This window comes from Numenius arquata, chromosome 6 (assembly GCF_964106895.1).
Source record: "Numenius arquata chromosome 6, bNumArq3.hap1.1, whole genome shotgun sequence".
Classification (NCBI taxonomy): Eukaryota; Metazoa; Chordata; class Aves; order Charadriiformes; family Scolopacidae; genus Numenius; species Numenius arquata.
This window is the reverse complement of record NC_133581.1, coordinates 10,328,251-10,616,608: the sequence shown is the minus strand read 5'-3', so window position 1 is coordinate 10,616,608 and position 288,358 is coordinate 10,328,251. Positions and strand designations below refer to the sequence as shown.

Sequence of the window (288,358 nt, the reverse complement as noted above, 5' to 3'; positions counted from 1 at the left end):
TGTACTCCTTAGCATCCCAAGAGTAGAATCCTGAAATCCAGGTCACATTTCATAAAGCACTAGACAGATTTCCCTCCTTCTGACACATCTCAGGATTGTGTACACATCAGCAAAGGTACAAGCCAGACCCTCGCAGGCAGGCTTTTTAACTTCCCAGATGTATTGACCTGTTACATTCTCATTTCCACCCCCTGGCAGCCACGAGAGCAGCGATGCCCCTGCACACAGAGGGCGAGACCCTGATCAGCGCCAGGGTCGCACAAGAGGCTCTTGTGTTCAAGGCTGAGGAAGGCATTTTTACTCGTACCTAGAGTACGGTATAGAAGAAGACAGAAGCATTCTTTGTGTGCTTCATACTGCTCTCAAACTTCTCTAGTACTACAGTTTTTATAGCCAGCTCCCATAATTGCATACTGGCAGAGGAAGGCAGGTAATCGGGGAGGCCCTGTGAGGGGAATCATGATCCATTGTCTGAAATGTCAGCTTTTAAATCCTAATTTTCCTTCTCTGTGCCCTTGATGAAAGATATTTCCTCCTTGTCCCCAGCTATTTAAATAGCTCAAAAGTCTACTAAATATTATAAAAAGCTATTAAATATTAAATAGTAAGATATATAATAACTAATATTAAGCTATAAAAAATTACAATAAGCTATTAAATCTCTCAAAAGTCCCTCTTTTGAGCTATTTAAATTGACATAATAGGACAGGTGCCTACAGAGGAAACTGTGTCAGAAGAGCGGTATGGAAGAAGAGAGAGAGCTAAGAGGGATGGAGTTATAGCAGCAGAGGTATCGCAGGAGATAAGATGAGGAAGGGAGCACAGAACTAGGCGACATGGGATGTGAACAGATTAGAAAAAGAATGGAGCACAGGCAAGAACATCAGGACTGGTAGGAAAAGAAAGGGAAGCAGCCTCTTTGTGTTGCAAACTTCTATGCATGAGTTTTTCCCCTTGATTTATGCAGTGAGCAACACATCAGAAGAAACAAGTAAGCTGGTTAGTAGCTCTGGTTTTGACTGAGTCTCTCTGCTATTATTCTTTTTGTTCCCTCTCCTTCCTCAGTGGGCCATGTAGTTAAACACTGACAAACAACCCTGCCAAGGCCAACTTCATCTTCACATCAGCCTTCTGCTTCATTGCCTTTTAGCCTGCTTATCCCTCCAGAAGTATCACCTCACCAGCTCTTGAAGACTGAATTTCCCAAGGTGTCATCTTGCCTTTGCTCAGCTGACATTCAGTCAAAACCCGTCAAGTCATTACAGTTGATGCTGATAAAAATCCTACTGCATTAACAGAGGTTTATTTGCTGCAGTGACCGATGGCCGTTGCAGCTGCTTAACACTTGCAATGTTTTATGGGCTTCAGGTATTGTAAAGTACACACAAAACAGGCTGAGTTTGTTTTGTCTTTAGAAATTAACATACGCAATGTTCTTTTTCTCTTGGGTTTTTGGATAGTGCTGTGAATGGAGGTGAAAGACAAAGCAAGATTCTTGAAGAGGAACAGAATAAAATTTCTAAGCCTGGGACTGTTTTTCATAACCAATGCTACTGTCTGAAACATGGATATTGAGATCAACGAACTGTTACAATAACACTACTTCATATAACAGTACTACAAACAAGGATACTTTGCTGGGTGAAAAAGACTCCACGGTTTTCAAAGACTGCAAGGACTTGTCTCTTCCTTCACCTCCATTAACACCCTGGGCCTCCACGCATCTGCTTATCAGCAGTATGGACAGAAAGGGAGACTTAATCTGAAAAATTTCACTGCCAAATCCAAGTATGACAGACTTTATTACCAAGGTCCTCCTGCTATCAGCACTCTCCTCAGACCCAGGTCCTTAGCCTGAAGGACAACATCCACCCGTACCCATTCCTCACTGGCAGCTGAGACCACCACAGATGTGATGTTCTGCTTTATCCATGCCATCCTGGGGAAGGGAACGTGACATTGGTATGAATAATGTCATAGATAGAGCTGTAGTATATGCACCTAATACCCGATTCTGGTACAGCAGGGACAGCAGCATAGTGTCCAACATTAGTTCTGATGCTATGTTTCAAACTGACCTGTTACTTCGCCTTGACAAGGCTTCTCTGTCTCTACCATTGTTGTTTGGCAACAAGAGATGAATAATATTTATTTATTTTTTTAACCTTGATCCTATGTGGGTTCAGTGTTCAGAGCCCAAACTACTTCCATAGCAGCATCACAGACTTTAATGTGAGTTCTACAAAAGGCGTGAGTTAAGTTTGGCCCTTACCCTTCTTAGCTACAGAATCTTTTAATATATTTTGTTACTCTTATTATACACTATTGAAAATCTTCAGGTTGACATGTCTATGCAGCTGCATGCATGGAAACTTAAAAGTTTAATCAAGGGCACTGTTCCCCTGCTAAAACAACAGCAAAAAGCCCCAGCAATGAAACTTTAACCTGTGGCCAATGGGGATTTTGAAATATGTTTCATAAGAAGTATTACTGATTTCAATCTCTTGAGGAAAAGCAGAGGACAGCTTCATAGCAAAATTCAGAATTTCTATTTCACTTCCTGAATTTATTTACCCATTAGACAGAGATAATTTTTTTATGTACTGCTTTTAAAATGTACTTGCAAATATGGAAGCATTAAGCTTTTTTCCAGAGCATTCTAGATGCACATTCAGTGATGAATTGCTATGGTGATCTGTTATTAAAATAATGATTTATGTTTAACCTTTAAATTTCAACAGTATGGAACAGTTTGTTACTGGCATTTGCCATCACAGCCCTTCCTCACTAAATGTTATCTCTCATCCTTTCCTTATCTGGTGATCAGCTTCAACTGCCTTTAATGCTAATGAATCATTTTCCAAGCAAGATGGAACACTGCGGGCAAATCTCTTACAACAAATCACTAACTTGGTGGAATCATCAGTGAATCCTCCATGTGGCTTCCCACACAGCCGCTTCTTGTTTGATAGAAGCGTTTGACAAACTGTTATGCAAGAGCATCACTGCAGTGGGACTTTCCAAGGAAATTTGGCCAAAATTTTTGAGTGACAAAATGTTTTGAAGAAAATAATACTCGACAACTGTTCTGTCCCACATGTACATACCCCCTATTTCTTACTCCCATTTCAAGTCTTTCCCATCTTTCTACAAATTACTGTATGGCAAAACTGCAGATGTTTTTTCCAACTCCATTCCAATTTTTTCCAATGGTGAAGCACTGGAAAATTAGGAGATTTGGATAAGGAGGTGGCATGCAACACATTTTATTTTACTGGACTATAGCCCTAAAGATTAAATGGGCTCCACTGACCTCTGGGAAACCATGGTGCCATCCTGTACGGTGGTATGAGTGGTATGCCAGTATAGTTGCAAAGACTTCTTACACAGTTTGAAACAAAGGAAAAAAAAAAAAAGGAATGAAAAAAGTAGGAAGCCAGGCAAGAGGATTGTCAGTCTTTGCCAATAGTCTTACAACAGTAATCTGGAAAAGTCTCATCAGTCCCATGCCACAGAAACCTTCTAAAGCAGAGAAAAAAGTGGGATATATTCTTTATGGTAAAAGCGAACTAAAGCCAACTGAATTGCAATGTGGTCTGCTCCTTTGTATCCTAGAACTATGGTGTGCCAAGACACAGAGTCTTTGGGAATAATTATTAAACAGCACCTCTTTAAAGATGGATCAATTTTCTCCTTACCAGCTGTTCTTCAATGCAATGGAGAACCTCCACCCAGTATGGAAAGGACTGCAGAATCTGACATATTATGGAAATTGAGTTTACCAGTTGCTCTGCATTTTTCTCTAGTGCTGCTATGTTTGTGATGTTTCTCCTAGGACTAAAATCATAATGTCTATTGCCACGTAAACCCACCATACCACTAGGTCAGTCCTCACCTCCTTTTCAGCATCACTCTGCTATGAAAAAACTTAAGCCTGACACACAAGAGGAAAGCAACACATTTCAAAGCAAGCAGAAGGTTTTTCTGACCCTCACAGGGACACACACAGCCTTTGTCTGTACTCACAAATATACCACCGGCATCCCATTGAAGTTTGCGGCCTTATTTCTGTCGCTCAGAAGAGACACCCTCACAGCACACGCTACTGCAGGAGAGACAAGGTCTTCTTATTCCCCACTGACCAGACCAAGACCAACACTACGCAGGCAACTGCCTACTTTGCCTGTAAGGCAGCGTACAGCATTGCCTCTGATGGGCATTTGCCTCCAGCTGAATTGTGAAAAGACTAGACATTGATTTTAGCAACTGAAAGCTCCAGGAATGTCAGGAGAAGGATACTGCTAGCAGCTCCTCCTTTAAAATCACCAGCTGCCACCACCTCCTGCCCCAACCAGAGACTTTGGCATACTGAAACGCCATTCTGCATACACTGCTGAGACAGTTCCAGGGTCTGGCATTCTGCAAGACAGATACTAACCTGGGGAGAATTATGCCCAAGCATCTGATGGCAGGATCTGTTCAGCAATGCCTGCTATAAACACCACTGTTTGCTATGGAGCTGAAGAATAGTGTTACTAGATGAGAAACGTAACAAAATCCCTGAAAATTCCAGCACCAGGGCATAATTTCTAGTCATGCTGCCAATAAAACCCAGTAAGAAGAGAGGGAATTCAGCTTTAGTACTGAAAACGTCTGCTTTAAGAAAACAAAACAAGACAATAAAACCTAGTACGGAAAATGTCTGCTTTAAGAAAACAAACCAAAACCAAAACATCAGTAAAGTTACTGTTGGATCTCTTTCAACTTGCCTCAGTTACCACCTTCTTTTTGGTTTCTCTGCAATTCAGAGAAGCAGCATTCCCTGCCCAGCCTTAGCACACCAGCCAGCTGGGGTGTTGGCAGCCAGGGGTGCTGGAGTTTGCAGAGAAACAGGACCCAGAAGGTTTTTGCAAAAGCTGCTTTCTTCAAATCTGGCCCTGCATCGTAATTTCTTCATGCATGAGATAGAGACAATACTTAACCACCGCACACAGTAAGTGAGGAGGTTAAATGAAATGTGTTTCCATAGTTCCCTGAAGTGGAAGGTGAGAGATTGCATACAAATTAAAATATTACATAGCATTTGATATTATTTCTACACTGTATTAATTCCTTATGTCTGTCTTTCAAAAACACTCCCTTAAAGCACACCAAGATAATAAAAGAAATGCCACCTCATCCTGTCTCTCAGTTTCTAGATTCTGCTCTTATTACTGTGAAGCTTTTTTCCTTCCTTTTTACTGAGAATTTTTTTTGTTTGGATATTTGCATTAAGTCAAGATGAAGCATTCAGCCATGCCTGCTGCTTCTTCCTCACTTGCTGCAAACCTTATTTTTCCCTTCGCGGTACAGAAAGCAGTCACGTTTTAACACAAGGGCAGTGGGAGCAGTAAAAAACAAGCAAAGGCAGACAAGCTCTGTACAGGAAAGAGACGGCTCATCAGGAATGACAGACACAGACAGGGAATAGCCAACAGGCTCAAAATTCATTGAATTAAACACCGAGTAGTGGTGCTCAGCCTCTTTTTGCTCTCACACATCAGACATTCAACTGTTTTCAGTGCCTGCATCTAGAATCTTACCATGTAGCCACCAGCAGGGACAAACTCTTTCCACAGTCCCCGATCCTCAGAATATTTCTGAAACATTTCTCATTTTTCCACACAGAGAGAAAAGAAGAAATTATAAAAGGTATATCACAGTCCACAGGGACTCTGATTTGCTTTGCAGCAACCGCATCCCACTGCCTGGTACCCATTTCTTGGAGAGTCGAGCTCTCGGAGTCAACTGCCCAGTACTCAATAGGTGTCTGCAGAGCACACGCAGTGTAAGAGCTCCTCCAATACACCTTCAACGGTGACCGAAGTAGCTTGCCTTGTAACTCACAGTTCAGGACTTCCTGGCCCAACTGATAGCCACTTCCACACACATCAGAACCCAATGGGCAAGTTTGTCTGGTTTCAAGCTCCAATATCACAGTAAGTTGGGTGGCCACAACGGACAGACGCTGGTTGTCATCAGTGGAAGATGGGTCTGGTTTATGTTGATGAAACATCCATTCTTCTCTCAGGAGACATCTCAGGTTAGATGATCTGATGCTGTCCACTGCTGACCTGGTTATCAACTGGAAACCTGGCATGGAGCAGATCACTTGCTAATCCAAACCTTACACAGTCACAAGCAGCAAAAGTAGCTCCTGCCCTGAGGTTGTCCATCAGTGAGATGAACACAGATCCTGGGGCCGTTCTTTTCCAGCACCCAGCCCTGTGCAACTTAGGACTTAAAAATTCTCAGACATTGCTGTTTCAGTCCCAAGGAGCACGCAGTTAAACATTATCTTGAAGGCATCAAATCCCATTAAAAAAAACCAAACCAAACCCTAAACCAAAAAACCACAATTGGTTTGTATTATTATCTGCAGCAAAAAGACTCCAGGTTAGGCAGCTGCCATCCCTATATGCAAGCAACAAGACATATATGATTAAGAAAAGCTTTGACAAGTAGGAAAAGACTGCTTTGTGTGCACTGCTGTCACTTTATCGCAGCTTCCCTTTCCCAGTCTTTCAATTCTTCTAATCCTCCAGTCTCATCAACATTGCTCCATGTGGGAGCAGCACATCCACCAGTTTACATTGATTTGAACAAAACTGCCTTGTCTCAACACAAAACACTTAACAGAGCACCTCCCAGAATACTACTAAGATCTGTACAGCTGAAGAGTATTTTTCATCTTCCCACTTTTCATGCCCTCAGGGACACCTCCAAAACCAGATGTAAGCATTTCATCAAGCCCTATTAAACAGCCTGAAGAAATCCCACACTGAGATTTCCTTCTGAACCACAGATTTTTATTTGTTAGTGGAGCTTTACATACACTGTGACTCTCACCTCTGCTACTCATGAGGGACCATCTCCATAGGCGGTCCCATTCCATGCAAGCTCTAAACACTATCAAGTTCATCTTATAAATCCTGATTAAGCACATGTGTGTGTTCACGTGTGCACAGACACTCTGGAAGGTCTGGCAGTCTGTGTGAGTGCACACACATATTGGGGCAGGAGCTGCTGAACTGAAGAACGGGACACACTTCTGGGGTCTGTGTCCGTGGTACAAGGCAGAGCACCTACACTGCCACACCCTGTGTGAACCCAGCCTGCTAGGAGGCAGGAGACAGTGATCTCACAGGTCATGATAACTTCACAGACTTTTAAGCTGTAGTTGAGCTACTACCTGGGTATAACATTAAATTTTGGAAATCCAATTGCGTTTTTTCGGTTAAGGGTTTGGTTTAGGTTCTTTTAATGGGATTTGATGCCTTCAGGAGAAAGCTACAGGGTTTTCAGAATAAATAAAGTCTTGTGGAAAAAGAAAGAAAGAAACAAAAAAAAACCCTCTGAGCTTGCAGATAGCTTGTGGGTGAAACATATGCTGATGCTTCCTCAGGAGCAGCCTTACTCATTAATTTTTAGACTGTGTAATAAAATTGAGACAAGAAGGGGTTTCCAATGTTTAGAAATATCCCAATTCTTTTGCCAAAACAAAGACAAAAATGATGGAACAAAATATGCAATAAGCCTTAACTTTGCCAAGATCTATTATTTGACAAGAAAATCCTGAGAAGAAGATTAACAAGACATATATGAGGCATTTCTTAAGAAAATTAATGAAGATCTTTGTTTACAGCAGAACTAGGAACCGGAATTTGGATATGAACTGGACCATTTCCAGAACATGAGGGAACACGTGCTCTAGTGGTTGCTTCATCTCACCAGACATGACTTGGTGTGACTCAGAAGTCAGAATCCAAACTTCAGGCTGCTTCCAATCAATAATCTGTTTAACCCGACTAATGGGACAGTTATCATTCCCAGATTTATGGTAAGAATTATGCTCATTATCACCACTGCTAGGTATTACTTTTTTTATTTAGTTACCTTGCTAGTAAAAGATGTCTGCTGATAATTTAATGTAGCTTTGTAGTTCAGCACAAGAGTTTCTTCATGGCTTAATGCATATAAATGCAAACCAAAAAGAGGAACAAAGTCAAAGACACACCTAGAAAAGGCATGTTCAACACTGTATCACATTAAATCATTAGCAATGTGACCAGCAATACTAGTGATATATGTATATGTGGTGTATGTATGTACGTATGTATTTCACACAGTTAACAGAGTCAGTAGCCAAATAATAGGATGATATGTTTATATTTGGGCATCAGAAGAAATAATATGATACCCAGAAATTCTAGGATTTCAATTGCTTACTTGTACTGTAATTCCCAAAAGCTCCTGTTGTACAGATCAAGACATTCACTCTTCTCTGCTCACTGAACCCCTCTGAAACACCCCAAAACTGTGCTCTAAGCACATCTATTCTTCTCTAAGAGCTTTTGCCTTCTGTCTTTACGCTACATCAAACCAACACCCCTGGTTTTCACCTTTGAGGACTTTTAACCTAGTCTCTCACAGTTTCCAACCATTAAACCTTAAGCCTATTTATTCCACTTCAGCATTTACTGTAAACATTTCGGACAACAAATAGAGTCTGCTAGAAGTTACCGTGTTTATTTGGATTGCGTAAATCATAGAATTATAGAATAAATCAAGTTCAAAGTCACCTCTAGACACCGTCTAACTCTTATCACATTGCTCAGGGCCGCATCCAGCTTAGTTTTTTAATTTACCATCATGGTCATCATGTGCTCCAGCCCCCTAAACAACTTATTTGCCTTCTATTCAACTCTCTCAAGTTCCTCATACTGTAGGGCCCGAAACTAGACACAGCACTCCAGATGAAGCTTTGCCAGTGCTGGGATAACAAGAATAGTCTGATCCCTTCATCTGGTGACTGTGCTACAAACACTCTGATCTTGCTTCATCACATCCTCTCTTTCTGGTCTCTCCCAATTGTTTGGTAAAATCACTCAAGACTTCATGTTTTACTGGAAAGGCTTATTAAAAAGAGTAAACAATAATACAATGAAAGGTGTATAAATAAGAATCTTATCTGATCTGGGCCCCGAAGACAGGAAAAGATGGATGCTAAAAATGAAAATATCATAAGTTAGAAAAAATAAGCTGTCTGACCCTGAAGTTAATGAAAGCAGATTAAATTAGTGGAGAAATGCAGATATGTTTCTATTTAGACTGTGAACTAGAGATCACCCTCCTATTAACAGAGTAGGGACTACTATTATTTATCACATTCTACTTGGAGAAAACTGGCAACAAGAAAAAAAATAATCAAACCCATAAAACAGAGGAGAATAAGATTTTAAATCCATTCAGTATACTTTCAGGCCTCTCAAGAGGGATCTTGTGCCTGAAGAAATTCAATTGTCCTTCAGAACAGCAAAGTACCTCCAGCCTTTCCATGGTACTCCAAGTGCCATGCAGACTTGATTGTTCCATAAATAAACACATTGAGGGAATAAGAAAAAAAGCAAAGTGAATATAGGAACAAAAATATGTCACAAGACTTTTTGCTCCGTCTCCTGCTGTCACTAGTAGATCCATCGTATCGTTCTTTTCCTAAAACAAGCTCAGACTCGACATCTAGACAGAAATGGCCTCCCCCATAAGAAAGCTAATACGAAAATTAATTAGTACAGCCTGACAATCAGTAACATTTATGTTACTGATGCTACCAGTAGTATTTATTGTGTGAGCAAAAGCCCAGTTCTATTTGGGCCCTTTGTTTTCACAAGTACGTGAAGTCTTTCTTCTTTTTGATCTGTGCTTTGAAGGTTTCAGCCTTTGCCTAACCATCATCCCTGCAGTGGGTTGGTACTGGAGACAAAAATTCCTTTATCCTTGTGTGTGTCACTTCTCTTTCTCTTACGGGATTTTGAATCGCCTAGCTTAGCCCAAGGCAAGCAAAGGAGTGGGGTAAGGAAAACTAGAAACCAAGCTGTCAGAGAAGGCTCATTTCCATCTAGTGACATATAGCCACTGTATAACCTCTAGAAAATTGGATCACTTACCCGTATTTTAATTTTTACATATAGTAATGGGAACAGAGATCCAGTGATGGTGTCAGGCAACTTCAGACTTGCACAGCAGAGGAAAAGGAGATGTGTGCACTGGTTTGGAAAGGACTGTGTCACTGATTTAGGTGCACAAGTAACCCTCTTGTCTCTGATGTAACTGCTTGTGTGAGAAAAGCAAGAAATGCAGGGCATTTGCAAGAAATGCAAATGTAGGTGACTGTCCAGATGCTTCCCAAGACAAGTTTTATTTTTACTACTGCTATTAATTTCCTAAGTTGTGTTACATGGCACTTAGAAAAGGAACACAGTTTTAATTTGTTAAAATATAGTATATTCAGCTGCTATTTATTTATGCACCTTCTTTAGGCTGTTCTAAAATAGATGAGAAATTAGTACACTAATTCATCACTTGTTCTGAAATCTCATTTTTTCTGGTCTGGGCATTTATTTACGTTGGTTACTAAGAAACAAGTGTTTCTAGGTCTCATGGATGTCCAAATGGAAATGAGAGGCTTCTAGGAATTTACACAACTGCAAGGCAGATCTGTCTGTTAATCCACTCCCACTAAAATAAGATCAATCTATTAAAAGCAGTAGCATAAGAGGCTAGTAAACATTGGTATATTCCATGAGTTGCTTTACCCCAAATAAGACGTACCCTCATACATTCAGAGACAGCATATGGTCACAGGAACCCTTGCCCAACCTTCTTCTCTGTAGTGACTGCAGGAATGTTTAGACATGTCTAGACATGTCTAGAGAAAAAAAAGCTTTTCTTTTAAGTTTTCACAGTAAATAGATAAATTGACTGGAATTAACGCTCCAACTGCCAATCCAGAAGGTAGGCTAGGTGTAAATGCATGACTATGCCAAAACACAGGGACTTGGCACAATTGTTTTCTTCTAATTTTGTTATGCTCTCCAAGAGGGAAGACAACTCCTTAGCCAAAGGTTTTCCATGGGTAAGCATACAGCATGCAACTATTCGCCCTAGAAATTTTTATTTGCAAGATCCAGACTTTTCTGAAGTTACGTCCATTGCTGCACAGTGGACCATTTATAAGCAGAATTTCTAGCAAGTACAAACTGTTCCATAAGCACTAAATTCCCTGCACAGGGTTCAAATGTGAAGGCACAATAACACCTTATTCACTTTCTCCCTAAACATTAAAGGCTATATTCCACCACCAACCCACCAAGGGCACAGTTTCCTTATTTGCCGTTCTATGTAAGAAGTCAAGAAAAAAAAAAAAAAAAGAAAAAGAAAAAAAGGCTGCATCCTAGAAACATGCACTTCTCCCCATAACCAAAGGTCAGACCTGGTGCCTTCCACCAGCCCAGGAAAATTTGCATTATACCTTAGGGATGCATTTTCCATTACTCCTGTGATACATCTCAAATCCAATGGTCTCTGTTAGTATGCTAATATTTCCATTAGAGTGTTTTATATAAATAAGACAAGTAATTGACTGTAAAAAAAACCCAAGGAGATCCATTAATACTAATCTCTTGTTTTCTGTTTTCTAGATCATTTTAAAACTGGTTTGTCTTTTTGCTGTATTTCCCCCTTGGCTAAGGCCCATATGCAAAAGCATTGGGAAAATGTGTCCTCTTTCATGTTGGCAAAGTGAAAAGCTTGTGATGTTTTCTCTTATTTATGTGGCAAATGGATTTCCATTTTGCTTTCAGCAAACAAGGTGGTTCCCTAATAGGAACAAGCAAACATTTGTTCAGATTTTGAATACACTTGAAAAGAGTTCATTATATACATGTTTTTAGAGGGAAGCTAATGGAAGTAAAATACATTTGCTATGTCATTCTGTAGAAGGTTTCATGTTTCAGAACTTAAGGAGGGCACTCTGAAATCATTTCCAGGTGACCTTCACATTCCTCAAATCCTTGGCCCAACAACAAAAGTGAAGTTTTGCAGCAGATCTTCATATCTGATAAAAACAATTCCTGATAGTTTTGATGCAAACAGTGAAAGACTGTGCACTGCAAATAAGCTTTCCAAGCCACAGAACACAGCAGTAGATACTTATACATGGAGAGAAATATCTGAACCCTCCCACCTACCTTCTAGATCTGCCCATGTGAGCCACCAACCACTGTTCTGCGTCTTTCCACCATGTGTCTGTTAAGGTAATGTATGTCCAGGAAAATTATGAAGAGCCTGTGGCAATACTAAATGTTAGTTATGTGAGAATGCGAGTAGTCCATATACCTCCTACTCTCATCAAGGCAACAACAATAACATCCATTTCCTAGTTATGCCTGGATGTATTAAGTATTCCCAGTCCGTCCAGAGAGACTATCCTCAGATGCTGCTTGGAATTAATGCTTCAAAAGTGAACTTTCCACATTTTTGCATAAACTGAGATTGTTTTGCCAATAATATTTGACAGCCCTAAATCTCAAAGGATCTATAGGCTGTTCTTCCCTTCTCTCTCCTCCATCCTTTCAGGAGTTTATCGCATACGGCAGCCTACACAAGTGGCAGTTATTCCATAGCAAGAAAGAGTTAAGATTATAAAGTCAACCAAACAACCACAGCTCTCCTACTCTGTATTCCTGCTACAGTGTAGGAGAAATCAGGGCAAGAAGGTCAGTAAGCAGCTGTAGAAAGGTGATGCACAATAACCTTTGGTAAACCAAATCCTGGATTTTATGCCTGCCTGTGAGAACTCCAGAACCTGCTGGTGATGCCAAAAAGCCTGCTTGCCACCACAAAAAAAACCCCACCAAGCCAAACCACAAACCCAACAACCAAAAAAAAAAACCCAAACCAGCCAATATGTTGAAAGCATTCACATTGTAATCTTGGGACATATTCACTTCACTCACAGTTTATACACAATAATCAAAAAATATAGTCCTTTAAGCCTTTAAAAGTAATTCTTAGTTCAAAACAAGACCTCAAAAAAAAAAAAAAAGTAAATGCTTTTTGAGGGCATGAGCTATTTGGATGTCAGGTGATCCTACTTACTTACGGTAAGGTTATGTTCTGTGTTCCTATAGTGTTGTGTTCTGCACAGCATTGAACACTACTACTTCTACCATTTCACTCAAAGGCAGAGTCAAACACAGTGAAGGCAATTACCCAACCTTCAACTCTAAGCAACTGAGGTAGACTTGAATTCTGGTTATGATCTAGCACATGCAGTTGTCACATTTTTGCTTCCATCGCTTTACAGACAGCATTTTATCTGAAGGTTTGATTGCAGCCCTAATGAAACTTTAATTTACAGGCTCTTCTGCTGTAGATCATTCTATCTCAATTAGTTATCATCCAGTTGATTACTCTACTAAATTCATCATTTTGAAACACAGAGAATAAACTTAAGCAGCCATATAATCACTGCTTAATTTACAGGTCAGGGCTTTACCTTATATATACACTGTAGTATAAGAGTATTTTAGTGAGCATCATGTACAATCAGAGTAGTGCTTAAAGCCAATTTTTTAAAGCTATTTTAATGATTTGCCTTATTGTTGTCACATAAATTGGTCAGGTCAAACCACATTTTCAAACACAAGCCATGAAACTAAAGATCATATTTTGAAAGGAGGTGGCTAAAAGACCCACATGGTTTACTGGTCAACCCAGTACACAGGCTACTTTAAGCTGTGTGTCATATGGATTTTTATCTTACATGTGAAAATAAGTTAGGGCCAAAAAGCATCCCCTCAGGTTAAATCAACTTAAATCCGGGGTTGTCTGCAAAAAGATCTAAACAAAGAAAATGGAGCATTGTAAGAGTCTGTTTCCTCTGTCTGCCCAAGTGAGACGCTTGCCTAGACATCAGTGATTCAGCATAGTTCCTTCAGATTTCTGTAGATTATTCCCTCAGGATCACTCACCTCTAATGTATGACTTTTTTAAATGAAAGTTGCACTTAATGGCGTTTTGGTTACTTGGCAAAAGAATCTCACTGTGAAACCCTCTTTCACGTGAAGAGCATCATCCTTTCACAGTAGCTCTGTTGACTTTATTTGTGACTGCCATCACAAATAAGTTTCCACAACATGGCTTTGGTCTACAATCACCAGTAGACCATCACTTCAGCAGCATGTTCCTGGACTGTTGACCAAACAGACTAATAGGTCTAGTCCAGCTTCCTGCATACTAGAGTTTCATCCTACTTAGACCATATTTCCACCTTCCTTGAATGAACATCAAATGATTGACTTTATTAGCACAACTAATCTGAACCAAGCAGTGCAGTAGACAGTGCCTTTCCTCCTGTTCCTAGGAGGAGGAAATTTATATAGAATAGCAGGTAAGGGATAGATTTACTGTTTTAAAAAAGGAGGTGCCACACAGTAATACTCCCAATACTAATGTCAGCATCCAGTGGATTTTTCAGAGAAGTGCTCTCCCCTCATTTCAGTTTCCTTTGCTCCCTAAAAATTCTATGAACAGCATGAAGGAGGGAGATTGAGACAGTATCCTTGGGAACCTGATCTCCTGCAAACTTGGGAGAATCCAGTCAGTGCAGGTGGACCATGACCAGCGTTGGCATTTCCCTATTCTCTCCAACAGTAGTGTTGCATGCCTGCTCTCCAACCCGACATGGCTCACAGCGAGAGCAAGCCCTGCCTCCGAATGGGAGCCACTGTTGTGACAGTGCATAAAAATGCTTTGGTCGTTACTACGGGAGTGAGTCCACTCTTCAATGAGCAACTCAAAGTGCAAATTCCTTAGGGGCTGAACTGATGAGTAAACTGTTCTGTAACAGACAGGACACAAATAGGTCTTACCTTCTGCTTTCAGCAGAAAATCCTGCCTTTTGCACGCTGTGTCAGAGAATAGCTAAACAGCAACACTAAACTAAATATTAGCAAACAATACTTATCTGACCTGTCTGCAAATCTAACCACCAATTGTGTATTTCTTTGCCTTACAGTCACACTGTGTTTATCTGCTAAAGGGAGAAACAACAAACTATCATGACAACACAGGGCCCTGTGAACAGGTTTCATCAACTAACGAACCCTTCTTCAAAGAGCCTATTGGCTGAGGGAATGCAAATGTTGCATAAGGGAGGAGAGGAATAAAAGGATCAAATCTTTTAAATGCATCGGTTTATCAACATTTATAAAGTATATAAAGCCAGACAAGTACCTTTCTTTCAGGTAAAATACAGTCTTAACTCATTTTCCCTCCCTCCCAATGAATTCAGCATCAGTAAATTAAGCCAATTCCATCTTTCTGGAAAGAAATGTTCTAATATGTTTTGTATCTGAAAAGAAAATTAACAGCAGACTTTTGCTTTTTAACCAAGATCTTTAGAGCATGTGTTGTTCGAAGTCTGAAATCTGTTTCCCTGATGTGTTTCTCTTTCCTCCCACTCTTCTCAAGAGAGAGCAGAGAAATAGCCTTGTAGTAAATCTTAACACGCGCACACACACAATCTCTGTGTATAAACAAATGTGTTTTTCTAGTAGATGTCCATGTGATTTAAAATGTTATTTACTGGAACTTTAAACACAAATCCAAAAAAGAGAGAGACACACAAGAGCAGGTTTTAAACTACTCACTGCAAGAAAAGCCTGAGTCAAGAAAGCCTATGTCTTAGTCAGAACCCCCACATGCAGACTCTTAGACTATAGTTACAAATATTAAGTAACAAGCATCATTGAGCAATCCTGGGTAGGAATAATTTTGGATTCATTTGATAAGTCTGTTTTATGAACTGATTCCACTTCATGCTTCAAAGAAGCGATCTGGTATGGCAGATCCAAAAAAAGGAAAAAAAAAAAAAACCTCCAGGAAAAAAAGAAAGAAAAACAACCAAACCTGGAAAACCCCACCCACCTCCCCAACACACACACACACTTTCCAGTCTCATAGTCTTTCTTCTCGTGGATGTCTTCTAAAACCAGTCCTCTTACCTTCCTTCCTACCTGCACTCAAAATCTTCCAAATTAGTTAAGTGAGGTATAGTCTAGCTCCACTCCCCACCTCAAGAGCACACAGAAAAAAAGTGAAATATACTGCTACTTCAGTCTGCAGGTCCTGTCTCTTCTTATACAATACTTCACTCATCTATAGTCCTTGAGCTCTCTGGGGTGGGAATTGTGTTAGTCCCTGCTTGTATTGGATCAATCACTCAGGTGCCCTGCTTGTGACCCTGGTTTTGGCAGTCCTGTGATTAATGAGGTTGTTTTTGCACACATGAGGGCGATATGCATGCTAGACATGTAGTCCTTTCAGATTTAAGAAGGACAAAGGCTCCTCAGAGCTACCTGTAGTATCAAACCTGGTCAGTCCTGAAGGGATGGTATCTGAAGAAATGAAGTATGGAGGTCAACATAGTTTAAACAGCTGCCTTGTCTGACACTTGACAATATTTATTTGCTTCAATTAGTCAAAGTCATTTGTTTTTGCCTTCTGCAGCACTATTCACAAGTTGACTCTATCAGCTACTTGGAACCGACACCACCACTGCGACTCGTCATTTCCGAAAGGAAACTCCTCACCCCCTCTAGCAGAGAACTTAATTTCCTCCCAACATACAACGTCACCATTTGTACTGAGCATCAGTTTTCCTTTTAACTCTGATGAACTGCCCTCAGATTTTTATCCATTTTAACCTACCATCTCAGATAATTTTCTGATCATCAGCCTTTTTTTGACAACCTACCAACTGTTATCGTAACTTTAGCCACTGATTTTCAGTACTACATCTTATGTTCAAATGAATGCCAAGGAAAATTGAGTAGTTAGCTAGTCTAATTAAACTCAGTTTGGTCTGATTAACTCCAGTTATATTTCACAGTTGCTTTGTGCTCTCTGTTAACCTCCACTTTCAGTCCTGTATCTCTGCTCAGTGTGATGAGAATTTCCCTCCGCTGACTTCCATTAGGAGTAGCTCTCTTTTACCCTTTAGGCTTAATACTATTCATTGCCCTTTCAAATGTGCCTAGTTCAACCACAATGATCTTTCTTGCTTATCCCTAATACTAACCTCTTATCTTCTAAAGTTTGCCCATCGCAACATTTTCAACTGCAGCACTTGTAATGCTATAGGACATCTGAAGTTTCCCTTATTTAACAATTAGTTACCACGCAAGGAGGGAAACACGCAAACAAGGAGAGGCAGGAATTTACCCTCACACTTCAGCTGTCTCTCCCTGGGCACAGAAGCTGCCCAATGACTTCTTTCTTCAGAGGGAATAAAGCACAAGAATCAGTGCAGTACAGTGAACAGCCACACTTACAGCCTTTCTGGTTAAAATAACCTTATGACATTACCGTTTGTGACTGCTAAGGGTCCACCCAAGAGCCCCGTTAAAGAGTTTTTGATTTTGCCAGCTGGTATTAGGAACAATTAAGTAGCTACAGTATCTTAATGCAGCAACATAGTCATGTATTAATGAGTACGTAATAGCCATAGTTACAAGATCTTAAAAGGTTGACAGAGTATTTGGCTTGACCCTTATTTTTAATCTCAGTCACCCTAGTCTTGATAATTTCATAAACGCATGCATAAAGCCACTGTCCTCAGTTGACACAAAATCAGATTTCCATTTTTACCATCATAGAGACACTGTAAACTTAAATGGAAATAACTCAGTCCCTTTGTCCACTGGAAAACGAGCAAACCCATCTAGAGTAATTTAATTACTAGGTGCAAGAGGGACTCTAGATCAGCTGTGGATGGTCAGCACCAGTCCCATGGGCTACAGCTGGCACAAAAGGCAGCTCAGCGAGCCTCCAGGGGCACAAACCAGAAGGCTTGCTACATAGTCTGCTCTGCATAGATGGAAGAGGGGAGCAGAGGAGATGTCAAGCCAACTACAGAAAATTAGCTCTATGAAGTCTCCTGAATGTATTTAGCTCTTGACTACCAGGGAAATGGTCCTGCAGCATGGAGAATTTTGCCAGCTCTTTAATTTAGATAAATATGACCCCAAAGAACTTGCTAGAAAGTCTCAGACGTCTTCCAGATCCAGCATCATATCAAATAAGGGGTTTGTTATTAGTTTCTTGCCTTAGGAGGGAACCTAGTAAGTTAACATTGTGTCCACTGTGTATAGCCATAGCATTCTTTAAAGCTCCAAGATTTATGAAGAAATCTGAAATCTCTATGGCAGAAAGAAGATTTAACACAAATTCTTCATTCCTATTCACATTCTTCCTCATTTCTTAATTTCTCACTTATTTTTCTTATTATATATTTTCTTATTTATTATTTATTTTTCTTAACACTAACTCCCTAAATAGCCTCCCTTGTTTCTACAGGGAATAACAGATGTGTAAGGCTACAGAAAGAACAAATATTATGATGGCAATATAAAGCAGTTTATTCGGATATGTAAACTAATAACCCTGAGCTTGCTAAGGCAATAATCTTCCTGTCAGATGTTCAAAGGAAAAAGGATGTATTTAAACTGTTTTCCTGGTGGCACCGTAAGAGCTCTGAGGTAAGAGAGGCATTTGAGGTGTGAAGGATATTTACACAGTTGTCCATTTTCAACATACACACATACATGAGCCATCGTGCTTGCTCTGAGCAGCAGTTTTAGAGCCAGAGTATTACACTTAGGTTTTCCCAGTGACTTGTGCTTGAATCTCATGCTAATCTGGACCTTAGTTTTCACAGGTAACCTGTGAACACCAAAATGGTCACTCTGCACCCGCTGATGCTGAGGGTGCAGCTGGAGTTCCAGGCTGGCACCACCCATCCCTCACCTGCCAGCAGCCAGAGCTCAGAGAAAGCCTTTTCTCTTTGTTTGTAAGAGAAAATTGAGAACAGCTTATTTTTTTTGTTTTTACTGAACCCGGGCAAAGATTACTTGCTTACAGTGCTAGAACATTTTCTATATTTTACATTGAAGCTATAATTAAGTTAAGAACAACAGTAATGATTCTGGAAACAATTCCCCTTTATCAAAGTGAGTGCTGCGGAGTCATGCTCTCCTTTGTTTCATGAGTCCTGTATTTAGGACAAATTCTTTCACAGGAAGGGCTACAAGTGTATCCAAATATTGATGTCTGGGAAACACACCCAAGAAGCAGCAGATATGGCTTTTAATTTCTGAGTGGGAGAACTACACTTTGAAAGCCTGTTTATTTCCCAGGGCAGTAATTTACAAGCAAGTTCTTTTTCCAAATTCTCTTGTATCCTTCTATTAATACCATTTTAAGAACAAAAGCACCTCAGTTGTATTTTGTCAGCAGTCTCTAAGCTGGGAGGATGTGAAACACACACAGAGGAAGCCTACCAGGTCATGCTCTGCAACAGTCTAGGGGTTACCACACCTTGGTTTTAAATTTCAGTTGGGCTTTGTTGGGTGAAAGGCATTCAATTTTTCAGGCTGGGCCACATCTGCATCTGCAAATGTCTGATGGTGTTTGGGGGTCAACCAACAACCACCTCTTCCAGCTCTCAGATGACTTCTCTGAAAGCCAATACGACAATAACCAGGAGATGGATTCAATGTGTAAATTTTGCTCATGTCCTGATCTCGGCTCCTAAGTTGGCTCTTTTCCTGAGCATGTTTCAGTAATATTCACTTCTCCTACTTCAGAACAGTTCTAGATCAAGTTGATGATTAAAATCATCATTTAATCAAGATGATTAAAACCAAGTGCGTGAATCTTCATTCTCCTGTCATGGAAAGACTGCTTACCAACAGAGCAAGTCTTAGTTTTGGTACTTCTACAGGGTATATCATGATTGATTTAAATCATCCTAAATTGCTCTTTCTTCTCAGTGCTTATGCCTTTTGAATAAATTGCCCAGAACTGTATTATATTTGGCTGCTGTTTAGCTAAACTATCTACATTAAGTTTTTCTTCCAGACTAGCAAGTCCTCCCAAACCCCAGGTGTCTTTTCCAGGAATCCCTATAACTTTATTCCCAGACCCAGGCACGCTAGCCTAGTCTCACAGAAACATATGGTGCAGAGAGCCATCGTTCCTCTCTGACCTGACATACTGGCAGACAGGGGAGGGAGAAATCAAATGAAAACTGATATGAAGGAGGTGCATAGCAGATGTTCTAGCTGTATGTGAGGCCAATTAACTATAACAGATCATCAGCTTTCCCTTTTCATTTACATTTTATTTCCAGTCACTGCGACTGGTAGGGACAACACAAATTCTAAGGCTTGCATCTTTGCCCCACATCTTCTTTCACTGCCCTCATTCCTGTGTAGTCTCAAAAGATAAGTCAGCAGCACAGAAACAAAGTGTGAGACAAATAAAAGTAATAAGAATTGCAGTTCTAACTCCACATCTACTACTGAGCAATTCTGTCCCCCCTCTTCATCCTTCTAGGAGCCAAGGTCCTATTTTTCCAACGTGCAATCAGAGATGGTTTGTCATGGGAGTCAGCAAAGTTCTTTGAAACAGTGTTTAGAGAGGAAGAGAAACATCTAAATCACCTAATCAGAATTGAATTGGGAATAAAATATACCACCTTTCAGCTGATTTCTGAAGGCAGAGAGTGCGTTCAGCTCCCACGTCTCCCAGGACCTGCCCAGCATGGACCAGCTCAGAATTTGAGTAAAATCTTGTTCCCCTGGAAGAGGAACGGGGTGTCTCCTTTTGGTCCCCAGGAGTTCAGAACTTCACCCACTTCTTTTGCTGAGGTACTGTGGATTAGTCCTGTTGGGAAAGCCCTTTGCTTGAAAAAAAACAACCAAAAGACATTTCTACAAAGCCTGAAACTATGGCACTAACAGGAGAAAAGAGAAAGAGAGAAGGTTCCCTTCCCTGCTTTTGCTAGTAAACTATGTCTTTGAGATTCTCATGGAAACTTAGGGTACTCCCTTCCCAGCCTGCTGCATCTGGCCTGAAGCTTATGCAGCCACTGAAATGAGAAATAATGGGCTACACTACTAAACAACTTTAGGCTGATGGAAGTCATTCTGACCTCTCGGAAAGCAATTTGCTCATTCCCCAGGTTTACTTCACCCAGATGGATCTAAGCAATATTAAGATGGCATTAGGGATCTGGCTTATACGCTGTTGCTCAGCCATCTCATCACTACAGCAGCACTGCCTTTGATGCACACATATTCAAGAAATCCTAGCCTGGATCTTAGTCATTCTAACTAGCTTTTGGTCATTGTCATTTTGCTTTTTTGATATTATTTTGGGGGGGGAAGCCTTTTTTTTTTTTTTTTTTTAACATTTACACAGACTGTTGTCTCAACTACAAACATCTTAGGCTCCAGACTCTATAGACAGCTTTAAGAACAGACAGCAAACTAATGAAGAAAAGAAGCCTAAATAAGGAAACAGATGTGGTTCACAAATATGACCACAAACAAATCCAGCGTGAGAGGAGAAAGAAAGGAAAAAAAATAATAAAAATCAGTCGGACTGTTTATGCACCATAAACTGAGTAGGGGATTCCACTTTCCCCCTCCCCCTAAGGGCTCTTAGTGAGTCATCTTGAGCAACGTACCATGAAGTAGGTTTACATTTTATATAATTCTAGGTTATTTTTTTTCCCCTTCAAAGCTTTCTCTGCTGGTTTGCATGAATATTAGGCTAACTTTATAGTTCCTTGACACGCTGAACTCTTTCTGCATTAGTTTCCTGATCCTCAAAGCCGCCCTGGTACTTACTCACTTTACCAAGAATTATTTGAAGGAACTATTGCACTAATTTCGTAATACAGATGAACTAATTCTTAGAACTTATCAGCACGATCTGCTTATAGTAGCATGTTCTAACTGCTGCTGAAGGCAGCAAGAAGAGGGAAGACATCTGAAATGGAGGCAGAGTTTAACTCAAGCCCAATGTAAAAGAGTCATGATGATGATCTGTCCTGCTCCCTGCGGCACAGAGGCCTTGTCTCTGTCATTGCATATCCTCACACAAAAATGGTGCTACCAAATCCAAGTGTCACACACCCAGCTCAAAATAAATACCTACATCTTTTCCGTTTGTTTCCAGGTTTTTCACTTTTGAAGTTAAAATCATAAACTATGATCTGTATATAATCTGTCTCCATGGGAGCCAGGAACTTGTTTCTCCCCCTGACAAACTAAGGTTTACATGTATTTTCCTCTTATTCCAGGACCTCAGGCTTTCAGGAAAACACAAGTCATCATGGAACTAGGGGAAGAACTGTCAACATCACAACAATTGACCAGTTTACATTTCTCACTCTCTCCCACCTAAATTCCATCCATATACCATCTTGGACATCCGCTGAACATCCTTCCACTCTTTGCATTTGCAGGAAAAAGCTAATTCACCTTACACTAAACTGTTTTGTTATTTCCTGTTCTTTGTGTTCAAATCTGCTTTTATACACATGTGGTTGTACTAAGTGCACAAGCAATAGGTGTTTTTTTAAAGTGAGAGAATGAAGAAATGCCTTAGCTTCTTTGGGCTGGAGACACCAAATGTACCCGGTGCCGTGGCACTTATCTGGCCCACAGGAACAAGACATTGCCATAGATACATTACAAGGATAACTGCAAAGTGACAAGTTTGTTGGTCTCCATCCCAAGGGGGGCGGTGGAAAGAATTTGCTAGTAGGCAGAGAGCACTACCAGCTGCTAAACAAGACACAAATTCCACTCTCAGCTGGAAAGAGACATCAGAGTGCATGGCTTATTTCTGAAGTGATGACGAAGTCTCGTCAAGCAAACCTTGATGACTGGGAAGACAGAGTGACCCAAGACTGAAAATAACAAAACCTAGGTTATATACCAACTTTAGAAAAAAATTTATTTATTTAGAAAAAAATCTAAGGTAGATTTATAAATTTATTATTTTAAAAACTGAAAAATTTTTAGCTTGTGTAAGACACTTTCCTCCAGATGCAATTGGAAAACAAAATTAATCTGGAGGTGTCACTAAAAATCTTGCTTTAGTCTCTTTATAGTTTTGGGGAAGTTTAAAGCAGGTTTATTTTCCTTTCCTTTGGCTGAAACAGAACTTGTGGAAGGCAGTGTCTGTCTGCTGCAAGAACAGATAATAACATACAAATACACATTTATGCGAAGTAATTACTTTCCCATCTTTCACTATTATTTTTTTGATACAGAATCTTCTCAGTTGTTTTCCCTTCCCTCAGCAGCTAAACCAGATAAAAGAAGGACCTTAGCACCTGGCTCATTTGCCAGCCATGCAATTCCACCTCTCCAGGTGACAGCACCTACAGTAAAGATACATACATTGACAGTGGGAGCAGTACTCAAGACAAGTATGGCAAAGAGAGCCCCATGAGAGAAGGCAAAACAAAAAAAAACACTTAGTTGCGTTAGTTTAAAAGGAGGTGGTAGTCAGACTCCTGGTCTTTTCTGTACAACCACATGAGAGAGTTAAAAATTGCCCACAATTCAAAGTACTAAAAATTAACAGTAGACAGTGAGAAAACTGAAGCAGCTAAAACTGTGGCAACAGAGCACTCATGAATTTAAATGAAGTTCTCCCCTTCTCCTTGGCTTAGTAAGCAGTTTCCTCAAGGCCTTACCTTACGAGAGGCATCTACCAGTTCAGAGACAAAGCCATAGAGCCAAGGCAGCCATTCACAGCCCCAGACATCACCTTGAGCTGGCACTGGCATTGCCTTTGCCTCAGCAGAGTGACGGCCGTCCCGAGAAGGTAATCACATCTAACTGCTGCTATTTCGATTTACTGAATGAGTAGGCAGCTACTGCTGCATCACTTTAGCTTTAAATCTTCGCATTCTTTTTATTTAAGTTAGATAATTTCTACTTTTACCTGTATCGGTTATCTGACATGTCAGATATCTATAACATGGCTTAGAGCTGAGTGTGGTTGTCTTTTATAGACTTGGGAAAATTTCTTAATTGGAGTTTTTTTTCCATTACCTGGTAAAATGCAAACAGTAAGATTTTTCTACCAAGTTTGGGCTACCCTGTTTATGAGGATTATAAATCCTCTGAACATGGATCATAAAAAAAAAAAAAAAACAAACAAACACCAAAACACTCACATAGTCATAATAAATGTCTTTTAAATTCTACTGTCCCTAAACGCTACCAGTGCGAAATAGGCATATTACAAGTCTTATTTCTCATAAGTGAACATTAGTGTAAGTGAAACGTTTTTTGCTCATGTTCTTCTATAGCAACCACTATTCCATGCATTAGAAATCCAAGACAAGGTTTAGTCTCTGCCTGTAATGAAGTACACTTCATTCCTGTACATCGCCAATATGTCTCTGAAGACAGGAGTTTATACACTAGTATTTTTAACGATATCCAAGTCTATGACCAAATATGCACATCCTGCTGTGACAGTTAAGCACGCAAACATTGTTTCAGTCATGAAGGAGATAATTACACACCCTTATAAAATCTACCTTGTGTTTATCCAATAATACACAAGTAATAATTTCCGAGATAAATGTTTTGGTACAATCGAGTGCTGCAGAGTTTTAGCCTGAGAAACAGCAGCTGTGGGACAGAATTTATTGCTTTGGCTTGTTACAGTTTGTAATTACTCGCATGGAGGTCAGATGGAAAAGGCCAAATGATGAAAGCCACGTCCCCGACATGTTTGAAGAGTGCAGAACACAAGCAATTAACATTTCAGATTTCATTTGGGATTAGATTTTAATTAAGAGCACATCACCAGATTACATTCTGGCCCATGTTACATATGCCTATGTTGGATATATCTCATTGTACAGGGAGACGACCACCCTTTGGCCTCTCTTAGTACCTTGTATTTTCTTTGGTGTAATATCTCCATACCACCCCAGTTTTTCCCCAGATGAGAAATTGTCAGGTACAGCTAGCTCCTTAGTTGAGGTGTACGGTGCAAATTTTAAGTGAGGCCCAGGCATTAAACGTGCATATCTAAAATAATTATTCTCCAAACCAAAAGGAGATGCAATAATATAATTGACTTCCGATAATCATGTTTTAATCTTTTGGAACCTGAACTGCCTTTTGTGATGGGAAAAATGCAAAAGAATCGATAAAAGGCCCTTTTCCTACCAACATAGTTTGGACTTTTGATGAGCATAAAAATTACGTTAGCAGAACCTCTCAACAGAGCCATCATTGGTTTACTAACATCCAGCTCCTCAACTGGAACTGAGAAAAAACATGGTACTTCTGCCAAGAACATACAACAGAAACTAGACTGAAATTGTCTGTCCATCCATCACATGGAAGCTGCTTATTCCATCTAACACATAGAAGAAGGTCCTATTAGTATTAATTAGTATTATAACTGTCACGCCTAGCATCTGAGACCGCACCAATAGTAGAATTGTGTAATAAGTCATCACCTGTTTTCCTTTTGGTGTGCTCATCAACTGTTGTCTGCTTCTATCTCCTTTAAAAGTGGAGGAGCAAAAATTAAATTAACATCTAAATTAACCACAGTGAATTATCCATTAGTCAGTACATTATTAATCCATTTTTTTTACTGTCAGCTTTAAGGGTGGTTACCAAGAACTAACAGAAATTTTCTCTTTCCAGCTACTGATGCACAGGGTTTAAAGAGGGAGAGAACTACAGAAAATTGTGTCATCTGAGTATTATAAGCAATGCATCCTTAAAATAATACCTGCAGAGATAATGTGCAGGCCCAGCACATTAACCTGTCTTACAAGATTTCAAGCAGAAAGGGAGAGAGCAGACATGAATAACACCATCTGACCCATCCCCATTTCTACAATATATCCTCCAGCCCATAAATTTGCCTTTCTACAGAGAATATTAATGTATAACAAAATTACTTTAATTAACAGAACTCTTAATGACATATTTAATTCCTTTCAAAAATTGTGGTTTTGTTTTTCGTTTTTTTTTTTTACAATTTATTTTCCATATCCCTAAGCCCCTAAGCAAATCTTTGTTCACCCCTTTCTTGGACATAGGTCACAATAGCTCAGCCATGAGCTCGAGCTTTCTTTCAGCTTTGACATTATAATTCACTCAGCTGTAAGAACCCTTACTTAGGAGTAATTAATTGTGTTTGTCCTGTAATACACATAATTTCAGAACACACTTGCAACTGCTTAATTTATTTTTTAATAAATTACTCTTTTCCATCCAGCTGTATGGAAATGTAAATATTCCATACAGTGAATATTTACTATTAATAATACAAAGTAGAGAAGGGACAGAAAAATAAAGCAGCTACTCCACAGGACCCTCCAGTGAGCACTGCCTAGCTGCCCTATCTACAGTTTTCAAAGTAGTTAAGGATGAATCTCAGACCTACTGAGAAATTCAACTTTTATTTAAATGTTAATTTAGGGCATCATATAAATCCATTTCCACTCCTGTAAACCAGGACCAAAAAACCCCAAGTTGCATTAATGGATGAAAAGACATTCAAAAGAAGTGTGGCCAGCAGGTTGAGGGAGGTGATTCTGTCCCTCTACTCTGCTCTGGTGAGACCCCACCTGGAGTACTGCATCCAGCTCTGTGGCCCCAACGTAAGAAGGACATGGACCCGTTGGAGCAAGTCCAGAGGAGGGCCATGAAGATGATCAGAGGGCTAGAGCACCTCTCCTATGAAGACAGGCTGAGAGAGCTGGGGTTGTTCAGCCTGGAGAAGAGAAGGCTCCAGGAAGAACTTATAGCAGCCTTTCTATACCTAAAGGGGGCCCAGAAGAAAGATGAGAAGGGACTTTTTATTGGGGACTGTTGCAATAGGTTGATGGGTACTGGTTTTAAACTGAAAGGGGGGAGATTTAGATTAGATACCAGAAAGAAATTCTTTACTGTGAGGGTGGTGAGACACTGGAACAGGTTGCCCAGAGAAGGTGCGGATGCCCCATCCCTGGAAGCGTTCAAGACCAGGATGGATGGCACTTTGACCAACCTGGTCTAGTGGGAGGTGTCCCTGCCCACGGTAGGGGGGTTGGAACAAAGTGATCTTTAAGATCTCTTTCTACTCAAACCATTCTACTATATATACATATATATTTATGTATGTGCATATCAACCATTATTGTGTTGTGCTGCTGAACTATCATGTCCATCCTAAAATATCTTTTTTCCCCCCAGGATTCAAATATCTGTGCAACAGTGAGGAAGGCACACTTTTCAGTCTCATGGGAATGGTGCACACAGCATGAGCACCATGTGCTGGATGGAGACATACAAGTCTTCTCGGCCCTGTATGTGTTCAGTTAAAAATATGTTCCAGCAATGCTTTCTTTCATACATGAGATTGTTGGGGCTGGCGGGAGAAAGAAGGCATCTTTCTGAAGCACCCATATATTGACCTGCATTTTATTTGTCATTAAACAGATGTTATTTTTCAGGCATTATTTGTCTCACACTAATGAGCGTCCAAAAGCAGGAGGGTGAGTTAACTGTGCCAGAACTGAAGTTATTGCTACAAATATCTTCATTTGAAATGCAGCCACCTTTTGAACATCTCAATCATAGCAGATGTCTGTCTGAAATGGGAGTATTTCAGACCATTAGCCTACAGCCAATGCATACTTCTAAACTAGCTTTCTGTCCTTTATTAATCATTCCCCCAAAGGTAACTGTGCAGGCAATTGGCTGTTACTGCATATTCATTAGATTTTTCTTTGCTATTGCCAAAAGCTGTTCATTTTGTCAGCAAGGCCAAGCCTGCAGGTTCTCTGTCACAACTCTTTACATGTTTAGGGGGCATCTCTAAACTAACGCACAACTTCTTACCAGTGTTAAATCCACAATCTTTTTATAAACTCCAGACATCAATTCAGAGTGTTACAACAGGGAGAAAAAACAAGAGGAAATACCAAAGAGTATGTGATTTAATGAGTGTCTCATAAGACCTACAGTAGATTCAGACAAGGGCCTAGATTGTCAGTGCAGCTCTCTAGCCACAAAAAGGCCGCCTTCTGTGGGGTATAGTCCCTTTTTCTTAAATAAGAGTGCTGTGATGACAGGAAATAAAGGAGAAAGAAGTGCACTTCCCCAATGTTTGTAAAAGGTCCATGCACTTCAGAGCCTGCGGAGACATGAGTAACCCCTGCTGGGCATCCTCAGCTCAGTCTTACTGAGAGATCATCAATGATGAAGCTCTTTCATGCCTGACAGGAAGAGACACAGTCTCAGAGCAGATTTTTAAGGTTTGTCATGGTTGCTGGAGTGACCTGGAGTCTCTCAACCTAGAGTTCGAGTGAATGCAGAGGGAGGATTGTAATGGTGTTTAGACAGATACCTTCATCTAGGAAGTAAACTGCCGTGCACTCTATTTTCAGAGCAATCTCCTCTGCTGTCCAGTTTCACCTGTCTTGCATGGCACAAGCTACAGAAGCTGTCACTGACATATGATATATTTCATGTGTCCTGTATTAAAATATAGGTGTACGGCAATAACCACTATGGGGGAAAAACAAACGATCAGAGGTACCACAGTGGTGGGTGCAACCTCAGAGAACCTTACTACATCCAATGATAAAACTAGTTTTCTTTAACAGCACAGGATCGGGCTTGTAGTACTGCTCTTCCAGCAGCAAGTCCACCTCCCAAAGCTGAATTTTACTTGATTTGGTAGTTTATTCCTCTGCAGGAATTCCCACATCCTCAAAGAATACAAATGATTGCTGGAAAAAAGGTCAGATCTCCAATTTACTTAAGAAATGAAGGATCCTTTCTACTAAAGTGACAAAAATACATCCAGGCAAGTGACATCAGTGTTCTAGGAAAGAACAGCAACTACATTACTTCTACAAGCTTTCTTATCCCTACTAAAATGTTGACAGTCTGGTTAACATCTACCACTCATATTCCGGTCCTTTTCATGGCTTACAAAAAGGCCTCCAGATGCCCCCCATGTACACTTTTATCTAAATGCTTGTGTTTCCCCCAACAACTGGTACAACAGGCTATATTTTATTTTTGCCTTACAGAGAAGTCATTGTGCAAGATGACAAAATTTGTATAGTTAGAAAAGATGCTTATATTTCAACAATACTGAAAGATGCTTGAAAAAGAGTGTATTGCAGCCCTAGCAATTGTCAGACCACATCTCTCAGTCATAGCTCCAACCCTGCTAGAACAGACAGCAGCTAAAGTGGGAAATGCAGTATCTCAGAATAAACTTTTTTTACTTGAAAGAAGATGCTAAAGAATTCACTTACAATGCCTTTTAGTTGTATATTATAACAGAAACACTGATTTATTTATTTTTTTGCTTAAAGCAAAGATTGAAATTTAGCTAGTGAATTCTCCACATGTTCCCACTGGCATCTCAAACAATGGAACACACGCTTTGTTACCACTGCCCTTAATGCCAGCTTTATAAGGTAATGGAGGCATAGCACCCTAGGACCAGCTCTAAGTGTTTAGAGGATGGTGATGATTTTAGGTCAAGTAGCCTACATCCTCTTTGTTGTTATAAAGCTGAAAACAAACCAAGTGTCTTTGAAGAGTCATGTCCAGAGGACTGGAGGGGACCTCCAGAGACCATCTAGACAATTCTCTTTATTCACAGTCAGACATAGCTGTTCTTGAAATGCCAAAAGCTTCCTATGAAAAAATGCATCAGTGCTTCACCCTCTTTACTATTGGAAGGATTTTTTTAATGTTAAGCCTAGATGTCCCTTGCTGCAATTTACATCCATGATTTATTGATAGCCTAAAATAGGTAGAACTTCCCATGTCTTTTTTAACATCCTTTACTTACTCGAGAGCTAAAGCTTCTCTTCTTAAAACTGGAGAACTCCAATTCCTTCGGTTTTCTTTTGTAGGCCAATGTTTCTAGAACTCTGATTGTCGTCACTGCTGGTTATTCTTTTGATTCACATTTTTCTTGAAACGGTGCATGCAAAACTTGACATTACTGTGCTTCGAGCTTTACCCCTGCCTGAATGATGAAATAATTCTTTTGTATATGTCCTACTAGATATGTTTCCCTTACTATACCCCAGGATATTCACATATTTTCATATAATTTGGTTGTCTCATGTTTCTCTTGTAAGCCACTATACTCCCTGCCTTCTATTTTTTTCACTATTTTTTCTGGTAAAAACAGAGGTAACTCCAGAGAAAGAGGCAAACAAAAGTCATGAGAAGTTGAGAGATACTGTATGGCAGCATTTTATGACATCTTTACACTTGTGAAGAATCAGCTAAAGTTTCTTTAGACATGCACAGGTAGAGACACACTAGATATTCTAGAATTTTACATGAGGCACTGAAGTTACTTGTAAAAAGCAAAAAGCACAAGCTAAACATCACAGACACTCCTCTACAAAGAAAAGATTTTTAAAGTCTCTGCACTTGGACAGAGAAGATCTGAGTTATTTCCCTTGATCTTCTATAGATTTGTTGAGCAAGCCATTAAAACTCTCAATTTTCATAGAATTAGGGAGATAGTGCTGACTTTGTCTACAAAGGCCACGAAATCTAAAGGGCAGAAATGTCGTCTTCCCCACCCCAAGGAAAATCCCATCCTCTGGAGAGATGCCATAGCATTGCACTCATTGCTGTAGTAGCAGTTACACGCAGTATTCCTGTATCCACTTGCCAACACGTTCCTTCAGAGCTGAAGTCCCCTTACTATCAGAGGAAAGAAAAAGCAATAGTCCCCTTCCCTGCCTCCACACTGACATAAGGCAAAGCAGGGAAGGTATATATGTATTAGCACACAGCAGGACCAACGAGAGATACTTATTCCTTCTACGGGTGCATCTCATACCACAGTCAAAAGGCTTCAACTTTTGAACTCTGTAAAAATCCAAGAACAAGTGACATTTTAGCAATTCAAGCATCTTTTGTTCCAATGAGACTTATAAAGGGAAAATACAAACTCATCTTCCCATCCTTTAAACTATTAGCAAAATTAGTTTTGCAGTCATCTGGTCTTTCTACAGTTTGGTCGTAATTTTCTGGCACGTGCTTAAATTTGCACATATTTTTCTCATTGCAGCTAATCAACAAGGTATTAAATCTTTCTTATTTCATTAAATAAAGCAAGAGATCAGAAATAAATCAGTGGAAGAGTTGGAAAGCTGAAAATAAAATTTTAAAAAGTGAAAAAAAGTTAACTTGATTTTTAAAAATGCCCAGTTTTTCACTTAGCTACTCATACAGATTAAATCATGAAGATATGAGAACTTCATTCTTAATACAAGCACATGTCTTCCGAAGATGGGTTTGTATTCCTCTTCAAATGCATTTTCACTCAAAAATCTAATTTGGCAGAAAGTATGCATCATTTCAGCTTATACTGAATGACTGTTGCTGAATACTGAATTTACTGCTTAATACTGCACTTCCTGCAAATATCAGAATTCTTGCCACAGCCCTCCAAAAATTGCTCATTGATTGTAAAGGATGCCCCAGAGTTAAGATGGGAAAGACAGGAAAATGTTAGGACAGGAAAAAAAAAGAGTCTGTGGCTACTTTTTCCACTGAACTTTAGAAACCTCCCCTTGTTCTGACTTGTGCCAACTTCCTCAATGAACTATAGTGTGCTCTATTCCTCTAGTTTGGGTCCAAAAGAAAATCATGGCTTTTACCATGGATCGTCAGCTCATCAGCATGGAAGAGCATGGCTGAAAATAATGGAATAGCTCATTTTTACTAATGATCTTTATCAGCATAAGTTTGTGGAAAACTTATCTTGGTAAATGAAGAGGCTCAGTGGTGGGGGAGGGTGGGCATTTATACCTCTACTGAGGTTTCTCACATACTTTCATATGACTGACAGAGAAAAGAAAAAATCTCTTGCTGATAGATTTGTGTAAAGGGATCAAAAGTTATCTAGATATTTTTCCGTCTTTTTTTTGTTATAAGCTGGGCAAAATGAAATTACGGCCACAAGTAAAACATATAAATGGGATGAAAGTTCTGCCCACATAACAGCTCCTCTCCTGAATAGCTATAATGATGAAAAAGATTTGGGAAGGACTGTAGAAGAGACTTTTGACGGGCGAGTTCAGCCAAGCACTCCCTTCACAGTGTGATGATCCAACTATTTAATGTGAACCTTGAATGTATAATTAAGGGGCAGCTAAGAAGAAAGGAAATGTTATAGCTCATCTTTGGTAGTGGTAAGAAAGTGGTCCAGTGCTGTTTCAAAGGTGTAGTTTTTTCCAGTCTGACACATCTGGGGAAAACAATAGTATATCAGAGAAGGTTTAGGATAGAGCATGAGTTGTTAAAATATTGGGAAACCTGCTTCATAGCCCTGTCTTTATAACTTCTCAAAGGAAAGGTCCAGAAATAACTATCACAGAATGCAACTACCTACATAGAGAACAAAACTTCACTGAAGGTTTCTCCAGTACGGCAGACAAAGGTGTAAGAACTTCCAATGATTGGAAGACACACATATACACACCAAGTCTGAAAAAGAAGCAGTGATGTGAAAAACTTTCCAGATTTTCATAGGATTCTCATCTCCGGAATTTCAGAATGACAGAATTTTGTTAAAAATAGTCTGAAGGTCAGCTAGCCCAACCCTCTGCTCAAGGCAGGATAACTTCAAAGTTATGTCAGATTGCTCAGGGCCCTGTCTAACTGAGTTTTGAATACCTTCAAGGATGGAAACTTCACAACCTCTCTGGGTGACATGTTCCATTGTTCAACAAGCCTTAATGAGAATTTATTTTCCCAACAACAAACAGGAACTTTGCTTGATAAATTTCTTATCCTTTGCCGCTTGTCCTTTCCCTTCACCCCCGATAAGTCTGGCTTTGTATTTTCTAATAACCACCCACTACACTGTTCAAGATGGCAAGTATTTCCTCTCAATCTTCTCTTCTCCAGGATTAAGAAACCCATTTCCCTCAGCCTCCTCTAGAAGGTCATATTTCAATTTCTTGGATCATCTCAGTGGTCCTCCTTTGGATTCCCTCCAGTTTGTAAATCTCTCTTCCTGGGAGGGTAGGAGTGGGTGGAAATGGAGACATGGCTCTAGAGGTAGCCTCAAAAATGCAGGGTAGAGGAGAATAACTGCGTCAACCTGCTGACTATGCTCTTACTAACTGACCAGCGTACTACAAGTCTTCATTGTTGAAAGGGCACACTGCTGACTTATGTTCAGCCTGCTACTCACTAGGACCTTCCAGATCTTTCTCTGCAGGGCTATTACCTGCTCAGACCATCTACAACCTGTATTGAGGCATGGGGCTGTTCCAACCCAGACGCAGGACTCCGCACTTTGTAGAATTTAACGTTTCCCATCAGCCAACTCCTCCAGCCTTTTGAGTTTTCTCTGAATACCAGCCCTGCCCTTTAGCTATCAGCGCCACCACCCACCCCAGCCTGGTGTTATCCTCAAGCTTGGGAGGCAGTCTTTTCCACCATTCAGGTTGTTGATGAAGACATTAAAGTGGTGGAACACCACTCAGAATTGATTGTCAGCTAGATGTTAAACTACTGCCACCACCTTCTGAGCCCAACATCCCATCAGGTTTTTCATACAGACTAGGTGAGTGGGCTACAGAGTGCATGTCTCCAGTTCAGTTATAAGAATTAGGACATTGTATCAAATGGTCTGCTAAAGTCAAGGTAAACAACATCCACTACTCTCCCTTGTCCGCTCAGCTAGTTGCCGTTTCATCAGAGAAGACAATCCAGATCGTTATTTGCCCTTGGTATATCCATGTTGACTGTTCCTAACCACCTTCTTACTCTTCACGTGCTTGGAAATGGCTGGAGTTGCTCCACAGTATTCCCAGGACTAAAGTGAAGCTAAGCAACTTGCAATTTCTCAGTTTCTGGCTTTCCTCCTCAGTTCCTCTGCTATAACAAGCACAGCTTGTCTGCCCAATAAGCATTTAGCTAGAAGCATTAAAAACAAAAAGTTGAAACAGTAAGCAATAAGATCTAGGTTGATAAGGACAAATACGATCCTTAATTTTCCTGGTTCTAGTCGAGTACCAGTCAAAAAGGAAATAGACAATACATGATGTATTGTTTGATTTTGGGCAAATTTGATCTTCCAGACCACAGTTACACTGGGGAAGAACAGCAAAATAGTACAAAAATGCATTTGCTTATTTTCTCTTGTTTGTTCAATCCATTTAATCTCACCACCCCACTATTTTGTCCAGACTACTTCTTTGCTGTCCCCTTTGCTATTAGTATCTACCACTTGGCAGGGAAAAATACACAAAGCAACTATTTGGTTTGTGTATCCAATTAATTTCCTCAAATAAATAAATGAACAAACCCCACAGTATTATAGTGAGGAGTGGGGACATGTTTTGTCTACAACTGTTTGCAAAGAGTAATTGATAAATCACTTTTCTGCCAGCAGTTAGAGTACAGACCTTCAGAACTGACGATTATATTATCTTGTTTTAGTCAAATGTGAAGGATACAACATCAATGTCCTAGTCTATTGGTTCAGTCTTGCTCTTAAGTCAGCCTAGCCCAGAAGAGATTTGCAACATCAAGGCTAGAGTGAATGCAGTATAAATGCAAAGACGTGTTTGTAAAAGGAGCAGAAGAAACAACAGAGCAAGGGTTAAGAATAACATGCAACAATAGACAGGGCAAAATTAACAGTCATAAAACTGAAACTAAACACTGAAGAATGCGTTGCTCATACCAAGATCATGGCAGGGATGACTCAGTAGCTGAAGGCCTGTGCTCTGGTGCCATTTCTCTTCCTATTATTCAAAGAAGAATACAGTATGTATCTAGAAGATGCCCAAAACAAGAGAACAAAACAGGCTGAGACCTTGCCTAAGATTTCTGAACCGTAAAACAAGCAGATCTCTTAGATGAAAGATCAGAGACTTAGTAGCCAGCATTCGTCATCTTCCATGTTACACATGAGTAATCCCAGACTACTTGGACACAGATGTCTAGCAGTTCATGAAAGAACCACCTTACCCAGAAATAAAAATAAACTTCACCCTTTTCTGATCTCACAGAGTTTTGTCACAGCCCAGTGGCCTTGTGTCCCTTTCCCCAACCTCACCCGGAATACAATAAATGGTTAGAATGAAGAAGTAAAGCATACCATTGCAGGGACTATTACTGCACACTGAGAAATCATTGGTATTCAGAAAAAAAGCAGAAAATTATTCACACGTATCACATATCTTGTAGCAGAAATTATTCCTTGCCAGTCATTCCTCATTATAAAAAGGTTACAAAAATGACAGAATTTTCACATTCAAACTCCAGAACTACTTGGAGCTACTACTCTCAGATTTAGTTACTATGATCATCAAATCTTTGCCTTCCATACCTTTAGAATGAGAAAATTTGGATTTTGCCAAATGATGGTGGCCACATCTGTTTAATTTTCATTGCATTACTAACACATTGACCCAGAAAAGGTTTAAACCATTCATTCTCATGTTCCCCACATACAGTGCCCAGGTCATCTTGTGGTCCAAGCCCTTGAGTCGTTTGCCACCACCTGCTGCAAAGAGCAAGCTTTCCTTTCACTTTTCTGGCTCAAGAAAGTGCTTAGTCAAAGCTTCCATTCTCCACACTTGATTTTAGCACAAATCGGTAAGATACTTGCAGGAAAGCACCCTTGAATCCATTTTAAAATCCTCTACTAAGTAAACTGTATTGAAATGGTTATAAAAGTCAAACTCATCCCTTCCCCTATAATTTGTAGCTTGTGATAACACTTGGTAAGTGTGTAGATAAACCCAACACAAACAGCGCGTGACACTGTGTGGGTAAAAGCATAGGGGAGAACCCCAGTGGCACATTTGGTTCACAAGAGGAAGTTGACAGGATTATGAGTTATCCTTTTCCCAATAAAAGGTACCATGATTTTTACAGTAAACCTAAAATAAAAATGTAAAGTATTTCACACTCATAAAAGCCCAAAGAAACGCATTCAGAGGCTAACACTAACTGCTCCTGTGGGCAGTCAGTTTGTCTGGAACTGCAGCATATCTTAAAATTTCAGCTTTTGTCTGTGCCACTTAGTTGCAGCTCATAAGAAAGAGACGGTAAGAGAAATGTAAGACATCCTTTCATCACCTGATGGATCAGTGCATGGAACTGCAGAGATGTTCAGTGCCTTGCATTGATCAGGAGTCAAATGGCATTATGTTGTCCACATGTCTGGCAAAATAATGCTAGAAGACGGCAACAGTACATTCATACTGACAAGAGCAAAACAAAAACACTGGAATAAAGGCACACATGGAAAGTTTTACACAAATAGGTTACCAGGTATTTTACAGTGTATACTACAAACACATCAATAGCCTTCAAGGTGCAGATAAGCTTGTGTTAGAATATTTGTAGCTAAAACTTGATTTCCCTTAAATTTAGCATGTATGGATTTGAACGCCTGTAAAGACTGCCTTGACATTATCTTACTAGGACTGTAGTTCACCAAACCTGAGAAGTCAGTAGAGTTTTCATATAAAAGATGCAAGACCCAGACATAAACAGAATATATTGTTCCCTGAGGTATATGGCTGCTTTTGACTGAAAATCCATTAGCTTTTTAAAATAAAAATAATAAATAAAATATAAACAGTCCACCACAGCATCCCAACTGGAATCACAACAGTCTTCATTCTGGCAGATTTTCACAGGAAACACAAGGTTTTTTGAGTTTGTGCAGGATTTGCTCCATGCTCCCATTTAAGCGTGTGAGAAAGAGACTCTCCCATCCACCCACCACTGCCTGCAGGGAAGGCAGGCTACAAAGAATCACAGGGGGCACAAGTCGCTTCTTAGCCTTCCCCCTACCAAATTGCCAGATTCTGTGATGCTCCCTCCCATGCCATGTTACTTCACTGTTACCCCTTCTCTGGGCAAAGGGCAGAACACCCAGCTACCCTCATATTTAGGGCATGAATAACCAGTACTGTTATCACAGCCATTCTCACAGATACAAAGCTCGTCAGCTGTCTCAAACGACTGTTGTTGCATTCTATACACATGCACCAAACAGATCATGGTTCTGTGTTTGCATTACATCTCTATTAGTAGAACTTAATGAACTAACACGAAAGAGCTTAAAAATGAACAGACTGGCAAAACGTCGCCTGAGGAGCTCAGGACGAGAGCAGCGCGCACTGGCAATTTTCAACAAAGCCCAGTGCAACTGAGAAGGTGCATGGAAATTAAAAGTCTCCTTATACTCTAGTTGAAATTGATGCGGTTTTGAACTACAATAGTTAATTTGGGGGTGTTCAATCCAAAGGATATTAGAAAAAGGGTATTTGCTTAGCTTGTACAATATATTGTCTTAACTTGTACACTTGCAGGGTTGGATACAGATAGCAGTGTGCATCCTTTGCGAAGTTCTCTCAGGATACAAAGGAACTCATTAATCTTAGCGCTTCCAATAAGAGTGAAAAAGCATCTGATTTTAATGAGAAGCAGCACAGTTTCCTTCCTGAATAAAGGAGCTTAATTTGAGGCACATATGTAACACTGTTTACAGGAAAATATCAGTAACTGTGAGGGTAGATGCACTACCCAGTATTTCAGTTTGGGGTTTTGTTGTTTGGTTTCGTTGGGATTTTGGGGGGGGGGGGGGGGGGGGGGGGTTGTATGTGTGTATATTTTTTTAAAATCTTTTTCCTGGTGCTAAGTGGTTACAATTAATCCTACCCAATGTCTACAAAGGAAAGGGGGGAAAAACATTTGACGCAAAACAGCAGAAAAGCACAACCTAAGCCATAACATCCTGCAGCACTGCATGTCAGAGCTAATCCCGTGGACCAGCATGCGATGGCACCCTCGTGAGAAGCTTGGTCAGATAGAGCTGTTTGGGAAGAAGACAAGACATGCAATCCCAATGCTGTTTGTTTCTAAAAGTGATGAAAAGCTATAGAGTTACCACTCAGTGACAGAGATGTGCTAGGCATTACCATGGGAATAAATCTACTTAACATTAGACTGCCAGTTCCTTGTGAAGGCAATAACCCTTGGATGTGTGGCCAAATTGTGATTAATGCTAGAGAACACACAGGGCCAAGGGTTGCAGTCACGGTGATACTCCCTCCAATGCTTCTGGATGCACAGATAAAAATCACTACCTTCCACATCTTACAGATGGACATTCTTATCCCAGTAGCATTGCCTGCTACAGCATGAGCTGACCTATCAAAGGTATGGAAAAGCAGAGTCCCTTGCCTGCTCTGTTCATTCTAGTGCCATTTCCTTGGTCTCTCCCAGTGCAGATTCAACTTCTGGCTACTCAGCTGAAGATGGTTTTACTGCTAAAAGAGCACCACAGCATTCACTTCTCTCTGTGGTTTTCCGTATATGCTTGCAAAGGGAGAGCTTGAGATTCACTCTCTACTTCCAAAGATGAATGCTGCCCCTTTCACAGAACTGAAGAAGTTGGTTCTGACTGTGTGTCTGTACAATACCAAGTATAGAGGATCTAGTTTTCAAACAAAAGGGTTTTTCCTCTGGCAACTAAGCTACAAATATTTCCATCAACATTGGCTTTCCTTCTCTGTTGATGTCCTGTGCATCTGTAGCCAACCTTTGTCTTCTGAGAGGGCTTTCAGGACTAAACCCATTGTTCAGTCCTTCAGTAGTTCACACACCTTATAAATCCTGATTATTCAACACCCCTTACAATAAGAAAGTACTAAAATTCTTGAATTGTAGGAAGGAAAGAGCTCATCTTTATGCGTTAGAGAATTAAGGTTTTAAAATAAGTGCAACCCATTTTGTTTTGGATCGCCAGAAACATGTAGAAGACTAAAAAACTGTTCTCATTTCAGAAAAATTTAACTGACCAAAATGGATGGTTGTTTAGACCAAAACACATGCCAAGCAGCTAAGGCTCAGCGATGATACAAAAACCACACAGCTGACATAAAATTGTCCAGATACAATTTATTTAGGAGGATCAGAGTCAGTTGAGGGCAAGGAAAAGGAAATTAATCAGCATCCTACGTAGGGGAAGTACCCAAGTCTCTTCAGCCACAGATTTTAATCAGTGAGTCTTGGGAAAACACTGAGTTTGTAGGGGAAGTAGATACGCAGACTTAGCTGCCAGAAAAGCTGACTAGCACACACAGATAGACTTCAAGAGCTGCTCTTCATCTGAGCATAGCTTCTCTCACTTGCATGGTCAATAGTGAAAGTCACCTGCTCACATGGGGGCTCCTGCTCATACACTAACACTTAAAGTTGTAGCTCCCTATCAAAAAGTCAGAGAGTGCTGCCCTCTTCCAAACCCAGGAATGCAAAGAGAACTGTAGCTTTGCCAGCAGGGTGGGTAAGATCAAGACCTGCTTGAAAAAGGTCAACAATTAAGCAGTAAAATCACAAGGTAAGACTTCCCCCCCAGAAAGCACTAGCAACAGTCCTGAACAACTACCAAGGCAACCAATTCTTCCATTATATTTACTTTTTACTCACTGTTTGTTGTCCCAAACTAAGAGAATCCAACGTTCAGATATGTTCTCTCTCAGTTTCCTAGAGAAATGCTAACTGAGTAGGAGCACTCCCAAGTGACCTCTCTCAAAGTGATTAAAGCTTTCACAATTGCAGGTTATGACTCTCAGCTGTGGCACCTTGCAGCCAGCCAGACAATTGTTTTCTCCAAAACCAGAAAATTATGGAAGGAGGAAAAAGGAAATTTTTCTCACTCAAGTTCAAGCTGTTCCAGCTTTATTCAAAGATATTGAAAATTCCACGTTTTACCTCCTTGATACTTAAATTTGAAAAGAATATTGCCTGAAGTATTACAAATGGCCAGGTAACTGAGCTGCACATGAAGCCTGGCTCATGTGTTTGTTATCTCCCTGATATCCCTGAACCACTAATGGTCCCTCCTTTGCAGAGCTCTGCATCTCTAAAGCTTTTGAGAAGATTACATACATTTGTTTCCCCTTTCAGCAAGTCTCCAAAGCAGACTGGTTGCTGGCAACACCTGCCTCAGCCTCCTGAAAAGGCTGTAGAACAGTCCTCACCTGCTCTTGCAGAAATCATCTGCATTCCTCAGATGTAACTGAGTAGATCTGGCTATAGCTGGGGTTTATTACGTTACTACAAATAAGCTGGCAGAGTCCCTCCTATGAACATGTCTTAAAATCAAAGCAGATTTTGCTGCACTGTATTTGCAAAATTATGTTAATGTTTATACTAAATCCATGTCCAACCAAAAAAAACAAATCTAGAGGGAGTCCTAAAATTTTTATTCAGGTACAAAAGAACTTAAAAAACAGAACTAAAAGAAAAATTCAAAATTAAGATCTTTGAGATTTGAGTCCTGAGATTACACAGTCAAAGTAGAACTGGTGCAGGGAAAACAGGGTCAGACCAGGGGAAGATTTTTGCTGATAGGAGAGCATGACTCAACTAGTGGCAATAAAGAAAGAAAATGTACTGAGAGGCTATTATGACAGATTCAGAGAAAGAAAAGGAAAATGACTAGAAAGCAAAGCAGTTATTCCTGTTGGGAAAAGTGCAAGTGAGAGTATTTCCCTAGAACTATAAATGAAGAATCAATGGAGAGCAGGGGCCAAGTACTTTCTCTAGTAGATACCATTGATCTCAGTATAAACTACACATAATATGAATTGCCCCAAGCGTTTTCCTGAATCCTTTACTTTCAGAATTAGTATTTTGTGGAAAAGGAAGAGAGTAGACTATTTTTTATTCTGCTCCCTTCTTATTTAAATGAAGATGTATCCTTTGTGTGGAATTTTGAAGCCATGGCTGCCATTTCAGATTTCAGTTTAATTGCATAAATATTAGAGGAAAAATAGCTATGCATCTTACAAACAGTGTAAAACTAGTTCTCTGTGAATTATCTCAAATCCAGAATAAAAGTCAATGTGGCAGGAAAAAGGCTTTGCTTTGCTCTAAGGGTATCGTTCTGCTTCATATAGAGATCTCATCCATAAGCTTGAAGAAACTTTGATCCAATTCATATCTTTAAGTAGTATTTGGATTCTGTATTAGTTCTCAGCAGACAGAGTAGTCAGAGACTTCTGCTGAGGAAGAGCAGTGTCTTCCAGAAACATAAACAGTTAATTTCTTCCCATGAAAGAGAAGTACATAAGATTGTAAATGAGTTATTTGATCTTACCTGTTTTAAAGATCGAAGTTCTCCAAAAAGCTGACTTGTTTAACTCTTTATTGTGTCTAACACCCGTAAAAAAAATAAAAATGCACTCACCATCCCCCAAAATCCAGATTGGACTTGTGTGTGTGTGCACGCACGTGCTCATGCATAATTCTGGCAGCTGTTGTGCAAACACTTGACTGTTTTATACACATACTGGGGCACATCAATATTCTAGCTGGATTTGTGTTGTATCAGTGGTCTCACACTGGATACGGTAGACAAAAGTTGCTTTTAAACTACAATATGGGACAAAATCCAGGAATATGATGTCATCAACAGAGGGATGAGTCTGTTCTGTTCAGGGAGGGGCAGAAAACCAGAAGTCATACTCATTCACGCAACAGAAGGAGCCTGGCTGTTCCTGGAGACGTTTTGCACTTCCCTCATTTGTGCCTGCTCAGTGGTGAATTTGTAGTCAAGGTATGTGCTTCTACTTCTCTTTAATATGAAAAGTTCTCCTTATTTAAATTCAGTACAGTTTGTTGCTTCTTGGAAACCACTTCTTGAATTCTTAATATGTTTCTGGTTCCGTGACAAAAAAAGCTGATGTTACTAATGCTCCAGGAACACGTAGGAGAAAAATAATTGTTGCTAATGTGATTTTGTAACTTGTCAGCTTTTGCAGAGCTATAGCATTTACAGAAAAATGCTTTATTTCAAAGTACCCAACATATTGAAGGCACAGGGCTTTTCACCTGCCACAGGTAGTGTGTGGGCTACTGGAGGGTAAGGATTTCCTCTGTCCAGAAGACATTTTGTGTCTCTAATCACACCATGGGCACACATTCTTTCATCTCACATAAAAAAAAACAACCAAAAAGTGCAAGCAGCTAACTTTGTTTCCAGCTGAGAAAATAGCTACAAAATAGTAGGGATAAACCAGAGGCAAATCTTTTCTGTACATACTGATCATTTTCTCTCTGTTTATTATTTTGATTGTAAACTTTGTGGGGCAGGAAGTGTGTATGTGTGTGTACCTTACATTGCTAACCTGTCTCGTCTGCACTGGTTGAATGGCAAAGACTAAACCTTTGAATCTTTTTCTTATGTTACAAAGAAAAGTTTTGGATGACCTTTAAGCAGCATTATCAGTTTCTTTCTAACATCTGTATCCAATAAAAAATGCAGTAGGAGCATGATTTATAAGATGCTGATAAAAACAAAGAAAAGCTTAGAACTAGCATTGTAATTAGGATCATATAAATAAAAAGACCAAAGGTTGAAATGTATGCTATATTTTAGCTATTGATTTTCCTTTACTCAGTATCCTAAGCAGCCATCTTAGCATAATGTTAACAAAATAGCCATAAAGCCAAAAGAGTTCAAATAGTTTGTCATTAGAATCCTTCTTTTAATACAGTGTATGTAATCTTACAGATGCCGTCTCCTAAGATAAGAGTATACTTTTATCTTGAACAGCGGTACATATTTTCTTAAAGAAGCTAGAAGACAGCTAGGAAAAAAAAGATATCTATTTTTACAGCAGAACCTCTAAGACTGAAGTATCAGGATATGGAGTAATATCAGTCATATGATTTTTATCTTCTTTGCTGTTCTCTGAGAATGTGCAATCATTAAGAAAAAAATTGAGAGAAGCATCTTTGCACTTCAGGATCATTCATAGACTTCCAAATACAGTTGTCTTGTTTTCAGTGTGAACAGTGAAAACACAAAGAGAAGTGATAAATGTACCCAAGTTAATATAATCTTTGGAATAGTCAGAACAGAGACACCTCCAGAAAATCTTTGTCAGGTTTTGCATTGGGCCCCAAACATGCTAGAACAAGATCAGTTGGGTTACTCAGAGTTACTTGAACATTTTGTACCAACAATCCAACAAAAAAAACCCTGCCTTTCCTAATGAGTTGGAGCTTCCTGAAATAAGGATCCCATCATTGTACTGGAACACAGCTTTTAAAAATTCTCATAGCTCTCTAATATTTGAAGTCTTTTCTCAGACAGAAAAAAGGGGAATTTAGGAGAATTTTAGCGCATTCATTATGAAGACCCTAAAATTTACTGCTTAAGAATAGTCAGTGTTTGATAGTCTGCTTCTCATGGAAAGAAGCTCTTAGAAACCAAATTCCCACTGTTTCAAAGTCACGGTAGGAAAAAAAATCGTATTGCGAGTCCAGGAAAACTCATCAGAGAATAGAGCTTTGCTTTCAAAACAAATTCCCAACCAAGTCAACAGCAAAAGTACACCTGAACTCATTAGCAATGCTAATCAATATAAAGCTGAAAAAACCTCTGAGAATAAATGCCATTTAGCTAAAACCTCTGCTTTTCTCTAAAAAGTTATGCATAAGCCTACCTTGTTCTTTTGTCAGTCATGGTGATACACCATTTATTTAGAAGTAATGTTGGTGTACTGGGACTGAGGGACCCTGGTCATGGTCCAACACCCCACTAAGGACTTAAATATCAGAGAAGAGGCACGAATGGGATACAGATCAGAAAAACACAAGGAGCAAAGCTGCCTTCTGAAGCCTGCTATCTTCAGTCTGATGATAAACAAGTCCAAAGCATTCAGACACAGAGGTAAAGCTGCTACATGCAACTTCAACAAAATCCTTAAGGACTCTTGACATCCTCTAAAGGGGTGGATTTGACTTACTTTTGCTGCTGTGCTGTATTTACCTCCCCTGCATGTTAACTCCTCAGCTCAATTCAGCAAGGTTCAGCTGGTTTTTGTGACCCCTGCAAATGCATCTGATCATCCAGGTTTGCAGATCCACTAGTGCTGAGCTACACTAAGGTATACCAGAGTGGTGATAGCGTTGCAAACAAAGTCAGACTTCAGACTAGGGCTAATGTGCAGCGAATGGATCTGTCAAAATACAGAAATCCATTTCTCCCACTCACTTTATCTGAGATTACAGGTAAACTCCACAAAAAAAGAGAGGGAGATACAGTTAGAGGTCTTTTTAATATTAACAGGATTTATACGTGCACTCCCTGAGGCAGAACTGGCCACAGATGGTTTTCCTCCTGCAGTGTTCCTGCTTTGGCAGGAGGGACTATGCCGCAGGCATGTTCTTTGGGACCTGCACCCTTGTGTCTCTGGAGGTGCCCTGTCCCTTTGCCACAGCTATACGATTTTCTATCAGCTGCCTGACTGACTGAAAGGCTGCTGCTCTGAAACATCGTGGGGTACAAATGAAGGGCAGCAGGTTACCCTCCAGAAGGGTGCTGTGGGTCCTTTGTCCACACACATGGAGCAAAGCACCAACCCAAGCCACTTGCCTAGTGTGAAAGGTAAACTGCCCGCAGACAGCAGGCAGGCCAGGAAACTGTTTCATCAGGTCCCCGGAGCATTTTTACAAAAAGCAACTGTGAAGCCTTCATAATTCAAAGGTGGGACCTGATAATTAAACAAGTAGAAGGACACAAATATTGCAGTATATGTTGCTAGGTTTTGGCTCAGGCCCTTATGCACCTCTCATCTCCTTCTCCAGCAGTCTTTCCCTATATCAAGCTATATTCTACACTCTCTATATTTTATTTGTCTTCTGCTCTAGATTATAACCTCCTTGAGGCAAAGCCCGTCTCTCTGCTTTCACGGCTTTTGCACATGGGTTGTCAGCAAAGCCTCAGGTCATCAGTATCGCACAGACAGCATGGCAGTATCCGCAGAGCCGTGCTCCAGGTCCTACCTGCTTGACCGGGGCAAGCATCACACCAAGCATATAACCAGAGAAAGGGACATAAAAGGTGATACAATTAACCACACAGTCTAGATCCTCAGCTGGATTGAATGCTCACAGTGCCAACGGCATGAGCAGAATAACGACACCCTATAGCAGATGAAGTCTTGGGTATCTGCTAGCAGAGATGAGTGATTTGCTCTCCAGTAATCTTCTTACCAAACATGATAGGGTAGCCACAGCCTTTTTCTGGCTTCTTTTTTCCAGGGGGAAAGGTCTGTGGAAGGCTTGTTTTTCTAGCTGTGAAATCAAGAGACAAGAAAGAAACCTATGTGGTGGGCATTCCCTTACCTGTCACAGCAGGCAAACCTTGCTGTGGGACACAGGATACACTCCAAGTCAAATTTTAGTCCTTGTAACTGTACAGCCTGAGCTCAGTGCTGAACTTCTGGTCAGCTTAATGCTGACTAGAGTCATCAGGCTCTTTATTGTAATGGGCTCAGCTCCTTAAAAATCTCTGATATCTGAGCTCAAAGATGGATTTCTTATGTCTTTATTTCTTTAGACTGAGTCATCTAAATCAAACCCTCCAGACACTGTGTACTCTGGAGGGCTCTCCTACATGCTGCTTGTGCAGGATCCTGCCTTACCAGCTCCAGACCAGTTAATGGGTGGCTGCTCTCCTTGGCATCTCCTAGAAAGTTTTGCTGTTCCTGGTCCTTCCAACGCTGGGCACTGGAAACACACAAACCACTTTCTCCCAGAGTAAACAAGCAAAAGAGCAGGCAAAGGGTTAGTGGCACTAAAGGTGACCAGGAAATGTTTGCTGTGTGGAAATTTGCTCTCCTCTCTCTCTATATGCACATAGACACTTATAGACACATGGATATATATACACCTATATAGACAAACACAGCTTTTTATTGGCATCTTGTCAGAGAAGTAAAAAACATGTTCCTGTGCATAATTATGTTATCCATGCAGCCCTGTCCTGCCCATTACTAGGGAACAATCCTACATAGAGCCTCTGCCACTTCCTTCCTGCTTCCACATTTTTACTTAGGACAAAAAGATCAACAGATATTTTCATCAGACATTTCTGATGTGTCCATCCGTTAGGATCAAGATTGTTGCAGTTGTTTATTTCTTCTCCTTTGTTTGGGCAAGGATATTTCTTTTTTCTTCTAGTTAATGCCAAAATTTCCAAGTCATGAGAATCTGGCACTATCCCTCATGTGTAGATAAACAAGCAAAAGCAGTTGTAGTCTCACAAGCCTTCATTCTGTGTAGAGATTTACAGTAAGTAACAGTAAAGTAATAAAGAAGATAGACTAGTCATTTACAAGAACGAGTTTAAAACTTAGAAGCTTTCTAAATAGCTCTATTCTTTTTGTTGTTGTTGTTTCCTCAGTGTCCTCAGTGAGTTGCAAGTTCATTTTTAAAGTGATACTATTCCAACCTGGTTAAAGTAGTCATAATGAATCAGACATGAACGCAATTCATGAATGGCTGGGACATTGTTCACAGAAGTATTAATTTATAACATACTTTTTTTTTTTTGAACAGCATGTACAGGCATGTTGCGTATGACAACTGTGTGCTCTCATCTTCTACGTACATCATTCCTCTAAGTAACTTTTTTTTTTCATTAAGAGAGTCACCTTATAGCCAAGAAATTCCAGCCAGCTGGCTCAGCAACAGGGACATTTCCCAGAAGTAGAAGGAAGGAAAAGTAAGAAAGTGGAGTCAGTTTTGTGCAGGTGTTTACTGCAGTATTATGGAACATTAGTCTTTTCTGAAAACCTAAGAAAACAGCAATTTGTTTTCTTCCACAATACATGTAGTCCACAAATTGGCATTCAAAAGACGATTACAGCTCATTACTATATAGTAGGAGACATCTGGAATTTCATTCTGCTACACTTTGCTTCATGCATCACTATAGACAGGCTTATTGTATAAGTAGTTTCCACTGTGCGGTTGTGTCATTTTTTAAAAAAAACCAAAGGGTTAAATGAAACATATTAATAAGATTTGGCTTAGGATAATGAAATCTGGTCAAATAAGTTTGCAAAAATTGAAGAAATATTTGACTATAAATACCAGAATCATACAATTTTGAATTTTGTACTATCTTGAAGCTAGGTAAAATAAGGATCCAAACTGTGTAAACTACCTAGGTTTTTACATTTTAAATTAATTTTACATTTTAAGTTAAAATCCCAGATAAATCTCTCATAACTTTGGTATATACCTGACTCAGGCAGGAATCTTTATTTGTTACTTGTTTCCCTCATGGGAAATTAAACACTTCTTTTTTCCTTCCTTCCTTCCTTCCTTCCTAGCAGCAGCATTTCTCCTCTATTTTCCTTAGCGGTGTTATGTTCTCGTCCAGAACTCACATCTGCTCATTTCCTCTTCACTTGTTCCTGCCACGAGCCTTTGCTGCCTGCTGCAGAAAACTGTCGCGTACAATTCTACACAGTGCTCTATGTTCTACAGCAGTTGCAAAAGGGATGGTACACAAGTTTAAAGGTGGCACGATACTTAAATTAGAACATTTTACAAAATCAACAAAGCTGGTCAGAAACTAAAGTTTAGGTTTCACCTAAAAATTGGGAAGGGCAGAAAGAAGAAGTGAAATTCCCACCTAGAATTACAGAGTCTTTACTGTTTAGACAAAAGCAAGAAACCGAAACCACAGAACCCATGCAGACAGAGAGGAGAAATCTGCCTGGGAATGGGTAGCACGGATTAGGGATTTTGAACAAGGCATGCTCCTTCTTAAGTGAGTGCCTGAGGGATAAGCTATATTGAGTTGGGCTCTTTCGTTCTTTCCTTTTTGGAGCTGTTCCACTTCATATAGGTAATAAAATGTTTAGTTGGCCAGACAGAGCAAGAGTAAATCTGGGTCTCCTGCTAAACTGTTAGCAGTCAGTATGTCTCCTCCTTTGTTCAAGACCAGAAGTTACATCTTTACAATATTTCCTGTTAAATTCCCCAAACTTTTTGTGAAAAATCTTTCTTTTAAAATAAGTTTCTCCAGAAGCTTTCTGCTTTGATAGTCATTTCAACAGGAAAATAAAATTCCCCTCCTCCAACATTTGGTAAATTATATCCTATGTAGCTGTAGTAATACATGAGTGTGAGGTACCAGAAAGTGTGATCCATTAAGTGTTACCACTGTGCAGAAGAGAGAAGGTCTCTGAACTTGTGTCAGGCTGCAGAGCCACCCCCTCTCAACACAACATCATGCAACTCCTCAATCTTTGAAGGATCTTTGGGTTTTCTTAGCTTTGGGTACTGTAGTTCTTTGAAGGAGCTGTGGCATATATTAAGGGAATCTCTCTCTCTCACGGTGAATTTACTCACCGTGGTTTTTTTGTTGGCTCTGAAATTCTGGAAGGAGCAGACAGACATATCTCCTTGGTGAACACAGGTGCTCAAAACACAGAGTGAAAAGTAAATTGTCTGCACTAGATTCCAGCAAGGTTCTGACATCTCCTGTTGCTAACAAAGGGATGACAGTAAATTAACACACAGTTTACTGTCAAAGCATGAAAAGGCAAAAAAAAAAAATCATAGTCCAAACACTGACTGTGTACATCAGTGTTCTAGATCACACCACTTCTCAGCCGGTGAAGTGTCCTGAACCTTTCAGATCTCTCAGTGTTGAAAGCCACGTGGATGTTTGTACAACTTAGTTAATCGCGGAATCCCTTATCGGCATGTATTTGAATACTTAGTTCTTCCAGTAGAAATATGGTGTGTTCCCACTTAAGAATTGTTGTCATTAGAGTTCCCCTGGGTTTTCCGCAGAAAAACAGACTACATGTGGATGTATAACCAATTTTATCTGCTGTGACTATCGAGGTAATTGCAATACAGTCTGAAGTTCACTATAGTTACTCTCACACACACACACACTAGTTCCAATATGTACATTCCCCTGTAGTATACAGGCTGGGGTGATTTTTAACCATGATAGCTGAAAACCGACCTCTTTCCAATTGCAAATGCTGCGTGTACTGGCTAAGTCAGGAGCAGAGATATGAAAATAATACAAAATGACTGTCCCAGCTGCTCAGGCAACAGCATAGCAGGACATGTTTGACTTAGGAACACAAAATGGCTTTCCAAAATTTATCATTTTAGAAGTGAAGTACATTCCAGATTAGACTTCTCCTTGAGAAGGGAACTCACCAACACTCGTGGTGCCACACTCCACTCTTGGGATTTCTTAAAGGAGTATGAAATTTAAAAAAACCAAACAACAACAAACAAAACTGAAAGGCTGAGAGAGCTGGGACTCTTTAGCCTGGAGAAGAGAAGGCTGAGGGGAGACCTTATCAATGCTTATAAGTATCTAAAGGGTGGGTTGAAGGAGGAGGGAGCCAGACTCTTTTCAGTGGTTGCCAGTGAGAGGACGAGGGGCAACAGGCACAAGCTGGAACATAGGAGGTTCCACTCAAATATGAGAAGAAACTTCTTCACGGTGAGGGTGACAGAGCCCTGGAACAGGCTGCCCAGGGAGGTTGTGGAGTCCCCTTCTTTGGAGATTTTCAAGACCCGCCTGGATGCAGTCCTGAGTAACATGCTCTGACATGCTCTGGGCAATCCTGCTTCAGCAGGGGAGTTGGACTAGATGATCTTTATGGTCCCTTCCAACTCTAAAAATTCAGTGAAATTCAGTGAAACCATCGATTATTCTAGTAAAGACAACCTGCCATTTAAACAATGAGTATGAAGTCGTGCTTGTATTGCCTTCCATGACACAAATCAGAGATGCTGGGGATCATTCACTGAGATGGTCCATGAGAAAAGCTTTTTAGGAGGTTGAAATCTGAGTTTACAGTTTAGTGTAGATTTTAGGATGTGTCTACAGCTGTTGTCAGAGGTTTTATATTAAACTGAGACCATCTTAGGAAGCCCATGTGGGAGAGGTGCTAACTTGAACAACCTGGATAAATATGATCTCCTCTCATTTCTACCTGCTTGAAATTAAAGCTGTAATTTCACTTGAACGTTATATAGTTAATCATACTTTCTACCCTATTCTGTTGTCAGAACCCAACATGCTGTTTGGAAACTGCACCATTACCCAGTGAAGCCGTCCGTATATCCCTTTGGTGGAAAACATTAAGAAAACGTAAGGCATTATTACTAATTTAGAGAGAGGACAGATTCTGCCTGTGATGCCCTCTGCACTAAGGACTCCTCTGCTTGCACAGAGCCATCAGCATGTGGCTCAGCAATAGAAAAAGTAGTAGTGACTGAAACGTTTCCAGCTGCTGGTGGGGATAACTATTTGTAGTTGCAAATATGTTTTGGAGACGTAGTAGGACAGTTTAGAAAATCTTTTATGTTATTTGCAAAATGCAACACAGATTTAATCAACTCCAGAGTAAAATAATCAGTTACCTGTATAGATAAGAAATGATGTAAATGGGAGCTGTCAAAGAAAACAGCTATTAGACTTTGGGACAGCAATCAGTCAGCCACACGTACTATCAGCTCCCAGCTTTGCTGTGGGAGACAGACTTTTCTCAAAAGCCATACTTGTGAAAGCCTGTTGTGAAAAGGTGCAAAAAATGCTGTATTATTGCAAATACCCTTGAAAACAGTCTAAGCGTGATAGAGATGGGAGGCACTGGAAGTGGCAAATCTCTGCCTTTTTTCTAAATGGCTGCTACAATGTTCTCGAGGTGCTAGAAGCAAAGTGTTTTCAGGGCACAGAGCCAGTTCATCTGAAAGGCAAATCTCTCCATTAAGTATTTAATGCACAAGGGGAGCAACATTGGCAAATACTGTTTGGCCATTCTATTCACATTTGCCTTGTCACGAGAACTTAGAGTTGCTACCGAGGAAAAAGAGCAGTATTTAAATTGCTAAGAGAAAGCAGCGGTTAAACTGAGCTGAAGAGGTCTGGTAGGAGTAATGCAACAATCAGCAAAGCTTTAGAGGACATCCACGTGCCTACCAGTGAGGGAGCCATAAGTGGAGGTTTGTGCCCTGCTGAACAGCATTTCTATACCTCCACTACAGCAAGGTGGATAAAGAAGCATCAGTTGATACATCTTCTGGGGAACAAAAGGGCTTCAGGACTTACAGTTTTTCCCACTTACTGTTCCACCTCTGTTGCTCTATTGATATCATCCAGTGCTTTCTGCAGGATATTCCCATTTTTCTCTGTAATGAAGAGATCAAGCAATTTATGTCACTGGCACACTTCATGTGCTCTACTATCTTTCATACTGAGATCAGCCCTGTAACTACTTAATTAGTTGAACCCCAAGACTGGTTCTGAGAACTTACCCAGTTCCTCCAGCCCACCTCTCAAGAACTGTCGTCAGCCAGTTGAAAACTCACACATTTCTTTCCCAGTTTAGCTATTTTCACCATGGTACTTGCAGTAGTTCTGATCTATCTGGTTTTCAGGAAAGGTTGTTTTCTAACGCAGGAAATTCTTAATTTAACAAAGAAACATAATCTAGGTGTGCAAGCCACTCTTGATAAAATCACTAGCATTTCTTTATCACAGGATACAGGTTACCTTAGCTATTCACTGGGCTCAAGGTATTGTCTGCCACTTGATAGATGCATTGTGCTGTTTGATACCATCAGACCTGTCATTTCACATGCCACTAGACTCCTGCAATGGATATTAAATGGGTCTCACAACATTAGTGCATTAAACTCCTTGAATTTTGTGGTGAGATGGGGTACAGCAATCCCTCATCTACAATGGAGAAGTCACACGGTGCCTGAGTGCCTAGGGGAGGGGATATGACCTCGTTTGACCCTACTCCAACCTGTTAAGTCTACATGTCACATCATAAAACTCAGGAAGTCTCTAATTTCTCCTCCTACTTCAGTTAAACTGTGTGGGTTGTCATTGTTCAGCTCTGTAGACAAACACCATGAGTATTGCAGGAGGGTTAAGGGAGATGCAAGATTCCAGCCTGGGGACAAGCCTTGGGCTTTCCCAGCCATCACTGCCACCTGACAGGGAGCCGTGTGTGGTTCTGGTGCCAAAACATGTTGCTCTCACTCCAAGCAGTGCTTCTGCTGCTTCTCTCTCTGTATAAATGTGCAGGTAGGCTCACTCCCATCCATCACTATTTGCAAGACAGTGCAATGGGGGAGGTATTATCAAGCTAGGCAGTGAGCCAGCTAGGCACAGGAATAAGTTACATTAATGGCTGATCATTTTCTGAGCAAGAGATCCAATGTGGAGTGCAAATTCTGCAAAGATGAAAAAGATAAGCAAAACATTGCCTGATCACTGCCCCTGTTGGCAGGAGGCCTTTTAGCTAATGATAGAACCTAGTGAGCTCTGTTACTCTAAGCAAATAAGACTAAGCTTTGGGTTTATTTCACCCATTCTACAAACCAAGTGTATTGTCCTTCTTTACTTATTTCTACCTAGCAGTAAGCAGGGCCCCATCCAGCACTGTCTGCATCAGGCACATTTCCCTTCCCCTCCACCTGTGTGACTTGCAAATTTGCCCCCGACCTACATCTGCCATCCTCTTTTCTCCATTTTCCTCAGCATCTCCTCTGACTGTGCCTTTGAGAAAGGGAACCACTCAGCCTGAAAGCTGAGTGGGAATATTAAACCAGTGTATTCAGGGATGTATTCTACCTTGGCGTTATTTAAAATGCCTGCCTAGCGAAGGGGCGGCACTCTTGCTTGTGTCATTGCTGTACACTAGTGTTTGTCATCAAAGGCACCAAAGAACTTGAGAAAAGGAAGGGAAAAGCTTGGTACCACATGCAAAGTTTGACCCTCTACCCCTTTCCTTACCAAGGATGAAATACAAAACATCATTTTGGACCAAATATGAAGATCAAGTAAACAAAACCCAAATGAACAGAATTTCATGGCAGACAGACATGGCAGCAGAAGAACACTAAGCTCAAAGATAAGCTCAGAGCTTTCTAAATACAAATGCTGTCAGCAAAGAACAAGATACGAGTGTTTGAAACCGGGCTGACCCAATATCATATACACGTGAAAACACGGAGCACTGATAAGACACAGTGTCAGAAGAGTAATAAACACATGTGTAAGCATGATAGAGTGAAAGAGCAGACATAGTCTGTGGGTCTTCTATCCTGAACCTGAATCCTAGGCATGGGCTTAGTCTTGGGTGACTGTTCTTCACTTCTGCAATGGTTTTGCACTCCCACTCCTACTGCAGTTGCTAGATTTCTCTCTCTCCTGACCCTGACCCTAATGCTGGTTGTTGGCTGAGCTTTGGACAATAAGCACTCATGGTTAACCTTACCTGTTCTCATATGGGGAATGCCAAAAAGAACAGAACAAAATACCCTGACAGCCTTGAAGAGTGAGTTTGTGGTCAGTTTTCTCTTGTTTGAATATTCTCCCTCTCAGGATGTCGAAATGTTTTGAGCAAACACATTAAAATACACACAGAAATAGAATAGATTCAGCTTTGACTTGAGCGCATTGTGTAACAGTAACGTGCCTTGCTGCGAGAGAATCAGAAAATTATCACCTTGGTTAAGGGAAACAAAAAGCTACTCTGTGAGGACTCCTCACACCAGGTCCTAGAGCAAAGTTGCATTAAATCGAAGGGGGCAGGAGTGGAGTGTCCATGAAGATTAAGCTCCTGGAGAACTGAAGAAGATTAAAGAAACTTGAGAACAACAGCAAGTAATTCTGTATTTACGAGAAGAGAGAGGAGTTCCGAGACATATTTTCCAAAGATGGAAGAATCAGATTCATGTCCCTGCTTCAACAATTATTTCAGTATTTATACCCATTTCACGGATTCATGGAATTGTCAGAGTTGGAAGGGACCTCTAGAGATCATCTAGTCCAACTCCCCTGCTAAAGCAGGATTTCCTATAGCACGTTACTCAAGCTGCATCAAGGCATGTCTTGCAAATCTCCAGAGAAGGGGACTCCACGACCTCCCTGGGCAGCCAGGAATAAATAAAATTTATTTATTTGAAATAACTTCATCAAGAGAAATAGTCTCAATCAACATTATTTGATAGCCTTGTGGCCTTTTAGTATACAGGCATGTGGATCACCTGAGTTGCATATTTTGTTCCAAGTTAAACAGAGCAGAGACTTGGAAATAGGTCACTCATCTGCCCAATGACTAGAAGGAGAGGAAAAAATTGGCTTGTGCTTGATAAACACTTAGATTTAAGAGCATTATATACTTCATTCCTTTGTAGACATACATCATGTTGAGAAGGCTGGGGATGGAGAAAAAAATAACTCAGTAAATCAGAAGAGCCTAAACTTTCTCAGAGGTGTTTGAACAGCAGAAATTGAAGTGTGTGCTGGCAGGGGAAGGAAGGCAGTGATCTCTGTTTTCAGAGTAGTTTGATAGTTTTTTACATTCATCTTCTTTCTCTGGTAAAGTGGTAAAAGTTGCTGAACAAGTACAGAAAGTTCTTCTGCTGTGTTTACTAATCCATCACTTACAAAAGGGAAGGGAAAAGCTGCACAGCTTTAACATAATAGAAATCTCCAGGAAAACAAAACGTTAAACCAGTTATTCAGGTCTAAATTTAACTTAGGGAATTGTTGCTGTGAGCACATTATTATGTACAGGTCTTGTATGCATAAAATTTTCATTTCTTGATGTTCCCAGAGTTCAGACCTCGTTTACATTTATTGCCAAATTCTTTCAAATATTAGCAGAAGGTTTATTGTTAAAAAAACAGCTGAGGGATTTACCCTCATATTTCATTCCTTTGTCCAAACTGCTCCTTGCTACGGTATGTCTCAAAACAACCCTAGAACAGTATTCAATGGATTTGGCATGTTCTATTATTTATTTGCTTATACCCTTCCCTTTTTAATTTAATGAAACTTTGAAGCAGCCTTTCTCCACAATAGGAATGTTCTCACCCAGTGTATTACCAATGGCAGTGCTGCAACTGGGATACTTTCTGAAATCCAGAATTTATGAAAGGTTTCATAGAACAAGAAGAATTACACAGCTCCAAAGAAGAGCTAAGTGAGCTAACACTTGCAACAAAACTGCAACTAAATCTTTATGGCACTTTGTTTTAAGAAGTTCCCAATAAGTTTACCCAAGCTCTCCATACAGCCCTTGTGCTCACCACTGACTGGGAATAAGTCATGTAGCATCATAACAGCTCATCTGATAAATTTTCAGAGGAAAAGATTTCTGAGAGACTGAATCCACTCACATTTTTAAATTACTCCCAGTAAAATTACTGCTAATGAACAATGCAGTAATACATGGCACTTACGAATCTTACAATAGGAATGATAGATGGTCAGAGCTGTATGGCTTTTCTGACTAAATGTATGTTTTCTCTCCTCCACACTTCAGAGAAGAAATAGGAAATATTGCTATGAGGAAAGTGGTTAATTTAAAAAGTTATTTCTTGCTGAACATTTCTAGCTTATGTTGCCTTTGCGATAGCTATGAAAGGCTAAAATGTGGATGGGCTTTAAGTCAGCTTTGAGGAATACAGAGTTCTCAGGAATGAGGAAGATATTATGAACATGCAAATTTGTAAAAGGTCAGAAAGTCAGCAAAAGTGAGTATATGGAGGCAGCATGAGTCTTTTTCCTGTTATTTTACCCATAGATAATACCTTTTTTCAGAAGAAACACAAAACAGTAAAAGAAAAAACCTTTGCCTCTAGCTCATTTGCTTTAGCTGTTGCCAAGGTACCACAGAGCTTTACACAGCATTCCTGTTCTCCCAAAAGAAAAGAAGTGGTAAATACATTGAACACTACATCAGACTCATTCATTTCAAATATGGACCCAAGCCTCCTTTATCCTGATTTTTAAATACTTAAAAATCAGGAAGTTATCTTTTAACTATTTCTTCTGGAAGAAATCAGCAGCTTCTCTTTTTGGACTCTTAAAACCTGGACTTTTTTGACAGACTAATTCCCAGGCGACTCTTTTCCTTATCGTCCTTTGCTATAATTCTGCATTCCATTTTACAGCTATAATGCTGTATTTTATAGTCCCTATAATGCTCTATTAAGCCCAAAGATTTGCTAGTTTCACAGTGGAGTTATGCCCTACACCCTCCAGTCTTAGTCCATCAAGGGGCAAGGGAGCTGCAGCAGTGTCTGAGGGTGCTTCAGGAACTCCAAGGTATCTTGCTTGTCTCCAGAACACCATAGCTCTCAGAGATCCTGTATTCTGTACCATCCCCATGCAGACATCCCAGACACCTTTCACTTCCCAAAACACCCATATATTCAAGTATCTAAATTGCCTCCCAAACACCTGGGTGATGCTCTCTCTCAAAATCACAGATTATTTTTTTTTTATCTCGTCTGCACACACTGAATACATTCCCTCAGGACTGGTATTGAAAAGAGAGGCAAAACTCCCCATTGCTATGCCAGACCAAGTTGGCAACAAATGTAAATTTCTGTTTTAATTTCCTGTGCATTCCTCCTGCTCCACTGACTTAGTGTCTCTGCTTCAGTCTTCCAGACAGTATTGGAATTGAGTGGCTTCATCTCCCATCCAAGGGGGAAAATTAACAGCCTCGTCTCACCTTGGACTCTTTATTATTAAAATAATTAACAGAATAACTTTTTTTTTTTCCTCCATTTTCCCAACATAATTGATCTAAATGCCTTAATGATAACTGCAGAGCAATGGCTGTCATTCCACGGTGTGCTTCAAGTTTATACACCAAAGGGTCTCTAAAAATTCCAGTTGCGAGAAGTAATAACTCCATATCTTTTCTTTATTGCTTTAATTTTCTGACAAATTAGGGAGTTGATTTGCATTAAAATAACCTTTTTGCAAGATTATTTTTGTCCTGGCCAATTTCCTCAATCTGGTTCAACATGAAGCCTCATAAAACTGAACAGTGTAACTGGGAGGGCAGCCGTAGGGTGCAAAGGGACGGTGAAGGGTGAATGAAGAAGAGGAAATGTTTAAGCTAATGTTGCCACAAAGAGTCCACTGATCTACAACCTCAAATGTGCTAAAGCCCATTAGAGATTCATTATACAAAGATTGGCAATTAAAAATTAAAGTCATGGGTCAGTAAAAGCAGAACATTTTAGGAGTGTTTCGGACACTAAATAACAAATGCCTCCTCAGCAAAGGGCAGTTCTCCTCTGCAAATGAGGCAGTTTAGAGGAAGTTCTGCAGCCTCTTCATAGCTTCTTGAGTGAATCAGGTTTACGCCCCAAGCTCCTGAGAAAGCAGAAGCAGTACTTACGTAGAGTCAGCAGGGCACGGGCTTCCTTGCATGTACGATATGGCCGAGGGCCGCCCTTACCTATGGCAGCTTTTAAACTCCTGCTATTTCTCATTTCAGTCACAGCAGATCTGCCAGGCAGATACCGATTTTCTTCTTGAGACTGACAGCTCCTCTGTTGCATTTACTGTAGCTTTTACAGGAGCATGAGGAAGCAAGGCTGCCAGACTGACAGGCACCACCAGGGAACATCTGGCTGCCCAAGGTGGGCTTAGAGACGGTCAAGAGGACAAACCCACACAGCATCAAAGCAGGTCTCGCTCTGCACGGGAACAGAGATTTAGCGGAAAGGCTGTGGCAGGTTTTGGGTGTTTTGATATTTTTTTCTGTACCTACCTGTCTTCAAAAAAAGCACCACGTCCGAAGTGTGCTTGTGCCCCTCTCGTTTGTGGTCACTCACTCAAAACCATGTTTGTCCTCCCAGCTTTTCCAGTCCTCCGTGCCATCAACACCCAGCTGTACATGAAGCTGTATGTATGTCTGGCAAGCCAGCTGCACTTATCTGAAAACACTTTTTGGCACTGGCAGCACTTAAAATAAACCAGGTAATTATAAAATACTGTTAAGGATGCCACAGGCTGGGTGTCATATCTCGCCTTCACAAGGCCCATCCCTTGTTAAGAAACCCCTGAAATAAATGGAAAACTAAACTGCCCTCCAGGCAACCTTCATCATGAATGATCATATACCACAGAAACCCCTCATTTGAAGTAGAACGCTAGTGGGGCTTTGGGCCTGCTCTGTCCTTTGTCCTTGAAAATGAGACTATATGTGTTAACATCATGACTGTGTACCTACACTTTTTAATATTCCATCTTTTTCTCCAGCAAACCACATTAGAGGGGTTAACATCGTAACAGCCTGAACATTCATCTGCTATAGACTCCACCTCTTGTCCCTGAAGACTAAATTAACAAAGTTAATATTATGGCAATCTCAGTATATACTAATTACAAATTTCACACCTTGTTTCTGCAAAATATGTAACCAGAAAAGTCACAACAGCTTTAATAGATGCATTACAATGTCCCTCCTTTGCTCCCATAGAGTAGATTATTGGCATTAGCATTGCAATAATCCCAATATTTATTACAAATTTCAGGCCTTGTTCTTACAAAACACATAACCAAGACCACCACAACAGTTTAAGTTATCCACTATATCTTGGTATACAAGCAAATGTTTAGCATAGGGTAAGCAAAGATTAACACCACCAGTGGAGGTACTAGTGGATTCATGAGTCCAGTAGCTGTGCGCCTTCATCCAGATTCAAAATGGGTTGTGAAAAACGTTCACCTGATGCAGTGTGGGTATTTCCCCATTTGGGGAGTAAAGCAGTGCACCAAATGGCTTAGCTGTCCTGGAGCTTGCTCACATCCAGTAGCAGCATTAAATGAGCTCTGACCTTTTTCCCCCTGCACTTGCATTCCTTAGTTCACAGCACTTGATTCCAACAGGGCTTTTTGTCCCACCTCATTGTATCCCACTTCTTTTCTTTCAAGAACATCCATAGGTCCCAGCATGTGCAGCCGGCTTGTACATTCCAAGGCTGACCACACTCCTGAACTCTAGGTATTATCCTTGGCTTGCTGATACTCTCATGATTGTCTTCTCCCCAGTACAGTACATAACAGCAGGACATACATACAGCTTGATCAGCAGGACACCCCACCTGGTTACCAGGCAATACCAAGGAGCATTAGTGACTGTGCCCAGCTGGTGAGCACCACCTTTTTGGGGTCCCTCTCCCCTTCCCTGTAAACACAAACCAACAGTCCAGCAGCTACAGTTGATTAACAACTTCTTCCCAGTCCTTCTGCGACAGTTCTTCATTTGCAGCATTGACAGAATCCAGCCATTGCTCAATGTATCCCTGCATTAGCCAACCCCAAAGCCCTCCTCCCTTGGTCAGGGCAGTATCTACAAAGAGGCACAGGTTTGGCTGCCACCAGCACAGGGCTGGTCAAGGCTGCTTCTCATATAGGGCACCCTACAGGCCCCTACTATCAAAACCTTGCCATTTCTGCCCAATGCTATTAGCAAAAAATATTCTGGAACAACATGAGACAATGACCAACAATGCTTTTAGCGACTGTCAAGGAGGAGGTAACTAATAGTAGGAGGTGAACTCCAGCAGGGACAAATTCAGCCCCCACAGGAGTCCCTCTTGATCAGTAATGATAGAATGCGTCAGCTGGGCAGTGTTTAAATTGTCAGATAAAAATCTTTTCGAGGGTCCCAGCTGAGACATTAGGCCTGTCTTGCATTGCACAGAAAGCATTTGTAGAGAATGTGTGAAGCGGTCATATTTATTTTCATTGAATTGTGATAAGCTAATGGCAAATAGGCATCACTCCCTTTTCTAAAGGCCTGTGGCTGTGTAATTCATAATTTATTCAGTACGCACATACTTTAAATGGGTGTCCTGTGCTACAGAGAATAGCACTGAGCACATCATTTAAATAGGGTTTCTAAATACATCATTAGCACATATTACCTTGTTCTCTCCTGCATTTCTACCAATGCTTTATTGAAGGGCTCAAGGTAAGGACCAAGAAGGCAGGTCACCAGAAGTCCCATGTCATGGACTTGGTCACATCCTAACTAGCCCCTGCATACTGTTCCTAGACCACAGTGATGACATATAAGTAATTTATTTTAAAGTATTCTAGGACTTTCCCTTCTAAAAAAAAAAATATAAAAGAGATTAATTGTAGGAAAAATGTCATAAATCAGTAGGCAGTTTTTAAGCTGCTATTTGTTGTAAAATAATTCCTGTTTATTGTTTTTCTATTAGTCATATAATAAGGAAAAGGCATAGAAACTAACAACATAGCCTTTATGACCACTGTCTAAATTACTAATGAGCATCTTATTAAATTTATGCATATATCCAATGTCCAAGCATAAAATAATGCACTTACAATTCTTTCTGCTGGTTCACAGCCTGCTGCCGGCAGAAGAAATAGCTTCTACTAATTGCATCGCCCAACAGAACTGTTTTCAGATGACCTTTTGTTGGTCATCCATTAGTATTTCACTTCCTATGTGTTTTCACAATCTAAAGTGCCAGCATACACAGAAAGGGAGACTTGAAACTGCTGTTCGCAATTTGTTAGTGGCATCTCTTGGAGCCACAAAAGTTGGCCTTTGAGATATTTCAGTGTTTATGAACACCAGAACCTTGATGCCAGGCTTTGCTATAGGGAGATTAATTACAGAAAAGTATGACTATCTATCTGAGGTATTATTTAAGAACTCAGAATATCAAAGATACCAAAAACATCTGGATAAAAATGAGTTGCAGTTAATAGGGGACATAGGAGGTAACATAATGTTTCTATAAATATATCAAAAGTAAGAGGATAATAGAGGAAAGTCTAGGCCTGTTACCAAAATGAAAAAGGAACAGTAACTCAAAGAATGAAGAAGAGTTCAATGGCGACTCTGCATTAGTCCTCTCAGAAATGAAGATTGTGATCTGATATTTAAGACGATTGATTTGAACAACTGAATTTATGTGAATTGGGAAAGAATAAATTAAAGAATATATGGAGGTATGCAAAGTGGCAGTCATATATAGCCCACCCTGCCGTGGTTCATGAATTAGGAGAGGAAATCTTCACTATAAGTTTTTATGTCTGTGAAACCAAGGAGAATGGGGACACTACAGAATAGAGGGCAAAACATAATACCTATCTTTAAAAGGCACAGATAGCAGAACCCAGGGATTTACAAACTTGCCAATCTCATTTAAATACCTGGAAAACATGACAGTGAAATATTAAATAACCAGTATATCCACATACGGAGAATATAACCAAGCTGTAAGAAACTGCCAATATAAACTTCTCAAAAATAAAGTTGTGTCAGACTAACCCAATGTCTCCTAATGGGTAAAGCTGAAGGAATAGATCAGGCATATCTGGGTTTCAGTGAGCCTTTTGGTATCATCCTATATTCCATCGTGCTGAAATACAAACAAATAAAGTGGCAGAAAAATGCACTACAGGTGCAGGTGCTCTGCTATGCCTGGAAGGGCTCAATCAAAAATAAGATTTCTAACCAAAGCATTTACAACCTACCGTAGTTTTTTGCACCTGGAAGATGAGAAGAGAACATAAATCAGAATAGTGGCATAGCATGCACTGCAGATGGCATTTGCTTTCAGTATAAAACAAGTAAATCCATATCCACTAGATCAAAAAGCTCTAGTTAACCAGTGTCATCAAAATCATAGGTCACTGGACAGCCGTCTACAACATGTAATGCTATGTAATAAGGAGGATCCACCAACCCATTCCCCAGATGCTGGTTGAAAACATTCAGAAATCAAAAGGAAACGGGTGTCTCCAGATTGAGGTGGTTCTAACAACAACAACTTTAATTAAGAGGCAGGATAGAGGATGGACATATGTTCCTGCAATTAGATAAGGTCTTGAAAATTTGAGGTTCTGAGAGGATGAACTTGGAGAATGAGAATATTTAGTTGCTACCAAGTCTACACAAATACTGTCCTTTATTCAAGTTACAAAGGATTGGAAATGCGCATTGCCAACGTTTCGTTTTGTGCCCATTAGTCCATTTTTATATTGCCTTGTCTTTCAAGGTTCTCAGTCCCACTTGCCTGTTTTATCCAGTTGACCTGTCCTGCCTTACACCTCTGTTATAAATTTTTCAGTATAGAGAGAGTCTCCTTTGTTACTGCCTTTACTGTACTTAGTAAAATGTGGGTTTCATCTTTGCTTTTGGTTCTCAAGCACTACAGTGCTTAATTAAAACTAAGTACACAAAATATGACCACCATTTTTCACTAATTCTGCATCCAAAAGCCAAACGTCTATATGCATATCGAGCACTGACACCAACCACCAAATCCAGTAACCAGAGTACAAATGAGAGACCCATCAGGAATTACAAACGTGTCCCCTTTTTACTGCCAAGTTACCAGCTGAACCAGATAAATGTCTTAATTAAAAACACATCTGAAAAGCTTCCAATCAGACCATAATATAAACAGTGGTATTTTAAAGACTTGGAAAAAGACAAACAGTATTTCTGTCACCCAGTCCAAAGAATTGTGTAAACAGATCTGGGAAGCCAGTCTTTTATTTGAATAATGTCTCAGCATTCATTATCTCAGAGCACAACAATAAAAACCGCAGTTAACATTTTAACAGTCCCGGGTGGATGCTGGAACTTCTGTTTGGTTTTAGCAAGACTTAAGTGCGTATCTGATATTTATGCCCATAAATAGCTCCCTGTAAGACCCCAAGCTGTTCTGACCCATAGAATATTTACAATACAGCACCTGATTTTCAGGCTGTGCTCTTGCACCCGAACTGTCCCACTGCAGCCTGACTGCAGGCGGGTCCTTACTTACAGCCACCATCTTTGCCAAACTGCCAGCCTGCAGACCTATTACAACCAAGTTCCCTCCCAAAGACTGTACCATTTATCTCTTCTGTGACTTGCTTGCAGAAGGAGATTGTAACACAGAGACAGCAATCCACAGGTGATTCCAGTGAGGAGCTGAGAAAGGCAGGCTGCTTGCAAACACTGATCCTTGCACCTGCAGTTTTCTCAATGTGAGCTGGAGCTGCAAACTAAATGTCTGCTGTGACAGTCGTAAAATTTGGAAAAAAATACGGTGTTGTGTGGGGAGGAAACACTACTGAATTCCACCCAAATCTTGCTTTACAGGAGAGGGTGTGAAATGTTGAGGGACATGCCACAGGAGGAGTAGCTTAGCAATGAGAAACACAAGGCTCAGGAGGTGCATCTGTCCTTTAGGAGGCTATGGCTGCTGATACCCAAAGATAAGAAAAGAAAGTAACCATCAGCCTCCTCAAGGAATTAAAAAAGACTTGCTGCAGCTTGGTTCTAGAGAAGAAAGGCTGGTAGATGTTCGGTTCAGTTAACCTGTTGGTTACAATGTCTGCTGTTGCTTTATTCCCTCTGTTTCACCCACTTAACATCGGTACATGCAGTTTAGTCTGATACTCCCTGCGAGTATTCAGGGTGTCTATGAGAAACAAACCCAGAGAATTGCTGGGTTCACAAGCTGGGTTCAAATTGCTGTTCAAAGCTGCACTTTTTAGGACAGCAGGAGAAGCAGGGCCAGCTTTTCTTATTCTATTTTTTTGCAGCAATGAGCTAGGTGTAGCAATCTCATGTCATCTTTTTGTTTTTCTCTGCATAGAAATGGTTTCCATCACAACTGAAAATGTCACCCAGCTTTACAACACCACGGCCACCCAGGACCTCACAGGCACTCCAGTGACTTTCCACAATAATTCAGGAGTGCATCAGCCAGATGACTGTATTAATCCATATATATGGAAATGGCTACAGGATTTCCAGCCCGGATTCCTCTGGGTTATATTTGTTCTGGGAGCAATAGAAAATTCCTTTGTCCTCATCGTCCTATGTTTCCACAAGAGTCGCTGCACAGTGGCTGAAATTTACCTAGCAAACATGGCACTTGCTGACCTATTGTTAGTCTGTACTTTACCTTTCTGGGCCATTAATATTACTAATAGTTTTGACTGGCCTTTTGGCCTGTTCCTCTGTAAAGCTGTCAACATAATAAGTAGCATGAACTTTTATTCTAGCATTTATTTCCTGACACTAGTGAGCATTGACCGCTATCTGGCCTTGGTGAAAACCATGTCTCTTGGGCGGATGCGACGAACTGTCTGTGCCAAATGGAACAGCTTTGTAGTCTGGATGTGTGCTTTGCTCATATGTTCACCTGCAATGGTGTTCCGAAATTTGCAATATTACAAAGAATACAACGTCACAGCCTGCATGCTTGTTTACCCAGCCAGCTACTGGAGGCCGGCAATCAACTGCTTGCTGAATATTGTGGGCTTTGTGATCCCCCTCTGTGTAATTACCTATTGTACCTTGCAAATCATCAAAGCCTTACGAAGCAGTGAGCTACAAAAACTGAAGGTAGTCCAGACAGAGAGGAAAGCCACTGTGCTGGTCCTGGCTGTGCTCTTGCTGTTTGTCGTTTGCTGGCTTCCATTCCAGATCACCACGTTCATCGACACAATCCAAAACCTTGCACACACTTCCAAATGCCTGGAAGACATCAATGACTTAGCGACCCAGATAGCAACGTACTGTGCCTACAGCAACAGCTGCCTGAACCCAGTCCTGTATGTAATTGTCGGGAAGCACTTCCAGAAGAAGGCTGTGGAATTCTACAAGGACTTGTTCCCAAAGAGGTGCAGAAAATCACAGTCTGTGCAGATGGAAAACTCCCTGGACACCTTAAAAACTTCCATTTCAAGTGAATACTCAAGGAAAAAGTCTGTTTTCCCATTACCAAAATAGCACAATTTGTTCATTGCAGGAAAAAAGCTGTCTAACATACCAGTCTCCAATAACATCCATCTGCTACCGGTCCACAGAATAAACGTGTGGTAGTATTCGTCCTTTGTGTGAAACCGGTGGTTTGATCTTAGTGGAAACTCCATACAGAGACTTGCTTCTAACGTTGTTGGATGTTTGTCATGATTGAATGCTACTTTGTGGCATACTTACATTTTCATGGCCGAATATTTGATGCATGTATCATTTGAAACGTTTGCATTTCTAAGATGTACATACAGCTCTCCAAATAGTGTAGAAGCTATTGTCAGGATTGTGCAACTACTTATGGTACCGACACAGTTTGTAAGACTAGATTCTTGATTGGAGGGGCTTGTGTTTGAGTAAGCTCTCATAAATTAATCCTGTAGGAGTATTATCCAAATGTATTTTTAGATGTGGCCATCTTCTGGGCTTTTACTTTCTCTGTTCAGTCATCCAAAACTGTTTTGATTGATTGATAAGCTGTGCCCTTTTGAAACCACTCTGCCCCTGCTGGTTACAGGTTTACAACAGCTTTTATGCATGGAAAATAGCTCAGAAAAGGTAAAGCAGTAGTAGAAGAAAGGTTGCAGCCAGCTGCATGAAGTTAGCTGATTTTAGTTTGTAGCAGGAATTTCTTTTCCCCTTCTGCATTGGGATAAAAGCATTCACTTACTCCTTCTGAGTGAGGGAATGTTCTTTACATTCATACCTACACTTCAGCCCAGAGACTTAGGTTTTAATATTCACAAAAAATAATTAATATTTATAATGTTATTTAATAGAAGCATAAAAGCTCAGCACAACTGGTATAATCTCACAAGTAGAAGAAACTGAGAAAATGAAGGAGGGCATCACCTAACTGCCTTAGAAATCTGACTGAAGCTAATAGGAGCCTTGAAAGTTCAAAGTATTCAAGAATGGCCTTTTCAGACTCTAATAACACCTGCATTTTATTTGTAGAGTTAATCTGAGTGATTTTAATGCGAGATAGCTTTTCCCCAATTGGACTAGATTTATGATCTAAGTTGAGTTTACACAGAAGATGAACCCACAGTGTACTGAGTGTTCAGTATGCACTTTTACCTCTAGGAACCTTGATTGAAAACTGAGTTGGAGATGATCTAAAATCTTCTGGAACTAACAGAGCCTTTGTTCTTTTCAAAGCACTTAAGGTTACAGCCTTAAAACCACCAAGGGGAACGGAGTTTGGTGACATAAGTAAACTCAGACTGCTACTGCGTGATCTTTACTCATCGGAGCTTGAATGTGACAATAGAGTTCCATTTAAGCTGGGAAATTTGTATTAAAACTTCAAATAATTAAACCCCAAAAATGCTCTAGAAGTATGCGGATGTGCTATAAAAACTATGGGATTTACATCACTGTAGATGAGTTATAGAAAATTTCCATAGGTTTTCTTGAATTATCCGGTATAATCCTACATCATAAATACTTCTATTGTTCATTCTTTGTATTGTCCAAGACACCTATAATGAAATACTGCAAGGCTTTCTGTTATCTCCAGCGTTATCTCCAGTGAACAGCATGCTGTTCATGCAACCTTTAAATAGAAGAAACTGCATACAAAGGTTGTTGAGGAAATAGAAGAGGTTTTTGAGTATTTGGTACTGAGAAGTAAAATATTACAATGTTATTATATTAATATGACATTAATTTAAATCATGTAAATACGTAGACATGTTATTTTGCTATGCAGTAAGCACATAAACCAGAAAATAAACTACTTTAAGAAATAAGATTTGCTGGCATTTTCTTCTCTAGCCCATATCCTGTTACTCGGGAATGACTTGTCAGAAGCGCAGCTGTTACAGGTGCTGTTTTTCAGTTGCTGTTGTACCGAGGGAAAGTGAGCTGAAACCGCAGAATTTTAGCTCCTTTTAAAGTTTTGGGTGAGCTTTCTTTTCAGGGCCCATTTCTGAGCAGTGCCGACCACCCTCAGTCCCTTTGGAAGTTGAAATCTTAATTGAGACAGCTAAGGATGCTGAAATCTTTTCAGTACTTTTTCTCTCTGCAGACGGCAGAAGGCACAATGTTGTCTCACAGGCTGTTTAATTCCTGTTCTTGCTCACTTTCCAGCGCGATCACACATTGTGCAGTGTTGGCATGTACCATTTATGCAGATACCAAAAAAGCCCAAGAAATAAAGTGTAATGTCCAAGGTACCTCTTACCTAACGGCATTTTACAGTCCCACTCAGATGTTTGGCTCTGTCTTATTCTCACAGAAACTAGGCAAAATATGAGAAGGGTTCTTGGTAAAATGAGGTCAGACACGGTCCTGAGGATCTCAGAGCTGGAGATGTCAAACTGTCATCACGTCACCTTTTTATTCCCCTTTATCCTGGCCCCCTGCCTCAGCTGCTCCCATCTTACCTCTTAGCTGAAGCTGACGCCTCTATTTAAACTTTATCCATGCAAACAGCTGACTCTGTGTTCAGTCCAATGGAGGTGGCTGGGGACCGTTCCCAGAGAAACGGCAAGGATACCAACAGCCAGTACCCAGGAGGTAGGGGCAGGGATAATTCTCATCTTTTCACTGTCTGTTTTTTCAGGTTGATTGTTGGCTTCACTTGAAATACAAAAGTAATGATCTTAAATGTTGTTAGCACAAACAGCTGATGGATCGCTGTGGACAGGACAAGGTTGCTCTTTTTTAAGGTAGGGTTTCTGTGGAGAAGTCAGGATCCCGGTTCAGGTCTCCCAAATCCCCAAGCAGCACTTTAGCTATTGAATCATCCCTTCACTCCACTCTTCTGTCAGCACATCATGGTTTTCCAGCCTATAATGGCTCCTTCCATATTTTACTGCTCCAGCCTCTGTAAACTGTAGTTAGTAGGGCTTGATTATTACTGCATGGTGATGCTAACAGGATCATTTATTAGGAATTGCAAAGCACTGCACTGGAGTTTGAGATCTCCTTAGCAACGACTGTCTATAGTATATGTAAAGAAGTCCAACCAACCTGAATAGTTTTAAATCATAAGGTCGCATCAAAAAACTTTTCTCCTGTTCCAGAATAGATGAACAGTTTTAGCAAATAACTATGGTGATTTGCAAACCGTTTCAATAAAGAAAATCAAATCGTTAAATCATACTGCACCCAAAAGGTGATTTGTTCAGATCATTAAAAGCTCCATCTACATTAAGAAGAAGAGTTTTAATGGCTGGACTGTTGGACCAAGAGCCAGAACTCTGGAGACCTTTTGGATATGTGTCATTTGTCTGCCACATAATGTGTTCAATAATCGAGTGAACAGTCTTACCTCTGCCTTCATCAATATATTTGTTCAATGTTTCTGATCAGAGAGGCCCAGTTAGCATTTGTAAATTTATAGAATCATAGAATGGTTTGTGTTGGAAGGGACCTTAAAATCATCGAATTCCAACCCCCCCTGCCATGGGCAGGGACACCTCCCACTAGACCAGGTTGCTCAAAGGCCCATCCAGCCTGGCCTTGAACACCTCCAGGGATGGGACAGCCACAACTTCTCTTGGCAACTTGTTCCAGTGCTTCACCAGCCTCACAGTAAAGAATTTCTTCCTGATATCTAATCTAAATCTCCCCTTTTTTAGTTTAAAACTGTTACCCCTCATCTTGTCACTAAACTCCCTGATAAAGAGTCCCTCCCCATCTTTCCTTTCCAGATACTGGAGGGGTCTATAAGGGCTCCCTGGAGCCTTCTCTTCTCTAGGCTGAACAACCCCAACTCTCTCAGCCTGTCCTCATAGGAGAGGTGCTCCAGCCCTCTGATCAGCTTCATGGCCCTCCACTGGACTCATTCCAACAGGTAATTCCTATGCAGCTCTAGCAAATGTGTACTTTTTGCAGGAAAGTCAACACAAACAATGTGGCTGAAGATCACATAAGCTTAAAACATAAACTAATGTGCTGTGAGTATCCTGAGTTGAAGGCACCAATACACAGACATGTTTTAATTATGTGTACACAGCAAAAACCTTTTAACTGTTGACTCTGAGAAATGTTTTTAAACTTAATCCTTCACATTCCTTTAATTTGTGATCCATAACATCTGTGCAAACTGTAAAATGTTACCAAATCATTTTATGCTTTCTACAAGTTGAAATGAAGACCCAAGTTGCAAACAAGTTATGAATTAAATCCCCTTTTTGTATAAAGTCGCAGCTTCTTATGTGGACTTGTTCTAAGTTTTTTAAGAGTTGGAGCTACAGCAGTGCCTGTTCATTTCACTATTATTTCCACAAAATGTATAAACTCCCAGTTTTGAATCTCTCTCCGCTGCTGAAAAAAGTTCTAAAGATGGCAATGAAGAACAACAGAAAATAAGAAACTGGATTTACAAAAAGAGGTTGGATTTGCAAACCAATATTTTGATCCCATTTTGAAGTGATGAGTTTCGTAAGACTGTTACTTATCATTTAAATTTTAGATGCAGCTGCGGTTTTCTATTCAGAGTCTGTGAGTAAATGTGGATGTTGGCGGCTCCTAGAGATACAGGTCCAAGCAAGAATGAATTCCAGCCTTCTCATTATTGCTCAAATGTTCTTCTTTATGGAAAAAATAACTTAAACACAGAAATTTACTAGCGTAAGCAAAGCGGAAGATTTGGAAAGTCTGTGACGAATATCTCCTAGTGTATTGCACTTACCTTAATGAGTCAGCGTGGGATGTGTTGTTTAGAGATTGATCTCCTGTAGGTTATTAAGATTCCTTAGGTAACATGTAATTCAAAAAATGTTGTGTTTCAGGTCCTCACCAAAATAAATGTTTTGATACAGATATTAAAAAAAAATAATTTTTACAGAAGTGAAGCACATAACTTCATTTTGGATGTATTTTTTATACTGTTTCATTTACTCAATAAATAATTTTTTAATAGGATGTTGTTTAAATAAAAGAAGTATTTAAACATTTTAAATCTTCAAATTAATTGTTGGCTTCTTTCAAGTTTTCTCCAGTGTGATGGTTTTAACCAGAACAATTTTTCAAATTTGATACTTTTACCAGTGTTTGCATAACTCTAACTTAATATCTTTTTAATGAATAAAAAGTTGGAATAAAAGTATTTATCACGTCAATAAGGAAGTTCAGAGTAAGCCAGCACCGTGCAGCCTCGCATGCCTTTTCATTTTAACTCACTTATCAAACAAGAATGGACACAGTTGAATAAGAAGTCAGAGAGACAATGCATGTGTTTGCTGGGTAGCCAATGGGAAAAATGTTTTTGTGTAAGTAAATAACATTCCAGTCCCTGGATGTTTTCTCACTATTTTTAAAAAGAAGTGGAAAAAACCTATTTTTACACAGATATACTTAAAAGAGATTTGTATTTAAAGTCAGAGATGCATCAGATACGATTTTTTTCAAAATATTGTTAATTAAATAAATCAGATGAATAAATATTGTTAATTAAATAAATCAGAGGAGAATCAGAATGAAAAAAAAAAGATAAAAATAATTTTTTTATTATTAGCAGTCTCAGGCTACAAGGTCCCAGCAGGTAATCACATAAAAAGGTGATTATGGGTGCAAGCCTGAGAAAATACAGCAGTCACCAAGCACCACTGAGAAGTAATGTTCACAGGGACTCATGCACTGGACACCTGTTGTGGGGTGCAAAAGACATCAGTTTTCCAAAAACAGTGGAAAGGCTGAAGGGGGTTTGTGTGTCCCAGGTTCAGCAGTCCTTCTCATACACCCATTCTGCTTTAACCCCAGCTCTTGGCATGGTCCTCACCACGGCTGGCAGAGGAAGGAGCTCCCACTACAACAAAAAAACTTGGTCAAAGTTTGTCTTTGCATGCATTGGCACTGAAAGGGCAGTTCAGAGATGTTGATAAACTTGTTATTGTTACGGATTTAGTTATTCACACAAAGGAACTTTAATTGCCAAGGACTTGTTCTTGAGAGCTTTAATTAGTGGTCACAGGAGGACAAGAGTTATGGTATATGGCTTATATGACTTCACAATGAGGATGAAATATTTCACATGCCTTGAAAATTACTACACCCGACCTTTGGAGAAGTAAAAAAAGAAAAAAAAAAAATAATCCTGGGGCTTTCTTCCAAAATGTAACATCACACACATCATACATGGCCAATAAAACACTCAGGCACCACTTAGTCACTCAGTCGAGCCTCAGGATGCATCTCTGAATTCTCTCAGCAACCTCTGTACTGCTATTTACCAACTGTTTCTGAATTTGAAACTTTGCATAAATTGCAAGGAACAACAAGGAGCAGGTATGTCTGTCTGTTTTTAATGTCTTGCCTGTAGTAAAACTATTTCACGTACTTTCTAAATATAAAAAAATCTTCTGTGTTCTCAGTTCTGATTCACGCAGTCTTGTAAGAGTTTCTCTTTCCTTTTCACTGTGAAACTAAGTCTGCAGGTCAGAATTAGGTTTTTTTGTGTGTAAGAACATGATACATTTTATGGAGTTTCTTTCTAGCAGAACATGCTTAGCTGTTTGCAGAATTTTCTCTTTCAAAGTAATCTTTACTTTTAAGATTGTTCCCAGAGCTCAAGATATGTTTATTTAGTGTTTCCAGAACACATGATCCTAACTGGGTAACATGTATTAATAGTAATAATGTTGATAGATTCACAGTACATGGAAATTAATCAGAAATGAGTTCAAAGAAGGAAATATATGTCATTATTTTTATAAAAGATGACCAGAATGTGTTAAGTACATAAATTGAAAACCATTCATGTGGCTAATTGTCCATTAGCATTAAATACTTACAAATACTTACAGAAGAAAATTGCCTTTGAAGAAGAAATGAAATTAAGCAACTGAAAATGAATTGCATTTTCTGCCAGGAAGACATCTGGAGCTCTAAGTGTATAAAAGCCTTGTGGCAGTGTTTGGACACCGGCTAGTAGATTCTGAAGAAATTTTTCCGATGACAAACTCTACAGAAACTTCATGTACTATTGCTAGCTGAACAAGAAGTCAGATTTAGCTGTGGCTAAAATCTAAGTTGCAATTGAAATTAAATTTTCCTGATGTTTTTAGTTTAACCCATAATGAATGAATTTGTGGCTCCAGCCCAGAGATCGCATACAAAGTGTGCAAAGTGACCGGCATAAAGTGACAGCAAGAATCATCAGAAAATGGGCAAGCAAGGAAAATAAGCAGTTCTTTTTCCTCTATATTTAGGAAAAGTAATAATTCTGTTTACAAAAGGAAATTTTTAGCCATTATCTTTCTTCATTACTTTTAACATATAATGTTACAGATTTTCTTCCATTACTCTCACACCTTAGCCAGCCTCCTGCTACAAAACATTAGATTTCTGTTGTCTCACAAATACTCTCTTGCTGTCTCACATATTGCCTCTTTAATGCTAATCAGCCATTTATTTGCTCTATATATCTTCTCTGCAGTTTTAGATGCTCTCAAGTTATCTTAGTTTTCACAAGACTGTCAGTGAACTAGTTAACATTCAGACTGTTGTGAGAGAAGATGTTCAAAGCCAGAGCTGCATTAACTGGAGTTGTAGCCCAGTTCCCTGGCAGGACTACCAGTTTGAGTGAGTTTATGAACTCAGATAAAACTTTGCTGCTCACTTAATTCTGCAATGATGAAAAATGTTCTGTGCGTTAAATACCAAATTCCATGACGTGGAATATTAGTACTTAACTAATTCCTAGAGGCATAAGAGAGATAACTATTGCAAGCTGCTCAGATATAGACATCACTAACGGCTGTACATCTATGTAAAAGAGATGAATGATGGTCCTAAATGCTCTCTTCAGAAACTCCATCCTTAGCTACCTCCTTGGTATACAAATGTAGAAAGTGAGAGAGCGGAGTTAAATAGCTGTAGCAGAAAGTTAACATTCAGGATGACTGATTGCAAAATACTGATTTTTTGAAATGCATTCTTTCTTATGATTGTCATGCTCCACTTGGATATGAAATACTGAAATGTTAGATGTCACCACAGGCTCAGTAATGTCTTGCCTACCATAATGATTTTGAGACTGAATGCCTGCTCAACCGTAGGCACTATGGTTGAGCATGAAAACACCAGAAGAATAAAGTCACTGCAGGAAGCAGCTCTGTCAACCCAGTGGATTTTCACAAGAGGATAACATTTTACTCGTGATCTCATTCCTGCCCAATCTCTCATGGAGTTACCAGAGAGAAATAAAGGTATTGCCAGTGCTATAAAAGCATAAATGCTTTGGAGGCTAGGTCTCCCTCTCTCAAGCTGAACTCCAATTAAATTTTTGAACTGGAGAAGAGTGCTGTGCACTTGGAGCTGCAGAGGTCTTCCCTCCAGGCAAGATTTTGAGCATAGGATTTTGGAAGAGTCAGTGTTTTATTATTACAACTGCTGACATTTGAGGGCGATAAGCTGTCTAATCTAACAGTAATTTTGAACCCAAAGTTCAGGATGGCAGGAACTGAGAGGGAACAAAAGAATGCAAAGTTAAGCAAACAAGTGATGCACACAGAGAGTGAGTAGCATTCCCAGTTCTGGGAAACAGGCATCATCCTGCTAAAGTTATACATAGCACGGAAAATAAGAGTAAAAGAAAGGGCAGAGAAGGCTGCAAATTCAGTTGTATGTCGCTAGCGTGACTCCCGCTCCTCTCAGGGAGCTGGAATTCGGCTATATCTATTTTTGTCATCATACAGAACTACTTACACTAAATTGGCACTTTCCTTCCTCTGTGCCACTTTAAACAATGGCAGCAGAGAGGAAATTTCATAGAATGTGGAGGAAGTTACATCGTTGCCGATACTGGGAACTTTTCCCAGCGCTGCACATAAGAAGCATGGATTGATCTAGCCTATAATAATCAGTGAGCACTAGTAAAGAATTTCCAGCAGTTAAATGTTTGTTACACCACTGATGGGAGACAACTTTTGGAATTTTATGCTTCTTTTTTGCAGGCTTTTTCTCTCATTTCAAAGACGTCTGCTGTTCACTTCAGAATTAAAAAAAAAAAATGACTGAAACTCCACTGCTGAATGTTCCCTCCTCAAACCAAAGTAAAAACGAGAGCAACTCAATTACTTGCCCAGACATAAATGACTGGTGGGAAATCGTGTACTATATAGTGCCCAAGTATATAGACACAGTCTGCGTTATCGGAATGCTTGGAAATATATTCGTTCTCTTCACTTACTCACTGCACAAGAGCCCCCTGAAGGTAGCTGAAATCTACCTTATGAACCTAGCCGTTGCTGATCTTATCTTCCTCATATGCCTCCCTTTCTGGGCAGAGAACATCAGGAATCAATTTAACTGGCCATTTGGCAATTTCCTTTGTCGCAGCACCAGCGCATCCATCAGACTAAACCTGTACACCAGCATCTACTTGCTAGTGGCAGTCAGTGTGGATCGCTACTTGACTTTTGTCCACACCTTGAACCACAGAAGGATACGGAGCAAAACTATGGCCAAAGGGATCTGCTTGCTTACCTGGCTCTTCAGCATCCTTCTCAGTGTCCCAACCTTTATGTTTCGGACTGTGATACCCTATCCCCAGTGGAACATTTCAGCGTGCATTTTAGACTTCCCCACTCCGTTGTGGGGAACAGCTGAAAGGCTGGTATTCAGCATCGTGGGGTTTGTGTTGCCATCTACAGCAATCATCTTCCTTAGTTTCTCTACCATTTTCTCCCTACAAAAAAATGCAAGAGAACGAAGAGCACTCGGAACAAAAAGCTGCAAGGAGCAGAAAGGCACAAAGGCTACCAGGTTGATTTTCACAGTGGTACTGATGTTTCTTTTGTGCTGGACTCCTTACCATTTTTTTGCATTCCTTGATATATTATACCAGACAGAAGTGATCAAAGGCTGCTTCTGGGGGGAACTGCTCAACTTTGGTGAGCAGTTTGGTTATACTCTGGCTACCACCAACAGTTGCATTAACCCTGTGATTTATGTCATTGTTGGGAAATACTTCAGGCAAAAGGCTTTAGAAGTTTTTTCACAGTTTATTCCCTGTGGATTTCCTTTGAGCTGGGTATTGTTCAAAGAAAAGTCTTCATATTTCAACATGTTTCCAGTCAGGAGTGGTTTAACCTAATGGTTCTCGATTCCATCTTCATTTTGATATTACAACTTATTTCAAATGGCATTAAAAATGAATATGAATTGCACTGATCTGGCATTCACCGAGTAAGCTAATTATTTATTAAAGTGAATCAGTTGAGTGCTTATTTGTCCTCAGGTTTGCTTTTCTTTTTCCGTGTTACCTATCCAAATGCATAACATGTGATAGCAGAATTTTATACCAAATGCTCTAACTTGTCTTATCAATTATCAGTGACTTGAAAAAACACTTCTTTGATAAGATATCACAAGACGTCTTTTTTATGGAAATCCATAAGCTGGCTGAACATTTTACTGGACTGTGTCTGTAATGACAACTACTATAGCACCAGTAGCAGTACGCACAACATTATAACGTGTTACAGAGCAAATATGAGCTTAATGTTCAGCTGATAGCTGCGCTTGAGCAATTATAGAATAGCCTCAGGTTTTTTTAACTACATTTCAAATGGTTTGCACTTTCACAGTAGCATATGGAAAATCTGAATAATTTTTTGTGCATTCCAAATAGATTCAGTGATAATCTATTAAGTGAAATATATTCAGATAAATATTGTACAAGACAATGTAGCACAAAGAAAATGTACACATGCTGTAAGAAAAGCAAAGCAAACTGGTATCCTCTTTAAAATATAACTTTTTTTCTACCCAGTAAAATGTTATATAATTACTCACCAAGTACGTAAAGATTTTTACTTTTTATATATGAAAATATTGGTGATGGCCATTGATACTGTATTATTTTGGAATATCTTTCATCTGAGGCAAATCCTTAGATACATATTTATATTTTTATGAATCAAAATTAATAAACTGCATAACACTCCATTTTACATTATAGTCTTGTTCTTTCTTATATTTATTTTGTGTTTTGTCTCTTTCCCTTTTCCCTTCAGGGAAGAAAAAATATATAGTTCTGTGATTAAAAATCCTTGCTTACTGCTGCTACTCTGGTAGTAGTAGCAGCAGTAATAATAATGACTTAATAATAATATGCCAGACAGGAGATATGAAGAGGGAAACTTCTTTTCCATCACAGCCGCAATTGCAGAATAGACTTAAGACAACTGAGATACCTGTTCCCATAATGATAAAAGTATGTGTACCAACTGGCAGAAGTGGTGGAAGAAGACAGGAGATATAGTGCAGCCTGTTCAGCCAGAAAGATATTGAATGCAGAAAGGGGCATACAAGCACATCATTTGTATAACAGTTTATTTAATTAGTTAATAGAAAGCCTGTTCAGTCTTGTGCTCACTGTGCTGTATTTTCTGCAGTTCTTTTTAGTGTGCCCATTTTGAATATGGAGTTAATCTTTTATTTAATTATAGAAATCTGCCTGTTCAACTTCATTGCAATAAGATTAGTATCCATTTTTAATGATTCCCCCAAACTTTAAGAATCTGAACAGTGGAATTCTTTTGAAGAGTTAAAAGTCTGTCTTCCTGCAATGATGTTTTAAGAATTACGGGTGGATTAAAGGATCAGGGAGGAAGAATCACTCACAGCTTTTCACTCCTTCCCTGACAGGATTTTTTTAAATAAATGTCAGGGTTAGACATTATCAGTAACAACAGCATGTGAAGTCCACTGAGTCATCTGAGATCAAAAATTTAAGTCCAGTCTATTGTAAACTGTTGCACACTGCATTTATTTAATGCATCTCCAGCTGAATCCTTAATTCAAAAAACTTCCAAGCTGTGATTTTTGGTTTTCAGAAAATAAGCTGAAATAATTTAAAATAGTATAACAGAAGTGTCATTTTCCCACTAAGCATTGGGACCTTAAAAGGGGAAAATATCTTATCCTGTCTGACTAACGCTTGTCCGTGTTACGCAATGTACACAAATAAAGGGAAAAACACTTCTTGAGCACTGTGGCACATTTAGGGTATAAGCTAATAGATTGAAAATCAGTCTGAAATCTGAAAGCAATGGAAAGCCCCCCATTTACTTCAATGAGCAAGTGACAAGGGCTTTCATGAAAGTGCTGCTTCTATTTTATATGTGTACAACTGTCAGGAAAAGCATCTCTAGTTCAAATACAGCTTTAAACCACTTTACAGGATCTTGCAAATTAATGGATTTACTCTCCAATATGAATGTACATAAATAAAAGTATTTTTTATCTATGAAGTAAAAATTGATCAGCTTCTCTCATTACTGATTGTGTGAGCTGTATTAATATAGAAAAATATGAAAAGCAAATGTAATTTACTCCACAGCAAATGCAAAAATCTATATTTAATCAGAAATAATCCACTGCACAGACACAGGGTGCAGAGTGAGAGACTAACAGCAGTTCAGCAGAAAACACTCCATAGATTAGAAGTTGAACATGACCCAGGAGTGCCATGCTGTTTCCGCCTTGAAGCTGTATATGACAGCAGGTAATGAACTTAAATTGTAGCAAGGGAGGCTGAGGATAAGCATTAATAAAAAGCTTCTCCTGGAAAAGCTAGTGATAGGCTGCCTTGGAAGGAATCCAGTCGGCCTCAGAGACCACTTCAGACAGGCAACGCAGGGATGATGTGAGTGTAGTTTGTTCGCAGGATGGGGATTTTTAATGATGTGCATCCCTCCACTGACTCTTTCTCTTGTGGTCAACAAATCAACTTCCTTTGTTTGCACTTTCAGGGCATTTCACCTATCACCTTTCAATCCAGACTGAACTGTCAGCTCTGGTAGCCAGTCAACAAGCATGACCAGACTCCACTGCCCATGGGCTATTCTTTTGAATTAGCACCCTTTTTACTTTCTCTCACATTATTCCTCACTCACAATAAACATTGTCAAGGGCTGATCATTAAAACACTTCTGTCCTGCAATATCAATCTTTTGTAGGCAAGATCCCAGCACCCTAAAAGCTTGCAAGTATAATTTATTCTCCTTATCCGTCTACATTGACTTAGTATGTTTTACGTTTTAATCCCAATTTATCTATGACTATCTTTTTGTATATGTTGGTGCACTCCCAACAGCAGGGAAGAAGCAAGAGATAAAAGTTGTGCCAGACCACAGGACCAGAACCAGACTGGGGAAATGAGGCCCTGGCTGGAGGCTGATGGTGAGCAGAGAAATATCTGACTGGAGACCGGGAGTTGAGAAACAGAGGAAAAGACTAAGGGGAGAGAAGAAAGCAACTACTCTTGGTACTTTCCAACTCTAATGATTCTTCTACCAGTGTGCCTATGTCAGCCACTTCCCAGTGCAGGAGTATGGAGGATGAGGAAAGTCACGCTGACCAAAAGAAAGCATTGAGAGAGGAGAGGAGACAGGGACTGGCTGTACCAGCAGACGCAGCAGGAACCAGTGTGCTTGTGAAAGCAAAATGGATTTGACAAGGAGCTGGGAAAGAGCTGGGACCTGCAGGGCAGGGAGGCCAGAGCAAAGTGTAAAAAAGGGAAGAAGAGGCAGATGCCTCAGGATGGGACTTGGGATATTTTGTTCTCTTAAAAAAAAAAAAGAAAAAGCCTGTCAAAATTAAAAAATTGAGTTTACCAAATCAAGCATTCAAGGGCCAAGAAATGTTTGACCTAAGACTGTCCCTGGAATGTCAATGTGACCACCCTCAGTGTATGAGTTATAATACAGTCTTATATGACTAAGCTTTGAATTTCCAAAATTGCAGCTTAACCACTTCTGATTTAGCTTTGTGTCACTCTGCCTTATGTGGAAGAGAAACACATTTACATAAACCAAACGGTACCCTCAAGAAACTAAATCATCCATCCTGCATATTAAATAAAAACAACAATATTGATAATACACATCCGGCCTTGAATTTTACAGAAAGAAATCTTTGAAACAACATGTAATTAAACTGAAAATTTTGCTGCAGTGAGATTACATAGAAACAAATTAATCTAATAATATATATCATCATAACTGAAAATATTAGAAGAAATTCTAAAATAAGAGCAACTAGGTAGAATAGTCAACAGCACAAATATAGGTAGGATCTTCCCCCTTCCCTTGTAGAACAGCAGGATGCCTGATAAACCATAGACACCACCCTTGGTCACTGGAAAGGAGGCGTCAAAACAACTTCATCATGAAAGAGTAAGGCAGGGCTTTGGGTCCATCAGGAGGGCAGGAGGAGGGCAGAACTGGGGATTTAAAAAAATCCTGCTCTGTCTGCTCAGGGCACCTAGAGAATAGCTGGGAACACAGATCCCCTGGGCTGGACCATGCAAGAGCAGTTTGGGTTTTTTTCTAAGGCAATCTGAAGCCTGAAAGGAAAACAAGCCCACCTGAAGAGCGTGCCAGCTTATCTTAGTTGCTCTGGTGTTTTATCTGTTTTCTCTTTCGAGTTTTCAGTCATTGCTGTTCATTGCCAATCCTGTTATTTCACATGTGACTGACAGTAAAATTCTGAGTACGTTTCCCAGTTTACTGGGCTAGATGAAGGACCTGCCTCCTCTTTCCCTAGCCCCAAACAATGCAGAGCCCTTGCAACTAGTATGTTTTTCCCTGAAGAATGGCCAAGGAGCCATATAGTCACAGGTGTCATGCCCTACTTTAATTCTTTCCAGAACACACTGCATTGCAAATACCCATCACACTGAGCAAGAGAAAATGTTAGCAAAGCTGTGCTCGGAAAGAGGAGTGAACATCTCCTTTCTTACCTTTTTTGTTGCTGTTGCAGAAAAGGGACAGTCTTGCTGGATGAGTTCACTCTGCAGGTGCTGACAAAGAACGAGGATTTAACCCATTCTGGAGTTTCGCTTTGGTTATTAAGCTTGACTTGAACAGATCCAGGTGTCTCTCAGGGTCAGTCCATCGTATGCATCATACTACCTTGTGCGAATGGTAAGAGGGGAAAAGCCTGCTTTAGCACTCTCTTCCTCAGTTGCTGGCAGGACAACCTTGTCCACACAACCTGTTTCGGCCATGCTGTTGCCATGAATACAATAACTCTCGTGTGCCATCAAGCAGTGGTGATGGGGGGTTATTAAATGACATAACACAGTAAAAAATGAACATTGAATTCAAAACTTCCTACTTTTAAAGCTTGTGTGGCTGGTTGCAGTGCATTCTACAGGAAAACACCTTAGGAAGCAATTGCTCAAGAAAATCCTCTTCTGCCATCATAATCTTCTGCCCTGCAGGTTTGTTCCAGCAAAATCTTCCCTGTCTGCTAGTGATATTTTCTTTCAGGAGCTCAGGTGTATTCTCCATCATCACTCTCATCTACAGCTGGGAGAGATGTTCTCCTCTGGGAAGTAATTCACACACAGAGAAGTTCACATTTAGTTTCATGCACTGCTATTTATCTGTCTCAGTGCCTGCACAGCAAATCCCCAGCCACCAGCCACCACAATTTCCCACAGGAAGAGATGGAATAAGTCACTTCCATCACACAAGACTAACTCAACAGATAAACTGCAAAGTCCAAATCCTGAAAAAAATTTCCAGATTGTCCCAGTGTCTTTCTGGTGTATGAACAAATGTACAGGAGGATAAGTAGAAACATTTAATCTGCAGCCTCAAGCACTTCTTATCTGAATGACAAAACTTTTCTATGAATAACAAGTTAGAGGCCAAAATCTCAACTCATGTAAATTGAAATTAGCGGACCTATACCCATTTGTACCAGCCAAAGGGCTAGTCCTGAACAGAGATAGTGACTTTGAGTGCCTATCATTACACCATTTTGAAGTTACTATAATTTTTTTCAAAATCAAAGGAATTACATCAGTGTAAAGCCAGAGTAATAAGCAAGGCTCTCTGTCTAATTTTTTTTCCTGCTATGCTTTTTAGCTATAAAGCTTTTTGATAAAAATCTCTTTCACATGATAAAACTGGCGGCGAGCACTGTAGAAGTTATTGGGGGTGGTGGGGACCTGCCCTTTTGCAGGACAAATATTGAAGAGAGAACCTGAGATCAGCCTCTTATGATACAAGTGAGACACTCAGTAAGCTGTTTTGAAATAGATAGGTAAATTGCAAAGGAAAGACAAGACTTGATACTAAATCTGATAAATGGAAAAGCAGCTATGGCATTTTCAAAAAGGAGAAAAACAAGAAAATTTAAAGATCAGGCTGTCTATTCTGCAAAACTTTAGGCAGTCTCTCAAGAATCACAAGAAGCACTGAGCCTCTGAGTGAGGCCTCTTGCCAACATTGCTTAACTCTTATCTGCTGGTTGCGTGCCAGCCTCCCGGCGTGGATGCCAGTAATTCATAATGCAAATCACACACAGCAAGAACATAAAAAATTTCTGACATGGTAAGTGGTGGTCAGACAATGGGTGACTATACGTCTGATGGGAATTAATGCCCCGCAAATATCCTTATGTTTCAGGCATTATTGCAGAAAAATAGTTATTACTGGAATAGCCAAAATAATTTGTGAGAAGATGTTATGATGTTCAGCATAGTTTTGTCTCCTTCTGTCTTGCCTCAGACATTTGGATGTGAAGGGCTGCAAAGTATCACTGGGTTGGCTAAATACGGAGTTCTGCAACTGTAAGAAAACTGCTTTGTGTACTGTCATCAAATACATATCCAGGCAAACTTTTTTCTTCCCAGGGTATGGGAAAAAGGAATATTCTACTTTGTTTGGCAAATACTTCAGAGCTGTTAAATAATAACCCATCACTATCAGACTGCCATGGAAAAGGTTATCATTGCCCAATTAACAGAAGAGGGAATTAATGGTGGCAGAAGATTAATGCAGCAAACTGAATTTCAGGTATATGGGAACATACGTAGAGAGCCATTTGTCAATGGCGTCAAAACCCCTACAGCCAGCCCTGGAGTACTCTTCATGACTTGATAATGAAGGAGAGGGAGAAGTAAATTCAAGCTAATGGGAAAATACTTACCGGAAGCAAGTTTTGGGGAAAAAAAAGACTTTCTTTTATCAGAGGACTTTTATGTGTGCATACTACTGAAGCTTCATACATCCGGAACTTCAAGGCAATTCTTTGCTATTGTCACTGCAGATCAAGAGTAACATTCAGGTGCCCAGTGATGCATTAAAGACACACACTTTCCTTCCACACATGGCCTTGTTCACACCAAGACTTAGTAACTTTTGTTAGGCCTACACAATACATGCACTTTAGTAGCCCCTGGGGAGAGGATAGTGGTCTAACTACTGATTGTAGAACCAGTATGTCAACTCCCCAAAACCACAGACCACCAGCTCTGGACCCAGCTATACCTACTCAGCCCTTTTGCCTTCTGCAGCAGCGGCATTAGCACCACTCGGTTGACCATGAGGGCTTGTTTTCAACAGTAAGATTGTGGTGAAAGGTGTTCTGATGACTAAGGCACAAATGTGGAGTTTTTTGAGAGACGGTTTCAGTTCTGACATCTGCTACAGCCTGGTTTGTTTTTTTTTAATCTTGGAGAAATCTTTAATTTCCATAATTATTTCTAAAATAGCCTTGCTAAACTGGACATCTGATTGCTCTGGTTTCCAGAGGTCCTCTCAGGTGCCAATAATTGACCTTACCTGCTGAAGGTGTGCTGCATTCATGCTGCTTCGAAACCCCATATTCCCTGAGGCTCAGTGGTGGCAGAAGGACTCCAAGGAGCCTGAAAGAAACAGAAGCAGGCAGAAAAAGGAGCCGAGCCGTCACAGTGGGAGCAGATGGGGTAGCTTGATAGCTGGGGATCTAATTCAGCCTTGCAAGCTGTATGCTACATACAGCCTGGGTTTGCCCCTAAAAGTATCAACCAACAGTCAGTCCAGAGGTGACACCTAGGCCAAATAGTACAGCCAAAAAGGTACTTCTGTTTTGAGGCTGCTGTGATCAGCACTATTCATAGCCAGGTCACTGCCACTAATATATTTCATGTCATCATTAATACAATAAGGCTTACAAATTGCGCAGGTGTCTTGTGACACCTAAAAATAAAATAGGCATATGATATTCAGATACTATAATAACATGTTATTAAGTACTTCATCTAGACTATAAAAGCCAAAACTTCGCCTACTGTCTACAGGCATATAGCATGCACTTTAACTGCATAGCTCTTGCCCAGAACTTCCCCACAATACATGTTGGTTGTTGCATCCTCAGATGTTTTCCTCTGCATGTGCTGGATGCAGAGTTTTTAAAGGTTTGTATTTACTTGTAAAATGTTAGCCAAATAAAAGAAGCATTCACATGGTTTACTGTGAAAATAACCATGTGCTTGGAATAGCGGGACAAAAAACCAGCTATTTTAGAACTAAAGTTATATCTCATCTTTCACGCTATGGCAAAAATCAAATATCCTTCAAGTACACTGCATGTTATCTTAAATAATAAGAAGTCTGCTAAACAGCACATGATGTCCCTGAGAAACTACACAAAAGTACCACTGATGGATCTCTTTAAAAGGGATAGTCTGCGGAATAAGCATGTAAACCAAGGGCACATTTTCAGTAGAGTAAAATTAGATGTGTGATATTAGACCTGCATTGTTCTTCCTGCTCTGCTTCACTTCCAGGCATTCACACAACCCATCCTGTTTATTCAGATGAGCTGTGAAGGGTTTGGAAGAGTTATTCTGGGATACCACCCCAGACTTTTGGAATACTGATGTGAAACACAACTCACTTCACACATTGGATTTTTTGTCTGCTCTTTTTTCAAATTCTAACTGCTGAGACTAAAATAAGTGGAGCTATCCTGTGCCCTGATTTTCATGAAATGCTTTCTTTTCCAGTTCAATATATTATTTTCTGATGCATTGGACAATACTGTATCCAGTCATGTTGTGTTAGATGTATCTGAAGTCCCTGGTTGCTGGTGGAGATAGCCTGCAGCAGCAGATAATGGCAGATGATGCCCTTCAGTGGGGCTCCTCGGTCCAGCCCCACAGCCTCTCTCCTACCCCATCGTCAGGAGCACCACGCACAGCGGTTGCTGGCCCAGAGCAGGAGAGACCCTTCAACTCTGCAATAAGGTACCAGTCTAGAGGCAGAGAAATGGGAGACAGGAGAAATCTAATGGACTAGTCAAGCCATCTTCCTCTTAGGAAACGCTAGCAGTATCTTCCTAGATGCCCAAAATGTCTTCTTTTTGTCACACAAGCCAGTTGGGTAATACCTTTGTTTGCCCAAGGTTACTACTATATGAAGTGACATTTTCTGTACATCTTTCAGGAGCAAACAAGACAGGAAAATGCATTCAGTTCCCTGAACTCACTCCCTATGGTGTTAGGAGAAAGACTGAACAGCTCTGATGCTATTAGTCCCACTTAGAGTAAAGTTAATAACACTTACTGAGCATTAGCAATAAACTAACTCGTTAACACTATGTTACAGAAAAAATACAATCTATTTTGAGAAATGTGAGTGTATGTTATTAGAAGCTGTCAGCAAAAAAATAGTTCCTCTTAGAAAAAGAGCAATAGAAATATGAGAATGTCTTAGTCACTCTAACTGAAAACAGTTTTGTACTCACGAAAAGATTCTGGTGTGACAATTTTAGAATATAGACACATGGTTTCACAGAGTCATCATTTCTTACTGTCTTCTGTTGTAAGTTATTACTGAGTTACATGTTAAACCTTAATAATGCACACTATAAAGAGTCGAATAATTGCTTTGCATTTCCTAGACATTCTCTTATTTGTACAATTTTAAATATTATTAATTTGAAAGGTTATTTCTGAGAGGTACTCTTTATTATTCAGCTTATCCAAGTTCACTTCTATACTTCCTTAGATGACAGAAAAAGCAATGGCACGAGAAAAACTTCTCTGGCACAGCTAGGAAATTAGACAACCAGCTACATCCAAAAATAAAGCAGCAGTAAAGATACAGAACATATTAATGAAGTTCTCTATCATATGTTGCTACCGCATGTGACCCAAAAGTTGTGTATCTTACAAGCAGAACACTTAGAAAGTTCATATTTGGTAATGGCAACAAAGTTGAAGGACAGCAAAACAGCTCAATGTTCGGGAAACAACGTGTGTGTCACAGAAGGGAAGGTGAAATGAGTCATAGCTTGTCTGCAAGACCAAGTGGTGGTGGTGGGCAGATCACTCCTGTCAATATGGACTGCTCCATCTGACATGGGGTCAATGGCTGTGTCGTCTTTGTGAAAGCAGCTAAAGTAAAGAGCAGGAGTCAGAAAACTGGAGGAGCTGCCCTCTCTTGTCGGCCTAGGTGCTCAGAGACACAGCAGGAAAAAGACTGTGTGGCCATAATTGTATACGTTCACGTATTCAGAAATTATCCTCACATCAAAAACCCACCCAGTAAGGGAGGTAAATGAAGGTACAATGGAGGTTGTTGCACTTGCTTGCTTTCTGCCATCTGACTTTTCAGTGTTATTTGCATTATTTGCTATACATAGTTTATTTTATATATATATATACTTATGGAAATAAGACTACAATACCTTTAAGTGTTTAATAATCCATTTCTTCTTCTAAAGGAAAATGGGGAGAAGCTGCAGTGCTCTGCAAGACAAATATTTTCTAATTCATGAGGTCTGAAAAACATCAAATTACCATTTGCAGTATTCTAGGGCATTAACTCTTCCTCCCTCCACACATACATGACAATAAATACACTAAATTTCTCTTCCAGCAAATTTGTTTGCAGTAACGTCTAACATAATGGACTGCAATTACTGTCTGATACTGAGTTATAGCAAGATTGATGGGTTTGATGACAGTTGGTGAACTGTTTCTAGACAGGCGTTTTATTTAAAAAATGCAGCCACTTTTTTTCCTCACCAAAAATCTACAGAATGAACATGCTTTATGTGTTTTAAAAGCTTATTATTAGAAATTGTTCAGCAGAGGGTATATATTGCAGCATACTAAAGAATGGTTAACCCTTCAATCTTGCTGCTGCGGTGTCCACTGCTGATTTTCAGTGTGGACAGCTATCCAAGGAGCCTACTTCCATTTATCCTCCATCACCCAGGAAACTTTCAGACCCGCTAAGAGCAGCCTCATGCACTGTTTTGACAGGAGCACCCTCCAACAGGAGTAATGAGGTCTCTTCTTTCAAACCAGCTTGCGAACAAAGTTTTGCTGCCAGAAATGTTGGGGAGTGGGGGGGAGGAATACAGTAAAGGAAAGGTGTCTCCTCTGCTTCACTGAAGACCAGGCTTTGCTGGATTAGTAGCAGTGCCTGATGCTGCTCTGCCACTGCAGTTTAGCTGGACACTTCTGCTGGACCCTGGCCAAATTTCTTCTGCTTGGCCTCACTGAAGGAACTTCTCTATCTCCACGGGGTCGACAGACATGGAAATGAATTCAGTGTTTGAGTGTGTTTTTGCAGCAGCACTTACCAAGCTGGAGGAGACCTCCCCAACAGACTAGTACAAAAAGTGGCAAGCTGCACATTCGCTGCTGTGTTGTATCCCAAAGCACCAGCAGTGTAGTTTTACCAGCAGCTGCTATCCTGAGCTATTAAAATATTGACATTGATTAGGGGCTTTTGTTGAAATGCGTCTCTCTTCAGTTTCAAGAAAAGGCCATGTCTCATATTCTGCTTGCTGCTGTGTGCAGCTTATGGTGCTGTTTGCCATGTGTGTCTCAGAAAGACTAATGATGTTTACAGTGCTTCATAGAAATTTGGACACAATATTTTCATTACAATCACATCTAGAATTCAGACCACCCTGTGAGATGACCTTCTCTGGGCAGAAAAAGAAATATCTGCTCGTTAAAATGATTGGTAAAGCAATATAGAGCTTAATGAATGGCTAATTTCTCCATACTTTTTTAAATTGCAGTGGTAATTTACACAGTTGCAATTTATAATGTATACAACAGAATTTCAAAATACGTCATATCGGTTCTCTTGTGATGGAGCCTATATCATTGCTGCAGAACTCTGTGCAAGGAGAATTGATTCATATCAATTTTTGACCTATGTGAACCGACAGGCTAGAGACATACTGTGTGCATAGCCACCGCATGCATGCTCTTACTGGGGAGGCTATCGGAGCTCTATCCTGCCTCTCCTTCCCACCCAGTCCTCCTAAACATTAGCACTGCCCGGTGTAGCATGTGGTCACTGAATTAAAGGGCACAGCAATACCGACATAGCCTCCTTGTCCAATCCCAATTCTTTTGCACACCTTTGTATAAATCACAATACACATAAGCTGTCACAGCAATCACTCTGCCAGCTTAGATTAGATGCCACTAGTATAACACATGACAATGCCATAGGGCAAGCCAGGTCCCCAGCAACATATGCACTAATGAAACCATCACCAGAACTGCTTATCTCAGCAGCGAAACTACCAACAGATTATATATGGAACATACTATTAGAGTTAATGCACCTGAAAGAAAAATGAAGGGAAATTGCACTTAAGCAGCAAAATGGAGGGACCAGAAATGGGATTGTGTAATGGCCAGATGAAGCTGAAACTCCCTGACCCATTCCAACCATTAAATTTCTTTGCTCTCCTTGACGATCTGAATTAGGGAAAAACACTGAAGCGTCAGACAGCTCCCAACATGACCTGCTTTGTGAGATGGTCCTTGTCCGAGAGGTCAACAGACCCGCTTGCTCACCCATCTCTCATTTGGTTTGAAGGAGAACTGAAGGGCAAGGCAAAGAAGTTTTCCTAAAAGGTAAGAGTTAAAGTACAGAGGCAATTGTGGATGGGTATAAGCATATTGGGGAAGTACAGCATTCATCCTTTTCTTAAAGAGTAGACAAAAGCTCTTTCTCCTCCTTTTCTTGGCTACTGCAAATCCTTTCCAGTTACGATCTATTTTGGTTGCTTTAATTGTTCTGGAGGATTTGACGTAGTAGCCAGGCAGTAAACACCTGTACTCCATCTCTGTCCTCTGAAAAACAACCGTATTGCCCTCTTTAACTCTCTTTCTGCTTCCTGAGAAACTTCTGGCATTATTACTTAGGCCCACAAATGCAGAGCAGAGTTCTGTTAAAGCACAGAAATTAAAATTCGAAGCAGAAGCTTGTGATTCAAAGCAAGGTGTTCTATTTCACAGGTACTCACCTCCTCTAGCCCTTTCAAAGGCATGATAGCACTTTTACCTATCATGCACTGTCCAGTAAACAATTTAAGATTTGTGGATGTCAGGAGATCCTCAGTATGCCTATTTCTTTCCACAGATGCAGCAGTGTGGTATTTCTATGTGCCAATAAGGTATTGTGCCACACTCTGCTGAAATCCAAACAGCTGGTGCAAGATGTCTTGAATGAATTCCAAGTAACTGAGGATATTATTGACTTCCCAAGGGTGAAGTGACAATGTTGTCAGCTCCTCAGAAAAGGAGGAATACATATCATTCATCAGCAACATTGGAGCTGCTTCAGGGACACCGTCAGTGTACCACAAAATAGACACAGTGGAAAGCCTGTCTTTTATATATGCCCATCCCTGGGCTCAAGAGATGGGACAGAGGGAAGTAGAAAGACTGAGTGCATGAGCGTACATGGGAGAGGAGCTCAGGGACTGAGAACCACTAAGAATTTATGGTGGCTCACATGGCAACAGGAGAGGATTAACTTCCTTCCTGCAGAAACACATTCAGAAATGCTGTTGCCAAGAGAGAGAGGTAAGAAGGTCTGTCAACAGCTGAAAAAGCTCCTAAGGATACTTACGGAGAGTTTTGTGGTAACCTAAACTGTTTTGCATGACTTTTGCTAATTGCATATTTTGCATGAGGCAAATACTTCAAATTGTTTAGTTTAAATATTTTCTCCCTGTTCACAGATAAAAGATGAAGAAAGCATGCTGCCAAATGCGATGTTTGTTAGTAATCTTCTGAGATCTCAGCATCTTGCTTTATAATCATTCTGTAACCGTAGGCAAATTGCTTGCAGGCAGCGTGCACCTAGGGCTAACATTCACGTTACAGAGTAAGATAATTTCTATCACAAGAGACCTCCTGAGATCATCTAGTTCAACGCCCCAGCTCAGAGTCAGCTACAGCAAGTTGCCCAGAACCACGTCCAGTCAGGTTTTTAGTGTCTCCAGAGATAGAGACTCCACAACCCCTCTGGGCAACCTGTGCTAGTGCTTGGCCACCCTCACAGTAAAAAAAAAAAAAAATTCTTACATTCAGATGGAATTACATGTGTTTTACTTGGCATTCATTGCCTCTTGTCCTGTCATTGGCCACCACTAAGAGTCTGGCTCTGTCATCTTCATTACCTCCTGTTAGGTACTTACACACATGGGTAAGATCCTCCCTGAGCCTTCCCTCTCCAAGCTGAACAGTCCCAGCCCTCTTGGCCTCTTCTGTTAGAAGAGATACTCCAATCCCTTAATCATCTTACCAAACCTGTGCTGGACTCGCTCTAGTAAGTCCATACTTTCTTGTACTGGGGAGTCCAGAACTGGATGCAGCACTCCATGGGTGGTCTTGCCAGTGCTGAGAAAGAAAGAAGGATTACTTCCCTTGATCTAAGAATTAAAACAATCCTTATACATGCGCTGAGTCACAAATAGAGAAGAAAAAGTATAAAATTAACTGTAAGTGGACAGATACGGCACTGCAACAGGGGGTTGGGGAGCCAATGGTCCTTAGACATTTTAGTTATCATTCAAGAAACAATTTGAAGGCTTAGAAAGGCACACTGCTGAACTAGAGTTCTTTGTTAAGGCGCTCTCCTGGAACTTGGAGAACTGTGTTTAGGTCTTTGCTCTATCTCAGGTGAAGCAGAAGACACATGAACATATGCCATGTCTAGCCCAAGAGCTAGCAGGTAGTAAAGCTCTTTCCTTGGGCTCTTCCACCTGCTTTCTCTGGCTTATCCTGGTGAGGGATGCTGTGTGGTCTCAACACATGCTACACTGGGTGGCTTAAGTAGGGGATCCCTGGCCTATGGCTCCCAGGAGAAATTAGGATCAAGATATCCACCCAGAAGTTTGGCTCTGCCAAAGGTTGTGTGATTCTGCCAGTTCACTGACAGAGTTGCAGGTGTGCATGGGATTTTTAACAGCAGAGATTCAAGGATCTGTACAATTAGATAGCAAAGCAACATAAATGACAGTGGTGCATATACATTGATCTCATGAACCTGAATGCCAAATTATCCCTGTTGTTAATCTGTTCTCAAGCCAATACCATTGCTTTAATCCTGTTTGTCTTTTTCTCTCACAGTAGACAATGCATAGCTCATCTAAGAAAACTGGACCAGGTCCTCAGGTGACGGCAAACAGCTTTGCTCAAGGCACTTAACTGGAATGTGTTTTGCAGCCTTGCAGGAGTTTTTGCTCAGTTATAGGAAGACCCTTTGGATAAATGTCTTCCATTTTTAAAGTTCTCTTGGCAGAAGCACAGATTCCCCGAACAGCAGTTCAATATCATAAAAACACTTCTTATAAAGCAATGTTCTCCATTAACTGTCTTCTCCAAGGGACAGTCTCCTACAGACTCATCTCAAACTACAGGCACTGCAAGATATGAACATGGAGGACTACAAGGCTACAGAGGCAGTCTCCACCCCCACGGATCCTTTATCTGCATCAGGCTAATCTGGATTTACACTTCTGTGAGGGTGCAGAGAATTAATCATACATCTTGGATATTAGTGGAAGAATTCTTGCTGTCTTGTCCTTTTGTACACTATGTTTTTAATACATATTACCTTTGTTGCTTAGTTACTCTAAGACCTTCCAGTGCAGTTTTTAAAAATATATTTATTGCCTTGCCCATGCAGTCTCTACCCAAAACGAAGCAATCAAGGAAGCAGTGCTTAGCAACACAGGGATGGATGCTGGCTGTTCCAAACACCATACAGAAGTCGCTGGCCTGCTCATCACTCCCAAGCCCTTAGCTACCATATCTCCTATGTAAGAAGTCTCATGGCAGAGCTGACTCTGTCCTGTCTGAAGCTGTCCCAGAGCTATTCCAAAGTGAGTCTGATGAGGAAAGTCCACTTACGCCTTCAGAATTGCCAATGTTTACATGAATAGTTACATAAACCATGGAGTATGAGCTCTAGAATTAAACAACCTACGTTAGTGACCACACAGCACTAACAACTGCCTTCCCTTTCCATTTCCACTGTATGTTGCTGTCAAGTCCTCCAAATAGAAATAAATATGCAAATATGTGCAAATTATTCAAAATTAATAGTGTTTGAAAAAATTAGAGCTCCAAAATGGATGTGAAATATGAATTTTCTTGGTGTGAAACTGCTCTCAACAAGCATTTTCACTTGGTCTGTGAGATGGAGAATAGTGGTAGCTAGAGTTGCTTTTATGTGGATCAAGTGCGCTCAGGAGATGCTCTGGCTATTTTTCACATCCACACAATATTGTATGGATTGCAAACCCTAATCTGCACACTGGTCCAGTACTTTTGGATGACCAGAAGTTGAGTATTGGATTCATGTTTTAAGAGAGCTGGAGGCTTTTACAAATGACTTAGAAGTCAAGGGACCATTTGGAATTGGGGGTGAAAGCTGTTATGTAGACATAGCCATCACCTCATCTCTGCAGCTGAAGGGAAATGAGAGAGGTCTCTTGGGCTGGTGAAGACACATCTTTAATATACTCACAAAGTGCAAGCTAATAAGCAAAATGATTGATTTTCTGTAAAAAAAAAATGTTTGAGAGTAAAAAACCGAAGCTTAGGCTTCTGTAATGTCTGCTTAGTCTTGACTCAAGTGGGCATGATTATGGAGAGCAATAAGCAGAAGTCTTACAAACCAAGAACAATTCGGCCTGGAAAGAAAAGGTCTGGGCAGTAAAAAAAAAAATATCACAACAGGGGTGGTAACTGAAAAAGGGAGTATGAAAGGATGAAAGCTACATCATTTTTCTATTAAGTCAGAGAGTGATGCACATTTTATGCTCAGGAACCAGCCAGGCCCAGATCCCTCGTGGCACAAACAGCATTTTTTTCAGTAGTGTGTTCTTCTGGTTTGCATTCATTAAAGACAGTGAACGAACAGAACTGTCTCATTTATAACTCATGGCATGTGGACACCCAGGCCTCCTCTACCTTATATGCTTTGTCAGTGTAAATCAAAATCATCTCCTCTCAAGAGCATGTTCATAAGTTTAATACCTTGGGCAGTCAAACTCCTTCCTGTGGACGAATAGCAAGCACTAAACCTGCACATACTCGGAGCTTGGGATTGTTATGACTATTTTTTCTGATGTTTTAGCACCTCTGACTCAGGCAAGCAGGGTCCAATTCCCTTCTCAGTCACAAATCTTGTCTGTGGCCTTGGCAAAAGAGTCATCCCCAAAACTGGCTGTCACCACCCCTCCACAGAACCAGGCCGCTCACAGCAGGATGCCTCCTGCTCTTCAAAGCCTGGGCACAAACAGTCCCCATGAGCTCCCATTGCTCCTACGTGATGAAAAGCCTCCCTTAGTAGGAGCTATGGCCTCAGCACAGATCCACAGCCCTGAGAGTCATCCAAGGATCCATCAGAGACAAGTGTGACTGAGGAGCAATTTGTGTTGGGTACAGCTGCAGCAGGGTAGGATAGGACAAACTGAAGAGCTACAGCCCTGCTCTGAACCACAAGTGAATAATCATAGAATAGCATCATAGAATGGTTTGGGTTGGAAAGGACCTTAAAGATCATCTAGTTCCAACCCCCTGCCATGGGCAGGGACACCTCCCACTAGACCAGGTTATTCTGTGAAGATACAGGTCACCCAGTGACACGGGCTTTGTTCAGCAGGTGCTGAAAATCAGTACTGACTTCCATCCCCTCCTCCCTAGCTCTCCCACAAAAGCCCACCATCTCTTTCTTCTGCTTGCCCAGCCCTTGAGTTGAGACCAGAGCCTCATGGCCTGCCCAAGGACCAGCTTTCCCAGTCTCTGTTAGTCCCCCAGAAGCTGTGTCCTACCCCAGTTGACCAGACACCTCAAAGGGAGCCATGTCTTGCTGCCTAGGACCATAAAACAAGAGTACCTAGAAGATATCACTGAAGACAATTGTATGAGAACAGCAAAAGTATTCTGCCCTGAAGAACACAGCTAGAAACCCTTTACCAAACAAGTACCTGGATAAAGATGATGCTTAACTCCACCCATTTATTAGGGAATCTGCTTCTCGGTGGCTGAGGAAACATGCTTGCTTTGCTAGGAGCTGGCTGCAGTCATGCTCAACAACTTCGAAAGGCAAGTAAGTGCCCACAGAGTGCCGGCAGGCAGGATGCTGATTTTGGCTGGTGTGGTCCAGGCGCTGGTGCCACTGGCTGTCGAGGAGTCTCAGGTCACTTTGGAGCTCAACCAGAAATGTCAGAGCAGAGACTATGAGCAAACCTAAGAAAGCCAAGCAATCTGACAGCATTTCAAAGACTACTGCTATGGTTGTCCAAAGTAGTTTTGCTTTCATTATTTCAGGAGTAAGGCAAGCACTGGTGCTTGTACTGGGTAGGGAGAAATTGGCACAGGATTCTTCTGAAGGATTGCAATGCTTGGAATTCTCAAATTCTCTTATCTGCCAAAACTGTAAGTCCCTCATTAGTGTACCAAGAAGAGCCATAATGGTATGAAAATTTTTTTTATTACTGCCACATTATTATTTCATTTATAATAATAACACTGAAAAATATTTTTATATTTTTAATATTGAGTTTTATTATTCTTTAAGAGAAGCTGAGGCACAGAGACATGAAGTACTAAATCCTTCAAGCTCCTCAGACCCATTGCCACTATTGAGTGAAAGGGTCTGCCCTATGACTGATGTTTCAGAGCATCATAACAGGCCTGGTGACACACAAACACACACACACAGACAAGAGGAAGGAACCTTTGCAACAAGCTGAAATTAGGGGGGCACATGCGAACATCTGACACAAGCAGAGCTGCAGCCCAGCTGGGTTTTTTCTCTTGGCATGGCTCTCCGGCCAAGAAACAGCTCCTGAGCAGCCTCTCCTGGTAGAAATGAATTACTGCTTTTCCAGCAGAATTAGGTTTCAAGGTGTTTAATTTCAGCTACAATCACTGCAACAAAGTTTTTCTCTATCACTTTACCATGCTGCCAGTGGAAAATCTGCATGTATTTACAAATGTACTCTAGCAAATAATCTCTTAAATTGAATGACAGTTAAGATCCAAGTGTCTTTTCATAAAATCGGGTATCTGGGAAGGTGAATCATCCCATTGCTTTAAACAGTTCATGACCTACAGTGTGTCACACTCCACACACTTCTGTGAATATTAGCTATTTGTATAGAATTTGAAATCCTTCTTTTCAAGCAAACAGCTAAGGACATTCTCTCTTATTCTGAAAAACAATTAGGCATGTGTATTACTAACTTTGATTGACTTCTGTTTAATTGTTCTGCTGAATCTAATCATCATGGAAGATTGTTCACAGTCAAGCCTTGTGAACACTTAAAAGTCTGATTTTTTAACCATATAGAAATCATTATAGCATATAAAATTCACTTTCTACATTACATAGGGTGTAGGTAAAGCAAGTTAAGGACAGGTCTGTACGTATTTTAATGTTATCGAGTCACAAAAATGTTTTTGACAAAAACATATTTGTCAAAAAAAATTTTTTGTTTTAAATTGCAAAGTGAACTACAACATTTTCCAACTTAAGAACTGAAAAATGTCCAGACACAAACGTGCTGTAATGCTGTCTTTTTAGGGTAGACATTTCAGTGCAAAACTCAACTTTGACAGCAAGGCCACACCAGGTGGTTCTTTGGCTGGACTGAAAGCTGGTAAGGAGGAGAAATATTTCCTCATCCCATTTCCACCAGCTTCCCTCCCTGTCTGAGACTCCTCTGGAGGGAACTGAATTTACTAAGTCCTGAACTGTCCACACAGCACACAAGCTTTTAGCAGCATCCCCCCATATGAGTGGGAGACATGCAGCTGAAATGCATCATGTTCATAGGTTCCATTAACGGACAGAATAGCTCCTAAAGTTAACATGGCACTTGGCTGTCATAATTCAAGTTATTTGACTAATATATTTTTTCAATTTTCAAGTATTCTTAATGCGGTTTTCAGACTCTCTTCATTCTAAACAACGCACGTAACTATTTTTAACATTGCAATACAACGCAATAATCGCTATTCTTTGAGAGACCACGTAGATATACATGTATTTTCTAAATAAGCCTGTAATGATTTTCTCTGTTGAAAGAGAAGCTAATATATTGTAGGTGATTAATGTGGTCTCGGTTAGATTAAGATGCATCACTTCAGTTGCAGATGGCTTGGAAAACAGCACTACTTAATTTGCTGTGGCTTTCCCTGGTCTCTGTGAACGACTATGGCTAATACTAAGACACTTAGTTTTCTTTCATAGCAGCCACTTTCTTGTTATTATTTCCTGCCAGTGTGATCGGTGACCTCTGAAGGCTTTACCCCAGCATTTCATTGCAAACAACTAGAAACTTCCCCTCTGAAAATGAGAAAATTTGGGGCAATTATTGCTAAGCCATATAAAACATTTCCTTTAATCACTGCAGAAAGCACAATGTCATTGCTCTTTCACACATACCTTGACTCCCTGGAATATTAATATCATAGCCACAATTATAATCCATGTAAGGATGTAAATTTGCCCAGCTAGAAGTACATATGATAACACCTAAAATTGCCCTTAGCATCAACTATAGGTCTCGATGGTGATTACCCAGCATCGTCTGTGTCCTGAGCCAGTAGAGCTTCTGTGCTGTCCTCTACACAGACAGTCTCTATCCCACAATTGATACATAGGATGAAGTTTGATTTAGAGAAGACAGTATTATTGCCAGTTTTCATGTAAACAAGAGCTACTCTGAAAGTACATATCTCAAACATTTTTGCATTATAATGACAGCTGATATTTCTGGAAACACTTTGTAGAGAAATTCAGGATTTTGAAATGTCTGAGGAATGGAAATTGTTGCTGCTTGGAACCTAGTGCAGTGGACTTGATCTTAAACAGAGAAGTGATCTGAAGAAGGAAACAGCTTTCAGCAAAGCAAACAGACTCAGTCATGTGGAAATTCCCCTGGAGACTAACAAAACTCTTCCAAAATGCTCCCAGTTCTTTGCCTTTCTCTAAGCAGGTCCTTCAATTTTCAAACAGTAAAGAATTTGAAGGACTCTTCTCTTTCAGTTCTCCTCAAACTCTCACTTTGCCCTTGTTATAAATAGGCAGGGACACAGTCTCATTTTTTTCAGTTCTGCCTTATGCTTCTAGAGTTTTTGTCGGCAGCTGAGAACACAGGATAAGCTATGAGCATCCTGCCACCAGCCTCCCATGGGCAGCTCTGCAAAGCCCGACTCCCAGCACCACAGCCTGCAGCAGCAGGCTCAGCCCAGGGTGTTTATTTTCCCGTGCAATACAGCAGTCCTACAAAATGCAGAAGAACAGATTTTGTATTCTTTTTAAACAAGAATAGGACAAAAACAGGAGAAAACGTTTCTTCAATTGGGATTTTAAAGTAAAAATTATGTGTTATGAGATGCTGTTTTACTTAGCTTTCTCTGACAGTTCAGACCTTCACTGACTCACACCACAAATCGGCTGGGAAAAAAAAAAATCTCCCTAGAAAAGGAGAAGGGATGATGCTAGTGTGTTACTGATAGGAAGGAAGCTGTGTGCTCCTCAGTCCCAGCACCTGATGGTCCTGGCCCAGGACCTGCTGCAGGGCTGGTTTCCTGAAACACAGGGGAAGCCAAGGCCCTGTTTTCCAACAGAGAGACACTGCCTGTGTTTTGGAAACAAACTCCTCCATCCTTCCTCAGGAGGGCTGGATGCCTACACCCATAGCTTCCTCCTCAGATCTGCAGTCTCTGTTCAGGCAGATGAACTCACTTCACTCTCCTTTCCCTTCATTAACTTCGCTGCAGAGGTGAGTGTTGCAAAAGCAACAAGTATTAAGAGCTATTACTCAGCAACACAAAAAAGACTCCAGTGGACCCATTTGGATAGCTACTCCAAAAATATGTAGTGAAAAAAAAAAACAACCCAAAACTTTTTTCAAGTCTTCAATGTTAATCTGAAAATCTACTTTTTCTTTCTTCTGTTTGCACAGGAAGTTTAAATTCAAATGATTGCCCCCAGGGTAGTGGTATTGATCAAGTAATTCAGACACAAAAGCACTTACCAGCAAAGCTCAGGGGTGGCAGAAATAAAAATACTGCTCATCTTTATTCATCACCCTTACTGGCCTTTTCCGCATCTTCACAAATATCCGTTAAAAACTATTCTTGGGGCTTCATGCTTAATAGGAAGCAGCATCAGTAAAAATTCAGGCTGAGGACAACAAGGAAAGATGGTTATGATGAAAATTGCATTTGAAAACCTTCTCTCTTAATGTCAGCGTGGATCTTTGCATTAAATGATATGAGAGGCTTAGGGCAATGATGTAGAGGCATTAATGGTAAATGTAGTGGGACGCGCTCCTTTGTAATTGCCTCCTGTCATCGCTGCCGTGTCCGTGGGATATTGCGAAGAGACAGGGCCCAGTTTCCAAACCCACATCAACGGATCTTCTCAAACTTAAGGTCATTTTTCTTTTTTGAATGAATTGTCAAACTCCATTGTATTAACAAATTCACCTGGAAGGGCATCACCCCTGGTTGGGAAAAGGAAAAAGGGGCTACATGGTATTAAGTTACAGCTCTGAGGAAAGAAGAACTGTAAAAATACAAAGCTGTGCCCTGGGACAATATTTTTAGCTGATGTGAACAAAATTCAGCTATCAAGTAAAGGGGGTTTGCCTCTAATGGGACTGGAAAAATTGCTCCCCCTTCACGTACATCTGCTGATTTTGGCCTGGTGACTATTCTAAGGAAAGTAAATACTTGGAGGCAGAAGCAACATAGAAAAGAACAAAAAAAGCAAACACCATTACAGCAAGGCACTGAACAGCTCTGAAAGGCCAACAGAAAACTGAACTCAAGAGCAACACTGAAAATGCTTAAAATAAATACCATGCTTAAAATAAATACCTACAGTGCTCTAAAAGACACTTCTGGCACTGAGTACACAGGGACAGGCCGCAATGACGGTGAAGCATTTTATTTTATTGAATAATTCCAGGAAACATTTCAGATCTGTTAAACATTACGAAAGAGATGAATCATACTGGGAATTGTACTTCCTAGAAACTTGTATCTGTATAAAGAACCTGTTTATACAAATGAGCACTACTAATTCCATCCTCTCGTTCTATTACCTTTCCATCCACAGCTCCAGGTGTTTGTCCACACGTGTCACATGCACATAGACCCACACGTATCTATCACTGCCAGGTCCATGTGCTGTATGGCTTTCCACCAGCTGCGATGGATCCAGACCAGTACAATACTGGTCAGAGTAAACCATACACCCAGCAATACCCATGCTGTGGTCTTATAAACACCCTCACAGCACACTCTGCCAGGTTCCTTCCTTTATGGTTCAGCACCCTCTTCAGCCCACCATGCCTGCACCTCTTCCAGTCCCTTGACCTGCCATTTGGCCAAGAACTGCAGGCGTTACAACGAACAACACGGTACCATCAAACACCCTCAAACTCACAACCAGGGAGGAGCCCCCCTCAGTCGGTGGTGTACACACAGAAGGAAGCGTTTTCAAACGGAACAGACAGAAGAGGTGAAAGGAGGAAAGGGAAGAAGCAGTGTGAGATTCAGGGAGCTGTTGGAACCACCATAGAACAGAATCATAGAACAGATTCTGTTCAGAAGAGAACGACCATAGAACAGAATCATCATAATGGACCTTAAAGATCATCTAGTTCCAAACCCCCCGCCATGGGCAGGGACACCTCCCAGTAGACCAGGTTGCTCAAAGCCTTATCTAACCTGGCCTTAAACACTTCCAGGGATGAGACATCCACAACTTCCCTGGGCAACCTGTTCCAGTGCTTCACTACCCTCACAGTGAAGAATTTCTTTCTGGTATCTAATCTAAATCTTCCCTCTTCCAATTTAAAACCATTACCCCTTGTCCTGTCACTACATTTCCTGACAAAGAGTCCCTCTCCGGCTCTCCTGTAGGCTCCCTTCAGATATTGGAAGGCTGCTATAAGGGCTCCCTGGAGCCTTCTCTTCTCCAGGCTGAACAACCCCAGCTCTCTCAGTCTGTCTTCATAGGGGAGGTGCCCCATCCCTCTGATCATTTTCATGGCCCTCCGCTGGACCCGTTCCAACAGGTCCATGTCCTTCCTGTGTTGAGGACTCCAAAGCTGGACACAGTATTCCAGGTGGGGTCTCACGAGAGCAGAGTAGAGGGGTGAATCGTCAGTCCCAAACAACTGCCAAGTGCTAAAGATGAAAGTTAAAGCTTTCAAACTGAGGCAGCCGAGAGCTGCTGAGTCGTGTTACTCACTTTTCCTTTGTGCCCATGAGCTATAATTGACCAAGCCCCATTTTAGGGAGTTCCACGCTATGGCACAAGTGGTCCTTACCCCCAAAACTGAAGTAACTCCCCTCCCGCTTACACAGGCCCACACCTCTCTTCCCCGCAGGCTGCCTTCCACGCTTGGCCTCCAAGAGCCAAATTCAACATTCATTCTCCTAGTACAGAAATAAATCAACAACGGAGCAAGTAATTAGATACACAAATGAGAGCCTGAGAACAGAATTACACTACACATAACTATCTCACAAATCCTCATGACAAACATCTAAGAAGCTTGAAGTGTTTCCTTGCCTGTGGGACGTAAATACTTCGTTGTTGCCCTTCAGTAAATTCTGTTTTCATCTAATCACTCCGCTTCAGAACAAAGCAGCTTTGAGACCTCGGTTTATCTGCCACAAAAAGGCAGCTTTACGGTGTCTTTTATAATCTATGATAATACCAGACAGCTTAAACCACTGTTTGCTACAATATGAATTGGCAGAAAAAAATATCACTTAATATCACATTTGAAAGGTTGTTAACAAAAATCACTAACAGGAAAGAAAAAAGAAAAATGAAAAAGGAACACTTGAGCCTGGGTCATCCTCAATTAGGAACGCAGTTCTAGGACACCCGTTAATGTTGCTCCGGGTTGGCATGTCCTGCTGGTGGATTTCCATAAATTGTCAGTTAGTGGAATGTCACAGGCGGTGGAGTCTTAGTCTCCCCTGCTCTTGGGGCTAAGCTGGAGACATCAGCAGTATCTTTGGTATGCCTTAGCATAGCAAAGAGAAAGAAACAGAACTTGAGACTTTCCTTGGGTTGCGATTCCAGCTTGTGCCATTCTCTGTCATCCGAGCTCATGGAGAGCTGGGGCTCATCCAAGCAAAATGAAGCCGGGTGTTCTGGCCACGTGGATACAAGCTTGAATTACAGCAGAGTTAAATTCGGAGAATCATAAACATTTAACTAGTAGTTTTCATCTGATTGTTTTCTTACAAGTGACAGATGACTCTCAAAACTGCAAATCAGCAGAGTTCGCAACTTTATCACTTTTATCTACAAAAGAAAGCACCAGGAAGAAGTGAAACAAATTCCTCTAATTTTTCATACTTTCCTGGATGATCAATGGCTAATTCCAAGCTGTTCCCTATTGCTGCTCTGTGGCCCACCTTTCCCCTCAGCACAGCTTTTGCTCAAATATCCTTTCCTGAGCAATATTTAGAAAACTGAGTAGAAATTTGTCCACCTTGTTTGCAAAGGAAAAACCCTCTCACACTCATTCTTCTACAGAACTTCCTTAAAGAAGAAAAAAAAAAAAAAAGCTTTTAAATACAAATACTGAAATTGGAAGTTAATCCACATGAGGTCTGGCTTATAAAAAGAGGAAGGAGGAGCTGCAGAGGGTGAGAGTCAGATTCCTTCTTAAATGAAGGGTTCCTGTTTGACAGAATAGTTACCCAGGCGTTATACGCTGACCTTCAATTTTATTTTTTTTTCCCTAAGCTGGAAGAACATTACCAAACACAGTAGAAAATTATTTACACCTGTCATGTGTCATCATTCAGGGCCCCAGCGCTGCCACCATTGTTTAGTACTACCCAGCTCGCAGCCTCCTAAGATCTCTTTTCAGATGCTCGTAACCAAATGCCTGAGAAGCGGGCATCGCACAAGCATCCCGAAAAGAATTTAATATTTTGCATTCTTCACAGGGTTTGGAAGCTAATAAAATTTTAAGTTGATCTCCAGCGAATGTGGAGGTAAGAAATACACACTCGGTAATTAAATGTGGCAACGGGCCTATGGGAGACACAGGATATATCTTACAGGTAAAGAACGCTTCATTGATGCACAGAGGAGGTAGGTTAAAGTTCTACCATCCAGGGCACTTTATTCCCTAGGTTTTGACCTCCATGCAATTTTAAAACTTTTTTTTTTTTTTCTCCAGTTTAAAATTTCTTTTAATTTTTGAAGTACAGCTGCCTAGCCAGGTAGGTAAAAAGTTTTAACAGTTAGCTCTGTTATTTTGGGAGACTGTTTCCTGTATCAGTTACATTCATAGGTAGAGAAAACCAACTCAAGGAACAAATTAAGACATTTATTTATGTATCGTTACAAATTTGTGGTTTTTTCCATTAAACATATTTAACAGGACAACCTATTTGCACTCAAGGCCTTTCAGCATTTTAATAAGCTAAAATATACACTTTTGGTGCCATATAAGTTATGGTCAAAAATAATTCTCAAAGACATACTGAGGGGACAAGAACTTTAAGCAAAATAACTCAAGTTGAAATAGTCAATTCCCTTCAATAGTGGTTCTATTTCATGAGATTATATTCTTTACACTAGCAAACTATATACAAATAATACCACAAAACTACTGTAAATGCAAAAATGTAAAAAATATACACATATACACAAATTGCTGTGTTTCTGTCTGAATACCGTACTATTAAGAAATCCAGTACAAATGCACGATTCGTATTTATGTACTTAATTTGTAGTATCTAATTTTTCAATTGTAAACAAGATTCAGCATGTAGAGCAACTTAAAACAGTTGTCAGAAGCTTAAATCATGAGGCCTGGAGGCTGAGAGATCTATATGCACACTACGGATCCAAACCGACACAAATACCCACAACCTTTTCTGACGATGCTTCTATTGCTGCGAGCTTTAGGATATTTCAAAGATTTAGGAGTATTTAACTACTCTAAACAAATTCTCAGATTTCACTGTTTTACAAAATGCATACATTTCCACATTTAAAGTAAAATCAGGATTACATTTCCAGGTATATGGATCATGTTGAGTAAGAGCGCCTTGCTCATAACCACTTAACAGCTTTTTGGTTTATGAAGAAACCTTTCTTGGCAACTCAATTAAGCAACTGTAAATGAAAGCAAGCAACGGATGTTCACAATCAACCCCTTAACAAGAAAATAAAAGCAGACACATCCCTTAAACACATATGAGCTCCCTGGTGACCGACCTAGTGCTTCTCATTAGGCAAGTACACACAGTTCAGGTACTTCCCAGGCACTCATCAATGTAGTATCTGAAGCGCCAGGATGCTTCAGAAAAGCCAGGATAAGAGTTGTGTCTATCAGGACCGTACCCGACTGAGTCACAGCAGCGGCAGGAGTGTTAGCTCAGCAGTAGAGAATTTGAACATTAAACATGCCAGTCTACACCCACTACAAACGTGAAAGCGCTAGTATCGATAGCAACTGGAAAATTCAAGTACAACAATACTTTTGCAGATCTCCTCGTGCTAACAGAGAATACAGTAACGTATCCGTAGGCTTCCACTTCCAGGAAATGCATCCAGAGCCAAATCTCATTTTCTTTTTTTTTTTTTTTTTTTTTTTTTTTTTAAGTGCTTGAAAACTCATACAGTATCGAGCAAAGCATCTGATGATTTGATGAATCCCTTCTCACCCATGATATATTCTTTTTGATTTAAACCACAAGCCGCTCCGTAGAAGACACATTTTAAAAAAACGGTCCAAATGTAAAGACTAGTTTGGTGAGTTTTGGGGGCTTGGGGTTTGTTTTTTTTTTTTTAACATTTCAAACACTGCAAGAACATGTTACAATTGGAAAAAATGCAGAATATGCACCCAAAAAATAAGAAACTACTTGTAAAAATAAGGTGTTGGAAAAAAGCTTAAATCAATTTCACTGAAAAGGCTCAATAAAGTGCAAGCAGTAAATGCAAGGGTTTACACAGTGAAAAAGTGAAGTTTAATAAATTTGTACAATCTCTATTGCTGATAGAGAGACACTCTATAAAAATGTCTTACCTTGACAGCACGCCCTCATATAAAAATATATTCTAATTGCATTGCACCACAACCAGATCCGTGACAGAACTGAAAAAGTAATGAATACTGAAATACCACTGCTCCTTTTCAGCAATGTCAAAAAGGAAGAAAATATGTAGATTTATACTGCTACAATATACTCCAATTAACTGGACCAACTGGACCAGCTGAAATTGCGTAGTATGGTAATTGCAAATGAGAATGATGCGCTGCTACTTACTTGCATTGACTCATGGTCACTTCTTGAGAAGGCAGCCAGGAGGTGCCAAACTGCCTTCATGGAACTCACTCCTGTGCAAAACGCTCAACCCTTGAGCTCTCGCTATAGCAGATCTCTCTAATTACCAGCCAGAAGTATGAACTGCCAGCAGTTGTTTTTACATCAGAAAATATTTCACGTCATTAAATTGGCATGTATTTGTCCTCTCCAAAGCATCTCCTCCTGCTTATGGCAAGTCGTTTAATTGAAATAACCAGGTCTTCGAAGTGTACCCCAACTTAGATGATTCCAGTGAAGGAAAACAAAACTTTGTAATACCATCTGTCACCCAATGCAAGGATTTGTTTGTGACTGGAGCTGTTTTACGAAAAATAATAAAGCAGACTGCAGAAGACTTGCCAGCAGAGGGGATATTTTCAAATCATTTACCTTCCAGCCAGATTCTTTGGTGTTGAGGAATAGCTCATGTAGTATCAGGATGGAAAAGCAGTAACTATTTTCCTTCAGACACTCCTATTTGACCCGTAAGCAAGCTGCTAGTGGCAGGTATTAAATAAGCGAGGGAAACTACTTCCTCATCACCCTTAGAGACTGAAGACTGATCAAAAGCATCTGACGTCCCTCTTTCAGTGGAGATTTCCCACACAGCATATTTGCAGGATTTCCACTTATGACAAGCACAGGACTATGACAAGCTTAAGTTCTGGCTAGTCATCCGAAGTGTTAAGTTGGCGAAATTCAAAATGAGTACTTTTCTATTCAGAGTAGTCTACTTTTTATCCTCCAGTTTTTGCTAATACCAGGAAAAAAGATTTATTCCGGCATAGGTAGTGCTGAGACTTTTAACTGGCCAGAAATGGCACAATGTCATTTATTTAATAAGCTCCGTGGAGATGCTGGTCACATAATTAAACTGTAAATAATGTCAGTACTAACTTTGATTTTTGAAGTTTTGTTGACTTTTTTTTTTTTAAATCCTCTCAACCATCCCCAGTTCAAATTTAATGACCCCAAATACTCATTGTCAAATAAGTGACAATACACAATTTAAATTAAAAATACCTTGTGAGAGCAGCAACTTTGCAACAATATGAACTTTAAGTAAAAGCAGATTATTAAAATAAGGCCTGTATAGAATTTCAACTATGAAATTATGAAATAATTTGTTTTTACTTTACTTAGGATTTCTCATTCTTACAAAGAACTGTTGGATACAGTAATATTTAACTGCTGTTTTCCTGAAGAAGAGTTATTTTTAGTATTGTAATTAGTGTGACAGAAGACAAAAGTGTTTTTACATATAATGAGTATAGTTTAAACAAATTTAAGATACATTTCTGTACGATCATCATCAAATGATGCTCTTTTCAATAATTTGTGTAAGCTTCTAAACCACATAAAGGATAATGCACATTACATTTTATTCACACTATAAAAAAGCACAATATACAGGCCATATCCTTTAAAGTGCAACACAACAGAACATTTCTGCAACATTCAGGTTCTTCAAAGACCCACAAAAGTAGGCATTTAATATTTAGGAACAAATCCTGTTCATAGGTATATCAACACTGAATCTAAATTCTGAATGGTTACCAAGCTTGCCCTTGCTGTAAGTGCCACGCTAAAAGCGATGCTTATGACCACTAGACAATATTATCTTGTCATATTCCATATTACATAGCCTTCATGTCTCATGTCCAAAATGAAAGCTTTTATTCTTTAGTCAGTGAAGAGCATCTGCAGAGCCCTTTATTGAAGGCAGTTCTTTGACTATGCTCAGAAAACATCTTTAAAGTATACTTAGCTTCACCGTACAGGTTACTGCTTCTGATGTTAAATTTGCCAAGAAAAATATAGTAAACTGAACAGAGCAAGCATGTCTCTGAGCTGGCAGCGCATGCTTCCCTACGTTTGGCACTATCTACCAAAAGTATTGGTAACACACAGTATAAGCAAGTACCAATTTGCTTTCCACTTCATAAATATTTTTGGTTGGATGTTTTGCTAATAATAGTTGAAAACCTCATTTGTTCCTGAGATGAGCATAACAAAACGAAGTGAGCTCCATCTAAAGCTGCCAATGGGACAATCTTCTGCATTTCCAGTCTTGCTACCTGCCTGCTGAGAGAGATTTATAATCTCAATCCTCCCCAAGGCGCCACTTCTGAGACTCTTCTTGACGCACATCTGGCCTGATCTGGTTTCTCATTCCACCAAGAACATTTGAGGTTGCCTCTGTTGCAACAATGAAAGGTTTAACCACGGTTGGTGGAATTTGGCGGAGGACTCCTCCTACTGCTCCAGTTACTCCTCTGTTTTCATGCTCACGAGCAGCAGTCTCATAGATGGTTTGGGCTGTGTCCGTAATCCCCTTTGAGAAATTTACAGAAATTAGTTACGCTGAAAAACAAAAACCAACTGCTCCTAATTTTAAGGGAAACTTTAACTGCCTTGAACTTTGTCTTCTCTGTGATTTGTAACCGTAGTACTACTATACTGATACAGCAATATGCTATTCTGATACCGTATTTATGCTAAATCCAGCTTTATGCTTAAAGTCTAACAATCTCAGAATTAACAGTGACTTTGGGGGCAGAGAAGGGAAGGATGGATGTTGTGGGCAGGAAATCACTTATCAGGGCAACTGCAAACCCTCATAACTGCAAAACACTGAAGTCCTAATCACGCTTCTTTGCGTAACATCTTATTTCTGCTTCTCTTGATTTTTCCATGCAGAGTTTCTGTTGGTTTAGGATTACTGAATGAAGACAGTCTTGTTCAAAACTAAAATCCCCTTCTTCATCTGGTCAGCTTAAACTAAGATCTCATATTTTATTTGCTGTCTTAGGAAATAATTCTGAAGTTTGGTTACGGTCAATTATTTTGTACTCACCTCTTTTACTACACTGTATGCTTTGGCTACACCTTCCCGTAGGTCTACTGGCTGATGAGCTAAACGATGGCGAGGGAATCGTTTGATCTTTTTTGCTTCAATAAAAGTAGGCCCTGGTGATACCATGTCATATGCAGTTTCTGCAGCTGCCTGAAGATGAGGAGTGAATGCAATATATATAAGAAGTCTTATAGCATCAGAGCACAAATTTAAACTACTAACAGGGTGACATAGTTGAAATAAAAGAATTGTAATTCCACAAATAATATTCATTTGCATCACATTATGGTTTTGTACAAGAACAACTGGAATGGGTGCAGCTGTAACTACACATTAAGTTCCATAATGAAAGAACAAATATTGCAGGTTTTGGTAGCGTTTTACTCCTCCCATTTGCATTCCTTCAAAAGCATCCTCTAATCTGCACAACGCGCTCAAGATAGAAACTGAAATGTTTGATCAACGGTACGTTTTTCTTACAAACACAGAAGCATGTACATAATTCCACTCATGTGAATAGTATCTTTTTTTTTCCACTATATACGTTCAAACTTTGGCACATCTACGATTTTTGCAAAATTAGGTAAAAGTATACTTTTGCTACGTATTTTACATCGAGGAACAAATTTATTAACACTTTAATCCAAGATTACTTTAGAGTTAAATCCAAAAAACTTTATAGACTTCACGTACATCAACACAGTATTGGTACGGTGGCAGTATTTTTGTCTGGTTGGCTTTGGTTGAGTTTTGGGGTTGGGGGTTGGGTTGGGTTTTTTTTTTTGTTGTTGTTGTTTTGGTTTTTTTTGTTGGTTTTTTTTGGTTTTGTTGGTTTTGTTTTTTTTTTTTTTTTTAGATAACCACAGATTAAGCTGACATTTTAAGAAGTTGTTAAGAATCTTACCGGAAAATACACATACGCGAAGAACACATCTTTCTCAATATCAGTAATTTTTTTAGTGCAGCTGAGTATTTTAGTATTGAACTGTACATTGTAATACATTAAAGACATGTAACAGCTTGGGTGTTCAGCAATATTTTAACACAATTTTCTGAACATTGCATTTGATGCCACCTCACAGACTGTTGCAAGCTTTGCCCAGTCTCTGCTTTCCTATTTATACAGCAGCTTTTTTTTAAAGACATGCTCCCAACCTTAAATATACAGCATTAAGATATTAGCTTAATATAGAGCACTGCTAGCAACACTTCTCATTTTATGTCTAACTCCAGAAGTAATATATATGCTATACCTGTATAGTCTGAACCATTCTGTTTGTCAGCTCCAGTGCTGCCATTGCAGTGGAAGTACCAAAAGAAGCTGCTCCTCTTTGAAACCCTCTTACAATCCGGCCATCCTTTCGGTACTGCTCTATTGGTAACCACACCAAGTCTTTCAGACCTTGGACTGAAAATGAAGACACAACACCATAATTAGAAAGTTCTCTTCGATAAGCAGAATGCCTTGAGAGGAAATGAAAACAAGTGTCAATATTGCGGGTGGTTTTTTGTTGAACTTTTTGTTTAAAACAATTACCATGTGTGTCTGAATAGAAATAAAGAATTAACTTACCTAACTGCACTAGAGAATGCATAGGCCCTACGCCTCCCAAAATTCCTGGTAGCTGGTTTTTCTTTATATCATTAAGCCACTCGCTGATAGCATAGGAGAACAATTTATCCACACCTAATAAACTGAAGTAAATAAAATTATTATTATTTTTTTAAAATAAACGTATTATTCACTGAAGTAAACAAAGGCATCATTCAAACAAAAGAAAAGCTGTTTTCAACTGTCATCTTTTGTTGCTGTCGGCCAACCAAAGGTTTCATGAGTATATGCTTCATAAAACAGAAGTTCAAGACTGCATAATCACATCCAGGTCAATGTAAAGATACAACTGAAACTAAAAGAGTTTAGCACCAAGACTAGCACATATATTAAATACTGTCCTGAAAACACATGCTTTTCTTGAACACTATATATTTAACAAAAACTAGAATCAAGAAATATCTGTAAAGTCAAAAAGTATCTTGGATTTTAGAAATACATCTTCTCAGAGAATTTGATTTTGGCTTGCAACATTCAGTTTTTTACCATAAATTAGTTCAATTTGCAATACCAATGTTAATCTACAATTTGATACTTACCCATGTCTGTAACAAAGTCTCTTCAGCTTTAATTCTGAGCAGTTTAACTGAGCAAGCCCAATAAGAATCCCAGCAAGTGTCCCCTGTAAGTGAAGTATTTTGTGATCACAAGAGTTTATTCACCCTGTACAATCTCGTATCTTATTACAGGTACTCGTATCTAAAAAACTGACTCTCTCCCAGTCTCCCAAATGCTACTCGTTACACTGCTAGGAATTATGTTACATGAAAACTTACAAGAGGTGGAAAACTGGCTTTATCAGCTACTCTAAGAAAAACATCTGGATACAAGAGGGCTTCTTCAGAAATATTAAGATATAATAAATTGTGTAAATATAGCTCTGGCATTAGCGTGTTCCAGGAATTCTAATTTCATGTTTTGATGACTTTGGCAGCAGTGCAAATGCAAGAAGTTGCTACTTTTACTTGTCCCTATTTTCTGATTTACCGTGACAGAGGACAGATCCGGTTGTGCAAACAGGAGTCTTTGAGGGCTGCTCCATGAACTCAGTATGATATTCTGTACGTATTTAAAAAAAAACTATGAGGTTTTTTTTTAATCTGTATTAGATTCTGCCATTGTTTATTAAGCCCATGCATTACAGACTGCAAGGGAAACAAACAAGGCGGGGGAAGACAACACTTGATTTTATTCTGGGATTAATGAGGAAGAAAACAAGTTGCACAATTCTGGCATCAGATAGCAGTATCATCCTTTGATGGGCACCACAGCTGTGTAAAACGATTTCTAGCCAGTCACTAAGTTGATAAATGTGACTTTCAAGTCTCACTCTGAGCTAATGGTAACTGAAGGATCCACCCCCTAGTTTTCAAATTAAGAGTGAAACAAGGTTAAAGCTTTATTGAAGCTAAGAAAAAAATACTCTGTATTTCTCAAGTTCACATCAGTAATGAGTAGGGAGCATAAAAATATACCCCAACTCATGGCGGGGGGGAGGAACAAAACAAACAACATCATTTTTTTTGCTCTACAGCATCAGCATTATACACAAACCTGATCCATTGATACATGCTTGCCGTGGTAATCGAGCCGTATCGGAACTTCTGATGTAAAACGGAATTCTCTGGAATATACAAAGGAAATTTTACAGTGAGAAACATGAAAAGGAAATAAAATTATCCTTCCAAAAAGAAACCCATGGTTTCCCATCCTCCTGGAATAGGATGCCATACCATTTTCTGTAAACCATAAATTCTCTAGTTACCGTTAGTACTTCAGAATAAGTGTACAAAATAATATGGCAAATTCAGCTTTTCTTGGTTTATTAAGATCTAGTCAAGGCTAGCATTTGTAAGAAATTTATAAATAAAACAAACTTTATCTTAATTTATAATAAATTTAACAGTCCTGCAAAAGTGCTACTAATCTTGCAGGTGATTATCTTCCTTCAATTTTCACAGCATGAATTTCAGCTAAAAAAGTATGGCCAATGATGGTTCTGTGGGCAAAATTGAGCCCTGCAGCTAGAACTCATTAAAAAATTCTGTAAGTGATGTATGTGATGGAATAGAACCACAGTCATTCTCCCATAATTTGGCTCTGCACTGCTTACCAAAGTACACATCTGTTGTTAGAGGTTCTTATCATCTGAATACACAAGAAAACTTCTGCATAACAAGCTGCAATTTTTATAATCACTTCCCAGTCAGGACTACATTAGAATTTTTCTTCTGATATGTTAATCTTGTACCTCTCCCATAATATCCTTTTCCTTTATATACTCTCATCTCTAGTTTTATTAGATCAAATTTACATTGTTAGACATAAAAGTACAAAACTGCTCTTTTTATTTATTTATAAAACATCTCATTACTGGTTCTGTATGTGGCAGAGCTTTAATTAATTTTATTTTCTTGTGCACAGCAGCATGCAAAAGTTCATTAAAAAAATCATTAGTTACCTTCTAGTGATCGAAACAGATTTTATTTCCACAATCAGTCAATAAACAAACAAAAAAATGCACCTTGTCAAAAAGTCTGAATATTTTATCATCACAATTTCTTAAAGCATTCAGCAGAACAGCTGTGCGTCACTGGAAAGTTTGTTTACCTGAAAAACACTGGCTGATCACTGTATGACGTTACTTCTTCTGAGAAATGATGATCATCTCCATTTACTACGTCCACAGAATCAATGCTACCATTTTCATTCGCTTGCTTGTGAGACGAGAAAGAAATGACTGGACTTGGGTCCTTAAGGCTGCTGACATGCCTGGGCAAACTACACGTAACTTCAGCACCAGGAGACTTTTTAACTAAGATAAAAATATAATAAATTGACTCATATTTTTCACAGTGATTACAAAAAAATTGGGTTTATATAATTACTGTGACCTCAGTAAGCTCTAATGCTTATTAACACAAATTACTAGCAGGACATTATTTAGATTCTCTTCGTAAGATAACAACTTAGTTATCAACAGAAATTATTGCAAGAAGCTTAAGTTGAGGTTTATGCATCAGCATAAATAATACATCTAGTTTTAATGGAAGTACTGCAGAATATTTCATTATCTACACATTTCACTATGACTTCTCAACAGAAATAGGTAAAGTATAGCTGCTAACAAACTCACAAATATAGTTAATAGAGGAAATATTCTTTTCAATATATATTGGTTTTTGCATCCGATGGTGTAGTACTGCTAACTGTATACATACATTGCAATGCTTATTTATCATCTTGATCCCTGTTCCTTTCTCTAGGGGTTACACAACTTCAAGCTATTAGACAGACATACTCTTTTACACAAGAGGTATTAAATAATGTACTTGTTTTATTTAATAACAACTCCTAATATTATATACACAGTCCTCAATTTTTTTCAGAAGTACTTATTAAATATGCTCCAATTTTGGTGAAAACTTTTATACAATGTGGATCCCAGCTGTTGAAGACCTTTGTTAGTATTTATAAAACACAAAACTAAAATACCCAAAGGTGTTCTAACAAATTAGTTACTAATGTTGGGGTTTGGTCACCAATTCTTTCACACATGAGATTCACATGTGAATTTATAGACATATACACATATTACAGGAAAAAGCAGCAGTACTTTCATATTACATTTTTGAAAGGTATACCTTCAGGATCTGGAGTAACTAAGAGTTCTACTTCTGTAGAGAGGCTAGTGAAAAAATCCTTCAGGAAAAACAAGGCATCCTAATGTCAAAAATAAAATAGAATTAGGTTAAAAAAACAAACCACAAAAAAAAAAAAAAAACAACAAACAAACTCCCCCCCCCCCCCCCCAAAAAAAAAAAAAAAAAAAGAGATAAATACCCAATTCTCTAAAAAATATCTACTATTCCAGCTCTTCATTCCTATTTGGATATGAATCAAAACACATTTCTTCTTTTTGATCCTTTAACAAGTGCAGAAGCCACATAGAAATCTAGGACAGAAATTGAACAGACCCTCTTGGTCATTGCCCTGGCTCATATAATATGATTTCATAATCTATCTAGCTCTGTCTTAAAACGCCAGGGTTGTTTTCATTATCTCTGCTCTCATTTTGGAGACTGTTCCAGAACCCAAGTGTTTGAATGGGTAAAAACTTTTCTCTGATTTCCAATAAAAGGGTACTCAAGTACAGTTTGTATTCATCTCTAACACTGCCAATGTCAGACCAATTATTCCAGATCAGATCTCGCCACTACTTCATTAAAAGTCCTCAATATCTCTGCTGTTAATGCCTTGTCAGTCAGATGCATCACACTGCTGCCTTGTTCATCCTCTAAGTAATGACACCTGGACTTACTTTTTTGTTTTGTTTTGTTTCCAGCTAGTAAGTAGACAGCTTAAGTAGTAATAACAAGAGTTTCTAACATGACTGCATGCAGCCCTGTGATTCCAAGACAGCTGCGGTTAATTTTGCAGAAGTTGTAAAGGTGAATTTTGTTTATGGTACAAAAGGTAAAAGACTTAGAAAGGTTATCAGAGGGAACACATTTCCTCACTAGATGGCAGTATTTCCATGCCATTTTTCTATATGAAATTATTACAAGCTATAGAGAGTTCAATTTTTCTAATAGTAGAATGAAAACCTGGTCTCTAATGTGTGCTGAGAAAAAAAGAAGGTAGGTATGGAACTCCTAATTGTGCTCTTGAACAAAACCCACATCTCCCTGCAGATGACAAATTAAGCAGGAAATGTCTCAACAAAGAGTAATAACTGCACTTTAAACTTGAATGCACAAACATACGTAGCTTCCTTGCTGGTGCAGAAAAAAAACCCCAACTGTTTCTTGAGCATATGAAAAATACTTTGCACAAAGGCTTGCTAAAGAAATTAAAATAATTTCTCCCATTCCTGTTCTTCTTGCCACTGCAGTTGATATCAAGACCATAGCCTTCAGAGTATAGAGGCGAGGCAGTCCTTGAGTGTCCTTGACCAAAACATTGTGAACCACTTATAGATTAATGATTAACTTATTTTCAATTAAAAACACCAAATCCACTTCACGAACAAACAAAGCAAGATCATTCACGAATAAGTATATGCTTTTTAAAAGCCATGATTTCAAAACATGAGAGATTATCAGAAGTCTCAGGAGGTAAACTGGTATTACTGAGAAAACAGACAGGTCTAGAGATGTTCTTAGTTTTTAAATTAAAAAAGGCTAGTCTCGGTAATAGCTGGAGCAGAAGGAAAGTTCTAATGTGGATATAAAAAAAAGTGGCAGAGATCCAAAGGTATGTGTGATTGATCATAAATAAAAGAGGTATCAAATGAAGAAAACAACCACATAAAATGTCTGTGCTGGTTACAAGTATCTGGTAGAAAGCCAGTATCACTAAATAAATAACAATTGTTTGTTTGGTTGTTTTTTTTTTCCATTGGCATAACCAACCTGGTCAATATTGAGGCGAAGTGGCATTAGTGAAACACGTAAACAACATTCCTGTGGGGATCTGCCAGACTCTGGACGGACGTGTAATGCTTTAACAGTTAACTGAGAAAAAGCAAAAAGATAAATAACAGTAGTAACATTCACAATTATTAAATCTCAGAACATTAGCTAGAAAAAACATTTACTGCAAGAACTCCGTACTAACCTGATTCCATTTACCAATTATAAAGCTAGTGTTGAATAAATAACTTATTATGGTTGTTATGAAAAAGAAAATTAAATACGGAAACCTAAAAAAAATTCCCCAAATTCATAAATCCTTTATAGACAAAACAAGTAAGACTACAGTATATCATAAAACTACAACTCTGCATATGTAATGAAGTCTAATCATGCTCATACAAGCAGATGTCTGTCCAAAACCAAAATCTGAAAGCTACCAAAGTAGTCCTGCACATCTACTTTTTTAAACTGACAGAATCTCAAAAACATTAATATGTGATATACTAATAATCAAACTGACTTCTTAATTAGTTTTTATATCCACAAGGAGTCAAGCAAGTAATTATCAACAAGTTATATTACTTCAATGTTCCACGATCTCGTGTCTCTTCTTCTGCAAGATTAAGAAACGTATACAATCTCCACAGTGATAGTCCAACCACTACAATTGTAATTAATTAACGTATTCCATAACAGTACCATGTTTGAATGCGCTTTTCTGGGCATCTCCTTACTGCAGTAGAGATAGAGAAATTTATTCATCTGTGATGTAGCTAAGCGATCTCTAATCTCCAGGTCTTGAACAATGAAAACCTGCCGTGATACTGGCTGCTCCAACAGACTGGATTCACCTTCTGCACCACCTGGAGGGTACACCTCATGCTGGAATTTCACCTTTTAAAAAGGAAAGAAAACCAGCATTATCGGCTTTTAACAATAAAATAGAAGGCTCTGCGTGGACCTTATAGCCCCTTCCAGTACCTAAAAGGGGACCTACAGGAAAGATGGGGAGGGACTCTTTATCAGGGAATGTAGTGATAGGACGAGGGCTAACGTTTTTAAACTGAATGAGGGTAGGTTTAGATCAGATATTAGGAAGAAATTCTTTACTGTGAGGGTGGTGAGACACTGGAACAGAGAAATTGTGGATGCCCCATCCCTGGAAATGTTCAAGACCAGGCTGGAGGGGCTTTGAGCAACCTCATCTAGTGGGAGGTGTCCCTGCCCGCGGCAGGGGGGTTGGAACTAGATGATCTTCACGGTCCCTTCCAACTCTAACCATTCTATGAGTCTAACACTATTTAAAAAAATAAAAACAATCAACCAAAAAACCCCACCACACAAGAAATTTAAAAGCCATCTACTATTTTAAATTTACAGAAATAATACTAGGATTTCTGAAAACTATTCAGATTTTTGCACTTCTACCAGTAGAAATCTTCCTAGTTGTGCACATGTTCATATTTTAGGATGCAAATTTGAGCCAGAACAAAGAGTCAGTGTAAGACAAAGAACAAGTTTTGCTTTTCGTTTTAATATGACTCTGCTTTTTTCCTCTCCATCCTGACATCTTTCTTATATCATGAAGCCTGTATAGGGCAATCTTGCAGTTCTTGCATCCTGCAACTTCTACACTTAGGAAAGTAAAGTTTATTCCCTACCATCAGACTTCTCAAGTATACTGCCTCTTCTAGTGTCAGTTTCCTTTTTCTTTACTCACTTTAGTCCATAGAAATTCTCATCTTTCTTAAACTCTAAAGAATACCAAATTCTCTCCTTTTCCTCATCTCTTGATGTAGTTCTCGTTTTCAATCAAAGACCTGTGGTCACCTACAAATGATTCCCTGTCTCAGTAACTCCCACCACATCCTTGTCTGCAGCGTAATGAAGCAGAGGACATATTACAAGCAGAACAGTGGCCTCTACTGCCCAGATAAACGCAGTGTTTCTAACATCTCAATATGTGCCCTCAGGATGTGATAATGAACATTTAAAACACTGAAGAGAAAAACAGATGGTTATCATAAACACTGCCCAGAAACTTTGTTTTTTGACACTTGTCTTTTCTCCTTAATAATAACAATGTTTAAATAATAAATTAAGTCTTGTATCAAGTTAGGGGTACAAGCAGGTAATGCTTTCTGCCTTAGTACTAACACCAACTCATTGAACAGCTGCAAATTAAGAGAGATAGATACACTTCTACATATGAAGTTTTTCCACATGGAATATTAAATGCTTCCTTTTTTCTTATTTTTTATTGCAATGTCACGTTTTCTTCTTAGAAAATCCTAAAATAACTATCAAACATTTTTGGCAAGTTTGAAGTGCTAATGGGATGAATTCTAAGCTCCAGAAATGCATATAGACTACAAAAGGCATTTAGTTTTATATACTATCTTTCACGTTTATGGAAATGTTTGAGAAAACCTTATTTTAAAAAGGTCTTGTTATTGTTCCATTTAACATGAAATTTGGTTAATTTAATTAAATTTGCCAATATTCTTCACAGTACCAGAATCAACCATCTAGTTTCCATGTTAGAGCTAAGCACAGGCTTAAGAGCAAGAGTAACATGCTTATACCTGAAGGGTGCTAAATATGTTAGGGGAAATAGAGGAACTATACTGTGATATAACTAGATGTTATTTAATATCCAGTTATCATCAACTGATAGATTGAGCATCTCAATAGATCTACATCCCAGCTGTTTTGCTAGAACATTTAATTTCATAGTAAGAGTATCTATTCAGAGTACAACTGAAGACAAAAACAGAACAGCAGTTGTAAAACGTGGCTATAATAAACAAAAACTTTAAGAATATGATAATAAATATCCTTCATCTTTAGAAATATGTTTATTCAGCAAGTAAACAATACTGTGCTAGAACAACAAATATGTTTTTTGTTAAACAAATTCTAAATTCAACACCTGAAAAGTAATCGCTTAGATATAGATACTAATGGAAGAAGTCCTACTGAATTCTAATGGGAAGCTGTTATCAAAAGGATGTAACACAAAGATATTCACACACAGACAGCCATGGCTGAAGCTGTTTCTGTCATTCACCTTGCTTAACTGTATTTCCATTAGAAAGTCTGGGTTTCTTCCCCTTCCCCCACATGCTGTACTCCGTCCATGCCTCGTTGGTGTATGAGACGGAGAACTATGGGGACTTCTGGGGAAATAAAAAAGGAAAACACACTTTCACACATTAAACTTAAAAGCTATCTCACTGTTAATCTAAGACTAAAAGCACGTATGTTTCACTGGATATAGCTTATTGCTGTTTTAATGGTTACAAGAGAAAAATACTAGGAAATACCAAAAAAATATTGGAAGCTTTGTTACTGTTGACCAAGTAAACACTTTATTTCTATTGCCAAAGTAACGCACACTTAAGTGGAATGCTAGGTGTATGCTTCCCACCAAGCTAACACTCATAAAACATCTTCTTAATTTTGGGTGTAATAATATGAATTCCACTTTAGTTTACATGACACCCTGAAAACCAGACTCCAGCTACCATAGCAATAGTCTTTTATACTCCTTAAGCCCCAATCTCTTTAGGAAAATTTAACTTATAATATAACCCTTAGAAGCAAACCCCATCCCTCCATCCCCAAAAAAACCACCAAAACCAAACCCAGCTTGTCCAGGTTAAGACACAGGAAAATTATACTTTGATTTGTGGAGCTAAACTGAATAAGAAGATTCTAGATTAGGGTCCCTTCCAACCCAATCCATTCTATGATTGATTCCTTGTGAGGAGGGAGCAAAGAAACCAGCGAGGGAGACTTGAAATTGAAGAGTGAGATTACTAAATCTTCCCTTCGATTTGAGGTTATTTTTAAATGTTCTAATCTACAGAATTACATCAAACACTTACATGAAGCTTTTAGCTGGAGATGTTGGTGGTGCAGTCCCAAAATCCCTTCCACCATAAAGATGCCAAATAAGAGAGATTTCCTTCACAACATAGCATACCAGAGGAACAGGAAAATGAAGGGGAGCTTTGCTTGTATCTGTTTTTTTTATAGGCTGGCTGAAATGATTTTCCTTTATGATAATTGCATCATCAACCATTATTTTTATTACTGGCTCTTCCTCTTTTTCCTAATTAAAAAAAAAAAGTATATAGCATTGAGTAGGTCAAATGCATTCTTTCTTTAATGAGATGTCTAATTCTTTTGTATGAAGAGAAACTAAAACTATTCTGTACTGTCTTCTAAAGCTTACACAACACTGGCTTGGTTGAGGAATGATTCTTATAAAGTTACTTAAAGACCTAAACATATAAAAATAAACTCGAAGTTGAGAAGTAGTTAAAAAAAAAATTCTCATTCAAACTGTAAACAAGAGTTGAAAACAAATGAAAAAATATGGAAAAGCCCAGGCTACCATATTATCACTTTTGGAAACAAACAAGCTGAAAGATAACTGGGCAAATACAGCTTCTAAGCAGGAACCCAGAACTACTTCTGTCTATTAAGAAGAATGCAACCAGAGATACTACAGAAAACAGCTTGTGTTCGTGTTTTTCAAGAGTTTGAGTATAGTTTCCCAAATCTTTTAATGCAGTGGACAGACAGTAGCATAAAGTGACACACAAGCTTTTCTCTGAGGTTTGGCAAGGATCTTAGACTCATAAAAGCATTGAAAGCATAGACTATGAGAGAAATGAATAAAAGATGAGAAGCACACAGCTGCTATTTTGATAAATACCGTATTTTGCTTATTTTTTTTTTCTAACTATGCCATTACTGCAAGTTGAAATGGCAATGACAAAACATGACTAAAATTTAGGAAAACTGCCAATATAGTTTAATGTGATATTCAGATCAGAGAACAATTACTATACTGCTGAGATATAGAAAAATCATATATATGTATTTGAAAATACTTGCATTCGTTCCTACGAGCAACAATGCATTAAGTCCTTTCAAACAGAAAGATTATTTTTCTGCTATTCTGCTCACTGATAAAATCATCATTAAGCAATCACAAAAATGTATGAAGTCTAATTTGTCCAGGTCTTTATATAGGCTTTTCTCTAATTCAGTTTATATATGGGTTTTTTTTAGTAATTCTCAAAGCTTCTTACAGCCACAGCAACTTTGGGTGCAAAAAGAATGCAGAAATCATCACTTTCCGTGGGAACATCTCCCATGGCCTCATTTATCAGGTGATGAGTGAATGAAGCATAAGTGGGACTTGGATCTTGTGAGACGTTTCCGCTTTCGTCTGGAAACAGGAAGAGATCTGAGCAAGATGGCTCCTGAGTTTGAGATCTGTCATCCAGAACTCCTGGGAGTTGAAGGAGGGTAGAGAAAAAGCATGTTTCACTGGAAAAATCTTTACAAAATATGAAATATAACAGTTAAATAAAATCTGTTACTTCAATTACATCAAGAGAATTTTCTTATTATATCTTGAATCAATTCCTACTGTAAATAAAATACAACTTTCAAAAATTAATCTACCATACAATTGAAAGCGATTAAAATATAACCATAACTAGTTACTAGTAGAGATGAATTCAAAAAATATAGAAAAAATATTTGTAAAAACCCCCAAAGATACAGAAAAAAACATTTTTGTGTTCAAGTTTCCCATTCTGTGAGTGACTACCACATCAATAACTTTCAGTACTACACTGACTGCTCGCTGCCCACCACCAAAAAAAAGACCATACACTCATGGAAATAGTGTAATTCTCCATTTGCAGTACGAAATCCTTAGCCCATTTAGACCTGGATTTACCTCTAGCCATGATGCAGAAGCCATAATCCTGTGATAAGATCAATTGCCTTGTTTTATCTGTTAATTGAACGATTTCCTCATAGCTAAAAGTTCCTTCTGTGACTCAGAACTGTATCATCCTCCTGGACTGCCTTCATACACAGAACAGAGGTCTTTGATTCCTCCACAGTGCAGTATGCCATATAAAAACTTACACCCATACTAACTTAGACTCCTAGAGAATTTGGGGTCTTGACAGAGTCCCATAACGTCAGATTCCTTCCTTGTTTTCAGTATCTCAGTAATGTGTCCTTGACTAGAATCTTAAATTACTTTTGCATTGCTGTTACTAAAAGCAAGAATCTGTTTGACGGTTTGAAGACTTCAGACAACAAAGGTATGCTCCCATTCTTGTTGCAGGATGTCTATACACGCAAGAACTTCAATCCCACATTCCTTCCAGAAAGGTTGTTACTTTATTTGTGCTTATGCACACATAAGAGGATTCTTACCATTAGACTCTGGCTTCATGGCGGAAGCAGCCTGTTGAGTCTCAATTTCCTCCATTGCATCACTCATCAAATCCCGTAAAATCTGTTGTTCTGATTCAGCAAGGACTGGTCCTTGGGAAGATGGTGGGCTAAAGGTCTCTACCTGTAGGAAAGGAACTATACAGTTACATATTAAAGACAACTACAACATGGGACTGAATAAGATTGTTAGAACGGCTTGATACACAGCTCTTAAACTGTAAGAAGTAACACCTTAACTTTATAAGTAATCAAGTGCGCTGAAACTCTGAGCTAGATGATTCATAAAGTAGGTTAGAACATTATAGTTCAGGGTATTTAGTTCATCAGAGTACTTGGACAGCTCGCATATGTCCTAGAATTTCTTTCTTTAGATAACAATAAAGTACAATAGGTAAACAGAACAAAATATTTTCAAATATTAAGTAGTGACCAAAGCAGAAAGGGCGCTATTTTACTCTCACATGTATTTTAAGTTAGATGTAACCTGTTAATTTCTTTGCAGGAAATCTTATATTCTTTGGAAATAGAATGGGGATATCAAAAGTTAAAACATTACCAGGAAGCATAAAGTTACATTATTTTGCCATTTTATACCTTCATTTTTGGCTTGCTAACTCCACGTTTAATCTCTGTCTTTGCAGGTGGATGTAAATCACCATAACTTGCAATATATTGTATAAGATTCATTAGTGCAGCACATGAATCGGAGCAGGTACGAATATGGATTACATCACTGGAACAGTGCAGCTCAAACCGTGGTTTAGTCTAGATAGCAACAATAAAAAGATAGGAATACACTTCAACCTAAAGTTCCATAAGAATACCATCTATACACAGCTGGTTTTAAATTAATTTACTTAACTAGCAAAAAAGGACTTAAAATAATAGTACACATGAACGGAAGAACATTCCTTGATTCTAAACATAATAAAGTAATTTTCAAATCACGATTTGTCATGGAGATTTTACATTTTGTTTTATTTCTGATTAAATACTTACTCTTTCCTCATCAGAATCAGATTTTACTGCTGTAATGGTTAGTTCCAGCAGTCCCATATCCATAACACGAACATAATCTGAAAGAAAATGAGTAATACAAAAAAGTAAAATAAAGACTTAATAACAAACATCCTCTTTGCTATGTATTTTTGGTCACTAAACCATTAGAAATAGCACAAGCATAAAAGGGGATCTTTTTTGTCAAAACCTTTTGTATCTCTGCATTCCGTTTTTTTATAAGGATTACTCTCAGAGTTTAAGTTTCTCAAGCTACTCAAATCAAGAACTCAAATCTCTTCAATCCAATGTATCACTCCCACTGCCACCATCTGTGTGCAGTGTAATCTTTTAAGATATTTATCCTCATCCTTATGTGTGAGTTAGAGAAGCAGAGGCACACAGAAGTTGGGTGACTAAGCATTCTAGCAGTTTTTTAGTTGAAGTGAGAGAGGACATTTTCACATTGTACTAATCTTTCAGTACTGTAAATAACTTACTTCATCTTTTTCTTATTTAAAGAAAATAGGCACATCTTTACTCTGTCCTTCACTAAAGATCTCTTACCTAAGCTAAATACACAGTTTTGTGGGCAGAGGGATTCATAAATTTCTCCAGTTCATTTGATAAATAATCGTTCAAGTACCTCAGTCCTTAAAGGTTGTTACTATACAAATGCGAGCAAGCCAGTCGGTATCATTCTTTTCAGAACCTAGAACACCATGCCATGTAACAGCTTTCAAGTTCAGCTATTTAGAATATATATTTCATAAAATTTATCTCTTTTCTATGAAGATTTCTTTCTATGCCAACTCCAGATTTTTAAAAATACGCTTTTTTCAAAGACACATTACGGAACTGTAAAAAGAAAATTAAAGACTTGCAAGATGCTGTTCTCTGACATATCTCTGCATCCACAAATCCAACCTCAAGCACTTGGATTCTCATCAACACTGCATTATTCATTCATATTCAGCTTGCTACTCATTATTTCCTCAGACCTCATCTTCAATAACCTTTACATATATGCTGAATATGCCTGTAATTTTATTTCTTTAGGCTCTGCATTTCATTAGTCACAGCTAGAACATCCTTACCTCTATGGAGGTTCACCATAACAGTGTTGCACTTGTCAGACAGATGCAAAGCAGCTTCATCTAAAATTATCCTAAGATTAAAAAAAGGATGAAATAAACATGCTGGAAAAATGCTGCGCAATTCACCAGAGAAAAGAAAAAAAGTACTGAAAAACACAAGCATATCTAGCATATCTAAAATCTGAACTCTTCATTTCAACCTTTCATAATTTCCAAATCCATTGGTAATTAACCACTGCAAGATATTTTCACCATCACTAGTTTTATTTACTTTTCAATTTATGTATTTGATCCTGCCTAGAATAAAAAGTAATGCTTTTAGCATACAGAATTAACACTTATTTTCTTTTTTGCCTTTTTCCTGTTCAAGAAAGCATCAGACACATTTGTTTCAAAGGTCATTTATAAGGTTTTATCAATAGAAACAAGCAACTTGGCATGTTTCACGTCAGAATAGGCATAACTGAATATTCAACTGAAGTTGCAAGAAAAATTATTTAAGAGTTATAGAAATGTTCAGTATTCACTAAATATTTCCTAAATTAACATACTGTCTCCAAATAACAAATCTGTAAGAAATCTTTAGGTGCTACTAGTTAACAAAATAGACACAATTTCATTTCAGGACATCTTTAAACCGTATTAAAAACTGCATAATTGCCAGTTGCTAAAGAAAGCAATCCAAATAAAAAATAATAAAATTATTTAACCTAATAAAACAGAAGGATTATGCATGAGCAAAGTGTATTTCAAAAGATGCAAACCAGCATGCACATTTACACAACAAGTGCTTCCTAGGTCAAAACCGCAGACAGGCATTACAAGTTTCACAGGAGCCTCCATGTTTCACAACCACTTAAATTATACCTGAGAGTAGAAGAGGATTTATCTACTGCAACACTGCTGGAAATGCTGAAAGTTTCAACAGTAAGTAGAGATCTGACTGGCAAAAACAAGGGCCTAACAAAAAATAGGAAAAACAAAAAATTAATACTCTGTACCTGTTTAGAAGTGTAATCAAAATCTTATAGGTTACCTAACTAGATCTTCCCAGGCCTAGGCAAGGCCTTATCCTACTTTAAATTGCTTACAGTTTAAGGGATTTCTGTTAAGTACTTTTTCCAAACAAGCCTAAATAAATATTCTTTACTATATACATACTCGAACATTCCTAAAGAATAAATATATAGCTGCAGTGCCACCAAGTGACATACACTTGCATTTTATTTACCTGTAATCAAGAGCACAACTCCACAGATGTACATGAAAAGTTGTAATTGTAGCTGGAGGATTATATCCCAGAACAGGCTCATCAGAAATATTCAGAAAATATAAAATCTAAAAATTACAAACATATTATTATAATACTTCAGTATATGTTAAATAAACAATTACGTATTAGAAAAGAGAAAATCTGTAACAGGTATTAAAAAAATGTTTGATTAGTAGAAGGAAAGGCGAGTGAACAATCTCAGATATTTAAAGGTGCTTACCCAATATCTGAATATAGAAAAGCATAGAATGTAAACAGGGCAAAAAAATACAACATCCAAACCACAGCCTCAAAGGTATGGGAAAGACCAATCCACAGATGTGCAAGTGGCTACTTGTACAATACTTCACAATCCATTTTTAAAGCATTTTCCAAATACAGTCCCATTCATCTTTCTTTGCAGTTGTTATTATAGTGTTAGTATTCTCTTTGTTCTCTGTCTGAAAAGGCAACTTCCTTGTAATACTGTAAAATGGTAAAGTTACCTTCAAGTTATCTTTCTTTTTTATTTGGGAGGGATGGAAAATATGCTCAGAATGAGCAATATGTGCACATGCATTGTATATACTGCTTTTTCATAAATTACTGCATAAAATAAATTCCTATCCTCCTCTCTCAAATCCGCTATGCTGTAAAAGCTCTTCTTAAATTATTCCAAGCCTGGGGCATACCAACACTGCCAGCCTTTTCATCATTTCCTCTACGTACCTCATTGGCCAATTTTTACTTCCTCCCACCCCCTCCAAAAAAGATTCCCGAGTGCATTAAGGCAACGTTAACTGAGCAAAAATTCAGAGCAAATCAGCAACACAGTATAAAGCAGGCTACACGAACACATAGGAATACCACGCTGACAAGAAAGTAATGACACAGAACAGTCCAAAGCACTAAGTTCAGTTCCATGCAGTTAAACAGTAAAAATGCATGTCAAAATAAGCATATCATACACATTGGAGGATAAACCTGAATGTCAGGCTTTACTACCTGCAATCCAGTATGGCGCAAGCACATGCAAGAACAGTCAACTGGACTGCTACTGTCCTAAATGTCCCAGCTCATGCACATTACACACAGCTTTCAGATCACGGGGCTCTAGCCCTGCCTACTCTGCTATGTCTCTGCACCCACGTCTATCAGTACAACCCTTCTAATTCAGAAGTTTGCATTACAAGCATTTACATAAACTGCTGCTCACTACTTCCCCAAACTCTTCTTCTCCATTACTTCTCAAACGATATATAACAGGAAACACGTAAGGTACAAACCAGGACTCGAGGAATGAAATGAGCAGAAGGGAAAAAATATACAGAAACGCTTTCAGAGCTGCAAGCAGCACGTTTGTTTTGAGGGTGGTTTTTTACGTCAAGGATTACCTAAGTACTTGAGTAGCACTAGACTACTGAGATTTTCCATCTGAACTTGAAAAGAAACCCAATCAACTAAAAGACCCCAAAAAAACCCAGAATCTCCCTAACATGTTGTGGGGAGAGATGTAGGATCATAAGGGGAACTGTAGCAAATGAATACACAAATAAGAATTTCGGAACAAGACTACAGTCTGTTGGTGGTCTCACAGAGAGACAAAAAAGAAAGTAAAGAATAACACTTTCAAGAGCAGAGTAAGGTTACAATACACAGCCCAACAGAAAGTTTCCATTGAGGTTTAGTTTGGTACTTAAAGCAGTTGTAAAAGCAGCGAGACTGAAATTGAAGACGTAGTTGAGAAAAATGTAGCAACCTGACCTGTTCATGCCAGCTTAAACCTGAAGGCAGTACCCTGTGCTGAAGGGTGGCTCCTCTTAGTCCAACAGCAACTAGAAATTCCTGCACAAGAAAGTTGCATGAGTTAGTTTACATGAAATACACGTAACTTTTTGACATCGAGATTATGAAACACAGTCATCATTCTGCTCCCCGAATCTCCAAGTGTCTAGAAATGAAGAAAGGACTGGGCCAGGATTGAACATTAAAAAAAAAAAAAACCACCCTGCTTCCTAATACAGAAACCCTGGCTAATACAGCCTAATACTTTTTGCAACAGGATAGTTCAGAAATGACAATTTTGTGGTGGTGGTAGAAAGGAATGCTACCTGTCACTCTGGGGACTCACCAGGAATTACCGGGAATACCAACCCAATGTATTTCTTTCTTCTGCTGTTCAAATCCGAGTCCATTGAGCCCCCGTGACACTGTGCTGGTCTGCAAATTCCTCATTCTCTAGATAACTCTACCAACCTGTTTGTCATCACTACACCAGCAAAGAGGTCATCTTTTAGCCATGCTAATGAATGCTACTGTCAAAGCCAAGCGTACCACTCATTTACCAGTGCCACTCCAAATAGGTAAGCGAAGGCTGCTTATTAGGTGACACTGATAGTAAGCCGAGTAGAAAGCTTTTAATTCTTTGTATTTGTTCTTGCCTGGTTTGGCATCAGATTAAAATTCCATGAAAGAAAAACAAGAAGAAGGTCAACTGACCAAAAAATGCATTCAGTAAAAAATATACAGTGTGATCAGCGAAGTGATGCATTGAACGCACTAGTAAATTATGCTGATAGTTAAATTTTACAATCCACCCAAAAGATTCTAACAGAAAATTATAGTTTAAGTGGCTCAGAATTATATGGTTTCTTCATCTATACTCCTTGCACCCCACATCTAGATGCTTCCATATAAACTGAGATAACTTAAACAATTTCCAAAAGCACAAATTTAAAACCACAAACCTTTGTATTGCTCTCTATTTTATCTGATTGGATTTTGACCGCGACGGTCAGCATACTTGGACAATCCACTCCTACACCATCCGAAGTAGTCCTACTAAGACCATCTTCTTCAGAAAAACAAATAGTAGGTTCTAACCAATGGGGACGTATTGTGCTGGGCAGTCGCACTTCAGCGGAAGGGACGACCCCATCTACCATACCTGCAAAAAGATTTTAAAATGAGTTACCTCATGCTTCAAAGCTGTTACAGATGAAGAGTTAAGGAAAATCCTTTTTATGTTTAATGCCTTTAAAATGATTTTAATTACTGAAGTTAGTCACGCATGCTGACAACCAACTATTGTGAAGGGGAGATTACACATAATTCAGTATTTAAAACCATAGTTCTAGCTAAAATCTTCAGTGTGACTATAGAGTTTGTTTTTTCATTTGCCCGACAATTGGCAAAGTTGAAATAAAGGACAGAAATCTCCTATAGGTTACATGGAAAGATAAGAATACGTCTCGCCTTTTCATTTTATGAGATGGTGCCAGGTTAACCTCTAAACACACAATAATTAAGCCCCACACAGAAAATCCATTAACTTGACTATGATTCAGAGACATTTGAGGGGAAAACCTGAAAAGGTTTAACTACATGGGCATTACCAGCCATACAAACTACACAGTCAACTTAAAATTCCTCGCCTGCTGCCTACAATTAGCTACCCAGGAAAGATACAGCAGCCACTGGTAACTTGTACCTTTTTTAATTAAATAACTAATAGCACGTAGGAAGTGTGTCCTTCCATAATAAAGAACAGGCTGTACAGCTAACTTGCCAGAGGACCACAGTATCTTTACAGACCTGCAGATGCCAAGGAAGGTTTGAGCTAAACTAAATAAATAAATACAGTAATCATGAAGTTGTATTACTGTAACATTTAGGAGCATTAGTCATGAACTAAATCCATTGTGCCAAATGATACACTATCAGAAAAGAAAAAAAAGACAGCATTTCTCCTAAAAAACTTCAAGCTTATCTCATTTCAAATTTAGTCCCAAAGCCATCCCAATCCCACCCCTACCTTGATGATATAAATTGAGGCTGCTAGAATGGAGACAAACATAGTGTCTGTCCTCATAGCCTTCATATTTAGTCACACTGAAAAGTGAACCACTGTTGAACTCAAGCCAGAATTCGCCGTATTTTCCTTCCAGTGTATTTCCATCACCCTGCTGAAGAAGAAATAGAAATGATAAAATGACTGCTTGCTGAGTCTGCCACAGTTAGTGTAAACTAACTTAACGCTTGCTACCAATACATCTTTTCCTGCTTGTATTTATTCTCATGTAAAGCAAACAGAATTGCTAAAATAGTGTTGTATTATTGTCTAGTTATAGTACAATAGCATGATGATTACAGAATTACTGCTCTAAACATCTGTTCCTTCCAAAAACAGAATATACAGCATGAAGGGAATCCCACGGTCAAAACAACAGAACAACTTTTTCCAGCCCCATGTCTCACCTTTACATCTGTGAATATTGACACTAATCCATGTGTCACATTTAGCAGAACAGAAAGAAAGCTTTGGGAGTTCTTATTCTGAGAGTCAAGCTTTTTCCTTCTGCGTGAACGATAGTTTGGATCAACAGTGGAATAATATTGTAGTGTTTCTTCCTCAGATCCACTCTCATCATCTAATAGATAAAATAAAAAACAACTAACTCTCCACCTCGTACACATATTATGCCAATAACTCATTGTTTTTCTATCGGTAATGCGATTCTATTTCACACTTATATTTTACTTAAACAGTAATCTATGTTTTTTCTTCTTGGTTTAAGTAAATCCTTTCTTAAAAGTTTGCAAATTCTTTCCACTACCAGTTTAATCACTTCAGCCAATTATGCTTTCAAATCACTATAATTCTAGATGATTTATTAAGTGTATTACCATAATTAACTGCAGATTTAAATTGACTAAAGCTGTCTTTACTGAAAGTGTTGATGAGCTGGCTGGCCACAGATAGTCCAACACCATAAGAAAGGTTTTCAAATGTTTCTACAGGAGATGGAGCTGTAGGTTCCCACAACAATAAATCATTGCTGATCCTAGGAAGAAATACATCATCATTATACAAAACATATGACTATATTCCCACTTAATATAAGGTCAGTCAAGCAGTATTTCCTTTGCAGACTTCATGTAACAGATGTCAGATTTCATAAACAAGGAAGAGAAAAAAGTTCAAGAGCACAAGAAAAAATAATGTATTCAAGAGTAAAAGCAATAAATAATGAAAGTATCTTTTTTCTGTAATTATGGTACGCCCATATGTACGTCTAACATTTGACAGTGACACAAAGCCTCTATTTGTAGGTGTATATTAGATCAGTAGGTTGGAGGTGGCGTAACAAAATCCTATTTTGACCATGTCAATTTTCAAGCAAAGTTGCAGGGAACATTATTTCTTTTGATTTCAAGTGAGTCTGTGTCTGTTGGGGTAAAGATATACGTGACATTCAGTACAGAAGTAGAACCAACAGGTGAAAGATTCAGCTTTGCCACTTCGGAAGTGAAAAAACGCTTTGGAAGCAAAGCAGTCCCCATCAGAAGCTAAAATAGATCAGCATCTCTCTATGCAGCTAATGTGTAGCATAATAACTATTTTTTAGTTGATTTAATCTAGTTGTATTTCTTTGTTTTTCAAACAGAAGACTAACAGAAACAAATACTGAACATGTATATATAAGTTGGGTTCACTTTCTCTACATTTTTGTGAGCTTTTGTGAAGCCTACAGAACTGGGTTGTTCGGGTTGTTTCCCCTGCCTGTCTTGTGGACTCTTAATTTTTAGATAGAGAATAACTGAATAAAAAGGAAAGAATAAAATTGCAATATTTTTTGAAGTACAATGATCTATTTATAGAGGAAAATTCAGAAAGATTAGAGCAAAATTAAACACTGCTAACAAATACGAACAAAGTATTCACTTAAAGCAAAAGACTATTTACCTTTTGTTCAGAAAATCTGCTAATCACTTTTTAGCAGCTGGCTGCTATGGCATCAATCAGATATATGACAAAGTGTTTCTTGTGTTAACTTGGAATAATGTTTATATAGCATTTTATGTTCTTAGAAAACTATACAAATGAATTCCTGCTATAGCTGCTCATTCAATTGCTTTTATAAAAAAATCAGTAACAGAACTAAAAGTACAGGTCATGGTAACCAAGTAAATCAATTCTCATACTTGCCTATTGTAAAGTTTTTCATAAAAGCTTTTGTTTGGTAACGTTAAATGAATGTTTGGTAACATGAGTTCCAGTACATAATGAGAATTGCTAATTGTTTTATCTTGAAACTCAGTCATTTCAACTACATCTCCTGGCATCACCATCTGAAAGGAGAAAAAAGAAAAAAAAAAAAAAAAGTTAAAACACCCCAAAGAACTGGAAGCCAGAAGATGCATACAAAGTAGTGAGAAAATATTCATTTTGTCTACCATAAGCACAAAGCAGTAACAAAATTCTATAGTACCTCTTCATTTTCAAACATAACCCTACGAGAAGAAAAAGGAGAAGGCTCTGGTCTTCTAATATCACAGACATCCTTCAAAGAATGAGACCCTCCTTCGTCTTCCTCTTGAAAGTTATTATCACCTTCTTCCTCCTCAGCTGCTATCCTTTCCAGAATAGAGTGCACAGCCAAAGGGTTTATTTTCAATACAATCCTGACATTGGAGAAGTTACACAGAATAAGCCATTAGAGATGCTTAGAATTTTTATATTGATGTACAGTAACATGTCCCCTAGCTCCACTAGCATTAAATGTGCATAGACTAAATAGCTTGAAGACCAGGGATTTTTTTTATTAGACAGTAACATTTTTTATTAGACAAAGCAATACCACTAAGAAAAACAGCAAACTTATAGGCACGAAGTGACATAGAAAAAGAACCATCAGGTGAAAAAGTGTTTGCCTTTCTCAGTTACCTCAGGTGATGATTAGGTGACCCAAGAAAAACCTACTGCTCTCTGAAAATAATGCTTGTATCATTAAACCATCAACAGCTATTAAAAAATGCTCTGCTACATGAGGTAGCGTATTACATGTACACACTGTTATAGAAAAGTTATTTGTACCATTGTAAAGGAAAATCATGCTAAGAAAACGTCTATACAAAAATGTTGTCAAAGAGTCACTAAATTTTGTGGCAAAAAACATATGTGGCAAATACTGCAGCAAATCCAAAATTGCCTCTTTAAACATCTGATTACATGCTACAGCTGTTAGGTCCTGTTCAGTAACTGTGAAGTATCATATTGCCTTATAAACGATATAAGCTGCAGTAATTCAGTCACAATATAATTATCCTTATTGTCGTTACAGCTTTATACCAGCTTATATTAGTATTTTGAGGCAAAATTCTACTGAGATTCAGTCTTGAACGTAAAAGTAGGAGAACAGCTAAAGTGACAAAAAACCCCCAAAAACGGGAGAAAATTTCAAGTCTAATCATTCACCTAACTTTCACGGAAAGGTACCCAAGTCTATGCAGAAAACATTATACATTAAAACCATCTTGCATTATTATAAAATGAGAAGTTTTGGTTGCTTTGTTGGCTTTTTTTAAGAAATTCTTAGGGTTTTTTTTCAATAGCTACATGTTCTTTCTTTACAAATTATTTTAAAGCATTTGCTATACAGGCATTCTGCATTGAAATTAGAAAAATAACTGCTTCTTAAAAATCTAAACAATCCGCACTAAAAAATAAAGCATTATTTTACCGAGGCCAGTCAAAATTGTCTGCTGATGATGTTATATCTCCATCTATGCCACCAGACACTTGAAAAAATTTTATTGGTGCTTCTGCATTATCTTCTTCAAAGGAACCTGAACAGAAAAAGATTTTTTAAAAATTAACACAGGAATGACAACTGCTAACTTGAGGTTGCCCACTCCTCAGGTTGGAGTTCAACAGGCTAACTTTTCAATGCTATTACTAAGGTAGTCATACAAATTCTGTAGTCTTTTCCTCCAAAATTAAATATTAATTCTTAGAAACAAAAATTATTTCACATTATCTTCTAGCTGGCAGCAGCTAGAAAACCAGATGCTTCTAATGGACAGATACCTGCGTTTATAGCATCACTACATTATGTCACAGTCTTGAAAAGTACATGGAATGACAAATCAGCAGAGAAAATTGCAAATATAAACCAGTCTCGCAGATTTATTACTTTGAAAGATATTAGAGGCATAAAAGTATTAAAGTTTTCTCAATAACAGTTATTTAGGACACCATTCACCTCATTTAGTGGGAGGTGTCCCTGCCCATGGCAGGGGGGTTGGAACTAGATGATCTTTAAGGTCCCTTCCAACTCTAACCATTCTATGATTCTATGATTTCTAGACTAGACTTGAGATTCCTAATTTTCATAGCTGTAGCATCCCCCTACAAATCCATAAAACTTACCCTAACACCATGATAGAGATCCCAGAGATAAACCAGTTTGTTTCAACTTAGGGTAACAATTTAACAGAAAACAACAAGAATACTAGCTCTAATCTCAAAACAATAAATGCAAGCACTACACCTACAGATATTAGTCTCTCCTCCTAGTAGTAATATTTTGTCCTATGCTGATATTTTGTACAGAACACTAAACTGCAGCAAAATTCAGGAGGAAAAACACTCCCCGTGGTAATCCACACGAGAAGACCTTTGTCTCAACTACATAATACCTGGGAAAATAAAAAATACTATTTGAATATAAAGTTAACATTCTTACCAGTTAGCTCTTTAAAGGTAAGTTCTAATTTAACTTGTTCTGGAGTTGACCCTCCTATGAACTCAGTTTTAAATTCCATATCTGTAAATTCAAGATGAAGAATCTCCTTCTGAAGCGATTTCTTAAACCATGGTCCTCTTTCCTGATCTGACCGTAGGTCAGGTATTGGGAAGCGAACAGAGAGATTTAATGCTGGGGCATTGACTTGAACTGAAACTCTACAGTTTGCAGGAGTATGTGAATCATCCAGAAAAACTTCAGTAAATGCTTTATGCTAAAAACAAAGTAAAGGGGGGGGGGGAGGGAAAATCTGAATTAGAGAAAATACTGCTAAAAATTAATATGGAGAAGCTTTTGATGATACAATTCCTAAAACCAGAAAAGATTAGCTTTTTCATATATCACACAAAACACACATAGTAGGAGCAATTTTATTACTCTTAGGATATTCTTCTATTACTGGTGCTGTTTAGATTCTACTTAAAGTATTTGCAGAGGTTAGTAATCTTTCAAAAATGGCTATCTTTGTATTTTTCCCTCTTTAATTAGAGAGTGAGCACCAAACAATACTCAACAGCAGTTAGGAAATATCATGTCTCTTAGATTTATTTTTTTTAAAAACGCTGTTGTCACCAGGAACTACTATCATGCATATTTGCCCCTTTCATTAAGTCACAGCTTCCAGCTCCTGTCACTAATGTGTCATTCAAAACCTCCCTGAGAGATTGCCGACTATCACTGCAAAGAATCAAACTTTCAAGACATAACCATATTGATAGAAATTACTGATGTCTTACAAACTTTTTAAATAAGGATTCTCTTAAATAAGTCTTGAAGACACGTTTTTCTGTAATCAATGTCGCAATAAAACTACATGAAGATATTTGTTGCTGTCTAGAAAATCAATAAATTGCATTAATCAATCCTCACGTATTTCAAGAAAAGCCTTCAAGTTTAATGTTATTGTGCTAAATATACTAAACACTTAAATCCTACTGACAATGCGAACCAAGTCAAACAACCTCCAACAACTTCTGTTGGTCCTCGATCAGTAGAACACAATGCATATAGTCCACAACCTATTACCTACCCCAAAAGTGAGTAAGGCACAGCAGAGACAACAGGGCTGACTGTGACACCCAAAGATTTCACTATAGAATTGGAATCGTCAACAAGTTTATATCATCTGCTGGAGAGCATGATGGGCCAGATTAGGGATTAGAAATCAGTCAAGATTCCTCTTCTTTGCTGAGTTCTGTTTGCTTCAAGAAGTCAAGAACTTAAGAAGCAGCTATCATTGTCTTAGGTCTGTTATCGAGCATGCAATCACTGAATCTAGGATGAGTATTTATGTCAGATGGCTACTGTTCTGTATCAAAAGTAAAAAACCAAAACAACAAAAATCCAAGGTACCACAAGTATTTTTGGTACCACAAATCAATCAGAATTAGCAATCTCCAGCTTAGTGCCATCCTGCCCTCCTCCTGCAGAAAATCAGCAACCGTATTAATCAATTTCACTTTTAACTTACCAGATTTATGTGCTTGTTATAAGAAGCGTACATGTGAGATGCCATCATCTCCACTGTAGTTAGTTTCTGTGGTTGAAGCAAGGAATTTAATCTGTCTACAATACTAATATCCAGCTCACAAAACACTGGGCTTAACTTTATTTGTAACTCTGCTTTCTGTGGAACAGAACTGAGTCTCCCTTGACTACCCTGAAAAGAAAGAGAAGAAGCACTAAAATCCTTAAAAACAATAGAGTGAAACAAATTAACAATAACTGGGAGTTAAGGACCCTCTGTTTTACAAGAAATATACCATTCTGTTAAAATGGACAAAATTAGACACACAGAAACTTGGTATTTTTAATCTCCCACCTTACCTGAGGTCCTCTATTATCTGAATGCTTATAATGAAGCTGAAGGCATGGCATAGCACGAGAATCATTTCCTTCTTCAGAACGAAATGTCAGCAGCTTTAGAATAAAATAGAGTTAAAAATACTTAATAGATAAGGAGGAAAGAGTTACCACGGGAAAATATATTTATGACATTTTACCAAGAACAGACAGTAGGTAACCCTACATTCAAGTCATCGAATGGAGGCCCAGCCCAAGTGCTTCCTCAGTCAACCACTTTATTGGATATCTCTGACCATTAAAAGAGCTGGAAGAATAATCATCACCCAAAGAAACCTTTGCATTGCTCAACTCCATTGGTCAGTTTTTGGAAAACATTTACTCTAATTCCCAAACTGTGTTAAGCATATTTAAAAGAGAGGTAGCCAGGCTTTGCTAGTTTACTCCACGCTATTCCTGTCAGGTATGACAGCAGGCTGGTTCACTATTTGAGCTTGCAATTAAAATATAAGTTGCATCTTAAAACCATAATATATTTTTTTTAAAAAAAACAATTGTTTAGAGCTACAACTATCTAGCACTCTCGGTTATACAGTTAACATTTATTTTCTATAGAAGTCCCTGTATTTTTTACATACCTCTGTATAGTGAGGCTGAACGGAATGAGAGTCAGTAGAAAAAAGGCATTCCAGGAACTCCATGTCCCCAATGGATAAATCAGTACTAAAACTTCGAGAGGCAGTCCTTTGCCTTTGTTCATAAGACACTTTGATGCCAGTACCTATAAATCTGAGTTATGAAAATTACGAATTACGAAAAGTAGCAACAAACACTAAAAATGATGAAAAGTCAAGATTTAAATATGTAAAAAAGGACCACTACAATACATTTTTAAAATCACTAAAGTCACCATAGTTTCTTCAAAAATAAGAAAAAATTCTACTTATAACAAATTATAGCTTTAGCAAGACAGACAATGGAGCTCACCTATGTTACACATTCAACAATGGTCAGTGTAAATTTGTAAAGAACACTTCAGACATCTAACAAAGTGCAATTCACATAGAGCTGGGAATCTAACATCCTTATATAGACAATGACAAAGTCAAATGCCTCAGGAAGTCCAAATTACATGCATAAGGGAAGAAAATATATATATATACACCCTTAAATATTTTACTTCATAGACTGTACTAGGACAGTAAAAACTTCTGGAAAAAAAGACTGTCAACTAACTTTAAGATTTTGCTCACACTTACTTTTTATCCCTACCGATACACTATTTTGCACTAAGGAAAACCTCAAGTTCCTTCAAACAGAAATCCCTATGTCGGAATAAAGACAGTCCTGTAAAATACAGCTATTTTTAAAGAAATAGTTTACTTAATGATTCTTGACACTCTAGATTTCTATGGTAGAAACTGTACCAAATTTAATTCATCTACTGTTGAAAAAAAGCTAGATTGATTTTAATGTTTATGCACTTTTTTATTAAAAAAAAAAAAAGTCTGACAACAGATGTCAAAATTCAAGGCTATTTTGAAATTAACAAAGTAGTCTAATGCAATTCCAATATTAAGTGACACAACTCCTACGGAAATAAACTTAATTTATTCAAATTTACGTAAAAGATTTTTTTGTTAATTATATTTATTAATAAGCAAAGTTATACCTAAGGTGATCATGAGAACAAGCTTCTGCAAATACTTCTCGGAAGGACAGAAAATCTTCTGTTGAAAACTTAACTGGCTCAATCTTTTCTATTCGGGTAAAGAAATCCCGAGCCATTGGTGTCAATGGGTTAAGGTTCAGTGAACTTTCAGGTGGGGGTAAAGGGTCAATATGAAGTACAGACACTGAGAAAGTTCCAACTGCCAGTCTAAAAAGAAGCTCAGGTCTGGATTCATCCACAGAAACAGATCTGGATGGAATAGCTGAAATACAAAATTAAGTTCACGTAATTTTTCAGCAATAACACATTTATAAAGTCATCTTACTTTTGATTTTCATTTCTTTTTACGAGGTTGCTGCATAGCAATTAATTTCCAAAATTATCTAGGGAGCAGAATGCAAAACAACACATTTACTTACATGTCCTTCTTAAGGAAGTCTGGTGAACTATGTTGGCTGTAAGTGAAGAACCTCTCGGAGGCTGTAGTTCTTGTTTGTTACGATCAAGAAAATCGCCCCAAGTTGGTTGAAGCTAAAACAAAAATATGTATGATCTTAAATTTGACAAATAGATGTTAGACATTAGATCAAACATAAATAATAAGATAAAAGAACAAAAAGAAAATACATGCACAATCAATCAACACCATGCCATTTCATGGCATATTAGTGCTCAACTAACAATGCAGATAAGCTTTACTTTGGGCTACACTTTCTAATTCTGTGACCACCTACGCCCACATATTTTTAAAGCTCAAGTTGCCCTCTCCATGAGTGTATATTCTCCTCTTTCTCTGTAAAAAGCACAACTGTACTCCACAGCTTTCATTAAGTGAAACATTAGGCACATAACCGGTTGGGGAAAGATGGTGATATGAACAGCATAATTTTTATGTTGTTTGAGGAATAAAGTAATACAACAATTTTGTACTTTATTGTCATTGTGTGTGTAGTCCATATTAAAAGAAAATCCAGATGGCAAATGTGCAGTTATTAAAAAGAAAATAAATCATGAAGAGCCCTATGCAAGCTTCAAGGCATTTGAAAACAAACACATTCCATCTCCTGTCTTGGTAGCCAAACAGATGAGAAACTTTCCAATACAATTTCCATCGCAGAAAAGGAATACTATCAGCTCTAAAAATATTCAATTGTCCTAGAATTTCACAATAGTTCTTGATATTGTAAAGAATATTTACGCAAGAGTTTCAGACAGAAGTGTTAGTTTCAAAAAGATTTTAAAAGTAGTTAATACTATACCACTGTAGTGCTCAGTGGAGATCCTGCTGGTGTAGTTGTGTATGTACTGGTTAAAGACAAGTCTAGGTCCATAGTTGGAGGGTCTCCAAGAGGTGGAAGGGAGGAAAGGCTGTGAGACATGTCCATTTCAGCCATTGAGAAGAAAACTTCTTCTTCTAATACAAATCATAGGCAATAAAGTGTTATTTTCTAATGAAAAAACTTACTTTTAACAAAAACGTATTCTTAAGTTCAGAAATCTAACTCCTAGACAGAATAACCAGCTACGTATATTATTTATAGAAGTTCCAAGTTCTCTTGACACTGACACTAGTAGTAGCTATGGACAGACTATTGTAAAAAAGAAAAAACCTAATAAATACTAAAACAGTTAGGTGTTCCATTTTCATATTCAAGTTGACGTAATTTCTGTAAATTCATACACTCTACTTTTGACAAATCAAAAAATAATTCAAATAAAAATAAAAATATCAGGACAACGCAACTATTATTCTGTATTTAATTTCTATATTACATTTCCTCAACCAGGCATTTGAAAAGATGTTACACTGCATGTGTATTTACTGTGTTGCACAGTAACATACAGATTACTGAACAGTTTTCATGAAATACTGAATCAAGTCTAGTCTGATACCTAAACTAGGTGCTAATATTTTATTCAACAGTACAATTAATAGCATACAATTATTCTATGTCAAAGTTCTTTTGATACTTAAGTTATTAAGTTTAAAAGATGAAGTCAATTTATATAATCTTAACAACAGGTTATTTGCTATGTTGCATCATCTTTTATACTTGCCACGACTAGAAGGCGTTCTGGCACTCTCTGTCTCATAGAAGCTCTGTTCAGATGACGTTCCTGCAGATAAAGACTCTTTTCTTAAATAACGTTTCAACTCCATCTGAATCCGATACTCATCTTCCTGCTGCATAGGCCGGTTCTTCCTATCTTTATTTGACAGTTCTATCCTGCTTAGGCTCTCTGAATTAAAAAAAAAAAAAAAAAAAAAAAAAACAACAGAAAGTGCACTGTAATATCCTTACCAGTATCTCAGAGAAAATTCAATAATGAATCTGAAAATTAACCAGTTGTTGTTGTGTAATTTATGTTGTGTATATACGTATGCATATATGTGTATATATGTATACATAGATATGTATGCATCTGTATGTATATATACGTATATGTCGTATATCATATGTGTACATACATGCATTTTGTTGTTTTGAAAACTGTACTTGTCGTAAACGGATTAGTCTCTCCTAGCATTCATTAATATCAAGTCTGAAGAAAGTATTTTAGGCTAATACATGCAAATGTGTTCACATATAACATCAGCATATATTTCTCTTCTCATTCATCTTTACAGACTAAGGGGACAATCTCTTGAAGGTTTTACTATTAAGGAATTATTAAAACTTCAGGTTTGATGATGACACGTAAGGGAAATGATATGTAATGCTTTTCCAGTTATCCAGTAACAATGAACAAGTCATCTGCTGATGACACAGAACTGGGAGGAGTAGCTGACACACCAGAAGGCTGTGCTGCCATACAGTCAGACCTGGACAGGCTGGACAGTTAGGCAGAGAGGAACCTAATGAAGTTTAGCAAGGGCAAGTGTAGGATCCTGCACCTGGGGAGGAATAACCCCATATACTGCTGTAAATTGGGGGCTGACCTGATGGAGAGCAGCTCTGCAGAGAGAGACCTTGAAGTCCTGGTGGACAGCAAGTTGACCATGAGCCAGCAATGTGCCCTTGTGGCCAAGGCGGCCAATGGTCTCCTGTGGTACACTAAAAAGCTCATGGCCAGCAGGTCAAGGGAGGTCATCCTCCCCCTCTACTCTGCCCTGGTAAGGCTGCAACTGCAGTACTGTGTCCAGTTCTGGGCCCCCCAGCTCAAGAAATACAAGGAACTGCTGCAGAGTGTCCAGCAGAGGGCTACAAAGATGGTCAAGGGAGAACGCAGCACCTTTCTTAAGAGACCTGGGTCTGTTTAGCCTGGAGAAGAGAAGACTGAGGGTGGATCTCATCAATACTTATAAATATCTAAGGATGAGGATAGACTCTTTTCAGTGGTGCCCAGAGATAGGACAAGGGGCAATGGGCACAAACTGGAACACAGGAAATTCCATCTCAATATGAGGAAAAACTTCTTTACTTTGAGGGTGCCAGAGCACTGGAACGGGCTGCCCAGAGAGGTTGTGGAGTCTCCTTCTCTGGAGATATTCAAAACCCGTCTGGATGCGTTCCTGTCCAGCCTGCTTTAGGTGACCCTGCTTTGCCAGGGGGTTGGACTAGATGATCACCAAAGATCCCTTCCAATCCCTACCATTCTGTGATTCTATGAAGTCCAGTACAATAAATATGTCAGTATCACTAGAGGAACACTAAGCACCTACCCAGGACATGAAAAATCTTTTCAAAAAGAAAATTAACTATCTACCCTAGTAAATGTTATTACTTGAGTAGATGGTGGGAGGAAACAAACCAGAACACCCTCATGCTGCTACGGCAGTACTCTAAACGCTGCTGTTCATTACCTAGCAAATATGGACAAACTCAATTACTGCCTGTTCTATGTTTTCTGTGCCTGTCACTAAAGCATAGGACAGAGAAGGAACCAGACTGCTAAGTCCCTCTCACGAAACAGAAGCTACAAGAACCACAATTGTTCCGGCCTCCTGATTTTTTCCACCTACCATTTCCCCATCTCTTATCCTATTATATAGTCACTTGTCAAGCCTTATTTGTTACTAGATTTTCATTACCAGCATGCACAATTTGCAACTGAAGTCAAGAAATTGATCGCAGTCCTACTCAGAGCAGCTACAAAACGTTTTGCTTAGAAATTAATAGATAATAGATAGATAGAAATTAATAATAATCTACCACCACAAGTATTGTTTTTCCACTGAGGAAACTTATCTTGCAAATTTTATTTTTCATCCACCATAATACATATTTAACATTTACAGAACGTTCACTTGCCTGGCCCAGCAATAGCAGCTACCATGTCCAATAAAAGATGCACCTGCCTTGGTGACAGAAACAGATGTACAGAATCTATTTGTCCATCTACATCCAACTAAAAGAAAGAAAAAAAAATCAAGAACACTTAAAGAATTTTTCTTTAGAAGTCTTGCATCAACTATTTTGATAGTAGATTCTGATGCTGTAAAGGATACAGCCATTCCAGCAGTATCTTTATCTTCTACACAATAGCTAGAAATTTAATTGTGTATTGCTTCCACTCAGTAGCTTGGCACGCCAACACACCAACAGTGTTTTGCTTGTGCTCAAGCCCAACTTGCAGAGACCATTGCTCTGTGTTCTATTATATTGAACTTTTCCTATAAAACAAAAATTACTCTCAACTCTGCCCTTGACTTTTTTCTTCTGGCTACCTTAAAATACATCTAATGACACAAAAGTGGAAAATGTATGATCTATAGAAATATCTGGACATCAGTTAATTTAAAGGTGTTAACTGCATTAACTAGTCATACTTTTGAAATGACCAGCATTTTTTTTATTTCACACCAAACAAAATATGTTATTTCACTTTTCAAGGACTTGCATTAACTGAATAAACAAGAAAAGTTGTAAGATTGACTGGAAATTGCTGGTCATAATAAAACTTTCCTACTGTAGTAGAAACGTTCTGCTTTCTATAAAATACAGTGCACTACATAGGACAGGTCAGTAGCCAATTTAAAAATTGGAGATAAGTAATATATTTACACAACTTTACTTATATATATTCACACTTTTTTTTTTTAAAAAAAGGACTTTATTTTCAACTGCTTTGCTTCCTGTATGTTTATGTAAAAGTAAAATAAAATACTATTTTCACTAGAAGCATTTAAATATGGCGTTATAATTTGATTTACTATAAATTTTAGTATAAAAATTCAGAAGTAGGAATGTTCATGTTAGTTTTATAATGCTGCAACCTAATTAATCATTTAAGGTTCACCTGTAATTGCTGAAGTAAATTATACCCTTTTAAAACCAAAGTGATCTTAATCAACCAGTTAAACATTCCACACATACACAGGCAAAGTCAGTCATAGTGCTACAAGAAAAAAGGATAAATAAATAGCAGCAGGAGTTTCGTGAAAACAAAGCAACTTTCTCAGCAGTTACTCCAATACATGAATTCAGTCCCTCTAACAAACAGGAATTCTCCTTTAACAGATTTCAGTGTGCCATTGACTTCTTGTCTGAACACTGTAAACATGTCTTATTAGATGTATATATCAGTTTTGAATGCAGAGAATCTAAAACAAAATTAAGGGGATTCTGTCCCCTTGAGAATCTCACCATATTTTGTATGCAGTAGAAAAAAAATGAAGTCCTTTACAGCTATTAATTTAATTAAAGACCAGGAAAGCATGACTAACCTTAGCTCCAGGAAGTACTTCATTTTGCTTTAATGTTAGGCTCAATTCCATTCTACCAATCAGCTTACTGATCTGTACAGGGTCAGAAGGAGTAATTTCTGGCAAGTTTCTGGTTAATTGCGGATGCGGCTCATAAATGATTTTTGGATTCCAGCTAGGTGAAAGCTTTGGTTCAGTTGCCTTAAAATGTTACAGAAAAAGGAGTAAGAATGTATCCCATTTCTTAAACAAGCAAAACAAAAAGCCACACATCAAAATATAAGCATTTTAAATAAGCTTATAACACAAATCATCATTTTACACAAATATAAATTTGACATGCATTGATAACTGTTAAAGAAACAAGGCATGTAAAATGTGAAACATCAGTGAATAGTGAATTGTAGAAGACCTCTACACATTAAAGCTGCAACCAGATTCCAGTACAATACATCCTAGATTTTACTCAATCCTAAAGTCTGTTTCCTTCCCCCTCCTCAAAATCAACAGGAAGTGATTATGAAACCTATTGAACACAGATTTGAGTAAAAGTTCAACTCCTATATCCTTCAGAATGAATCTGCGTGTGACAATATATTCTATCCTTCATCAGTTCATACTCTTATATAATGTATTTCATTTTACCAGCTGTGTAGCTGAACACACTGGGGAGGACTTTGCTGATGCAGGAAACTCATCCCAGAAGAGAGAGACACCTGAGAGCTGCAGTAACTTGTGAGCAAAAGCTGTGGGCTGATGTACATTAATTCCAGAGCACTCATCTGCAGTTTCATCACAGTACATAGTTCTGGGAGAAAAAAAGCAAGAAAATAAAAATGGTAGGTGCAAACAAAGTGTTATCTTTATTGTGCCATTTAGCCTCTAAGTTTGTACATGTTCTCTCTCTTCGTGCTATTTACGACACCACTGACTGTCCTGAAAGGAGAAACAACCACTCTCTAGGAAGGGGCAGAAATCTTAAGTTTTCTACAGGACACCACAAGATAATTGTTACATGCTTCTGGTGAGAACATATCCTAGAGTATTATCCTCATACTTATGTCTAATCTGAACACAAAGTGAAGTAGTCTGCCCAACACTTCTATACATACGTTTCCATTAGGACACACACAGTTCTTGCTTCAGAATCTGAATTTTTTTTTTTTTAATTTGCCATCTAATACTTTTTTGTTTGTTGTCTCAAGTACTACTTGAAAGTAACATTCTGTGCCTGCAAAATTTCTGTGAAGCTAAATTTCTTTCGCTATAATACTGGGTGCCAGTATAAACAGTAAACTCTTAAAAAGATCCAAGTCTCCACATAATAGTATTTACAGTGGAAAAATACACCTACCTTTCCATAAGTAAAATGTATCAAACATCAAAACAACATGCTATTTAGCACATTGTTTCAATATAGCTTTGAAGTACAGAAGAGGAGGTTTGTTCTAGGAAAAATAATTACAGTTTTACTGACATCTCTCCTGAACTGAACATAACAACATGAAGTTTATAAATGTTTAAAACCAAATATATTTCATTAGCATTTCTCAGAAAGAATCAGTTTTATTTGGTAATGACTCTAACACTCTGCAAGTATGATTACGCTATTCCATAGGCCAAAAAAAATAGTTTAAGGACATGTACAGTATTAAAGAACACATGTGGGCTCTTCTGAAAGCTCACAGAGGACCTAAAATCTTCCAGTTTAATTATTTTCAGGACCGTATCTTTCTTTCTGAAAATATTTAAAGCATCTTCAATATACAAGAGGAATTGTTAAGACATTAAAAGCCCTTTGAGTAAGAAATGGTCTAAACTGCCAATAATACCCATTGACAGTTGAATGATCTGAGAAGTGGTATTCATGAATTGTGGAAGTGGTCATTAACTTATCTTTGGAAAATGTAGAACTCTTCTAATTTGATGGTTAAGTATCTTTAGCTTAAACACATTAAGCGGAAGATGAGTGGAGAAAATGCCCACTGGCATTATAAAAGAGATGCTCAAGAGCTAGAGCCTAACTGTATACTAAGAATGTGTGTGCATGGGTAAATACATTGCACAGGAAATGGCAAGGAGTGCCTTGGAGGAAAAAAAATAATACAGATTTTAAAAAAAATATCTCTTTACCTTTCAATTCTGATTTCAAGTGCAGTTCCACTTTTAGAGTTTTCCGGCACATGTTCTATTCGCAAAACAGTATCTAAAAAGGTAACTTTCACTCTTCTTAGAACTTAAATGAGAAAACAAAAATATACCATGCAAGCATTTTAGTCAAGTTACTCAACAATGACTTTCAAACCCAATTCAAAACGGTCTTTCATTTCGTTTACGTTCTCAAAATTTGTTCAGTGGAAATAATCAACTGAGTTTAATAATATAACAAGTCATCAAGTGACAATATAATCTCTTAATGTATGCCTAACATGTACATCCATACCATGCAATGGATCTTTAACGCACAAATATTTGAGCAAGTAACAGCTCAAACCAAGTTGTTCTATGGCTCATTGTGGATGACCCTCAAAGAAAATACCTGCTTCATTGTGCACCATGTCTGAACTCCTGAACATTGCTATAGCCCCATATTACTTTGGCTGAATACTTCTATTTCTAAATACGAGTTTAAACATTTCCCTTAGCTCATTCGTTTCACCACTATGTTCTCTACCACATAATGTGGTCCTAAGCCCTTAGTTTTTTCCACTTAAAAAAAAAAAATAAATCACCAACAACAAAACCCAGAGTTTCTAAAGTACTTTTAACAACATGGTGTGATTATTGAGATACATATGCCATAACAGGTCAGCTTTGCAAAAAAAAATAGCTGAAAAAACATTCTCTGTTTCTCCCTCAACAGCATCACCACTAAGAATCTACATTTGTGTGATGAACTAAATTTGAACCTCCAAAATTAAGGCATCTCACCAATCACTCAAGCAGAGATTTAGCTGGATTTGTTCTGGTGTAACCAAACACCAGTTTGCCCTGATGTAGGGTTCATGCTGTCCCCTGGTGGAAGCATACACATATTTTAGTAAGTAAACAGGCTTTTTTTTCCTCCTTTGAAAACAGGATCATTTGTCTTGCCTTCCTGTTTAAATTTTACAGGTAATGCTAACAAGTGAATGTTTTTGAGACAAGTTATGGCAAATGAGATGCCACTTTGTAAAACTGAGACACAACAGACTGATTTTGTCTCAGATGTTCATTCAGTTAATGTCTGAAGTTAATTCATACCTGTTTCAATAGTTTCTGCAAATTTCTCAAGTCCTTCAAAAGGCTGGGACCCTTCCCCTTGTTCATCTGTCAATTTTTGGCTAAGACACTCTTTTGCAAGCTGCATGCTACTCGTCATAAAACTTGACCAATACATTGGCTCAGACCCAGATGCTGTGGAGTAAGAGAAGTCTTATTAAAGTTGACTGTGTACATTTTGAAACAATAAAGACAAAACGAAGTAATACATTTGGCACATCCAGAAAAGCGTTTCAACAGCTTACTAACAAGCCATACTTAAACAAATTTAATTAACAAAAAAAATGTCTGTTTTCACACTTTATTTCTTTAAAATTACTTTAACTATTTAGATAGCACTGCTAAGATTCTGGTATTTGAAAATCCAATATAAACAAGATGAAACCAGAACTTAGTACAACCAATCTTCAGCACTGTTTTAAGTGAATAACTTATTGAGTACTTTTATTAAATTGGTATGATTTTGCAGACATAATCGGCAAAATGAAACCAAGGAAATAACTTTTTTTTTTTTAAGAATTATTTTAAGGTTTCTTATTGCATAAGAAACATATGAAACTTATTCCATTTGAAACATATCCTAGATGGGGAAAGACTAAACAAGGTTTAAGATTTTTATCTTAGTATATTAGAACAGGTTTTAAGTGCCTAACACAGACCTGACAGAAGTCTGAAAGCACAGCACGTATTAAGCTGAAGAAGTTCATCAGCTAGATTAATTTAATTGACAAATGCATTGCTATCAGCTAATTCCAAGCCCATTGTGAGCAAGTAGTATAAAACTAGATGAGAAAAGTTAATCAAATTCAACTACAACACTCTAGTATATGCAAACAAAAGTAAAACTAGCACAAATACGAACATGTTAAACAGGAAAAACATTCCGGTTTAGCATTCAGGTCTGGAAACATCCATGTGGCTGTAAAAGTGTGACAAAACCAGCATCGTGGGGTTTTTGTACCGTATTATAAAGCTCTGTGCATCAAAGAGAACTAAATGGATACAAGTGAATAAATAAAGCTGCCTCCTAACACTACCATTCTTACAAAGCAATAATCTTACATCAGAAAGTAACATAGCTCAAAATTTAGCACCAGTTAAACTAGTAAGAACAAAATGCAGAGTGTATATATGTTACTTAAGATAACTTGCAAAAGATGGAAAATAGGGTTTATGCATTTTCTAGCTTCTTTATGATGTATTTAAAGAAATATTTTCTTCCACCCTCTCTACACTATAAAAAGGAAAACAAATTAAAATGCTTCAGACATTCATCCAAAATTTCCACCCACTAAAAACGCACTAAGTGCCCCACACACGCTGTAAAAACACACCTTACCAGAATTCATGGAGGTTTGATAGTTAGCAAAAATTTATCACCTATTGTGTTACCCAACTACCACCTAACAGCCAGCTTCTAATGCTGACTAACAGCACTTGGCATACAACACTCAACAATCCCAGCTGACAAACTCCTTTCCACCCGGTATTACTTCCATTTCAGTAGGTCTGAAACAGTATGGAAGTAGGAACATCATAAACATTTTAAGTTATTTCACAGAACAACAACCAATTGAGAAACACTTGACAACCAACTGACAAACACCTGACAGTTTCCTTTTTTATTAAATTCTCTATCATTAATGTATGCAAATTAAATGGCACTTTAAATAAGTCTAAGAACTATAAATAATCTCATTTTTGAAAATTAAAAAATAAGCCTACCAAGCCTTGGTCTTGGCCTGAAGACCATCTCTAATCCTTTTATTTCTAATGCACAGTTATCCTGTAGCAATGACCCCCACGGAACAGACAAAGAAATTGATTGGATAAATCCATCTGTGACTTCCAGAGGTGCATCTGCAGACTCCAAGATCTCATTAAGACACTAGAATAGAATAAAATAAAAATAGGCTTTTTTTTAAAAAAAAAAAACACATCCATAAGTTTGTGTGTAACAAATAAAACAAATTGAGGCTATCAGAAAAGTAATTATACTCAGAAAGACAATAAACTGGACACTTTCAAGGATTTTGATTCCATAATAATTTGTTTCAGAAAATTACTTAGCTTTCAGCCTAACACAGATTCCTCTGTGGTACCTTTATTTTTGCTCTTACTGTTATAAATACAACAGTACTGGCTGCTTAAGTTAATCTATTCTTACTTTGGCAATACTTGAAGAAAGCTGTAAACAGATTGACAGTAAAAACACAAAAAGTACCTGGTTTCTGTGGCAAGAGTATTTCACTAGCATGTAATTTCAATGTAACGTTCATTTTTACATTTCTCTGTGACACTGGAAAAACAGAACCAAATAATCACCTCTTGCTGTATAATATACTTCCCATTTCTAAATCACACTTTAATGCGTTCAGTGTTCAGCAATATTCTACAAAAACCATTTGGTTAATTCAGTCTTTTATTGTGACATTATCAACAGAACTACAATCAAGTTGCCCTCAGTATCATACAGAGTAAGCAAAATTGGTAAGAAAAATGGAACATCAGGTCTGAAGAAGTAACTCAGGGTTTTTAAGTTTTCCATAGTCCTCAGAAAAGACTCACCTGTTGCACTATACAGCTTTCATTACATCCCTACAAAGGAAACATTCTTCACGTTTATTTTTTTAAAAAATGCAAATCTCTGTTTGTGCCCTGATTAAAAAGTTTAGTTAAAACAGAAATTATTGAACAATATCTAGGCTGCTTTAATAAAATAAAAAACAATCTAAATCACATACAAAATTTGGTGAGTGCAACTTTCTAATATAAACAAGACCCTACTAAAGACTGTGGTTGTAATATTAGGACATAATTTTCAACTGGCAAAAAAAGTGTGGCTTTGACCTTCCTGCGTTGAATAGGACCACTGATTTTACCTGAGAAAAATGCATAAATTCGACATCAAAAGTTTTTTAAAACATAAGGATTTAAAATTTCATTCTAATTGTATAGAAGAATTTAAAAATAAAAGTGAAGAAAAATAAGTCTTCAGAAAATGGTATTTTTCATTCTTATGTCTCCAGGTGCAATTTTCCCATCATGTTAACTTGTTGCTCTGTGTATTCTCTTAACATCTTTGCTTTTAGATGTTGTTTGCTTGCTTTTCTAGTTTTTGTTCCAAAGTCCACTCAAGCAGCAGAAAAAGACACCAACTTTAAAGAAACAGAACCTGAAACAGCTCTATCAGGAAATTATTTAAGAATCAAAAAATCAGCTGAGATGCAGTGACATCAAAATTTACTTTGAACTAAATATTAGAATTATAGATGCAGTAACAGCATATGATAAGGCAAAAATAATTATTTGGCATGAAAACTATATTTGAAAATATCATGGATTTATTTAAATTGCTTGAACTTTTACAAAATAATTTCCTATATCAGAAAGTAGGCTAGTTATCATATTCTGAATAAATCTGACTCAGATGTCTTTTTGCTACCAATATACATGGCAATGAGTGTATTTTAGTATACTCATTATTATTTTGAAATAGAAATTAACTATCTAAAAGAAAAAAAAAAAAAATCAAGTATTCTTATACCTAAATTACTTCATAAACAAGCTAGCTGTTCCTAGACAGCAGCAATTAGAGCATTCCAAGTGAGATTTTAAAACTGAAGTACAGTCTTCACATCAGGACTTGTTCCCATCTTATGGGCTGAAAGTCTCCAGCTGGAAATCACAGAAATACTAGTACAAGAAGTACTATTCGATGTATATTAAAATTCAACCACAAACATCATGGGTTAAATTTTGATTTTTCTAAGCAGCCCAGGTTCCAAGAGGCAAAGAGGTTACAGTAATAGCCCCAGGTATTCCTACGTATCTCTACAATCTATAAACACTTACAATGTTGGCTTAAAATATCTACAATGTTCAGATGAAGATAAGTATCCACAAAAATGGATAATATGCAAAACTACAGCCATCCTGGTGATTCATAGTGAGCAAACTTATGATGACTAGGGGGAAAAAAAAAAAGCTGTAGCACTTCCGCGACATCTGTTTTTGCAATCTGTCATACATGAGAAAGTCACGTGCAGAGAACCTCAAACATGTCATTGTTTACAAGCCAAAAAGAAAAATGCTGATCTACAAAAGGTGAAGATAACCTAAGTATTATTGTATATACATTTAATCACTGTGTATATATAATTAACTGTTCATTTAGTACTGGTCCATAACTGCTGCTGTTTCAAATTATTTACATTTTAGATCATGTCACTTCACTAGTGCTGTAATACCCACTAGAGGGCATAATAATTCAATTAAAGCGAGATAGCCTCAATGCCTGCCACAGAAAACAAGCTGCAGACACAGCCAGAAAACAAAACAAGCGAACAAACAAAAAAAAAAACAACCCACCACAATAAAACCCTGCTAATATCGAGCATTTCTGCAAATGTCTGACTCCGATCACTTTCAAAAATATTTTCACACAAACTGGAAAAGCATTATTTGAAAACATCACATAGTCACAAGTGTTTTTAAACGTGCCCAGCATAGCCTAACACCAGAACACAGTTAGTAAAAATGCGTTTTGAAAGTCCTTTGTAAAGCAGTAAGCCTGTGCACCCAGTTCATCATCTGTGCCACCCTGGAAGTCAATGACTGACGCACAGCAGTGCTTAAGGTTCCTCATGACAGTCACTTGACTGGCAGGTAGAATTCAGCAACATTGGTAATTAACCCAAGAAACTTTATGAAATATTACAAACACAGGCACAGACCTTTGGATGACTACAGCAGGCTGGAAGTACAGATACATGTGTGTGTATAGACACATACGTACGTATATATTTTTATATATATATAAAAACATACATGTCAGGACTTAAAAAAGCTTCAGATGGTTCAAAGCGTGCCAGCCCACCTGCCAAGCAAACTCCAGCTAAAAAGAGCTTTCCATTTGTCAACAAGTACTTTAGCCACTGCAAGACTCGGGGGCAATTCTTAGAGATCTACATGGACTAAGCTCAGTTATAACAGTGTCAATAAGAAACAAAATGCCTCCCAGATGAAGACAAAGCACTGACAGCACACAGATTACTTTTTACGTCAGCAAACGTGCTCCTCAGTAGCTACAGCAGCATCTAGTAGTTTGGGCTACGTTAACTACTCCTCCCCGAAATATCATCAACTAGTGCCTTCTTTTAGTTTTGTTTTCTTTCTCATAAGTAAAAATAACGAAACCAAAGTGTGGCTAGAAAAACATATCCATAATAAATACCCAGATGTATTTATTTTTTTAAGCGTCAGCACACCAAAGAAGAGTTCCTTGGATGAAATGCTAATTACGGCTGTAACTTTTTACATAAAGGAGGCCGGGTACTGAAAATAAAAGTGGGTGGCAGGCGGGGGCAGGGAACCAGCTGGTGAAGAGGGGGTGAGGCGCCGGCGTCTCTTACCCACTTATCCAGCGGGACCTGCGTCAGGGAGCCGGTGCCCTGGTAGAGATCCAGGCTGAGCTGCTCCAGGCTGAGCTTCTCCTGCAAGAAGTGGCCCAGGTACCTCTGCAGCAGGTACCTGCAGGCCCTCTTCTTGATGGACTCCGAAAAAGGCCACGGCATGGCGGCTGCGCGCCGGGGGCCGCGGGGCCAGGCGGCAGGACGGGGCCAGGGCCGGGGCCGGCCCCTCCGGCGGGGGGACAGAGGGAGGCGAGCGGCAGCCGCCGGGCCCAGCCTCGCCCCTCAGCACGGGCTCCCCGCCGCCCCTCACACCGCCGGCGGGGCGGCACTGCCTCCCCTCAGGGCGAAGAGGCGCGGACAGGTAGCTCCATCCTCACTCGGACACCGCCGCCGCCATCTTCTCGGCGGCCCGCGAGCGCGCACGGGACCGCCGACAAAACCGCGCTGCGCAGGGGCGGGGAGCAGAGGAAGGGTCTGGGGTCCGGCGGGTAGACCCCGCCGCCTCAGCTTTCTGCCGCCGGGGAGGGTAGTCAGGCCGATCCGGGCTGTTTGTCTCCTTCCCCCCCCTCGCCTTCCCCGAACGCCGTCACCGGCACCGTGACGTTCCCCCGGAAGTGGCGTCGTCGAGCGGAGGAGGCGGGGGCGGAAGCGGCGGCAGGAGGCGGGTGAGGGGGCGGTGTCGCGCCGGAGGGGCCTCCGCGGCCGGGCGGGTGGTGCTGACGGCGGCGGTGTGCGTGTGGGGACGCCGACTGTCTAGCGAACGGGCCCCGGGGAAGCACCAGCAGGGCGGAGCGGCAGGCGCCGGCGTGCCTGGGGCCGTTTGGGGTCGGCCGGCGAGGCCCTCAGCCGCCCACCGGCGGGGCCGGTAGGTGGGCTGGTGCCGGGTCGGGGGGGGGGTGACCGGCGGCTTGTTTTGCCGTCGATAAATGGGAGCGACGCGCTGCGAATGGGAGGCTGCGCAGCTCGGCAGCTAGCTCCCCTTGTCGCCTTCAGCTTCCGTGCAATCGGTGTGTAGGCCCAAGGTGGGATTTTGTCAAGAAGGGGTGAATCTGGTGGTGGGAATGTCGTTGTTGGGCGCCACTACCTCCTGGCAGCAGTGCTGGGCCACCACAGCGCTGGGGACAGCATCCCAAAGGGCTTCACTGAGACAGGTTTCCCTGCGAGTGTAACTGAGGCCTTGTGGTGGCACCGGTCCCCGAGAGCCGCTGTGGTGACCCCCCCGCCATAGTCCAGCCCGTTTTGGTAACAGCTGCTTACAAAGGCCAGCAGTGCCTGTCACTGAAATGTATTGACAGTTGGGCATAAAAGCTGAACAAGGGAATTGTTCTTTAGTGATGGTGAACAAAAAGCTGCTGTTTCATCTGTCTCTGATAACCCATTTAGTTAATGGACTTTTCTCAGTCTTTCTTAAATTCACCAGCAATAGGTTTTTATTTTTTACAGCTATTGATTTCAGTTTTTCCAGGCATGACTTGCCTTTCTGCTGCATTCTGGATCAGCAAAGTGCAGAATTAATTACTGCTGAATCATAATAGAGACTTATCCGACAGAATGCAAGTTACTCGCATAAGAAGAAGCAACTTCAGTGACACTGATTCTGCTTCTGTGTGCTAACATCACCTTCCTAAGTAGTTGTTCTCAACATCTTGGTTTTGAGTTCTCTGGACTGCAATGTCATGAGTTATGGGAGTCACCGGCTCTCATATTTTCATTTTTTTGTGCAACGTTAAACATGTCTGCTTAATATATATCTCTTAGTTTATGTTGTTAATATATATTGAGTGTAGTGGTATGATAAATCTAAAATAAATGTTTCCATATGCAGAATGGAGACTGATTGCAATCCTGTGGAGATGCCCAATAATACGGGGTTCGAAGAGGATTCTGATTATAGAGACTTCGAAGGAACAGATGTGAAAGATATGAGACTAGAAGCTGAAGCTGTTGTGAATGATGTTCTGTTTGCTGTCAGCAACATGTTTGTCTCAAAAACCCTTCCCTGTGCAGAGGATGTGGCATATATCAATGTGGAAACCAGGGAAAGGAACAGATACTGCCTGGAGCTCACCGAGGCAGGACTCAGGGTAAACTAACTTGTTTATAATTTCTTCAGCCTTTTTGTTTTGAACAAAGATTGTGTTCAAAAGGTGTCTACAAAAATACTTCAGTGACACCAAAACAGCATACATATTCCTCTTGTACTTTTATGAAAGCCTGTTCTACATGTTTTCTCCTAGAAAGTGGAACATTAACTAGTTACTTCCAACAAAGCAAGAAGGGAAGTTGATGAAAAAAACAGGCATTTATTTGAGACATAAAACAACGAAGATTGAAGCAGCAATTTGTTACAGACATGTCAGTTTTTGGGTTTCTTGGGTACCCAGATAAGTCAGTAATACAGCCTGTATACAACTCCTTTTTGCACCATTTGCATGTTTTGTGCAAACACATAGATGTAAGACTTCTTTTCAAAGGTCATAATGATAGATTTTACTAATATTCTGAGTTTTGGACAAAAGGTATTTGAAACCGTCTAAATACTGTGTTACCACTAAGCCCCATAGTGGAAAGCACAGATTGTGATTTAAATCCAGTACCTTTTGTTCTCACATTACTGTACTACCCTGACTGGCAAAGTTAAATGCTGTGGTATCTGTTTCCCATTGCAAGGTGATCCTAACCACAGAAATTTAATCAGTGGTTTCTTTGTTGCAGGTAGTAGCTTATGATTTTGATCAGACTGATGACAGATTGCAAACTCCATACCATGAAACTGTCTACTCCTTACTGGACTCTCTCAGCCCTGCATATCGAGAGGTGTTTGGAAATGCACTACTACAAAGACTGGAAGCTTTGAAGAAAGAGAGTCAGTCATGATTTGCCCAAAAGTTAGGAAGGTTTCAGGCTAAACGGGATTCTTAGTCTGAGGCACTGAGATCTTTCTTACGAACATAATCACAAACATCTTTAAGATTCATTTTTTGCATTAATACCTAATTCATGCTAGTACTACTCTATAACGTTTTGCTACAGTGGATTTGAGTATATCACAATGCTGTTAAAAGCCACTTTGATAAATTGTAAAATTAATAAACTTTGTTTTCTTTTTTGTTGTAGGTGAGCAAGTGAGTGTTGCTTCTTACAACAACCAAAAAAATTGGTCTCTTTTCAAAGTGTCAATATCCAAAACTCTAAAACAATACATAGTGACTGAATGTTATATATACAAGTAGAAATTCTTTTTCTGTGTGCTTACTGATAATTTTCATATCTACTTTTTAAAACAGAATCTAATTACTTGCTCTACCCAATTAATGAAAAATATTTGGGAAACCTACTGTTCTGCAAAGAACAGAATTTCAGCTTGATTTGCTATGCATAAATCTGAAAATTCTCAGCTTTGGTAACAAGAAAGATGGTTCTTAACAGTTGAGCGTTGCTTATACAGTGACAGTATCTGAGTGAAAAGCAAGGCTCAGTATTACTTGATCTGCCTTTATCTATGGCAACCCGTAAACTCCAAATAATAAATGAGATGTACTGCTAATATATGAATGTATTGTCTGATTCGCAAATGAATTAAGCACAGAATTAGGATGTAATGGGCTACATTTCCTAAAGATGATGTTAAATATGCTATATTTATGTATATGTATGCTATATTGTAACTATTTGGGAGGTGTGGAAGACATTTTAGCCTGTTTACTATTCTGAATGTGTGTTTACATGATGTACAGGATATACCCAAGAGTATTTTTGCTTCAGCCTTTGCTTTCTATAATACAGTACTTTGGTACTCCCGTTTTTCACATTTTCTCCCTCAATTGTACAGCGTCCTCTCCTAATGAATACTAAGTAAGCACTGTAATGTTAATTGCATTGTATTGGTTTGAAACCAAAGGCTGTATGAAATTTGCTAAGACTAATACAAACAGGAAGATAGAACTTGTATTTTCTACTTCAAAACTGGTACAAATCTCTTTATAAATCTATTGTTCTGTAACTTTTCAGGTATGTACTGAATGGTAGACTTTTTAAAAATTTAAAAGTTGGTTAGTAATACCAGTACTGTTGAACTAACATTCTGTGATGTTCATACTTTTTGTATTCTTGTATTATTCAGTATTTGTGCATCTTTATTTAAATAATCCTGCCATTATTCTGCCATGCCTTTGTGACAAGAACATGCAGTAGCTTTTTTGGAGGCACACTTAGGGACACATCAGTTCTCATGAAGTCACAGATTCCAGTGACTTCAATGGAGCTGTATTGATTTCTGCCTGCTAAGGATTAGTCATATTAATTGGAGAAGCCTAGTAGAGCTTTTGTAATAGCTTTGGGGTAGTGATGTACAACTCTGACAAGACAACCGTAGTTAGTGCTTCTGTTCTCCAGAGCTTAATCTTGTGTTTATCTTACTGTCTTTTTAGGTTGAAACTTCTGATATTAATCCTCTGCCCTAGGGTATGCTTCCATGCTCTAAAAATTGTTCATAGGCTCTCTTTTGCACACAGGTCTGTGGCACGTGGTTAGTCCTCTGTGAGGAGAATGTACTTTACCAAATTTATATTTGAATATTTTCCCTTGCAACTAATTTACTTGTTCAATTTCAATGACTAAAGCATTAATTAAATGCACCTGTGTGTTGTAGTTTTCTTGGGGGGGCGGGGACAGGGAAGCTGCTGGAAAGAGGGGAGTGAACAACCAGAGTCATCATGCCCATAAAAAAACCCGAAATATCAAATATTTAAGTATTTGAGAACCTTTGGCTGCAAACTTGTATCTGCTGAAACTTGGTCGTGGAAAAAACAAGGTAGGTGTTTGTAAAGAGGGGCTTGGAAAGGAAGTATTAGAAATACAAGTGAAAAAAAAGCCGAAGTAATTGTTATATTGCTAAGATTACTTTTTTTATATAGACATCTTTAAAATGCTTTGTCATTTGGTGGGCTTATTATAGACCTAAGCTGAGAAATACTTTCAAACCAAGTGTTTTGTAGGTGTTACCAGTGGAAACTTCTGTTGTTTCTTGTAATGTATCGCCATGTTACCTCAAAAACAGGAAAACTGTGTCGTTGCGCTGCGTCTGGGTTTGTGAGTGTGAAGAAAATGCTCTCCGGTGCCTTTACTTGGGCATTGCTGCCTGGAGGGAGGGAGCTTCTCTCAATCATAGAATCACGGAATGGTTCGGGTTGGAAGGGACCTTAAAGATCACCTTGTTCCAGCCCCCCTGCCGTGGGCAGGGACACTTCCCACCAGACCAGGTCACGCAAAGCCCCATCCAGCCTGGTCTCGAAGCTGTGACAAGGGAGAATTTCACTCGGTCTCCTTTGGCTGTCATTTGTCTTCGTTAGCCGAACCCCTGAATGAGATCTGCTTGGCCTAATGAAGCTGTTAATCTCTGAACTACCTAAAAAGCCTCAAAGCCTGCCTGCTATCTGAAACGATGTCTAATAACCTAATTAAAGCTATTTTTGCCTCAGCAGTACTACATGCATTTTGTCCTGTTTGGCATCTAGAGGCCAGGAACAGAATCCCTAATTTGTTGGCTGCCACTGTCCCTGTTTGTCTTACGATAAATTAGCTAAATTGATTGCTAGATCATAGATACAGACTGAATTAGGTATTAAAAACAGGCTGTACGTACACGCTAAATGCCTGTTCCTATTGACGATGCTCCTTACCGGAGGAGACGCCTCAGACCCTCCAGGGGAGGAGCGGCCCGGCCCCGCCCCGCCCCTCTAAGCCCCGCCCACCACACCCAGCTCACTGCGCAGCTGCCGCCGTCCGGGTCGTCGCTTAGCAACGGGACGCGTCCCCATCTGTGGCGATGGCGGAGGGGCCTGCGCCGAGCTGCCGAGTCTTCCTTAACCACCTCGACTCCTACTGCGGCCGCAGCATCGGCGAGGTGAGGGTGAGGGCCGCGGCTTCTCCCTCAGCGGTTGCTGCCTGAGGCGCCGCCGCGCCCCCACCCCCGCCTGCTCCGTCTCGTGGCCGGGAGCGCCCGCCTGGCCCGCGGCCGCCGAGGGGTTCGGGGCGGGCAGGAAGGCGGCCGGGGAGCTGGAGTCACCCAGCTGAGGAAGAGGGCTTGGGGGCAAGAAGGGGTTAAGATAGGAAGGAGAAAGAAAATGAGAGTTAGGAGGCGGAGATGTGGGTAAAGCAGGTCGAAGGACCTGAGGTAACAGCTGATCGCTACGGAGGGAGAGAACATCTTCCTGAGGTAACACCTGCCAGGTTGCAGAGAAGAGGCATCTAGGGATTCACCAACACCTTCGACGTTGAAGCGTAGGACACAAGTCAAGACAAAACTTTGTAGCTGAGGTTGAGGAGTCCCTAACGTTTTCCTGTTCCATGGAAAGCTGTGTTCTGAGCTCTGAGAGTCAACAGTGCTGGGGTCTTCCCAAGACCATGAGGAGCTGTGTGGTATTCAATATAAATTTGCATACAAATGTGTGTCTTGTGTATTGCAGTATTTATCCAGGTGTGTTGTTGGGGCATCGCTTGAAAGCATAGAAGAAGAAGAGGAGGAAAATGAAAATAATTCAGCTGCTGAAGTTTCTAGTAAGCCAAAGGAGGGAGTCTACCAAGTAGTGGGTACCCTTTCCGAACCAGGGAGTACTAAACCACATTTTGCAGAGGAAACATATGCAGTAAGTGTCTTATTTCAGATTGCCATTAGACAACATTAGAAATACCACAAGTCATGTAAAACAACCTGCATTAATAAAATGGTCTTTTATTGCTGCTGGAAGCTATATATTTTATTCTTTTTGCTTCATGCATACTGTTGTCTCCTCCCTGCTAGGGACAGTAAATAGTAAAAGGAAGGAACTCAGACTCAAAATGGATTTTTTTAAAAAGTAGTTATGAACAAGAGAATGATGATCCACAGGTCTGCTTTCTTTTTCCTGTAAAACACACACACCTCAAGTATCTCTCTTGTCTCCTCTTGTCTTTTATCACCATTTTAAAGGTAGTGGTGCTGGAATCAAATTTAGTGTCCCTCTTCTCAACTGTTCCCTGAAATAAAAGCTTTCCCTAACAGTTAATTGTTCTGAATACCTACATCTTTGTATAAAGATATGTCCAGAGTTTAGTTAACTCAAGGAGGCTTGCTTTATTTAAGAATGTGATTGTTTATTGCTTGATTTAGTTTTCTGAAACTAAAATTGCCTCTAACTGTCTAAAATTGATTATCTGGAACCTCTTCAAACATTTGAAAATTTTGATTTAAATGTCTATACAGCTGTGCTGTTCAATCAGAAAATTACGGCTGGCAGTATTTAATCTTAATCACTACTCTTGCCCAAAGTGTTTGTTGGACTTGAGCAAGTGATGTAGACAATCTGCTTCTAACAAAAATGTCAGGATGTTATTTTGCAAGGAAATAGACATTTTTTATGTCTTCTCCATTCTGCCAGCTGATCCTTGCTTAAAACACCTATAAAAGTTATAGGTATCTTTGATATTCACAATTGCACTGAAAATATGAATCCTAAAATAACACTAAAAATTGTGCATCTTCTTGAACTAATGTGTACTGTAAATGAGAAGTTTCAGCATTTAATTTACATTTCATCACCTTATTTGTATCAGTCTTATTCTAACAGAATTATTCTAACATCTCAGTGTCTGAAACTACATTCTCTCAGTAAGTTAAACTTTCAAAGAAAAGGAATTATGGATACTTTTTAAATTTATTTTGTTTTAAATGACAGATTCTAACTTTTTTTCCCCCCAGGTCTCTTCTCAAGAAGAGCTCCTAAGTCACTTGCTTGAGTGTAAGATTGTTTTATATAACATCACTGAGGATGCAAATCAAATTGAGGAAGCAACATGGGCTGCTTCTGGTTAGTATAACTATTAACTGAACAGAAAATTTGTTGCTATACAGCCATAAAAATTTACCATAAATGTATAATGAAATTATCTGGGATTTACCATAAAAGTATAATGAAATTATATGGGATACAAAGTTTACTGTAATATAAAATTGGGTTCCTTGATGGAGAAATGCTGCATTAATTGTTCAATTAATTAGCAAGGAACTATGGAATGCACTCTAACATTCATAAGCTAAAGAAGCTGTCATGGAATGGTCCAACACTTTAAATGACATATCTGTGTAAGAAGTTATTTCCCTAAATAACTATCAACCAACATCTTATCTGTTTGCATTGGGATGTGGGTAGAAAATTTGCTCCTGTGATATTCAGATAATGTTTCAATATTTTATATAATTATTTTAAGTGTATTTTGACTTAGAAGTCCAATAAAAAAATACTGCTAACAGTCTTTCTGAAACTTTCTCCTGATTGTTACATCCAAATACTAATGGACATCTGGAATCTTTTTATGGTGACAGTGCAATATTGTTCTTTATGTGATAGTTAAACTAAATTATGCTTTCCTATCTATAGTATAAATAGTGGGGTAACATCATCAGTTTTAGAGGACTCAGAAAAACATAGCCCACATTTAATAATTTTGCTCTAAATTAAAATAAGGAAGCTTTACTTGAAGTCTGTAGATTCTCTGTTTCAATCATGAAAAAAACCCCACACTTTTTTTGCAGTATCTCAGTAGTCAATAAAGATGAATCATTTCCTAGTGTAGACTGTTTCTTTTTTATTTTTTTTTCTCCCTATGATATGTAGCTCTATGGAGATGATGTTTATTCCCAATAATTTGATTCTTTATTACCTTTATTAGTCTATTTGTTTTCTTTCCTGATTTATTATCTCTATCTTATACCAACCCAAATAAAGACTATTTGCTTAAAAATACATATCACATAGAATGTTATGGTATAAATGTCTATACAGGAAATTTATAACCGCAAAAATACAGCTTGAGTAATAGTTTACAACAAATTACATCCTTTGCTTTCATTCAACAGCCCTACATACAGAAATAGCGAATTTTGCAACCCCAAAGTTATTCATCCTTATTTCAACAATAATGAGCTGGGCAAAAAGCAAACCCCCTGACCCTGTAAGTAATGTGAAAACATAATTTTTTCTTTAACTGAATATTTCTTTTTAATGGAAAATATTCATTAAATGCGATTAAAGAAAGTATTCCAGTACGCACTTCAGCAACAGCTAATAAAGTTAGTGTCAGCAAATGTGTTTTTTCTCATGATCCTTTCACCTTGAACCACTACTTACTGCCAAAATTGTTAAATTTAGTTCACTGGACAGAGAAGCTTAAGCACTGGGGTACAATGATAAAGGCAGACATTAGGGACTGCTTGGACAAGAGGTAAGATCTATGGTAACCACAATACGCACTGTCCTTCAGTCATAAAACATCCCACATTTACTACATATTTAATGAAATACATATTTAAATCAGTGTATAGACAGATAAATAGATACATCTTTATATGTTAAGCATAGTCAGGAACCATGTGAGATGCTTTGTAGTATGCTATTGCAATTCTCAAATTTAGGCTTATAGAAATTGCGCACATTATTGTTATTTGTAGCAGTTGTCAAAGTTTTTCAAGCTTGTGTAATGCTATATATAATCAAAATTCATGGTTTTTTAACATATAAAAAGTAGTTAAAAATCTTTTGCTGTGAAAATTGAAATTGAACTATTGAAATTTTCAAGATGTTGAACTGCAAGTACCAGAATCAGAAGTTTTAAGAATTTCAAGTTAAGACAAAGTTAAAACAGATTTTAAAAATATTTTTAAGAACTTATTTTAACCATCTAGGCCTTTAAAAGTTGTTCTGTTTTATGTATATCACAGCCACATATTTTCCTTTGTAGGAAGATCCCGAGATTCCTTTTACTGATGAAGATTATCGCAGAAGAAAATCTCATCCTAACTTTATAGATCACATAAATGCTGAGAAACTCATTCTCAAACTTGGGAAAACTGTATGTAAGGAACTTGTTTATAAAAATAGGTTGTTTGGTCTTCTTACTTAGAGCATTATCTTAGTAACCTGATAAATATGGATAACACCAATTATTAATGAAGTATCAAACACAGAGAAGACTATAAAGTTTTCTGAAACAGGTGTCTGCATAATACAAATGCCAAATTCTGTCTTTTTTCCTTAGATAGTGAGTAAATCATCCTTATCCCATTTAAAAAAATATATTGTTTCATTGGTTGTATCAGAGAAAAATAAAGCTGAGGCTTACGTGGGGAAACACTTGAGGGTAAAGAATGTAGAGGAAAGTGTAGTTTTAAAGAGATGCAGCATCTGAGATATTAGCTATTAGCAAGCTATGTAAATATTATGGCTCATTTAAATACTTAGAATATATTCTGGCCACACCTAGCATGTTCCTGGATAGTTTGTGCTCTTGGAGCAGAGGCCTTGTTGACTTTTATTCCACCCTATAATTCACTTTAAAATCATGGCTGTAGAGCTGACCCAGAATAGCTAGAGTAAACATTATTGCTTTATATGTTTTTTAAAATCACTTCCTTTGGCTTTCTTTCAACCTGATTAGATGATTAATCTTATTAGAGAACAGATGATGCCTCTCTCGGTATTTAAGAGGTACTATTAAATAAATACCAACAGTGGCTCAGATTGTGCTTCACAATTCAGGAAAATTGATGCTGTTGTCATTAGAGATGGCGTACTGTGGAAGTTAGGAAAGAGAACTGGAAGACAATGAAATACACTATATAATGGTGTCATTTGGTCATTCTCTTTGTGTGCTAGCAGTCTCCCATAATAAATATAATTTAGTGTCCATTGTAGAAATTTACATCTGGCTTATTATAGAGGGGGAAAAAAACTTTACTCTGATTTGAGTATACATTTGTATATCATATCACACTAATATCATATCTTATGCCATGCTGAGAAAATAGCACTAGAAATTATATTCTATTCTGACATGGGCTTAATAGCACAGAATGCCACTAAAATTTAGTTTACAGCTTGAAAAATCAGTGATAAGTTGTTCTTAGTTTTTCTATGCTAACATCGAGTTATTCTATAAGCCTATGGAATAACGTTCATACTTATGATGTTAGAAACGGGAAGATTGTAAACAGTGTTCACCGAACCTCACAATAACTTCTGCCACCAGTAACACCCAGATGAACTCAATTTTTCTGACTAGTCCAAAGCACCGAGTCACTATGTAACAAAGGTATTAATACAGCATTACCTTCTAAATGTTTGCCAGGCTGACTGTCTGTTGAGAAGACAGTAGAACAGTATGTAGCAGTACGTGGTAAAGCAACTTGAATATTTTCAGTATATACCTCTTGCAGGCATTTCAAAAGGAGCCCGTTTCCTCCAGATCTCCAGAGGCAGCTTCAATGGGTATCATCGCCCATGTTTAGTTTCTGTTAGCAGTTTGGAACAGGAAGGCTCCAAAGCATCAGTTCTTCCCAGCAGATCAACATTAGCTTCCTGTGATGGCTGGAGACTTCTGGATTGCAGTTCGTACTCATTTCTAAATTCAGTGGCATCTGGGGAACGTGCCATCTATGGAAGAAATGACAGTGTTGCCACTCACCTGCAAAAAGCTCATCGGGAAATACTGAGATTCATCAGCCGTGTCATGTAAAGATCTTGCACTCAAGAACAGAAGTGTTTTTTAGCCTTCCTATCTGTTCAGAGTGCAATTTAATGGCTGTTGTTGCTCAAAGCAAGGTTTCACTCCTCAGAGTTAGTGTATCTCCCACCTATATTTTGCTTAAAATTCTGCAAGAGCTATGCTTTTAGAAGTCTTTGCTTTTTACCGCTAGCAACTTTTTATCTTTACTTTTGTGTCAAGGCATTTGGGCTGTGTAGCTTTTGTCAGAGAGAAGCTGTTCACTCTGGGGTCCTGCCAAATTCAGAATCCTTGGAGAAACATCTGCCTGCCGCAAACAGAGGAGCTCTTCATCTCCCAGATCTGTTCTCAGTGGCATCACAGTTCCTGAATTTAGACCTGTTTCTCACTTCAAGCATTTTATTACAAGAAAACAAAAAAAAACCAAACGTAAAACAACGAAAGCCTAGAGCTGGTTGTAATAGCTAGAATGTGACATCTAGTGGCTTTAATGAATATTACACAGGAACTTGAAGGTCTTTACCCGTGCCTACACACACTGTGTGTAACTTGAGCTTGCCTAATAATTGTATTATTTTTTAAAGGAAGTATATCCAAGTCATCTCAAGTAGTATCTTCTCATATGTGTGACTTGTGACAATAAATAGGTATTTTTAGAGAACTTGAACCTGTTTCAGAGGTTTGTATTTCAGTGAAGTTAGCACTCAGTGCCAAACCATGGTTTGTCTCCACAAGTGGCTACTGCGAGGTAAACGGAAGAAAATCCTATGTGTTACATTCTTCTTAAGGGAGATGAGAAATAGCACCTCCTGTGCTTTCTCAAGAGACAGGTTTTTCCTGACGGAAAATTTCCTGATGGAAATTACAGGATGTTTTCTTCAATGGGGCATGTTTGGAGTCTGTCCAGACCAATCCTGGGAGCTGCTGCTCTTCGGGTACAAACAGTTTCTGTCACGGTGCTACCCAAGGAAACTACGTGTGTGAGCTATTATGCTATCTGCAATGTCTTCTAATTTTAATGTTTCTTGTGCTGACTAACAGGCTGTTGCATTCAACTGAGTTTTACATGCTTTGTGTATTTACTACACAAGTACTCAAGTTTCAGGGTAAGCCACTATCCCATTTGCAGTACCGTATTTTTATAAAACCTTTCTTGTTGATTTTACTTCGCAGAACAAACATAAATTTTCAACTTATGTTGTTGCCTCAGGACATCAATATGGAGCTGGGGAAGGACTCTTGCACTACTTTTTTAAGGTAGATATCCAACTATTTTTGAAGGTTCATTTAATTTCTAGGGACAAACCATATCGGAATTGAGTGCATTTTTAGTAGCTTTGTATCATAAGCTTAATGTTTCTGTGAACAAACTGATTATTTGATTCCTTTGAAATGTTTTAGGTACAGCGGAAGTGTTTTCTATATGTTTGGCTGCATATATTTGGTTTTTTTCCCATAGTTTTTGAACAGTATCTCCATATGTACTTTACACTAAGAACATGTCTATCCTATCAGTGGAATCAGGAAAAAAGTCTTTCTTCTCAACATTATATTCTCCTTTTTTCCAAGCATTTCTTTTATTTACGATACAAAATAACATTTGTCAAAGAATATCCTTAAAAAAAAAAAAAACAAACAAGTTTCTTGGGTTTTGTAGGCTGCCAGTCAGTATTTCTCAGACTTGTTTCTTTTACTGCAGTTCCATTAATAATTGAAGAAATTGATCTTTAAATTCTAGTAAAAAAATACTCTTTTTTTAGTTCTAGTTAAAAGTAAGCTTTTTCTCCTCACTTCTTCTGCATTTGTATTTTCAGATAGGTTGGCTTAACGAGACTCCTGCAATACCTGTTTTTGGAGATGGAAACAATTTTATTCCAACTATTCATGTTCTTGATTTAGCAGCGTAAGTAAAAAAAAATTCCCCTGTACGATAATTGATACCAAGCTGGATAACAAATCCAAATCTACTGGAGAGTACTGAGCCTTTTAAATTGGCGTGGGTGGGTTTAAGAACACTCTTTGGCCCTTCTTACTAAGTCAGACAGAGACTACCATTTCTTTAGTAATAGATAAGCCTCCTGGAAACCTTATCTGACTGTTGCACCACTACTGTGCTTTTAAGAAATTACTAGCAATGCTCAATCTAGAGTGTGATACCAGTTAAACTGGCATAGACCTGGAAATGGATCCTGGAATCCACAGTAGGCTGTTAATATCTTCTACAGATGTTGCTTTTTATCCTTTGAACTTCTTTCAAAAAAACATATTTTGCTGTGCTTCTTTATAAAGGAAAATATGTATGAAAATATCATGCTCTAAAAAGTTCTGCAAGATTTTACAGACTCTTTGTACTGTTTCTGAAATATATTTAACAATGAAAGCCCAGTGTGCTCTTCTAACTACCAGCACTGACTGTACTTGGTATGTTTTAGAGTCTTACAAAATATAGCAGACCACAGGCCACATTCTCGCTATATACTTGCAGTAGATGCATCTATGCACACTCTTCAAGAATTAATAAAGGTAAGAGATGTGATTCTTTTTTTTTTTTTTTCAGATATCTTTAAGGTTTTAAAAGCTATACATTTTACTGAAGTACAAGTTCGTAGGTCTTCCTGAATTATCTTGTGTAGTAAATGACAGGGAAAATTACTTTGAAATCCTCCGAGACTTCTTTCCTTTGGACAAAATAAATTACTTGGACCTGAATTTGCAGAACCAGCTTTTGCAGTACTGTCATTAAGTAGAAATTTTACCTAAGAAAGTTCTGGTGAATTGTTATAGGATTCACAGTACTGTGATTGGATCCTCAGTCTTTAAGATGTTTTTCACTTCATTTTGTAGGAAGATATCTTCGGTTTTCAAGTATTTAGAAATTAAGTCTAGAAATAGTCTTGATGACACTGTTGAACTATACACTGACAGTGAGAGTCGGCTAATACAATATGAGACTTGCTCATGTAGATCGAGCAAATGCTATGTAAGGACCAAGCAAGTTTTTGGTTGTGTCAAAAAATGTTTCATGGGCCAGTGCGTTAGGCAGCTCACAAGAAGATGCAACCTTTGTTTTGGTTCAGGTAAATAGACAGCGTCTCACTGAAAAGTTAATAGTTGAAGAGCCATTCTGTATAAATGACCATAATGCAATTAGTCAACATTCCTATAGAAAAAACAAAGGTCAAAATAACTTTTGCAGCTACAGTCAACCATAGGAAAGAGCATTATATAAAAATGAGCACAAAAGTCATTAAAAATATTAAGTTCTTAGAGGAGAAGGGTAGTGGCTATTGAGACTTGCATTATTAGCCATATAAGGCCATTTTATGCTGCTTATTAAGAAACATTTGGGAAAGAGAAAATTAAAATTAGCATTGTAAAAGTGTAGGTTGAAGAAAAGATGTCGGACGTCAAAAAGTTATGCTTTTGTCCAGATAAAGAAAACAGAATAGAAAAGATCAAGAGATCTGGCAGGATAAGTGAAACACTTGAAGATCAACTATCAGGAAAGACTCAAAATTAATATCCTTTTTTCGAACACTTAAAGAACAAAAAACCTGCTAGAAATTCTATAAGGCAAATTGAGGATTATGGTACAAAAAGAGCACTTGGAGAAGACAAGGCCATAGCAGAGATGCTTTGCATTAGTTGGCACGGCTAAGAATTTATTTGGAAGCATCTGACTGCTTCAGGATCTTTTTGTGGATAACTTGTTAGAGTATCTGTAAAAAACTAAAGTAACTCTAGAAAAAGATTATAGAATGAACTGACAAAATGAACACTAAGAAACCACCAGAGTCTTATGGTATTCACTGAAGAGGTCTCAAATAACTCAAGGAATAAATAACTCTGAATTGCTAATTCACGCACACAACCTGCTGTTTAGCGCGGTCCTGGCACTTGAAGGCTGGAGGATGATAAATGTGATGCCAATGTAAAAAGAGAGCTTCCTGAACTGTTTTGGGAATTACAGACCAATATGCCTAATACCGTTGTCTAATAACCAGGTACATTATTAGACATTATAAAAAATTAAATGCATTAAAGGACACCCAGATGTATATGATTTATTTGGGAAGAGTCAGTGTGACTTTTGTAATATATTTTCTCAATAAATACTTTCTAAAAAAGTACTTTCAAATACTTTGGAAACCTCCTACAGTTCTTTGATGTGACCAGCAAATGTGGATAAAGGTGAACAAGTTGATGTAGTCTACTTGAATTTCCCAAAGGCTTTCAAAGAAGAACTTCACCAAAAGCTATTGAGAAGCAGCTAGGCACTCTCAGAAAAGTGGCTGGGTCCTCTCATGGGCATGTGATTGTTTAGAAATGGGAAAGAGAGGGCAGGAGTAATGAACAATTCTTGTAGAGAAAGGAAGCTGCTAGTGGAGAGAGTGTTGCAGAGAGTGCTGCAGAATGCCATCTAGGCAGGGAGCTGTACCAGCACAGGGGAAAACTGGGAAAGGTACATGGGAGAGAAATACCTTGGGAGTTAATTAAATATACAGCAGCTATTTCTAGTTTAGGAAGTCTCTGACCTGAAAATAGTTGAAGATTAGAAGAGCATCTGGAAAGAGTATCATACATGCTTTTCCCATTCTTACTTTCATTTAGACGTCCACTCATTCACATCATAGAAGAATGCTGGAATATATGTAGATTTTATCTGACTACCAATTTTTATGATTTTATGGAATCTAGTGGGGTTTTTAATCTAAGAGCTGTAGGAGTAACTAACAATTTCTGTCTAATGATGAAATGAAAATGTTATATGCAGAGTTATTGGTGGTGGCATTCATCTGAAAACCGTTCCTGATTGTTTACAGAATTAAATACTTCAAGAACCTGAAGTGAAAGTGCTCAGCAATAAAATAGGTCTCCAAATAGATCTTGAGCAGCAGGAAGTTGTACATAGATTTAAGAGCTTTGGAACACTTTTCTGTGGTTTTGGGTTGGTTGGTTGTTGTTGGGGTTTTGTTTGGGGTTTTGTTTTGTTTTGTTTTGTTTTTTATTGCAAGTACTAAAGGAATCATATAGCAAAACAAAGGTGTTCAACACTAACATTAAAGTTAATATACTGTTCTTTGTCTATTTCAAATCTGATTTTTCAGGTATAGTGTAACACAAAATTTAAAGCACGTATTTCCATTTTTTCTAAGAATATGATTTGATAAGTGTTTTTTTGTGGGTTGATTTGTTTTGTTTTCTTTCTTGATAGTGTATCAGTAAAAATGTTGGACCAGGAAAAATTGAGAAGATTCCAAAAGAAAATGCATTCCTGAGCAAAGAGTTAACAGTTAGTATTGTTTTCATTTTATTACTTAAGAAAAGGATGTAAACTTAGGAGTATAATATCATGAAATATATGATTTATTTTTTTTATTTGACCAGAATTTAACCCTAAAACATGCCTAAAATATATATATAAAGTGAATTTAAATTAGAAAATAAACAAACTAAAATTTAACGACCATAGAACAGACTATTTTGAGGAGTTGCAGCCTGATTTAGAAAAGCAGTGAAGCACTGATATCACTGTTGCACTGAGCATACTGCAGCACTCTAACAAAACCTACACAAAATGATAAAAAAAAAAAAAAAAAGTTAATAATGAAGTGCTGCTAAGGCTGATGAACACAGCATATATAAATTATGTTGTATTCATCTATTTATCTGGAATAAACTGCTCATAGGAGAAATAAACAAAATACAACCCTGGTAATTTTAAGATGGTACTTGATAAATTTATGGAAGAGGTTATTCCCTGCCATTATACAAAATTTTTGTATTGTACAGAATAATTGGTTAATGGTTTGTATTCTAATCGTTCATAAGAACATTCAAATACAAATATATTTATTTTTTATATAAAAATGTTTATATTTTTTGAAAGCTTAAAATGTCTGTTTTGCTTTGTGTGCAAACCTTCTTTCCCTATGCTTTAATTCTTTCTGTTCTCATGCCTCCATTCTAGTCTCTAGTTCAACCTAACAGTGTTCTTCTAACATGCATAGCTTAATTCTGTAAATAAATGTAGCTTTGCTCCCTCAGCAAATGCATTTGGATATGTTGCTTGTGAACCTGCGAATGGAATCTATGTTTCTGAAAGAGACTTTCAACATTAAGTGGGTTGCTCAGACAGGACTGGTGGAGAACATTGAACAAATCGTCAAGGAATACAAGCAAAGTCGAGGATTACTGGTAATGGTTTGGTGTACACTATTTTTAAGGGCTACTTTTTTTTTTTTCAATAGAAATGGTTATATGAACATGAGCTTTAATTTCTTTAAGTAAAAACACATGGAAGACTGATATAGATGCAAAATAAGTGAACATAAAAACTGAAAATTAAGTTGAAGAAGTTAGAAAAGAGAATATTAATTAAAACAATAATAATTAAGTTTTATTTCCTTTATGCCTAAAACTAAAATCCTGTAAATGCAAATAAGCTTCCTGATGGAGAAGCTGCTGATGGAGAAACTAGTTCTGGAACTAGTTTCTGTATGCAATATATGGCATTCCTGGTATATTTTGCTTCAAGAACACAATACATGTACATTTTATTTAAGCTTTTTCACAATAGCCAGTAGTTAGGCAACTATTTTGTGTCCTTCATTATATTTAGTGAGCTAGGATATTCAACAGCAATGTAGCTTTCATTTTACCCTGCTCTATTGTGTAATGTAGTGAGCAACTTTGCTGTTTCCTATGTTAGCTTAATGGTTAGAACTTCTGCATTCAAACGTATACGGAAGGCTATTGAAAGGTGCAGAAAAATGCTTGCATACATTCCAGTACTGATTGGTATGATAAAGTTTTTCAGCATGTCTAAATCTTGGTCAAACTTTGAACAAGAGTTCAAGAGGCATAAAACAAAACACAACTGCTATTGTTCAAAGTTGTTCATGAAAAGTCCCTGCATACCTATGAAAAGATTATCAGATATGTGTTTGGGTTAAACTACTGCATCTGAGAACATATGCATGTAGTTCAAAAAATTCAGTACAAAGTATAGACATATGAAATGGCAAGGAGAGAGAAGGCTAGCTAGACCTCTGTCCCTGTCACTACTCTATTAAATTTGCAGAGTTTGCATTGTCTGATTTACTAAATTAAGACAGGCAGTTAATGATGTATGATTTTGAGTTGTTTGTATAATATATTTAATAAGTGTATATTGGAATCTGAATTACACTTACTCATACACAAGCTAGGTAGGCTGAAATGATGAGTCATAAATATCTTAAGGTTGTGACGGATCTGAAATTTTTGAGGTCAAAATAACCATTGTGATGAGAGCAACTCTACCTGTAGAGTTGGGAAATAGAGCTATTGCACATGTATAGTAGAATATCTGCCACCTCATTCCAAAATTCACTGCATCCTGTCTATAGGGTTGTGTTTTGTCTCTTTTAACCATTCAAATACTAATAGTGCCACTGTAGGTTGGTCTGTGGGTCTAGTAAATAGAAGCATGCTTCTTCTCCAGTGGTGAAGTTGTACATTTAATTTACGTAACTGTGTTACTCAAAGCCTGTGGATGAGATAGGAGATATTCACCAAGAAATAAATAAATGAATAAAACTAAAATAAATTTTCATTTTTAATTATAATTGTTATTTCCTATTAGTTATAGTAAAAAGATTGTTCCTTTAAAATAAAAGCACCTGTATTGTTTGAATGATGTTATATCTTTCTTTTTTTTTCCAGCCTCTCAAAGTTTGCATTCATGGTCCTCCTGGGGTTGGCAAATCCACCATTGCTGAAGAGCTCTGCAAACACTACAAGCTACATCACATTAAGATAAAAGATGCGATTTCTGAAACAATAGCAAATCTGGTGTGTTGCTGTTTTCTAATGTTGCTATTATTTTAATTTCTGTGATTTTAAAATGTTTGGCATCATTTAAAAATTAGTTATAATTCCATTATTTTAGAATGGAAATATCTTTTGCCATACTGGTCACCTCTGGGGGTTTCACTGAACTCTTCTTAGAGGCTAAAGGTTGCTCAGTATCTCTCTGTCTAGGAGCATATATGAAAGGAATTGCTGGTTTGTGGTTTTTTTCCTTTTATTATGTCTGAGTATAAAAGAAATTTGGCTGTGGAATTTCTGAGCCCATTCATATTTCTGATCTTGTCTTCAGGAGAAAATCGTGGTGTCTAAAGACAGTGTGGGAGAAGAGGGAGAAGATGATGAAGAAGAGAAGGAGGGTAAAAATGCAGAAGCAGCACAAGAGTTACTAGCTGAAATAAAAGAAAACATGGAGCAGAATTCAGGTAGGAAATAAGAAGTATATTTGTGCTTTAGAACATTTACGTTCTATTAAAAGGCAGATTTGTATGTGCCTTATTTAAAAAACAAATACAATGTTTTACATTATATACTATATACCTTATATATTAAAACATTTTTTTTTTAATCCTGTGGTGCTTTTTTAATTGTAGAAGTTCCATCTTTATATTTTTAATTCATTTAATATAATTCTTTTTACCCTGTAAGTCATTATATAAGTAACGATATACTCAGAAGCATTAGATTCTTGGCCAGATGTTTTTAAAAACATCATGTTTTCTTCTCAGAACAGGGAACATAAATTGTAAAATATAAAGTGAAAAGTGAAGCACATCTTTAGCAAATATGCAAAGAGGAAAAGTATTCTAGTAAGAAAAAGAATTAGTCCACTGTCATATGAGGTTGTGGAGTTTTTTAAGTACCTTATACCTCATTTTGGCCATCTCTAAAATGTAAATGGTGTTTACTGAAGCATGTAAAGAATTTTCAAGTCTGCAGATTGAAAAAGGTCAATAAAAATTGCCATTACTGAAAAGTACTAGTTATTATCTATACCATCTATATATGCATAGAGTCATGTAGTTTTTGACATTTTCCATGTGTTATAAATTGATCCTCCTTAAAAATGCATTCTATCACTAAAGGTTTACCTGATTTGGATCTTGTGTATCTGCAAAGCAATGAACTTGTAACGTACCCAAAAGCTTCAGTAATGAAATCTATGGCAGTATCTCTTTTAAATAATTTTAAAATAATGTCTTTTTAAATGGTAGCATACTTTTATGATTACAATAGTTTATAAATATTTAAGATTTTTAAAGGCCAAAGGAAAATAAAGCAGGAAACTGAAGTCAATGGTTGCAAAAGGACAAAAAATCATATCAAACCAAGCTTTTTACTCCCAAAATTGGCTCAACGTAGGCCAAGTTAATAAACAACTTCATATCTCAATCTATTAATCTGAAAATGAAACTTGTAAAACCTATCTCATGTTTATTTTGCAAGACTATCTTTAAGTCTTACTGTAAACTATAAATAGAAAATGATTGCTTTGTCACATTTTTTTCCCTATAAATATTTCTTTACTGCTTCTATTAATATCTGATTGCATTATTCTAAAAAAAAAACCAAACACCTTCACGTTTAGTATCCTTAAGGTTCTAATATTCATATCCTTTTAAACACAAATGTAATTTTATTTTATAGCTACACATTTATAATCCATTGATTGCTGAAAACATGTAATATACAAATAACTCAAAAATACGTATTTTTTTTAGGGTCTAAATAAAAGTTTCTCTGATAAATGAACTAAAATGTTAGTAAAATAATTTCAGATATCTCTTTTCCATAAACTAGGTACCTATTAACCTTCTTTGTGTCTTAGGTCGTCTAGATGATCAGTATGTTATTAAATTTGTGAAGGATAAGCTTAAATCTATGCCTTGTAGTAATCAGGGATACGTTTTAGATGGGTTCCCAGAGACCTATGACCAGGCAAAAGATCTTTTTAATTGTAAGTACTGCTGCTTTGGTTTTTATTGCTGCTGACACTGCCATTATCATTATTGTTCTCAGTGCCATAGCAGTTGAAGTGCACCATCAGAGTAATAACTGCAGTGCAGGACACAGAACAAAGTTGTTTTAACAATGCTTAAAATGTAAAAAGGATTGTAATGCACCTTATTTAATTTAAGCACTAGATGGTTTTCAGACTGTCTTTGCTGGCAAAATACTAAGTAAATGCACAAATATGGAGGATGCTTTCTTGTTCTGTGTTGGTCTGCTCTACGCAAGCAAGCTCTAAGGCAGAATTTCACCATAATATTTAAGGGCTCCTTATAAGGGGATCCAGTCAGTGCACCAATACATGTTTTATGAACCAGATTAGAGTGGGTATATTAGATTGGCTAAAGTACATATGACTTCAGAGGAGATCTGCGACATACATTTCAAATTGTGAGCAAGCACTGTCCGTGAATTAAGACCAAGAATCATCTCCATATGCAAATTACATCATGAGGTTCGAAGGAAAAAGAACCCCAGTCTTGTTCAACTTAATATGCTGGGCTATAAATGATCATGCTCAGCTGATGCTCTTCAGGCAGTTTTACTGATTATACAGAACAGCAGACATTCACTGGGCCTAACTAAAGTATTTTAACAATACTACTGTAAAACATTTCTACTCACTGTTCTGAGCCCTGTCTCTGTTTTTGGAAGAATAATATACTTGGCAGGAGGAAAGGGCAGGGTCAGGACAGCAGTTCTAAAACTGGACACAATTTAAAATTGTGTATGCATGTGCTTACTTCTGCTATACAGGTAAACAACTATTATTGTCCCAAGGCAGAATTCTGTGGTGGCTGGCAGCATTAATTACTTACTCAATTATCTAAACTGGTGTCTAGGTTAGATTAATTTCCAGCAATTCATATAATTTGAATATAGACAAACCCATGTTTGTACTGGGCACATTTTCAGCAAATACAATGTTATTGTTGCTTCAAATGAAAATGTTAAACATTTCTTACTTTTGTTTTAGTGGAAAGTGAAGAGGAAGAAGAAGAAATTAAAAGCAAAATACCTAAATTTAATAAATTAGTCACACCTGGTAAGTTTGATAGATTTCTTTCTAAACAAACAGACGAGTTTTGAAATACTGCTGCCACCAACGAGAAGTCTAAAATATCACTCCATCTGTTCATATTTAATTTAACATAAAATAAATATCTAATTTGTGTAATGCTGCTGTCCTTTTATTTGAAAGTGAACAATTAATCAAAATGAAGGTTTTGGTTTGGTTTGTGGGCTTTTTATTCTTCTTTTCTTTTTGTGAAAAAGCCATCAACTGTTGTCTGATAACAATAGTAGTGGCTGCCTTTGTTGCGATTACAGCAGCTATTAATGGAACAAAAATGAGTTTCTGAACTTGGCATACTAAAAAAACATAAGTTTATCTTTAGTATGATATCTTGAAAGATGTTACCAAATTCATTTTAATGCATCAGTGAAGTTGGGAATTAAAATAGAGTAGTTTTCATCTATGCAGAAATAGCTTCATCCTGCTTTTTTTGCTATTCTCTATTTCTTTGGAAGTTTTAATTACGTTCAAACAATAAATTTGGCATATTTTGTGTTACAAGATATGTACAGTTAGACACTATGAAGATTGAATATCTCAAATGCTTAGTGTTTCAGTAAATAATTTACTGGCTTCAGTGAAAGTGACGAAAATTCAAAACTTTCTGAAAAATTCCTTAGTCCTTGCACTTCCATGAAGAGGACAAAGGTTTGATTTAAAAGGCAGGCTTCTAGAAAGTTTTTAACCACTTATGAATTGCTGATTTCTGAAGTAAATAATTTCTGTTATTCATAAACAAACCCACTTTTAGCCACCATTTCAAAAAAGGAAATGGGAATGAATTATTATGATGGGCTGGAGAAGTACCACACTCTCTCCCGTAACAAGGACTTCAGGCATGGGATCTGTTTTAAGAAGTTTTAAGAAGATACTTTCTCAACCTTGGAGGAAACTTGTTTTAGAGAACAGAATGGTCCAGAAAGGATTTTTGTTGGTTTGGAGGGGTTTTCTTGGGTTTGTGGTTGGGTTTTTTGGTGTTTTTTTCGGGGGGGGAGGAGCTGTTCTTGATTCTGCAAATTTATCTCTGATGTCAGAAAAATTACTTCCTGGCTTTGTTAAATTAACAGGTTTCACTAGTATTGAGTAAGGATATTAACAGCAATATCAGAATATATTGTGATAAATTATATGATGCTATATTTAATAAATACAAATTGATTGTTAATAAAACACTGCAAGATTCAGCCTAATGAAACTACAAAATATGACACTTCAGAAGTGAAGAAAGGAGACAGGAATGTTTCTATGAATCTTTGAAAGATTTCTCATGGCTTTATCTACCAATAGCACTACAAATAACATTGACACTAAATTTTTATGGCATGTGGTGGCATAGTATCTTTAAAGTACTACTCAATTTATTTTTTTTTTAATTTACTTTAATTCAGCAGATACACCTTTATTTGTGAGATCACAATAAAGGGTGATGACTTTCGATGACTTGACAAGAACGTTGTTAAATTTTCCAGTGTTACTTGCTGCTTTGGCTACAGAATTCATAAGAATTTTTTTCCTTCTATACTTATTACATGTATGAGTTGTATGATAGCTTTCTCAGAAAATTTGGGCTACACTGGATTGCTGTTTTTAAGATTTTTGTGCTGTTTATTGCAAGAATAGCCTTGTTGATAGTGCTAAGAAAGAATTTGGTGAAATTGGAATATGTAGTTTCTTCACACGTCTCAATAATGTTGAGTTGCTCTACTTGGAGAAGTTGAGTATAAGCATTTGATAATTAAATTCTCTATAAAGATATAACCAATTCACATCTATTTATGTTCAACTGTAGTTAAAAATCTATTATTAACAGAAAATAGGTAAGAAAGAAGAAAAACAATAGCACATAAGCACTGATAATGTGTTCTTCTTCACAGAATTTGTTATTTCTTTGACTGCATCTGATCAGTTCCTTATAAACAGAATAATAAATCTGCCAGAGAGTGTTGTGGCTGGAACTCATTATACCCAGGACCGGTTCCTGCAATCCCTGAATCTCTTCCGAGAGTTAAACACAGAAGATGAGACTGTTCTCAACTATTTTGACGAACTTGAAATACATCCTCAGTTTATTGGTATGAAATAATAAAATTAGTAGGTAAAATATGAATAAAAAGGTTTTGTTGTTACAAATTTAACACTTGTGAAGATCAGACAGTAATATGATAATATATATCTAATATTTTTAATTAACATTGCAGAATACATATACAACAAGCATTTAAATACAGACCTGCAAAAATACCCGTATACTCACAAGGATTCTGAATTGTTCTCATACAGTTAATCTGTTTTTACAAAGCAGGGTTTTAATTGTTAATTTTTGTAGGCTAAATTATCAAAATAATTTTCTGACTTAGGTTTTCTGACTTAGACCTCTGCACTGGCATCCTTCCAGGTTTGTGTAACAGTATATTTTCATGGACTTTCAATATTATAGTTGCTCATATTTATTATATGTTTTCTTTAGATTTATCCTCAGATGCCATGACAATACATGGGTAACCTGTAAACAATGAAGCATGGAAGAAAATTATTAAAGATTAAAGGGGGAAGGCTAGGACTGCTTGTGTTTTGTGCTATACCTTTATATGAGAAAATTTGTCTTCCCTACACACTATCTAGAAAGTTGTGATTACTAGGAAATCTTGAGAGGATTACTATAATTTGATTATTCAAAAACAGTGAGATCAGGGTGACAACATCCTTAAGAAAAATGCTTTGGTTTTGGTGGGGTTTTTGGGGGGAGGATGTGGGGAGAGAAGAAAGAACAAGGGAAAACCCTGCAACTAAAATCAAACTGCTGATATTCAGAATGTCCATTTGACATCAGTTATGAGAAGTTAATTGTTGAACAGCCTCAGTCATAATTGATTTCCTTTTTTTTTTTTAATTTAATGTCAGTCATGTAGATTATCTTGAGAATAATACCATACATGTGTTGTTAGGAAGTGTAGTAGTGGAAAAAAAATAGTGTGTTAGTATAATCATTTTAGGATTGAGGTAATTTGGCTACAGCAAGTAAAAATGTAAGATATGTTAAATATTAAGGTCTGATGCCATCAATTAGTCATATTCTTATCTTAGACACTTCTGGTTATGCAAGTAGTAGCACTGTCCAAGACCATGATTTATTTTTGTGGGGACTATAAAGTGTATACTCTATGATAGAATATTGCAGTGTTTTCTGCTAAGAATAATTCCCAAAGATTATTTTTAAACTCTAGCCTGTTATAAAAAGGAAACTCACTGGCCTATTAATTTTAATTATTCAAGTATCACAACTGTGCATTCAGTGACTTCCAGATGATTTTCACATTCAGTTTACAGTCTTGATTCTCATCTTCAAAGGAGCATTGTCTTTAGGTTCTGTTTATCTCCGAAACTGCCTCTTTACCTATATTCACGTCACTGATTGTTACTCACCAAAGTATGCAAGCTTATAGTGTTCTGTTGTGAAATGGTAAGGACAGATTACAAAGATACCTTCAGTTCTGCAAATACGCCTCCATTCTAGCTGATGGTTTATCAGATCCATAGAATTAAGTAGTATCAGATTTAAACAGAGACAACTGCTTTCTCAGTCACCTTCTGAAGGAATTTAGGGGGAAATGGTTAAAAAATTGTGCTTGATTTGTTAAATATTGACTCAAATTAATCTTCCTTCCATCTTAATTTTAGAAATTCATAACATATGGCTTTATGAATTGCTTTTATCGTTATTATTTTTTCTGAGTCTGAAATATGATTAGTGCAAAGGAGTGGGCTTCAAGATTCTGGGAACCCTACTTTGCTACAGTGACTCACTGTGTCTTGTGTCTTGTTTTTCTCATCTGCAAACTGGGGATGGTGACACAGGCATGTTAGATCATCCACAAAAAAGCATGTTAAAGTTGTAACAGCAATTTCCTTTGAAGATCTTCATTTATGAACTCCTTTCCTGGTGATCTTTACTCTCCATTCGTGTCAGTGCTAACCTAATTTTTTAATTAAAAGGTAATTTATTTTTGAGGATAAATGCAGTTAATTATGATTGCTGTAATATTTACATTGTAATCTTGCTTGGCCACCTAAGAAAAAAATTCAGTTTTTGAGACCTCAAATTCAATGCTGAAAGAGTTCTTAGCAATACTTTAAATTACTAGAAAAGTAGTTTGCATGCTTTTTTTATATCCAGGTGCAGCTAAAATTGCAGAAACAATGGACTGCTTGACGTAGAAGATGTATTATTCTTTTAATTTTGAAAGGAATGTAATTCCTGATTTCTTGGAAAGAAGAAGCTGTAAAAGAAATTTTATCATGTAGAATTATGTTAGCTTTCTCCTCACTTCATTAGCAGAGTTTGGACTTCAGGTCCATATCACAAACACTTAAACTCTTGCAATAATCGTGTTAGCATTGGACAGCTATCTTCTGTCTGAATTAGTGATTAGGAAGAAATGGGAAGCATGTTTTGCCAATGCCTTTCAAAATAACTTCATAAAGCAAAGGCCTGTGGAGTAGGGACAACTGGATTCTCATCTAAATTCTGTAATCTAGTTGTTCTGGTTTTTCCCTTTCCTCTGTTTCTCTCCTTACCTATTCCTGTGCCTTTACTTCTCCAATCCCTTACCACTGAACAAGCCCTTTATCTCTGTGTTCTCTGGATACCTGGAAAGCCCACATTTCCTCTTTTCCATGCACACTTGTATACCCTTTCTGCCAGATGCCTCCCCACACTGAATGCATACAGAGCCCAGAAAGCCCTGCCGACAGTCCTCTTTTTTCTGTATTTTTTTTTCTTTTCCTTCTTTTTTTGCAAGTTTAATACACAAGAAGCCTTCAGCAATCAAAAGGGAGAAGGAATGAAATGAAAGAGAAGGTCTTGCTCAGTCTCTATGCTCCTACATGAAGCTACAGATTTGTTTTGTAGATAAGACACAGTAAGAGCTCAACTAGAGATAGGTCCGTGTATTTGTAAATCTGTGTAAGTGAAAACTTTGGAGTCTGTTGCCAAATCCTAACAACCTATTGTGTAACCTGCAGGGGAGACAGGGTCAAAAGCTGATGGTTTTATGCATCGAGGTAAGTTGACAGAGGATTGGTGACAGGAACATTTCTGATAGTGAATGACCTCATTTTCAAGTTACAAAACTTAGGCAAGCTGCAACTGATAAACAGAATAGTTGTTAAAATTATTTTGATACATTTCTGCCTTACATCATCTTAAAAGGACAAACTATTTTAGCTGAAACTAGTAAATAAAATCAGATGTAGAAACCTTAATTCAGCGTAGAAAAAAATGGGCATTTATAAACAACTGAAAATAACATCTTATACTTGAAAATTGAAATAGCACGAACACCATATATTCTTAGGTCTTGCTGTTATTTACTGATGTCTATTGATAATTGACAAAAGCTGTGAAAAGTTCTCTCTTGTATTGTTTAAAAGATGTAGCCAAATTTGAAGATCTTGAGAACCGATTTATTGTAAAAGAGATCATCAAAGAAATTGGGGAACCTCGGAATTATGGTTTGACGGATGAAGAAAAGGATATTTTGGAACGCAAAGCAGCTGAGGAACGCCTTGTCAAAGAAGCTCAAGAAAAAGCAGAACAAGAGCGTAGAGAAGCTGAGGAAAGGGCTGAAAGGATGGCAAATTGGGAAGAGTGGGTAGGTTAATACATATTTTTGGGGAAACCATTATTATTTATGTGTTTTAGATGGCTTCCAGCAAACCGTTAAGTAGATACACTTGGAAAGTGGCATAAATTCTCTATCATACTTTAAATATGGGTTAGATTATCTTCACAGTGCATTTTGATGCCCAACCTAAAAAATATAGTCTATTTCTGATTACAGACATAGCATTTTTTTTGCATGTTGGTATCAGCATGTTTTTAAAATACTTTTATGATACTGTTCTTGTTGCTGTGACAGACTCTTTTATTTTACCATTTATAAACATCTACTATAAGCAACGGTGTTTTTCCAGAAGCAGTCTTCTAGGACTTATGCATTTTGCTCACTTCTAAGCAGCTGACCAAGTCTTAATTATGCTTTTCAAACAAGATTTTTAACTCAACACTGATTAATATTCCAGTCTGTATTGCAGAAAGGTTTCTGAGCCTGCAAGAGAAACACCTTTGAGAGCTGAGTCCTCAGTTCAGTGAGGACTACCTGATGCAGTCTGAAGGATGCTTTTTGGTTCCTAATACTTTAATAAGTACTTGGTATTTAGGCTACCTGACCTCACAGGATTTGCACATGATGCTTTTTCCTTTTTTACTTTGCTACACCTAAGGATATTTTAGGTAAATAACCTGAAGTGCATACTATTAAGAATGTTCTCGCTCACACCCAAACTCAGGTTGTTTCACCAGAAGGCAGTTCTTCTATTGTCTTCTTCTAGAGGTGTTTAAAAACAAACTGATCATTCCACAGAAAAATCCCTTTCTTACATTTGAATGCCCATACACATCTATGCAGAAATAATATCCTGAAATTACTCACTTCTAAAGAAGCATTTACATTGCTCTGATATTGACTTGTAAGTTTTTTTTGTTATCTCTATACTTATTTACAGCTTCATTCAACCTTAAATAGCATTTTGTGCTCTCTGTAAACTTGTCTAAAAGATTACTAAAGGCAGTTAACGCATTTTTAGCTATATTCAATCCCAAACTAACTTTCTATCTAACTTTCAAGAGAGCAAACTGCGCATTATTCAAAGTTAAAGTAAGTGTTTAAATAAAATGTGTGCTTCAGTCTAACCTTTTGAATAGGCAGATGCACAGGAAATCTAAGCAACTATTCATTTGCCCTTGAAACTGTAGATTAACTGCCATCTCTGAGTAGAGACCAAAGACCACTTATAGGATTTATTCAATAGCACTCCTGGATTGAGTGAATAAGGTAAATACCTTTTGCAGATATTGGTATATCCATTTTATCTGAACATTGCTTTTGTGTTATGCCTTGGGTACAGAAAAGCAGTCTTCAGAGTATCATCTGCTTGCTGTATCTGTCTATGACTCAGGCTACTGATGAATAAAATGAGAGAAGAAAGGACAATAAAAATGTTTTTAAGTAATCATCTTCTGGCTAAAACTACTGCATGTATGCATGCTATTAAATGCTATTAAATGGAAGAAAGAAAAACTTGCAGCAATTTTTTTTCCCCACCCATCCTACTTTTTGAGTGCAATCATAGTATCTGTTTTAGCCTGAATTCAAGAATAGATTTATCTGGTGTAAACAGATGTAATTCCCTGTAGTTAGTTTATTTAACTCTCACCCCCCTTGAAAACTGACATAAATGAAATAAAAACAAAGCAAAGAAACCAAACCCAAACCAAACAAATAAAAACCCAACACAATTTACAGTTATTTAGAGTCAGGTGTCTCTTCTGAGTAAAAATATCCTCCTTCCTGTCCAGTTCAAAGAACCCTCAAGAAACCATCTGCGTTTGCAATAGTACTAATTTTTTAAATGATAGTGTATTCCAATGATTTTGCCAAATATCTTATGGAAACAGAACCACTGGAAGACTTCAGAATATAAAGAGAGAGAAATAAAATAAGTTTACTAAGGAGATTATTTCAGTTTTCATCATGTTCAATTCTTTGCCTTCAGTGTGCCGCGTGCTCTAAATTTAATAAGCAGTTCATGGTTTTTCCTGCCAAGTTGTGAGTTTTAAAGTTCTGTCTGCAGCTTCTAACACACTTTTTTTTCCTTTAGGCCACCACTATTATTAAATTCAGTCAAGTGCTATTTGTTAAGTGCTAGAAACTTTATTCTTTATGATTGTGTTCATTATTTGTAGAATAAACATCTGGAGGAAGTGAAAAGACAAGAACAAGAGCTACTGGAAGCCCAGTCCATTCCACTACGAAATTACTTAATGAAGAATGTCATGCCAACACTTATGCAAGGGATAAATGAATGCTGTAGGATCAGGCCAGATGATCCAGTTGATTTTCTGGTAAGCTGATTACGTTTTTTTCTTACATATGTTTGAAAAAGCTTAAGGAAAATATTCACGTAGACCCAAAGAATCTCTGTTAACACGAGGACTTAACTTTTTTTTCTCCCACTGTCGTGATGAAAATTAATTAACAAATAGTATCTGCAATTCTGGTGTGCAGCAATTATTGCAAAAAACTAAAAACCCAGCAACTACAGTTTATGGCATCAATTCATACTGTGTATCAAGTAAAGGTATAATCCAGTTTTGCTAAACAGTAACAGGACTAGAATCACTACCAGACTCTGTTCCTCTTCGGTGTGTGCACCCCGCACATCTCACGTACCCTACCAATTCTGCTGGGACAGAGGTCTGCAGAAAGGGGGACATCACTTTCCATCCTGCTTACACCCCTCTAGGCACAACAGAACATGTACTCTTCAAGTAATTCCCTTCACAATACACAGATAAATTAATGAGTAAATCCTCTAAGACATTCATAGAATAATTCCAGTTGCAAAGGACCTCAAGAAGTGATCTGGTTCAACTTTTGGCTGAAAGCAGGGTCAGCATTGCATTCAGACAAGAATTCAGATGCTGTGAAGTTATTGCTGTACTGCTGTTCTTCCTGCACATACTAAGAAAGTTATTAACAAGCTATCACTATTTAATGAAAAGAGAGTTTTTATTAACCAAGGAAAAGCTTAAAATGAAAGCATCAGTGTTGCGTGCCGCTTTAAGCGCTAAGGAATGTTTAATTGTTTTAACCTTTTTGCTTACTGATGAGTGACAACTATCTGTAGCTGTAGGAGCATGAGATCTTCCCTACTAACTGTCTAACTTCTAAAGCTCTTCTGGGTCCAGAAACCAGGCCCTAGGGTGCTCCCTAGGATTTTCCATGGAGTGACAAATACTGTCATAAATAGCTCACTTACTTCTCTTGCCCTTGATAGAGACGGGGTGACTCCTACCAAGAGGGAGAATGAGGTGGGTAGTATTTTGGATGGTATTCATCGGGAAGAGGTTTCCCTGACGTATCTGCCAGAAATTACATTTTAGAACCATTTAATACTTTCTGTGATTTTGCTTAAAGCAACGTTATTCACTATACTTTTGTTATTTTGTGTTATATTTTACACTTATTTTCAAGTCCCTAATTTTAACTTTGAAACTCTTCTATTTATAGGCAGAATATCTCTTCAAGCACAATCCTGATATCGAATGAGAGAAACATTAAATTCTAACAGCTATCAAAAATGTAAAGTAGAAAGGGGGAAAATTCCTAACACATTTAAAAAAAAATACTTAGTTTCTGAAACTATTTTTGTTTAGGCTTATTATGTAATCTCCGTTTCTATTTCTCATACTTTATTAATATGTTGTATTGGGTTTTGAATGTTCCTTCTACGAAAGTACCATTTACTACACATATTGATTAATCCATTTACATATCTGTATTTCATGTCTCTTTGAAACGGTGAACTGTAAGAATCTGTTTTCTATCCAAAACTTTCTTCCTGCATTTTTTTCAGTTACACGTTCTATTTAAGCAATAAATAGAATCAAATTGTCCTGATCCTTAGTGGAGGTAGGCACACAGCCTGAGGAAAAACTTCTAAAAAAAAAAAGTGGTTTTGCTGAAAATGGAAATAAAGAGAAGCAGCAAGCTCTCTTATTTCCCCTCCCAGCTGCCAAGAGACAACACGTGACGCAACATAGTCTTCTTTTGCCATACTGAGACTGACTGATAAACAGTTTCCCTACACACTTATGTCATTAAACCTGTGTTTTTGTTTGGAATCAAACAGATGGGTGTAGCTCTTATTTAATTCTTTTCATCATTCAATATTTGATACATGTTGTTGTTAGATTCTTGAAGAATCTAGACTTTCCAGCATGTGGCTGTCATTCCTTTTTATCGACTTCATATACTTTTCACAGAAACCATCAATATCTATGCTGATTGAGCTGAAACTGGTAACACATTTGGTGTAAAACAAATATACAATTTTGTCAAAACAGAAAGCAGTGACTATTTGGGAAAAGGGGGGAAAAAAGAGGAAAAACTGAAAGAATGGTGATTCAGAAACACATTTATTTTATCTATTACTTTTAGTATTACAATTTTAAATGTATTAATGCCCGATGTGCTTATTCAGATATATTAACATTTTTACAGAGAAACAATCCCATTTCATGTGTTTTCAGTCACACGGCCAAGACAATTATAGCCAGGAAAGAGTCCAGAACCATCATCTACTCCATAGAAACAGATTTCTTTGGGATCTAGATTCCCTGTACGCTGCCAGTCCAAGTTACCATCTATCACGAGGCAGCTGAAGATGAAATAATTGGTAATTTTAGAGAAATTTTTAGTTTGTGAGTCCTGTTTTTCAGAGTAAACATGAAAATAGGACACTTAAACAAGCAGATAAAACAGGGTGTTTTAAAAGAGACCGCAGAATAATACACCTACATTTCTAACAAGAAAGTTTTGAGTTGAAATGTAGAGTGTGATTTTGTTTTCTATAATTTTTTTTCTGAAATTCATGCAGTTTATTCCCTCCAGAACTGTCAAAAACAATTATTAGAAAAGGATCTCGTTGCTCTGCTGGGGGCATACAGACCAAAATAAGCCGGAGGCAGGGAGGCACGAAGAGAAGACACGCACAAGAGCTGGCTTTGAACTGAAACCCTTCCTTTGCCAGAGGAGCAGACGGGGGGTCGCAGACCCCGCCGTGCCTTCCCCGGGGGCCGCCGCTGGGCGGAGGGCAGCGGCCCGCCCCGCTCCCCACAGGCGTTGGTTTTCGTGGCAATTAAAATCCGCGCTTTCCCAACCTCAGAATCCCCCCGGTGCCCTCCGTCGCCCCGAGCCCCCGCGCCCCGCCGGCCCAGCTCCGACGCTCCGGTCCCCTCCGGCCACAGCCGCGCGCAGGCGCCAACCCGCAGCCGTTAGCGCTTTGTTTTCAAACTCCGGTTGCCCCCGCCAGGAACTACAGCCCCCAGTATGCCTTGCGCCCCTCGCTGTCCCTCTGAGCATGCGCGAGCGAGCCAGCGTGCGCTGCGTGCGGGGGTGGCCGCGCCGCTGCGTCAGGCCCCCCCCCGCGCTAGAACGTTGCTGTGGTAGCGTTTGGGCGCCATGTTAGAAGGCCGGAGGGGAAGAGGAAAGTGAAGCGGCGGCGGCCGGGCCTAGCGATCGGTTTTCTCCTCCCTCTGCGGCTTGACCCCGGCCCGTACCATGGTCGCGGTTCCCGCTTCCTGGCGGGACGAGTGACCGGTCCGGAGGCGGCAGTGGTGGGGGAGGACGAAGAAGAGGAGGAGGGAGAAGGGGACGACGCGGTGGTGGTGGCGGCGGCGGCGGAGGAAGAGGAGGAGGGGCCGGAGAGACGATGCCGTTGTAAGTTGTTAAGCTCGCGGAGTGTCTCGAAGGCCTGTGGTGTTACCGGCCCATCCTCGCCGCTCTTCTCGCAGCTCCCGGGCCCTTTCTCCCGGCTCTCGCCCTTCCCCCCTCTGGCCCTGGGCTCTTCCGGTGCCGCAGTGTGAGGGGCCGTGGGCCCGTTCCCCGCCGCTCGGCCCGCCGCTGACTGGCTGGGTCGTTTTCTTGTCTCCCCCATCGCTGCGGGGCCCGGAGGAGGTGCTCATGTGGTTTTTACGTTGTTAATGTTGTCGTCTTCTCCGTGATATCACAGCGGCAGGCTTGAGGGGCCGGGCGGCCGCGGGGCGGGTGCCTGCCATGGCCCGCTTCGACCCGCTGTCGAGTCGGGCTAGGCCAAGTGGCGAAGCGCCGCATGTTTATTCTCTCTTCGCCCCGGCCGCGAAAGGTGAAGCTCTTTTTATCTCTCAAGAGTCCCGACAAAGCTGCTCTTCCTGTGGCCGTTTCTTTTTCCATCGTTCCGGTAGCGGGAGAGACACAGTCGCCGGTTCTAACAGGCGACCCGAGCAGAGCTCGCTGTCCTTGCAAAACCCCCTCAGTTCCCGGTGGCTGGGAAACGCCGGGCGGCTGCGGGGGCCCCCCGGCGGTGACCCCTGGCCGCCGGCGGCGGACGGCGACCCACCCTACTCCTCCCCGCCATTCCCAGCCCGGGGGGCATTCTCGCTGGAAAAGTGGGTCTTGTGCTTTAGGCCTGCCGTGCTGTCACCCTGCTGATAGTCACGAATAACGAACTGAGACATAATTTCATACCGTTTTCTTTCACCGCCACCCCTGCTTCGTGGCCCTCTCCCCCTCGCTTCCTTTTTTCCTTTTTTTTTTTTTTTTTTTTTCCTCGCTGACGCTTTGACGGCTCCTGGTTGAGAGGACAGAACTTCCTGCTCCTTAGTTCCCTAGTCCATAATGTTAGCATTTTATTCCTATATAAGTCGAGGTGATGGTAGGTGTGTTTATGTGCTAGGCATGTTTATGTGCTAGGTTAGTTGGGGTTTTTTTGTTGGTTTTTTTTGCCATTGAAGGAGAAAAATAAAGAATTTGGGATTATTCACTGTTGTTTTACTACTGTTATTTGGGATTATTTGCTGTTGTTTTAAATGTGTAAACTTCATGTGAAGAATAACCGTGCTTGCCTGTTGTGCTTGTTTATTCATCCTAAAACACTGCTAAGTTAGTCGTGAGGTAGATAACATGAGATGAGCTTAACTGAAAGACTTTTTGACAGGAAAAACACAGTGGGTGAATGCAGAAAGGAAAATGGTTATGCCAAGTAGTTTCTAATGCTTGTATAATGAGGCTGCAGTGTCTTTATAGATAAGTTTTGCACATGTTCATTATGGCAATGAAAAATTACCAGAAACCATCTTTGAAGTTGGCTAGGCTTTTTGGCCTCAGGAAAATGGGAGTGTGTTTATTCTGCTTGCTTTCATTCTTTGTTTATTTTGTTGTGACTACATACATTCCAAATGCTTAATAACAACATTTGTTAAAGTTTGGGCTACTTCTATGAGTTGTAATAATAGAGATCTTCGACTTTGAGTTTGGAATCACTTGATCATTTTTCTTAATGGTGTTCACGATACTTTAACTAGAAACTCTTAAATAACATTACATAGCAGTATGTTAGTGCAAGTGTAACTATTTTCAGTATAGACATTATATGACAACTTTACTAATACAGGAGATTTAGTTAGGAAAAGCAAAGTTTTCTCAGATTCTGCATGTGTTCTGTCATTTGTATGTTTGGAGTGACTGTATTATTCAGTCAAGACTTCAAAGTGAACATTATAATGCTGGGAAGTTGCAGCGCCAGTAATGTTAATTCTTAAGTTTATGAAGTGATACCTCTGACTTCAGTTTGGAGAAAAGAAAGATGAGCTTAGGAAGTTCCTTTTCTTTAATTATAATTGCTTGTGTCACTGCCAAACTTTCAAGATGACAAACAAAATTCTTTTTTTGTTTCCCGACCTTTCAAGGCATCCTTTAAACTTCATTTTTTAGTATGGTGTTTACAATTGACTGGCCTAGTCAGAGCTGATCTCCTGTACAAACAGAGATTGTCATAACTCTTTGCTTGAAAAGCATTAGTTCAGAGTTCTCAAGAGGTGTACAGCATTGATGATACTGCATTGTGTGTGTATGTGTGCATATTTCTCTTAGCAGTATAGTACAAAACTATAAAAACAAACAAATTATTTATGTACAATGCACAGCAGTAGTAAGAGAGCAAACTTGGGTTCTACTGATGCTGATAGCTGGCATTTGCGAAAGCCTTTTCATGTTTTTAAAAAATACTAAATTTATCCTAGGAAGTTCTGTGACTTTTTGTTACGATTCTCATTAATCTCCTGTGTGAAGAGATAGCAGCTGCATAAGGGAAAACTTTAACTTCCAATTGTTCAAAAAAGTCAATTAGAAACAAAGGTGACTATTTCCCCTGTTACAAAGATACATTTTAGTGAACTATTAGGTACAGAATGTTCCTTTGCCTTATCTGAAATATAAGATGCTAGGGAGAAATGAAGCTCACTAAGCTGTTCATATGTTTTAGTTAGGGCTAGGTTTTATGCAGATAGGCTACTGACTCAGTGAAGCGGCAGCTACGCTTATGTGAATTGATGTTGTAGTCTTTTTATGGAACCTGGGCCTTTCTGACCCTCCGAATAGAGAAATAGCACCATGAATCTGTTTCTTGTTAAGCTACTGATAATTATTGCTCTTACAGCTTCTTTGCTGAACTTCCGTATCTGCTGAAATAATTGCAAAAGACTGATTTTTTTTGTTACTGTGGGGCTTTTTTTTGTGTTTTATTGTTTGTTTGTTTGTTTGTTTTTTCTGGAAATTGGAGTCATATATCTAAACACAAAAGTACCATAAGTGCTATAAACTTAAAGTATTGTTGGTATTGATAACTTCCATATTAGAGTTTTGGCATGTCATTAATTAATTTGTTTTCAGCCTTTATTATAGACAGTCAAGCTTTTTCTCATTTCTGATGTAAGACTTTGCGTTTTCTTTCATTGAACTTTGCTTTAGACACATGTAAATTCATTGTTTTCTTGACTTTTAATTAATGCCTGTCAACTTGTATGCCAGTAGCAGTACAATACTATATTTAAAATCTGTGTACTCATTGGGAGTGGATAAATAGTATGCTTCTGAACAGAGAGAGCTCAGGTTTTTATAGACTGTTATGGAAGGAAATAAATTATTCTTAACTTTGCAAAGCGCAGGACCTACTTTAGAAGAACAGTTGACTTTAAAGTGATAGCTTTATTTATCAAGAAGAAATTAATATAGAAATCTATACTGAGGGTTAATTTGTTAGAAGTAATACAGAGGAACTGCATGGCAAGTATACTTGGTTTTTCAGTAGCTTTCAGTCTTCTATTGTCACTCCAAAAAGACTGAGTGTATACCTGTTAACATGGAGGTACTTCACAGAACTTAGAAACCGAGTTATTTTTGGCTGAGCAGATTTCACTGCTGAGACAAATTAATCTCTTAGAGCGAAATGCTTCATGGGATTCCTAGTTCTTGGCTTGATACTTTCTGGTATCTTTTGATTTCAACCTTACTGAATTTCTTAAATTGATACCTCTGGAATTTTTTGTCTTCAGAATAGCAATTTTGGTTCAAGTGCTCTTTGCAGAGTTCAGTAGAAATTTCTTTTGTTTAAACTTCAGGAACTTCTTCTGAAACTGTTGTTAGTAAGAATGTTGTGGATGGGTGTGTGTTTGGACATGCTGCCTTCACTATTCATATTCTGTACAAATGGAAGAGACAGAGAGAACTCAGGATTGAGCCAAAGGTTAGCAGATTATGTATGAATGTTCTTTCTTTTGCCATAGGTGGTGAGTCTCTTCTTCCATAGGTCTGTTGCCTGTCATTGCTCCAATACCCATGTTCTTATCTGTTTTGGGTATCTTAAAGATCTCATACTGACAGTTGAAAACTTAATTTGTGGTCTAAATGATCCAGCAGTTTTCTGCTAGATACTAAAACTTTTGTTCAGGAGGGATAGCTGGATTATCTTAACTATTTAAAACATATATTCCCTAGTAACTGGTTTGCACAGGCTTCATTAAGGTTTCCTGCCTAGATCTCTGAAATTTTGCATGGCGTGATGGTTTTAGCATTAAGCCAGAAACTTTAATCTGACATTGCCAAAGTTGGTTCGTGTTGTAGGAGACTTTAAAACAAGCAAACAAAACCTCTCAAAACACTTCATCTGAAATCTGACACAGTGGAGTTTGAGCTTTGTGAATTTAGCTCCAGCTGATTCACCAGATGGTGTGATGACCAGGAATCTGACCTGGGTGTCTTACATCAGTAAATAAGAAAGACTGAATTTTACTGAGGTAATCAGTAGAGGCTAATAGAGAAGAGAGGATAGTTATTGAAGTTCTGTAAGTTGTGTATTCTGCCTTGGTATCTGGAGGCAAGACTGAATGAGCCAAAGGTCCTGACTGAAGTTAAAAGTTAATGTTCTGTAGGCTGTTGGCACTATTTTAAGACACTTAGCAGCCCACGGTCTCTCTTGCTTCACCAGTGCTGGCCTTGCTGTGCAAGTCTGTCTGGACAAACTTAATCCTCAGTTGAGGTTTAGTGATGTATGAAAGGGGTTATATGACTTCTGGGAAAATTAAGACTTGATGGCCAAAAGCTGGAAGGGTTTTTTGTGTGCACTTGGCACACATTTAGATGAGTTAGATCTTGGGTAGTTAAGATCTATTTCAGGATGGATCAGAGGTGAATTGTAAACTTAGGCAGGTTTCAAACTATTACAATTTGTTAAATATTATCGTGTCTGATTTTAAGATGTCAGTTGTTTGTGTTGTCTTTTATTCTTATGAAGTATCCCAAAATTTCAGGAGTTACAATGTTTAGATAATGTGGTGCTCATTGCAGCTGTATTTTGTCTGTGATAAGGAGTATACAATCTTAATTTGAATAACACAATAAAAATATTACCAGTAGAACTGGGGTAGAATACTGGGAGTGAAGAGGAAAAAGTGTGTATAACGACATGGGTTTTCAAGTGGGGTTGGGAGGAGGGTTAAATACAAAGCATGCTTGGGGAAAAGAAAAAAAAAGTCTGTGACAGGATTCTTGTTTCTTCTGAGGATTGAGAAAGGTTCCAGTGCTGTAAAAGAAACCAATAGTACAGTACTTCGAATTTGTATCTAACTCTTAGTTATATATGGGGCAGTGTTGTATAGATACACTTGTATTTGCTCTATTTTCAGTTTGTGATGTCTGTTCAGGTGTAACCCAGTCTTTAAAAGGTGCATTGGAAAGTTGGTTTTGTGGGTGTTTTTTGTTTTGTTTTGTTTTTTTACCTTATCTCACAGTCTTGTTCCCCCCCCGAACAACGTGTAGTCACTTCTGTTTGAAGGAGTGTAAAGGTGTATAGCTCTGGTGACTGTAAAGCTTCTTAACAAGCCTTATTTGTCCTTTTTTTTTTTCCCTTCTGCACTTCCCTTCTGTTGTAAAATGATGTTAGCAATGACCACATTACCAGGCTTTGTTCTTCTTAATTTAGTAGTTTTTGGTAACAGTATAACACGATACTGTCTACCAAAACTTCGGGTTCTAAAGAACGGGTAGTTTAACTGTACTTGCTGTCAGCTTAGAACAGAGTAGAGTTTTGTGCGTGTTGGTGTTTTTGTATCAGGGGAAAAAGTACATGTGCATTTCTGAGAGATGAGGTTAATTCATAGTTTAATATGAAATATTGAATCATAACACTTTAGAAATAAAACACTGTAGCTGTTGTCCAGTTTGCAGATGGTTTAAACTGTCAGGATACGCTCTTCAAAAATTCAGGTCAAACCTGAGCAACAACAATAGAATGTTAAACTGAACTCTGCATCATTTTATACAACTTTATTTTAATTTTTGCTATTGGCAGGTAGCTCATGTTCATAGCAGAGTAAGATCTCCATGTGTATATGTGGTTGACTAGAAACAAATAAACAAAAAAGCCCCAACCTGTATCTTAATTTTCCTTACGATATTAAAAAGAAAAACTTCAATTTTTTTTTTTTTGTATTTGAAAAAAACCCAAACTAACCAAACTCTAAACATGCTTTGAGCTGAGACCTTGACAAGGTCTGCCAAATCTGCTTCTGCTGTTGTCAAGATTGAGTAGCTGGGGTGGGACTTTCTGTTGCTGTTTAATATGCTTTGATTTTTGTTAATGCTTAACTCCAGTGACTAGCAGATTTGACATACACCCTCTCCCCCCCCAGCCCCCAAGGCCTTAACTTCCCGGATACTCTCAGGTAGAAGTTGAGCATTGACACTTACCTGTCCTTTGTCTTTGAATAAATTTAATAGTCTAAACTAAGGGAATCCAAAAATGCTATGTCATGACATGTCACAGGTAAAAACTAGAACGTCCATGTGTCTTTTCAAGAGGGAAGATACTGGAATATAGTGTGATCTTCATGGTTTTAAGAAAAAGTAAAAGATAAGTCTGAGTATTGATCATTAGCATCAGCATTACTGACTTCAGGAATGTGCTTTTCTGAATTTGGGTCTGAGTGACATTGAGTCTTTTTTTTTAAAATCTAGTAACAGCCTCTGCTAAGCTGTGTTTTGTCAATGAACTAATACCTGTTGGATACACTTTCTAGTTATGGATAGGTGAAAATTACAGATCATCATGAAATTGCTACATAAAACTAAGATGTTAATGGCTGTTTTAAAAACATGTAAAAATAAACTGCAAAATCTTAAATTGTAAAGCAAATTTATTTTTTCAAATTAACAGTTGGCAAAAGAGGAGAAATTGGGTTCAAATTTAATTATCTGCTTTGTGGTGTAAGTAAAAGTATTCATAATATCCAAAGAATGTTTATGTATTGAGACCTTTTGTTTTGTGGCTGCTTTTTTTAGTAGCGACTAAGTGGCTGAAGTTACTATTTGTGTTGGCAGCCCTAATGATATTTTTCTTTTTTGAAAAAGAGAAAAATTGCTTTAGTGGCATCTTTTGTCCTTATTGTGAATTACTGTTTTATATGATTCATCTGGACAGCTTCTTTTTTTTCAAATGTTTACATTCACACTTGAAGTCCTAAGGTCTATATGATCTGTTCAGCTGCTACTAAATTCTTAAAACCCCTTAGTTGGGAAGCAATGTCAAATAATGTTCTCAGACATGATTACTTGGGCGTTGATTTTTTTTTTTTTTTTAAATGTACAGTTTTTTAGTGTGTGTGTTATCCTGCTTTGCTTTTTTTCCCTTTTGCTAACAACAAAGGGACAAATGTGCTAGAACGTGCTTTGTGAGAAACTTGCATTGCAACTAAGCTTTTTATTTCAAACAAGTTATAGTTCTTAAAATGGTTTTAAAATTGAGTTAACCTGTGGAAAATTATAGGAGGTTTTGTTGATTCCTATAAAATCTAAGTTAAGGTGTCCTTTTTTAATACTTAGCCCTCGTGTAAATGAGGAATGAAATCCTGAGGTCATGATGACAACAAATTATGGAAGTAAAAGTGAAGTTGTACTGTAGTTCTTCCACACATAATATGTAGTTAGCCTGAAAAACTGTTTCTCATTTTTATGATAGAAATAGTATATAATGTGTATAAATATGAAGGTCTGATAATGCAGCAACATACAGGGAAATGTTATGCTTGCAACAATGGGACTTTCACATAAGCTGTCAGCTTGAATTTTTGACATGGAGGATTCTCTTTTCTTTAGATTATATGAAAGTTGAAGGAAACCAGACTGATGATAAAGCTTTTGCCCTTGTAGAATGAAAAATTGAATTCAGGGGAAAAAAATGTATAATCTGAATTAAAATATTAATTATAGATTTGTTATTAAGCAAAATGTTACTTTATACCTTCAAAAGACAGTAATCTTATGTTGTAAGAATATAACTTAATGAAGATGTAACACAAGCATTGCCTTAACTTTCAGGTAATACTTGCTTTAATTGGTGGTAAAGCTTTTTGAATAGCTGTTGATCTAATAGCCACATTTTCCAAAATGTGTATTTTGATAAGGAGAAATAATGGTTTTGTTGGTGTCTGGAAGGCTGATTAAGTAACAAGTCGGTTTTGGAAAAGAAGCTTTTCAGTACGCTTAAAATGAAAGATTTGTCACTTTCAAAAATCAAAGATGGGGGAATAATATTCATAACTTAGTGGAAAGTTGTCTATATATCAATATAAAACTAGTATTTAATGCCGCAAGTAACATTTATAGCTTTTTTAATACAGACTTAAGTAGTGTATTTTTTTACACCTGTGAAGTATGTAATGAGCAAGTCTAAGTGTTCTTAAACTTAAAAATTTAGCTATCTTAAATGTTAAAGAACATCATTAAATGGTCTACAATACTGAATAGATTTAAGATTTTTTTTTTTTAATGTCTACCTGTTGTTGCTAGTATCAGTTCAAAAAAGTTTTAACTATGTGGGTGTAGCATGTAGTAATCACCAAATCCTAACGCTTGTGTGTTATACAGTTCGGTTCTAACACACTTAGAATTACTAGCCTTAAAGCTCAAAGTGTTCTGAAAAAAAAGCTGTGTTTAAATGTGAATGTCATTAAACAATACATACTCATTGTGAAAAAATGCGTGGCTGTTCTCATCTGGGATGCTTATCTAGGACACCTGTTAATAGTTTCCATGGTACGATGACCTAAGAAAGCTGTTAGTAGTTTTCACAGTATGATGATAACTTTTACTTTGTATTTCTGCTGAAGTTCTTTTGCATTCTCTCCTTTCTTGCAGCGTTGAAATATGCGGGGTTGACTTGAGAGTATCATGCTTGTGCTTGAGGTTTGGCTCCATATCTGTAGCTTGAAAAGTGCAATGCAAGGGTGCTATGAGGGCTTGTACTTGGGACTGGTTACTGGTGATCTAGGTCCTTGTAGATTTAACCTGTTGCGGTGGGTTAAGTTTATTTTAGGCTTACTTTCCTATTTAAAGAAACACTTACATAAAGTAAAATGTCATGCTAAGGTAACATGAGGGATGTGGAGAGAGTACTGCTTGCATCCTTGATACTTGTGCTAGGCAAAGTCTAGCTCAAAACTCTGATATTACATACTGCAAGACTATATGTAATATTGCCATCATGGATTGAGCTGACATTGTTCATCTAACCATCGTCTTATGCTAGTCAGAAGTCAGTTTAAAGCTAACTGTATGATGCTGTTGAGCTTAAAATGTATTAATACCTCCTTACTTAGGTGAATGTTTTGAGTGTGTGAAGTCAGCTGATGTTTAGCCTGGAGAAAAGGGGGCTGAGGGGAGACCTTATTGCTTTCTACCTGAAAGGAGGTTATAGAGAAGTGGGGGTAGATCTTGGACAAGAGAAAATGACCTCAAGTTGCTCCAGAGGAAGTTTAGATTAGATATTAGGAAAGATTTTTACAGTGAAAGGGTTATCAGGCATTAGAACAGACTGCCCAGGGAAGTGGTGGAATCGTCACCCCTGGAGGTATTTAAAACACGACAGATGTAGTGCTTAGAGAGAGGTTTAGTGAAGGTTTTCATCAGTGTTAAGTTGATGGTTGGACTTAATGATCTGCAAGGTCCATTCCAACCTGGACAATTCTATGATTCCATAATGTAAATGATCATGCCTCATAGCAACTTGTAACCCTGCAATCAATATTTAGAGTTGGAGAAAGGCAATTCTACTGTTGTCCTTAATAATACAGATTTCACAGAGATTGGTCTGGGATGTAAATCCTAACAGTAGGCTTGACTTACCATTTCCTTAATATGTGTCTCTTGTCTGCTATTCTGATAAGAAAAAATAATATTTTTTTTGTTTTGTTTCTGTCAGTAACTTTATCTAATTGCCTTTATTAGTCCTGTTACAACCCAGGGATCACAAACACAGCAACTGCAGAAGCATTATGGCATTACCTCACCTATCAGTTTAGCTGCCCCCAAGGAGTTTGACTGCATGCTTACCCAGAAATTAATTGAAACCCTAAAACCTTATGGTGTATTTGAAGAGGAAGAAGAACTGCAACGCAGGTGAGTAAACACTCATTCTAGCAGTGTTTTTCTCCTATCTTGAGGTTCATGTAGTTGATTACTGAACCCCAAGCATGTTTCTGTTCGTTCAAATGCTTTTTTAAAAGCCTACTGGAATATTAAGCTTTATTTTTTTTTTTCTCTTGCCATAAGAGGTATACCTCAGAACACAGAAAGGAATTAAAATGACCTTTAAATTTTGAAGGCTGGCTTGTATTTTTTTTCCCCTTCATAACTTTTTAGTAGTGGCCTCGATGCTTTTTCCCCCCCTTACTAAGCTTTATAGAGTGTTTTGCTCTCAGTAGTGCTTCTCATTGTTCTTTTAGGTGCATATGTGTTATGAATTAAGGTTTTATTTTGAAAGTGAGTAGAATTCATATACCTGAAATGTGTGTAGGCCTTGCATGCTTGCATTTTTTCTGAGCTTAAATCACTTGAACATCTTTAGAGGGGAAAAAATAGTGGGAATGTTTCAAGAGTGACTGTTTCAGCATATATATAACCAGATCTGTAATTAGATCTGCAATGTTACTGTAATTGACTTACTGTGTAATGATGATCAGGGTCTTAAAAAATACTACTATTTGGTTGAAGTTCATGACCTGTGATTCTGCCGTTTTATCAATAGGATTCTAATTTTGGGAAAATTAAATAACCTGGTAAAGGAATGGATACGGGAAATCAGTGAAAGCAAGGTATGGATATATTTTTACATGGAACTGCTCATACTAAAACTGCTGTAGGAAGTTAATTCCAAAATCAATTTGTTTCCAGTCTAAACAATGAATCTTAGATTTGGGGATCAAATTGGAAAGCAAATACCAAAAGCTGCTTTTGTTTCCAGGTAGCATCACCCCTTCAAAGTAGGACTTTGTCAAAGAAAGAAACTGATAAATATTGAAAAAAGTCATGGTAGTTGTAATAGAGATTTTTTTTTTTTCAATTATTCTCTTCCTCTTCTCCCTAGGTAGAAATACAGGTTGAGGGTTTTTTTTTTCTCAAAATACACATGTATAGTACTACGTTAATTATATGCTTAGATTGTTTGGCTTTGTGAACCAGTGCTAAATCTTAAAATGGACTTTGTGCAGCTTTATGATCTGTGGTCTTTTTCTTTAATGTCAGTCCTGGAATGTTACTTTTGTAGACTAATAATGACAGTGGTGGTTTTGCCAGGTTAGAGCCCCCCTCCTTCCCACACATACTTTTTTTTTTTTTTTTTTGGAATGATCACGGACTTGCAAAAATGTAAAGATGGAAGTGGCTTTTTTAGGGGTAAAAACGTAATGTAAGCTATTTTGCTTTGAGTATATTTCGGATTGTATTTCTTCTGTATGCTTCTCTTACGAAATGGGAATTTTTACATGAATGAGATTACTGGGAGGAGGGGTGGATGATCCTCAAATATATATATATGCATAAAATAATGAGGGTGTCTTGACTGGTGTAAGATTGGAAACTACTGAAGTTAATCCAGTATATGTTGCAAAATAATTAATTTTCAATTTGTTTGTATCTTTTGCTGCAAGACTATTAACATAGGGCTTCAGATTGTAACATAGTATTCTGTTACGAAATGGTAACTGTCTTTGCCCACAGTATTGTGGATTCAAGAGGTTTTTTTGAAGATGCAAATCTAGGAACTTTAGTATATGTACCTGATCAATGTTAATATAAAATAAATATCTCTCCCAAAACCAAACTTTTATTTAAAAGAATGTGGTATGGGTGTCTCTGAAAGTAATTTAATAAACACTGATACTGTAAATAGTATTCTGTTGCTCTAAATTGGAATCCATCATCAGTTGGATTAAGTTGGACTAAGTCAGTCTGAAATGTCTGAGTATTAAGCAAAATGTGTTAATGTCTATAATATTTTAAAGATGTCGCACCTCAAATGTAGTAACTGCTGCAACAGTTGCCAAGTTTGAAGCTGTAGTGGAAATGTTACAAATAGTTCCCAAGTGGCAAACATACCCCTGACTTTTTTGTTAATACTAAGATTATTATTTCAGTAGTAACTACACCTTAAACAATACAAATGTGGTGGAATGTTTTTCCTTTTGTTTTAAAATAGATTGTGTGCGTTTGTTAAAACTTGTTAAGGTAAAATAACCAATTTTATTTGCTTCATTTAGAATCTTCCACAATCTGTAATAGAAAATGTTGGAGGAAAAATTTTTACATTTGGATCCTATAGATTAGGGGTTCATACAAAAGGTAACATTTACTTTTATAATAAAAGCTTGTATGTTTGAGTTAATGATGTATCTGTAAATGTCACACATAAGTAACAAAAACTTGCTGTCTTTTCAGTAGTGTTACATTTTATTTTCTCCTTTGTGGTTTTCTTTTTTTGTGTGTGGGTGTCAGCGATCTCAAATCTTCCTTCTAAATAAAATAAATATGTCCCTATATTATATTCTTGTCATGGGTTGGGAAACAGACAAAAAAACCTGGAAATTATTTAAAAATAGAGAAAGTTGTATACTTGGCTTCTCATGGTTTGTGTTTTGAAACTTGCTACAAATGTTCCACAGTTGAAAGACAAATGTATGTATGTATTTAGTATGTTTAATGGCCATGAATGTTTTTCAGTTGTGTGTGGTTTGGGGTTTTTTTTGTTTGTTTGTTTGTTGGTGGGTTTTATTCCCCATTTGGTTTGACTTAGATATTCCCAAAGAAAAGCCATTCTACAGGAAACTAAATTTTCCTGTTTGGTTTCAAAAAGATTTGTCTGTTACTGGCATTTCATGTGTGTAACTTGTGCTAATAAACAATTTCAGGTGCTGATATTGATGCCCTGTGCGTTGCACCAAGACATGTTGAAAGAAGTGATTTTTTCACATCATTTTATGAAAAACTGAAACAACAAGAAGAAGTAAAAGATCTGAGGGTACGTGAACTGCCTGATACAGTGAACTGAAACGATGATGCTGAAAAGTTAGTAGTGAAAGATAACGCATTAAATAAATATAACTTTACTGTTAATTCTTTCAGTAGGTTTTTAGTTAACCTGCAGCAAAGCCTATCATCATAGTTAAAATGAAGAGAGATTCTTCTGTATCTTCTGTGTTCCCACTTACTGGAGACACTTATTTAAAAATCTGGATGGTAGAATGATCTCTTAGCATGCATGTTAGTATTGCAAAATTTCTATTTGCTGTCTAGCAACAGATACAAATATAAGTGTTTGGTCCTGATCCTTTTCAAGCTAACTTGCATGTTTTTAGTGAAGGTTTTAAAGTATATTGTTACACTGCTGTTTTTATAATCTTATGAACAATTACAGTGGTTGATGTTAACTAAGCCTTCTGTAATGGCTGTGAACTGTGCATTTGAAAATGGAGGTTACATTTTTAGTGTCTCATTATTAGATGCTTGTACAAGATTTTTAGCATGTAAAGATGAGTATTTCCCTTGTAGGAATGGAAGACACACTGGTACACGATATTTTGTTTCTATTGTACATAAATGACAAGACTCCCTGGGTCAACTGGTGGGAGCTTTAATCTTCTTTCTCAGTGTTGGCTCAGAGTATATGTTTCTCTCCTGCGGTTCTTTCTTTTTAGCTGAAGGTAGTTGCTGGCAAGAATTAAACTTTGTATGGCTTAGTCCTGCTCCCATAAAATAAATGGGACTGTCTGTGCAGCATTCTTTCGTTCTCTGCATCCTGTAGTTGGTAACTGCCAGGGTAGTGCAAACATCTTGTGGTAATAGTGTATGCACTGAATCAATTGTTTTGAATCCTTTATTGTCTGAACGCTTTTAGTAATACTAAATCCACATGCTATGATTAAAGAGTATTCTGATTTTCAGATTTCTGATTAACTTTGCTATAAGCTCAATCTGACTATTCTGTGTCTAGTTCAGATGCTCAGTTTAGGAAGATGGTATTCCTAGCTGATTGCAGAGTAGACAGCAAATTCCATAGTTTCATTATGGATACTGTTTGTCAAAGTACCTTATTTATGACTGTATTTAGAAAAGATGCTCAAGTTCTGGGGACTGGTGACTTGGAACTGGTTTAGGTGAAGTCAGACTGCATAGTTACACAGTTGTCTCATTGTCATTCCTTATACTGACTGCAGAAGCAATAGAAGTTAGAGACCTCTTAGAGTAAGAATTCCCATAGGTTGACCTTAGAATACTTAGAGATGCTGTGTAGAGTAAAAGATGTTTGATCGTATCCTACATGTAGTGAGAGAGTTGGACCTTGAGGTAACATCATCAGAGCTGGCTGGTATGACTGTGGGTCATAACATCTTGACAGCTGTAGCACCTCGTAGGTCAGTGCTTGCTGTATAAATGCTCAATGGTAGAGAAAGACTTTGCTGACAAAAATCGACCTGAAAAACGGAGAAGTATCTGTATATATAGCATTTCATCATTATTGTTTAGACCTGCTAACTATTGATTGTTAATGTTCTTCTTTATACTGAAAATATAACTTTTTTCCCCTCAGGCTGTCGAAGAAGCTTTTGTCCCAGTTATTAAACTTTGTTTTGATGGAATAGAGGTAAAGATCTTTTATTTCACTTTGGTAGAACATGGTTAAAATGGTTTTTCAAGATCTCCTTAACTGGTGTAGTATTCATTAATAGGAATGCTCTTAGAGTGACTCTGCTAAGTGCATACCCAAGTCCTTGACAATCCTCAGTTTTGTAATTTAAAGTAGGGCTTTAAGACTGAAACAAGTCTTTCTTGATGTACTTAAAGCTGCGTGTAGAAAATCTCCCTCTTCTTTTTTAGGCACTGCTACCCACTCCTACTGATCTGTTTACTGACCTGTAGAGTACCAGTATTGGCATTATTAAGACTTAACATTTAATAGAAATTATATTCATAAGTAATGTGTCTTCAGTAATTTTTTTAGTTGCTAATGATTAACTGTCTAAACCTTAAATTCAGATTTGCTTCAGTACCTGATAATATAGGAAGTTGTGTGATCTTTGATCAGTTCTTAGAAATGTACTGTTGAAGGCAAACTGGGTATCCTTTTTGTCCTGATCTCTTTGGACATCTTTAAACACACAGCCAGTTTCTATTCAGTTTGCCTGTAGCCTGATCGTTCATATCAGAGCGATGAACTTGCTTAACTTGATTTTTACTATTTTGGGAAAAGTTGCTGAGAAAAGAGGAACACAGCTTTCAAAAGATACTTTCTTAATCTTTCTCGGACTGTTTTAAAGTCAATCTGTCATCTTGGTGACAAAACCATATAAACTGTTCATACACACAGTTCATCAGAGTTGTACCTGAATTACGTCAACGCAGAAACTGGTAGATATAAGAAGGGTACTTCACAGTGGGGAAAGAATTCCCAGGCTGATCTTCTGACACATGACATGATTTGAAGAACTGTACTATTGTGTGCAAGACTGGGCAGTTCCTTCTTTCCCAGTCTGAGTTAGGTATCTGCATTGCAATTATAATAGTCATTAATTAGGGTACTGGCAATTTCTTGAGTCTCAGAAAGAAGATGAATACCCCCCTTGCCCTGTTCCATCCAGTTTTACTTGTATTTTCACTGATGTTTGTGTCAGTTGACACTTAGGCAGAGAGATGTGTTTTTTCTAAATGAGAGAGATGTGCAGAGAAATGTAATAGCGGGCAGTAAGCTAGCCTTTAACTTTGCATCTGTGTCAGCCATTTCATTACTGTTCAGATACAGTTGGATATTAGAAATATTTTTCTGGAGAATCTGTTTTCTGGTTATATAGTTTAGGTATCCATTCTAAATACTGAAACTTGCCATAGGCATCCTGTGGTTAATCTGTTATATGTGTGTTTTCAGTCACGCTCAAGCCAGTGTTGTCTCTCCTTTTTTTAAAAATGAAATTCAAAATATCATCCTAGATAGGGAAATAACAGGATATTCCGCTATAAAAGTAGCGGTATCTTGCTCCAGTGTAGTAAATTATGATGGGCTCTGATGGCTTAGGTTCATGACTGAGACTTAAACCATGTGGCTGACAGTGTATGAGAGTTCTCTATTGAACACTTAATTTACCCTAAGCACTCGTTTTATATATATAGGTGTTGTTAGGCCAAAATTTGTGATGGTTGTGTTTGTGCCCAGTGTGTCAGTATCAGAAGATTTTAATTTAATTTTCCTCTTCCTAATCCAGGCAAAAGATGTCAAAAGTTATTCTTTCTGTAAAGAAAACCTTAGACCTGAGGAGAAGGACTTAAGTTTTGTGGTGATCACATCAGTTAAACTTAAGACGTTTCTGCCAGTATCAGCTTTTACATGTGTATTTTATGTTCTTGCTTAAAGTAAACAAGAACCTTCTGGATTCTTTTTTTTCCTTGTAGAAAATTGATTCTCTGCCCCCCCTCCTTTTTTTTTTTTTTTAAAAAAAAAAAAAAAGACATAAGGCAAGCTATTCATTTCTTGATTTGAAAAAAAAACTTTTATTGTCAATGAACTTTGGATCTTTAGAGGTGCTAAAGAGGATCTTCTAGAGATCAGAATAAAACTTCAAGCTGAAGTTAATTTTGAACAACTTTTATATTGAAAAGTCATACTTCCGATTTAACGTAGAAGCTTCTGCTTATAGTACAGCATGATGTTAAGACCAGCTATTAAAGACTTTAAAATGAAATGTGCACTGAATACTTTAGAAATTACTTTTCTTTGGAGAGGTCCTTCATACTTTAAAACAGATGGATACAAAGTTTTAAGCACCTATGGAAAGTTCTTCATCTGAAGGTATCTTTAGCTTCATTTTATCTAAAATAGTTTTAATCTAACTAAAACAGTTCTTGGTTCAGTAGCGCTAGGTGAAGTCGTATCAGTTAGAATGATTAAAAGCCTCATCTGGTGAAGGGGGCTTGATGTCCAGCAGATGAGCTGCTGACATGCACTTTATATTCTTGTCATACTGACTGACTGCTACCTAATCTAAGACTGGAAAGGCAAACTGACTTCTCTACTCTGTCCTTGCTGTGTATGGGAGAATGTAAAACTCTAGTTCAGTGCTGAACAGTATCTTCAATGTTCTTGCCCTAGAAAAGGTGTGATGACAAATTATTGCAGAAGTAATAGCAAAGGAATTTGGCATAATTTCAAAATTTATACAAATTTATACACTTGCTCAGTAGCTTGATGGATTTTCAGAACTTTGTGTTTTCTGTAGTCATTTATCTAGACTTTTCATAGATACTATACAGAGGCAACTAGTTGAGTGTATGCTTTACAGTGCTAGATGGAAAAGGTCTTTTTCTGTAATTCAGTGATAATTTTGAGACTATTTAGGTTAAACCTAGGTCATTGTAGAATATTTTATTCTGGACCTAGAAGTGGTGCTTGTCCCCAAATGACTTTTTTTTTTTTTGCATTGACAGTCATCATAGTTTTTATGTGTGTGCTGGTTCTGTATTGATCTTAATGTGTATTTTACCCTCTTGGAAAAGGAGGCATAAGACAGATGAAGCATCTGGAAGTGTTCCTTTTAATATCTATGAAGGGTGTTAGTATGTATTGTTTAAAGTGATTCTTTGTACTGGGAAGACTGCTATTCTTAGTAAACTTGATGAAAAGAGGTTGCAGAATTAATTCTACAGAAGAAAAAAACAGTTTTCTAATGTCTTATCTCTCTTTTTTTTAAGATTGATATTTTATTTGCAAGATTAGCACTGCAAACTATTCCTGAGGACTTAGACCTACGAGACGATAGCCTACTTAAAAATTTAGACATTAGATGCATACGAAGTCTTAATGGTATGTATGTACAGTTAAACTTCTTGTCTACTCTTTTAATAAGTATCCTAGATTATTTGATACAGCACTTTAGTTGTGGACTTGACTGAAAATACAGCAACTCCATATCTGGAAATGAACTCATAGCTAGTTTTATATAACTTTTTGGAGAGAAGGGTTGTTTCTTGTTGGCCAGACTTTTATAAAATCTTTTCTTTTATTTGGATAGTAAGTGGTGCTGTCTAAAAATAAATGAGACTTGCAAGACTTCTGTGTGGAGCACTATTTATTTCTATAAATAAAGATGTGTGCATGTTTTTTAATTTGTGTTTTAGTATGCATAAACATACACAAAATTGCTTCAGTGCTAAATTGGGGCATCAAAATATTGTCAGTTTGAGGTCCAGTCTTTAGTAGCTTACCAGCTTGTGTAACCCTTAACTTTTCTGTAAGACTGCAGCTTAAAAAAGTATTATTTATGTACGGGACAATAGGGGCTTCAGCCTGTATGCAACTTGGTGGGGAAGAGGAGCATGGGAGATACCAATAATTTTTTATATGAGCTGGAAACTTGATAATTTGAGATTCTGACAGCAACTTGCACTGTTTTGTGAAAGTCAGATTTGTGCAGTCTCTAGAATTCATAATTGCTTCTTACTTGCTTTGAAAGGAACTCCTAGTCTTAGATAATACTATTGTCTTGCAACCAGCTCTCTGCAACTGCTCAGTAACAATGAAGAACTACTGGTTAAAAATAAAAAGAAAAACAAAACACAAAAGCAAGCAGTTAATATTGTCATCTGCAATGTTATTCTTAAGCCTGAAAATATCCCATCAAAGTAATGATACAACTTGTATGTTTAAAAACTATTATTTTTAGCCTGTTCTCATAAATTCAAACAAAGCATTGATCTATGAGTTCCAGGTTTTCTCTAGGTCTGTGAAGACTCATGCTTTGTGAATTTGTCTGTATGTTCTATGATATGCTGCACATAATACCATTGTTTGCAGAACTTAAAACTTGTTTGTTTCTTAAACAGCTTTTACAGTTCATTATTAACAGAAAATCAAGTAGCAGTTCGAAACTAACTATGTGTGCATTGTTCTCCTGAGTGCTGCTGTAAAGCAGTAAAAAAAAAAAAAAAATCCTAATAAGATATGTTAAGCTTTCTAATTCGAAACAAAATGACCAAAATTTCCAAAATTTCTCTAAGCAATCCTGCTTCAGCAGGGGAGTTGGACTAGATGATCTATACAGTCCCTTCCAACTCTAAAAAAAAATTCAGTGAAATTCAGTGAAAATACGAAATGAGTTTCTAGCATGCTGATCTAAACAGTTTGACGGCTTTGAGGTGAGGGAGGGTAAGCAGGCAAAAACCACTGGGGCAACAATGGTAATGGATGCTTTCTTTTGGCAGGTTGCCGGGTAACCGATGAAATTCTGCATCTAGTACCAAACATTGACAACTTCAGGTTAACACTGAGAGCTATCAAACTGTGGGCAAAACGTAAGCAGTTTTATTACAAAATTTGTGAAGTTTCCATAAACTCCTATGGTTACTGATAACTCTCTCCTTTTGTCTCTTTCCTTCTCAACCCACAGGCCACAACATCTATTCCAATATACTAGGTTTCCTTGGAGGTGTTTCCTGGGCTATGCTAGTAGCAAGAACTTGCCAGCTTTATCCAAATGCAATAGCATCAACTCTTGTACATAAATTTTTCTTGGTATTTTCTAAATGGTATGTTTTTTTTAATTTAGTTTACACTAAAATAAAATTGTTTGTAGACACTAAATTTTAGTCCTGTTTTTATGGTATCATTTTCAGCTGTTACCAGATTAAGATGGTAGTTATAAGCATTGTTCAGAAACTTGTTAGATTGAGTTTTTCAATAAGTCATCCAACACGTCTTGTGCTTAAACTATCCAAAACAAAACCACCCAGTTTTTAATTAAAATTTTCTTAAGTATTTGTTGTAACTCAACATTACTCTTCAGCTGAAATAATTACATAGTGCAAAATAAGAGCAGACACCCCCAAATGTAAAGTCTTTTAACATTCGGATATTGGGATAATGGGAAAAGGTGTGTCAGAATCTGGTTTAGGCACATAGCTTAAATGCAGTTTAGGAGAACCAGTGCAAAGTGTCAGTGTAGAGTAAGAAGTGTTTTGGAATTACATGTGGTTTCGTACTCTGGAGCTAGTTGCCTCAGAAAGATGGCATGAATAACTGATGGGGGAACAATGGGAATGTGACAGTGACAGATGTTAAGAATCGCTTTAGCAAGTTGTTGCTTTACTTCAAGTATAGTATCTTTCCTTCTGAAAGTGAAGATAACTTCCATAGTTTCACTGTCTTGAATGCATAAGCTTTATAGCCTCTTTAAGGTACCTAGTGTTTAGTAATATCTTGCCCCACTAAACTAATAGAGGAAAATTGGTTGCAAGCTCTGGTTAATGTGTTCCTTATACGGTTGTCCGTTTTATGTGTGTGTAGCATTAGGAGCATTAATGTACAAATACCAAGAGATTAACTGACTTCTACTTTTTATAGAGTAGAGATGACTTGAAGAACAGAAGTGGTTTTTTTTAGTGTTTTATTCATCATAGTTTCTTTTTGTCTTGATTGGACTTTTTAAATACACCTACTTTGTAGTGATACTGTAATGCTGTAATCGCGCTGGCTGCTTCTTCTGTAGCTTGTCCATGAAACAGCTAGCTTGAAGATAGACCCAATGTCAATCTTCATAGATGACTTTCTCTTTGATAGGTGTATTTCCAGAAGAATTTAGAGGAGTTTACTTTAGTTACCTAAACCAGTCCTTATAAAGATCCAAGACTATAGAAAATTCATAGTTCTGATGCTGTGGAGCAGCTAATCACAGCTGTAGTGTAGTTCGGCAAGACAACTTATTTAAAGTTAGACCAGCTTAGTCTTGAAGAAACGATGCTTTACCGTGAGAGCAGATTTAAGAAGGATCGTGTTCAAAATTATTGTTTGTTGAACATACGTGGTTGTTTCCAATAGTCTTATTCAGTGCTACAATCTTTTTGAACAGGGAATGGCCAAATCCAGTGCTATTGAAACAGCCAGAAGAATGCAATCTTAATTTGCCTGTATGGGACCCAAGGGTTAGTGTGTTATTTTTTCCCCTATAAGTCACACTGTACAATAAATTCAGTTGCTTAAAGAATCCTAGGTGAACTTCATTTTGGGTTTATTAAACTTAATATTTTGATATTATGTATTTATAAGTAACCTCTTGTTCTTGTGAGTGTGTAACAAAGTTTAACTTAATTTTCTAAACTCACCACTTGAAGCACACTTGCTGAACAATGTACTTTTTACTCCTGACTTCTGCAGTAAGTGATCTTAATAAATATTCAGTGTAATTAGATATATGCCTGAAAGCAATGCATTTTTTTTGCTTCTGACTTAAAATCTGTTGCTTTTGCAAATATATTGAATTCACTTCAGTGCAAGAGTCACAGCTGGATGGGTTCGATTCCATATAGTTGTAGTAATGTGTCTTTTCATCTTGGACCAAAGAAGATTGTAACTTGAAGTCTTCAAGTTGTTTTGTGTATTATAAATAATATTTTATCTCCATCTTTGTAGCACTTACATTAAGGACATTGGACATTAATGTCCTTCAGGCAGTCAATAAAACAGCTTGCAGCAGATGAACAGCTCACATTCTGAGGTTTCAGTAAGGCATAGCGTGAACGTGTTCAATGCTGTTTTGTCAATTTTAGAATAGTTGGTGTTCAGCTAATCTTTTTTTGGTGAATGATGTGAGCACCAGATGTTGAGTTACATGCCCTTTTGTACTTCAGATCCATTTTTCTCATTGACAAAAGTCCACGTTTAAATAATGTGAGACAGTTAAAGTGTTCTTGAGTCTTGCTTTTATTTCTGGGATAGGGGGTTTGAGGTCAGTGTTTGATGGGAACTGTGTGTGTTGTAGTAGCTAAACAAAGTGGAGTAAGTTAATGACAGGGTTTTACCTAATTTACCATCTACAAAATTGCTACCCTAATGCTATTTTAAATGTATTTTGCGTGTGTGTGCTTTGTCCCTTCTTGTTTGTTTCCCTGTGTGCCGTTTAATAAAATATACATTAACACAAGTGATGATTCTGTCAGGTTGCCTAGAGCCTCTTGTCTTAAGTTGGCTCTTTATTTTCAGTAATGGTACAGAAATAAAGTATAAAATATTTTTTGCAAGGTCTGAAAACAGTCATTCTTCTGAAGGTGCTCGTGTGGTGATAAGGTATCCTTGTTTTGGTGTGATCACAGGCTAATATCTGTTAAAGAGAGAAATCGTTCTATTCAGTTGGTATTTCTGGACTTAAAAATGCCTGCGACTAGATCTTGGTGTACTGAAAGGTTACAGCCCTCCCACGTCACTGTGGTTCAGAATGATGTCCTTCGTGAAAGCATTATCCTTGTTTTCTAAACTTTCTCTGAATTGTTGGTAAATTTGCTTGGTCTGCAAACTAAGGTCTCTTAAACCTTAAGACTCGGTTGTAGTAAAGGGAGAAATCCAAATTTGTTAACTCATGTGTATGCTTGAAGAAAACTGATTGGCTGTTGTTATATATAGGTAAACCCCAGTGATAGGTACCATCTTATGCCTATAATTACACCAGCATACCCACAGCAGAACTCTACCTACAATGTGTCCGTTTCCACACGGATGGTCATGGTTGAGGAATTTAAACAAGGTAAGTATTATCTTATGCTCTCTATATAAATGTTTTCAAACGAATTTAAAATAGTTCCATGGTGGGTATACTTTGTGAGAGGGGAGGTGGGAGGATGTTAAACAGCTTCTTGACACGAGACTGTCTTCTGAGGGAGGTAGAACTTGGCCTCTTACACTTATGTGGCTTAAAGTTCCAAATTCAGTAGAGACTTCTGCAGATCAGTCCTTTGCTCTTAGAAACGGAGGGTAAATAATTAGAATGCCTCGTGCTCTGAAAATGAGAATTAACAGTGCAATATCTTTTTTCCTTTGTTTATTTTAGTGGCTTTAGATTGTGTCATGCCACATGGAAGATCAGTGTAGTAATTCCCCTTGGTGGCCATTTCTAGGCCTAATATAAGACAATATACTTGCTCAGAGATGAGTCCTCTAGATTTATCCTAGTAATCTACTTGGATAATTAAAGTAGATAAGAGAAGGTGTTACCAAAGCAAGGAGTAGACTTGATGCAGAAAGCAACTACTAGTAGCACTCACAGGCAAGCAGTAGCTTATTCTCTCACTGTTTCTTTGCCTTGTTGTACAATGCCTTGCTCAAGAGATGATCCAAGTACTGTAAGGAAAAAGATCTCCTATCTCCATCTTCTTTGGACTCGGTAGTTACTCTGGCATACACAAAAGATTAAATAGACCTGTGTTGCACTGAAAAGCAAAGATACGTAAAAACATCAGTCTGATCAATTAAGATACATTTCTGAACATTTTATTGTGGTTCTTTTTAATAATATTGCTTGTATAGCTAATGACCATTTAAGGTATGACTGAAATATAAAGCTTGTTCATAAATTCCTTTGAATTTGAAGGGGGGAAATAATTCGTAGTAACCTTTGCTAAGTTAATAAGTTGTTTTTACTCTGGGTACTAAACTGTATTTAAAAAAAAAAGTTTAAATGTTTTTTTGTAATTTAGGTCTTGCTATCACAGATGAAATTTTGCTGAGTAAGGCAGAGTGGTCCAAACTTTTTGAAGCTCCAAACTTCTTTCAAAAGTACAAGTATGTATTTTATGGCATGGCAGAATATTTTAAGTTTTATCAGTTAAATTATCTAATGATGCTCTGTAGCACAGGATTTTAAACATACGTACATTAGACTTGCAAAAAGTGTTTTAGGATTTTTCTATACAGAGGGGAAGTGAATGCACTATTGTCCTTTCTCTTAGAAAATAAATAATTTCTTCAGAGACATGCTAAAGACAAAAAAAAAAAAAGTATTTCAGAAACCTGTTAGTCCCTGACCAGATGTTTAGAATGTCACCAGTTAACTATACAACTGGTGTGCTACCAATAAAATTGAAGACGTATCCGCTGGTTTGACTAACAGAAATGTTCTTTAGTGGTGTCAGTAAGCACTCTAAAAATGGGTCTTGCCTCCCAGGAAACAAGATAGTAAAAGAACTAATTCTGAAGGTCAATATTTAAGATGAAGACGTACTTGAAACTGTGTTTTCTTCTGTCAAGAGTCAACAGTTCACTCTAATAAAAGATATTTTTGCAATTGTGTTGACTAACAGCCAGATGTACTAGTTATTACTAGATTTTTTTCATTAAAGCTTAAGGCTTTTGGCTCTTTATTAATACTCTCACACCTAGCTTCTCTAATTTTGTAATGTGTCTAAGGGAAATACTGAAGTTCACAGTTCACATTTTTAGGGTTTCTAGTAATATGCTTGTGGGGCAGAAGCTTGTTAAATGTATATGGACTTGCTGAAAGTTGTATTTTTATAATAAATATGGATTTTTAAAATATGGACTACATCTTCTTTGCCCTCAGTTGAAATTGGAGACCCATTTTTCTTGAATCAAGATCAAATATATTTTACACTTGTTTCTGTGTTGGGTGGTTGGTTGGTTATGTACTAATCTAAAAAAGATTGAAATATACACTTCCCCCATTAAAAGAGACTGATGACCTTCATAACGTGTCTGTGTTTTGTTTCTATACCTTTTGCATGGTAAAAACTTTAAAATATTTGGATGGCTTTTATGTTGTACTTTGGAGATTAAGTTTGAAAGCACTTAAAAGAGCAATGTGAAGTTATATTATCTTTTGAACTTCAGTGGGCTGCAGAAAAAAGTTTCTTCTCAAGAGGTTGCTAATAAGTTCCCTAGTACATTTCCTTTGTTTCTTTCAAAACTAGGAAAAAATAGGAAACACTGAATGTCATTTGAAATATTCTCCACTTTAATATAGTTGTTTTTTTTTTTTGTACCAGCTTTAGCAATTTTATCAGTTTTAGCAAGAAAAGTTTCTCTTGCCAACATTAAATATCCAGCTTTTATAGGTTTTGCACAAAATGTCTTTGCTTAAATTTTTTTTTTTAACTGTGGAATGGTATTATGAAGCCTACTTTAATTTAAATTACCCAAGAATTTCTCTGTTTTACCATAGTAAGTTATTTTAAAGCTTTGGTTAGTAATCTTTACAAAATCATTATATGCAATCATAAGTATGCAATAAATGTGCCTCTTGGTCAAATCTCCATCTGAAAGCTAGGTGTTTCGGGGATTTTTTTCCCCTCTTCACACTCCTGTTTAAACTGTAGATGCTTTAACTTGTTACTGCTCAATTCAAAACAGTGCATAGTGCTCTGCCAGATAAGAGAAGATCTGATCCTTGCTCTGAGACATACTTTTAGAAACACTTATTTTCTTCTTTAAAATCGTAGCTCTATTAATCTGTATCACACTCAGTGGCAATTAGTTGCTTAATGTCTATGTTGATCGTAAACACTTTTAACTTGTTAGCCCTGTTTAACTTCAGTGATGTGTAACTAAGGGAATCTGGAGGCTACTGCATACCTGCATGGCAGGAGCAGATTAGAAATTGGGAGAATAGGGAAATCTGATTTTATTTTTCTTATTTGTAAAATGTCAACAATTACTTGTAGTTAGGGGGTTTCAGTATGTTATCTGCTTTTCATGTAGGTTTAAATTTTTCAGGTGGGGGGGAAACAACAACAAAGAACATACACTTGTTGGATATGGCGTTTTACAGGGAAATGACAAGAATAATTTCAAATGGATAGAACACGAGTATGAAGTGTTAAATTGCGAATTGAATTACTAGAGCTTAAAATCAAGAGGGAAGTACGATGATGAGATAAATAACACTCATTTAATGAGCTCTGGCATATTGTTTCTCTGTTATAAAGACAGATATCGTGCTAAATAATTAGAATATAAACATACCTTTTAAAAAGGTATTTTGAACACTTGCCTTGCTAGAACTTTATCTAAAGCACTTGATAATTTAAAGTTCAAATACTGGATAGCATCATAAAGAAAAATTGAAATGAGTGTTCAGGTGGTGTTAGTTTCTTCAGAAAATATGACTCAAAAATAGTTCAGTTTTTTGTGGGTACAGTTGTTAATGGTGTAAGACAATTCCATAATATCTACATTAGGTTATTTTTATAAAAACATAGAGCTGATAGGGAGACAGTGGGATAGAAACAGCACTAGTTTCTAAAAAACAAAAAAAACCCAAACAAAAAAGACCCAGCCCATATACTTAAAAATAATTCTCTGCATCTAAAAATCACCATTGAGAGGTAGAAGCTCAACTTCAGCTTGTGCTATATAAGTTTTACTAAAAATGGCAACAGCAAATTACCAGTGATTAATTCCCTTTCAGCACTATTTAACAGTTGGGGGTTGGGGAGAGAGATTGCATTTTTTTTTTCTTTCTTTTTCAGGTAGCACTACCTGAGCAAAAATAGCTAATCATTATTTTCATAAATAAGACTTAGGGCTTTTTTTCTGAGGTGCTCACCAGCTAGTTAAGGCTTTTAGACAAAGCCAAATTCAAATATTTTTTTTAACTGCTTCTTCAGAAGTTTATTTTAAAGAGCTGCTTTTAATAAGTAACTGGAAAATTAAATTAGTTTCTTCAAATACTTGCGGATTTGAGATTTGTCTCTTTCAGTTCATACATAGTTAAAAACAACAAAAAGCTTAATCTGTCTTTCCTACTAAATGAAACATTCTGCAAGTGTGTGGTATGTATGAATGTATGATGCAGGAATCTTACGGATCATAGTTGCAAATCTAGTGCTCCTTAGAAGAAGTTGATACTAGAAATTAGTAAATTCTCATACAGAATTTGAGTAAAGGACCCTTATTCTCTTTTTTTTTTTTTTTTTTTTTAGAAATCATTGATTCATGGTATCCTACAAGTAACTATAATGAGGATTTCAGTAAGATGATGGGAAAAACTCCTTAACATTTTTGTATGAAGCAGTTAATACTGCCAGAATGAAAAAAATAAATAGATAAAATGCCTTATTTGAAAGGGGGGAAAAAGGTTCTCCAGATCTCTCTTTTTCAGTCCTCTTACTTCATTGACATTGTCTGACTGAATTCAAAGGACGGTAGCATTTAGCAGTTTTTTTTTCCTCTTGCCACCTAAAGATAAGTGTAGAAACATGTAGTTACTGATTTGATCTGTTGACTTTGATTTACCATTATGATTTGAAGGCCTAGAGCATCAGAGGATTCTTCTTGAATCACAGTTTTTCACCTGCATTCCTTTCTATGAGGTGTATGTGCTAGGGTCTAATCCCTTATTTTACTACTGTTCTTTAAATCCTGCTCTGAAGGTACCTGAACGCACTGTATCAGTATAGAGTAATGCTAAGTTGCATGATTTAGGATGTTAAAATAGAATTCCCAGCTAAACTTCTGAAAAACCCAACTGTAGGCATTTAAGGTTCCCCCACCTCCCTCATTATGAATTTAAGTTAAAAGTAATCATCTCCCGTTCCACCATCCTTGGGCTTCTTTGTTTAAAATACCATTCTTGCTTTGTATACTGTTTCTTTGAAATTTACTTACAGTGGGTATACACTGATTATCCTGGAATATAATTGAGAGCTTAAGAATTACCATCAGAGGAAACATTCCTTGTGAAGTTTCAGATAAGTGTCTTCAGACAATTCTAAAATGCAGATACAATTTTTTTTAAACCACATTTGATAGTGTTATTTTTGACTTTGAACAAATGCATATGTGCTAACCACTCTTCTAACTATTCAGAAATAATGTTGCAGCTAAGACAACTGACGTGTATAGAAGGTTGTGAATGGTTTTTACTTGCAGAGAATCTCTAGTAGTCAGTTAAATCCCTGATCTCATTAGGTATTGAAATATCTGTACTGTTTTTCAACTAGCCTTTTATTAAGCTTACTGGTATTAACTGCAGTTGTAAATGTCCCTAAAATCTGAGATGTTTTGAGAAGTCCATTATTCACATGATTGAGGTGCATAGCCTCTTTGTCAACTTAATAATGCTTAGTTTTATTATAGAGTATATACTTAAGCTGATAATCTGTAGTTTGCAATGTAGAGTTTACTGCAAAGTGTTAATATTAAGGTTTGAATGTCTAGTTTTAGAAGTATAAATAGAATAGCATATTGTCTTTATCTCCAAAGGCATTATATTGTACTTCTAGCAAGCGCACCGACAGAAAAACAGCGACTAGAATGGTGAGTATAATGCTTGCTATTTAAAAGAAATGAAAAAAAATACCAAACAACAAAAAAAACCCAAACAAAAACCTGTCAACCTTGGACACAAGGGAATATCTAGTGTGTCTAGTATGTTTTTAATGAAACAAAGTGGAGCCTTCAGTGTTTCAAAATTAAATGGATGAAGATGATACACTTCTGGAAAACAGTAAAAATTAAGAACCAGGGAGTTCAGGCTATTGCTTGAATTTTGCTTCTTTACAGCACTGTCAGGTTCACTTTATGAATTGTGTTTTCTTAAACCTTATGCATGTTTTTTTAATAAGCAGTGTGAGGAGGCATATTTTCAATCTCTTGAAATACTGTTTCTCAAACCAAAAATGCCTCTTTCCCTTGTTTCTGCTCTCTTTTATTAGAGAAGTTTTTAAGATTGTCAGGTATTTGGCATTTCAACTTTAAAATAAATCATCTGAAGCCAAAAAAATATTGAAGTAGGGGCTTCTTGCTGACTGTCACTTGATGTGTCAGACCATAATGAGAGCTTCAGGGCATTCCAAAGCTTGCCTTGCATTAGTTTTTGTAATGTGTTCATTTGGTTTATTGATCTGAATTAATCTGTCATTTATTGTTGTATAGTTCATTTGTAGTCTCAAAAATTAGTATAAGGAGAATGTTGAGGATTTTTATCCTGATATATGATGTTAGATATTTCTGTTATTTCATATAAATGAGAAGTTGCTAATAAATGACATTTATGCAGGGTGGGCTTGGTGGAATCAAAAATCCGTATTCTAGTTGGAAATCTGGAGAAGAATGAATTCATTACACTGGCTCATGTGAATCCACAGTCGTTCCCAGCACCCAAGGAGAATCCTGACAAGTAAGCAAAACTGTTTTTTCATGTAATGGTGAGGAACTAACTTGGCTAATAAATAAGCTAGCATTTTTATAGAATCTTAAACTAATTTTTAATGATAGCATCTAAAGGCACAGTTCTAAGCTCTTTTCAAGAACTATTTGTAAAATTAGATATTCTTTATTCTAAGAATGTTTCTAAGCAAAAAATAACTTTAGGAAAGAATATATTCTTTGCTAGTACCTGTATTAATTGCATAATTTCTTGCCAATTATCTGTGTTAGCTACTGCTACTTAGTTGCTGTTGTTTAGCATCAGTTGGTAAGACAGTTTTAGTTATTAGGTAGCACTGAGAATCAGGTGGAACATCAGGTGAAGCAGAACCAAAATCATGAGTAACTAAGTATGTTTAATGTTATTAAATTTAGCAGTTGAGATGCATGTCACTTAAACTTGGTAATGGGTGATGTTAGAACTCCTTAGGATGTGGAAACAGTGGAGAGAATACCAAGCACTTCAAATTGTTCAGGATTATATATGTTTTTCAACTCCTTCCCCCCTCTGCCACTCTTTCTCCCCGCACTTAAAATAATGCTTGCAGGTGTGTGGGCTAAAGACTCTTTTTAAGACTTTATTTCATTTCTGGATAGTGTTGTAATTAACTTGTAAGGAATCATATTTTTGTGTGAAGTGTGAGAATGGGGAAGAAATTTTTGTCTTCTCTGGGAATATGTGAAAAGTCTTGTTTATCTTCCACACAGCCTTTTCGAGACATCAACTGCTTCAAGTGACAGTGTGGTGCTAACTTTTTTTCTAAATACATAAATAACATGCATGCTCCAGGTGAAATTGGACAATGTCAGGCAGTACCTCTTCAGCACCATTTTAGTGGGTAAATACAGCTGCAGCTGTCTGCGTAATCAGAGGCTCTGGTTAGCTCTATTTTCAGAGGACTTGATGCGGAGACAGGCTTTTAGGAAAGGTTATTTTTCCTATGTAAACAATGTATGTTCTTTTACCTCCCTGCCTAAATTTGTTCATGGATTGATTAGAAAGCAGTGTTCTTCTGAAATAGTCTTACAGGGGAAAGACATTGAATTAAAGCATTAAATGTCTTGAGCTGCTATAGAAGTGTTACACTGTGTTCTGTAATAGAATATAATAGTTCATCTTCCATGTATATTGTGTGAAGGTGTTAAAGGGAGGCTCTTCCTACCTGAAAACTGCACTTTGTGTTCAGTTACAGCTAGGAAATCTGAGAGTTGAAAACAAGGTCAGGTGGCAGAATGGAAGTTGTTTAGTCAGGGAATAGATTCTAGCTGCTTTTGGGGTCAGATGCTGAAAATCTTTTATGTCCTTTCAAATCTATTTCCTTTACATTTGCAATGGCTCATTGTAACTCCTAAAAATGAGAGAATCTGTACAGAAGCACAGTTGAATGAAGTAACTACTGATGATTTTAGTTCATTAAATTTGCTGAAGATAGATGTTGTTAATGTTTCATGACTTTTTTTTTGTACTGCAAATGAAAATAAGGACATTAAGTCAGCTTCTTTTTTTTGCCTTTCTATGGTTAGCTCCTGATGGGTAGTGGAGCTAAAATGTACAACTGTTTTCTATTGCAGCATATAACTTACTAGATTATTCAGTTCTTTGCCAATATTACATGACTGTTCCGTATAAAATTTTCCAGGGAAGAATACCGTACAATGTGGGTGATTGGGTTGGTGTTTAAGAAAACCGAAAATTCAGAAAATTTAAGTGTTGATCTTACCTACGACATTCAGTCTTTTACAGACACAGGTGAGTCTTGATTTCTAGATGTTCTGGTATTAATAAGTTACTGTCTTTGTTCATTATGTAGACTGTTTCAGTAGTAGAATTGTATCTAGACAGAGTAGAAGAATTCAGCTAAGGAGTTAGGGTGTTAATTAATGTAATGCAGTTTTAATGAGTTTTAATGCTTCTAGACACCTCAGGCTAATCATTTTCAGTTTGGTTTTCATTAAAACTATTTAAATGATGCACACAAATATTTCACATCTCGCTAAAAATGGTACATTATATTGTGATCTTTATTAAACAGACAAATTGGTTATCTTATGCAAACTACCTAGCTTATTCTCATTTTGACAATATGTGTATAGTTAAATTAATTTTCACCAAGTAACAAAAATACTTAATCAGTGGATTGAAGCTGAGTATGTAGGAGACTCTAGAAAAAGCGTTTCATACTAGCTAGTTGGTTCAGTAGCTTTTTTTTGCAGTGAGTGTTGGACATGAAAGTAAACCTTTTTGACTTTTTTCCAACGTTTACTCTTTGATTTATGAAAATAATTTAGAACACACATAAGAAATTTGCAAGAATTGGTAACAGCTGGAGAGAATGACTCTTCAGAGTCTTAAGACTCAGAACGGGACACTACCTTTGACAGACTTATCTAATGAATTTGCAATATCTTTTTTTAAACAAATGACAGGCTCAAGGAAGACATGCTTACAGAGTTAAAGGAATAGGTTCAAGTGCTACCTAATGTAACCCTGGTCTCTGGACTTATAAAACTCAGTAAGACTGGAAGTGATGAAAATGTACACCCCTCCGCTCCCCCTGCCCCTTGTGTGGGTGTATGAGTGAATTTAATATAAATATACATACACATATATATTTAAGTAAATCATGCCCAAGGTTTGAAAATTCTTTATTGTCAAATATAGCTGCGGGGGGTGTGTGTGTGTCTGTTTGTGTGTGTGTATATATATGTGTGTATATATCTGCCTTTTTCAGTCAAAGGGGTTTTTATTTTCTTAACACATGTGGAATATGCATTTTTATTACAAGTGGTGAAGGTGAATCTATAGACGCATCATCCTAATTTTTGAGACTTTAGAAAAGGCATATTATCTTAGTTGCTGCTTTGAAGGAGTGAAGGAATCTGAGTTTCTCAGGTCTTACTGTTTATAAACAGATATTTCAATAACGTACTTGTCAGATTTTTTGCTATGAAAATACTAAAACTTGCACTTACCATTTTGAATCTGATTTACTTGCACTACATTTAAATCTGAAATTTGGCTAAATATATGCAATTTAAATGAAGTAGCATGTCATCGAAATCGTTGTAGACTGTGATGCATAGTTTTCTGTTCAATTTGTAAATACACTTCCAAAGGTAAGCAACTATCAAACAATTTCTGTTTGTGTGTTGTGGGTTTCTTTGTCATCTCAAATGAATGTGGGTCTGTCTCCTCTGTTTTTAATCCATCTCGAAAACTTCTGTTTGCCCTGACTTTTCGAATAGATCCTAAGATTTTATCAAAACTACAGAAGCATTTTCAGGAATGAAATTGGGGAATAGCTTGCTTTTTAGTGGGAGCAGGGGGAGGAATTGAGCTGTGAAGAGTGGGCTAGGTTTTCCTTGTATTGAAACTTTGGTAAGATGTAATATCAGAAATAGGGAATGCTTTAACCATGTCTGGCTTTCCTGAGCATGCCCCTGCCTTAACTGTAACTTGTATAATCTTTACAGAGAGTTTCTTCGATACCTTCTTATGAGCTTCTTCAATACCAAGAATTAGCGTAGTAGGCTCTTTAATATGCAGTATTCATTGAGCTGTTTGTATGTCTGTCTCTGTTAAGAGCTTTTTAATTACACTTTCACAGCCAGTTCAATGAGATCCTTTAATATTTGTAGAATAGACAGTGAATAAGGGTGATACCTCTTAAGTTTTCGTATTTCAGATATGCAGAAAATATTTTCTATTTATACGTCTGTCACAGCTTTGTTCAATATTGTTGTTCTTTCACACTGACTTTCTATACAAACTCTTCGTTTTTACCTGGCTTTACTTGAACTCAAGATGTTGAGTTGCAGCGTAGTTCCTTTACTAGCTTTAACCATGTCGACTCACCAGAAGCAAATATTCTGAGGTGAAGAGAAATAGCTCATAATAGTAGACATAATTAAAAAGCAAAGCAAACCAACCAAAAAACCCCCAAAACACAGCAGAAAAAACCCAAACATAAATCACTTTTGTGTATAAAAACGTAGCAGTATCTGAGTTGCCAGAATGATTTGTACTATATTAGTTGGCGCACAAGCATTCAGCTCCTGAATTAGAACTCATTTGTTGTAGGAACTGCATAAATAAAAGCTGAATCAACTGTGAAGAAAATAGTTTTATTTAAATACCGTAATTCTTACAAGGAAATCTTATTTCTATCTTTAGTCCCTTCGAGATGAAATGAAAAATTAACTTCAGAGCTGTTACTGTTAAAACTTGTTAACTATACTGTTCAGAGAACTGCGTGCTTGTGAGATAATTTTCTTGGAAAACAGATTACCTGCTTCCAAAGTAATATTTTAGTGTTTGTACTATCAGTGCTGGCATAGGAGACAGTTCACTGTCTTCCTCCAGAACAAGAAAACGCTATGCTTGTTCTTGAGCATAATAAATGTTCTCAAATGCAAATTGTTTCTGCCTGGGCAAGTAAGTGGACTTTGCAAAATGCTTCAATATGTCTTAATGTTATTCTAATTGTGTAGTTTATAGGCAAGCAATAAACAGCAAGATGTTTGAGATGGATATGAAGATTGCTGCAAGGCATGTGAAACGTAAGCAACTTCACCAACTGCTTCCTAATCATGTGCTTCAGAAAAAGAAAAAGGTAAACTTCACTAATATTTGAGAGCAATAAAAATGCCATTGAGAAATGATTCCTCAGCTCTTTAGGTTTACTCATCAAAGAACTAAAATCACATTTTGAAAGCTTAATTTTACTCCTACAAGCAATATGCTTTCATTTGACTGTAGCAGTGTTACTAGGCACACTAAATAGAATATAGGTTTCCCAGAACATCAACAATGTGGATAGTATCTTCAGGTCTGGCTGAAATATTGTACTTTGGCCATCTTAAGCTAAACAGACTTATAAAAGTGTAATAATTAGGTTTTAAATCTTTCTTGCTGTTTTAACATGCAGGTCACCTAAAGGAAGCGTCTATAACAATACCAATAGAACAATCAGTTGAGCAATTCTTGTTATCTCCAGCTTTTTCCTCTGAAGTTGTTATTACTTAGGTTTTCCTGTAAGTCTCCTAAATATAAAATTGCAAGTCATCAAATAGAAGCAGAATAGAATGTTGAACTTGTTGCTGCCTTTTTGTATCTAAGATGGTAGTCTGTTGCTGTAACTGAGGTTGAATACTTTGATAATTTGAGGGAAAGTGTTCTTCAACCTGCAACTTGGCAGCTTTTGGTATTGTATGTTCTTGTAATTAAAAGATCTAAATGACAGTCTTGACATCAGAAAGTTGCCCATTGCCAGCCAGGGTTATGTTCTCCGTCAATATATAATTTACCTGTGTGGCCATACATGAGAACGGTAGCAAAATTTTTAATTAAGCTGTTGTGTGGGATGTGATTTACTATCAGTGGAGACAGGAGGAAGGACGTGGAACATTGAATTTAACAATTTAGTCTGTATTTCAAAACCCCTGCTTCTTTGTGTTAGCTTAATCTGAGAGCAATACAGGTTTGTTTGTTTTTGTGAAGAGTTAAACTGCTGTTATATACTCTTTCAAGTGTATCTGAATAACATGCTTTATTACTATAGCTGGTTTGTATTACCTGCTTTTTTAAAGAATAGGAAATCTCGTATTGAAACCAAGTGTAAATCTGTTTGTAATATGTTTCAGAGGACAGTGCAAATATTAAGTAATGCATCTCTTTAATTAGTACTATGTCAGAAGAGGGTTTTTCTTCTCCACTGCTTAAGTTCAAATCAGTCTCTAAATTCATTGTATTAGTTGTTGTTTTGGTGTACATCAGTATTAGCCCTATGATCACAGACCCTGGTTCTCATGGGGGACTTCAGCTACCCTGACATTTGCTGGGAAGACAACACAACCAGGCACACACAGTCCCAGAGATTTCTGCAGAACATTGGTGATAACATCTTGACATAAGTGGTGGAGGAACCAGTGAGGAGAGGCGCTGTGCTCGACCTTATGCTGACAGATGAAGGAGGTCTGGTTGGGGATGTGAAGGTTAGGGGTAGCCTTGGCTGCAGTTACCGTGAGATGGTGGAGTTCAGGATCCTGCATGGAAGAAGTAGGGCAAAAAGTAGAATTAGAACCCTGAACTTTGAGTGCTGACTTTGGCCTCTTCAGAGACCTACTTCAAGGAATCCCATGGGCTAAGGCTCTAGAAGGAAGGGAGGTGCAAGAGAGCTCGTTAATATTTAAGCACCACTTCCTCCAAGCTCAAGATCGGTGCATCCCTAGGAGCAAGAAATCAGGCAAAGGAGGCAGGAAACCTGCATGGATGAACAGGGAGCTTCTCGAAAAACTCAGATGAAAGAAGGAAGTTTGTAGAATGTGGAAAAAAGGACTGGCCACTTGGGAGAAGTATAGGACCACTGTCAGACTATGCAGGAATGCAGCGAGGAAGGCTAAGGCCTGCTTGGAATTAAACCTGGCAAAGGATGTCAAGGACAATAAGAAGGGCTTCTTCAAGTACATCAGCAGTAAAAGGAAGTAAAAGGCACAATGTGGGCCCCCTGCTGACTGAGGTGGGTGTCCTGGTGACGGAGGATGCAGAGAAGGCAGAGTTACTGAATGCTGCCTTTGCTTGAGTCTTTAGTGCTAAAGCTGGCCATTAGGACCCCCAGACCCTGGAGGTAGGAGAGAGTGCCTGGGGTAAAGAAGATTCTCCCTCGATCAAGAAAGATCGGATTAGAGATCATTTAAGCAAACTTGACACCCACAAATCATAGGATCATAGAATTGTCTAGGTTGGAAGGGGCCTTTAAGATCTAGTCCAATCATCAACCTAACTCTGATGAAAAACCATCACTAAACCATGTCAGTAAGACTTATGTCAACCTGTCTTTTAAATACCTCCAGGAATGGTGCCTCAACCACTTCCCTGGGTAGCCCATTCCAATGCTTAATAACCCTTAAATCCATGGGCCCTGATGGAATGCACCTGTGAGTGCTGAGGGAGCTGGCAGATAATACATCACTCGGCAAGTGAATGCATTCTCTGCACTCTCCATGAAGGAGGACCCAGGAAACTACAGACCATTCAGCCTCAACTCCGTCCCTGGAGAGGTGATGGAACAACTTGTCCTGGATGTCACCTCTAAGCATGTAGAAGAAAAAAAGGCCATTGGGAGTGGTCAGCATGGATTCACCAAGGGGAAATCATGCTTGACTAATATGATAGTCTGCTACAATGGAACGACTGGCTGGGTGGATGAGGGGAGATCAGTGGATGTTGTCTACCTTGACTTCAGTAAGGCTTTTAACACTGTCTCCCATAACATCCTCATAGGTAAGCTTAGGAAGTGGGATTGGATGAGTGGACAGTGAGGTGGATTGAGAACTGGCTGAATGGCAGAACTCAGATGGTTGTGATTAGCGACGCAGAGTCCAGCTGGAGGCCTGTAACTAGCGGTGTTCCCCAGGGGTCAGTACTGGGTCTGGTCTTGTTCAATATATTTATTGACGACCTGGATGAGGGGACAAAGCGTACCCTCAGCAAGTTTGCTGATGATACAAAATGGAGGAGTGGCTGACACACCAGAGGGCCGTACAGCAAGACCTGAACAGGCTGGAGAGTTGGGCGGTGAGGAACCGTAGCAAATTCAACAAGGGCGAGCGTAGAGTGCTGCACCTGTGGAGGAATAAACCCATACACTGGTACAGGTTGGGGGCTGACCTGCTGGAGAGCAGCTCTGCAGAGAGAGACCTTGGAGTCCTGGTGGACAAGTTGACCATGAGCCAGCAATGTGCCCTTGTGGCCAAGAAGGCCAATGGTCTCCTGGGGCGCGTTAAAAAGAGCGTGTCCGGCAGGCTGAGGGAGGTCAACCTTCCCCCCTACTCTGCCCTGGCAAGGCTGCATCTTCAGTACTGTGTCTAGTTCTGGGCCCCCCAGCTCAAGAAGGACAGGGAACTACTGGAGAGAGTCCAGCGGAGGGCTACAAAGATGATCAAGGGAGAATGAAGCACCTCTCTTAAAAGGAGAGGCTGAGACCTTGGTCTGTTTAGCCTGGAGAAGACTGAGAGGGGATCTCATCAACAATTATAAATATCTGAAGGCCAGATGTCAAGAGGATGGGGATAGACTCTTTTCAGTGGCGCTCAGCAACAGGACAAGGGGCAGCAGGCACAAACTGGAACACATGAGGAACATGCTTCCTCAGCATGAGGAAAAACTTCTTTACTTTGAGGGTGTCAGAGCACTGGAACAGGCTGCCCAGAGAGGTTGTGGAGTCTCCTTCTCTGAAGACATTCAAAACCCGCCTGGATGTGTTCCTATCCAGCCTGTTCTAGGTGAACCTGCTTTGGCGGGGAAGTTGGACTAGATGATCTCCAAAGGTCCCTTCCAACCCCTACGATTCTGTGATTATTTGAAGTTAATGAAAGCAGTATCTATAAGCCCACAAAAACAAAGAAACTTGAAATAAAGCTGAAAATACAATCGCTAAAAATAATAACTGTTTATCTTGCATTTTTGAATGTTATTGATTCAGACAAATGTGTACCTGAATTGTGAATTTGAAAATGTAAATGCTTGTCGTGACAGGATAGTGGATTATGTACTTTTAAAAGGATTTGAAAATTGTCCATTTATGTTTTACATTTTTAAATGCTCCAACTTTTAGGGTTCTTTTTTCCTAAAAATGTACTTAAATTTAACTGCATTTAAGGCACGCATACATGCTTAGTTTGTGGTGGAAGCTCATCACTGTTAAATCACCTCTTAATTTTTTATTTTTTTTTTTGTCTTCACAAATGTAGCAGCTAACATTTTTCGTAACTGAAATAATACATTACTTGAATCTGTGATGATTTTTAAGCCCTTAAGACTAATACAGTTTCCTTTTGTCTTGTGGATTGCAGCATTCGACAGAAGGGATCAGGTTGACAGCTCTGAATGACAACAGCCTAGACTTGTCTATGGACAGTGATAACAGCACGTCTGTGCCTTCGCCTACTAGTGCTATGAAGACGAGTCCGTTGAACAGTTCTGGAAGTTCTCAGGGGTAATGAAGGCTTTTGGTCTTGTTCCTAAATTACTTGTGTTAAAAGCATAGTAAATACTGCATGTGTGAGATACCACAGTTGTCAAGCTGTGAATGTTCCAAATTGGAGCTTGCAGAATTCTTATTTCCTCTTTAAGCACTGGAGCAAGGCTAAATTTTGGGGGATAGGGAGCATGGCGTTGGATTTGGATTTCAGATGAGAAATTATAAAGTTGAGTAAAGATGCTTAGAGGAACAAGGTGATACAAAAATTTAGTGGTACTGCAGCAGGAGTCTGTGAGAGGTAGTGAGCAGGAAATTGAGGCGTGAGAGTAAGGAAGAGTTACGTGAGTTTTGGATCAAAATGTGAGACAGTAGAGAAGTTCAGTATGGGAAATCAGTAGTGCTGCTGGTGTTACTGATGATATCTATGCAAATTAAGTTTAGGAACGTAATTTTCCATTGTATTTTCAAAGCATACACATTAATGTTTATTTTAATACTAATTTCCTGTATTTAAGTCTTTCACTATCTAAACTTCAATTTGCCCAGGTAAATGGGATTCTACTCTCTCATCTTTCAAGTCTCATGTTTGTGTATTTGATATACAGAGAAGTTAACATCAATCTTCTACAATTGTGCACTATTAGATATATATTATAGGATATTGTGTAGGATAAAATACTTAGGTTCACTAAACTTACTCCTTTTGACAAGTGCTCTTTTAGTTAGTGTTCCTTGGTAAATGATTTCTGATAGTTGATGCCACTGACCATTCTATTAAAATAAGTCTATGGTATCTAGGATGTCAGGCTTGAAGTGGAAATCGCCCTGTGTTGATCCTAGACATACACTGCTTCTCTATTTCTTGAAAATGAAAAAACAATTTTTTTTTGTCTTGTGAAATCCCAGGCCTTTGCTTGGGAAGTCCAGACTGAAATAATAATCATAATGGTACGTGTAGACTGAAAACAAACATTGTATTCTAGTCTTTCTACAAGGTTCCATTCTTCAGGAGAATAGTTCCTACATTTTTCCCGTGCACTTTATTTGGGCAGACATTGCCTTAATTTTTGCTTTTTTTTAATGCAACTTCTTACTGGTCTAAAAAACTCTCTGAAATTATTCAGGTGAAGTATTTGAAATAGCTTCCCTTGCTCAAGTTTGATAGTAGATTGTCAGTGCTCATTTATGTCTTCCTACGGTGACATGGCGTTATAAGTTCTGCTCTGTAATGTAGGTAAAATTCGATCAACTACGGTTACTGGCCATGCATATGATGTGAGGAAAGGCAGATCATAAAGCACCATAGATTTACTGATGTTCAGCATTTTGTCATTTTTATCTTTTTAGCAGAAGCAGTCCTGCGCCAGCTGTAACAGCAGCATCTGTGACCAACATACAGGCTTCTGAAGTCACTGTGCCACAAATAAATTCCAGTGAAAGCTCAGGGGGTAAGGAAAATGGCATAGTGTATTGTTTCTATTGATTTCTTTTGTAACATTTATAAAGCAGTTTTTCTTCCAGTTTGAGGTCTTTACTTAACATACGCTGTAACATGTTCTTAACTGATTTCTTTAGGACTCAGCAGATCATGGTGGAATATTTTGTGCTGCAATGCTTGTTTATTCTTTTGTTCTTCGGGACGTCTATTTGCCATTCACAATAACAGTAGTTTTCCAGTGACCCGAGGCAGGTCTGTAATTCAGTTGGTCAAATGAGGAAAAACTACCTAAAGCTGGAAGAGCAATTTTTTTTTTATTTATTTTTAACCCATTTTATATTTAAAACCAAGAGGTGAGTCTGTACTGTCTGTAATCTGTGCTTCCATGTTCCTGCTTCTTGTGCTTCATGAAGTTGATTGTAGGAATGAAGAAGACTCAGATGTAAGCAGAACACAGGCTCCTCTACTGACATCTTTTCAGATATGTCCCACTGTGTATGCTGACTTTATCCTCTATGTTTTCTACAAGAAAAAGTACACTTCACAATTAAAAAAAAAATAAAATTAAAAATTGGCTTTTTAATGAAAGAACAAATGCGTCTGGTGAAAATGTTCATTTAGCAGAGTCAGCTACTTCTCTTTTTTGATGGAACTTTAGCTGTATACAAGGAGCGAGTCAGAAATAGATGGAGAAGGGGACCAGCTGGTTAACCTTTCAAGATGAGATGTCTCTTATTTCACTCTGACATGTGGGATGGTGGAGTCTTAGTGTTCTCTGATTTTTATCATTAGTCACAGGTGCATCAGTGTGAGTAAGTTTGTCCATGAGCACTAAGTGCAGCTTGAATGACATTACTTTTTTCGAATCTGGAAGCACATCAGAAGTTGTTCATTCTTGTATTTTGGTTAATAAAAAGCAGTCACCTGATAGTTATTAATGAAAAATTTTCTTATCGTGGAGCATCTCCCTATGTGTGCTTATTGGTTTGAGGTATGTAATTGATGAGGTAGAGCTTTGTCATATGGAGCGTTTTTCAAAAGGATATATGGAATGTCAGATCTTTATCTGGTGCTCTGTGATGACTTCATATCTGTCATTGCATACTGTGATGTTTGAGTGACAAAGGGAGTATCACATTGCTCTTGAATTTGATTTAAGGCAGTCTTTGGCAATGCATATATATAATAGATTACAGAAACAGTAAAACGTCTTTGGGTACCAAGAATAATATAACTGTATTAGCACAGAGCTCTGTCTGTGAAGCAGGGTTAATTAGACCAAGCAGAGTTTCACTGACATGGCTACCCTGTATCTGGACAAGAATTCTCTCTGGGAATGAGTTTGAAGCTGAACTGTGCTGTGTATGTACACTTGCTGTTCCAAACGTGATGCTTATACGACTAGCTGTACCACTTCCTTGATACCTACTTGATACCAGTTGTTTTGAATAGAGACCAAAAATACCAGTTTGAACTGAAATGGTTCTATCAACTCATCGTATTGAAGCTTTTTAACTTATCTATCCATAGGTACTTCAAATGAAAGCATTCCTCAAACTGCCACACAACCAGCCATTTCTCCACCACCAAAGCCTACCATCTCTAGAGTTGTTTCCTCAGCGTATCTATTAAATCCATCACCAAGAACTTCAGGAAGTGTTGCAACAAAAATGCCTAGCCCTGTCACAGCAGTGAAAAGGACATCTTCTCCCCATAAAGAAGACTCTCCCAAGAAAATGAAAATTGAAGAGGTATTTGAGATTTTGAGATCTCTGCTTTATGTATTCAGCTTGCTTAGGTGTTAGTGGTTTTGTTTTTATTATGCTGATACTCATCATGTGACACGTGTACTGCGTTAGCACAAATGCTTAGATTCTAAATTCTTGTCTTAAAAGCATTTTTCTTGTTAAGGTATAACATGTTGATTCTTACAACTAATTCTGCCCTCAAAAACACGACCTTATTTTCTTTTTGTTTTTTTTAAAAATATGTTTTTGTGATTTTAATAGTTTCTGGGTTTGTGTGCATTTCAGCAGGATGAAATAAGTGAAGATACTAGCTGTATAGATTTGAATGAGGATGAAAAAATGGAAACTAAGGTATTTATGCCTAAACCATACGATTTTGTGTATATTGTGAAAAGTACTGTGTTTCCCTCTTGGAATGACTAAGAGTGTGTGTAATATAGTATATTCTCTCCAGTAAAGATATCAAAATTATATGTCATTTTTCAACGTATATGTCAATATTGATGAATTGCAGTGCATTACCCGCTGCTAGGCTAAGCTGAGCCTGAGTCCATGGTCACATAAGACAGTGACTTCTTTGCTGGTCATTGACACAGTGTTATGAGTAGCAAAAATATTAATGATGATATTGATATTTAAATTTGTTAAATCATATCAGGGGTGTGTCTGTATGACTTGCTTTGCCTGCATCCCAAACTTGATGTATGATGCTTATTTAAGGAACAGTTGTCCTGTGTATTCCATTGGGATTTTTGCATGTTGGGCTTAGAAGCCCAAAGCCAGGTACTACCTTGTTCACTTTGTAGATTAAAAAAAAAAAAAAAAAGATGGTAAATATATCTTTTTTTATAGTTAAGTTATTGTATGAAGTTACAGCATAAATTTTGGGGACTTGCAGAGATTTAAGCGTGCCCCTCCAGTATCTTGTAATTTAGCAGTTTTTCTGCTTATTGGTGAACAGAAAGGGTGATAGTCTGTCTTTAGCCTTATGATAGCAGCTCTCCACTTGGGCATATATAAAATTTCTATAGGGCATGTTCTGTTGTCTCTGGAATACTCTGGAAAATACTCTGAGAAATTAAAATATCTATTAAAACATTGAAGTGCTTTGGTTTGGTTTCCGCACCCTTAAGTGAGGAACTGTATCTTGTTATGTAGTCACCTTGAAACCTCTTTGAACTCAAGACAGGTGAAGGCAGAAATGCATGTAAGCATTTAATCCTAACATTGAATACAGATCCTCTGCATACAGATCATTATAAAAGGCATTGGTAATCCTGTTAGCTTTTGTTGTCAGTCTCCTTTAAATCTTTTGTCCTTAATACGCATGGAAGGAAATGGAGGAATGAACTTCTTTAATTGGCATAAACAAAGGTATTTCTCCATTGAAATACATGCTGTTTTGTTAGGGTATGGTTTACTACATGGTACAATTTTAACCAACAGGATGTTTTCATTAAAATGAGGTCGTGCCACTGTCCTGCTTTAGACATGCAGTCCCACTGTTCTACCTGAAAAACTGGCTCTGACATTCATCCGTTCATCTAGAAAGCTGATTCAGCCCATTAAAGTAGCAGGAAGACTTACCTGGCAGAATGGCGAAAGGAGTGGAAAAGCAATTGAATTTGCAAGAAATTCAGCAGCTTTTCACATGGTCTTCCTTGATACTACGCTTTTTGTCTTTAGTTAGTTGGATGACATGTAATGTTTTCCTATAGGAGTCTGTATAAAAAGCATTAAGTGGTTAAACAAGTGACAACCGAGAAGTGATGTAGCTTGTGTTGATGTCAAATTCCCAATCAGCAAAACATTCTCTAGTGTGGTGTTTCTTTATTTTAAAAGGATGGGTATTAATGCAGCAAGTACCGATACTTGCCTTTTTTCTTTAGCTGTGTACGCGCAGCTTAAGGTATTCTGGTTAATGGAGTTCTGTATAAATAGCTTTTATAATTGGAAGTGGTGTAACAGTGTTGACTCTTACGTTTTTAGGAGCAACTTGACACAGAAGTGAATGTCAATTCTCAAACAGAAACTCTTCAGACAACTTCTCTGCAAGCTCCTCAGGTACTGTTTTTAAAAACAACACCTCTGTGCGTGTGCTAATCTGTGGTGAAAACATTGAAATTAAAATAAGTCCAGATGTTAAAAATAAATGTATAATTTTTAATATAAATCCATTGTATGGAAAGCTGCTTGTTGTTACTGTCACAATTTTTGTGTTTTAGATGGTCATTGATCTTATTGAATGTGCATTGTAGCTAAACACGTATGGCTTGCCATACAAACTGACTGAACCAGGATTCACTCTTCTGAATTGTGCCTTCAAAGTAAGGGCCTCAGTTTATTCCTTTGTGCTTTGCACATCACAGAATAATCCTTTCTCGTAAGGAAACAAATGCTTTAAATACCTGTTGCTCAAAGATACCTGGAAGAGGTTGAGAATGTCTGAAATATAACTTCAGATTCTGATACTTGGTATGAGAGAGAAGTTGTAATCCTATAATTCATTAGCCAGCTGTGTTGCTTCACTGCAAGTATTACAGGCGCAAGGAGCATTGGAAAACTAGTTGTTAAGAATTCCGTGGCATTCACTCAAATTTTTGTTCGTAATATTGCACATTTTCATCTTTACTAGCATTTTTAAGCTTCTCTTAGTGCTCCACTGATTTCACTATCACAAAGCATTTTGTGTACGCTTTAGTCATTAAATGATGTTCAGTAAATGTATTGATTGAAAATGGAGATATATTGCAATAATATTAATGGTATTTATTATTGGACTTTATGAACTATTTGAGGAGTACTAAGTAAAAGTATCAAAATTATTTGGCAAAAACTGTAGCTGTGACATGGGCACTCTAAACTGCTTCATTTAGTACACCAAGTTTATTTCACTTATTGTTTACGGATGACTATATAAAGCTTTGTGGCTTTTTACAAAATATGTAGTTGTTACTTTAGCAAAAGTAATCTGGAAACTACAGTAAGAATGGTGGGCCTCTTCTGTCTTTTTTTCAGTGTTCTTGTTGGCTTTGTTCAAAATACTGCTCATGCTGCAGAAAGCAAACATGTTAAACCATAGGTCAGCAACAACCAGAGTGGGCTACTGGTGGCAGGAGGGAGGTCAAAGTTATTTTGCTCTGAGTCCTTGTTGCATTTTGCTTTGCCACCATATCAGTCAGTGTTAACACAATTTATTTTGTTTTAATAAAACAACGATTAAGAGCAGTCATTTTATGCAGTTTTTTCCCATGTATAAAATGTACCTTACATTAATTTTGAATGTTTATAACATAAGAGAACATTTCATGATAAATCATGGGAATACTGCATAGTAACTGGGTTATTGGGATGGCAAATAATCTGCTGAGGGAAGAGAAATATTTCAAAACTAAAAATAAACCAAAACAAACAAACAAAAACAAAAAAACACCAACCGACAATAGAGGCTTGTTAAACATGTGAGAAATTAATGAATCACACTGAATCTTGAGAGCGTTCCTTTCCTGTGTTTCCCCTTATTTGGGTTGAGATACAGTTTTGCTGAATGGGATTTAAGTCTTTCAAGTGAGGGGAAAAAAGTGTTCACGTTATTTTCAAGGTGAAATTCTTAACCCAGTCATATGGCAGTGTTTCAGAGTTCATCATCCCTTTTCGTTGTAGATACAAACCAATATGAAAAGTTGGAAATTTGGCTGTCAACAGCTTTTAAACAGTCTGAAATGTGAATGCATGGAGACGCACGCTTTGCATAGGGGACAGTTTTTCATAATTCATCTGTAGGGGGCTGAGGCTTAACACTGAATTGTTCAAAGGAATTTTGAAATAGATGTAGATCAGATAGTAGATATCACCAATCAAGCACCCTTATTATGTGCATGTTGTGTTTTATTATAATACAGGTTATTAGTAGGCTCAGCTTTATCTGAAGCGCTTCCTAATTTCTTGCAATTGTTGAAAAAGGAAATGCACGCTATGAAAGAGACTTTGGTACAAATTTTCCTTAGTAATGACTGTGTAGGCAAAGGAAATACCTTCTTCTCTATTTATCATTTGCAATTATCCTTATCTTGATATATTTGTAAAAATTCTTCTAAAGATCTTGTTTTTGAAAGTTAGTGCCAATTACTACAATATTTTTCTTTTGATATTTACAAAGTTAAAATACAACCAAACTTCTTCTTTTCTTTTCAGAAAACACCCAGTACAGACCTTTCAGATATCCCTGCTCTCCCTGCAAATCCTATTCCTGTTATCAAGAATTCAATAAAATTGAGATTGAACCGGTAAAAACAACCTCAGGGGTCCATAAACAGTATCTGCCAACTCAACCTGTTGTCTTCTAATGCTAGAAAAAAAGGAGAACGGAGGGTGCAAGACTAGAACATAATCGCAAATGGATTTAGGTATATTTTGTGCACTTCCCTTTCTGGGCTAAAATCACTACTTGATTGGAAGTCCAGGTTAGTATGCGAAGCCAGGAGTACAATTAATGTGTTAGCAACAGTTGCATTAAATATTTCGAAGGATTACTGCCTTTAAAAACATGAACACTCTTTGTAGCCATATTTGACATTCTGATTGAATTTGTTTGATGCATTGTTTCAAAATTGAGATAAAACTGGCATAAGAATCCCTTAAATGCACTTTTATGTACTTTTTTTTATTGGAGTATGACTAATTTTAGATCTTGAGCTGATACACTTTTGTTTTATTGAAGAATCTCTTCAATGGTAGTACTCTGCAAATTGGATGACGTTCTGTGATGTACTATACATTGAAAACAAAGTGTGTAGTATATCTAGTTCAACTGCCATCAAGCAGCAGTAAACCTTTCAAATGAAATGTCAAATCTTGAGGTTATAAGACATAAGTTGAGTAAGTAATTGGGAAGTTTTGGTATTGGTGGGACATGATTAAGATGTGGTCTACTTTTATTTATAGGATTGTTTTAAGGTGCATACAGATGAGCAATCAAACAGCAAATAAACTTTCCTTTGAGCTAATCAAACTCCTTATTCCCTTTTTAATCCCTTTATTTCTTGGAAAAAGCTTTTGCGTTTAATGTTGGTTTGTGGTTTTTTGGTTTTTTTTTTTGGTTTTTTTTTTTTTCAGCTTGTATGCACCATATAGGACAATAGTTATTTATATAAAATAAAAACAAGCCATGTATTCATTTGGGTTCTCCCCTGCCCCTTCCCTAAACATAATAGCTTGTGGCCTGTAGGCACAAATTGAAAATTTTGTCCCATGACTAAAGGAAGTAAATATTGTGTGCCTGTGAAATATAACACCTGTCTTGATGGCCTTTGAATCACTAAATATAAGATGATTTTTGTACACTCCATAAGTCCTGTATGCATTTAAAAGCTTCAAATTTTAAATAAAGGCAAAAAGATTTTTCCCTATGAATTTTAACCTTTTTATTTTTAGATGGCTCATCAGAAATTGTTTTACATACTGAACAACGCTGAATTTTTAAAAATCATATTTCTAGTAACTACTTGACATCTAGTAAGCTCTCTTACTCCTATTTTTTGTTCTTGTAGTCCTATCAAAGAAGTAACAACTTTTTCTTTTGAAAGAACTAAATCTCTCATGGCAAAGAACAGCAGTATTTGAGGAACATGAGGGATACCAACAGTAATATCAGATGTAGATAACAAACTTCATGTTACTATTACTTAAGTCTGAAATATGTGGGATGTCAAATCATACTTCCCATACTTTGATTAGCATGTTTTATGAACTTCCATCTCCCATTGTGCTCCATCCTATTACACGTGCATCTTTCATGATAAATTAAATTACTTACACTCTTCCCCTTATCCTTCTAAATTAATTCTCCAAAGTCAGAGTGTAGCTTCTCTTTTACTTAGGCTGTGCAGTAACTGAAGGGTTTTTTTTTGCCATTTGTCTGAGATGTCTAGTATACAATATTTCTCTTTTCCTTGCCCTGTGCAGCCTGCTGTCGTCCACCCCCCAAAGAAGGTTATATTAACAGTTGAAGTGTACAAGGTGTCTGTGTATTTTGTGTAGCTATGGAGTTTAGATCGAAATTGCCAGGCACAAATTTAGTCTTGTCATTTTGTTTACACATCGGAAAATCTTTTTTCATTTTATTAAACGTTTCATGTAACTGCACCCAAGTTTTGCCAAGCTGGAAACTTGGAACCTTTCTGTATAGTGACTTTTTAATTCTAGTTTTCATAACCTGGAGATCAGACTGTTGCTTTCGCATGTTGTACGTAGTGTCTCATGACTGGAGTTTGCTTTGTTTTATAGTATCTGTACTCCTTGTATTTTTCAAGAGCTATTTTGTAAACAGATGATGTATTTCTCCATTGAAAACACAATAAAAAACAGCACAATCCCATAGTTGTCTGATTTTTCTGAATGTACAAAATGGATTTTACTCTCTTTATTCATACTTAACTCTTAAATTTTCTGCTAAGACAAAATACGGTGTGGCCTAAAAGAAATAGTACATAAGTGTTTTCTAAATAAACATGATGTTAGATATAGGAATAGATGCTAGATATAGTCCTGCTCAGCAGGATATTGAGTTCCAGTCTGTTAAAGGGAAAGGTTGTGGATTGGCGGGGGTGGTTTATTGCCAAAAAACCCTAAAACAAACAAGCAAAACATTTTAAGAGCATCCATTCCTTGTCTCCTGATTAGGAGTCCAGTTTAAATTCTTAAAATTCATAAAAGCTTTTCTTTTTAAATTCTTAAAAGCTGACAAAACTAGAATAAATAGTATGCATAAACAATTTGGGGCTATACTGTTTCCTTTAAAAGTTTGAACTCCCATATTTTTAAAAACAGTAGTTGTAACAGTTTTGACATCTTACACTTGCTTTTCTTGCAAGTGACTATTTCGTACGTCAGCAGATGGCACTATTTCTCTTCTTGTCAAATAGTTTAGGCTTGCCCTGAAATAAAAGTAAAAATTACACGTAAGTTGTGCATCGCTTGATTGATCTTTGTATCAGCATGAGCCCAATGCTCCAAATGCTTGATGTGAGTAACTTTAATAAGTAGCCTCCTTTTGACTAAAATTTCTTTAACTGCTAAAACCACTGATGATTATGGTCTTCACATTATAATTACCCTGCCTAAAACAATAAACCTTTGTGTTATATATATTTTTCACAGCATGCAATTGCTTGTCTTGTTTAGAACAGATTCATCATCTTTATATCTTGCCCACCCCATCTTCCTTTCATCACAGCTGATGTTATTTATGGTTTTAATTCCTCTTTTATTTTCTGCAACCAATAAAAATCTGCTAGTAGATATACAAATTTCTCTTCAGTGTTTCTACTGGCAGTAGGCTTCAATAGGCTTATTTTTGAGTTACCTGTCATGAACCTCCAGAAGTAAGTTCACAGACTCATAGGGATCTGCAAACAAAAAGCTTAAAATTACTGTTGTAGCCAAAACAATTAACATTAATAAGCTGTGGTTCCAACAGATGGCTTTAGACATACTGATTTGAATCAGACATTTGAGTTGATGAGTTCTAGCTGAAGTTGTGCTTCCTTGCTGTAGGTAGTAAGTGTGTATGCCATTTCTTGGTGCATTTCTTCTTTCTAATAATTAATATCAATGGATAGTAGTGTACCTTAATGAGGGAACAGTAATAAAATCAATAATAATATCAATTATTTTAATCAATAATAAAAGTTAAAACTGAGTTCTTCGGCTTCTACAATAACTAAAAATAATTCAGTATAGCAAGAACACACTAGGTATTACTGAGCCAGAATCTGTACTTAAAAGCAAGAAAAACTACTGTGGTGGTTACTGAGGAAGCAGAATATGTTTATTTTCTCATAATACATTATTTCTTTTGGAGGTTTCACATGTTGAAGTGATCCTGGCATTATTTGTGTAGCTTTATAAACACACTAGTAAGTAGCTTTGGTATGCTTAGTCTCTCTTCGGCATCTTTGTGGCTGAACAATACTTAATTTCGTCATGTAAAAATGTGCAGATCTTGATAGTACACTCAAAATGTCTGTTTACACATATTATCCGAGTACTTGGTAGGTTCACTTTTTTAAGGATCCAGTGTTCATATTGGAAAAATGTCAGTAATAAACCATTTTTAGTTTACTACTCTTAGTAGAATTAAGGATCTGTTCAATAGAAACAAACCATCTTGGATTTGTTGATAGAGGCAGATGTGGTTTGATACGTCTCCAGAGTTTAAACTAATAATTTGAAATATCTACAAACATCAAACATCTGCTGCTATCATCACCAAAAGAATGCAAACTTTGATATCAAACTTCAGAGGGCATGCTTTATTATGAAAAAGATAATACAATGAACCACTGCTGGATGTCCCATCTGCTTTTTGGGTATTTAAACTCCAATGGTTTTTTAATAAAGTTTATGCATATTTGTGTTGTTCTGACTAAATTCTGGAAATGTTATTTTTGGGTAACTTTTTTTTTTTTTTTCTTCCTTCCACACTTAATGAATTGACCAGATCACAGTTCCTATTCATCATGTCTGGCGTTTTTTAACGATCTCAGTATTTTTATGACCTCCATATTCTAGTGGAATGTTTAAAGTAAACTAACAATGACAATGTCTTACACGCTTTATTAAATTTTTACTCTCTAAGGATACTGAATTTAGTAAAAGTCAAATTTAACAGCATACTAATGGTTGGGAAAAAACTGTTATATGCAGATATTATCAAGCTTGGTTTTTGCAGTAAATTACTGTCTTTAAATAAGAGCAGAATCCAGGCAAGTAGTAGGAAAGGATAAAGAGGAAAATTAGTATTGACTTAAGGTGATAAAAAGTTGGAACTTGTCTTGGGTAAGGAAAGCTGCATATATTTACTTAAATTAAGAAAATAGTCTATACATTTAAACTGCCCCATAATAACTGCGGCCCACACAGGTACCAGACAGTTTACAAGCGCTGATGTCTTTTTGTCTGTCTTGCGAGCCAGCACATCTACTTTATAAATGTATTTTCTGTTTGTATTTTTAGAAGTTAATTTTCTCAAGAAGGCTACTTAGGTAAATATTTTACATGCTTAAAATCTACACATCAATTTGAAGTTTGCTGTTCGTCTTAAGATTATATCTGTGACAGTTGGGGTAATTTCCTAACCTAAAGAAAACTCTGAGTTGAATGGAATGTGAAGTCACGCATCCCTCATCGATAGGGCATTTCGAATGGCATTAAAATAAAACTGGGGGAGATTCCTTGACACTTGAGGAAAAACTTTTTTTTTTTTTTTTCCCCCCGACCGTCCCGAATTTGAAGATTGATTCTAAGTAGTCATAATAAATGTGATACGTCTTAAAACGGCGTGTAAGAGTTTTGCACCGCAGCTTCTGCTTCAGCATCACTGAAACCTTGCCCTGCCGTGGTGTCTGATGCTCGGTGCCTTCCAGAAATCTGGCATGCGCACTCTCCCTGTTTGCGTTCTCAGTCTGCAGTGGAGCTGTTAATAAAGAGATTGATGATAAAGTTGTCGGGAAGAGACAGTTGGACAGGACTGCTCGCCATGAGTGACAGAGGGCACGCTCTGCCTTCACAGCCAAGAACGTTGCCCCCAGCAGAGAGCTGGCCATGCCTGGACGCAGTGCCAAGCCTGCTCAGCGCGTGGGGAGAGGAGGCTGCAGCTTTTACCAAGGGTTTCAATTAGATTTTTAGCTTGCCTTCTTAAAGTGAGATTTCATTTATTTAGGATCGTCACACTTTTTTTTTTTTTTTAATAAACCTCTTGAGAAGAAATGCCGTTTCAGTGGCGATACATAGGCTAGTGTAGACAAGTTCTGAAATTTTTGTGAATGATCTGCTACGACTTCTAAAATAGCTCATTGTGGTCTGGTGAAGTGATATAGAGATCCGTTGTTCTTAAAATTAAGAACATTTTTTGCTTTTTATGGGGAAATAAATGTATTATTCATGTACTCAATCTAGTTATTAGCTTCTGTAGGAATCTCCCTGCCAAGATGTCATAAACTTGATTCAACTCAGTCACATGGTTGGGATAAGAGAAGCCCAGAATGATGGATGGGAGCATTCATTGTCTCAGCCACAGTTTATCATGGATAATTTTTATCCATCACAATGTAAAAAACAGTAAGACTGATAAAACATTTGATGGTTTAGGCCATCTGCTCATGCAGTATATTAGAATTATTAGTGATTATTCCTATTGTTTCTTACCTTCATCCAGAACAACGTGGGGATTTTTCTATACCCCAACGATCACTCTGACCATTAAATGCAATATCTCATCTAGGAGTGGCTTTTTTTTTCTTGTAGAATCTAGTTCTTGTAAGTAGTGAGATAAAAAGATCATTGCAACCCTAATGAAGAACAGTGACTTAAAAAACAGTTTCAATAGCCCACACTTCAATGTTTTGCTTTTGAATGTATTTACAGGAGAAAGATCGATCCTTTTGGTTTGATCGTATTTTAAGTGGTGGTAGATCATTTTCTGTGGACAAATTGTACAAATACTAGTATAGATATTTTCCTGGGATTATTTCCCACAGGACATTGTTTCCTAATTTTTTTTAAATTGAATCGAAATGTCCAGCAGTTTACCAATGAATTAATAAATTCATTCTTTATATATGTATTCTTTCTCATTCTTAAAAAAACACAACAAAACACAAAGAAAAGAGCTTCTGGTCTATGAGCCTCTGACCTAAATAGGGATGAAATCGTGTTTTGTAGTAGTTGCTGTGAATAAAAAAATGTTGCATTGATGTAGTAACATTTTTCTGGTAGTTGATATAGGCACAAGGAATTTTTTCTCAATTTTTAAATTTTGCACCTTGACTAAAAAAAAAAAAAACAAACCAAAAAAAACCCCAAAACCAATTCAAAGTTTGTTTTATGAAAATGTAGGTTTAATTATGGAGAATCTCAAGCGTGTCAATTTACTGATTGTAACTATAGTAACCTAAGAAGGTTTTATTTTTTTTTAATATAGGGATATAAGCTAACTCACTCTTGCATTTATGTTTGTTTTGAAGGTGTAGGAATTGGTTCCCAGTCTCAGTAGTGTTGCTCTGAATAGGACCTGTCTAGCCGGAAGCACACCAGATGTTCTGTCTTTGCAGATAAAGTCAAAATGGCAAGTTTGATCTAGTACTGTTAGGAGTCTTTTTTTTTTTTTTTTTTAGCTTAAAGAATACTTTTACGTCTGATTTACTACAAGCTGTATTTTTAAAAATGCATGGAAGTCACACTTTGAATTGTTCATTTTCCTGTCTGGCCCATTAGTTTTTCAAAGGTAATCTGAACATTTGTTACGAAAATAGGCTTCTAGTTCTGTTCAAAATAGAGGTATCTTTACCATTTATTACTATTTAATGTTCTAGTATTTTAAATTTTTATATTACCTCAAATTTCTCATTTTTCCTTTCAGCACCCACTGAATGTTATGTGTCAAACTGAATACCTGACAACAGGGAAAAATTTTCAAAGACTTGTGGGAATGAATTGTCCATTCCTGCGCATTCCACCACCGTCACACGTCATCAGTGCCCTCTTCAGCTGTAACAGCTCATTCTGGGGCTACAGGATGTTTTCTTTTATATAACATAGTCCTAGTGCTTTAGTTTCTTCAAAATGAAAGGAGTCATGGTCATATTATTTCAAAGATGTTTTAATGTGGCTACACGAGGAGAAAGAATATATAATGTGTAAGCAAACAAACAAACCCCGGCTGTAACTATGATATGAAGCAGTTTGTTAGAAATTCTGGCTCACAGCAAAGCCAAAACTGAATTCCAATCCTGACTTGTGTATACGTGACCTTGACAGGGCTATTGACTCTGCTTCAACCTTCTTGTATATGAAATAAGATTAGTGATTATCAGACATTTCACAAATACTGGCTGTTAACATTTGAGAATGTCTTGGAATTTTCATATAGAAGACACTTTAAAATTATTCCAGTGCATTCTACTGTAAGCATGAATCACACACCACTTGAAACTCACACGCTAGTTTTCCAATCTCTGTTTTGTATCACATATATCAACTTTATATCCTGCTGTAAATTAGTTCTAAGGGCATCACGTAAAAGAGGAAAGGTTTCTGTACATGCTATTAGAACAGTCTTCCAGTAGAGAAAAACAACAAAATTGGGCAACTTGGTGCTAGTCTTATTTGGACACATACTGTGTCCTATTCTGCCTTTTTTAAAAAAAAAAAAAAAATTATATAAACACACAGACCTGCATGTGGTGCTTTTTCCCCAGGAAAAATACAGAGAGCTAAAAGCTGCATACCTATTTGCTATTCTGATTATCAGTTATTTAATCCTATCGTCATCTTTCCGTTTGCTTATGTATGGCCTGCAAGCTTTGTAGCTCACTGATACGTTGGTACAATGCGCGTTAAGCGTAGCATATCTGAAAATGTATTTTGGCTTACACCACTTTTCAGCTTCTGACAGGGCAAACTAATGATACAGATCTGTGGTCTGTCTCACCCTGTAAACAAAACCAGTGAAGGTGGTGAGGATGTCATTGGGAGACTGGCTTCTCTTTTGTTTGCAACTTAGGAATTTTTCTAGTTCTCCAAGCTCCAGTTGCTTTCATATGGAAGCTTGTCTGAAAATTGGGGAAGACAGTCTTGTATGAGTCTGTTCATGGTTTGTATTTAGGTTCTTCACAATGGTAAGTGTAAAGGGTTTTAATTTTTTTTAAGGAAAACTTAATTTGAAGTGCAATTTACATAGTAAGTACAAAAAACCCCTACCACTTCTATTTTTCTGTTGATAAAAAAAAAGTCCCGTTTAATGTAGTACCTCTGACAGCTGTAGATGAAAGATGTTAGTTTTACAAAGCAGCGGAGGCAGCACGTTGGTGCTGCGGTGTGCATAGGGTGGCACGTAAACTCTGCCTTGGTTTATATAGAAGTTAGTCTGAGCAAATAGTGGGAGTCCATGTTTACCACCTTTTGAGGGTCCACCTGTGCAATGCTGAGGAATAAAAACCGGAAGTAACTTGGACCCCTGTAACTGTCATTTTGACAACTACTTCTAGGCTGGCTGACTTCATCCCCAAACAAGAGTCTCTATTCCTGTATTAATGAATAGCATGTGCCCTATGGTGATCCCATTTTCCCTCAGATCTTCTCAACACCTTCCAATTCTTTGTTGTTTACTTCCAGCACTCTTGAAATAACTCCTCCTACTTTATTCTACCTAGGGGACTGAACTGAGGCAGCAAAAACGAAACCTAATTGGGATTTATGTTAATGTCTGCTATGCTGAATGCTTGCCAGTAATGCTTTGATTGCTATCCACATCTTTTATCTCTTGTTATCTGAGCCTGTCTCTGTCGAAGGCCCCTCGAAGTATCTAAAGCTTGGCCTTGTGTCTTCTGCTTTTGGTGTATTTTTGTTGGACGGGTCAACACAGCGCTTTCCCTTCCCACACAAGCACGCATAAAACCTTTGTTTCTGGGAGAGAGGTTGCAATTAAAAACCATGACCACAAAAGGTGCGCTGGGCTTTGGGGTGGGCAGCAGGGGACACGCGGTGGTATTGAGCAAATCTTCACCTGGCCTGGTCCTGCCTGTAGTAGGACAGTGTCGCAGTATCTTCGATCACTTCTGCGAGCAATTCTAAACCAAGCCTACTCATCACCAGGTTAGGAGGAAACTTATGAAAACAGCGTCTTCTGATGGGGATCCAGTCAGCCAAGGAAGAGAGTTTTCTTGGGATCTTGGAGTTATTTCTAATTCCTTAGGGAAGAGGTTAATAGCAGTGGCCTAGATGCTATAGCATTAGGATCCTTGGGGAGAGAGGAGTTTCTTATTTATTTAGGCACTGGTTATGTGCTTGCAGTTATTAAATTCAAGCTCTTCCTCATAAAACAGTCAAGGGAAGGTGCTTCCCAGTGTCCATTGATCAAAAAATTGCAGTATATAAAAATGTTAAATCAAACTCCATGTATGTGCTGCTAACTGCCACTGGGAATTTTTCTATAGAGTGCAGAACCACTCTGGAGAAAGGACTTCTTTTGTGTTGGAGTCAAAATATAATATACGTCTTCCCAAGAGTTCTTTTACAGCTTTCTAACTGTTTTCAGGCCTGCACTCTGTGGTGCCTGGTTCTGTACACAGTGGAACATGCATGACGCTTTATTTAAACAGCCGTGTACATTTCCACTGATAAACTAGAAAGTGAAATATGGACAATACTGATAGGAGAAGCCGTTTGTCCAATTGACTCTCTTGGCACCTATCCATTTTTTTTTCTCATTGACTTTATAATATTTTGGACTTACATAAGCACCTTTCATCTGATGATCTCAAAGCTTTTTGCAAACATTAATTAAGCCTCTTGATGCCCCTGTGAGCTAAATAAATACAGTAGGTGCGGTTTAAGATGGGTAAATGAAGACACAGACTAGTTGTCTTGCCCAAGGTCGCAGCGGAGCTAAGAGGCAGAAAACTAACTGCCTAACTCCCCTTTCCAATCGCTTGGTTCAAATCGGATTCTCCCAGATAACTGCAAATGACAACCAAACTTTCGCACTGGGAAAGACAGATACAGCAAATAATGGCAGTTTGTATTGTGACAGTGACCGGAGCTTTTCTACAATTCGGAATTGTCTTTGCAAAAATCTGCTTCATGGAACCAGCCCAGTGAAAGAAAAAATTAAAAAAAAAAAGTCACAACTCAGAACTGTGGTTCTGTTTGTTAAATATTTCCTGTTTTTACTGAATGTCTCTTCATGATTTACTTACCTGCATCTAAGAAGAGGCTATCCAATACTTTAAAAATATTCCACATCAGGAATGGGATTAGCAGGAACATGGAGTACGAATGAGGAAATAAAGAAAAATGGAGATAGATGTCAGAGGACCTTAAGCTTAGTATTTGTGATATGATTTTGTTTCTCATCAGAACTTTGTTGGGTCTCCCTTGTCACCTGAATACAGAAGGCACATACCTGCTTTTGCTGCTAGGTTGAAAACTGGAGAAATCTGGCTTGCTGTTTACAATATGTGAAAAGTGTGTATGTATGTATGGAATGGTACATCATGTGAGACGAGTACCTTCATACAGGACATTGGTCTTGCCTTAAGAAAAGCAGAATGACTTTTTATTTCTCGTAGTTCTTTTAGTGCATAAAATGTTCTGGAGTCCTTTTAAGATGTGACAGTGTCAAACTCATGGCCTCTGGTTTGATCCTTCCTGCTACTAGTAAAATAGTTGATGCTGCTAGTTAGTTCAATGATTGATCAACAAATTTTTGCTTTCTGCATCAAATACCTTTATTAGACTAAGAACTGGTTCACGATCTCCTCCTGTCCCGCTGTGTTTCGGAGAAGACTGCTGTAGATGCTGTGTGGCTAAACTCGCCCCTTGCAGGGCAAACTGCAGGTGTCAGGGGGAGATCTCCAAGAAGTTAGGAGTTAACTTCTGCAGGAAGACTTATACTTCATCTGCAGTATAATGGTCTAGGAATAAATACCTCTCATCGTTCTGAGCAAAGCATTTTGGGGTAGGGATTTTGTAGGCTGCTGCAGGGAGTTGGGAGACAAAGGTAAATGTGTGAAAACAGCTCAGTTTAACAACTGGTTTGTTTTCTCTTGTTTTTTGGTTCTGCCTATTCCTGATGCCGGAATAAGGACATAGTCTAAGTCTAGAGTTGGGAAATGGAAGAAAGGTTATTACTTTTTGAGGAACTGATTGCAAATACAGTTCTATCTTCATATATTTTAATTTTCTTGAAGGTTTCATTAGGGGATTTGATGTAATATTGTACACGGGCTTGTTTGATTATATCGATATACTGTCCATTTACTTTTCAGTTTCTATATTTTGCAAAATATGTAGGTTGATACTTGGTGAAATACAGCCATTTCTAGACTGGCAATCAAATGGTACCTGGAATGCAGGGCAATAATGATGGAAAGCTATCAGCTCAATAACATCCTGATCAAACTCAGGCTGATTTGACCTCATGGTACCTTGCTTACCTCAGAAGAGCACACTGAGATGATTGTGGTGCCCTTGTTTAGTCAGGAAAAAGAATTAAGCCAAATCAGAACCAGAAAGCACATTGCAGAAACAATCTTGCAGAGTGTAGAAAAGCTGAATTAATTTAATGTAAGAGGATTGTAACCCATTTTTGATCAACCCCAGTTTATAGGCTAGAGCTGATTTTCTAATTTTTTTTTAACATGCTCACAGAATGAGTATACATTAGTATAATTTTTAAAATTCCTATTTGAAGTTCTAAGTATCTGCACAAATGTCTACGAAATGCATCTAATGTTTGTTGTCGACATGATTTAGAAACATTTTTTTCTTAAGCACATGTTTAACCGACTCAACATTAAAGAAAAATCTTTCTCTATCAAGCTGAATCTTGTTTGTTATTCTGATTTTTTGGGGAAAATCCTGAAAGAGGGGTGAATTTTGCATCACTACCTGAAGTTCAGTGCGCACAGATCCTGACAGATTTGGATGGTAGACAAAGCAACTTCTTCAGATGAAGAGTCATTTCAGTAGCCTGCCTTCTAAACCTCTGAGATATGATACTTTTCCTTTTTTTTTTTTTTTAAAAGAAATCCTACCTCCTGTTACTGCCCAGGGTACCTTTACTTACTTTGCCTTGCACCCTGGCAGCCAGCGAGCCCTGGGAACCACCAGGAATGGGGAGATGTTTGGCTAGTGCATCTACAGCAACACTACATGGACTAGATGACGTATATAATATACTGGATTTATATACCGGACAGGACCAGGATGCGTGCCAGGCGTCTGAGAGCACATATATATGTTGTTGTAACAGCTCCATACACAGTGAGTGTTGCCGTGCTCTCCCTCCTTCAGTTTGTTGCATCTCATTAGCAGTCTCTTTCCGTGAAGTGTAAGAAACTCCTTTTGACCGGGGCATGTTGTTTACTTCCAAACCTGTGTACAGCTGGCAGAAATCCCTCCAGGCTGTGGTCAGAGCTGGAAGTTGGCCATTAATACAGGCTTCTTCTTTGTCATGATATAGACTTAAAGAAAAGAAAGCAGGTGCCCTCCTGGCATTTTATAAAGAGTCATTCATGAATACAAGATACTGCATTTTGCATATTAGTGTGAGTGCCAATATAAACCCAGCTGTGTGCAAAATAAAGTGAAATATGTATTTCAAAAACTAGGCCACAGCTTTTCTATGGTGCAATCTGAAAGCATTTGAATCAACTTTGCATATGCATAGCCTTTTCTTTTAAAATTATATTTTTCCTTGGTTTTTTTTATCTTTTATCTTTTTTTTTTTTTAATAATGTGATGATTTTGTAACACTTCTCCCAAGGTAATAAGACAATAACATGAGCACAAGCTGAGGAAAACAGACAGATGCCACAAAATGCGTCTTGAAAATGCACCTCTGCGGCAACTTTCCATCCATCTCTGGTCCCAAACTGGAGCTCTCCTCTTGTATTGAACTGGGATTCTCTTCTTCCACATGCAACTGTTTCTGAGAAGGCGGTCAGCAATTTTGCTTGGGATTTAGTTATACTTTAGACTAAACTCTGCAAAGCTAAAAATTCTTTAATGCTGCTTTTCAATCCCAAAGGTTGAAAAAATTGGATTTTAGGGTCTCTGGTATACAACTGGTACTACGTGATCTTCGTGGGGAGGGGAGGAAAAATAAGAGAGGCAAGGGAGTGCAGGGAAAGTAGAAGAGAACCCTCTGGACTATGGTGGAGTTACCATAGCAGGTAACATCCACCAGGCAAATAACGTCAGGAGTCAACTGTTTTGTGGGCCTGAGTGTAACTTGCCCCTTCTTGATCCTTGCATGCTTAATTGCTTTTATCACCTTTGCAGATAGTCAATTATTTTAAGAAACACTTGTGTGACTTAAAAAAAGATATGTCCAGGTTTTTTTGGTCACTTAATTATTAAATGCAAGGTGCATTTGGTGGGTGCAGTGAAGGCAATATTTATTTTCCAGAATCTATAGACGATGTGTGCCTGTGAGCTTTTCCTTCCAACAAGTTTCAGCACTTTTTCCGAAGAAAAAAGAAACTGGCTTCTCATTGCTGTGGCCCTGTGATACCCTGCTCTAATGCAAATAAAAAGAGGTGAAAGGAGGAACATGGGGAAGGAAATATTCTCCCTTGGCCTGTTAGGCTGGGGGCAGTTTGCCCACAGAGGGAACCCATAGATTAAGCTGGAAGAGGTCATTTGTGTAGCAAATTTGTGCCTCTGCTGCCCAGCCACAGTTTCAGGACTGCAATAACTTGCACGTGGCTCTAAGGACTCACCTGAAGGGCTGCTCCAGTCCCGGTGAGGGGGGGGGGAATGGGAAGGCAATGGCCGAGCCTCTGGTGGGGACCTGCACCAGGGAGAGCTGGGGGACAACCAGGCCTTCTTCCTGTGTGCCCCCGAGCATCCCCCACCTTCTCCTTTGCACACTCCAGGGACAGTAGGGGTCATCGCTGAGGAACCGATGGGCCAGGCCTGAGAGTCCGGCTGTGATTGAAGGTGAAAATGCTCTCGTTTCATATTTAGGTATTCAGATATTCGGGTGCTATATCAAACCACGTACCAGGGTCACAAAGGGGACTGGTGACCTGTCAGGACCCTCTGCACCACGAGCTACGCTTCCAGGTTCTGTAATCCAACCAGCAGATGACACTACCTTCTTTTTTTTGGTGCACTTCTCTTAAATCCCGTAATGGATCCACCCGCATTCATATGCAGTTAAAAAGTCTGATCTGATGACAACTCATTTCTCTGCAGCGAATTGTGACTGACAGAGCGTGGCGCTAACAAAACCAGAGGAGTTTAAAACTGCGTGTGTGCACTTGTGAAATGAAGATGTGTGGGTTCAAGAGGCACTGATAATAGAAATTAATCTATGTCGAACTATATCTGATTTTTTTTTGATCTGTGGTGAGCAGCTTTTGTTTTAGTAGGATTCTTTGTTTTTTTGCTAACAGGTGCTTGGCTTTAACAATATTCTTTCACTGTTTGGTTCTGGTAGATTTAATAGCATAGTTGCTAAATTGAGTTTAGATAGCTTATCCTGTATATATTTAGATATAAGAAGTTCATTTAGGGATTAGGAAATGCTTCTTGTATATGCACCATTAAGCATAGCACATCTGCTACTGAACTAGCAATCAGCAGAATATTGACAAAAGTTATAAAGGAATCTTTTTGTTCATGTGAACACACGTTTGCACATGAGGTTCTAGATGCTTACATGATGAATGAAGTAGCTCCAAGAGCTATACATTAAATCAAAATTTACACTGTGCTTGGGTGAAATACGAGTATGGATCTTGGTTAGAAACTGTTATAGTTGAAGTGGGTCAAAAGAATTGGTGATAAAAAAAAATCATCTTACAGCAAAGTAAGATTTATGTTTTAGTTGCAGTTGCTGCTTTTAAGAGGGAAAGAGGAGCTTGTTTTCCAGTATATGGGAGGAAGCTGAAAAAATAGTAAGTTGTGAGAATAGAGACAAGGTAAAATGAAATACAGGCTTTCATGTATTATTTGCTTTAACCGGAAAGTCAGGCCTCTAAAAATTGCCTTCAGGGCAGTAATCAAAGCACAACATTGTTCTTCTTAAAAAAACCGCAAAAGTAAACCAAAAAAACTAAATGGGGAAACAGTGAAAACTCCTGGACGGTCTAGGAGAGAAGGGGAACAGAATGACCACTTACTGACACTCACCGGCTGGTAACCGAGGAGGGAGCCACGAAAATGAAGGGACTTCATCAAAATTGTTGGCTTATCTTAGTCCCCATTCATACCAAATGTAACGCTTTATATTGCAACTAACAGAAAAGTGATTAAATCTTTGAAATGTGGAGATGAGCCTTTCAGACCTGCAGGTGGTTCTCCTGAAACGCCTGCTGGTGGAGGAGAGATCTGCGTGGATGTACATGCATGGGCAGCTCCACTCCCACCCAGCAGCTCAAGGAAGATTTTCTGGGCTATTTATATACTTTATGTCAGGCTGTTTGCTTTGTAAGAGGAAAAGCTGATTCATGCTGGTGTGGAAGCTGATTGTGCTGCTAATGGGAGAGGCAAATTTGAGGTACACGAGGATAATTAAGCAGGAGATATGTACGATTCAAAAATAGGGATCTATTTTTCTAAATGAGAGGTTTGCGTGTTAGTGTGTGGGGCTCAACTGCAGGTGTCACTGTGAGATCTAAAATAATGGTTTGCACTTTGACTGCCGCTGTCACAATAGACTCTTTTTTTTCCTACCAGAGTCACACTTGTGGTAGTAACGTAAAATCTAGGAAATGTGTAGAAAACTGTAATCAATTCAAGCTCTGTGTGAGCGTGTCTGTGTGCGCACGTGTGCTTGTATATGTACTGAGGGTATACCTATACCTTAGGTGTATATCCGTGCGTGTGTACGCCCCACCAACAGCTACCTCAGCATCTTTACGATCAGCTCAAACGTGTCCACAAATAAGACTTACAACTTTGAGTCTGAATGCCCTGAAACCCTCCCATGCTTTGGGATGGGTATTTAACAGCCACCGACCCTTAGCAAAGCGATGATGAAATCTTTAATACGGCTGTAGAATGTATAAGCGTTGACATGGGGATTTGAGAGTGAGCATCTGAAATTGTTTACGGCGATTTGCAGTAGCTCGGTAATTCCATTCTCTGCAAATTAATTTTCTTGGGTTTATTTGTGGTGAGTTTTTTTTTTTGTTTGTTTGCGTGTTCTAAATAGTCTCTGGTTTGGGGTTTTTTTGGGGGGCAAACAGGCCTGATTCTTCCATGATTGTTATTCAGATAATGCATGAAGTGCTGCAAGTTTACTCTCTCTCTCTTTTTTATTTCCTCTTTACTTTTTTTTTATGTTCCTTTTCTCTTTTTTGAAGAAAAAAGAGGGAATGAGAAAGAAGAAAAAAAAAAAAAAAAAGGGGGATTTAAAATATCCTAGCAAAATCTTCCTCTGTGCTTAATTTGAAAGTACAACATATTGTTTAGAAAGTGAACAAAAAATATGATTCTGAGTGTGTTTTGGAGTAGCTCCCCAAGAGCTTTTGAAACAAGAAATTTTAAGAGAAACGCAATATTCTCATGAAGTACCAGTTTCCACAGCCTGTTCTTCCCCACCGGGATACCATGCCTCCAAAGCTGGTAGTCTGGTACACGACACTGATTAGCTCACTATATTAACATTTATGATGCTTTGTTGTTTTTGGGGTTTTTTTTTGTGGTAGCTTTTCCTAAGTATTTATGCAGTTTTATGAAATATATCCCTAATCTAGATCACTTTATTTCTATTACTTTATCCCAAATTTTCACTTTTAAAAATATTGTGTTATGCACCTATATAGGATTTTTTTGTTTCTTCTCAAATGCTTTTTGATAAAGCAAATGTGTTCGTGAGACTGAAAAATAGTCTTTCCTCATATCAGACAATGGTGTTTTTCACTTGCACAAATAAATGCATATATCCCAGAATAAGCTCACTCTAATTGAATCCTGAACATTCTGGAGGGATTTAGCCCTCCCTTTTTAATTTTTTCTCAAAACAAAACCTAGAAATGAGAAAATATTTTGAGGTGGGAAGGAAAGGGAGGGGGAATAGAAAAATAAAGCAAATAAATTTTTGAATAAGAATGACCCATGTACTGTGACCGGAGGGCAAATGCAAATGTCTGTTTTCAAACACAGACTCGTGAATTCTTATTAGGGGTTCGTGACTGTGCCTCCAAGCACATCATTACATATTCATAAGTGTGAGGAAAATAGACTCCTTCCACATTCAGGTGTGTTCAACTAAATGCTGCCCCTTTAATCTTAAAGAACAGCTCATTTGGTCTATTTTCTTCAGTTCACAAAGTGTTAAGGGAATATGAGATAAAAGATGCACACACACAAAAAGAAAGAGAAGCAGCAATATTCCACAAAGATCTTTTTAGTGTCAACTTAAATGCACACAAATAGCAGATGATGATCTCTTTTATTGGACTAACATTTATCCAGTAATATCCACACACTTTTAAAACCATTGAGACCTCCTCTTCAGGTGTTCATTTGAATAGAAATAGCTGAATGAGTGTTTTTATAATTGATCCCCTGAGTACTGAATGTCTAGTGCTGCATAACCAACATTTTCCCATTGCTGATTTTTTTTTCCAAATTGCTACTCTGCAAAATTAGGATTTTGTATAGTTTTGATAAGAAAATTAACCTTCCAAATGCCAGATCCCCTTAATGTTACTTAGGAATTTGTGTGAAGGTACAGCTGGAACTCTTGTTCTCAAATGGATTATTTCATGTATGTGAGGAAACAAAAAATCTTTTCTTCCATAAAATTAGACAGAAACGAGAGTTCCCTTCTCTAAAAAAAGGCTGAAAGTTGTTTGTTTTGGTTGAGTTTCTTATCACTGTCCCTTAGATAAGAAGCTGTCATCTTTAGAGTGCGCTTAATGAAATGCTTTTGCTTTCAACAGCAACACAGAAACTTCATAGTACTTGTTTGCTATTGTTTGACTTTTATGCTAGATGAAAAATCTGATATATTTTCAACTTTTCTTTTTAACTTTAAAGTCACCTTTAGGAGATTTTTCTTGCAGCATATATTGTATGTCATCAGAACTAAATTTTCCAGAGACACAGCCAGGTACAGTGTATATTTCTTTTTTTCTTTTTCTTCTTTCTATTTATTTTTTTAATAGCAAAAAATATCTAGGTAAAGTTTGCAATTTTGGATACGGAGTTTAAAAAAAACGATCATCTTCTTGTGAAGATACACAGCAGCTGAAGTTTAACAGCATGCATTACAGGTGGCTGTTCCTTCAGTAGCCCCTTGAAGGAAATGGAATTCCTAATTGATATGAAATCATTTTATAGCAGCAACACCTGAATAGTAGAGAGAAAGGGAAGAAGATATGATAATGACTGTGTGATAAAACTGGTTAGCATTTGTGTGCCATAGTAAACACTCTTGAGTATAAAGAAAATACTGGCTAGCCACTAGAGATACCCACTTATGTTCATGATACAACCACTACAAACTCTAGTTCTATCAAACCAACATCAAGCACAAGATCCATCTTTAATTAATTTAATCCTGTAGAGCTGAGACTCATTTTATTTGTGACTGTGCAGAGAGAAATTACACTTCCATACTTGCCTTGAACTTCAACCTTATCCTTCCCTATCAGTCATATTGAATAACACAAAAGCACATGCTCCGAAATTCATGCCCTGTTGTTTTTTTTTTTTTCCCGCAAAGATTATTCAGATCTTCCTACATGTGGCTCACTCAAAAGCAAGCACAGTAAATGCTTCCCCCCACTCCTCCTTCTTTAGGAGAAAGAGTGATTTCTTTTGCAGAGGGGAAACAGCTTATTAAATCAAAAGTCTTTCTCGTAATGAGTAAGAAGTTCTAGAATAAGGCAGAAAGATTTCTTTCCCGTCCTTGGTACAGGAATGAACAAACCGTGCCCCACTGAGGGCCATACCTGATACATACAGGATAGCGCATTTTGCCTTTTTTCCCCCCTTTAAAAGTGTGCTTTGTGGAAATTATATATTCTGCATGTGCTGTTACTGTATGGCTACTTTCTATATCAGTAACCCATTCCAGATGCTAATGCAGGTGTCCTGGTACAGCACACGACCAAAGAGGCAACTGTACATGCTCCTGGGATCAGCCCAGTCGTGAGGGTGCTGAAGTGCTCCTCATGATTGATTCATTTCCTGAGTTCAGACCTTACAAGGAACAACGCAAAAGTTCTTTTAAACTTTTCTCTTTTTTCAAAGAAACGAGTGCGGAACTGTGACCCACACCAGGGGAAGCAGCCAGTGGGGTGCGATTCAGGAACCTTTAAACCAGCACAATTTCCAGGGCAGGAGTGCTGCTTCTCTCCCTGGATGACCAGACGCAGTGTGAAGTTGTGGTATCACTGCATAAGGCATGTGTCAGAGTTTGTAGCATCTCCGATACAGCCATGAAAATACATGGCTTGGAAAAAACACTGTGTGCATCTTGGTGGCACATCTTTAAGGTGCAAAAAGCTCCAGCTTTCATGCAAGCCTCTAATTGTAGGCCCTAGCTGTGGTTTTTCTCATGTACAGGGGTGCAGGGAAGTAAGTTCCTCACCTGCTACTTCAAAGCAAAACAGTATCTCTCACCCTTTCCTTCCAAAAATTAGGAAGAGCTAAAGGAGTGCAAGAGCTAAATTCTAAGACCTAAAGGAAAAAATCGCTGGGCTTCCCTCTATCGGCTGCTGAAAGGCTGTAGGTGCCTTTGGTCTAAACCAGGCCTTTTGCTTTGGAATATGTTCCAGGGGAAGGTTTGCTTTCTCCCAAATTCTTAGATCAGCCCTGTGTGCAGGAAGAAGGGTGGCGAGAAATAATTTTTGTATGTCAATTAAATATGCAGAAGACTTTCTTTGGGGGAAAAAAAAAAAAGCAATTTTTTTTTTTCTTTTAACCACATTTTCAAAAAAAAGCAAACATCAGGTTTTAGCTGGGTTTAAAATGGGAAAAGTGTCAAAAGGATGTGGAAAAGTAAAGTCCTGATATCTCTGTGAAACAGAACTTGCAGCCTCCAAAGTCTCTTCCTCCCTAACAATCTCCGTAGTTAATTGTGCAACTGACCTTCCTCACCCGCCACGGCGAACCTTTTTTCCTGCTTTGGTAGAAAAACTTCAGGAATAACATAGTTTATTTTGACTTACAGACTAAATACTGCCAAGCTTTGTAGACAGCATTTATTACCTCTTTAGATTTCCTCTTATCCTTATGGTCATCCGTCATTTTATTCTTTAAGCCCTCTGGTTTGTTATTCATAATAGAGATCCTGGCCTGAGCAAATATTCATTTGTAAGACTAGAATCCCTGTGTTATAAAAAAATATGACTGGTAATTTGCAGGCATACAGTAACGTTGTAGTTACACATAAAGTTAAATTCCATGTTAAACTTGGAACTGTCCCCAGTTTACTGACAGGGAAGTGCAAAGAATGATATGGGCAACCTCTTCAAATTGGCCGAACAACTTTGTGATTTTTTTTTTTAACTGCCAAAATTAGACAGATCTCAGGCAAAATTTCTGGGCATTACAGTTTTGTTATTTCCAACTGAATCTGTGAAGGCTCTGACTTCCAAAATACAAGCCCCTTAGTGCAAGACACAAAAATCAAGACAATTCAAATAGTTTGAGCCTCCCAATCTTGCCCACATGAGCTCCTACCTTCTTTTGAAGATTACTGTTATGCCTGCTTCCTATTTTTTTCCTTCAATATTTCTGTTTTCTCTTGCACATAAGAGGAGAGAATAAGGGAAATAAATGTCAAGAATTATCTCATTTTAATATGTGGGTTTTCTGTGGTCTGAGCCTGCTGCCAGCCTACCACTCAGCACAGCCAAGTTCCTGTGTTTTATCGCTAGCTTTATCAACAAGACCTTTGCTAATTCTTCACCGTCTACAAACACAGTCCTTATTATTATTTTTCCTACTCAAATGTAGTCCAATAGTTCAGTTCTAGCATGAAAAGAACTGATTTAGCATTAAGTTTCAAAATTTCAGCATCTTCTTGTCCTTGGCTTCCGTTAACTCATTTTGCTGCTTTTTGACTCACCTTATTTTCATTTTATGAATTTTACTCTACTGATGGAGTTCTTGTCTCATCTTTTGTGCCTTTTACTTTGGTGTGGAAGAAAGGATGGATCTCCTATAAGAATACTTCCTGTGCCAGGCCATCTTCCTCTGGTAATGGAATTGCCCCTTGCTGTGACTGAACAAGGGAGTTATTTTCCACCCTATGCTCTATTACAAAGTCAAGGCTGGCTCTTAATTCCGCCTTCCTCTCCTTCTATTGTGGATTTATCTTTCTTATGGGCCAATAATAATAATACTTACCTGCCTCTCAGGGGTGTTGTGAAGATTAATTAGTTAATGAGCTCCAAGATGAAAAGTGCTGCATCATTGCTAAATATTATTGTTGTCCTTATCCTGTGTAGATTGAACCCATCAATATCAGTATTTCAATTATAAATCTCACCGTACCATTTTTCAATTAGGCCCACTAGATCACGTTATCCATCACTCACTCTACCTTCTTGTTCCTTTGGCTTATTTCTACCTTTCTGCTTTTGAGAATAGACACATAATGACCATATGTTCCTGTAAACAAAGGATTCACCTTTGGTTTCAGAATGCTCCCAACTTTTATTAATATTAAAAATTAGAGTCCGCAGCAGACTCTGAGCAAGGTGATAGTTCCTGCTCCTTTATCTGAAGTAAAATCTCTTTTAAAGTCTGTTGTACTACCTGCTGAAAACAGTACTCTCAGCAGACAGTCTGTAGGAAGTCACATAACCAGCTGGTCTCCAATATCTCTCTTCTGTTGGATCATCATTGTGAGTTATGGGTTTTTTTGCCTTCTTTTAGCAGTTATCTTTGAATCCGTGAAGCCTTCCTTTACTCCTATGGGTTGCAGTGGATTTGCTGAGAGAAACATGAAGTAGGAATTCCCCAGAACTCTTCAGCTCACCTAGAAACTCTTCTTGCAGTGCTGCTATCATGGAAGTTAGGAAGTACCATGCCTCGTTATTTCCTTAACAGAATTGGAGACGTGCCTGATGGTACTCTTTGAGCTGAGTCATCAGTCAGCACCCCTGCTTTTTTCTTGTTTATCTTTTCCCCTTTCAAACCATGGTTCATTTTCTGTCTTTGGATGCTTCTAAGTCTCATATTCTCTAAAATGCACTGAAAAAATATCTTGGGAATGTAGATTTGCCTGAGACTGTGTCACCTAGTCCATCTTTTCATCTGCTCCTGTCTCTATTAAATCTACCCTATCCTGTTTCAGAAAACACGATCACTGTTGCATAAAAAATGATCCTCAGCCTTAACTCCTACAAATTCCCTCGGTACAGCAGAACACCTAAAGCGGGGGTTTACAGCTGCCGTGCTGTAAACACGGCAGGGAGGCCAGGGATGCTCTGGTTTGGGCACTGGGTTTCTCTGGTGCGGTGTGTGGTTTCTGGGGCAGCAGGCAAGGATTGCTCAGGAGCAACTCCAAAATTTTAATTTCTGTGTTGAGGCAAATCTGCAGCTCTCTTGAAATCTGCAAAAGTGAAATCAGTCCCACCACCCTCAATGCACATGTGGGACGGGACAAAAATTAACAGCAACAAGAGGCAAACTGCCTATTTACATCCCAGGCAAGTGTCCTCAGCCCAGGACTAGAGTCAGTCTTGGCCACCCTCCCTCATGCCCTCTCAGAGCTGTTCCACTTTGTACAAATAATTAAATAGTCATTGGGCCTGAGAGAGGGAGGTGTCTGCAACACTGCTTGCAGAAAGGGAAGAATGTGATCAGCCCAAGCCGCTTGCAAAAGAGCTTCTGAACTCAACAAACCCTGTCAGACATCTTAACTCTTCTGTCTCATGTCTGGAGTTTGGGAAGCATAATCTTTCTTTGGAGAGGAGTTGTCAGATCAAGCAGAAATAACGCTGGCTGAGCTTAAACAACAACCATATTTGATATTTTCTGCTGATTGAGCTGTCCAGTTGACTGGAAAGGGCTGACAGCAGAGAGAGCCCTGGTCTGAGCAGAGCAGCTCCCAGGCCAGCTGGCGAGGGAATGGGTCTGCGCCAGGTAATTATTGCCTAGTGCAGAGGTCGAAAGCCTCAGAGAGGCTGATGTACTAATGAAACACAAATGGGACATCTGTGTTCAGGAGTTCAGCAAAGCACAGAAAACAGAGCCTTGCCAGGAATGTATGTACGACTGAAAGCAAACTCCCTTTCTTGAGCTAAGGGAAAACCACTGAAGAGTAAAGGCACAAGAAAGCCTTTATCATTGGACTTCTTTTTGTTTGCACAACAACTTAAAGGTTTCTAGGGGTTGCTCTAGACACTACAAGGTTACAGAGGGGAAATGGGTGCATCTGAACAGCACGGTGCAAGGTCACAAGTGGATACTAAGGAGAGTTGAGAAAGGTAATAAAAGAAAACTTGAGGTAAACGAGGTTACTGGGAGTTTTTACTGACATGAAAAAACAGTATGGTAGCGGGTGGGTGGGTTGTTACTTCTAAATGGCTGTAGTTACAGATACAAATTTTAGCATATGAATTCAGGGTCTGATTTTTTGTGCCTCACATAGCCATGTCATTAAAGCTGCATTTCAAAAGTTTCTCTGTTTAACGCTGGAACAAAGTAGCTATATACACATATATAGCTATTTGTAAAAGCGTAAGAGCAGTTTCTGCAAGATAACTACCAGAAGGCTCAGGGCACTGACATTACTGATGTAACATTGTCATAGGCAGATTTAAGCGGAGACTGAGGGTGCGTATCACGTAAAAGGATTTTAAGTTAAAACCTGCATGTCAGGAACAGCCTCTCAGACTAGCCAGGACTGATTTGAGCAGTTCCTTAGGGTTTCCCAATCAACTAAACCTTGGGGTGTTGGGGGATGTTATTTACCCATTCTGGAGGTGCAGGATAGTTGGGTGAAGGAGGAGAAGCTGTGAGGCAGGGAACTGAAATTCACCTTTTTGACCAGGAATCGAAGTTTAATTGCAATACCCTTCAAGCTTCACCAAAGCGGGATGGGAAGGAGGTGCGCTGAGGTCTGTGCAGACACATACGTGTCCCTGGTGCAGCCAAAGGCATGGGGGTACCTGTCCTGCAACTCCCAGAGGTGCACAGGCCGGGTGGGAAGCACCAGGGCCCAGGGCAGGTCTGTGCTGGCCACCGTGAATCTTGAGAGACAAAAGGCCGTAGGTGCTGCTCGGCCTCACTGGGAGCTGGGCTTCAAGGACTGGTCCCCACATGAACATCTGGTCAGCAGGGAGGGAAAGCCAAGCTGATCCTTGCCTTTTCCCAGCTTCATTCTCCTCCATTAAGTTAGCAGTGAGGAAGGGAAAAAAATTAACTTGGCTGGAGCTGCTATACCAGGATCTCTGGTAGCCACAGAGAACCTTGCTGTGCCGCCTACCCGACGTTATCGCGGTGCCCTCAGAGCAGCAGGACTTGGAGTTAGATGTCCTTTTCTGCAGAGAAAAAGTCGGTATTTCTGATGTTTGGAGGAGGTTTACTGTGCCTGCAGGTTGTCCCTGAGAAGGTGAGTACAGCACTTCTCTGATATTTCATTGCAGTGTCAGTGCTGGGTGTGAGCCGGCATCTGATGCAAGATGAATCTAGGACCTTCTGGCTTGGAGGCGAGAGTGTGAATGCTGGCACAGAGGTCCTGACTATGAAATGTCATGAATGAACTTTGCTCAAAAGTTGTCTCTAAAAATAAATAACAGCAAGAGTAGCATAGGGGTTTATTTTACACCTTCCGGATTGCTGGCTTTTAACATTTCCATTTTGCCCATAAGCTATTTGATGACTCATTTTAGAATTAATGCCTCCAAATATGAAGAATGTATGCATATTTCCTCCATGATATAAAGATTATAATCAACAACGGCAGGGTAGAGCATTTATAGCACAGGAAATCTGAGCTGGAATTGGCTGGTGCCATGACACTGCCTCAGGCTGTGACCAGGTCACATCCCTGTAGCCAGGCAGAAGGAGGCTCCTGGGGAAACTACACACTGGTTTTGGCGTTTTTTCGCATCCAGAAGCTGCTAATGCTCCCATATCACAGAAAGGACTCTATGGCTGTCTTCTGTGTGAGGCAAGGCCAGTGTCTTTAGCACTGAAATCTTACTTTATTACTTATAAAAATGGGGGCATTTGCTGTGTCCTCCTACTAGCCACGAGTTCAGGTAATTATGTTCAGCATATATAAAATTTTCTTCTGTTTTTCTAACTGTATGCAATATTCCATGTCTTCCATGTCTGTGGTATGTTGCTATATCATGTTCATTTGCCTTGTTTGAACGTTGCAGATCTTTAACAGCATTAACGACTTCATTTCAGTGATGGGTGAATCATATGTATTTAAAATTAAACATCAGTTTACTGAACGTGGTTTGGGATCCTTGGCTAAAGATCAATTTTTATGTCACCTGTTATTGTAAAAAAACCCCACCAACCTACACTTGGACAACACAATGGGGCAAGTAATGCAACACTGCATTCTGCCATCGCTTTTAGACCCTTCTTGGATTACTTTCCCATGATTCTCATATTACTAGTTGTTGTCATTCAAGACTTTAGGAGATGATCACTTATGCTTAGTGATGCACTTTGATCAGCTGCCATAGCCTGCTTCTTGCACGCTGTGAATGCTGACCGCTATAGCAAGCCTTTGGTTACTACCTTTACGTCTATCTGCAGATAGGTATGACTTCTTGCCTGGAGACGCAGCTTGATAGCGATGAGCCAGTGGCTACTGAATCAACTGGGACCTTATCCAAGTGAACACTGGGTTAATTGCTAAATCTGAGAAAAAAACATTTCGAGGAAGTGAAAATGAACTAATTTTTATTGATGAGAAACGGCTTCTTTGTTGCTTCTGGCTCTAGTGTAAACTTGCAGGAGTAAATACATAAAGTATAGTTGGCTATTGCTGTGATTAAATCTTAACCCACTTCTTTGAACTACCTGTGTAGATAAGAAGTGATCTCTTTTTAGACTTGTCCTTTTCTTGGCGAAGGATGCAGGCCCTTTGTGGTAGTAGGAAAGAGAAATCTAGGCTGGGGAGCCCCAAGCAATAAAGCCCCAGGTGAGAGGGAGAGCCAGGAGTGCAGCACATGCAGTAGATCTCTGAAACCAGCCATCAGTGGAAACAAAATCAAATTGAATTACTATAAAACAAATTCCTCTAGAAAAGCACGAAATATTGAGCATAGCTGAGAAAGAAGGCCACATAGTTTTTGTTTCACTACTTTATTAATGGAATGAAAGGTGGGAAGCTGAAAATGAGCTGGGTTTAACTTTCTTAGCATTATCTAGAAGAGCTATTCTGTAGCACAAGGAATGCTACTAGATAATTTTGTTCATTCAGCTGCTGTTCCTCATGTCCTGCCTTCTCACTGATGATGCCGGCTTCTGATTATCCAACTTAAAACCAAATTCCAGACACAACCAGAGCAGTCAGTGCTGACGCACATACAAACAGCTACTGCCTAGGTATTAATTCCTCCTTGTTAAGATTTGTGGGGTTCTGTGTACAGAAGTGAAAGGAGAGCAAAGTCCGCTCTGTAGTGAGGGACTGTGCTGGTCATTTGGTCAAGACAGAGATTGGTTGGACACAGCCAGCTGAACTAGTAAGGTGACAGTGGAAGTATGGGGTCAGCCCCACGAAAGAGCTAGAGCAAACAGATGTTTGGACCTGGGATGCATGCTGCAGCCCTGGAAAAGGTTGTTGCAGCTAGCACACAGGGGTAATAGGAGACCTGCTGCTCCAGAGATTGCTTGTGGTTTTTCACACTGCTCTGTATCATTAAAAATGTGGGAATTTGAAGTCTGCTACTTACTGAGCATTGTGGAGTGTATTTGCCCTCTTAGCCAAGGTTTATGTTGCTACCTGTTCTCTCAGCTAAGTTTAAAGCTGGTGTAGAGACCAGCAGGTAGAAGCTAAAATAGTCATTTTTACCTGCCCTATCTATTGCCCTTCCCTCTCTGTTCTATATCCAGAGTCATAATTTTCTTACATTTTCTTTCTAACGCTCTCTTTTTCTTATACCTGAAGAGAAAAGGAAGCGTCCCAGCCAGCCCTTGGGAGCCAGAATTATCTCAATTCAGTTAATCCAGATCTCAGTCCAAATCCTTTTGAATTATTTTTCAGAAGAAATGGTTAGCCTGAAAAATCTGGAGTACCGCACTGTATCTCCAGCCGGGTGGCTTTGTTTAATCTACTCAGTGACTCTACAACACACAAATTAGCTCATTTAATATGAGGGAATGTAGATGAAGCTGGAATCATTTGTCCTAACAGCTTTGGGGAAGATTATCAAAAGGAGCTAGAACTGGAGCCTAGAGAGAAGAGAGGGAAAATCTGTCCAAGTTCTCCAGACTGTAACTGTCAGTGGAGATTACTGACAATGGTAACCAGATAGGAGGTTTCCCTTTAGAAAAAAAGGGTTGAGAAATGGTGTCCCTCTTTGGACCATTCTTTCGAGTACAGTTCCTGCTGTGCCAGAAAAATGAAGATGTGTTAAAGATGAAAATCTATGGCCTGGCAAGAAAAAGATACCCATAATGGCACTTGAGAAAGGCAGTTTGGAGGTGTGAGAGGTCAGCTTGTAGGAGGGGGTGACTTTCCACAGGCTTTCAGACAGCAGTTGTACCACTGGGTGAGGAAAATTTGGTCTAAGCTTGTCCTGTCCTCATCGCCCAACTGTTTAGTGTCTCTCTGTGCAGCATCACAGAAAATCCCAGTCTGCATTCCTGAAAAAGAGACAACAGTTGAGTTTTGGTAGCCACCAAAATCCACTGTTGTTTGTGTCCTTGGACCATTCTCAAAATGGCTTCTGGCTTGGACTCACAGGCAGTTTGTCAAAGGCTTTTCTTTGTTTTCATTGTACTATGTAGAGGCTCCATCCACACCTCAGAGGGCAACATGCAGGGGACAACCATGCTTTTAGGTTAGATGTAAATTTTCAGAATGGTCTTTCAGTGGACCTCTTCCTCCATTATCTCCACATGTCTGTGAGAGAAGTAATTGCTCAGCTGTCTCTGCAAAAAGCCAGATCCTTGCTGCCAGGAGGTACTCGCCCTCCTCTGGTCACCGTTTAGCTCCCCAGTGTTTGCTGCTCAGAGCTGCTCCAGTCCCTCCACCACCAGCTGGCTCTGCAATCTGCCTGGGGTCTGTGGAGCGTTGCCCAAGCAGCACCAAATTAAACAGCTGCATTTTCATCATTGTTGAGGGTATGGGGCCACTCCTACCTCCCACCTTTGCCTGCAGGAGTGTGGTCCCTGTTCTTAGGCCAGCCAGCACTTGGGCAGGGACTAGGATGTCCTCCTTGGTGTTGTGGAACATCGCAGGCCCTACACCCCTGTTGTGTCTCTGGGCAGTGGGACTGGTCAAGGTTGACACGGAGCCTTGCTAGCTGAGAAACACCTTGATGTCCCTCTGGGTGGTCACACATGGCTGGGCATGGCCTCTGTTGAAAACAATGAGTGAAGATGGGTTGGCAGTTGTGCCTCCCGTTAAGGTCAGCTGCCCCAGACAGAGCAGAGGCCCTGAATGGCCCTCAGAGGGAGAGGAGAGAGTGCATGTTCATTTTGTCCCATTTTTCTGGCTTTGTTTGCTTGGTTGAGGCTTTTTTCGCGGTGTTGTGTGGAATACAGAGGCCTCGCCCACTCTTCAGATAAGGACAGACAGGCAATAGCTGTTTGAGGAGGAAGAAGTGGTTTTCAGTAGTTCGGGCACAAGGCTGGTGCTCCAATACCTGGGCTCCTGACTTTGCTGCTGAGCTGATGGAAGACTTGGAGCAAATCACAATACATTTCTGCTCTGCCTGGAGAATGGGGATAACAACAGTGCCATTATAATATCCCTCAGTCTATGGATGAGAAATGCTGCAGTCAAGTATTAATGGAGGGGTCCTGGTTTCTCTCCTGATTTGTTTCTGTCCACAATTTTGGTGCCTGTTAGTTGTGTGGTGGGGTGTTCAGCTTTCCTTATGGCTTATGAGTATTGACAGAGCAGAGAGGATACTGTTGCTCTGTGTCCAGGCTCCTAAATACTGCTCTCAGCCCTGCGTGACCTTGGGTACCTGTGGCAGTAAGTGACGGACTGAAGAAAGGCCATTTTGGTGTCTGAAGCATCTTTCCTCCATTGGTGCTGTCTTTTCTCCCTTCACCCTTTCTCCATGGGGCTGCCCAGGTCACCAAGCATGCAGGTCATGACAGAAGAGAAAAGGGAGCAACCCCTAGCCTGGGGGGATGGAGGGGCAGCTCCTTCCAGCAGCTAGTGCCACCCAGGCCACTTCCCTGTGACTGTCCTGCCTGAGCTCTTCAGGGGTTAGACTGCTCTCCCACCAGGCTCATCTCTGTGCTGGACAACCACAACACTACCCTGGAAATTTTTGAGATCCAGTTGTGGGAAGCCCTGAACAACCTGGTCCGGGCTCAAGGCTGACCTTGCTTTGAGCATGGGCTTGGGCTGGAGACCTCCTGAGGTCCCTGCCAGTCTGAATTATCCTCTAATCCAAAGGTGTCAGACAAACCAGTGAGTCACTGCTTTTCTTGGCTGGAGACAATGGTGGCAGCTGGCAGGGCCTCAGTGCATTTCCTTGGTGGCACTGTGGAAGCACCTTGCTCTCCTGGCTGTGCTCTTGCCTTTTAGAGGTTCAGGATGTGACTGAATTTAGGGTTTCCCAAAGAACAGGACTGGTGGAAGTACCAGAGATGAAATGGGACCACAGGCCCATTTCATAAATGCCTGTAGATTTAGGTATGATCAGATTATTCAAAGAGCTCCACTTGCCTAGAGTCATCAAGGGAAAAGCCTCATTTTGGCACTAAGATGGAAACTCTGGGTCCTTGGAAACTCTGGCTGCAAATATGGCTGTGGGAAGAGCAGGACTCCTGGTGCTCTCAGAAACCTAAGCCTGGAGTGTATAAGTGGGACCTGAGTGTTGCTGAAAGAAAGTGTGATGTGGCATTGGGTTCTGAGACCTCGAAAATGTGACTCAGAGCTGTACTTCAGCCTTGGCTCAGAGCTGTGAAAATGGGTATCAAAGGACACTGTCCTGTCTGAGCTGTCTTTCACAGGCTCATCACACTGGCGTGAGTGATCACTTAACATGGAGCACAAGGGAGAGGTGGGTGATACCACGTGAACGCAGCCAGGGGCCAGGGTGAGTGCTGACAGAGATGTCGAGAGCACCGAGGATAAAGGAAGCGCTGCCTAAGCCCAGTTTTGTGCTCTGACTAGATAGGAATATACAGAAAAGGCAAAACCAAATCATGTTCTAGTCTCGAATAATTTCTATGTTTTCACTTAAAAGAAAAGCAGAAATAACAAACAAACAAACAAAAATCCCCAAATAGGCTTTTAATCTTCATAAGTGCAGATGATCTGTATATTCCACAAAAAAAGAGATGTAGAAAACACACACACCTTTTAACTAGTGAGCAATTTAAAGACTAATAGGATTCATCCATAATTACATAGTTAAGTAAAATTTATGTATGAAGGAATTAACTGATTTCCCTGAGGGCAATATAAACCATAGAGACAGTGCTCTCATTTAAAAGTACCATCTCAATGTTAAAATACTTTGTCATTCTTCTGTAGCGATGGTTAGGTGCTGTGAGAGCCACATGGAAGTTTATTTACTGATCCGCAGACAACTGATAACAGATCTCTGCTTTGTTTGGAATAGAAAACTTGAACAGCTTGTCTGCACCTCTCCACTCGGACATTAAATCAACATGGCTCTATTAGTGGCCCTAGGATGCCAGCTGAGCCATCTCTAAGCCTGTCACCGTGATGTCTTCATCTGTAACCAGAGCAGACGTGAGCTCCTGGCAGCTTCGGGAGGTGACAACAAATCCAATTAGCTCCTCTCCATGGCGCCACAATACTACTGTGAAACGGCCTGACAGGGAGGGTGGCTGCAATACCCCGCACAGTGGGCCATATCCTTCGTATTTAAAAAGAAAAAATTAAAAAAAAAAATCTACCAACACTTAATTGCTGGAGTGACTTTCCAGGCGGCTGCTGGAACCTTGTGCACAATCTGGTCAGAAATGTGAGCTGTCCTGGAGGGCTGGATCATGCACAGCTTGGGGAGGGCTTTGCGAAAGGGTAAAATGCTCCAAGAGGGTAACTCTGTGCCAGCACTGTCATCTCCCTCCCTCACAAGGAAAATTTGGTCTGGAAATCATGCAAAAGCCAGCCCCTTCCTGCTCCAGTCCCATGTTGCACAGAGACGGGGACTTTTGGTGCCCGGAGGTGGTATGTGCTCCATACTGTCTCTTTTGGCTACGGTGTAAGCCAAAAGATGGAGGCAATCTCCCAACTCCAGACTTTGTCTGTTGGAAGAAAAGGTGGTGGTGGTGGTGGGGGGGGCTGTTCAGAGGATGTAGGATTTGGAAGCAGACAATCTAGTGAAACTCTTCGAGTGTGGAATGGGAGGGGTTGATAACACTGCTCAGAAGTTGAGGCTGGGTTGGCCAAACTTTGACAGCTGTATTTAAATCCTGCTGCCTTCCTCAAAAACTAGTTAGCTAGTGCAAAGAAATATTTTACATACTGTTGCTGATACCCCCTGAGACATAACACATTAAGTCATTTAATTCTTTTAGGCTCTATCACTAATGTAATATTTTTGCATTTCCTGACGAATACTTCTATCTAGGTGAAGTAGGCTGGGGTAAAACAGAGACTGAATTTAGGGTCCTCTTGAGTGAGAAACTAAATCTAGTTTCTTCTGTTTTTTCCTCAAGGTCACAGAAGCCATCAGGGAAACCTGAGCATCCCTGCTGCTGAGCTGTAGTATACCTGAGATGCAAGAACGCTTCCCAATGTTTGTGTTCAGGTGTTCTCCAACCCCATTCATTCTTATGTAGGTAAATTCTGTCTCTTCCAATGTTGGAGGCTATTAGGAATCATTGTAACCACAAGATGCTCATAGAGAAAGCAATGGAATTAATAACGAGCTTCATTTCTCTGCTTTCAGTGGAGTGAGCCTGGAGTTACATCAGGATAACTGTGTTACCCACAGTCTAGTGACTGTGGTCACTAAACTGAATCAGACACCTCTAACAGTATATTATCTGTTTTCCAACTTAGAGAGGTTGTGCCTTTTTGCACTTCATGAGTCTGTTTGTGGGTGGGTGTGGTGTTTTTTGTGGGTGTGGTTTGTTGTTTTTTGGTGTTTTTTTGTGGTTGGACTCGATGATCTCAAAGGTCCTGTCCAACCATGAAGATTCTGTGATTCTGTGTTAATGTGTAGTGCTAACAGAACTGGTTTACAGATGACTGAACTTATGGGAAAGAAGTGTCCAGCAAAGAAACAGTAAAATGGTTGCATTGCTGCATGTCTGGAACTTGTTTGAATGGAAAATCTTCATTCTTCCAAGAAGAGTATGTCTTAAAACCCAGACAGAAGACAGCATTCATCTGGAGCCTGGATCTGCCTTCTTTTGTGGTTACTGGTGATGGGAGTTCAATGCAGAGAAGAACAACTCAAAAAATACTGCAGAAATGGTGTTGGGAGGCAGCACAGTATTACTATTTCCAGCAACTTAAATGCATGCTTTTTAGCTGGTTCCTCTGATGCTCAAGTTCCATGCTTTAAAAGTGCTGTAAGATCTGGGAACATTTCAGCACTAGTCATGATTTCTGAGGATGGATTTCTCCAGGGAGAGCGTATTGCAGCAGCATTTACCTCCCAGAGCCAAGCACGCACTCCAGTCAATGGGTAGCAGTTGGCAGGCCACCTCTCCCTTGTCAAGAAGCCAGTTGTACTGTTGTCTCCTGCCACATCCCTGAGGAATACCTGTGAGCACTGGCAGCCACACAGCTGATGAGAGAAAGGGAAAAAGGTGTAACTGGGATAAAAGAACAGATCTTTTTCTTTTTTTTTCTTCTTTTCCTTTTTTTTTTTTTTTTTTTTTTTTAACAGAAGCAGCTTGGTGCAAATATACATTGTTAAACTCAGTCCAGATTAATTGGGCACAATATCTAGGCATGTGGCTGGTTTACAGAGCAACCAAACACTCAGTGAGCCTTGGAACTAGTGGACTGATTTTGGAAACCAGTCGGGTGCTGCCAGGCCCAATTATTTTCAGCAACATCTTTCTGTTACCAAAATGTGGCACTGTGGACTTTGGCCTGCTTGGTAAGAGCTACTCTGCTAGCTCACGGACGAGCACAATCCAGGCTTCAGATCTTGAAATGAGCCTGTACAGCACAGAGAAAAGCATACCCTGGTCATCAGCACAAGGCTTTTTCTTAACCAGCAATTAGCAGCGGTAGTGGTGAATTTTATTTTAAGCTAATTACACATGTAACAGTGCAGTAGGCAGTTGAAGGAAAGCTTTGCATTCCATGCAAAGTTACCCCAACTGCAGATGCACGTGGACTTGCATCCATACAGCGAAGAGAAAATTCCAGGGAGAAACAGTTCTAGAGATCTAGAGCAGGATGTGAGACCAGGGAGCTGATTCATTTGGGAAATATTCCTGGTGCAGCTCATATCACAAGCTGCTCAGCTGGTCTGGTTTGACCACAAACTTCACAGTCAGGCCAGCTCCACCAAGACAGTGGTGGCTGATGACAGTGGTGGCTGATGTAGATACTTTCTAGTGGGTCTGACTGATGCAGTTCATGAGTCAGCTGAGAATTTGCATTATTGTGTGGCTTTAATGCAAGAATTTGTGTGGCTTTGTTGGTGACAGCTGAGTTTTGCTTTGCCATTTTAGGGAGACTGAAGGGATGGCTATAAAATTAAACTTGATGATTGCTACTTCTGTACCGGGCACCACAGAAGCTTCTAATAAGACTTTGCCCCCTGCCCCTCTCAAAGTTACACACTCCTAATGTGCTTACAAACAACACGATGAGCATGACTTGCTGCCTCAGTATGGAAGAAGAGCTTGCTGTGACACATTGGCAATGGGAAATAGAACATGCTTTTCTGTTGGTCTGTTAGTCTATTGTCTCCTAAAGTTCAGCTTTTATGATGATTGCAAAGAAAGGCTGGGCATGAAATGCTGAGTCTCACTAAGGTGACTGGACACTGAAAATGGCACTGAGATTGCAGAGACTTGACACACAAAAACAAGAGGAAGTCCAGATATATTCCATCTGGGAAATCAGAGGGAAGAAGAGAAGACATTGGTAGAGTGACAGCAGAAAGGTTTAAAGAGCAGGAAAGAAGCGGAGAAGTTATTGAGGGGGGTAGGAATGGAGGAGATATCTCATTTGACACCTGAAGGTGATAAAGGCACAAGAGGCAGAAGGGAAGGATGAGAACATGTGCTTCTAAGGCAGATATACCAGGGAAGAACAGAGGTGTTTTATTTCCTGGAGTTTTTGCACCAGCTAATGAGATTGGCTACATGGAGCCCTCAAACCTACTTCTCTAGATCATCCCAAACTGAATGTACATACTAAAAACTTTAACTTTTTGCTATTCTCTAGTTAGCAATAAATACGGGTTAAAATTATGTTTTCTGCCAAATCTTCTAATTCGATAGAACTGTATCAAAGCAAAACACATAGCTTCAGTTATTGGAAAGTTTGGGGAAATTTAGCTGATTGGATTATCACAGGAGCTGATCTTGAGACAAACTCTTTAAAAGGAAATTTATATAAGAAATGATGCCTTTTATTTGAGGACCGAAGGTCTTCTCTCCTCTGCAGATCTCTGGGATACTGCTCTACAAAGATTTGACAGCAAAACTGTAGATTTTTCTTGGAAAACCTTCATCAGCTCTAACCTATTCAAGACAAAATTTGCCCTGTCTTGAAGGAGGAGTTCCTAAATACAGTCATTCTCTTCCTCTTCGTGGTATGTGGCCAGCTGTGACAGGGACTTTCTTACTGAAATCACTGAGACAAACACTGTGTATGATGGTGTTTGCATAGTCAAGCCTCAGTTGTAATTTCAAAGCTACTAATCAGAAGAGTATGTCTGCTGAGCATTCCCAACCCGTTTAAAGGTTGGAGAGGCATCTCACAAGAGCTGGCATTAGTCAAACAGTTCCCTCAGTAGACAGAGGGTCTGTTCTGATAGCCTCAGGGAGCCTATAGTTTAAATCAAATGGATTTTTGTTGACTTATTTTCTTTGCATTAAGTTTTTTAATATGTCAGAGGTATCTGCCTCTGTTGGAAGCAGAGGGTGGTTTACACAGTTGTGTCACCAGACCTACATCCCACTATATGATTTCTTCTCTTTAACTTGAAGAGAAGTCAACAGTTTTAGAAGCTACGGTTTTACAGTCTCTTGGGCTCTCTTGCAGCTTTGGCTTCTGGTACGGGAATCCAAGCTTTTTAAAAAACCTATTCTGGAATGGGACTCTTGGAAAAGTATAGTGTTCTTATGAAGAAAATAGCTAGCAAAGATGGTGGTACAGCCAAGACAATTTCCCCTTGGTTTTTGGCCAGACCCTCTGGTGCTTATGTAGATACCATCTGCCTCTTTCCTCTATGGTACTGCAACTCCTCATAGGCTTTAGGGCTCCTCTAGGCAAAGAATAATAATTGCACCAAAAATCATTATTTGAATCACAATGCTAAGTTTAACTCAAGACAAGACCATCAAGAAATACTCAATTTCCCGGCTCTTTTCTATCCGGGCTTGTTTTTATCTACCTAAACACCACCCTTCTCTGGCTTGTAATATTGCTGTGCTGAGTACTTGCATTGCTCTAGTGCCCAGGAGTCCCAGTCATAGACTTAACTGCTTTAGGGGCTAATCACAACATTAAGGTCAGTTTTCCTTGGCCAGCTAACAAGGAGAACAAGGGGAATACTGTTCAGTAATCCTTTTCCTACTGTTAGGGCTCACTTAAACTGATGTTCAAGACAAGTTCCTACTCTGAAAACCAATTGCCTGGCAGGTGCTGGGGTTAGCATAGTCATGCAAGATTATTTAAGTTGCATGAATGGAGTGATGGGGAGAACTTTATCTCCTCTTGAGGCCTTTAGCATGGATTAAATGTTTTGTTCTTGCTTTCTCCCTAGCCTTGGCTCAAAAAACTTGAAATCTCCTTTGCCCCATGGCACAGATTCTTCAGAAGATGGGGAAGTGCCCCTGCCTGGTGCCTAATTCCCAAAGAAACATACTGATGAAATATGGTGCAAATATCCCTCCAAGGGGCCTGGTGCCACAAGGCAATGCAGCTCAATGCCATGTGGTGATACCAGCTCCCATCAACCAAGCAAAAAGCATCACGTTCATGTGGCAGCATTGCATGCAAGAAAACAAGCTCTGTACCTTTTCCAGAATAATGGAACCTTCTGCATCTTGTAAAATGAGGGAGTATTCACAGTGCTTACTGGTGAAGGGGTGCTTGTCTTGCTTTTACACATTTCCAGGAAGCAGCTGAGTACCAAAACCCTGTTAGTTGGGTTTAGAGAGTCTTTTTTCCCACCTGGAGGCTTTGCAGCTCCTGGCACCTTTGGAAACAAGCTCAATCAGGATTCAGGCTCAGGCCTCTCACCTGGGGCTATGCAACATTGCTTCCAGACCAAAGAGCCATTTTGTAGGTGACTTCCAAACATGCAAAGAAAATTAAACAATTCCTTCGAATATCCTTAGCCAGAAGAATGGCTCAGAGGGTTATTGAATTTTTTTTTCTTTTTGAATGCACAGTTCTTGTTTATTTGAATGCTGCATCAAAGCTGAGAGAAAAGGCCATTGTGCCTTTGACTGGATTGGAATTTTCTGCACCAGCATTGGCCAAAGGCAGTCCGTCCTCTCGCCGGCTCTCGCACATGATGCAATGGGGAATGGGGGAGGGGGAAAACCTGACAGACAAGCAGACAGATCAAACACGACACTTCAAAGAGAAGAAAAAATGCAAGAATGAAGCAATCCAGCACTACAGTCCCTCAATGCTACGAAACAAAGCAGACAACCCTCTACACATGGCCATTCCTGCCATCCAGAGACTGAGGCTGTATACATGAGATCTTACCAAAAGCACTAGGGAGTGGTCTCTAGTGACTACATGACCAGTTATTGCACTATCCGTGCTCAGACACTCTGAGGGGCTAATTAGTGCTTTTAATATGTAAATCAGAGCCTGAACAGATTAAATCTAGGGAAAAAATAACCCAGCTGGTGAATATGTTGTTTTAATTATTGCTCTAAAGAAAATATGGACATGGCTGAAGATGATGACAGAGAAGAACCTCTAATACTGCCTTATAGAAGTTGTCCCTGTTCATAGAAAACTAGCAGCAGAAGCTTGGTGCTGAGCTGGAGCAGAGGAGGAGCAGCAGGAGCACATGCAGGGCCAGCAGAACCCTGCTGGCTGCACACTCCTTCCCAACCTTGGATCCTCTAGTCCAGCCAACGGAGTTTACAGAATCATCTTAGTATTACTGCTAAGTATGGATATGCCCACAGGCTCAGTCAGGATTTCATCTTGCTGGGTGTTGTTGAAACATGGAGAAAGAGCTATTCCCTGTCCCATAGAGAGATCTTGCGGGGAGGGGGACAGGGGAATTAACACCACATGTTACGCTGTAGAGATGAAAGTCTGTAATCCATTCACCTCCAGATGTGCTTGAATCCTTTTTGTTAAGAGGGAACAGGGCTTGGAAAAGAATAAACATTGCATTTTCTCAGGCTGGGTTTGTCCGAAGGCAGAGGAGAGAGGAGAATTTAGCTAATATGGGTAGGAAAGAAAGACTAAGAAGAGCTGAAAGAGGGAAGGGGCAGATTGGATAATTATTTGTGTTTGATATAAAAAGCTGTAAGCAGGAAAAAGGCTATTAACTTCTCTTGAGTTGTGTCCACTGATATTGGAATGAAATAATTTGCACAGCAAGCCTGGACCGCTGTCCTCTGCCAAGCATGAGTTGAGAGGAAGAAGTTTGCTTTCCAAGAAAAACTTTTCAGAAAGGAGGGCATCTGTATGCCTCAAAGGCCTCTTGCGTTATTCAAGTCAGAGCTGCCTTCCAACCTGCCTGAAGGAATTCAGAACAACTTTCCTCTGTGTCAGTTGCTGAGGCTCTTTTGCAGCCTCTAGTGAAGTGAACATTTTTCTATGGATCAATTTTTAGCTTCTGTCGGTATTGAAACTCTGAACCTTTTTCCATAGAGCAAGGGAATAGCAGGTAATTATGTTTCCTTTGAACACACATGCCCTTTTATCTGTGCCCTTCTGCCTACCTGTCTGCCTGTCTCCTTATTTGTCTGTGTATTGTAATTAAGGATTGTGAGTTGTGGGAGAGACAAGTTCTTTTTCCCATTCTTTTCCTCTCTCCCCCTTCATTTTGCTAGTGTCTAGTATAGATGCATTTCTTGAAACAGATGATTAAAAATGTCTTTTGTTGTTCTCCCAATATACATATAGAGATACATGTACCATATATCTCTATATGTTTGGACATAAGGTTGTATGTAACTGTATCTGCTAAGTCATGTAACAGATTCCTTCAATAGAAGATTTCAAGTGCTCCTGATCAACTGTAAGAATTAGGTTGACTGATCTGGGTCTGCTGGGATGTAGATATTCCTTCATGAAAATTTTTGCAATGCTGTTTTAATGGAGCACAATTTGCCCTTCTTCTCTAACTTCAGTCTTTCCTCCTGTTCTTTCCATCCTTACCTCCCTGCTGCTGCACTGTGGATGCCCTAGAAGGCAAATGTGCCTCTCCAAAAACTCTTCCTTTAACTCATATAACAGAGTGACTGTGGGATGTGATCTTCCCAGTGTTAGCTCCTCCTTTGTAAATCAAGAAAGCCTTCAAAGGAGCAGATCTGAATGCACATCACCCCACATTAACCTGTCTGCTTAAATTCTTTAACTTCTTGGAAGGACAGAGGAATTAAACACAGAATGAGAATTTACAAAATCTGTGTTTCCCATCCTGGCTTTGTCACTTTTCTCTTCCATGACCTTGGATTAATCCTTTGAGTTATGTTAATGCTGTGCAATGGCACACAGTGCTGGTGTCTCCAGTCATGTTCCTGCATGTATCCACATTATGAAGTGCTGCACCTTGCAAAAGTTCTAGCTCTATTAGCACAGTGCCACTGAGAGCTAATTAGTTCAGGTGCTGGTACCATAGATGTGGAGCTTCTGATCACCAAGTGAGCAAGAGTCACAACTGGTGTAGGCGCATCTACAGTGTTAACACTGCCAGAGGTAAATGTACCACTGGCTTCTGTGTGCTGTTTGTGACTAAAAGCCAGTCACTTCTGTTGATTTTAAGAACCAATGCCTTAGTACACAGACACTTCCACTTAGAGTGGACTTTGGACTTTCAGTACATATATATACATATATAAATAATTTTCCTCTTCTAGGAAAAATAATGCGTGCTGGAAATTTGAATAGTGTGGCTTTTTGAGAGCATTGTTCCTATCCTTTTAGCCCTGATACAGACCTCTTTGTGTGTGCCCAGCACTTCCTAGGGAGACCAAAGACAACCCAGCTGTCCTAAGAAGCTTTTCCTCTAAGTGTCACACAGCTGACAACACTTAGCAACAAAACATCAGGCAAGCAAGGGACTTAAAACAAAGGAGGCTCCTTCTTTCCTCAATGAGTTTGTCCATTTTTTAGGTTACTAACATTTACTTTGTCATAAATACAGGCACACTGCTGTGGGAGGACAGCAGACAGGATAGGTAGCAGTCTTGGAAGAGGATTTCCTTTCTGATGGAGAAAGGGTGAATGTCAAGGCATGGGCATGAAAGGCAGAAGAAGTCAAAGAAATGAATTTGTAGGAGATAGATAGTCTGGATAAATGTAAGCAGTGCCTCTGCGTAGCTGTTACTAACAGTCACTGCAGAAATACCCAGGCAGTAAGAGCTTGTGAGGTGGAGGCTTAGCTGGTTCCAAGCAGCTAAAAATAAAGACTGAAATTGGTCCTGGAAAAATAGTTAGTTTGATTTAAACAACTCTCTGGCCAGGCAGGCATGCAGGAAGCAGGGTGCCCAGCATTACCATTACTTACCAAAGAGAGGTGAAATCATGGATGCACAATGTGTCATGCTTGATACCATGACATGCCACCCCACAGCAGAAAATTTCCTTCAGATGCAGTGTGTGCACTTTTCACTCCCACCAAATTCCACCTTCTGCCTTTTCTACAGAGGGATGAATGCAGTGTAAGTAATTGTAAAAGGAACAGAGCAATGCAGGTGGTTGTCCAAATGTCTTTGTCACTGTGTTCTGGAGCCTTGCGGAAGCGTTTCCTGCTGTGGGTACCAGTTCCACATTTCTAATGAAAGCAAAACCACTCATGTTTTCTTTCAGTCACTTTCCCAGCCAAAGATAATTCTTTTGCCTGAGCTCTAGGAATTACCTGCTAAAGGCAGCTACTTCAGCTGCTATGTAAGACTGGAGTTCTTACTCTTCCTACAAATGCAAGACTTCTATTTTGCATGTTGGGTAATTGTTAAACCAAGAAAAAAAGACCCAAAGCCAAAATCTCACTGCCATGGATCTAGTAAGATGCGTGCTCAAGTCACCATAAAGGCTATGTGTGACTTTCTCTTAAATCTTGGATAATAGCATGAGATTTTTTTCTTACCTTATCTGGGAAACTGCCAAGATGGACCTTGCTGGTGCCATGTTTGGGTGACCCTTTAGTTAGCATTTACTCTCCCATGTGTCAATATTCTGATACTCCCAGTTCACTTGAAGTCCTCTCATATGCTGTGTAGACTCTTATTTGTCTTGAGCTGAACCTTACCAAGGGAACTCAATGCCCATCCGTGCAGTCCAGCAGTTATCACCAATGCCCATTCCTTCTTCGGGAACATCTAGAAATACTGGAGAAAATGGCTCCATGCCTTGAACTGAACTTGCTGGGACTTTGGAGTGAGAGCTGCCAGCTCATGAGGCTCAGATGTAACTTTTGGGAAATCCCTGGATATAACTTCTCTGGCCGTAGCTGTAGCCTTGTAAATCCTATCTCTTCAGTGTTGCTATTAGTATAGTGATTGATTATCTTCACATGAACATACTTTGAACTTAGGCTAGCGTGTTCCTTGCAGCAAAATCAACATCTCTATTTGATCGCACTGTTTTTCTTACTGGGTCTTGCAGACTAGGACAGTTCCTAATTTTTCTAACCATTAAGCAAGACAGAATCCCCATCAGCTTGTTATTTTGTGTTTTCCTGCAGCAACAGACCAGACCAGAATGCTGAAGATGCATCCATTGCAGCTGATTTTTGTCAGGTTTCTCACGGACTATGTCCAAGTGGAGAATTAATAGCCAATTCTGCAGGAGATTGTCCTGAGATTCACAATGCCATGAAAGAAATCTCAATTGTTTTTGTCAAATTTTTGCATTCTTGTAATTAATAAACAGATACAAGCTGCTGAAGCAGCCAGTCCTCTATCATTTACCTGTAGCTAAAAATAATTGCTAGAAATGATATTTTGCTGATATTTCAAATCCACAAATGCAACCGAATTAATTTGCTCTAGACATTTTCCATTTTAGTGTCTGTATACACATATATAAAATATAACCACATCCATATTTATAAGTATGAAAATGAATATATTTTGTACCTAGAAATATTCCCGTGTACCTCTTGACTTGTCATTGGGAAATACACACAGGATTCAACAGTAAGTAATAAAAGCACCAGAGGTGATATCCCAGAGTTTGCTATCCCCACAGATTCGTTACAAGGTGGAGGAGAGCCCTGACAGGGTGAATGTCCTTGAGTATTGCAGCTCAGGTTTTTTGGCTATGATGAGGGTCGGTCCTGCTCCATCTCCTGAACAGATTCCTGACTGGGAATGTGAGGATGCTGTTCCCAACCTACATGACAAGGGTGACCCATACCCATAACCAGACTTAGAGTTCAGTCTGACAGGCTGTTCAACTCTCAGAATCTGATCATGTAAAAATAATTAAGCACATGCTTAACTTTAAGCACGTAGGTCTTACTGTCTCAAAGCCACGTTGCTCAGTGTCTGACCAAGCAGTCTGGGCAAGCTTGCCCCTTCAGCAATTTATGGTTCCCCCCTCTTTTCCTCTTTAGGAGAAAGGTACACCTCTCTGCTTGCCAGCTAGAAGTATGCCCCAAATAATTAAAAGTGCTGTCTGTTGAAAGCTAGGGACATTTTGGCAAATAATACTATCATAGAAAAATTGTGTTTAAGCACTTGCTTTCTTCCTTAAAATATTTTCACTACAAAGCTAGTCATTTCATTGTATATAAACATAATTTTAAAGAATGAGCAAATGCATTCAACTGTCTGGGGCAATGTGATGTGTATCTATATGTTTGGATAAATCTATGCACACACATACTCACTGATAAAATATGTCTTTTCTCTTACACTGAGGGATGTATAATACTTCCTGGGAATTGTATCTTTTTTCCCCTGTATTACAAAACTATAGAAAGCATTACTGTATCTCTAACTGAGAACTATTTCATGCTCTAGCATAGCCAAGTGTCTGCAGGCAGAGATAAGCTATGATTTCTCATTTTCCTCTAAAAAATTAGTGATCTAAAAGCACAATAAAACCATCACCTTGTGTCACCAGTGAGGATAGTGGAAAGCATTAAGTTAAAGAAATAATAATATAACAAGTATTAATGGGGAAAAAATTGAATAATGTGTGAGTGTGTATCCTCCACAGTTTAGGGATTTTTTTAAACTTGAAAATAGTTTTGAGAGAAAGATAAATTTTTTAAATTGTGTGAACGGATTTGCAGAAAATTAATAGAGTGCTGAAAGGGATGGCCAATAGCCAGTGACAATTTGAAGTTGATAGTTGCAACAAAACAGGAAAAAAAAGTACTTTGGGGGAATCTCTCTGGTCCTTTTCATTTGATAATTTTAGATCACTCTTTACTGTCCAGAAAAGATGCCCTCAGTAACAGGACTCTTTTGCTTGTAATAATTTCCAGGGTTTCTATTGGTGCTATTTTTCTGTTAAACTGATTTATGGCAAAAGCATACCCAGTTAAATAGTTATATTTTTTTGCGATTTTTAATATCTGTTTTTTTAAAGCCCAGAACAAAACTGATTTTCTCCCCCACTGGTGAGTTTTGCAGAATAATTAGGGGAAAAAAAACTCTTCCACTGGCACAGAACATTGGCTCTTAGGAGGTAAACATGGGGCTCCCCCCTCTTCTTCTGAGCTTTTTAGAGGCTCAATATGCTCCTAACTTTGCACAAAGCCCAGCCCGAGGAACAAAGCCTGCGGACCACCACCGGGAAGTGGTATTAGCCCTTTCCGCAGCCTTCCCACTGTGGATGCATGCTCAATTCCCGGATAAATGCACCTTTTAAACTATATTAATGTAAAAGTTTTATTTGAAAGATGCCAGCTGTGGTCCTAGCCCAGGTTTATTCATGTGGGACATTTACTGGGTCAACTTAATACTTGACTACTGCTTATTATCCCATCAGTCTTCGGGGACAACCCATGATCTAATTGCCCAGCATTTATGTTGCCCTGGCAACTATAAATACAGAGTAATAATCCTTAAAGGGGCAGTGTAGAATTTCATGCCCCTGCAGTGAAGTACACTTCATTTCCCAGAGCACCCTGTGTTTTTTAATTCCGTGAATAAAAATGTGTAATGAATAATTAATTATGTGCTTGGAGGCACAATAGCTGCCTACTTTTGAATATTCATCAGTGACATTATTAATTCACTAGAAATCCCAAGGAGCAGTGGGATAGGCTTTTAGCCTAGCTGGAGGACTTACAGATAATACTCCGCAACATGAACAAACTTTTTCAAGCAGACTTTTCTTTTGCAGAGTTTTTTTAAATTTAATTTACATCTTAATAAAATAATAATAAAAAAAAAAAGTTCTGTACTGGATACAGCCAAGCAGCAGTGAGCAAGAGCTGGCCGCAGTAAGAAATCCAGCAGCGTGGAGCCTATTCCTCCCTGACCCACTGCAATGCCTGACCTCTGCTTTAGGACCTGGTGTGCACCACTGCAGAGAAGATAAACTTTAGGAGCTCTTTGAGTGAGACAGTAAAGAAAAAGCCGATGGCCAGTCATAATTTCTAGTAATGTGTCAGTTTCTCTGATGAAAAACCATCTTATTTGCCTGTCAAAAAAGTAAACATCAAAAAACCTGCCTACAGTAAATAACTTGTCAGGTTATGAAGAGGATTATTCTAGTGTTGAATAAACAGTAGGATTCAAGTCTTTTCTGGAGAGGTGAGTGTGACTTTCCACGTCATCATGCTAGTTTAATGATGCCATTCCATGTAAAGCAGGGGATTTATGGCAGGTGAAAGTGGATGCTGAAGTGCAGAGACAAACCCAATCAGTTTCTGGGCAGGGAAGGAATGGAATGATTAGAAAGAAATCTATGGTCTTTTTGTGAAGTTTTCCTTCTTTCCCCATCTGATTTGCAATGCCAATGCACTCGCAATGCAGTCTCTTTTCACCACTGATACCTAAGGCCAGATTCTGTGCTGACACAATTTCTTTGACTTGAGAGAGAATTTGATCTTCAGCGCTTTGGGCCAAACCTTGCAGAGCCTTCTTCTCGCAAACAGCCCACCTTAGGGTCTTGTTGGGAATTTTTCTTCTGAGGAATTTTTAGATGAAAATGTTTCTGCAAAGATCAAAATTCATGGTTACAGTCACCCAAACTCCTATAAGGCAGTGCACTATCAGAAGAAAATGTATTTTAGTCCTTGAGCCAGTCCAACAATCCTAGAATATCTGTAAAAATCTTTCTTTTCCTCTAGGGTTTGTTACTCAACTATAATTCCTATTGGAATATTTGCAGGCCAGGCTCTTTATTTGTAAAGGAATAAAACTTTTAAATCCTTCAAAAGGCAATTGGATTGCTAAATCACAGACACATTTTTAAAAATGAGACCTGTAATCCACTGAGGTTCTTAATGGGAAGAAATCATTATGCCTAATTAAATTGAAAGTATCTCCATTTGTTTAAATCTGGCAAAAATTGAGCTTACTTGGAGCATATGCTTGTAATAATTTATATTTAAACTACCTGTGGTGTGATAGGGTCTTCTCTATATAAAGGACTAAAACCTAACATTTGATTCTTTTCAGAGTCTCATTCTACCTTTTCTTTCCTTTGTCATTGACCTTCTCATGGCATGTAATGAGCTGCACCTCCTCTGCCTCCCCAACATTCAGTGGCTCCCTCATCTTTCTGTCTTTTATTCCAACAGAGGCTCCAGCAACAGCAACCAGAACAGCTCACCCAGGTTTGATCAGTCCTGAGTCTCTGCTGCAGAACTTGTTAACCACATAGTGATGGAGAACAGCAATTGCATACATTGGCTAATGCAATATAAAACTGAACAGTATTTTAGCTGCTTGCTTTCCTGTAAGAAAAAAATATCTTCTTTCTCTTTTCTTTCTTTTTTTTTTTTTTTTTTTTTTTTTTTTTAACCAGAAACCCTATTTAGCAACAATTTTGGATATCAAAAATATTTGGGTTTATTTCCTGTACAGTCATGGTGTGTACACCTTTAACAACAGAACGGATACCATCCAGCTTGGTCACAGGTTAAACAACAGTCATTTTGCTCAGCAATTCAAACTTTCATTACAATTTGTAATGCAGTAGAGCACTTGGGCTATGTAGTCATTTATTGCAGTGATTTGCATTAAAGAGAGTGTCATTGTATTACCTCTTAGCTTTGGTTGAGATTAGAAGTAATATCTACATTTATCTTTCACTCCTAGGAGTATAAAATTGTGCTAATAATAACAATAATAAAGCTAGTTCCTAAAAGCAAGTGAACTCTACACAGCTTTTTTCCCTCTTTTTTTTTTTTTCATCTGCTCAAGTGGGGGAGTAGAAGAATCATGAATAATAAATATGGAGATAAGAGAACTGAAACTGGGAAATCAATTTACTGCAAAATATTTGCATATTTTATTAAAAGAAACTGTGCATAAACCCCACAACAGGGTGGAATGATTTATATTTTGATTTGATTTGTATACATTATACCTCTGGGAGAACTGATGCAACTTAGTCATCCCTGCAGGACTTTTTTCGGGTAGGGTTTTGTTGTTGTTGATGTTGTTGTTTTGTTACAAATATCTTAGACAAGGGAACAGTAGGTCCCCAATGGAAATTTTAAGTCAGTTTGATGCTATGTGATAGTTTTGGAATCTCACACAGTCAAGTGCCCAGGACTGTTCTTAGCAAATACCCAAGTCCCTCAGAGGTCTGTCCGTATCCAGACTAACCCCAGGGTTTCTCCAAAACTGTGGTTCAGGTGAGAAGGCTTTCAGCTCTAGCTTTGTAAGAAAGCTACCTCGTTTGACCTAGGCAGTACATACAGTCTGTTATTAGACATGCAAATCATTAGCATAAGGGAAAGGGTTTATACTCTCCCCTCTATATTAGCAAATATATCTCCTATCTATATTAGCAAAATCCTGTCTAGTATCACAACATCTGACTGCTGAACACATGCTCAAGGTGTCCTGTTGAGAGTGCATTGCGTGCAAAAGCAAGTTATGGCCATGGGAACAGCCATGCAGCTTGGGGTGTTGTGACTTCTGCTGCGCAGGAGGTCAGGGGTCTTATCAATGAATTCTGGCCTTAAAATTGGCAAGCTCACCACTCATGAACAATTTTACTGTTTTTTACAACAATATAATTATTTTTTTTTTAATTTTGTTGGCATTCACAAAAGGGAGTTGTGAAAATTAGTCTTGCTTTTCCAGCAAGAAAATATTGTCCAAATTCTTTTACGTGTCAGGTACGTGCTTCAGATATAATAGTGCCCAGCTCGTTATTTGGATCTCCAGCTACTAAACTTTTGGAGTTATACAACACAAAACTTCCACTAACCATGGAAATCCTATGTTACAGCTGTCTTTCCAACAATAACGTTGTCAGTGCAATGTACTTTCAGGGGTTGAAATTTGACCTGAGGGGTAGCAAAGAATAAGGAAAGCTGCTGTTTCAGCCCATTACCTGCTCAGGGAAAACACCCTTACAATTTCTTGAAAATGCCACATCCTGGCATAAACTGGTATTTTTTTATGTTGACATTTTAGCAGTTTATGAAGGAGACAGAAAAGTCTCACCATGTTGATGTTTTGCCAAAAAAAGCAAATTTTTCCATGACTAATTGAGATATATACCTATATATACATGGATATGTATATGTATTGTTTTTCAAACATGCCTCAGATTTAGGAATTTCAAAAAGCAGCTTAGACACACATGGCCAAATTCCATTCATGTCCGTGAAGTCAGGCAGTTCACATCAGGAAATCAGTGATAATATTTCAAGAGCAGCTTGAGGTCTTCTCATGTTGCAGTACCAGCAGTGACAATATTTCTAGCAGCTTCCAGGGGGTCAGAATTGAGACCAGTGAGAACATGAAAGTAATTCCAGGCTAATTTTTACTCTTTATTACTCAGGCTTTGCTTTTTATGGGGCTGCCTGAAATTTGTATATGCGCTCTTAGAAGTTTCTTAAACTGAATATTGGATGTTTCACTCTTGGAGATCAGAGCAGCTTCTGTGTGCTTATGGCACCGGTGAAAAGTGATGCGTTCTTGGTCAATTATGAAAAAATGCTTTGTCAGACATCTCATGGGTGCATGAGCAGTGAAATTCAGAAAAGCTCCATAATTAATCCTTGCTATATATCCAGTTTGTTCAGCTTACTTCACTTGGCTCCTGAATGTAATTTGTATCATCTGAAAGCTATCTGTGAAGTACCTCTGCAAATAGACACTGATGATTTGGTGAGGGGCATTTCATAATTACATAATATAATCATCACGATCATTATATCTTTGAAAAATAAATTATATGTATGTTTGATAAACTATGTAATTCATCATTTTCCTCAACCATGATGCATTCTATAGCACCCCTTGTTTCCGTGGGACTTTTAAAGGTTAATATAGTCCTCTCCCCTGCATTGTAATAGGATTAATTTAATGATTTACTAATCCACTCATCCAAATGACTGTTCCAATCTATAGTCATCTCTGTATTTTCAGATCTTGCTATCTTTATCTGCTTCATCCTCATTCCATATATAAATTACACGGAAGTATCTAAGGCCCTGGGCAGTAGCAGGGGGCTGCTTTAATGAGATCAGCTCATCTAACCCGAGCATTGAGTGTATTAGAAACTTCCACGTGGCACCATGGAGTAACCCAAACCAGCAAGGGGAACCCATACATATGTGGGAATCGAAAGTATCCATCCTTTGGTGGGATGAGTATCCTATTATGTCCTGTTGGGATATATATGGGGCTGCACTGCAACTGTTGGGTGAATGAGCAAGGGACTAGGCCGGAGACGTATTAACAATAATCAACCTTGGGACAAAAGTTTCATCGGGTTTTTTTTGTTTTCAGTGTTTTCAGAGTTGCCAGTGAAGCATGACACAAAGGGATTTGTGCAGGGTATGATTACGCTGTGTTCAAAGCAAGGTATCATTTGCTTGTACTTGTTATTTTTTGTTGTGACTTCATGGATTAATGGTCTTTTCATTATCTCTTCCCATGTCTAGAAACCGATCTTCCATCTCCCTTCCAGTCTCTATGCAAGGTAAAATTCCTTAACTTTTCATCACAGAAGTTGGTTGCCAAATTTTGTGTCATTTTTTTCATTTTTGTTTTCTGCATGTTTTCCTCAGTTTGTTTTTTAAAAGGCAGGATATAGCCTTTTTCTCATTATAAATGAAGACACTCTTTTTACTGGGGTTTCCTTCTATATCTAAAGTATCTACACCTTTAATGTGAATCTGGAAAAACAGAGGAAATACAGAAAATTCACACAATTTCTTTGTATGGCTCTGTAGCTTTACAGGTAGAGTGTAGCCAGCTTTAAGTGTTGAACCTCACCAGTTCCCAGTCATCTCTGGTGACTGTAATTTTGAACATTTCCCTCTAAGCTCAAGAAGCCTAAAAACTTCTGGTTGATAAATGCCAAGCAGTTCAGAGAGCAGCAGAAGTTGAATGCTGCAGTCCTGGCCCCTTGCCTTCAACTTGGGATAACGAGATATGGAGATATGAGCTTTGTTTGAAGCTCCTCCACCAATGACATTTGAAATATCTCTTACCGATTTGGATTTGATCATGTCCAATGATGCCAGTCAGATCATTTTGCATCGTTTTCCATAGAAGGGCACTAATCGGAGTTTCACTCCTCCATCTGGTCAAATGTTTCCACAAAACTCATCAGAAGTTAGTATATTTGATAGGCTTTCTTAGGCAAATTTGCTTGAAATGGGCCACTGAGTTCCAACATTACAAAGAGAAATGAGCACATGCACACAGATTTGGAGAACACCATAACTCTAATTTCCTCAGCAAATCAGACTAAGATAAAACCTGCAATGCCATGACCCCAGCACTAGGGCTCAGCTGGGGTTTAATAACAGAACTTAGTGCATCAACAAAATCATGAAATAAATGTAGCCTCATCAGGGCCTGCCTGAGATTTCTAGTACTTCCTACTCAAAGCCATCAGAGGCAGCTATATGATTTCCTTGAATTGCATTAGCATTTCTAAATCTATTCTGAAAGCAAAGAACAGTGAAAGTCAGTAGGAATTAAAAATAAAGTACTGAACATTTTCTCTTTTGGGTTGATTTATTTAAATGCATGTGAGGGTGGGAAAGCAAAATTCCTTAATCCTATTACCCCTGCTTTCAATGTAATACAGGAGAGGAAGCAGCACAGATGACGATTCATAACCTTAAATGGAGTAGGATCCATGTCTACACAGGTGAACTTTGCTTTACATTCCCAGCTGTATGGATGCAAAGAAAACGTGGTTCAGAAATTACATAGCCCTCTTGCTAAGTTAGGACAATCAAGGGAAAAATATGCTGTTCCTTTCAGCTAATGCTCAGGTGAACTTAGTCTGGACATTGCGTCATACACACTATGCGGTCAGTGTGGACTTTGGCTTATATTAGACAGCTTGGACTGGGCAGGATGAAGTGTAGTCTGTCTACATGCTTCTAGATGAATCAGAGAATCCTAAAGTCAAAGTCAAACAAACTCAGATGTGTGAACAAAAATTTAATGGAAAGCCAGCTTTTTCTGCAGACAGAACACAAAGCGAATTTTTACTTTCAGCTTACAAACAGCCCACATCAATAGGGACTGTATATGAGCCGGAGGAAGACTGTTTTGAACATCCAGGTGAAGTCTACTTCAAACTTGTGACATCATTCACTTCAAATGGATTTTGACATCAAGTCAGTGAAACTCACAAATACGAATCCTGGGGTGGACAAGGATGGACTTCTGCTATGTTTCTGCACAGTGAAGTTCAGATACTAATGGGTCAGTCAGGTTTAAATTTTCTTCCTATTAGGACAAAATTTCCATGGGACCGTGGATATTTGGGGCACTCTTACAGACTTAACACGGGAACACTGGTTTCAGTCCTCACTACCCACAGACGTTTAATGCAAAATTGCTTTTCCTTTGTGCCTATGCAGCTACTCTCTCCTGCAGAGAGTGTCAGGCCCTGCTCTGCTGGTTAAAGAACATTTTGCTGCCTCTGCTATTTGCTCCTTTCAGCAGCTATTGTGGACTGAACTCTCAGCTCCTTTCACAGAGAAGTTGTGATGCCAGAGTACATGGTTCCCAGGGTGGCAAGGATGAGAGCAGCAGGTTTCTTTCTTGTGGCCTGAGCTTGGCTAACATGCCCTGATTCCAGTCACAGTTAGTTTTGATGCATCCAGCACAATGCAGAAAGTGAGTAACTTCAGAAACAATAGTGAAATTGAGAGAAATGAGAGTCGGGAAAACGGTCCTGAAAAACCAGGATTACTCTGTTGCCAAAGGAGATTTGAACCCAATAGCTGTACCCATTAGCTGCTTAATCTGCCCCCAAAACCAACAGTTTTGGGTATAAGGGATCTGAGTTTCAATCTAAAGAATGAAGTTAGGACATTGGTGACAGCAGCTTGGAAATACTCTAACATTTAGAATTTGTTCTCGAAGTCACAGTAACAAGTTCCATATTTTTACTTCTGATTTGATGCCTTGCAGCAGCACATCCATTTTCTGCTATTAATGAGTCGACGGCTGGAAAACTTACTCTCGGTTGTAGTGCAGCCTTTGATTTCACAAAACTCCTCCAAATGCCTCCAGCTAATTGTGTTTTCATTAATAAATTGTTGAAGAACTCTTGGCTTAGCTGAATTTACCTCAATATGATTTAATTAATGTGTTTAAAAACACTATCCTGAGCAGCTTGGACTACTGGATTGCTTGTGTTATTTGCAGGACACGTCAGAGAGGACTGACCCAGAATTTACAATCTTCTTTCACACCATCTATCACATTGCAATGCCATCATTTAAAATAATGGTATCTTCTCACCGTCATACAAAATGATTTTTGCAGGGGTGAAGACTCTGACTAATAGAGACTTTTTTAACGTATAAAAAGCAGAATTGAACATTGGTGGCATGTTTGCAAGCTTGACTGATTTACAGAGGCCAGCCTCTATTGCAGGTGGATTACAAAGCTCTGGATCCGGCTCTCCCTTTTTCAGACACAGGAATCTTTAAGATGATTTGTACCAATATTAGCTATTCACTATATTCACATGTCCTGCTTTGTCTCATGTTTAGAGTCCTGGAGTTTACCCATTCTTGCTTCTGTAACTGGAAAACCTGATGCCACCACGGCCAATCTTTTCTGCCTTCCCCAACCTATTTACCCAGCCCTTCCACACCAAGTAATTCTGGTGAGATCTAAAATAGCGGTTCAGTTTTTATGATCAATCGTGTATGGTCTGTAATTCTCCACTAGAGCTGCAAGGCACAGAGATGTCATAACGTGGGATTCACAGATTAGCGTTATCTGATAATGTATGTGATCTGCTGGACAACGTGGCATCACACTTTAGAGATATGAAATTTGCTTGCTAGGAGTAAAAAAGCTTTTGGTCTGGGGCATGGAGCTGTTATTTATAACCTAATTTTAAACAGGGAAGCACTGTTGTCACTTTTCTGAATTACCAAGAGTTGCAGAAATCTTAGCAAAACAGTCCTTCTAAGACTACCCAGATGTTTGATATTAAACAAACATCTGTTTTGAATAGAAGATATTTCACTCCCCTCTGCACCTCCTCTTTAACATACCAGAGAATGGCTAGAAAGAACTGTCACAGCTATAGTTTTATTTAGTTCTCTGAACACTGCTGTCCATAGTGTCAAAAACGCACCAAAAAATAACCCTTGGAAAGGTTAATAGTGGCCTTTCCAGTGTCATATTCTACACTTTATGTGTTGTGGTAATTATTATCATTATAGCTGTAAGGATGTCTAGTTATCTTTCTTAATCACATACTATAAAAAGTGCTTCTGAACACATATCTATTATTTAATCAAAATTTCACAGTTATTGGCATTTATGCTCTAGAAGGGCTATGTTTATTTTCTGTTTGCGAAGGGGAACAGTGCCTCCCAGAAGAAAGGGAGACCTCCATCCATGCCCACTTTAATCACTGTCATATCATGTGACAATCTGTACTATTAATATCAGAGACTGCTAATACATGTTATTATGTCCTGTTGCCTTGTACTTTTTGCACCCTAGGAAAGCACTTTCATTAACGGACTGAAAAAAAAATAGTGTGAGAACTGAACTGTCTTGCCTAGGCAGAGTCAAGTATAAGAACTCTCCAGCCTGGAACAGCTTGAGATGGTTTCAGGAATGCCTGTATCTAACAGGGTCAACCATACACCTCAGATGACATCTATTCTCCCACCACTGCATTTTTTCTCTGGCCCTCTGTAACAGAGTGCTGAACCAGTTCTCGGGTTCCTGTGTCAAGGCCCACACTGAGTCTGTTCAGAAGACCCAGTTGCTACAGGTATCTCTATGCTTCTCTATTAGAACACTACCAATGATTGCCTCTTGCAAGAGCATTCAGACTGCCAGTTTGGCATTGGCAAAAAAGATCTGGGAGGCCATCACAGCCTGCAGCATTCACATTACCCCAAATGTCATCTCAGATTTCAAAAGAACATCATGCCCAACTATGCCTGCTGTGCCACAGCATTGATGGGGCACAGCTTCATATGACGTTCCTCTACAAGAGCTTCCTGGTTTTCAGCCTCATTGCATGGGTCACCATTCACACTCTTTGCTCTCACTTGTCACTCTCCATCATCTTGGTATTGGTAGATGGGTGTGCATGAGGCCTCTGTCTTCTGCAATATCTCTGTTCCTTGAGATATGTGGATACCCTTCTTCCACTCGGTGACACTGGCATCCATGGACCAGACAGGGATTGCTGGACTGGGCCATTAGACATGCTTATGTGGCCATTCTTCATAGCCACTTTACTGCTGGAGACTGGTAGAGTTTTGAAGCAAAATCTGAGGAGGAACACTTCTTTATTCTGTATATTACATTTCCATGATAAACTTAACCATTATTAGCAACAAACAATTGATAAGATTGTTTTATTCTTTAGCCTTTAATCTGAACAATTTCATCTAAGCCGTCAATTATTAAAGTGAACTCGCACATTTGTGCCCATGGTAGAATATGTTGACTTAGTCACAAAACATGTTTGTCTGGTAGGAATAGCATGAAATTCCTGATTTTCTGATTCGATTGTGTATAGTTTATTTACAAACACCCCAAAGTCAAGAATTACTTCTGACTGGGGGAGATTATTTTCTTCTGTTAGGATTCATAGAAATGCATATGCTTGTGGGCCAATTTAGTTTGTTTAAAAAAAAATAACTGCAAAGAAATATACTTTCTAATGCAAAACCCAATAGCAGTGTATGTGACACATCAGTGCTACTATCAGTTCCATTTTGCTTAATATATCTCACCATGTGATTATTCTTAATTTGAAAATAGCCATCCAGTACATTTTTCTATAATGAAAATGCACTTGCATCTTGTAGATATGCTAATAAATTTAACACAGAGGTGCAGCCATTGATTATTCAACAACAAGATGAGCATATCTGCTGCAAAATATATTTTTAAAGGTAATCTCTAATAGCCATTTCATAGCAGCTAGGCTTTGCACTAATATGCTTGTCTAATGTCCCATTTAGATTCTTATATCCCAAATTAGTGATAAATCATGGGTGGAAATTTGTATTTTATATTCCTAAAGCATCAAAATAAAGTGTGACTTCAGCTGTGTAGGACTAGAAATAACTAGTGCCAGTTAGAGGAAACGCTTGTGCAGACATCTCAGGAGAAGGTCTGTCTTTTGCCATAAACCTTTAGCAGAAGTGTTCATTTTTTACAGGCATTGGTAAAAGGATGTGAGCACTGTTTAATTCCAGCCAAGACAAAAGCATGCTTAACACTAGTTCTAAATGAGTGGGTTAGTCAGCTCTGAGCTGAGCAAGGCTGGAACAGTGTCGAAACCTTCCTGAAGACATGCAAACACGTGCACTTAGAGAGCCTTCCCTCTTCTGTGAGCTGGGAACAGGGCATGGGAGTCTGACATCTGTACCTAAACCACCTGTGCTCAAGATAGGGCACTTCATCCTCTGGTACAGAAGATAAGGCTTCATCAGAAAACATTATGGAAGACATTTTATTGATATATTTTGAGTACTAGATACTTCGTTATAGCGAGTGCAGTTGTGGACCAGGGATTTTTAACCTGTTGATGTTACTGTCCCTTCTGTGTTGTGTGGAAAGTTTTAGAGGTAGGTTAGGTGAGAGGTTCCTACTCACCAGGATGAACTATACCCAGGTATTTGGAAGATGAATAGAAAGAAAAATGTAGAAACACAAAAAAATAAGAAAGGAAGAATGAAAGTAGGTTCTGCATGACATGCCCTGGGAAACTATGAAAGCTGTTCATACTCCATTGAGAAATTGTGTTTGGAACTTGTATTTTCCTTCACGTTTTTATAGCATTCAAATATAATTGCATTCATGTTTGTAAAATAATTAAAGAATAAAAACATGGAACTTTCCTTCCACACTTGACTTCCTCCAGGGTTTTCCAGAGTATTTTCTTGGACAAATACTCAAGTTTCAGCATCCTTTTCGGAAGTCTGTTAGCAACAGCTACTGAGTTTCAAGGCAAAAAACCCAGGAGAGACTGGGTAGCATAAGGATCTGAACACTGCAACATGAGCACCTCATTCAGCTCCCTCTGGCTCTCATCTCAACATTCCATTATTTTCACTGTGAATCCATTGGGAAAAGCAGGGTTACAGAAGGAGGGATCAAACAGGAATATGTCTAAATAGAAATCACTCATTCTCGGGACAAAATTTGGGTTTTCTCACTTTTAATTTAGATAGAAAGTACTTCTAAAAGCTGTGTTGCCCATGTGAATATTCAGTTTACTGGCTGAAGAGGGATTTGATGGAGAGAAGGCATAATATAAATGACAGTTGGATATTCTTGACACTTTCAAGCCCATCTTATGCTGTGGCAAAGGCAGTGGTGTAAACACCCTGGTTAATGGAGAGTATAATGCATTAGTAATCAGAATCAGCACAGCAACACCAGTGCAAAGAAACTGGGACTCAGAATAACCAAGTTCATAGAAACACCACCATTTCCAGAGAAGCCAGACATGGTTCCCCAGCCAGCCACATGCACTGCTAGCTTGTCTAAAATGCGAAAAGAAATCATCAGTAACCAGTTTCAAATGGGCACATTGCCCTTCCTTCTGACTAGAAAAAGGGAAGAATAAGAAAGCTGGAGAAGTTTTTTCTCCCTGTGTTTCAGTGATCCGGGAGGAAAACAGAAAAGCCACTTGATATAGCCATGCCATCGGTTTCCTGTTTTTTTCCCCCAGCCAGTCATGGCACAAGAGCAAGCACTCAGCCCTCCCATTGCTTGGGACACTTCTCTCAAGCTTGCCCCTTTCCTGCTCTTCTCCCAGTGTTTCAAGCTATGCTTCCCAACTGTCGACATTTAAAATTCTTAATGATGCAACCTGAGGTTACTATGGCAACTAATGTCATTGCCTAAGTTGTGATCATATAGTGTGCATTGCCACTGAAATTTAAAATTATTTTCCATAGACCTATGAAGGCCATACAGAGGGTTGCACCCTACCCCATTCAATCCTCTTAAAAAAACTACCACAACCCTAGCAGGCATTACAGACAAAGTTATTACAGTCTTTTGGAACATGGATTTATACCTCATCAGTGTATAGAATTAAACTTTTGGCTCTGAAAAAGGTGATATTTTTGATAATTATTTAGTGTGATCAGTATACTTCTAAGCAGCATAAATCTTTTTCTGTCTGATCTAACCATAAACTCTGGCTACTTTCAGGAATATTTACTTTTGAAAGCATTTGATCCTCTATTCACATAAAAATACAGTTTTGTTCTCTACATTAATCACTAGGGGAGCCACTGAATTCTAATGATGTCACTCAGATTTTCCTCAGACAAACATCCTAATAAACTGCTGGCACCTTTTGGAGCACCAGTTAACAGTCAGCATTTTTGATGATGATTTCTAGCTTGCAGTTCAGTTACCAAAGTGTGCAGATACCCTTGTGATGGGCACAGCATTTAAAGCTGGATACACAGGGATTAAACTAATTATTAACTAAAGTTAAATTTCAATCCCATACATAATCTAATAAATCAATACATTTCAGTAGCAGGGATTCTAAGAGTAGCTTTGACCCACAGAGATAGTAAGTAAAACAGAAGTGAAAGCACAGTGGCCGCCTTCTTCTTCCTGAGGGGATCTCTTTCTGGCTCACATCTCAGCAATAACAAAGATTCTGCAACCACTGTTTGATAAAGGAAAGCAGATCTGAACCAGCCAACTTTTCGAGCCCTGGGTTGGCTCTGCTATCTGAGCAGAAACAAACCTAGCTGTAAATTAGGACACAGCACTGGAAGGGACCCTGCAGGTCATCAGCAGGCCCCCAGTTACAAGCAGTGAAGCTGTCTAATCCTCTTCTTGTATGTATCAAGCTTCATTAGAAAACTAATTGCCTGGAGGTTTTGCCCATGATTCTCATACTGGAAAGTTATTCCTGAGCTGGTTGCTAGAAGTCACTATAAGCAATTTCTTTTGTATTCTCTGTGTGTACATTTGGGTATTTTTATCATTGACAGTTGTAAATCCAGCCTTTTCTTGATGTAGCAAGGAGGATGGCTTTATATATCAAGCCAGAATGGATATTTCTCTCGTGTCTAATGTTGTTAATATTTTCAGTCTTTTTCTCTGTCACTGGCTGGTTTATATGGAAGCTCCAAACATGGGGATGGTTACAGAGAATCAGCCATTTCTAGGAAGAGATCAATACAGAGGTTGGTGAAAGAAACAGGTGCAAGGATTTTGTGTCACCTTGTAGGTATGTCTGATTTTTCACTAGCTGGAAAGTGGTTCCATTATAATTTACAGATTATTATAGAATGTCTTGTAAAAATGTTTTTTGTTGCTCTCAATAACAAAAACTCTCTTTCTAGGGATTTTACATTGTCATTGTTCTCCTCCGTATCTGAATGGTTTTTAAAACCATGCAATACAACGAAGGCTCTTAGAGGCCCTATCAAGTCTCTGGCTGCAAGTCTATGAACAGATGAAAGTTTCAATGCTAGGAAGTGGCTCTTTGGTCAAGTAAAATTTTCAGGCCTTTCTGAAAGGTAATGAGGTTATGGATTTGTCCGTTCTTTATTTTGTTCCCTAGCCAGATACTCACACCTATGAGCATTTTCTCTTCTGCCGTCACAGACTTTGCCTTGCTAGAGTTAGAGACACTCAGTTCACAGATTAAAATCTGGTCTTTAATGTGTCTTGGCAGTTTGACCCACTATTGAGTCATTTATGTGGTATGATTTTTATTTGTTTGTTTTCTCTACTACTGGATATTGAAACACTAAATTACTGTGATATTTCAAGTTCTTTTTTCAGGCTGCCTTGGCCAGCTCAAGACAGCAGCTACCAGGAATCATGTGAGTGTTTAGTAAAAGATTAGTGATCAGAAGGCTTCACATTCACTGATAATTAAACATCCACCCTGTACCTAGGAAGCTGTTGAAGTTCAGCCACTGCTACCTCCATAATGCTTTACCTCTCCTTCATTTACTGAAGGGCGGTGAAGAAAAATAAGCTCTGAAAGAGTCTGTGTACGGGTTTTTTTTTCTTTCCCTTTCAGCCTTTTCAGTCCCAAAGCCCAAGATGATGTATCAAACATTCCCTGAGGTAGAGAATCAGCTTACATAGAAAGAGAATGTATATCCATTCATTTTGAGTGTGGGCTCTCCAGTTCTTTCATATTAGGCATCCATAATGCCTGCAGACAATAAACACAATTGCAGGAGTCTATGTAGTATCAAAGCGAGAGGCAAAGTTATTTACAGCATGTCAAGGTCTTTCTGTGACAGTGTAAGAACACTTCGATAATAATAATATAGCACTTAGAAGTAATGATGTACTTATAAGTATAGAGTAAGCACCTTTAATTTATTTGATAAAGTGAAAACTGAAGAGGGCAGCTTCATAGAAGCGTACACCTCTGGTCCTCACTTGCACTGAGTGTTTACTCTAAGAGTATGTGAACCCCTGCTGAAGCTTTTTCATTAACAAAAGAACTTTATAAATGCAGAAAATACTGAGATATAAAAGATTTTTTTTTCCAAATAGGGAAAACCTGTTTGTGGGCAAATACAATATGCATGTTATCTGTGGGCAAAGTTTCTAGCATCCAGAGGTCAGCTCTCACCTTCTGGCACAAAAGGTGAGTCTTGTCTTAGAAAAATATCTCTTCAGTTTCTTTCCTTTAAGAGACTATCAGGATATGAAGCTTTTAGGCTGGCATTATTATGGGTCTCCTTGAATATTTAGATTCAAAGTCACTATCATGTAGGGGGCAAATGTTATCCAGACCAGATGAGTCTGCCTTGCCTTGCTTTCTGAGAAAACCTCTGAATATAGGATTTGAATTTGCCACAATTACTCTGTCATACCAGTGTACTGCTTCCACCTCCAGGCTCTAACTTTGCCAAATGTTTTGGATCCCAAGCAGCAATCTTTCTCGCTTTCAAGACTGTCTCTACACAACTGCTCTTCTCTAAATTCCATGGTATTCTCAAGTCAGTGCTCTGATTTTAGTGGAAAGCCAGTTTGCAAGAAGCAGAAAAAGGGACATATTTTCCTTTCTATGATATCATACAATGGGGGAAAAAAAATCCTCTTCAACTATTCTGTCAAATTAAAAATCAAACTCAGATGCCTCACTGCATTTCTGTCATGCCAAATACACAAGAGGAGAACTGGCGGAAGGCTCCTGTTAATAGAAACAGACCACATGCATTTTCAAAGCCAATGAAGATATCTCCAAGAATGACGATATTAAAAGTGGGATGAGAGAAAATGGAACTTGCTGGTGACTTGAAAGGCCTGCTGAGATCTGTAGGGGATGGTAATTGGCAAGGTCTGAGCTCTCAGCCATATGATAAACCAGTTCATTTAGTCCTAGAGGTCCCTGTTTATAGTCTCTAGGGTGTCTGTCCAGAAATCAGCTGCTGCAAGAGAAAAATTGGAAAATAAATGCAATTGTTTGGACACCCAATATAGAGGGGAAGAATCTAGGTGAGCATGGAAGGCAGGGAATGGCCAGAAAGATCCCAGGATATATAGAAATCTGAACTACACGTATGTACTAATAATCCATTTTATACATGGAAGCAGAAGAGGAAAGGGTATGAATGCTATAGAATACTAGGTCAGCTTTAAATGTGTTGTTTTACATTCAGAGAACAAAAAAAAATAGCATGAGCCTCTGATAGCCCAATTTAGAGTTGTAGATAGCAAAAGCTCCCTCACAGCAGTCATCTCAGTGAGGCAAAATCAAGACTGAAATATACTTGCAAAAAATGGAAGCTTAACAGTAATTAGTACGAAGAGAAATGGCCTGCTTTGGGTCATTCATCAACAGAACTAAAGGATACATTTAATCAAGACATACTTAGAATGAAGAGTTAGTTCAGTTCCAACTTGTGTATTGTACAGTGTTGCTTCAAAGGGAGGCCATTTAAAGATGCAATGTGTTCTTTCCAGGGTGATTATTCCAAACCAATCTAATCTGCTGCGCATGAGTCAACCTTATAAAACAGGCAAACTGCAGAGAAATCTCTAAATCACATTTTTTTTCATGTACCTAACTTACTCAGACCAAATCAAAGCATGCAATCTGCTGATAACTGTATTCCACTAGCTGCATTTCCTTAGAAGCCTGGTAATTTTCACAATGTTTCTCTTTTTCTTTAAAAAAAAGAAAGAAACATCTGATCCTGGTAGCTGCAATAAAAACCTTACAAACATAACTCATTATAAACCTATCTCCCTATGCTTTCAGGTGTCCAAGCCAAAGCTCAGAAGTGAGACTAAGTGCAGCTAAAAAGAGTCTCAGTTTGATGAAAGGTTCATTTCTACTTTACCTAAATCACTTTTGTATTTAATCCAAATTTGTTCCCTTTAATCTCATGCT

General features: G+C 38.4%; 6 protein-coding genes across 13 annotated transcripts; 5 read left to right on the top strand and 1 right to left on the bottom strand.

Annotated features, from left to right (window-relative positions):
• Positions 1-41,288: 41,288 nt before the first annotated feature.
• Positions 41,289-64,195, top strand: BDKRB2 (bradykinin receptor B2). Its single transcript, XM_074149832.1, has 2 exons — positions 41,289-41,364; positions 63,054-64,195. Exon 2 carries the CDS (start codon positions 63,056-63,058, stop codon positions 64,193-64,195), a length of 1,140 nt encoding a protein of 379 aa, XP_074005933.1. The 5' UTR covers positions 41,289-41,364; positions 63,054-63,055.
• An 8,989-nt stretch (positions 64,196-73,184) lies between these two features.
• On the top strand, positions 73,185-74,270 carry BDKRB1 (bradykinin receptor B1). The gene has a single exon (XM_074149810.1). It carries the CDS (start codon positions 73,185-73,187, stop codon positions 74,268-74,270), a length of 1,086 nt encoding a protein of 361 aa, XP_074005911.1.
• Positions 74,271-100,610: 26,340 nt separating this feature from the next.
• On the bottom strand, positions 100,611-148,668 carry ATG2B (autophagy related 2B). The gene is made up of 42 exons (XM_074148427.1): positions 148,507-148,668; positions 144,818-144,980; positions 143,075-143,227; positions 141,965-142,067; positions 140,477-140,639; positions 139,853-140,032; positions 138,434-138,534; positions 136,243-136,421; positions 135,444-135,598; positions 134,604-134,715; positions 134,185-134,446; positions 133,151-133,301; positions 132,537-132,629; positions 132,181-132,369; positions 130,650-130,923; positions 129,645-129,750; positions 128,394-128,586; positions 128,111-128,253; positions 126,808-126,965; positions 126,379-126,551; positions 125,936-126,086; positions 124,869-125,068; positions 123,886-123,966; positions 122,101-122,207; positions 121,737-121,829; positions 120,870-120,940; positions 119,776-119,852; positions 119,371-119,541; positions 118,756-118,897; positions 117,606-117,808; positions 116,391-116,617; positions 115,571-115,679; positions 113,200-113,394; positions 112,498-112,599; positions 110,728-110,806; positions 109,694-109,898; positions 108,638-108,707; positions 107,623-107,705; positions 107,045-107,166; positions 106,725-106,879; positions 105,472-105,621; positions 100,611-104,949 (listed from the first exon to the last, which is right to left on the bottom strand). Exons 1-42 carry the CDS (start codon positions 148,666-148,668, stop codon positions 104,719-104,721), a joined length of 6,237 nt encoding a protein of 2,078 aa, XP_074004528.1. The 3' UTR covers positions 100,611-104,718.
• Positions 148,669-149,165: 497 nt separating this feature from the next.
• GSKIP (GSK3B interacting protein) lies at positions 149,166-153,990 on the top strand. The gene is made up of 3 exons (XM_074149755.1): positions 149,166-149,371; positions 150,332-150,590; positions 151,222-153,990. Exons 2-3 carry the CDS (start codon positions 150,333-150,335, stop codon positions 151,381-151,383), a joined length of 420 nt encoding a protein of 139 aa, XP_074005856.1. The 5' UTR covers positions 149,166-149,371; position 150,332; the 3' UTR covers positions 151,384-153,990.
• A 343-nt stretch (positions 153,991-154,333) lies between these two features.
• Positions 154,334-180,150, top strand: AK7 (adenylate kinase 7). The gene is made up of 18 exons (XM_074149032.1): positions 154,334-154,411; positions 154,974-155,153; positions 156,245-156,353; positions 157,403-157,497; positions 158,284-158,394; positions 161,218-161,301; positions 161,859-161,947; positions 162,477-162,567; positions 165,260-165,337; positions 166,093-166,242; positions 167,752-167,880; positions 168,188-168,320; positions 169,724-169,852; positions 170,882-170,950; positions 172,855-173,052; positions 176,411-176,631; positions 178,785-178,943; positions 180,112-180,150. The coding sequence occupies exons 1-18, from the start codon at positions 154,334-154,336 to the stop codon at positions 180,148-180,150; spliced, it is 2,142 nt and encodes a 713-aa protein (XP_074005133.1).
• Positions 180,151-182,029: 1,879 nt separating this feature from the next.
• On the top strand, positions 182,030-229,763 carry PAPOLA (poly(A) polymerase alpha). 8 transcript variants are annotated; one of them, XM_074149538.1, is made up of 23 exons: positions 182,030-182,322; positions 192,199-192,369; positions 192,998-193,064; positions 194,508-194,589; positions 195,156-195,265; positions 196,835-196,888; positions 199,984-200,095; positions 201,493-201,582; positions 201,678-201,816; positions 203,136-203,208; positions 204,683-204,803; positions 205,753-205,837; positions 210,275-210,328; positions 211,071-211,190; positions 212,860-212,969; positions 215,711-215,832; positions 220,073-220,215; positions 221,548-221,648; positions 223,169-223,389; positions 223,672-223,737; positions 225,376-225,450; positions 225,645-225,713; positions 227,581-229,727. In XM_074149538.1, the coding sequence occupies exons 1-23, from the start codon at positions 182,315-182,317 to the stop codon at positions 227,674-227,676; spliced, it is 2,289 nt and encodes a 762-aa protein (XP_074005639.1). In that variant the 5' UTR covers positions 182,030-182,314; the 3' UTR covers positions 227,677-229,727. The 8 variants fall into 8 exon arrangements, with proteins under 8 accessions (XP_074005639.1, XP_074005642.1, XP_074005641.1 ...); XM_074149541.1 differs by lacking the exon at positions 225,645-225,713 and having other exon boundaries at positions 221,551-221,648; positions 223,675-223,737; positions 227,581-229,763; XM_074149540.1 differs by lacking the exon at positions 225,645-225,713 and having other exon boundaries at positions 223,675-223,737; positions 227,581-229,763.
• The last annotated feature ends 58,595 nt before the right edge of the window (positions 229,764-288,358 follow it).

Bases quoted from the DNA above. Each gene is read 5' to 3' on its own strand.
- BDKRB1 (XM_074149810.1), top strand. From the start codon at position 73,185: ATGACTGAAACTCCACTGCTGAATGTTCCCTCCTCAAACCAAAGTAAA.
- PAPOLA (XM_074149538.1), top strand. The intron at 195,266-196,834 runs GTACGTGAACTG...TTTTCCCCTCAG, and splicing joins AAGAAGTAAAAGATCTGAGG to GCTGTCGAAGAAGCTTTTGT. The intron at 201,583-201,677 runs GTAAGCAGTTTT...CTCAACCCACAG, and splicing joins TATCAAACTGTGGGCAAAAC to GCCACAACATCTATTCCAAT.
- AK7 (XM_074149032.1), top strand. From the start codon at position 154,334: ATGGCGGAGGGGCCTGCGCCGAGCTGCCGAGTCTTCCTTAACCACCTC. The intron at 170,951-172,854 runs GTAAGTTTGATA...TCTTCTTCACAG, and splicing joins TAATAAATTAGTCACACCTG to AATTTGTTATTTCTTTGACT. The intron at 178,944-180,111 runs GTAAGCTGATTA...TTCTATTTATAG, and splicing joins ATGATCCAGTTGATTTTCTG to GCAGAATATCTCTTCAAGCA.
- BDKRB2 (XM_074149832.1), top strand. From the start codon at position 63,056: ATGGTTTCCATCACAACTGAAAATGTCACCCAGCTTTACAACACCACG.
- ATG2B (XM_074148427.1), bottom strand. From the start codon at position 148,668: ATGCCGTGGCCTTTTTCGGAGTCCATCAAGAAGAGGGCCTGCAGGTAC. The intron at 140,640-141,964 runs GTAAAGAGATAT...TTTTTCTCCCAG, and splicing joins CTTGAAATCAGAATTGAAAG to AACTATGTACTGTGATGAAA. The intron at 130,924-132,180 runs GTAAGTTAAAAG...CTTTGTTTTTAG, and splicing joins ATAACAAGCACATAAATCTG to CATAAAGCATTTACTGAAGT.
- GSKIP (XM_074149755.1), top strand. From the start codon at position 150,333: ATGGAGACTGATTGCAATCCTGTGGAGATGCCCAATAATACGGGGTTC. The intron at 150,591-151,221 runs GTAAACTAACTT...TCTTTGTTGCAG, and splicing joins TCACCGAGGCAGGACTCAGG to GTAGTAGCTTATGATTTTGA.